Here is a 261,148-nt window from a genome sequence, read left to right on the forward strand (position 1 = left end):
TAATTTATTAATTATTTAAAAAATTAGAGAATGACGTGTAATATTTATGTTTTTTAGTAATTTTTTTTTTTTAGTTATAATTTCAAAGCAAATTATAAGAAAGTATATAAATATAAATTATTATAATATAAAAATGTTCATTACTCACTTATAATTTAAAATGCCATATAAACGTGAAAAACTACAAAAATAGATTATGTATCATGAAGAAGTCTTATAACAAGTCAATATTAACAGTTTTAACAAACTATGTTTTTTTTATTTTTTTTTTTTTTATTTATTAAAGATATTTACAATATGTAATAGACAAACATAATAAATAAACCTAAGTTACAACATAAAATTGTTTTTGTTGGACGAAGTTTTACCGATTTACCTTTTTAACAAGTTAACGTTTTTAATACTTAAAAGGAATTTATCTGTAGAATTTTTTGATAAAATTTCCATACATAGGAAGATGCTATGATTGTCTTATGGATGATTTTAATCTCTTTTATAATACTCATAGTAAGATGAACAAGAAAAATTTATACTTAAATTTTATTGATTGAGATAAAAATGAATCAAGTATGTGATCATATTTGCCATATTATATGATACTAAATTGTAAATTCACAAATTGTTGTATTCATTTAAATAATTTGTTTCACGCAAATGCCACATTAACCTACCACATACGAGTAGATGCGCAGATAAAACAAAATTGGAATCGCACAAACAGAATTTCTTTTGTAAAGTTCAATTAAAACGTTTCCGCTTTTACATCCAAATTCTATTTCTACTGTCGTCGCAGAAAAACGTTTATTATATAATATAATTGAGTATATATTATATTATATAATATAATAAATGATAATAGTACTTTGGTGAAGTCTGATATCATAAATTGGTTGGTAATAGTGTGGTTTATCGTTATTGTTGTTAAAAAGTGTCCGTTCGCATATAACGAATGTCATCATAAAGAAAGAGTTCAAGAATATACACGTGTAGATGAAATACAAAAAGTACACAAGTGTGTGTGTAATTTTAATAACTAAACGTACAAATCGATAGATATTTATCGAATTTTGTTTCAGACATTTACAAAGCCCAAGCCATAAAAAGACTGGTTTATTAATCATTCAACAGTGGAGCTGATGAAAGTGTCACAGTTCACCTGACATTTTGTTGAATGTTTTGTTCGTGATTTTTCCCCCTTATTTCATCATTCTCCCGTTATTTGAATTCGATTTATTTTAAATTCAAGGATTCCATCGAATCGAGTTATTTCCTACACAGATATATTATATTATAAGTAAGTAAAAATGAAAAATAAAATCTTATCGAACAGATTTTTTTCCAGACATTTTGTTTTTGAAAACTATAACTTTACTTTTGAGAGAACTAAAAAAATTATCAATGAGTTAATCATTTGTTTTTCATCACCCCCACCACCGCCCCATTTTGCGTCGATTTAATTTCCTTGAAGTCATCGGGGAACGAAAATTCCATCTGAATAGCTATATCGATTATATCATTTCTTTTGTACATCAGCGGTCATTCTATAACGTTATACGCGCCTTATAAAAATGTTAACAAATCGAAACCGTATCGATTATTCTAGAAGTTCTTTTGTTACACTTTGGACGGTGTAACAGTAAACATCTAACCTACACAAATTGTTTTCCTCATTTGTGATTGAGGACTAGAAGGATAGATTATATAGTAATTTCACTACGAACCTCCATAATTTTTTTCCCTAAATTTAAAAAATGGCACTTTCTTAACGACTGATAAATGAAACGATCCCCCAAAAAACCATCCTTGTTTCATCAAAATCATTCGTCATAACTTTGTGCATGTAGGTAATAATTGTTTTCACAGGTCGTCATTTTTCTATGCAACCTATTAAAATACCCAGTTGCGAACTCATCCCAGTTATCATATTTCACTTCATTCTTTAATAGGCACGATATAAATCTCTTACGAGACATGGTATAAGAGGCCAAATCAAAAGACTTAAATATGATTTCACTTTTCTCTTTTAAGTCACCATGATCGTTTTAGAAAACTGACCTCGACTTCGATACTCTCAATTTTTACGAGCTTAACTTTTGATACTTTTGGATGTAAAATTATATATGTAACTGTAGTGTTTTAATGTCGATCCAGTTTCACAAACGAATAATAATCTCGATAAATATTAGGAATTTTTCTACCCTTAATTTATAATAAGATTTATGGTATTTATTTTAATATCAAAATAACAATTCTAACACTCCTATACATAATTCTTCAGAACTGACAAAACTTATATATTCATTGCTTTGGCTTATAAATGCTACAACGACGATGGTTAATCGATTTATAAAAACAACGCTCAATCTAACCACATAATTTAACTGATAAAATCTAATACATAATATAGCAAATAAATTAATTCAATTAATTTTTATTTTAATTCACAATAAAACAAATTATTATATCAGTTAATATTTAATGAATCAATTAATTCGGTCAACTGTGTTAAAAATGTATTTTTCTTATTATTTTTCAATCAATTTAAATACACCCCTCAATAAAAAAACAGTTAAAAACGTTTTGTAAACATTTAATATATTCACAGTTAATAACATACCATTGAACACAAACGTGTACAAACTAATTTTGTTCATTGTCGTTTAACACGCAATAGCTTCATTATATTTTATAACAACAATAATTTAACAATATGAGCAGGCGTATCATGCCACAATGACAAGCACTGACACATTTAATATTTCAACGATATTGAAGTTTTGAAATGTTCGTGATTAATTGAAACAGAAACATGTAATCAAAAATTATATCTATTAACTAATAATAAACATATTATTATTATTACACCTGCAATGCGGAACGATTAATACCGTAATACAGTGAATGATACTTATTAAAAAAACTTAGTTTAATTAATGTATTGAACAATGTTGCCTATCATACTCGTATATTAGAAACTAAAATATTTTGACAGTTATATTGCAACAAAAAAAACTGTGGTATGATTAACATCAAAACTAAATAAATTGAAAAAAATATATAAAATCACCTGAGCTTAAACTTTTTTTCTTTTCTTTTTTTTTTTTTTTTTGTTGATAAATAGTTTATTATTGTGGGAATAGCTCCACTTTAAATGTATTTTTTCTTTTATACTGTTATTTGTAGTTTGTATTAGATTTTAGTATACTATTTTAATTTTTTATAAAACAGCATTTCATTCGTCAAAAAGAAATTATATAAACACATAAATTATTATTGGTATTGCTATTATTTGCATAATTTCTATAAGTTTAATAATTGGTCACTTATATTATTATTGTTAGAAAACAAAAAAACAAAAGTTTTTCTAATAAATTAAACAAATAACAGTGAACGTCTGCATCAGAGCTGCATAGTTTTTAAATAGGTAGTAATTTTAATTAAAACGGACTGTCTAATTTTTGTATCGTGTAAGGTGATAACGTAAACATTAACTTAAAATATTGCCGAATAATTAAAGTTTTAATCGCCGGTTGAGACATACTATTATTTATTATTTTAAACTATTCATTTTATTTGTTTTAATGTTATTTGTTTGTAAATTAATATATTTTTTATTTATTTAAACATTACAATATTATTTTTTATATACTATAATGATTAAACGAATATTTATTTTAATTTAATAGTACATTTTATTAAATATTTTTATTTTTTTTTTTAAGATAATAAAAGTTTTCATTTGAAAAGTCACAAAAATAACATAATATTCTGTTTTAGTGGTGAATTTTACTCGATATGCATATTATATAGAATAAACTTATTCGGAATGACAAATTATACCACTTTCGTTATATCATTATCTTTTTACGTCGCAATTATTTGTGTTCCATTTTACAGGATTATCATAGACAATAAGACAATATTGAAATATTATCCAACTTTATGAGCAGTATTTCTTACAATTGGACCCATAACCATTAATAATAAAAACATTCATTCTTTATCGCTTACGGAAAACGAAGGAAAATATCTAGTATTCGTGATATTGGCCAAACGGTAGGCTGTAGTATATCGCAGAAAAAAGAGCACTAAAAACGTCTTCGGAATCCTCCCCCATTTAGTGGACATAAATGTAGAGAGACACGATAATGCTCTCACGTATTCCATTTTAGATTGAAGTAAAGGTCACGTATACAAAATACATATATATATATATATCATAATCAGACATTATTTTTATTTTTTATTTATTATTATTTTTTTGCTTGACGTGAAAACTTTAAAATGCCGTCCAGTTACAAACACTCTTTTTTTCGGCTTTATCATTCTAATACTTTTAACTCGAATATTTAAAAGCAATTTTTTTTGTCCGTAAAAACGTTACGCTACAAGGATTCCATATTATTATATTATTTTACACTACTTCAAAAACAAACGTTTGTATTTAAATACAAATGTTTTAATACATATAGTGTTCTACTAGTTTTACACTGTTTATCTTGATTTATTAAAACTAAACAGAAACACTATATTATAATCAAAAAAATCTTTTTCCTAAATATATTTGTTTCACTTTAGGTTTCAGCGGTGATTAAAAAGAAAAATAAAACAAATAAGTATCTTGAGTAGGTTAGTAAGGTTTAATTCCTTTTCTAATAGCCATTACTTACTGGTTGTTTCCTAAATTATAAGTTATTTCAAAAAAGCAGACGGTTGAAAATGTCCTTATACTATGCCTAATGACCGGTAAATAACTAAACATAAATAAATCTACTTTAAAATAACTGGAAAATTATTCCAGAAAATATCTGTAGACTGTTTTTAATACTATAGTGAATAATTTAATAATTTATATATATATACGTAATAAACAAACCTAAAGCCACAATATTGTTTAATTGAATCTCTGCAAACAATTTTGTATTCAGTGTTCATTATAGTGGTGAAACTTAAAAAAGCTTAATAGAAATAATTACAAATAAGTTGTTCATTTTGTTTTTCTAGAAAAGTATTAATTATTACAATTTGTTAAACATGTTTAAATAAATTAAAATTTATCATTTTAATATTTATTTTATTTTATTATTATTCGATGGAATATCTAAAAAATACTTAGCTGTTGATAACATGCAATTAATTAATTTAGAATTTAAGCCATAAAATAAAAAATATATACTATAGTTATAAATTATTAAATCCAAAATATTTTATACGATATTCATCATTATTTTTTTATTAAACGACAACAGTGTTATTTTGTAGCATTAAACTTATAAAATAATTATTTCTCTGCACCACTGCACACGATTTTAAATTTAATATCTTCTGTCTAAATATAACAATACGATTTGATGGTGTAAATTATATTACATTTTTCTTATCATTGTATTTTATTAACAACATCCGTGAAAAACAATAAACTTATTTTTTATAAACAAAATAAAAATGTACAGTTTCGTTCATTGTGACAAAACAAACTTGAACGACAATTTTCAATATATTTCATTAACTTCTTTTTGGCACATATTTTATTTTAACACTTATTTTTGCATATGGAATTCAATATTTCATGGAAGTTTTCCGACCATTCATAGTCAATATATTATATTGATTGGTTGATGTGAAAAAAAATGATTGAAATAAGTCTGATTTTTTTACTGCTGACTTTTCGCTTATTGTCTAACTTGTTTTATACAACACATAATATCTTTTTAAAAACAAATTAGTTGGTACTTCGAGTATAATAAATAATAATTGTTATTTTCAGTAAATAAAAACTAGTTATCAAACAGTTCAGTCAATATAAAATAAAAAATATAGCCGTGCCACTATGTTTTTTTTTCTAGTTTCTAATAATACAATAATTTACAATAATATTAGCATAGTACCTAATAATTTATCTTCAAATAAGATTAGATTCTTTGGAACAAGTATTAGTTATGATATACCTTATAGTTAATTTACTATTAATTTAAATATTTTATTAAAAAATATCAATTGATTTACTTATTTTTATAAAATCTTAATTCAAAAAATCTATGATGATCAATTATTAAAAATTTTAAAATAAATTATATGTATATATATATATATATATGTATTTTAAATTTAAATTTTTGGTTTCAATATTAGATATTTAGATGCATATTATTGTTTTAAAAATATAAATAACCAATTTTAATATTTTCGATTTGTCTACAAAAAAAAAAAAATAAAAAGCAAAAGCTGTTTATGGTAAAATATACATTAAAATCAATAGACATAAACATTAAATACCTTCCTACGTAATAAATTATAATAAGGAGATACATCATTTGTTTCAGGAAGTTATAACCAGATTTCTATGAAATCCCTTTTAGTTGGTTACATTGGCTTTATATTTTGTTTTAATATACCTTTTAGCTGTTTGATTCATCTTCCTAAAAAAAAGTATGTACCGGCACTATGTGCTATAAATTATAATATTCCCTTCGTTCTGAATATTATTTTTACTTATATTTAAAAGTGACCTTTTCATAAATATTTTAAGAACAAACATAGACTACTTTATGAGTTTTCTAAAGTCTACAAATTTTCGTATGTATAGTATTATTTTACTGTATATTACACTATAATAAGTAATTTTGGTTTTAATAAACATGACATATTATAGCAGCACTTGATAATTTTAGTAATAACATAAACAGAATTTAATGAAAAAATATTCTCAGTATTACTATAATAGTAGGTAAACATAAAATGTATTAAAATGAAAATGTTTAAACACGCATTTTACTATACGTGGAAAATAAATAAAAAAATAAAACTAAGCTGATTATTTTTTAAACATTTATCACGATTTAACAAACCACTAATTAAATAACTATAATACCTCATGGCTCATGCTCTCTCAGGAATTTTTCCGCATTATCTAAAATTGATATTATATTGAGATATAACCCGACACCAATAATAAAAAATATATAAATACTCAAAAAATAATATTAAACATCAGTAGAAGTGATTTCAATGCGAGACTTCTCCTCGGGTGAATTTTTCACTGTCAATTAAATATATAGTGTATGTTATCGCAAGTTATTATTATAAGTACTACAAATTGTATTTTTTTTTTAAATAATATAGAAAAATGTATATATATATATATATATATACATATTTATTTATATATAACCGATGATGTGTCTTATTTGTTATTATTTTATATAGCCATTTTTATTTTATTTTCTTGAAATATAATTAAGTGGCTATAATTGTACAGTCTTATAAACATCATCAAAATTAATCTGTCGTTAAATAATAAAGTAATTAAATAACTATTAGTTTATTCATGGTAATTGTTTAAAGCTTGTAGATAAAGGAATATCAAGTATGAATAAATTATTTCAACAAATTAGACATTATGCATAATTAATATAAATAAAATTATAAAATTGTTTCAATTTTTTTAAATATATTATACTATAATTATACACGCTTTCATTTTTCAATATTATGTAATACATAAATAGTTTGAGTTTTAAATGCATTAAATGTACCAAGTGAATGATTATCACGTTTATTAATAATTTATACTTAAATAAATAGAAAAAAAACCATGTAGGTACATAATACAATAAAAATAAACACGAGATTTAAGTGATATTTTTTTTTTTTTTTAATGTGAAGTATAAGTGATACATTTTATGATTAAATCATAAATGACATAAATAGTAAATACTTGCTAAAATAACAATATATTAAAAAAATATCTTCAAAAGATGCAAAAATATTTCATTGATCACTTAATAAAAACTTTTTTTTTAAATTACTAAGACTAAGTGAAAATTTGGTCTCTCAGACCTTGGAAAAAAATAACAATTAACTAATAAGCCGTTCAAAAGCATACTTCATATTTATACAGATATGGGTGATTAATAAGAATTTTATTTATTTGATTTTATTCAGTTGATAACATACCTATACAGCTAAGCTTAATTACTACCATTACTTGATTTTATATTGATTTATTGCGTGTAAATAATAAATACTTTAAAAATAATACAATAGTTTTTAAATTTCAATATCAATAATCCAGTTTTTGATAATCAATAAATAATACTTTGTTTCCTTTATAAATATCAGAGACTAACAAAAAATCAATATCTGCATCTATAAATATCTGATTATGTCACACGAAAAATAAATAAATCGTAAAGTATGAGTGTTATAAAAATAAACAAAAGTCATTCAATTTATTTAAATCAATTTTATTTGTTTATTTAACTTGTAAACATCAACAATCAAATATCATTAAAATTAAATATAAAATATTTTTTTACAAATTTCCGATATTCAATAATATGTATTATAAATCAAACTTTTATTACACTTTGATTTGATTTTGGAGAGCTTTTTTTATATTTTTCTTTTTATCAGTGTATAAACAAAATATATTTATGGAGAGAAATTTCTTATAAATTGTTGACCTATTAAATAATAATATTGTTTAAAGATAAAAAAATATATAACTTTTTTTTTTCAGCATTTGTGTTACTGTAGTTGTATTGAACGTTCATTTTCGATCACCTCAGACGCACAAAATGGCACCTTGGGTAAAAAGAGTGTTCATTCATATACTGCCAAGACTTTTAGTAATGCGAAGACCTCAATACCAATTTGAACCAAATAAGTAAATATGCACAATATGAATACGCATAAATTAAGTTTGAAAATCTATGTTATGAAAAAAAATGATTTATAATAAAAAATTTGTATATTTGCAAATTTAAATTTGTATTTAAGCTCAATACATAACAATAACGTTAATAAAATAAATTAAAAATTACTGTTTACTTATTTTTAAGCGGTAATTCTATGAGAAATACTTTCGTATTACTGCTTACTTTACTAAAAATAACCTGCAAAACAACATAATATATTAAATTAATTTATTTCTCATAACATTAATTTGCTGAATTAGCCATTTCATAGTGGTTAACATAAAAACACGATTATTCATTAATGTATCTCTTAATTAAATTTATTAATACTAAAATTATTGATAATGCATTTTTTTTCAAAACCAAAAATTTTATAGTTCTAATACTGTACAGTTTCAATAAATATAGCCAATACTGGGTATGGAATGGATAATAATTATATGATATGATGGTACTTCAAAAATTTAACAATCTAGCTAAAAAAGTACACAATGTTAATAATTGTGTGCTGTTTTTATGTTTTATTGGAATTAATTAATTAAATATACTTTGAAAATTCTAATAACTTTTTTTTTTTTTTTTATCAAAATATCAACCATAGTCTATTTCTTAACGTTAGAAAGATGTGAGCTATTGTAATATAGTAATTACCGATGAGACGATTAATAAAAACACAAATTGCTTCATTGTTTATTTTTATTAATTTATCTTACTCATCTAAGTTTTTAAAATAGCGAAAGAGCTATTATTTCATTAAAATATAAAACAAAATGTATACTAAATAATAACATACATTTTAAAAAATTCAAGGTAATATAGTTACAGTTGACAGTTTAGATACAGTATTATTACTTTATGACAAATTACTTTAAAAGTTTAATAACCATTTAACATTATGCATGAAGATTAAAATAAACTACATTTTACATGTATTAAATAAATTTATATTTTAGTTGTTTTTAAAACAAGTATTTCAGTAAAGATTAATTTAAAAAAATAAATAAACAAAAAAAATTATTCAGAAAAAAATAAGTATTGCAAATTTTGATAAGACTATGTTTTAACCGTAAAATCTATGTTGTTCCATTATATGCTTTAATAATATAAATAACATAGGTATATACTGTACGATAATTTTATAATTATTAATCATTTATATTTTATAATATTTTAAATACTTTTATAAAAATAAAATATTTTTTAATGGTATTATATATTTGGAAACCTACATTTGTACAAACATATCACTACGATCGCAAATTAAATTTCTTATTCGTATTATATAAAATATACGTATATATTATATACATATAATATACCTATAATATTACAATCTATTAAAACTAAAATTAATTAAACAAACTTACAATAAATAATATTAATTACAACGCATTGCTATCTACAATATGACAAATATAATAAACTTACCGGATATAATTTTCAGCATGATATAATACATAAGCAATATAGGATCATTCGTGTATAGAACAAAAATTTTTAAATGATCAATCATCAACCGCTCCCACTCTTCGGAAAAATATTATATTTTATTTATGAAACGTGGTTAGTGTCTTTGAAATCTAATAACGCGATTTATGGGTTTAAAAATATTTTAAAAGAATAATACTGTCTATATTTTCAAAATCACCTAAACACAATAATCATCAATCATAATTAATAATAATTTTAGAATGATAGTATTATAATGTTAATTTTATGAGCTCAATTTTTTAAGTTCTGAATATAATTTTTTTTATATTATGAAATTAATCGTAGCTATACACATAAAATCATATACTGTTTCAATAAATATTACATTATAGAATATCAATAACAATAATATTAATTTCTAAATATAATCCAATCGAGATGTTTTATATACTTACAAAATTTTAAATATTTTTTGTGCTCATGTTTACGAAATGTGTTGTAAATAGATTCAACGCCGGTTCAATAATGCTGAAAGGTAGAGACATACATCCATGTTTCTTCCAGGCTGGCTGTGGTTACGACAACACAGAAGCTGGTAAAGATAAAGGTCGTCGACAAACAGATGACAGTAGCGTGTCGAAAGGCACCAGAGAAACTTCCAAAGAAGACTTATCCAGGTCAGGAGTGATGTATATACAATAATATATAAATATATATATATATATATATCCATATCACACCCCTGTATACGTACGACTGATTCGATTCGTGAAACGGTCCCTATTTATTTTGAACATTTCATTAAATATGTACATTTAATTATTTCATAATATATGTCGTTCACTATTTACAAATGACCTATTTTTTCATAAAGACATTCTTAATATTGCACTTCATGTAAACATTCGTAATGAAAAGCAAATAAAATATATAATATCAAAAAAAAAAAAAAAATGAAACATACTAGGTAATATTGCAAAAAGGATTTCAATGCATGTATTATTAAATATTAAAACTTAATTTCATATAATCGTTCAATATTCAAAATTAATCACACAATTTTTATCTAAGGCTTTAAATATTCTTTTTGCAAACATAACATTTTTAAAAAGTCGAAATATTAATATTTTATGTAGAAAACACGATACTATTGTCTTAAAATGTCTACTATTATGAAAGTTAAAATTAGAAACTTTTATGTCTAGTTTTAGGTAATATTGTAATAATTTTATTTAATTACTGAGATTGATTATCACAAATTAAAATATTTTGTTCTGTTTTTCCATATGATTTTGAAACTATGAAACTATTACTTTTGAACTCTAGTGAATTATTTTTAAATAATATTTATATAAATTTACATTTTCACAAAAATGTGTTAAAACTGTCAATATTTAATTTAATTCCTTATAGATGATCAAATACTGACATCCTCTTAATCCATAGAATTAAACAAAATTTAAATTAAATACTTCAGTCATCCACGTATTTAATAAAAAATAATATTTTTGATGTATCCTTACTATTTTTTTGCTGATTTTGTAATAATCATACGTATATCAATATTTAAATAAATAATTATCATATTTATGAAATCATAATCATATCATTATGGTGATTTTCTGTAAGTTTAATTTGACTATCTTTTGGTTTGTAGAAAATATGATATTGAATTATATTAAACCGTTATATACAAAAAACTAAATAATTTATACAATTTAAACTTAAGTGCTATTTATTAGGCCTTAAACCATGAATGTTCTAAAATTTTAAAATTTCATAAATTGATTATCATTCGACATAACTCAGTTATGAGAATCATACATTTTCTACTCAGTTCATAAATTGTGCTAAAGATTTTCTATTTTATGAAATCAGTGAAGAGTTTTTGTTTCACAAATCTGGCAATTTTAAAACTAGGATATAACATATATGGTGTTCTCTAATATTTCAACTTCTATCTATTATTAATATTACCAAAAACATTTTCACATCAAATTCAGTACCAAAAATATCTCATATAATTCTAAAGCACGATGAAGCGAAGTATAATACTGTTTTATCACTTCTATAAGAAAATAATATCCCTGGGGAGATAGCCGTTCATATATTCGAGTTATTTTTGTAGTTCTGTATCTTGTTGTGTTTGTCTAAGGTATTTTGTTAATGTTCAATTTTTTTTTTTGTATTGTTCCCATAAGTCTTAACTATAAGTTTTTCTAATAGAAATTTCATCGACTACCGCAATAATAAACTTCACTTGCTTTTATTTCTACTCTTTAAAACAGAATTACATTTTTAATGTATTCCGTCTTTAATTATTCGCATACAATATTTTTACCTTTAGTGCTTTGAGTTCTTTAATACGAGATATTGAATTATAACAATTATGATAATTATTCTAAACTATGCAGTCTATGTAACCATATTAATGTACAAATATAGCTAAGTTAGCTTTGAATTATTTAAGAGCAAAATATATTTAATGTACTTGTATATTTTATAAAATGTAAATGAATGACACTAATATTCGAGTGCTTAAATAATTTTTATGACTGGTACGGTAGAGCATGCAACTTTATTGCTTTTGGAAAAATAAAAGTCTGAAAAACTTTTATTATGTTCATTCTCTATACAAAATTGTTGTTGACTCTTAATCTGCCGCCAAAGATTCTCTTTGTACTCGTAGCCCGTAGGTATCTCAAAAACAATATAATATTCTTAAACGCCTATATATCTAATAATAAAATGCTATTTTTTCTGGTTTCTTTCATTCTTATTTTAAGATTTTATCATAATACTATGTAATAATTATTTATTTATTATTATATTTACTACATTTTCCAGAACATATGACACTAAAAAAAATGTCTTACAATACTTTATTGGTTAACTTTAGTGATGGAGAAGGAGGTAGTTGTCAGGTACATGGGGTGGCACAAAGTCTGGTGTCCGATGAGATATCAGTCACCGAGATGACAACAGATTGCAGCAAGAGCTCTATCTTACTTAGGAGTCCCGGATTTCTGCATTCATCCTGTCCTCCAGCCATGCATAAGTCGTGTTTTTGCATCCGATTCATCGCAGAACACACGAAAATAACGGACGACGCGACCAAAGTACGTACATCAAACCCTGATTTACCACGTCTCTGATAATAATACTCTATAAACTTATTGTAAAATATAATATTAACTTTCCCCATTTACATAACATCGTATTTTATGAGTATCGTATTGGCCTCGTTCTACTCGATTTCAAATGCAACAAAAATATTTTATTTTATTAATAACATTTTTCTTTTTTTCTTTTTTTTTTTTATTTGAGAAATAATAATAGACCTCAAAAACCCTTAGTAGCATTTTCTTACGTGAAAAATATTGTCTAGATGATATTTTTAAGAAATGGGTTTTCAATTACTTTAAGAACTTGTCTACTCATACGGAAAACAACTGAAAAACGCAAAAGAAATGTAATTATATTCATTCGATAAAATCAATAAAAAATATGATAATTGTATACTATGATTTGAAAAAATAGCACTTATTACATAATATAATATATTATACGTATTGTCATTATAATATATAATCGTTTTACAAATGTATCACAAAACTAGGTACATATATTACCAATGCGAGTGAATAAAAATGAGTGCTGAATATTTGTTTACTGTAAGAAATAATAAACGTACTCATTTTATATACAAATTAGTTTCTTATATTTGTATGCTCAAGATTTATTAAAGTTATATTTTTTAACGAAGCATATCTCATACACAAAATTCTCTCTGATCGTTTAGCTTGTAATCGATTTACCGGACAGTAATTGTAGTATATAAACTGATTCACGAAAAAAAGTGATTAGCTATTGACAATATTTTATTTACTAACTAAATTGAACCTCTCTTAGTAGCTTTATTAATTATCTGTCTTTTTTAAATTACCAAGAAAACTTCAAGTTCAATATAATCTAATGTTTACCAATAACTATAAATGAGTTAAATAAAATACCTTATTTTCAAAATGTTTATTGAATTAAAATTATAGACATTATACCCACTAAATTAAATAATAAACCTTAAAATTTTTAAATGAATTTAGTATTTTAGCTTACATTTTAACTTCTGGGCAAATGAGGTAATTTTAATTTTACAAAGATATGTGTTTCTTATATTTATGACTGGATAAAATACTCTGAATACAAATTTTGGTAGAGGTTTCTGTAACCAATCGGATTTTATTAGTATTTTTAAGGTCTAATTTAAAAAATCTAAGCACTTTTTAAAAAAGTTTTGAGAAAAAACAAGAATATTTTGTTAAAATTATAATACTATTATTATTAAAATAATTGTTTGGTAAATTTATTTACAAGATAGTTAGACATTCTTTACTCAGAATTATTTTCATCATATAGGTATAATGACTTATCATTTGATTCAAATTTAACACATCCATTAAAATGCCTACTCAATGACAAGATACACTCGATACCTTCTGTATAGCAGAGTTATTACATAGGTACTTACTATATAGTTTTGTTTCAAAATATAAAATCATTAGATTTTAAAAACTGAAAGAACTGTAAAAATTGAAACAATAAAATATCACAGTAACGTCATTATATTTTTTCTCATTTTATAAATTTGTTTATAGAAATCTACGATGATAAGAATGGTTTACAGGGAATTAATATGATTATATTTTATGGGGGGTTTTAATAAGTTGATTTTTACTGTATTTTTGTACTTATTGTCAAGATGCTTGACTATAAAAATAGGATGATTAAATATGATCTTGAAACGTATGTGAAGTATCATAGCCGTACTCAAAATACTTATATAGGTACCTATTAATTTTTATTTTTTGAAATACGGCTGAAAACAAATATTACACACTCTCTCCTGACCACTGTATAGTCTACTCGCGTGTTTTTGAACGTTCAACGGTAAACCTTAAAGCATTATAATTTATTATTATAATACCTATCAAACTTACTATATTATCATATATACTTATGGCGCCACTCTATTCCGTCTTACTTGCCTGACTTCGAACGAAAACTTTGCGCTCTATGGGTGCAATCAATCAATCAATCTCAACGCCTATCCGGTGCCCGCTTGTATATAGAAAACAATATTATTTCCGTATGGTTATACTACATATACTCTGTGCAGGTGAAAGAAGATTGGAAGTATGTCGCGATGGTCTTGGACAGATTATTCTTATGGATATTTACACTGGCGGTGTTCGCGGGCACGGCAGGTATTATCCTACAAGCGCCCACGTTGTACGATGATCGGATACCGATCGACAAAAAGTTTAGCGAATACCAAACGTAAGTATGGAAGTCTTTACTATAATATTATAATGTAACATAATAACAAATATATTTTAATACGACGCGAACCTGTCAAAAGTGGCGTATCTAAGGATTGTAGAAGTGCTGGTAGAGGGGTGATTAAAATGTCATAAAATAACTTTCTAAGTTTCTCTTTCGATATAAAAGCATTGTTCTTAAATTTTTAAATTTTAGTTTTTTCAATAATATTATTCGGTGTGTATTCTATTCGACAATAACTCTACAGTTAAATTTTTACAAGCACAATTTAAAATATATATTATTTAAAAAAACCACAATTACCCTCTAGAAGTCAGGAAAATCTGCCCCCGTTACCCTTAATACATGTCATTAAACAACAGGATGTCGATCGTAATATTATCACTGCTGATAAGGCAGATTTTATACATTTAACACAAATGAAATATTCATCAAAATATTATGATTATACTATTGTAGTATTATTCATGTTGTTAACTTACTTCTGAGAAACAATATAATATTATGCACATGCATAGTCGTTTAAGACGATACTATTTCTGTACAAAAATATATAAAATATGATATCATACAAGTGCATAGTTTTATAGTTTATGAACTTCAAAATAATATAGCTAAGAAACAAGAAAGCCGGACGGGTTGTATTTTTACTCGTGTTTAATGTTTATATTACCAAGTACATATCTTATAGCTTTTAAAGGTCTCTTTTATTTAAATTTCACGGCGAATAAATATTATATAATGTTTTTTATTAGCACTTTAATATAAAGTATTTGATATTAAATTAAATTCTATAGTATATTTTAATATTAAGATATTCTGTGCAATTTCCATAACAAGTTTTTTTTCTTTTCTCCAAGTAATATGATGACATGTTAAATTATAATACAAGTTTCAATAATATTATCTTGTGATTAGTTAAATAACTTAATTACTTAGTTAATAAAAAAAAAAAAAAAAAAAAATTGTCATTTAAATATAGGTACTATACTGATATCTGATGAATGTTGTGTTAAAATCTATAGGAATAGTTTAACATAAAAATATAAATAAAATAATAGTTTTTATTTTTTTTCATTATAAGTTATGTTAGGCAGTTAGGTTAAAAAATATTTTATACGTATTCAATATTAACTCTGATGTTTATAATATAATGATAATTAAAAACTTATGAATTGAACAAACGTTAACGGACAAAAGAAAATAAGTTATTAGTTTTTGGGAAATGGAAAAAAGTCTAGTTTTTGTATTTTTTGTTTTTTTTTTTTTGCGTATACTAGAAGATGAATCCAAAACTAACTATTTCAATAGTTAAAACTATATATAATATAATATTTTTATTTTTTTTTGTAAGATATAAATGTAATAAAATTGACTTATTCCCTTATACCTTCGCAATGACCAATAATTGTTCGGAGTGTTAAAACAATTTAATAATTGCAGGTCACCTAGCATAAGGAAGAAACTGAAGATAGGCCGTTATTGAAATAAAGTACCTATAATTGTAATTATTATAAATCGATAGCGTTTTTTTTTTCAGTTGCATTTTTTAAATCTCTTACACATATAACCAAGTACACAACGCCCGTGCATTTACAGGCCTTGCGGTCTTGCATTTTACATGTCATATCAATCGAACTTTCACATTTTCCCTCATTATCAAAATACACTTAATTACCGCTGGTATAAATTTTCATGAATGATTTTTCACACATATTTTATTGCACAAAGTTTGAAATATTATGTACATTTAGTTTTGTGAATCACTAAGACCTTTTTTGTATAATATCTCATTAGTTCAAATTTTGATGATTGAAATTTTTAAGAACCTGTAATCAAAAACTATATTTTTAAACTTTTGAGTGTTTTATGTTGTTTAAAAAGAATCCCTTTTAATGGTACAAATATCTTTCTTTCAAACAAATGATTTTTTTACTACAAATAGTTTTTAATAACGATTTAGAATATTGGTGAATGATTTAGTTACTATGATAAATTAAACGATAAAGTAATACAAATATTAATCTATTGAAATTTTATAATTTACTAAAATTTTCTTAGTTAAATTACAGTTAAATACAATAAAAAATAATTCATATTTATATATATTAATGTAAATGTAAAATCATTATTAAAAAATAATATCCATAAAATAAAGTTTAACAATATAGAATTTATCCGTTCAGTTTTATATTTAAATACATAAAAATCATTGAAAAAAAAAATCATCTACTTTAAAATTTTAAGTAAAAAAAGTAATTTTTACATGATAGAAAAATAATTCGTATAACAACAAAACAATTTAAAATAAAACATAATGTATTTGAAAATGCTGTGTTTAAGTAGATATACTTCAAATTAAAATAACAATAACCATAAAATGATATCTATATAAATGCATTGTCAAACAATGATAATAACAGAGCATGAGCATGTTTAAAAATCCACTCTGTTTATGTATATAATATTTATCCACTATGTAGATTTATGGAAAAACGTTATTATGTGTTAGCAATTTAAATTACATACACTCATACACGATACACATTATGGGTACACAGGAGGTTTGATGTGCCTACAACCGTAATACACTATCGCACATTATTTTTTAAATTGATTTCGTTTGCCAGAAAAATTTATACTCTAATGATTTCGCTTCGAAATGTTTACGTTTTGTTGTGAAATAAACAGTTCATGTGATCAGATTGGTCAAAATGATTTTTCCACTCAATAAGCGTATTATATCATGACGTTCTTCCTTATTTGTTCGTTATACACATTACGCTCAAAACGAACTGTAGCCTAGCCATATTATACGATATTGTGTTCTTGACAAGTAGTGACCTAAACGAAATTGAAATAATCCAACTAGTTCGATGATTAATACATCTTTTTCACTAGATTTACATTTTAATGTTATTTTATGTATAGTCTGACAAACAGAAAGTTAAAAATAATAAAATATAAAAATAAATATTATAGGTATACTACACCTATAAAACACATAATTATTTATTTATTTTTTTACTTTTTAACCAAAATAATGATAGAAAAAACCATATTTTATATAGAAATCTATTGAATTTACTTTGACTGAAAATCAAATAAATGTAATACAATTAATTCAACACAACTTAACAATATATTATATTGCAAGATATAATATATACTTGGATATAATCACGTTTGGTTAAAATATTAAAAATGTTTCTTTATAAAGCATTTGACTATATCCTTGTATTGCTGATTCAATATTAACAATATCTTTCAAGTAGGTAACATTTTTCGATTTATTCATGTAAATATTAATTTAATTAATTTTATTTGTATAAATTCATTGTCCCCAGAAATTATGTCATTTTTTTGTACAATATTTTTTTTTTGTATTTTTTTATTAGTAAATAAAGGAAACGAGTTTTTTTATGAATGAAAAGAAAAATTCGATTGTAGACCGCCTTTGACTCGAAAAGGTACGTGGTCTAACAATATAAGATTGAATTTCAAAAGCAGTTCATTAATAAAATTGTTGTATCAATAAAATGATAATCAAATCATTATAATATAACGAAATATGATAGTTTTTGAAATATTTAATCTAAATTAATAATGATTAACACAGAAATGTTTATGTTCAGCCTCAATTTCGCATTTCAGAACCATTTCACTACCTAAGCCATCAAAAATATTTGTACATCATTTTGGTATACACATTTAATATTATACATTATTAGAGATACTGATTCTCATTACATAAATTGTATAGCTTTGAGCCGTTTTAAATGTTTATATAAAATATGATTATACTTGCTCAATTTTATCTTCATAACATATTTCATTGTATTCAGTAGTCCGTGAAAAATTTAAAACTAGTTACACGATTCATAAAATAATCATACGTATTATCCGGGAACTAAATCTCCGAATTTTTCTGATAAATGTATTAATAAAAATAAAAATAAATTAAAGTTAAGATGAAAATGCTTAATTCGTATAGTTATTTATAAAATAATAAATTATGTTTTAGGTTTCATGGTAAAATGGATTTAAGATATTTTACGTCTAAAGAACGTTTTATTCACACATTAATAAATTATTTTACATAATTTTAAATATCGATACAACTTTCTTAATTATTTTTGCCATTCCAGGATTTATTATTGAGACATTATTTTTTCAATGTAGAATTGAAAAACTAAGATTATTGGGAGCAATTCAATAAGTATTATACAAAAAAAAAAAATACATATTAATTATAATTTATAATATACCTAAAAAATTATGTATTTATGTATAAATATTACATAAATTTACTTTTAAATTAAATATTGAAAATAATTATTACATTTTATCCATAATACATTTAAGTGAACATATTTAATAAATAAAATACATATTATTGTAAATATAAATCCCATAATTAACACATTTTATAACATTTACGAAGAGTTCAATTCAGAATGGATTTCATTAGAACAATATTATTGATGGGTAGAGAGGGCATTTGTGGAGAAAAAATTAGTGTAAAAAGAAGATAAATATTTAATAGTGTTTTTAAATATAATTTGTTAAACAATAATCAAGACAACAGCGAAATTAAATTACAAGTGACAGAAGTCTTATATTCAACACCACAATTGAACATGATGCATACGGTTAAGAGGTATCGACTTTAATACTATGTGAATTGGTAGAAAATTACGAGATATCCATATAATAGAACATTTTGATTTACAAACCATAGTTTAATGAAAAAAAATAGAAGGGATTCATTTAAGAATTAAGACATACGATGCTGAAAGGTTTTCAATTCTATCATTTTAACTTCCGTAGTGTATAATTAAATCAGTGGATGTATCAGATATTTCAGAATACGACTGGACAGAAAAACATATATTGACTAAAAAATACTATTAAAATAATACATGAGTACATAAAGAGTAACTTTTTAGGTATTAGGCAAAGAAGTTTAAAGCAACCTTTACTGATTTGAATAATATAAGAACTTCAAAAGAAAAAGTTTGTGAACTTTGTAAACTCGAATAAGAATCTACAGTAACAGATACTAAATCATATAATGATAACAGTGTAAATCTTAGAAAAGATCTCCGATTATAATTAACCACATAGGTAAATGGTAAGTTAGGATAAAAGATATTTACTTTTAGAAAGTAATTTTCCAGTTTACCAACAGTATATTATAATGTGAAGTAGGAGACAAGAACCTTTACAGTTTACTGCAGTATCAAATTGAAATTAGGTGTCGATTTAAAGGTAGGTACCAAGTCAGTACGTAAATCACTTACTGACCGTGGTCAGTTGAGTCTATTGTGTTGAGATAGAACAGAATAAAATACTATAGAATATAGTTTACTAACTTAACATAATAATATATCAACTATGATTGTTCCAATGTCAATAAGCACATACCTATAAAATATCTAATGGTTGTTTTAATATTAAATCACAAATAGATATAAATTCACTTTATATGTATATATGTTGTATGTAATATAAAATATCAACAAACACAACAAACAAAACAACGGATACACGAAACATAGAAATACGAATTATTAAATTAGTTATTATCTGTCTACTAATGTTTAATAAATTGTCGCATAATACCTACGTATATAATTATTAATATATATTTTGTTTTATAAAAATATTTATAAAATATATGTTTATATCTCACGCTTTTCATCACCAAAATGTATAAGTAGATTATTTTACATACTGAACCGCTATTCAATTATCGTTTCGTTTCGTTATTATTGTTTCCGTCTTACATAACAACAAAACGGTGCAGTTTTAGAATATAATATACTGTATAGTTTATTATTGTGTATTCGCAAAAGAAAAACGGTAATATTCTTGTCGTCTTTAATGCGTTCATGTTTCGCACGTATTTTAAATATACACTTAATCCCATAATATACACTTTGTAGATAGTCATAATGACTTTTATCAATAATTCTATACACATTATTTAACCACGGTACATTGTTCTTTATGGTTATTGTTTCAGGTATACATCGTACAGTTTGACGCAACGCGAAGGCACCTAAAATCTACAAAAAACAAAAACAAATTTCAACGCTGGAGAAGTAATTTTTTAGTTGCAGTTTCAATTGCAGCGGTTGTTCATGATGATGATAATATTAATAAATTAGCCGAAAAATAATAATATAACTATGTTTTTATACGTTTAAGTTTTGTTGTATATTAATTTTGTTATAATACTAATAACGATAATTTCAATGATGCCCACTAACAGAGTAATTTATTACGCAATAATAATAATAATAAAGCACAGACACTGTACGCGTGTGTCCAATAATAATACTATATTATTATTATAAAATCAAAATGTATTTGTATAATAATAATAATTATTATTATTATTATATTATATTATTATTATTATTATTATTATTATTATTATTATTATTATTATTATTGATTAATTTTTGTGGCGAATTTTACGAGTTTAATTTTATATAGTGACCGCTGACCACAACATTATAATATATTATTATTATACAGATTGAATTTTATTTAAAAAGGATTTAAAAAAAAAAACTATCTACTATTATTATTATTATTATTATTAATGATAACGAAAAATGCCATTTACTAACAATAATATTTTTTACGTATTTGTGTATTTTTATTATTTTAGTTATTATTTATATTGCGTTGTCGTTTGAGTTTGCGTTCAAATGCAGAAAAAATATATATATATTTAGATAGGGTCATGCGTAGAGTGCCTTAAATATAATATTAATATAATATTCCGTAGCCTATCGTATTTACATTATAGTCTTATAACTTATCGTTTTACTTTTTTGTTTACGGTTGGATTTAAAGTTATGAGCGTTTGTATGCCTACATGCTGTTTCATTTGAACAATATTATGTGAATAGAAAAACTGCCAAAAATTGTATAACGGAAAATAATTGATGTAACTTAAGTTTTACTTAAGAATATCAACAACAATCGTAGACATTTTGTCATACGGATAATTTGTACACATCTAAAACTGGGTTAAACGTATTTTCTGCTATTGTTATTAAGCTAATTCTTATGACATTTATTAATGATTCAATGAATACGATTTATAAAGATGTATAATATTAATGTTATCCAATTAAGCTGATAAAAGTTAATTTTTTTTTTTACTTTTTTAATTATTAAATGGTAAAAAAAAAAATGACTCAATATTTTCAATGACTAAATCTCAAACCATTAATTTTAAAATAATCCAAAAAGATTAGTCTAGACGAATTGATTGAAACTTTCGTATATTAAACATCAGAATCTTTTATTGGTTATTATTGTTCAACCTATATCGCTCAATGAAATTTATCTAGCCAATCTAAAATATTGATGTTAAAAAAAAAAAAACTTTTATCGCACTCAAATAACTAGGTATATTGATCAAGTATTTTATACTCACGAAAATGATTTTAACGTTTAACTAAAGGCTTAACGTAATAAGAATTCTTAAATCCTGAAGTGTCACCATTATTCAGACATTGTTGTAAATATTATGAATTTAGAGTCTTATGTTCATCAGCTGCGATCGAATTAACGGGGGAACCAAATTTAGCATTATATATACCTAATCTTGTTAACTGCAGCTGCAGACGATAAACAGAAATTTAAAATTTGAACATTATTGCTCAATGGCTTGAATTTTGTTTTTTGTTTCTAGACTTTAAGAAATAATAATATCATGTTGAAAGATGTAAATTAGAAGACATAAATTATCAACCATTCGAACAAAAATTGTAGATTCTATTGATTGAATAATGGTTACGTTTAGATTTAAAATATATGTCGTGGCGTTAAATATATTAAAAAAAACTATAGTTTTATAGAACTATAGTAAAATATAAAATTATTTTAAATATATAGGAGTGAAGAGTCGCATAAATTCACTCGTATTGTTCTTGCTCGTGTGCTTAATTATGAAATAGATTTAAACATAAAAAAAATATTCAAAAAGACGTACGTTGATAATGTTATAAATGTAATGCGTGTGTAGGCAAAGTTTAATTGAAAAATATAATACCTGTGTTAAATTTTTGTTTATAAATATATATATATATATATTTTTTTTTTTTTTTTTTGGTGGGGAGGGTGGGTTACAATAGACTGTGATGTATTATAATTATAACGTTTATAGAATAATATCTGTTTGTAACTGTTTGTTATAATAAATACATATAGAAGGAACGTAATGAATATACACGAAATCTAAATACATTATATAGATACATGAATGTGAAATAATAATATAATATGTTATATCATGCAATTGTGTACATTTATTTGGATCCTAGTGGTTATTCTCCGATTTAATATTGTTGTAAGAAGATAATTTTACAGGAAAAAACAAAATATGGTGTCATCTATATGCAATGAAGAAATACTAACTAAATATTCAGGTAAATACAAGTTTAAAAATGATCAAAACAGTACCAAAAAAAAAAAAAAAAAACAAAATAATAATACTCATATTTATTTAGTGTGATGTCTTCTAAAATCATACTATAGCGGATATGAAATAAACCATGTATATTATTTTGTTTATTTTTCATGAAATATGTGATAAAGATACATATTAAAGTTCAATAATATTCAATATTACACAATACTGCAGTAAATACCTGCATTTTATTTGATTTTATGGAAAATATATTACTCAAGATTTAAATTACTTATCTTTACGTTTCTCTATAAACAACGACGTGCCGTAACAACAATAACAACTCGTATAAACATGTATTTATTTATTATTCTTATTGTATTTCTATTTTTCAAAAAAAAAAAAAACTAAAAATTTTAAATGTGACTATAAAATATTTCTGTCCCAAAGATAAATTGTGAGTTATAACAATTTAATGTGACATTCAAGTGAAAAATTTTAGAGAGCCACTACTACAAATCTTAAAATATTTTATATCAGTGTCTAATTATTCGTGATAATTATTTTAAGAATAATAGATACGTAATAAACAATGAATGACAAATAATGCAAAAGAGTAACTTCAATAATGTCTGTTATTATTTTTGACATTATAAATAATTAAATGTTTATAATTTAAATTTCAGTGCTAATAAATATTAATGAAAAATATTAAATTCTATGCATATATTTTTTTTTAGATGTCATTTATTTTAAATACGACTTTTAGGTTTAGTTCTAACACACACGAATAACAATTTATTTTTGATACTCCCCTACAGTTAAATCACAATACGTTATTTTACAATTGGGTAACATCTGCTGGCTAGAGTTATGTGTAACATTTTAGTTGTTATAATACTCGGAAGCAACACAATTTGCACGTACAGCATCTGCATTATAGTGAATAGTGTATACGAATAATAATACTGCAAATCAAGTATGTTAAGAATAGTTATTATTCATTTATTTTTTTAGAACACTTACAATTCTAATATTGATAATTAATATTATTCAAAGTTTTGATGATTCAAATCGCAATTATAGTTAAGTATAAAAATAAAAGAGAATTTTTTTTTATTAATATTTATATTAGACAGGAAAAAAAAATCTAAAAAAATAAGCTTGACACTATATATTAGGTTTCCAGTTATCTACAGTTGTCAGTTACGATAGAAAAAATTATGCTATAACACATTATAGTGACAGAGTGTCGTATAATATATGAATTTATTATACCTTCTAAGTAAACAAAATATCACTGAAATGTAGATGGTGATATTCTCATACGATAATCTTGAGTTTATATTATCAATGACTTTCACTTTACAAAATACAAAAAACTAACATGATATTTCTAATTAAATTCTTATACTATATCAAAATTGAATATTTATAATTTAATTATAGACTTGCATTAGTATTATATTTTTAAGAACTAACAGATTTTATATTTATATTATATTTAGTAATAGAGGAAATACGTAAAAAACTGTAGGATTTCAAAAGATAGATATTAATTTTTAAAACGGATTATGATTCATTAATAAGTTTACTATGTTTTATCTGAAGTTTGTAGCGTTCCCAATACGTATACCACTGTAGAAAATCATAATATACTCCACAATATATCTAATAGAATTTAATAAAACTCTAACATTGTTATGCATCTCCATAAAAATATTCAAGGTTTACTTTTATAAAAGAATATATAATTTAATGACATGAAAGTACTTTTACAAATTATAAAATCACTACTGAAATGGACTCATTTCTAGCCCATATTACTTTAGTCCTTATGTGGCGCTATTATTATGGCCTTTTGTATAAATATGACATAATTACTGTAACGTAAATTTAATCTCAAATTGACAATGGTTATCAATTATCATTTATCACTATTATAACATTAAATGCTTATAAAACAACTTTTACTGACTTTATTTTGACGGGATATTGACATTTTGTCATCAAACTAATAATATATATTAGCTAAACGTTCAAGACATGACAATAATTCGATTATATACATATGTATTGGTGCATAAAACTTTCCATGATAAATCGCTATAGTAGAAAATTTAAATATTATCAATGAAATATTACCATAAATACTCGTGTATACAATTACGACTTTTTATGGAATGCATTAATGTTTAACATATGTTACGACGTGCAAAATATAAAAAATGTATTCCACCAAAAAGTTCATGAAAAACATGGATTAAGAAAATTAGTTTAAAAACTGTATAATATGAAAATATTTCTCAAATTGTTTGGCAGTTGCATAAAATACTATTGAAATCTTCGAGAATAATAATAATTAATAATATTCACCAATCATCGCACAAACATTAAAATATAAATCAATATTTTTAATTTATTTCAAAGACACTAACACAAAATATATAATGATAAGATATAATTGAATAGACAGCGTGATAATTTTTTTTCCAGTAATAACGACCAAGACTGAATATCAAACGTCGAAGTATTAGAAATGAGTTTTTTTTTTTTTATTTATTTATTTAATTAAGGCATTCCTAGCTAGAATAGCTATCTAAGCCTAGAAATGAGTTGGTACCTAGTCCCTAGTACCTACATTATTTTTGTTATATTCGTTCTATTACGTTTAAAATTGTCGTTACTTCATACATATTCAATATTAATCCATACTAACTGCTTTACATCCTTAACTTCGTTCCAGAAGTCTTCTATAGTCTTAATTTTGTATAGAGAACTATTATACTAAAAAGTAAATTATTTCAAATATTTGATAAATAATTGGTGTTTTATTTTACTTATATTTTTGTTTTATTCATAAAATATTTAAAAATTAAACACCTAATAAAAATAATCTACAATGCGTAATGAGTAATGACTAATGAGCAATTATTTTAATACAAAAAATATTTTAAATGATAATTTTTGTTCCCATCTGTAAACATTGTATTGTTTTATTTTATTTAAACTTAAAAATAAAAAATAAAAGTTGTGAACCTAAAACTATTTGTTTGATGTATAACCATTTTAGAGGTAAATACTATAAAAGTGGGCTATCATATTATGCCTATCAATAACTTTTATTCAATGCGCTAAGTACCCTATATGTCAAGATATAGAAATATAATATTATAGATATATCTATATCTGGATTTTCATTTTTTGGGGCATATTATTTCAGACTTTAACACTGCGATCCGTAGAGAAGAAAATAAGGCTATAAAGGTTAAGTTTACAGAATCTACAGGTACAGGAGTACCTACTCTGTAAAACGTTGATCCATTACTAAAATAACCTAACCTTTAAATACAAACTAAGAAACATCTTGTCCAAAACTTGATATTTATAGATAAAATATTATATTTCAGACTACTAAATATTTAGAAGCATGTTATTATTCAAAAGAGCAAAAAATTTTTGTATTTTTAAATAATGACAATTTAAGTAATAAAAAATATATATTTTATTTCTAATAATGTTATCTTGTAAACGTAAAGTAAGAAAAATGTTTTTAAAAACTTAAGTATATTCTAAAATAATTAATGTTTTACGTTAAATAGATTACCCTAATTTATTATGCTATACTTTTACGTTTATATTATTATATCTCGTAGTAATAATAATTATGGTAGTCGCTGTATTAATCGCATATCCAATGTCGTTGTTTGTACACTATGAGGTTGCACAAAGTTTATCGATCCTATATTATAATCGGAGACGTATGCGCTTGCCACGGAATTGGCCGTTGACCAAACCAGCGCGTTGGTGTATAGATATATACTATACGCGAATATATCTTTAAGATCTTATAGTTTTCACGGCGATCGTCTTGATCGTATAACGTATTAATTAATATTCTTATCATGATTATTATCATCATTGTCAGTAGTTTCATTGGACAGCATAAATTTGATCTGTTGGCTAAAGATAACACCACCGAAATGTTATATTATGCAAACTACCTATTATTGAGATATTATCGAAACTTGTGTACCGAACAGGATATTATGTAGAGGTTGAAAAGCGTTTATTATTGTAATTGTTATTATTTAATGATGTCGACTAATGTCAAACAAAAAACACCATATTTGATAAAAACAATAATATTTTCCAATAATACTCGTAATATGATACGGAATGATTCTTTTAGTGTCTTAGTGGTAAAAACCCATTATATCGATGGAAATTAATTAACGATTATCGAAAAGGAAAATTAATTAATTACGAATACAATTTTATGTTGAACGATTATTTTCTATTATTACAATTGCATATGTTTTTTTTAATTGTTTTATTACAGTATAGATTTTAATTACATATTATGATTCGAAATATTTCCAAAAAATTTCGGTGTGTGGAAAATCAAATTTCAAAATATCGTGTAAAGTGGAGTGGTACACAACTCCCGACTACGAAAAAAGGTTGTTATCTCATGTTTTAATTGATTGACAAATTTAACATGTAATTTAACTAAAGTATAACACAGAATAAAACCTATAAATACCTTTAAAGGTAATTTTAAATACAATATTGACCAAAATAATATCGTAAAATACAAAAAAAAAAAAAAAAATCAATCGGTTAATTACCACTATTTACTGTGAGAAAACGCAATTTATAACTTTAAAAATACTAAATCATCTCTTAATCATTAAATTTCATAGTTATATGATACATATTTACTTATTAATATTGATAAAACCCTTATTTAGTTTACCGTTAACTGCATGATACCAATATCAAATCATTTGATATTATTTCTTAGTAAACTAATACATATGATTTTATAATTTTATAGTTGCTTACAAATAAAACTTGGATCAATTATGATTTTTGTTAGTATTGGTAATCCAATATTGTTATTTTAATTATCGATAATTTAAAATAATGGAAACTCTGCTATTTGAAAAGTTTATATGAATAATTTCTATTGAATCTTTAGATAATTTTTCATTAAAACAAATATTTTTTTTTTAAGTTAAATCACAGCTTCAAATAAATAACTTACTTACAAAAACATACGTATACAATTATAACCTATAAAATGAGACCTATTTTGAGAAATATCTAAAGAAAAAAAAATGTCGTAAAAAGTTTTTTTTTGTTTTTAGTAAAATATGATGCATGGCATATGAAAGTTACGTTCGTTAAATTAAAACAGAAGAAAATACTAAAAATAAATTTTTCTCGCGGATACTGCACTTTTTCATAGTTTTAATAGTTGTCTATATGTTGGTCAACTTTTTCTACTCGAACAAACTTAAAAAACTTATTACTAAAATTGTCTCTAAATTCGATTTTGTACACGATTATTTTAAAAATTGAAAACAAGAGTTTGGTTTTGAATATTACATTATTTTTTAAAAGACCATTATTCATAGTTAAAATATAGAATTTCGACAAAATTTGGACTTAAAATATGCTAAAATATTATATTTATATATTTTTTAGATTTTTTTTTTTTGTTTCAGTATGAATTATTTTTGAGGAATGTTTTCAATTTCGAAATATTTAAAATATAAAATAGATCCAATTTACTATTAGAAAAAGCCCTCAAAGTTAAATATCCAAGAATTATTTCAACTACTTATCGTGTACACAGACTCAAAATAAAATCATATACACACATTGTCGTAAAATCTGTCGACTCGGAGTCTAATATTTTCAAAAACTTTGCAACATCCTCTGATATATCAAACAGATGTGTCTACTGCTGTTCAAAGAATCAACCCATATAATCGATCACGAAGTTTGCACAGTGACAATGTCGATATTTCCAAAAAACGTTTGCATCAGACAAACATTATGTCACGGTCGTTTTTATTTCACGCGCGCTTGTGCTTGAAAATCTCATATTGTCATTATTATTTTTTATACTCCCTTCTCCTAGGAATCGTGTACGACGAATATTTCGATACGTCGTAACTTTTGAATATTACAGCGGGTGCGTGTGTGAGTTCGCATAACGACATAAACGTATTATTGTCAATCGCGAACAATAAACACTTTAAAGAGCTGTTCGACGCATATTCGAGCCGTTTGAGTTTTTCATAATACAGCACCTAGCTATAATGTCATGTTATTACGTCGAAACCAGCGTGCTATAATAATAATATTATACAAAGTCGTTTAATATAAGATCAATGCATCCTAGCGGTTGGAGACATTCTCGATTTTATAAGTAAATTTACGTTGGCCTTTGCCGATAAAGACGTATTATTATAACGATAATATAATGGTTATTGTCGCGTGACTGATCGTTATCGAGCATCGCCCCCGCCTTGACGTTAAACGCGCGACACGTGATCGTGTGTGTCACTTATATTGCCTACACACGTCCCTCGACAGTTTGAAATAAACCGATCACCGGCTAATAATAATAACAATAATAATATATAGTTGTGGCTTGCGTGTCACTAGGCGCCCGATAAAAAAAAAAAAAAAATACACCAGAATCACATTTTCACCGATGTCTTGCTAACGCCTATTGATATTTATAACCATGACGTGTTTTTCGCATACAATTGTTGTTATCACACACGAATCAAAAAAGCTACGAAAAATTAGATAAAACGAATTAAAACTATACCTACGTCATAAATTCTATGAAAATTCACGATTTTTTATTTTGGAAAACGTTTATTTGTGTTCAAAAACGGAACATAAGATATGCGTAGTCGGATAACAGGTCGAAGTTTAAGATTCATAAGATTTATTGTTTAAAAAAAAGTTAAAAATTATAATATTATAGCGTCGCGTTTATACACACAATTTCGTACGCAGCGTTCAATCGGTACAGGTAACTTTTCAAAATCACTAAAACGACATTCTAAAAAATATAAAATCAAGTGATTTCATTAAATTGACAAAAGTAGATTAATGTTTTTAAAATTTTCATTTTAACTGTTAGTGAATTTTCTTATTAAGTAACATAACAACTGAATTAGCTACGGGTAGCATATATTTTAATAATTTAGCTTTTTCTAGTTAATTTTAAAATAATATATAATAAAATAGGTACTTATAGCTATAGGCTATAACTGTTGTTAAGACTTAATAGTTAATTATATTTGTATACGCAACGGTCATATTATGTCAATTAAATATTCTTTAATTTAATAAATTAGTTAGAACAAACGTACAATTTCCGAAACATTTACTTATAGACTCCACTGTTGTGCGATCAATAGTAATATTATAATGCGTTGTTAACAAAATGTAATACTAAAAAATATTGAACTTCAAATCAACTTCTTTTTAAATGAGTTAAGTGAATGTTTTTACTTATATAACAATTAAACTGTAAGAGTTAAATTGTTTTAAGTTATACTCGTAACTTAACATTACTGACTCAAATTATTTTTTTTCATTTATTTCTCTACTTTTGCTTAATAAGTTGGTCTTTAAAATAATTTTGAAATTTATAAAACTAATCAATAGAAATTATCAAGAACTTTTTGCTTCTTGTTCGATGCTTAAATATTCATGTTTATTACCTAACTGTATTTTGAATTTGATGGATAGGTATTTTACAATAATCGAGAAGAACCGTTTATTTTCGGAATATTAAAAATATATTCAAATTCACTATTACCCAATATATTATGCAATTTAATCATTGACTATATGTTTTAAATATTGAAAACATTGTCAGTGATGGATCAACATGTTATTTTACATTTTCAATATTTCCTAATTTAATATTATGTACAAATTATTTTTAAGCAAAATAAATTGTATTACTTACGAGTAATTTAACTTTATCCTAAGAAAAAATTTACTGCTTTTTAATTTAATTCAATATTAATTATCAAACAGATAAATATCACGATAGTATACAATGATGCTTTAATTTTTAATATATGAATACTCAGTTTACTGTGCACCCAAACTTTTTTTTGCACAATGGTTTTACAATATACACGTACACCTTTGTTTTAATCATTTTAAAGGCTTTATTTTTTCATGATGCATTATAATCCATTATCTTATGTAAAAGCAACCAAAAGTAAAATTACAGATCATATGTCATAATGGTCTCATACCATTACTATTTTTAAAACAAAATCAAAGAAGTACTTTAAATAATTAAAAACGAGTTTAACTGAAATTTAGTTTTTAATATTTAATTTATTTAATTAATTTAATTTTTCAATCAAATATATAGACAGGTACCTATATAATAAATAAATCATGACATTTTAAGAACAGCATTATAGTCATATTTTAAAAATTATTATTAGTTATATACAATTATGTAAAGTATTCAAAAAAAAGTATTTTAACATTTTATTAATTATTTTTTATTTTATTTTTTTATATTTAAGTATTATTCTAAATAACACATTTTTAGAATTTTTATTTTATCATTTAATATTTTTTTAAAAAAAAAATTATTTGTGCTTATAAATTCTAAACTTGGCTAGTAGTAATTAAAATCATAAAACGTAATATAAACATGAAAAACCTGATATCAGGTATTTTATGATTATTTATCAAAATATAAAAGTATAATATTGACTAAGTATATGTAAACGAGATATGTTAGTCATTTTAAAGAATATTAATAACTACAAAATAGAGCTGTAATAATTATTTTATTTAATCTGCAAAAAGTCATATATTAGTTTAATAAAAATAATACTCTCAAAGTATTCATATACGTATTCTGAACACAAAATAAAAGTATTCTTTACAAGACTGTATATATTTATTGATTTTACTGAGATTACTTTTTTGTTGTTTAATGTGACTGAATACATAATATTGTTTACAGTTAGGGTGATTCTTTTATCGAACAACACTCATTATTTCAAAATCTATTAAAGTTTTTGTAAATGTATTTTTTACATAACTCTTAGTAAAAATAAAACAAAACTTTTTAGTAGTTATAATTTTTAAGTTTTTTACACTTTTGACTGACAGTAGGTATACATTGTTAATTTCATATTCTGAAACATAGCGTTTAGGTGAGCGGAGCAGCAGACCAACATTTTAAAGAGTACCATTTCATTTTGCTCACTTAAACTTTAAATACTTATAATTCAAAACTAATCGTTCGATTTGTACATGTATCGAAATACTTAGAAAAATATTTTGTTCAAAATATGAAAAATATGAATTAAAAATATATGTTGTTATTTATTAAAGTAAAATAATTTTAAAGATAATAAATACTAAAAAAATAAAATATAATTTTTTTTTTTAATTATCTTGTTATATTATGACAGGAAATTGTAAAAAAAAAAAAAATGTAAAAACGTTAATAGATTTTAAAATAATGAATGTTTGATAAAATAGTTAATTAGTATAGCTTTTTATGCATATACAAATTTATGAACAAAATAAATAAATAAAATATGAAATGTATTTTCTAAATTATTTCAAATACCATTAATATGTTAAAACTATTAGTTTATTTATACATACAATAAATTATATTTTCATTAGTCTTAAAGAAACAAATTAGGTATACGCGTGGTATGACCACGTAATATTTGGTGATTTATTACCACTAAATATATCAGTGATTATTAATATTTAATTTTATTAATTTTTTTTTTTTTTTTTTTTGGATTTGATACAGTTTACATAGTATACGTAATTGTATAATACTATTGGATATTAGTTTTTATATAACATTATGATCATATAATAATAATTATTAATTACAGTATTTTATGATATTAAATTAAAAACGTCAACAATGACGTGGGTGCTTAGCAAAAAACTAAAACATTTTGGATAAAAAAATTTCTATACGACATTATAATAAAAAAATACGGCTAACAATATTATATGGCGAGTGTAAAAAGTTGTCATAATCGTATACCGTTAGTATACAACGTCCATGAATGCATGCTGATAAAATATAGATGGATATTGCATAGAGGCATACAGACAATTTGAAGAGACGTAGTCTGAAAGAAAAAACTAAGAAAACGTCTCAAATTGTCAGCAAAATTGGCTATCAAATGAACGCCAATCTACATAGCATTTATTGCAATTGTAGCCTAGATAAAAATAGTAAAACGTTTTCCCACACCATCACCGTTATAATTACCATTTACGCGTACTTGTATTTATATGCAATTACAAAGGAAACGCTGCAAATGTCATTTGTTAAATAAATTCGTGAGTACGTGTAATAAAATTAAATTTCTTTCAAAAGCCAGTTGTGTACTTACAATATGTATGTATTGCGTAATACGCTCAATTACGGCATTGATATTAATATATTGTATATAATAATATGTGACGACTAATATCTCGATTATATTGTATTAATAACATGATATATACGAGCACAGTTGACTATTATAATAATATACAGGTGTTGATTTACCAATAGTGTTCAGCTATAATTTTTCTTTTAATAAAATTATGCTCTTGTTTGAAATATTATTTTAGACATTTTTTATGGTAGTACAGTGATATGAAATGTTGATACGTTTAAATCAAAATTCAAATGAGCAGTTTTTGAGTTATTAAATTTATTATACAAAAAATAATAACTTCGCTGAATAACAATCATGCATAGAAAATAAAATGTCTACAATATTAATCAATAGTATAAAATTAATATAACATAATAAATATATTGTATAATGTATAAATACTATTGAAATAAATTTAGTGTTTATTACACTCATGTAGTTTTCGTAAATTATAAAATTATAATATAATAATAATAGTTACTTACTATAGTTTTTAAATAATCATTACCATAGATATCAGATATTTTAAAGCTATTATTTTGAACTTTATTATATTATCCTTTGTACACAAAAAATAAGAACTTAAAAACTTAGAAAGTACTTATTGAAAATTTGATTTCAATACAACAACATTACATAAAGATTATCTAATTTACGCAGTTAGGTATCTAATATTAAAACGGTGATTCTCATTCGAAAAAAGATTTTGTATCATTATTTTAAAACAAAATACTCCTTATAGATGGTATGAAAAATTTAAATATTTCCAGAAAATTATTTTTAAGCATACTTACAAATTCCGATTTTCTAAATTTGTATAAATGCATAATATTATAATAAAAGAAAAAATTGGGGTTGAGAAGCAGGGTTGGTGAATTACTTAGTTTTTGCATTGTAATAGTAATGCTACAGCCTGCAAAACGTAAAGGTAATACGAAAAACATCGACCGCAAGCCAGTAATCAGCGAGTGATAATAATGATGATAATAATAATAATTACAAATCCAACTGTTAAAAGGTATAAGCAAAAAATGTAGATATGCGTATACGATTACAATATGTATTATAATATATTACTATTATATAGTTATATAGATATTGCACTGTTTAAATACAGCCGGTGATTAACAAATGTTTCGCACAATATAGGGTCGGCGGCAGCCGTGTGTGCAGATAACCCAAAAAGTTGCCCCCCTCTTCGCACACACGCACGAAAGCACACACTACACCGGTGTTTAGTCATCACACCTGAAAAAAAAAATAATAATAATACCTATACGAAAAAAAAGGGAAAAAATAATAATAGGCAACGTCAACAACAATACATACCGTACATGGCGACTCGCAGACACGATCCCAGCAACGCGTAAGTACGACCCCGTGCCTATATTATAATATCGTGTTTTAGATATCTGCTTTTTTATCACTGTTTTTATTACAATAACTTATAAATATAAATTATTTTTTCGATCACAAATAGATCCTCCAGAAAAAGTTATACCCGCATGTGTCGTCTCTGAAGTCTTACAAACATACAACATAACAAATTTTCGTTAAGTATAACCTATTTCGTGTACTAAACTTTAATATTAGAGTGAGTTGACCTAATTTAAACGTTGAGAGTAAAAAAAAAATTATTATTATCAGTAAAAAATCAATAAAATTTTGTTTGATATTTTAGTTTTTAAGTCAGATTAATGAACGTTTCCAATATGTAATAATTAGCTTAAAAATCAAAATATCGAATAAAATGTAACGTTAAAACTAAAAATAATAATGAATAAATATAAATATATTAAATATATTTTAATGCTTCATAATTGATAACGTTCTTACTTTTAACTCTGATAGTAGGTCAATTCACTCTGATAATAATAAAGTTAACAACATAAAATGGGTTATACTGAATGCAAATTTGCTATGTTGTATGTTTGTGGGACGGAGACAACAAAGTGCGGGTATAGCGTCCTTTTAAATGAAACATCAACGACAACGTCGACGATGACATTAATAAAAACAAAAATAATTGTCGTAAATCAATATAAAGTGTTTAAATATATTGTTTTTGATGGCGGTGAATTAGCGAAACGCTCAGGATGTCCACGCTACAGGCCCGGCACCGGGGCCATAACATACCAGACGGCGTGACCACGTTCAACGAGATCGAGTACGATCGTGAGGGTGGCGTTTTCCTGAACCGGACCAAAATCATGTTACTGGTCATCATCGTATTCCTGTTGACCTTATTTTCAGCGTTTCTCGGACGATACACGGCCGAACGGCAACTGAGACAGGTAAAACGAAAACCATTTGAAAGATATGACTTCGACGGTTTTAGTCGTTGAAATTATTACACTAAGGTCACCAAGTATGATATTGTCGTGTTAACGATACGACCGTTTGATGACAACAACTGTCTGCTTACAATTATTAAACAAACGTAATATTATGATCATAGATGGAGATTTTATTGAATTTTAGACTTGGCTTACATTTAAATAGGTAATTAAATCAATTCACAAACACGTGACCCCCTTATACCTTTTAATATTTCAAATAAATGTATTCAATTTATTTAAAAAAAAAAAGGTCCACCTTTTAAATTGTATATTATTCTTGAAAGAGACTAGATAAAGTGATTAGACCAAACGATTTTGCTCTTGGTTCCAAAATTACACCCAAACATAGTTGATTTAAAATATCAACGAACCGTTTTGATGATATGAGATAATCATTAAACGTAGAATTGTTTTCGGGGGAAGTTGGTGAATTTTTTAGGGGAAAGAGTTCAAGCTTATCTTTACTTATCTATATATATATATATATATATATATATACAATATACATAGATAGGTAAATCAAATTATAGTAGATATTTCGATTTTTTTCTCCTAATTTTTTATCGTCGTGATAAATATATATTACGTAATATATTTTGTATGATGATAATTTTTATCCGCGTAATTGAAGTAGATGAAACTGATTGCTGCTTCAGGTTGGCGTGACATTCGTTGAACCTCAGAAATAATAATCAATCATTCGATGTGTTAGAAACAAACAAAAAATCATCGTATGCGACTTGTATTATTATTATTATTATTATTATTATTATTATTATTATCCTCATCTTTTGGAGGGGACGGGATTCCCCCATGTACTTATTTAATGGATATATACGGGCACTGCCAGTTATAGTTAGTATATTCGTAAATATATCATTTTATTTCTATTATTATTATTATTTTAAAGTTGTATTTAATATATATTAATTAGGATACAATTAAATATATTATATTATGAAGAATAGGGTGCATTAACTATATACTTTTGGTGTATTTTATACACGTAAAACATAGTAAAACTATCTTTCCGTTTTTCACTCATAAAATAAAATTATTCAAATAAAATTATCATTACTCACTATACTAATTATGACGAATAATATTATCTGTGATTAACTAAGAGCTTTTTTTTTTTTTTTGGTTTTAATAAAAGTTATAACTGTTATTAGTATTTAATTGTTTAGTTTTTTATAACTAGTATTATCTTTAGTACAAATAAAGATATTAGAAAGCTCCTTGAAAGTTAAAATAGACAGATAATATTTTTTGTATAAACATTTTAACTTATAATATCTGAATTTAAACAATGTAATTACAATGGGTGAATTATAGATCGATATTTTAACCATATTATTAAACGTTTGTAAAACAGAAAAAAGAATTATACTGCTATGACTCTGAAAAAACTAGCCAACCAGCCCAGTTTGAATATATCGATAACGATTGTCTTATAAATAAATATTAGATACACGTTTTATGGTGACATGTACACCAGTCTATTATCATATTATTATGAATGTTATAAAATTATAATCAAGCCTTTATCTTTATGGTCATGAATCATATTACTATGTGTGCTTTTTATAAAGACACGAATATACAAAATTTTTAAAATTACAATTATTAAATTTAATTATATTTTCTCTCTATAAAAATTAAGCTTTTTTAACTTTTAAATTAATTGTAAAGTAATAAAAAAATATATATGTTTTAATTTTAATTCGTTAATGGAAATTTAAACTTATAAATAAATCGGTTTAAATATCCGTATTAAATAATTAATGATACTTTGTCAGTAAATTCGTATAATATTGAAATGTAGTTCATATTTTACAGTTTGTGTTCAAGTATATTTTTATGATATTAGATTGAATAATTTCTTTTTTTTTTTCATTACCTCAATCTAGCATACTTTTGCTACATATTTTTTAGCACATAAATATATGACCTACTTAATGTATTTAGTTAAAAAAAAAAAAAAATAGTTAAATGAGATATGAAACAAAATTTACATAATAGTGTAATACAAACAAAACTTTATGAAACTTATTAAAACCATCAATATTATCTCTACTTAACTAAATAAATAAGAAATATAACTCATAATAATGTTAATATACAATAGTATTAAAATTAAATCTTATCTTATATGTAAGCGATGCTACACAACATAAAATTTTACTGGAAATTTTGTATTAAAGAATTAAGACATTATGACAACCAACACCTGATTTAAATTACTATAAAATACTCTACTTATTCCTTTTAAATATAATTTTGTATAGATGTCTTAGTTATCTATTTTTCTTTATTATGTTTTAACTGATTAAATACATACTTAAATGTGTACTTAATTTATAATTTAAATCCTAAATTATGGTTATAAAAATAAAACTATAAATTTGAAAAAAAAATTAAATTCATTACAAATAATTATATACAAGTCATTCTGGGTAAAAGATGCTTTTATAATATATATGTATAATCTATTGGTACCCAGTACCTATCTATGTAAATGATTTAAAATATTAGATATAACAGATGAAGTAGATATGGTCAAATAAATGGACAATTTTTTTATTTTTTATTTATTGTTTTATGCTATAGATACCTAAAATTATTATATTTTATTTAATAATTAAATATATTTTTAAATTAATTACAATTATTATAAATGGTTTTAAAAACCAATGTATTGATAATGTCAGTATAATAATAATATAATACAAATATTAAAAAACGAAATATTTTATTTATTTTGTATATTAAATAATTTAATACTAAGTTTGAACTTAATTTTTTTTTTTTTTTTAAACTATTTATGATAACAAATTTAAGGTATCTATTAATTTGTACGTTTTGTTGAATAATATATTTTTTATTTACGCTCAGAAACTTTTGGAAGATCATTAAAAAAAAAAAAAAAACAGTTCTTTATTTTAAAACAAGACACGTAAGAATAATGTTGATAAGTTGTTAAGTTCCATGCAGCGTACATAAAAAAAAAAACACGTACATTTATAGGGTTAATATTGTCATTATTTAGTACATATATCGTGATTCGTTCATAAAGAAGGCTGAATCGGGTGTTGCGGACAATCAAATACCATTTTTAGCCGTCGAGCCGGAGAGTTACAAAGTTTTTTTAGACCCAAAATTGTATGCCGCCGATGGAACAGTTTCCAAACATGACGTCGATTACAATGGTAGAGTGGAAGTCATTTTTCGACCAAAAACTGATACCTCTGTTATAAGCTTGCACGTAGGACATTTAAAAATCAATGATGATACAATGTTAAAACGCAGACTAAGTATGGACACGCCGACCGAACAAGTCCTAAAAGTAAGTGCATCGTGATTTACGAATAGATACAAGTCTGATAAAAGCTATTTTACGGTTGATTGTGATATCGTTTCAGGACGATTCTAAATATGAACTCAACACAGAAGTAGACGAAAACCAAGAAACACTGACGGTGACCGTGGGCGAAACTCTGAAATCTGGACATTACTACAGCCTGTTCCTGAACTTCACGGGCACTATCGGCCAGAATCCCGACGGAGGATTTTTCAAGGTCGTATTTGATAAAAAGGAAGCCGTCAAGAACCAATGGTATGTGGCAACAAAGTTAGCTCCTCGTAAGGCAAGACATTTAATGCCCTGCGTGGATAATCCGAAGCACAAAGCCATTTTTGAAATGAGCGTGGTCAGAAGCAAAGACACCAAAGTTATTTTTAACACCAAAGTTAGAGCAACGGAACCATAGTGAGTGCAATCAAATATTATATATAGTGATTTTTCATTAAAAACAAAAATCAAAAATTGTTGTTCAATAAAATTCCTACGTTTGTTATTCGTCAGTGTAGTAAAATAATTTTAACCATAAATGTTTTAAAGATCCTAAACAAAACTCGAAAGTAATAATTTTTATACCATTATATATGTGTTTTTTTTTTTAATTTTTTTTTTTTTTAATATATTTTTGAATAGTAATAAATAATAATAAATAATAATTCAATTGAATCTGTTAGGAAATATAAAAAACAAATGTACAATCTAACTTGAAATTAGATGATATTTTTTCAGTTATCCTAAATAATATCATAGGTACTAAGTATGTATCAATTATTATTTTAAATAGGTCTGATAAAATTGTTATGAATATGACATTATAATTTAAACCTTGATAACAATTTGAACAAAAGTTAATTCATATTATGTTCATAATAGTTGATAGACTAAAATATATTTTTAATACTTTATTCAAATAGAAAGGATTTGAAAATATTCAATAAAAATTGCCAAAAATAACGGCCTATTATTAAAAACACAGATAAAACAAATTTGGTAAATCGTGTTACAGCAATGACAATCTATTCGTAGACCATTTTGAGAAAACCGGACTTATCAGACCAGACTCTTTAGGATTGTTTATGTCAAATTTTAAGTCAAATCCTATACCAACAGACAGTTCATTAGAACTGACAGTATGGAGCCCCGATTCAACTGATTCAATTGAAATGATCACAGACGTAGTGCCAAAAACATTGGATTTTATGACTTCATATTTGGCCACTAATTTTCCAACCGATAAACTGGATATAGTCGTTGTTCCCAGTGAAGGCATGACTACAGCGGAAAGTCCAGGCTTAATCATGATTAAGTTTGTTAAATTAAAATCAATCATACTATGGCCAATGGTCATATTAAATGTCTAAAATAAATCTCTATTGTCATATATTTTTAGAGATTCAATTTTAGCTACTATAGATAAATCTTCAATCGTCGAATATCAAAAATCTGTGGAGTCGATGGTCGTAAACGTCGTTCGACAATGGCTTATGCCATTGCGAGGGCTTGATCGAGGAAGTAATGAGGATAAATGGTTGAACGAAGCAATCGTTAATTTTCTTAAAATAGTGAACATCGATCACGTAAGTCTCAAGTAAATACAACTAATATAGCTTATTGTGTTTAATATATTGTCATTGTGTTAAGATCAAACCTGCCTGGAATTTCGGAACAAGATTTCCATTGGATAACATTCAACCAGTCATGTTTTACGATAGTTGGACAAATTCAGAGCCATTGGCTAACTATGAACACCATTCAGAAATATATAAATATATAAGTTCTGTGAAAGGTATAATTATGAGGCTATAGTCAAATGCTTTAAAAATACCATATTTATTAAAAAAAAAAAAAAAATATATTTTTAGGTACGTCAATATTGCGAATGTTGAACAACACATTTACTGAAAGCATTTTTAAACAAACCTTAAGAGAATTTGTACACACAGAGTAAGTTTAATTAATTTAAACTTAAATAATTTTAATCTTAATTAAGTTCTAGAACATTATATTGATATTAAAAAACATCATAATAATATAATGTATATCTCATTATTTCAATATATTAAAACGCCCCATGAATTATTATGACAATAAAAAAATTAATGAACACACCATAATAATATTATAAACAGTCAAAAAATAATTTTCAATATAAATAAAAATCTAAATTTACTAAATATTTTTTTTAATTATTTTCTAAAAATTAATTATTTAATAGTTTTATATTAGGAAAAAAAGTACTACTTTAAAATAGCATTAAAAATATGTTGAATTAATAAAAAAAATTATTACATTTTTAAACGTATTCAGTAATAGTAACGAATGATACTATATAAATATTATAGCTAAGTTTTTTTATTAAAAATATATAATTTTTTGAATTCTCATTATGTTTCAATAGTATTAAATAATTAATTTTAAATTATAAGTGGAATAATTGATTTCGGAATATGACTAGTATAAACGACTAAAGTTTTTATTATAAGTATATTATTATCATTATAATTATTGAATCTACGTAATTCGTTTATAAAATAGTCGTATGGCAGCGAACCTTTATAATTGATAAATGTATTGAAAAATAATATTAAAGCATATTTAGCTGGTAACTTATATAAAGTACCTATATAAATAATTTTTAGAATTTACAAATATAAAGATACAATAAGTTTTTGGACGTTGTTGGACGATAATGCCAGGAATAAATCTATTAAATTGCCAGAAAGCTCTGCTGTCTTGCAAATTGTAAATACATGGATGAAAAATAAAAACTATCCGTTGATAAAATTAGGAATTGACGGCGATGATTTAGTTGTAAAACAAGTAATAAATCGAGTTAGATTATGTTTTCTATAATAATATATGTGCATGATATAAAACCATATTTTTATTTATCTAGTTTCGGTTCGATTATGACGAACCTAAACCCACCAACGATTGGGTAATACCAATTACTTTGACTTCTGGTGCAGCCTATAGTACAACAATATGGCTAGAAAACAATCCAGAAACCAGAGTCCCAGGATATATTTCGGCATCGAACGGCACATGGATATTGGCCAACCAATACCAAACAGGTTAGGTCAGTGATAGTTAGAAAAAAAACGTATTGTATTATCTTACATTTTTTCCGTTACATTGAGAAATATTGAATTATATTACATATTTTGTTACGTTTTTAAAACCATAATTTAAAAATAATACGAGATAACTACAATAAATTAATTATAATATTAATCATTGAATGATAATGATCGATACTCTAATGTTAATTATTACATTATAGCATTATTTTGTTTGACTACCATGAACACTGTAATAGTTAGAAAAAAATTCAGTTTGAAAAAAAAATGTTGTCTTCAGCTGAAAAGCATATATATGTTAATAAAGGTGATAATTAGTAAAATTAACTAATTAAATGGACATTTAGTTTAAGTAAATACCAACGTAGTTAAATAAAACATGCACCTCAAACTCCTAATGTTTCAACAGTAGGTTAAATAAAAATTGTAGATGGATTTATTTTTTTATCATATTTTGTTTGATGTTGATTGTATAATATTCAATTTGATTTGTTTGTAAAAAAAAAAAAAATTAAGCAAAGATTAATTAATAATTGGAGACAACTGAATGATAATTAAAATATATAATTTATACCATTAACATGATTAAAAATCAATAAAAATTGAGTAAAAATATAATGAAGCTGATATGTAATTGAACTCATGTTACAATAACTAATAACCGCAATAATTGACACATTTTAGTTGCATATCTTCAGCATTTTTTTTATTATAATTCAATCATTATTCGTATTTCAGGTTACTACAGGGTGGTATACGAAGATACTCTCTTAGATAGAATATCTTACGAGATTAGCAATGGTAAATCATTTGACGAGTACGTCGTGGCACAATTAGTTGGTGACATTTTTGAAGGAGCCTTTGCTGGTGTTATCGGATTCAGCGACACTTTAGGATTCTTAGAAAGGGTTATTCAAAAAGCAGGTCCGAATTCCGGGTACTGGAATGCAATTTTTAATGCATTTAATAAAATAGAAGCCGTGTTGCACAACACTAAACATTACGATTCTCTTTCAGTACGTATTTAATAATATTATATTCATGCAATGATGAAAATATATCTACATGTCATAATAATTCGATAATTAATAGGCTACTTGCTATAAACGACAATTTTGCAGTATGCAAAACAAGCCATACTAGAACCGTTATAGAATTTATATGACATTTAATGCATCGACTTGTATTTAAAATGCTTAATATAATTATTTTAAAGCGAGTTATTTATATTAAAATATTTTACGTGAATGTCATTAATTATTAGTAAACCAAGAATTAAATTCGTTGATACATGTCAAGATTAAGTTGTGACCAGTACTCAATAAAATTATGTGTGCATTAAACGATATATAGTTTGCTTACAGTATACGCCTATAATATTTTAGTTAATACTAATTCTAGACGCGCTTAGAATCGTTTATTTACAATGATGTAAACGCCAATCATATTGGTAGTTCAAAACAAAGGCAATAAATGCTTATACAATTTTAGGAAAATTAATAATACAAATCAATTTTTTAAGCTTCAAATATTTCACAAAAGACTGTTTCTTTTAAAGATTAATATAATATTATTCTAGCTTTGTAATTTTATTATTTATAACTAAAGCAACGATAGTCTAGTACTGATAAAATGTATTTTCGAATATTGAATATTTACTTAGGTATTTAGAAAAATTTAATTTAAATGTAAAGAGCAAATATTTTTTTTCCTGCTAACCAGTGAATTAAAATAAATTAAATTTGTATTTTAACCTCTTACTGATTAGTGATTAATAGAATATTTCAGTAAACTTTTCTAAATTTTTATACTTATTTAAATTCAATATTTATACCTGAAGATTTATATGGAAATGGTAGTTGAGAAGGCATATGATATGTTTCAAGCCAGTGCAATCGATTCACCGGACAAAATAATAGGCAAAATGGATACGTCATATTTTGCTGGACATGTTGAATTAAAAAAATGTGTCTGGTGGGCTAGAGAACAGTTCAATAACTGGAAGCAGACTACAACTGAAATAAATCCGTAATTATATGTTCATTATTATTACCATTATAATTAACCATCGTTAGTAAATAAAAAAAAAATAATGCGTCTCTTTTTAAAATATTTCAAATTGATTTTAAATGTATTAAATCATGGAAATCTAAAACTTAATTGGTGATCGATGGATATTAGTCTATGAATTTCAGAGTGTTTTTCGCATTTTATTTTCTTTAACCTCTATATAAAATGAATAGTCTGTGTTTTCACGACTGTTTATACTGTTTATAGGTCAGCTAAATAATACCATGCGCGATTCACTCTAAAATAAGTGAATAATGGATCATTTTTTCATGTTTTTCTAAACTATGACACACTATATAATAGTATATATGTATATATAATATTAATATAAGATTAAAAATAAAAATGTAATAAATCACGAAATAAGATCGTTTTCCCGGTTTCTTTTTTACAATGATAGACGAATATTTTTAAACTAATAAAAAAAATAAAAATGAAGTAACTGCTTGTTGTCTTCCTTCAAATTATTTTAATAGTATTAACCGTTATCTAATTGTATTAAAATATTGTCAAATAACGTGGTTGATATATTTAGTATTTACTATTCTAATCCTATAGCGCTTTATTTTAAAAATTTTTATCCAAACGACATAACACGTTGCAAGAAATTACAAATATTTGACAAACGCTGTTATTAATATTTTTTTAAATTCAGTCTTACTTTATATTTTAAATGAGAAAGAAGCTTCGTTTTTAATTTTACAAAAGTGCCTTAGGAGTTGAACATTATTAAGACTTAAAATGCGAAAAATTGATATCATAAATTAAATTTTTTTTTCAAAATTAACTATAATGTCACGCAAATAAAAAAAGTAAACAAATTAAACGAAAAGTTTACAATCCATAAGCATATAAACAAATAGAGTCTAATAGAGATAAATTTAGACTAAGGGTAGAGTAAAAAATGTTTAACTTTTTTTAAAACATTTGAGATAAAATCAACTAAGATGAAAAATAAAAACAAAATTAATTTAATTTATAATATTAATAATTAATGAAAAGTTAGTTTGTTATTTTAATGTTTTAATATTATACATATATATGTTTATAATGTTTTTCATCAAATATTATGTTTTTGAATTTCTCAGAAGCATAATTAATATAAATTTATTAGAATCTATATTTATTGCTTATGCAATTTGTTTTATTTTAGTCAAATAGCTATAGATTTTCAATATTTACGATTTGTAAATATTAAACTTAATTTATAAATATATTTAAATTGTGTAACTATTTACTGAACAACTAAAATCACATAAAAATATAATTTTTTAATAAATCTATTTCAAAATGATTCGAGTTTATTAAATATAGGCAATAATAACAATTACCGATAAAATGTATATAAACTACCATAAATATTTTGAGTTAAACGAATGTGCGCGAATCGTTTTAAATGTAAGTTATTAATGATGAGTTCATTCGGATGTGTTGTAATTTATAAGTTAATATAATATCTACAGCATAATATAAACACAGCACATACACACACACACACACACACACACACACACACACATGTTATATTCATTATATTCAAACTATAAACTTAATTTTCTTTAAGAAACTTTTGTGTTTACTAAATGATTCATGTAGAGGTACCGCACTAACTTGTTAATTTCCTTTACAGTATCGCACCGAACGATCGTAAATCCGTTTACTGTACTGCCATGCAATATGCCACCAAGTACGACCATAGATTTATGTTGAGTAAATACATAAGTTCCAAGTGGACGCTAGATAGAAAATCAATAGCCAAAAGTTTTTCGTGTTCACGAAATTCACAATTTTTACAAAAGTACATTCGGATAAAAATTAACCTAACCTAAAAATAAACATATTATTACATACATTTTATATTATAAAACATTACAGAATATTATCCGCGGAAGAAGTGAAATTCGACGACTTGGCCGACATTTGGCAATCGATTTTAGATAATCCAACGGCGGGTCAATACCCATTCAATTACTTGAGAAACAACTGGGAAACGTTACATCAGGAGTAAGTTTAATGTTGCATTTAAAAAACAAGTGATCATTTATGTAATGTATAAATTAGATATGCAGATACTAATGTTGGGTTATTGAGTACGATGTTACATGCAGGAATTCGAGCTTTAAATAGCTTAGCGGATCTCGAAATATTACAGAGCTTTAATGAAAAATATTTCGGCAACACCGTCGAAAACCGAAACCCAACATTATTGGAAGTCTTGCATTTCGAAGAAGAGATACTCAGACAGAAGATCATTTGGAAGGAAAAATATGAAAACGTGATATCCAACTGGATAACACCGAAGTCAGCCAAGAGCGACCTTAAAGCCTACAAGATTGACGATGGACTGAACGCCAAGACCGAAGATAGTAATTACAAAAATAACGAGATAAAGTCGAGCGAAGAAAAACAGTCAGTGAACGGTATAAAAACCGAAGAAACCAAACAAGAAGATATTGTTACTTTTGCCAAAATGGAAGCATCCAAAGAAAAACGACCCGTAGTAGCGGAGGTGACTAATAATCTTTCGGATGAAAAACCTGGACCAGCTGAGCTGATCGCCAGCAACAATAAAGTACCGTCTGCCGCGAATATAGCAACTAAAGAAAATACACCGGCTGCCGTTAAAGAAATAAAATCCATCGCAGAAGAAAACAAACATGCCACTAAAGAAAATAAAGTGGCTGTCGATGAAATTAAACCTGCCGCTTCCGAGGAAACGAAAACGGCCACCGCAGAAACCAAACTAGCTGCCGATGGAAATAAACCAGTAGCTGAGAAAATTGAAAATATGACTTCTATGACAGCGACCAAAGGTAGTATGCCCACAATGACCGGTTCGCATTCCGTGAATTTAATCGAAACACAGGAATCGGTTGTCGGTGGATCAGGAACCCAAGTCAATAGCTCCGATCAAGAGACGTCCAAAAATAATCAACCCTAAACGGTCAAGAAAAATAGAAATAAAAAGATTAAGCCATCCACACTCAACTGAATAGGAGTACATAAAAATCAAAAGTTCAACAATACAAACTGAGTTATAAATACTTTAATAATATTATTTATGATCGCACGTAAAAATTTAATCTCACATTGATGTGTGGCAAATTGTTTTCAGAAAGATTACCAACGGAAATTATTGAATAATGTTGTTACTATCATCATTCAATTATTTTCGTCATTTCCACAATTTACGTTTGACATTTCTTTAAAATAAATACAATCGTTTTGAATTATTTCGCAGGAAGTATAAACCATTAACCGTACTAAAAATATTTTATTTAAATCTACGAAAAATGTATTATTTTTTTGTAATGCTTACGTTTTTATTGCTGTGTATATTAACAATATATAAAATAACCCTATGGTGTCTATAATAATAATAATATAAATGTAATAATTAAGCAAACGTTATTATATAAGATAAGTAAATACATTATGTCGTATCTTCTTTCTTCGAACTACTACTGCTTTGATCTTGCAACACCAATGTACACTGATAATGCGGCTTCCATGATACTGTTGGACGTAGGAAATCTAGATGATCGTACATATCTTCTGTAAGAAAACACGGCAAAATTAATAACATTATATTTTTAACTACAAGTTCTCTTTTTTTTCGCACAGAATTATTTTACATCAGTATATATTTAGTGTGATATTAATTACTTTCAAAATATTTATAAATTCCTCATAATATTAAAACAACAAAAGTATATGAAAAAAAATCATCATTGAAACGAATGACTGAAAACCATTTATCAACCGCTACCCCTCCCTCTCCTTATTACTCGGACTTTATGCCTCCTTTAATTTAAACTGTATAAATAAACATAATATTATTATGTTTGTAATCAAAAGTATGGGTATTGTTTGAATTACATTTTCTTTTCAAGTTTCGTTCTCGACATTAAATATTAGCTCATAAATAAATTAACAGATCCTTAATAAACACAATGGTTAACTACTTTGGAAAGTAAATATTTGTCGGCATGCATTCGTTTATTATACCCAATTTATATACCTGAACGTTTGAAAGTACTTTCGTCAATTTCCAAGTACAAGTTTTCACCGGTATCATCATCAAAACTGTGGTCACGTGCATAATTGTCGTAAAATGTTTTGTTCGTATAGCTGGTCATTGGTAATCTCGAATCGAGTGTATTATTTCCAATGTTCATACCACAATTTTCAGCATTACATATCACTTCAATGTTAGGGTTTGATCCCATGTCGGTAGACTTTTGAAGTTCAATATTGTTCACATGCCCTGTATTATATACTACACAAAACAAATTTTTACAACATAGATTATGTTTGTAGATTAGACATCCTTAATATTTAAAGTTTATTAAGTATCAGTCGCCTACCACTAACGATTTACACCAAGGTAATGCAACAAATCAGTAAAAAATTATAGTCATTTTTAATGTGCATAGTAGATACGTTTTATCTATTATTTATTTATTGAAAAAATATAAATTCAACCGTATTATATTTTTAAAGATTAATAATAAAAATATTATGAATAATGTAATTTATTTCCAACACCACTATCAGTACGCGCATATTGTGGTTTGACAACATCTGCTATAGAACATAAAACTATAATTTTAGTTTTGTCAAAACTACAGACTTATGCGATTGAAAAAACTTATATTTATAACAATACGAGTAAATTTGACGAAATTTGATATGAAAACATTATTACGGTCATAAGTTAATTATAATAACTATATTGACAAACAATCCAGGTATTCTATTATTATATTTAGATTCTTGATTATACAACTTTTTGAATCAACAAATACATAAGCATTTATTGTCATAAATTTCAAACGTACTTTGAATTTTACGTTGATTAAAGTAGTAAAAGCAGCACATCATTATCGCCAAGCATATTGTTGAAATCATCAAGAAGATCAAAATCACCAAAATGTCAAAAATCCAGATCGCTTCATTGTCTGTTGGCTGTAACTGAAGGGCGTTGATGCATTCGCTTTCATCTAATAATTTAAAATGAATATAATATGATTTTCAATCTTACAATCGATACATTTTCAATAACATATTTATCTATAACAATAATTGATTGATTTATTTGTATTGTTGCTCAAGTATTATGTACCTACAAACTGCTTCAAACAAGTAATAAAATATCATCAATTATCAAATATGTATAATATTATATAAGATACTAAAAAATAACATTTAACAATTATTTTAATAACTAAATATTCATACAAAGATTCATTGATATTTAATTTAATAAATTATACTTTAATAGTGTTTATCTAATTCATAGCATTTATTAATGAAATATTATTAGAAAAAAAAAATAATATCTATATCAACTAATTAAAAACAATTTGAATACCGTAGATAATACACATTTTTTTTTTTTTATTATAATTTTTTTTTTACGAATTTTTGTGATATAATATTTATATTACAATAAAATTAATTTATCTGAGTTTATGACATTAAATGTTCATCACATTCCTTTATATAGTTATAGATATTATTCAGACCACTGTACAAACAAGTCACTTCCATAGTTGTGCGTAATAATTCTTATTACTTTTTTATTATAACTGTCACTATTTCACCAATATGCCTATGAAGTGTCATAAATTTTTAACTACGCTCTACCGGATTAAATACACAATAATCTATACCACATGTAACGAAACATAACATTTCTACTGTCAAGTTTTTTCAAATTCAATTTTAGAAAACTAAAAATAATACCTAATAAAGATTAATATCTTTACTCCCCCTTCTCATGTACCTATTACATTAAAAAATGATCACGACGGTAAAAACCCAAAGAAGAACAGTATGGAAAAGCAGCTAAGCAAAATTACCAAAGAAATTAATTTTATGAACACTCAATATAAAGAATTCAATAAAAATTCGATCTTACTCATAAGAAACTAAAAATATTAAATGTAAAAAATGACACAAACAAAATAGAAAATTAAAGATTATCGGAAGAAATTACAGCACTTAAACAATATTGAGCAATTGAATATTGGAAACAATACTGCAGTGACAGAAATTAAATAACTAAGACTGTACAAGCTATTACCTATCAAAGAAATTGGTCCAAAAACAAATTGCAATATAAAAATAATTTCAGCCTTCAGACTAAATACACCTAACTCTAACAAAAGCATAATAACATCAAAACTAAAGACATAATATTTGCATAAATAATACCCAAGAATAAAGAGGCAAAATTAAACGGAAAATTCAATACATCATACATGGCAAAGTACCAATATTTACATTAATGAATGACTCACCCCAGCCAAAATATTGCTACTCGTGATAACTAGATTTATTGAAGATAGAAAAATTATACAATTAGTTTCAAACGCTAACACTCTGATAAAAAAAGATGAAAGTTCCAAAATGTTCAAAATCAAAACTCTAAAAGATATAAATAAAATATTATAAGCTTTTTTCCTTTTTTTCCTCTTTTATAACTATATAATTTTTTCTTTTTTGTACATACTTTCACTTACTTTTTATAGCTATATATTATATAATTGTATATATCTATGTACGTTTTAATATTTCGTCATAACGAAATCAATACATTTTTCAAATAAGATTATTTATTTCATGAATTTCATAATAAATGTGACATTATAATATCATAGAAATCGTGGCTAGATGAAAATTCCAATCAACAGCTTACTTCTTTATTAGACTATCAAATAATAGGTAATAGTAATAATATAAGAAAAACTGATGTATTATTATATTAATACTGAATAAAATAAATCATAATACTACAAATATTCATATCTTAATCAATAGTTGACAACCAACACTACTAGAATTTCATAGTAAAAATACGGAATAATCTCCATTTATCAATCGCCGGCTGGTGATAAATCCTAATTCATAGATGATTTAGTGAATATACGAAAAAATATAACAAAAAATTCCAAATATACTAATTTTCTTTTAATATGCGATCTTAAAATTTATTTACTAGATGCAATAAACACATCTTCTAATTAGTAATAACATAAAAAATAAAAACACAACTCTCATACAACTTTATGTCGTATATAAATGCACCTACATGCTGTGAGTAAAACACCTGCTTAGATAATATTCTTATTTATGAGTATCACAACCATTTTAATATCATACCAATTATAATTTTACCGTTACCCAATAACTGTGCAATTAAACTACTCAAACACAATTCCCCTAGTCAGTTATGACAATTCTGATGGACATTACAACATTATTAACTACAATCTAGTTAATAATAAACTAGAAACAATAGACTTAAACATTATAAAATACCTAAAATTTTCCAATAATAGAATATAAAATTTAACAATAAAAAATAAATAAAATTATATCACGAAGTATTACTTATAAAAAGTAAAATCCCAATATCAAAAATCGATGAATTAAACCTAATATTATAAAATCAATATAAAAACGTGACAAAATTCATCAATTTTTACATGAAAACTCTTCAAAATGCAAATAAATTTACTAACAACCCAAAAAAATGTTAGTCCACAGTTAAAAAAACAGCCACTGATACACAAAGAAACGCACAAAAGTTTCATTTAACAATAAATAGGACAACCTATAACCCAGACTTGCATTAAATAATAATATCTAAACGACTATTTTATATCTATGGGTAATAATGACAATAATAAAAACAGAGCCACTAGCCATCTCTCTTCAAATAAAAATAATGATCATTTATTTTACAAAAATAAAATAATTAACATTATAAATAGTAAAAAAAAAAAAGAATATTGAAACTAAGAAAAGAAAGCATTAGCATAAAATTAATTAAAATAATTATAAATTACATTGATGATATCTTAGTAAATATATTTAACCAAATTATAAAAAAAAAAATTTTCCAATAAATATTAAAAATTTCAATCTTACACAAAGAAGGCTACAAAAAAGAACATACACATGTATACTTTTTCTAAAATGTTCAAAAAAGCTAGAAAACTATATTCTCCCAAAAACCTATTTGGTTTTAAAAAAAATCTTTTTACTGAACACGCGTTAACATATTTAACAGAAAAAACTATACTCAAGTAAAGACAATAAAAATAAAATAATTGGTATATTTTTAGATCTAAACAAGGCTTTTGATAGAATTTCTCATAATATACTAATAAGTATTTTATCTTCAATAAGAATAGTTGACAAATCATTTTCATTATTTTTATAATATTTCTATGAACGAAAACAACAAATCAAAATTAATAACTACTCTAACGAAGAAAAAATAATCACCCAAAAAGTTCCACAAGGAACAATTTTATCTCCAATATTATACAAATACATTAGGTCAAATGAAACTGTACGAACAAATAATATTATCATACGCTGATGATACAGTGCTGTTAGTCACGGGTAAAACTGGGATCTTTCCTAACACAGAAAATGATTAAGATATATTAATAACTGGTTCCTAAAACATAATTTAAAATTGAACTTTGATAAAACTAATTTTACTATATTCACACGCCACAAACAAACACTATCAAACATCAACAACTTGAGAATTCATAAGAATAAATGCATATATTATAACGATTGCTCTCGAAATGTAATTATAATTTTATTCCAATAGGTTAAAACTTTATAAAAATTATTCCCATCATATAACAACTTTAAAAAATATGTCAATCTATGGATAATAAAAACATTAAAAACAGAAATACCTAACCCACCAATTCCACATACTCTTCTTATATTCAACGGACTATATTATTCTGTAAACATTTTTATGTAAAATCATAAACTTCTGTTTTATTATTATTATTTATTGTTTTGTTTTTCTCTTCCTTATACAATTAATAAATGAATATTTTAATCTTAAGTTTTTTCTTCTTTTTAACTAGTACACCATTCCATCGATAAGAGCTTTTCTTCAGCGGTGTATAGAACTTATAATAATTATGTGTAATTAAAAAAAAAAAATGTATACTTTCTTGAGTTAAATAATTATTATTATTATTATATATGTAAATTTTCATATTTACTTGAAAAACTGCTGTTGCATGCTATACATCCTTTAATATGATTACAAATTTCCATGGTCACATTGCACATACACATACGTAAACACATTTCTCCGTAATAATTTTTGGGACAAGCTACAATGAAAATAAATTAATCGATAAATTAAACTCAAACTCATAGAAATAATAATTATACTCAGCAGTACAACAGTATTCATAAGATTAACTATTCTTATAGAGAAAAGGAAAGTCATGGCTTAACAATAAGCGTATTATGAGTAACGCTTTCTTGGGTATGTAATGTGTATACAAAACATGATCAAGATGAACATATTTTATTATTAGTTGAAACATAGGCATTTTCATAGTAATGTATCGTAACGAAAAACCTTTTTCCTCCTATTATATCGATTCCTTAATATTTCTTTCATCTCATAAAAATCACAAGTATTACAATATTAGATCAATTTTCACAATCACACCTCTTAAAAATTTTCATTATTTATTGTCTTCAACAATTTACAACATTCTTTACACGTACGATTTTAAAATTATTTTAATAAATTTGGAAAAAAAGATAAAAAACGAAATAATTTTTAAGAGTCTTAAACATAATGAAATTGGTTATTATTGGCGGCTTGTGAACTGGGTGTCTTTATATTTTATCATAAAAATAAACTATCTGATCGCGAAAGCATAGGCTTTTTGTTTTTATTTGTTATCATAAAAAGTATTATAACTAAGACTACAATGGTGAGTGGTTATTAAATTACAATATTTTTATTTTATGTTAGCCATTTATTATAGTATATTATAGTAACATTAATTAAACCAAAAACTCTATATAATAATATTATGTTACCATCAAAATGTTTCTTATTTAACCCTTACAAATGATTACTGTAAAACTATTAATTATTATTTTTAAACTATCAATAAAGTACAATAAAAAACTATCTGATTCGGAATGATACGTTTAAAAATATACATTTTTGTAATTTATCCTTTTTGACTAAGCTTAAAACGTATTAAATAAAAAATTATATTTGAAAAACCAAGAAGTATACCTAAACACATGTACAATAAAATTACATTTTGCTATTTTTTTTTTCTTTTTCGTCGTGTAGGAAAAGTAACTTTTTATAAAACTTTCATATTTGATGTTTTATATCATAATAGTATTGTAATTTATTATTCACCATAAACTAAAAATACTTGGAATCCGGTAAAATTATTCATATGATTGGAATCCTTAGTAAAAAATAAAAATAAAAAATAACATTGAAAAATTGACCATGCCATTTTTGGCAGTGCAATTTCCAGCATTTTTAATATAGAGCAAAGGTGGCTAAGAAAAAAACCGATTTGAATTAGTTATATAAAGTTAGAATATTAAGTTATAAACTAAAAAGTGAAACATTTTTAAATTAACTCGATTAAAGAAAAGTTAATTATTTATTTTTATAATGTCTGCAGTAACATAACATATTAATATGTAATCTTATATAATCTTCTTTTCAAATAATAATTAAATATTTTGTTAAAAATGCATCATATACTATTCTTTTTTTATTGTACAGCACTTTAGTTACAGACAGTTTTTTAAGTGATTGTGCAATTCCAATCATGGAATATTTATTTATTTATTTATATGTAAGATTATTATATGATAAAATTTTATTAAACAAAAAACAATTTATTGATTGGTTTTAAATATAATTATAAATATACAACAAATAAACATGATTTTTACACAATTAATTATTTTTAAAATAAACTAGAAAAAAGTTAAATGTGTAATTAAAATGGATATTTTATCAAGCTAGATGTTTAACTACAATAGTATTTTATGAAGTTAATCTAAAAATTTGATAAAAAAATTCACTGAACTATCAAACTAATTAAAATGTTGATACAAACTACTAAATACCTACCTTCCAATATTATGAGTACATATATCAGGCGATTTTGTTTTTGCGATCGACCGAAGTAAACGTGCAGTTAATTTTCAACGTTGAGAGAAAAAAAAAATAAAGAACAAAAAATGTGAAAAGTTTGTCGTGATATTGAAAATCAGAAATCGCACTTATGTTTGGTTATAAATTTTTGGGAGTAAAAAAAAAGCAAAAATATGTTGCAATTTCCACTGAACTCGACAGTTTTACGTGTGTTTCGTTTTTTCGGTTATCACTAAGTCTGGAAACAAATTGTGCACATATTTGATCTGAACAAGAATAATAATAATAATTATTATAATTATTTTGTTACACAAATTTTCGGACACCTCTTGAACCGGTGACCATTAACTGTACATTAGTACCTATAAATAGTTAACCGTAATTTTCCCCACATTACTATCTGCACACATATAGGATTGACATTTCATTTCACAGTGTAAGTCTATTAATTATTAAATAATAAATAAATATAATATGTATTTATCATACTATTACTATTAAATCCCATGTTACCACTAACATGGAATATACCCAACGCCTAATTTGAGCTGGTGGCTTTTTAATATTTTATTGTTTGCCTCAGCTCGACATTATTTTTTTTCTTGGAAAATATTAGTAATTTACGACATGAAAATTACAAAAAATAAAAAACTGTTTTAGTAACGAGAAGTTATCAACCACAATATCCTAATATATTACATTATTATAATGTAAAAAACAAATTGTGTGATTTTTACTTTTGCCGAGCACAATTATTAAAATATGTAGGTAATGCCTTTAATATTGAATCAATTATAATTCATGCTAATATTCCATTCATATAATATTGATCGTATGTGAGTGTAAATGTCACGTCGTTAAGTTATCGTAATATGAATTATTTATTTTTACAATCAAAACTAAAAACATTTATACAATATTAATTTACATAGTATTGAATTCATATGACGCACAAAATATTTAGATTCTGTATGACTACATTAACTATTACAATAATATGATTTGTAGCTGCAAATAAATGATACAAATGATAACGAAAGTTCAATATAATAATTACAATATTATACATCAGAAAAAAAAAGTTTAAATTGAAAACCAGTATAATAGTACAATTAAATTCATTATCAAACATAAACTGTATTTTTCCTCTGATTTTCATTTATTATGGAAAACTTGAGTGAAATGCAGTAAGTTCGTTTTTGACATATGTCAAGTTATAACGATATTGCTTTAAAAACTTAATGTATGATTTCAAACAAAAAAATAAAACAATATAAACCATATGTTTATTATTTTAATTCTAATGGTTTTGTTCAAAAAAAATATTTATATACCGTTATACAATGTATAATATATACTTAAATACATGAAGGCGAAATAAACAACCAATTAAAATCTAGTTGAATAAATCTTAATCTTATATTTTAATAATACATATAAATAGTATTTATATCCTTATAAATAAATTTTTGAATGAAACGACAATTATTTTTTTAACTTTCAAATATACAATCATATAATGAAAAAATAATTATTTTTTTCTTGTAAATCGTTTAAAGTAAAATAAATATTAGGCATATAATTAAATTTTCATTTTGAGAAATATAATGTTTTGCAGCTAAAATTATATAAATTATTGATTAATCGTTAGGTATCTAGGTATGTGTATTTTATAAGGTATTATCAAAATATTAAATTCTAAAAATAATCTAAATCTCCAATCATAAGTAAATCTATTAAAAGTTTTTAAAAGTACAGAGAGTTCAAGTATTATTTAACTAAATTTGTAATTTATAATTACAATTTGTAAGCTTAACTGTATTTATATTCGCGTAACAGAATACTTATTAGTTATTACTTATTCTTATTAGGTACTACTTATATTAAAATAATACCATCATTATTTTTAATTATAGGATTATCAATGTATTAATTAAAAACCGGATATGTATGCATTTTAAATTGTAAAATATACATGCGAACGTGCATTAAAAAAGTCAAAATATGCAAGAAAAAAATACATAACATGCAAAATAAAATATTTTTATTAAATTTTATATTTGATATTAATTTTGCAATGATAATAATTTATTAATTTTATTTAATTTTTAATAAATAAAAAGTACCTTTAAGATGTATAAAATAGCAAATATGCAATACAAAAATGTAATTTGTTAAATTTTAATTTAATTTTTAATCATTAGGTAATACATTGTAAAAAATATTTTATTAAAATTAAATAGTAAATACGTTTATGATATAAATAAAAAAAAGGTACGATTTAATATAGTATGTTAATTAGAAAAACAATAAGTTATCAAAGTATAACAATTAATATTGATAAAATAGGTAGACACGTTTCCGCTATAAAACTCGTATAACCAACCTAATAGAAGTTAAGTAACTTATTTTTAGCATCCGAATATTTTTTGAGTCGTAAAATATTTGATACCTATTATATAAACGTACCTATAATATGTTTCTATTTTTTGCTCAACACCCATTTTAGATAGTTAGGTGTATATTTGTACGGTTTTTTTTTTTTAAATATACAAAATATACACTAACGTCAGAATATACAAAAATATGCAGTATAAAATTTTGATTTTTAATCGATCAATTAATAATTTGTGGACACTCATTGATTTAATTAATATGATATTGAAAATTGCAACATGCATTTTATGTGAAATTTGGTCTTTAGTAATAATGATATAAATATGGTTTTTAATCAATTTATATTTGCAACTACAACGTGAGCTGGTAAGGCTAAGTGATATACTAAACAAATATAATTGGCATGAAAATATAAAATATTAGGTGATAAATTAAGAATCAAGAGTATTCATATAGTGTAGTTCTGTTCTAAGACAAACTATAATATTTCAATTTTATTAAAGATGATTATTGATAGAAGTATAAAAATTAATTTAAAAATAGAATCTGTTAGTTAAAAAGTAGTAAAAACTTTAAAAATAAATAATTTGAGTATATCGTTACACACAAATCAACAAATCCATTTAAGATATTTTATTAAATAAAAAAAATTAGACATGTATAACATATTATTGTGACTTTTGAGTACCTATGTATTATTAATTACATTCCTACCGATTTCACCTACTACATTAATTCATAATACCCACCCTCATTCTATACGAATGTATTCACTTTTAATAAAATCGTTCATCTCAATGTATTTATCGTTAGTGTAATTTAATTTGTACCAACTTTTCTCAATTTCATAAATTGTAAAACTTCTCAATCCACTAATAAAAAATTAATATTATAACTATGTTTTTCTTTTTACAAATCGTATTCAACATAATACTATAATTTTAATATTATAATAGCCAAATTAAATTGCAAAAATACAGATGATTAATATCAATAAGTAGGTATACGTGTATACTTTAAATATTATGATGGATTGGAACAATGTTTTTTTTTTTATTCCCCACATACAAGCCAGTGGTTATAATATTTTTTTGTTGAATAAAATACTTTGTTTTACATACCCGAGTACGCTATCTATTGGTGTTAGCCTAAAAAAATACTTTTAGCATTAAAGTCAGTTTTTTCTTTTTATCTAAATGGTGTAAGTATTTAAAATAAAAAAAAAAAAATCATTTTATTTGCAACTGTTCTATAATTATTATTTATTACGATATCATATGATTATTTGAGTACACATATAAGTGTCTACATCGCAAGAAAGTGTCTTAGTGTAAATTCATTCAAAAATCTGTCTATGCGTATTGCTGTTATTAACATTGAAATAAAATTATAGAATTATTATAATGTTTAACTAACCTTCCGAGCACGTAGGTCCATAAAATCCGGGCTCACACAAACAAATTCCATCGGACTCTCGACATTTTGCATTTTTATGACATCTACAAGTTGAATTGCAATTCAAACCGTACGTACCTGGTGGACACGTTTTCTCACATTCGTTTCCGACCAAACCGGGTTTGCAGACACAAGTTCCTATTTCGTATAAACATAATAAAATATATGGTTATCGATAAATGAAAAACCTCGTAATATTATGACTAATTTTTATCATTGGATATTATTTTAATCTATTTTATAAATAGTTTTTATTATAAAATATTACTCCGACTACCCAACACGTTATTTTTATCCCCTAAGTAAGATTTAAAAAAAATTTGCATTCATCTAGTTTGAAATTATGCGATCATATTTTATGATTTATTAATATATCACACAAATTTGAATTTTTTTTCTGTCAAATAATGAAAACACCTTTAAACATAAATCATTCCGTTTCGAATGTCACACCTTAGTATTTGAATTTCATTTCGTCACGTAGGAATAATAATATTTCTAGAATATATTTGAAGAGTACCTACACCAGTTTTATTCAATTTACCCCATGCGGACACGCACTGCAGTATCCGACCTGTTATATCGTGAAAATACAAATTATACATTAATGCAAAATATATCAATACAACCGTTGATGGGTTGTTTGCATTTGCATGTGCCGGTTAATGGTTCGCAGTAGTCATATTTGTGCCAATTACAATCACACACCGTCTTATTATTTTCCCCGTCGATTCTGGATTTATTCCCAATAAGACAGTTCTTTCCCGATAGACCCGATGGACATGTACAAGATCCTTTAAACAAATAAATTAATAATAATACGTCGTGTAAATGTAAATAATTGTGTTATGACGAAAAAATCATCGAATAAAATAGCATTTCGTACTATTTGTGTTTGATATTTTTATTTGCATGCATCCACATGTAAATTCGTGGTATACATTTATCTTAATGATAATAATAATCGTTAAACTCAATTAAAATAATTTTAAATTTCGCGTTCTTATTTAATCATGATATTTGATTAACACTAAAACTTTGATAAAATACACCGTACCAATGACTGGATCACATAAGGCACCGTTTTGACATTTACATTCGTTTTGACATTTATAGCCATAGAATCCCGATGGGCAATTTGACGAGCAATATTTTCCAGTATATCCTGGAGTACAATGACAGTCGCCTAGAAAATAACTTTATTAAAATATAGTCCAAAATGTTTTGAATGATTAATTGTACCGTTTACTGCATCACATTTGGCACCATTTTGACATTTACATATATTTTGACAATTTTTTCCATAATAACCCTGGGGACAAGTATGCTTGTAATTATTTCTTACATGCTCTGGTTGGCAGGAACAAGTTTCTGGAAAATACATCACGTTTAGATTGAAATAAAAGTTTCGATTTATTGTAAATTGTATCATAAAAAAAATCACAAAGTAAGCAGTCTACTTAATTTTCTTTTAAATTAAATTATGTATGTATAATAGTAAAATATTCGTCATTTTAAAATTTAAAATTACAAAACTAGATTCTTTCAAACAATTAACTTTGTATTTCTGCTAGTGTCCTTAAATGCTAATATTATTAATTTAAATTATTTATACCATTTGCTGAATTATATAATGTACCACTTTTGCAATCGCATTTATTTAATTCGACATTGTGTTCTTCATATCCTGTTAGACAAGTACAATCACCTAAAAAAAATCAATGTAATTAATCAATAATAATTGATTACTTAGCTGAGCTTAGTTTAATTAAAATATTTAAATTACAAATTATAATTTATCAATATAATATGTTGTATACCATTAACTATATCGCATTTTGTGCCATTTTGATATTTACATTCATTTTGACATTTATAACCATAAAATCCTGGTGGACATTTTACTTTACAATTAATTCCTGTGTATCCTAGTGAACAGTAACAAACACCTGAAAAATATCTTTCTATAAGTACTTATAATATTGCTATTTGTTATAATTTTTATCGAAAAAAATATGTACATTATTAAATAGATACTACAAAAATAAATAGTATTATACCGTTTACTGGATCACATTTTGCATTATCTTGACATTTACATACGTTTTGGCATTTATGACCGTAATATCCAGATGGACATAGATTTTCACAATATTTTCCCCAATATCCTTGCTGACAAGAACAATTACCTATAAATATGTTTCAACGGTTTAATGTCATAGTAAAAATTGTTAATGTAATATTTATATAAGATTCAAAGCTGTGTTATGAATATATAAATGTAGGTTTTACGATTCATTTGTTTTTTTTTTTATTTTTAAACGACATAATTTATAGTGAAGAAATTTTTAATATGGTTTTTAGTGATTCTAATTCCTCGTACTTTAATAATAATCATTAGAAAAACTATCAAAAATCAATGGAAATAGGAATATATACTCAAAATTTATTTTCTATAAAGTTTAATTTACTGATTTCTATAAAACATTTAGAAAAAACTTATCGAATAGATCAATCAATCCTGATAAAAACTCTCGACTCAATTAACACAGATAAGCGACCTTTGGTCTTCTGGTTATTATCCTATGTGATATAATATAACAAATAGATTCGTTTATATATTGATCTATAGTTCATCATCAACAGTGATAACTGATAAATGTTTACTCAAAAATCAGGTATTTCTCGAGGTACTTTACTATCCCCTCTTTTATTTGCTTTAATTTAAATTTTCCTCCTTTAGTTAAACATTATGCCCAAACTTTTTCCAATTTTATGTAGCTTTACCAATGTGTTAACTCAATCTTCAACTATCGTCTTCATCTAGAGAATCTAGATAGATTAGTTGCCTAAAGCTTGTCACTTAGCCTCTCCTTAAATATTTAAAATTCTCAAAGCTTGAATCAAAAAATTATATTTTTTGAATATTAATAAAATTTAAAAAAATTAAAATTCAATAGTTCTGAAAAATAATATAGTCATATTGATTGTATCGAATTATAATACATTGTACACCTACCATTTGTATAATTGCATGTAGCATTATTTTGACACTGACACGTTTGCGTGCAATCAAATCCGTATTTTCCCAATGGACAACCTTAAGTATAAAAAAGTGAATTATTTATAAAACTACTTTTTTTTTTAATAAAAATGTTTAATTTTTATAAAACCAACGTACCTATACGTATACGACAAGACGGTCCATCGTAATATTTATCACAACTACACACATTCGGTGAAATACATGTGCCCCATACACAGGGATCTCTACAGACAGGACGACATCTTGTTCCATTTTGTGTTTTTTCGTAGTCTTTACAGCATGTATTGATGATTTCAAAGTTGTTTTCTAACTAAACAATAGATTTATTAGATCATAATGTTTTATAGCTTCTATAAGATATCTCTGTATATACAATAATATGCATATTATAATATGAAATTTTAACACTTATTTAGAATAGTGAAAATACTTAATCGATAAAAAATGTATTACATATATTCCTTTTTTCAAAACTTACATTAGGTTTTTTAGTACGATTTCGAAAAACCACAAAAAATGTGGTTAACTTTGTGCACATCTGTATAAAATTATCATAATCTCATAAAAATACTACGCACACACTTTTACTGGTTATTTATTGTGGTACGTTAACTATACTGATCATCTGCCTAATAATAATTGTATAGTTATACTTTGTTTTGTCGTACCATTGATTTTTTTTTAAGTTACGTCCAAAGCAAATGCATTATTAAATAATATTTAATTTTAATTTAAGTATTAAAAGTGTATTAATTATATAAGTAATTAAAATCACTTGCATACTTGTTAGTTTTTATTTCAAAACATAGTGTTTATTGTAATCAGAACGATGACAATACACTAATAAATAATAATACATGGTTAACGTTCTTAAATTAACTCTTATAATAACATTATTTCGTAATTTGCACAAATACCTAGCTAAAACTATGTTATAATTTATTTTGGTTATCATGTTATGATACATTGTATATTTTATATTAATTGTAAAATTAAACATAAGAAAATATTTTTTTATTATTTAATATAACAAAATAATAGTCATTGTATGATAATGCTCTGCATTAACTAGTTAAATATTTTAAGTAAGTTACCTACTTTCAACTGTTACATAACGAGTTACAATGTTTTAAATGTAATTAAGAGTTAAACTTTATTTTTGTCTTGTCAGTCTAATAATACATTTTTTTTTTTTTTTAATTAAAAACTAATTTTTGTTTATTAAAAAAGTAAAATAATAAGAAATATTTTTTATACCATATTATATGCATTGCAAATACTCAACATGTAAATTGCCAAAGTAGAGTTTTTGAATGTATTATTTCTGAATTTACGTAGATGTGGATCAATATTACGTATACAAATACAAATTTATATAAATATCTATAAAAATTATTAACAAACACATATAAATTAATTTCAGTTCTCTCAACAATAACATTGATAATTGAGTTTGGCATTTAAAAAGACAAAAGATTCCGAGATCTTTTAAATAATTTACTAACAGAAAATTAACTTAAATAATAACTTATGTTGTTACAGTTCTAACACTGTATGCCTTCCTTTCTATTACCTATTAAATATTTTTGAATAATCATTTTGTATGTATTATTTTTTCTATATATTTTTGTTTTTCTACATAAACTTTCATTAAATTTCAGCTTTAAATAAACATATAACTTTTAGATTTAAAATTAATTTATCCAATGTTCTATATTATTTTTAAATTGAAAAATTAGTTAACCTGCCCAGCATTGGTGTATTGACTTTTAATAAAAAATTTGATCATTGATACAACATAAAAAAATATAATAAAACAAAAATAATAATAAATTAAGTATAATAATGTAATCCATTAGATAATGTATTAATCAAAATCTTAAAATGTATTAAAATCAATATTATATTTAAACTATAATAGATTTTTAAAGTATTTTAGATGATGTAACATAGAATTAAAATGTTTTAACGAAATATTTGAACTAAAATGGTTATAATTTTGAATACAGTGTATAATTTATAAATATACTCTGTAGTCTTTTCAACTTTATATAAAATGATTAAATATTATCAATATCTAGTACAGTATGACTTATAAACAGAGATAACTTAAGAATATAAAGTATTTTATAGCTTATAATAGTTATAACTAATAATAACTAAAATCATAATACATAGTTGTAGTATGGAAATATGTTATTATTTATTACCGTTATAATTAAAATAAGTATTATTTAATCTAACACATTCAAATACTATAACGCATAAGTTAATTTTAATAAATAACAATATAAATCAGGACTTACGGTTTCAGTTTGAATCGGAATTGCAGTTTCAGTTACAAAATAACATACAAATTTTAAATTTTTGAAACAGAAATATGGAATTTTGGACGAACGGATTTCATATTTCGTGACTAATTGTTTTGAAACGTAACTAAAAATTATAAATTTTTAATTATTTTGTCTTCTAATATTTAAAATTGATAAAAAAATTTCAAAAACATTGTTATGATTATCAAATATTAAAGTAAATTATGTTACAATTTTAAATTAATGAAAGTTATTTAAATTTTAATATTTAAAATCTAATAAATTCTAAAAATAATAATAATATGTTTTTATGCTCAATTTTCAATAAATTCGGAATAATTACAAAAGTTACTAAGAGATGCAATTATATCTATTGTAATAAAATATTATTTTATATAAAGTTGATTTAACAGAAAATAGGTTTTGTAAACGATACAAGTTACGATTTAAATTAAAAAATAATAATAATAATATTTCACTAGTAATTATGATTTTTTTGTTATTGTTCTTATTTATGTATTTAACTTAAGAAATTTTAATTTTTTTAAAATTAATTTCGACTAAGTCGAGTTTTTGAATAGTACATCACTTACTTTTTGATAAACATGCATATGTTCGGTCCAGTCAGTTTAGGGACGGTAGAATTGTCGAAGATTATTTTTGTGGAATTATTAATAGCGAATTTTGTAAAGTTTCCTATAGTAAATTTTGTAGAGTTATCAATAACGATATCTGTAAAATTATTTTTAGCGATATCCGTGAAATTTTCAATGTTGAAATTTGTAGTTTTATTGGCGCCATTTTCTGAGTTTTTGATGATAAATTCTATTAATTGTTCGATGGAAGATTTATTAGAGATGCTGGTAGTGGAAGACACAGGGAAGTGGACGCAAAACTCGAATAATATGACCGCAGTTATAAAAATGAACCCAACGTCCATATTTTTTGTTGTTATAACAACAGGTATACCGGTAAATACTGCAAATACAACTACCGGAAATTTGATTCATCAGTGGTCATTAATGAAAAATTAAGCACCCACCACAATCTGAGTATACGAACTGTAACTGAGTCGTCAAAACTTGAGCAAATACTGTGAATTGATCAACATAAGTTCACTATGGTTATACGATGCGAGTTTTCCGACGGCCGGTCGAAAAACGCTGGACTACTGCAGTGGTGGTTAATAACTTGGATGATATAGTGCCGAAGGTATGCGACAGTTAATCACGTGGACACGTCGTAAATGATCGACGAAGACGAGAAATCGCATCACCCCGCCCGATCGATCATTTTAAGTTGTTATTTTTCCGTTTTATCACAAACTCATAATGATTGACATAACGATCGTCGCGCACACAACGTAATTGATTATTAAATCTAATAGTATTACGAGCTCATGATAAAAATATAACATCATCATGAGATTTGTATTGTTAATAAATTGTCTTCGCGCCGCAATGTGATCCGATTCTACGACCAGTTTGATGTATACTAGGACATAAAATTCCTCATCACGTATACGAATCCTCGTTATTATAAATATATGTTTCGAAGAGAAATTTCAAAGAAAATTTGGTATTGAAAGTTCTTCATTATATAATTTAAAATTTACCTAAGAACTTTTCAATATTTTTTAAACCTTATATAGTTCTATATTATGATGATACGTGAACTACGAACGGCGACGTAACGAGTGACGAGCAGTTAAAGAGATGTACTTTTTAGATTATTTTCATGACAAAATTATTTTACTTAATAAATAATTTCGTATTTGTTAGCTTGATACAACTACGTAAATAAATTATGTATTAAATATTTTACATTTTACTTTATAACAGTTTTACAAAAAAATATTTACCAAAAATCAAAAAACTCAATTTAAAATAATAGTAATATTTGATTTTTAACGGTCCGATAGTCGATTGAAATATCTCTGTCTGTGAGGATTCAAATAATATTAGCTGTAGTTATAATATACTATACTAATACTCGAACTCCCAGAAATAAAATCACATTATTAATTGTTAACTTCACTGTAATAGTCAAAACTATAACTAGGTATGTCCAACTATATTATAAATAACTATGGTTATAATAATTATTAGATGTGTTTATATGATATATATTCGAAATTTGAACTAGAAAGTATTAAGGTGATTAAAAATATGTCATATAGTTACAATATAAAATTGTATTAAAAAATATCTCCTATGTAGCCATATATCTATTTTGAAAATTATAAAAATAAATAGTACAAAACATTATGTTATTACAAATTTATAAAAAGTTTGTATGAAATACGTATATAAATAAATTGTTATAATTATCTAATATATTATACTAATGACGTAGTAAAATATCGATTAGTTAGTATTCTTAATTTTTCACATTTTAAATGAAATAATAATAAAAGAATTTCTTTATTATTTTAATGAACCAAAACTTCTGGAAAGGTCAGTAGTTATATATTGCATTTATTAAGTTTGTTATTTGAATTAAATTTATCTACAGACAATATTAATGCATTATTTTGTACAAATAAATATGTTGAATTGTCTACAGTATAGACATTTTAACTTATCGTACATTTATACCTAATTATATTAGGTATATATCATATTGTTATCAACATACTTAAAATTAACAAAAATCATTAAATTAATTCGATGAACAAATATTTATACAAAACTAATTAAATACCTAATAAAATATATTTGAACTATTATATTTATCACACTTTACTACAACGTTTTTATGAAACTAAATAAGGTTAAATCATATTTAATATGATTATAAAAATATAGAATGATTATAGAAATATATATTTAATCAAAACTTTTTTTCAATAAATTATTTCGGAATGTTTATTCTTCTAGATTTACTTAATGAATTTATTTAGTGTTAAAATACATAAATTAAATAATAATTCGTGTACAAAAACAAGGTTAATTAAAAAAAAGAATATTAAATTTCTAGAATATATTATATAATATAACATATTTATTTACAGTTTATGTTTATGGTCAATTAAAAGTCCAAGAAATCATACTCAGTAATATTATTTAAATTAACGTAGGTATCGATATTTTTATCAAAAATAGTCTAAAGGTGCACATATTTAATAAACATAACGAACCTAAAAAAACTAATGAAATAATTGATTTTTATAAAATAAACATTATCATCTTGAATGAAATAATCGTGCGTGCATAGTATAGAACGTAATTTGTAATGATACATTTGTATTTAACATTTTAAAAGTAAAAAAATTTTATTCATAGCATATTTTTTTATATTTTTTTCCCACATATTTTATAAATTATATTTTCATACTTATGAATATATTTTTTTTATTTGTATTACTTATAAATCCGTTCCTTATTTATTAGTATTTACTGTTTACGCTAATATAAGAACTACTATCACATTTTTAAATTAAATAATTGTAATATCCAATCAATATTCGAAGATAATCGTTCAACAACGACAATTACATTTTATGATTACATAAACAAGGTCAATTCATTTCAGTGTGTTTGTAATATTATAATCAATAAATTATAGAAGTATAACTAAAATATAATATTGTATAATTGAGAAATCATATATTTTACAAAATAAAATATTAAATTTATAAATGACAACTCATAAAACGTATAAAAATTTCCATTATTTCAAATACTGACTTAACTGATTAAAACTGAATCAATTTATTTTACGGTATCATTAAGATAATCGTTCAACGAAGAAAACTGAACATTATTTTTCAATAAGTTATATCTACTTAAATCATATGTCCAATCAATACGCGCATCGTGAGAGGATTTTTGTGAAAACAATTTCTCACAGCTAAAAAGTGATGGTGGGTATTGGGAAAATATTATTTATAGTTTAGTTTAGAGTTTATAATATAAGTAGTATTAATTTTCAGATGATAACATTTTTATCAACACAAATAATAATATCAATATCGATTTAAGCTTAATTTACTGTTATCAAAATTAATTGTTAAATCCAGAAGGACTATAAAAACCCTAAAATAAAAAAAAAAAAAAACTACTAAAAATATCTAGAAAAGAGTCCCATGGTTGCAACAATATTGCACTACATTTCATTATTTTTTACTTATAATATACTCGTGTAATATATATATATGTATATTATATTAGGAATATTTTATTTTTTATTTTTGTTTTTTAATACATTATTATATACTATTTAAAGCTTGTAAAATTAATAATATTGTTATTGGGCAATGGACATCCCACAAAGAGAATTTTACCGTTTTATAAATGTTCTCACTTTTGTTCCGCATTCATAAACATATTAAATTAAATGTTTATGTAAATAAATATTTTATTAACTGGAGTCCATGGTTTTTAGTTATAAAATGTACCTCATTAAAATAGTTACGTCCACTAATATTATATCATACATTCGTATGTAAAATAAGTCTCATTAAAAATAATATTCATTTAAGTTCGTAAATAAATTATTATTATTTTGAATAATATGTCTAAGAAAAAAATGGTTAAAGATAAAAGTACAAAACTGAAACGCAAGATAATTAACTTGAGTTTAATCAGTTTATTTGTATATTTATTCGATTGTCTAATAAAATATGATAGGGGAACACTGTCACGATTAAAAAATTAAGATATTACTATTTACTAAAAGTAGTAAATAGTATATCTTCGTTTATATCTTGAATCATGATATAAAGTATCGACGAGCAATGTTCGTCAAATTAATGATGATTACCACTTACTCTCGAACCGCATAAGATATAAAATAATAAAGATAAAGTTGAAATGTTTATATGTAAATAGATTATTTATAAATAAATTATCATACCTATGAAACTAAACGGTATAGGCAGACGGCCGTCCACATGACCAGAGTGGCGCGTAACACATGAGATCCTGTTACACGATGCTCGCGAATTTCATAACTACAATCACATGGGTGTAACTGGTATAAGTATAGTTAATGTAGTGAATAGTTCTACAGTTTATCGGGCAATTAGGCAATGAATAAAAATATTCTACATCGTTCTCGTACACATTATTTTAGTTATTACTCATTACCTACAACAGAATATAAGTACAACAGTCATTGTCATTGAACTGAAATGACATCTTATACAAGATACGTCCATTTGGCATTTCCATACAAGAAAATCGCGCTCCAATACGTCATAAATACAAATGTTAATACGTGATAATAATTATTATGTATTTTAATGAATAAACTTTAAAACAACCAATGATTCGTGTATTAATTTTCGTTTGTGGTCTTTATCAAACAAATGCGATAGCAATTTAATTTGAAATAGGGAGTGTACTAATTATAAACATTGTTCAAAATATATTTAAATTTGCTTACTCGTATTTGTATGGAATTAAGTCTCGACTACAAAAAAACATTTTTTTTTTTCCCGTCTTCGAATACTATAAACAAGATAATATTATTACGTTCACAAGTTCACAACAGTTTATTTATAATATCATAAAATTGTATTGTAAGTACACTAACTTGATAAGTAAATTAAATTATTTTATTGATACTCGTGTATTATTCATGATAGGAATTTTTTCATCGTTTACATTAATTATTCTATTAACGAAAAAACGTATTCTTGACCAAAAGCTGAAAGTTATGACTCGTCCTTGTTAGCTAAAGTAATAAAATTAACGATTATACGACAGCTAACATGTACGGTTTATTCATTGGACCCTGTTACGTTCGTTTCGATTTTAAATCACTGCACTGTTGCTCGACGTACAAAAAAGAGAATGGACACAATTGACTACGTCATGACGTGATCTATTCATTTGTATAAATCTGAACTCTCACAATCATAATCTTAAAGATAAGTTCATTGGACCCTGTTACGTTCATTTCGATTTTAAACCAGACAGGTGGCAAATGTTTTATATTCTCTATCAAAAAGATAATTTAAATTTTAAAATATTATCCAAGTAACAATAATAAATAAAGAATAAAGATTGAATAAATTATTAATTATTGATATTTTTGTCGTATGTATTACGTAATAAGGAACCTGCTGGCTACTAGTGATACTATGTATCAGTTCATAAATTTTAGCTTTTTGTAATTAGAATATCGTACTATATTAAATATTAATATAATACTATACATAAGTTATTATTACAATCATAGTAATTATTAAATATTATCATCAATCTACATTAAATATTTCCATTATTAAAAACATTTTATTATTTTATTTACTGGAATGTATCTCAGTGTCTTAAAAAAAAAAAAAAACATTCAAAAGTTTTTAGGTGCTACTATGGATCAGATAAATGTGGTAGTAGAAAATGAGGTTAAGTTCCATACATTTTGATAAAAATTTATAACTTCAGAGATCCCCCCATAAACTTTTCATTGGTTGAGTGTGTTATTATCACTCAAAAGTCCATTGGGACTTGCGAAATTTTGAGAATAGTTCACAATCTCATGGATCATGTCAATCACGGATATAACCTTTTGTACCTGCTATTTATTCAATAGCCTTCCCTATGGACTTCGATTCAGACTTCAATAATATTACTATTTTAATAATTGTGTGTAATGTCGCCTATCTTTTTATACCATCACGAGATATCTGGTCTCAATTATTATACCTATCGTTATTATTTTTTTGACACATGACTACATGAGTATCAAAAATCCATTGATCACTTAATTTTTTCATTAATTTTTATTGTTTAAGTCATAATTTTTCCATCCTAACTTAATTTTCAATGTTATCTATCGAATATCATTTAATTCGCCCTCATAGTTACTCAATCTCCATTTCATTTTATTTTTCTGCAATTCTACGTATCTAAGTATTAAGATCTCATCGACTTGGAAAATTATATTTTAAATATTAACGATAGACAATTAGACAACAAATAGCAAGAATACTCAATTGTTTTTAAAAGTAAAATACCACTTAATATGTATCTTTTATGATTTATAAGTTTATAACAAGTGTATTACATTTTATTTCATGATAATATTCATGATAATTACAAGTATATATTATTATAGTGATTAGTGAATTATAGAGTTCAAACGTTGTACAGTGTTCAGTATTATAAGACATAAGTTATTTTAGTTTTACAATATATACCTAGTACCTATATATTATATTATTTACTTAAATATTTATTTATTTTGATCATAACTAGTATATAGAAACGTAGAGTATACTATTAGGCAGTGGCGACTCGTGGTGTTTAAAGTGGATGGTATGCAATTCTTGTAAAAATGTATTAAAAAAAAAAGTTAAATCTTTATCTAAAATATTATTATAGTAGGTATTTATATACATAATACATATATTGAATTATTTATACAAAGTTGTAAAAAATAATTTATATACCTACGAATATTATTATATTCGTAATAACTAATAACATGCGTAAATTGTAACCTATTATAAATTGTATTAACAAAAAAAAAAAGAAATTAAATATTTTTATATATGAATTCAAATTTTCTATCAATAAAATAATAATACCTATATGGAGTGCCGCGACTACCGCAATTGCTGCACATCATGATCCCATTAATTTTCGTTAACTCCCACTCAATGGCCAAACAAATCTATACAGACAAACAATATTCTGACTGAGCTGCACACTAAATTATGTGTATTTATTACATAACTTCAATAAATTGTAAGAGTAATATTTTTGGATATATAATTTGTGAACATATTTTTTTTTTTTTTTTTATGAATATAATATAATACAATAAATTATCATAGTTAAACTTAAATTGTATATATATTGTGTAAAAAAATGAAAATCCATTTTAAATATTTTACCTGTATTAATTTATGTGGCGTGTGCACACGCGTATCTAGGCACGAGCCGCCACTGCTATTAGGTACCTACCTATATTTTAACAACGTACATTTTTCTATCGATCATTGAACTGTTCAACAAAATATATTCTAATACAAGTCTAGCTAGTAACTAAAAATAATTATTATTTTGTTTTATATACCATAAAAATATAAAATTATTCAATTCAGACATTATAATAATAATAGACTAATCCGATTAACAATAAATACCAAGACTATCGAAATTGTCCAATTCCAAGCATTTAAAAACTTAAAATCTTTATATAAATGTCTGTTAGGTACCTTTATAATTGTTGTAATATTGAAAAGTAGTTGTAGTAAATTTTTATCAATTTTTCATTATGAAATTTAAAATCATCCAACTGTTACCAATTTAGGGTTGTTATATTTTATTTAATATTAATAGGAATATAATTTTTATAATAAAAATCTTGCCACTTCTCAAACACTGTAGTCAACCATTAATTCTACAACCGATTTTTTTGATTTCACACACAATAATTAGCATTCTATAATAAACCTTCACAAAGTAAAAATTAACTTTATGTCACAAATTGGCAAGCCTGGGCAAGTTTATGATAATTTTTAACTGAGTTAAGTTAAATTGATAGAATACATTTTGAAAAGTTAAAAGTTAATAGTTTATCTAATTTTTTTTTTAACTCAATTAAGTTATAATTATTATTTTTTTTTAATATATAAAATAGCCAGTAAAATAGTTTGAAATTATAAAATTCATAAATATTATTAAGCCCAAAAAATAGATTTACATAAAATAACTAAATTTGGAAAATTAAAATACAGGTAGAAAGAATTAAGTAGTAGGTACTAAAAAATAAATAAAATAAAATATAACTTTTTAATTTATTAAAACAAATTTTATACATTTTTAAATAAGTAAATGATATCAAAATGGAATTTTTTTTTTTAAATGTACTTAATTTGGGTATGATTAAAAGTAACTCGTTATTTATTAAGTTAATACCAATAAAAATCAGTTAAGTTAAAAATTAAGTTATTGAAAATTAATTTAAAAAAAAGTTAAGTTAAAAAGTTAAAATTAACTTAACTTTAACTTTTTAACTCGTTTATGCCCAGGCTTGTAAATTGGTGACAAGGAACAATTCCATAATTTAAAAAAAATATATATATATATCACCCATAAAACTAATATTATCATTTATAAAAATATAAAGCATATTTTCCAGTATAAGTTATATAACAAGTCTGAAGTAAAATTATAGGTAGGTACATGCAAATATAAAATAAATACTAAATACTAAGAAACCCACAAATCACAACTTACCAAGTATTTTTATACTTATATCTTAAACATTATATCAGTATCCATCCATGTGTCTATGTAGATAAAATCTTGATACAATATTGTGATATTAATATTAAAGATGTGCTTTTAAAAAGAATTTCATTTCAACGACTTCAACATTTTTAATTCTTAGATGCATACATTTTGTTCATGACACATGGCTTTCAAAACATGAAAGATAATATTTTCTTTCCATACACTATAAATATCAAAAAAAAAATATATATTATATTTTTAATATATAAATTGTTAAAAAATATTTATAATGTTATTATATTAATGCATAGGTACCTAATAAAATTAATTTTTTTTTTTTTTTGATTTTTACATTTGTAGTTCATAAGTATAGATTTTAAAGAATTAGATATGAAAAGGAAAAATGTAATAATTATAATAATACAAATATCAAGTGGCAGTAGACAGCACATGTGTGATCTTTGTGTACCTATTATTAGTATTTAATTCATTGTCTTTTTTTTATTTGATGTATCAAATCAATAATTAATTATTCCGAAGAGTGAATTCATTACAATTTGTGTTTCAAATAAAAAATAATTGAATTAGTAACACTATTTTGACATTAAAACAGTATAATACAGAATTATGTTATTATTATATTAGGTTATGTGCAACAGACAAAAAAAAAAAAAAAAATATACAATTTTAACAATGAAAATTATTTAAAGTCATTTGATTAGTACACTAATCAACTTTATTGATAGTTATTAGTATTTACCCATCTTTTACTTTATATTTTTAAATGATAAAAGATAGAAGTATATCTTTGCTTGATACTTATACTTGTCTTGTGATAGAAAAATTATAAAATAGGTACTATATAACCTTGGCTATAATTTTACTATAGTATAATAGTATACAATTCTTATGATCTACACCATACAAAAAATCATTAATAAAATAAATGCACATATTTATTCATTATACATAAATAAATATATATAGGTACAATCATAGTATTTAGTAAATGTTTAGATAAAATCAATTACATTTAACAGAATAAAATATAAATAGGTCAATTTGAACTCATGACCTATACTAATCATTTATTACAAACAAATAAAATATGAACTCCTTAATACTATAATATCTAAGTAAAAAAGAAATGTAGTAAAAATTATTGTAGGTAGTACCCACATAAAATAAGATTATATGCATTGTTCTTTTAATTACATATAAAATAAAAAAAAACATAATAATGTATACAATATGAGATACTTAAAACAACACTTTAAAATAATAGACAATTATATATGATGGAAAAATGTCCTAAATTTAACATTAAAATATATTTCTTAATTTTTTTTTTTTTTTTTCAGTCATAAAGACAAATTTTTAAAGTCTATCAACAATGACTACGCAAGTATATTAATAAAATATCACAGAGCGCCTCAATAATAAAATATATCAATTTGGTAAAAAAAAATATACATAATATATGATTAGATACTATTCAAATAAAAGATATGTAAATAATTAGAAAAAAAAAATAAATAAATAAAAAAAAAAAATGAAGAGATTAATGTTTATAACTAAAGTCAAGTAGTATTATCTTAAAATGACAGTTATTTAGGACTTCATGAACAATTTGGCAAGTCTTGTATTTAATTTTTTTTTATTCTGTGTTTAAATTCTTTTTACTTTCAGCCTTTAAACTTGTTGACATCCGTTGATAATGAGGCTTCCATGTACCATTGGGTCTCTGATAGTCCAAATGGTCGTATTCTTGTTCTATGTAACAAATATTTATATATAATTTAATAATATTCATTTAAAAATTATAATCTGTTCATATTTTATAAGTAATGTAAAATAATGTGAATTCATAATCAAACAGGAATTTTAACAGTTAAAAAGAACATTTAACTTATTTTATTATTTTTAATGCATTTTAAATTCTTAAAAAGTTTCGACATTCAATCATATTATCATATTTTCATTAATTATTATTTTTTAAATTCAATAATAGCTTACCCGCTGCTGCTAATTTTTTATCTTCAATCTCATCATAAAGATTTTCTGATTTCAAATCATCTAAGCTGTGATATATGTTAGGATTGTTTATATCAGCTTCCATATTTTTGAAAGATGAAGCGCTAGTTGATGGAATACCATAACTATCACTGTCATCCATCAATGATGACGAGCAGCCAGCTTTCACCAAGTTATTAGACTTAGATAAATTATTTTTAATTTGACAGTTGTTCAAGGTTTGATGTTCATTAACCATTCCTACTGTTGTGTTAGCTTGTCCAAAAGAATATACAGGATTGTCAAAATGGAATCGATCTGAAATAATGCATAAAAATCATTTAATGGCAATATTTTTTTTAATTGGAAGAAATATTTAATATTAATTTATAATAACGTTATAAGTTATATAATTTATAGCACAAAATATATTTTTAACTTCAGCGTGAAACAAGAAGCAAGATATATAAAGGCCACAAAGTAGCCGAGAATGTCTGTTTATGTTTAAATTATATATCAATTAAATTAAATAAATATTATTTAATTTACTATAGGTATTTATAATTTATATTTATACATTTTTTACCTTGATTTACGGTAAGTGGATCGGCTCCATATTGGACATGTGCATGTATGACATTTTTGAGACCAGCAACACGATTACGGTAGTATAATAATACCATAATAAATGCAGCTATTACCAAAATAGCAACAAATATTCCTGCAAACGCACTTGAAGAGCTTTTTTCGGTATCTAATGTACCAATTATTCGGTCAGTTAATGGCTCGTCACAGTTTTCACCTAAACCATTTATCATTTTAATAAGTATCCAATAAATAATAAATATTACAATAAAACATTAAATTCAATGCTTTCACATTAAGCTATAAAGTAACAAGTATTCAATGGTATTTAAAGAACCAAGTCATAAATAAAAATCAACAATATTTAATTAGGTACCTAATTATTTTTTACTAATATTTTTTGCCAATGAAATTTATTTAACATCGTTGAAAGTTATCATAGTATTATTTATATCACGATTAATTTAAGTAACCATTATTAAAAGTTTTAAGTTTAAAAAATATATAACCAGTATCTACATGTTTAGGTATCATATATTAAGTATTTATTGGTGTGTCAGATTTATTATTATTTTATTATTATTATGAGTATAGTAAATATATTACATTAAAGAAATGTTTCGAAAACAGATAAAATTTAAGCACATTGAAAGCATTTATGATACAATGTACCTACTCGTTATCGTGTAACTAAAAATCATTTTTTTTTTTTTTAATAACTTTCAATAAGTGATTATTAAAAAATTTACTTTATCTCATAAAATAAAATTTATAAATATAATAGGTACACAATGAATATCTTAAAATGTAGATATGAATAGTGATGTATTAATTATAAGTAGTTATATAAGATAAGAGATTGTAAAGGTACCTGTGTATCCATGTCTGCATACACAACCGTCGACGGCATGACAGATAAATTTTTCATTAGGACAGTTGCACATAGACATACAGTGATCGCCATAATATTGATCAGGACAAACTATAAAATCGTAGAAAATTTTTCAATTTTTTAATGATTAACAACAGTTGTATGTATATTAAAGAGGTGAGTGTTCCTCTACTTAATAGTTTCAAATCGAAACAATATATACTGACCTTCGGAACACGCAGGACCGGTAAATCCAGGTTTACAGTGGCAAACGCCGTCGATGGCACGGCAAGAACCACCGTTTAGACATTTACACGGGAGCCCGCAATTGATACCATATGTACCGGGAGGACATACTTTCGTGCAGTTTGAACCGGTCCAGCCTGGATAACAATGGCATGCACCTGGAGAAAAAGAAGGAATATACGTGTAATTTGCTTTTGCGCGTTCTTTAAGTTGACAATAAAAGTTATCCTTACCAGTGACATGATGGCAATCACCATACTCGCAGTCACACTTTTTCAAACATCCTCGGCCATACGATTTGGCTGGACAAGCGTGCTGACATATTGGCCCGATGTAACCGGGGCGGCATTCAAACTTTCCAGTCACGTGGTCGCACGACAAGTTATCTGGGTAAACGGAAATTGAAAATTACAATAGTACAACTGTATAAATATTAAATTGACGCCACTGATTACTATACGTATACACAGGGCGTACCTATAAACAGGGATTTTAAGTTAATTTTTTTCGTCTTGAACTTAAAATTTAAACATAAAGCTTGACTAGAATAAACATTAATTACAGATCACAGCATAAATAAAAAAAAGTACTAATGTAAGAATTAGTAGGTTATCTAATTTTTAAATAATTGAAATTTTATTAAAGCAATGATATTTGTTTCTTAGCAAAATAAAGGTTATCCAAATAATGTTTTAAAAATTAAAAATTTTATAAAAACAAATATTCTTAATTGTTTATTGTGATTTATGTTTGAAAACATACATGAAAAAATAGCATTTTAAAGATCTGAAGAAAACACGTGTCCATAACATTACGTGTTAATCTATATGACAGTACTAAAAAGTATTTTGGTTTATGAAAAAAATAAAACTAGGAATAGTTTCTAACAAGCTTATTCCCAAATCTAATAAAGAGACTTCATTACCTCAATGACGATATTATAAATTAAAATATAAAACACCTTTAAGTACATCTACATAAATAACTAACAAATTTCAAATTGTTTTTAAACTTCTAAGAGCTGTATAAAACGTGAGCTTGACTACATGTACAATGCGGATGATAAGCGGATATATAACTAGATTGAATAGTTCAATTTGCATGTTAATTTATTATATATCCGATATAGTCTCATACTTCAACTTTAAATTGTAGGCAAACCAAATGCATTGGGATGTACTGAGTTCTGATGCATCTCATTATTACACGCCTATGACACTAAGCCTAGCAAATAGTCATGTGTAGCAAAATTTCCTTAATGGTAATACATAATATATAATATATATATATTAAATTATCGATTTAGTGTTTGGATTTTAGAGTAACATAAATAATGCTAAAACACTTCAAAAACTAAAATGGCATCTTATAGCATATGTATGTAAAAATAACTTAGCATGTGTAAGTCAAAAAAAATTAATAAATGTGTAATGTTTTCACTAATTAACAACCGAGTTGTTTGGTCATCATGTATGGATTGATAAGCAATATATTTATTACAAATACATTAACATATTATATAATGTATGTTACTATTAATAAATTTAAATGAGCGTTGACAAATATTTAAACAATACATCTATAAGCTAATGATGAGAAATGGTATTTATGGATATTTTATATAGTACTTATAATATTTAAAACACAAAATTGACAACGCATAATAATTTGCAAGCTTTTATCAATTTATACCAAAAACAAATTCAAAATTATCACATAAATAAATCGTTTAACTAAAATATTGAAAAATAAAGAATTTACCCAAGAGTACCTAATAATGAAGTTTATTCTATTCAAAAAAAAATTTTCTTTTAAATCTAATACAATATAAATATATTATAGACAGAGAAAGCAATTTACCGTCTAAATGTCTTTCTGGACATTCCTCTCTGCACCCAAAACCGTACTTGCCCGGCTTGCATGGCAGATCGCACTTGAGCCCCTCCCAGCCACGAGTGCATGTACATTTAGCCGTTTTTTGGTCGCACGAACTGTCGTTGTGACATTCGCATTCGTTTTGACAATCTTCACCATAAGTTCCGGACGGGCATAGCGTCTCGCATTGGACACCTTAAAATATAAAAATAATGAAATAAACGATAAGCTTGAACTCATACAATGGACGTGCTATTAACACAGGCTATCGTGAGACCTATTGTCCTATTGTACAGTATCTATTAACACGGCCGCGAAATGATATAATTGTTATGCATTTCAGTTGTAACACTAATTCTATAGGTATAAGTATGATTTCGTTTACCGTTCCAGCCTTCGACACATTTGCATTCACCAGTTACCGGGTTGCACGATGCTGTATTTTCCCAGTTACAATCGCAAGTCTGCTTACAGTCTCTGCCATAAGTCTTGGGTGGACAAGCAGAATCGCAGTTATCACCCGTAAAACCCGGTTGACAAGTACACGTACCTAAATCAATAAATTATCTATTAAATACAACAAACAAAGATAGTTGTAATCATGAAATAAAACACTATTATTTCTCACTAACTATTAATACTATATGACTAAAAGGAAAACGATTTACGTCATTATTCCCTAATTATATAAACTCATAATATAAAAAATATGTAGATTTCTTTATCTACGGACTCGACAATTATCATATCGTCATTCATAATACTAATAATATCCTATAATATTGATAAATTCCATAAAAAAAGAATTACTTAAACCAAAATCGTTATTTTAGGTCAGAAATATTAATAATTTTTTGCATAATCAAACAAAACCACCATTCCTGCTATTTTATGTTAATTTTGAGGCTTGGATCATCATTAAATAAAAGTGAAAACTTTAAATTAAATTCATTTTGCTAAACGAAGATAAGAATTGAGTCCCCTACAATAACCAAAATTCGACAATTGGTTTATAAATTTACGTAGTGTAAGTATTTATATATATATATATTTAATTAAGAACAAATTGAATACAGCTTTAAATAATAATCATAATGCATAAACATATTGCAATAAACATGTATGGCATAGTCGTTGTTATAAGTTACCCGTTCACTAATTGTTTAATCTTATTGTAATGTACTCATAGGTCTATATTTTTAAAGAAAATTTATACCTAAACAACATATTTCGTAAATTAGAAAATACAATAAGGGTCAATGTCGAATTAAAAATTAGTAAACAACTTGGATTTTTGAGTAATTCTAATCTTTACCAATTCTATTATTAAATATGTCGATGCGCAAATTATGTACTATAATTTTGCGTGAAGTAAATAAAAAACTAATTATGCATAATCAAAAAATCAAATAATTAACAACTGAAACAAAAGAGATCGAAATTAAAAATAGTGATTCACAAATAATTTACGGTCATAAATACATCCGGACAACTCATTATCTATGTACATAATATCCAGGATATTTATATACTTAAAATACTGATTTTATATTGCTTAAATTATATTGTACAAACATTTTTCAGTTGTATTATAATATTATACAAATATTATGATACGTTGATAAATTATATTTATTAAAGTATAAACTATTTTGATTATTGTATCCTCGCACTTTTCTATTAAAAAAAAAAATTAAATTAAAAAAAATAAATAGTATTCATATTTAGTTGTTTCTTTGATCGATATTATATCAATCTAAAATTTAAATATACCTACATAAAGGTAAAGAGTTTTTATACTAATCAAAAGCTAGTACGTGGTTTAAAAATAACTAATAAGACATTTAAGATCTAAGACTTTTTTTTTAAACAGACCAATTATTAAACTGATAAAATCTATATGAAATCATCAACAATATTCTAGATTTAGAATTTAATTTTAATATTTTCATTATCTGAAATAACCCATAACACACATTCAAAAGTATAATATCAGTATGTAGATAATTATTTTTTTAACGGGTGCTAGAAATATCAGATTCAAGTTTCTGTATGTCATTATTTATTAATTTTCATTATAATTATTAATTTAAATTCACACCTTACCTACATATTATCTCTATATCTATTATCTATACATGGTAAAACACGGTTATGACGTATGTTATCAGTAAGCAGTAGATAAATATTTTTAATGATAAAAAATTAAATATACGAATAAATGATTAATATTTTTATATTTTATTTAAAATTAAAAATATTGCTTATATAATAGTATATATTATTATAATACGAGTATTTAATATTTACCATCGACGGGACTACACGCTGCGTCATTTTTACATTGACATTCGTTTTTACAATTTTCCCCATAAAATGACTTTTCACACGGCAAATCACATTGCTGCCCTCTCCACCCAGGAGGACACAAACACATACCAGACTCAGGGGAACACTTAGCTCCATTGTTGCATTGGCACTGGTTGTTACAGTTCTCACCGAATGTTCCCTGAGGACAGGTTACGTTACACGAGAGTCCACGATAACCTAAAAATAACAATTAGATTATTATACAACTAAAATTAGTACTAAGATTATTACGTACGTCAAAAAATTCATCATTTAAACGAGCGTACCCAATACAGCATTTCAAAAATGCATTGTAAAATTATTATTATACACTCAATTATTTTTTTCATTTATTTAGCTTACTTACAAAACTAATTTAAAAAGATTGAATATATAAACATATAATTTATAAAATTGTAAATTGAAGTAAAATTATTATCAGAATAAAAAACATATCATATAATTGAAGTACTTGGAATCGTAATATTCGAACATTATTGACTTTAAACATACCGGGACCACAAATGCATGTGCCGTTATTAGCCAAACATTGCGCGTTGTTGTAGCAATCACATTTTCTTCGACATTTTTCGCCAAAAGTATACAAAGGACAAGTTCTAGAGCATGTTGGACCATCCCAACCAGCTACACACTCACAGGTTCCTTTCCACGGATGACAACTAAAATCAATATTTTTATTATAATTAAATCAAACAAAAATATATATACAAATTGTAATATAAATGTATACAATAGGTAATATGGCGGGAGTGGGGGGAAAGCAAAGTATGAAAAAACTGAACAGTTTAATAAAAGGGGGGAAAGGTCCCTGACCTTGATTCATAATTCTGGGCTGTTTTTTGTTTTAATATTATAAAGTTTTTTTTGATCAAAAAAAAATTTGTTATTTATACGACGAAAAAAAGTGGTATTTCAAATGCAAGAAAAACAACCATACAAGGGTCAAAAATTAGCATTTTATTCATTAGATAATAAAGATAATAAATATTAAATAATGATACATTTTTTAATGTTTAAGACTTTTACTTACAAAATGGTATTTTCAACAACGCATTGACATATTTTGTCACATCTTTCCCCATAAAGACCATCTGGGCATGTTCGTTTGGAACATTTATCACCTTTCCAACCTTTTTCACATATGCATTTTCCATGTTTTGGTTCACAATAAGAGTTTTCTGGACAATTACAACTTTTCAAACAATTTGGACCATACATTCCTTCCGGACAAATATCTTTGCACTAAACCAAAATATAAAAATTATTATTTGAAATTTGACTCTAAAAAAGTTGTTGTTACCTTTTCACCGTGATATCCAGGCATACATTGACATTGTCCAGTAATATGATGGCAATTACCTTCATTAAAACAATCGCATGTCTTACTGCAATTAACACCCCATTTTCCAGGCTCACATTTTTCTCCACACACCATTCCCTAAAAACCAAATTGTAATATTGTAATGTATAGTTAATATAATTATTAAAATAATTTTTCTTATTCTTTCCAGGGATATTTTAAGATTCAAACTTATCAATGGAATTTAACATATTATAACGGTTATGATCTAATTAATTTTTATTATATTTTTGTGTATATCATTGGTCGTGTAGTAATTTTCCTAATAAAAATGAATTAAGTGAACTTATTGTTTAATAATAAACTGCGGTTAATTTTTAAAATAGTTTTAACTATATTAAATAAGATTAACTTGGATTTAATTGTACTTATTTAGTTATTTTTTATAAAGGTAAACAACCAAATCAATGTATAAGTATCTAATTACTTTTAAATACTTTCTTTTCATTTGTTTTCTTTAGTAATCTTATGAGAAACTTGATGTGGCATTCTATAAATTATTTATAAAAAAAAATTATCAATGCTATTTATCTATTTGACACAGTGAAATAAACATGGATTTTATTCCGGTCTGATTACATTTAACAATCTAGTAGATAATAACCAATAAACCTTAACGATAAATAAATGAACAATTTAAACGAAAATCATTGCATATTTAATTCTTATCAAGGATATTTATTTAAAATAATATTTTAGAACGCGATTTATAAAATAAATGTTTGAATATAACATACCGTCCATCCAGAAGAGCATAAACAATGACCAGTATGTGGATCACAACTACCTGCATTCTGACATTTGCATTCGCTCTGGCATTCATCTCCATGATAACCAGAAGGACATCTCTGATCACATCTATAATTAGAATTAATAATATATTTTATACTTAACATTTGGTTTTTTCAAAAGTGCGATTTGCACAATTAGTTTCAATATGTAAAAAATTGGTGAAAAAATTAAAAATAAAATAATATTGATCTATTCCAAAATCAAAAAATAACTTGCTACTAGAAGTGTTGTGCTTACAGTGGACCTCTAAACCCCGGCGGGCAGTCACATTTTCCAGTGACTGGATCACAAATAGCACCGTTTTTACAAGGACATTCTTCAACACAGTTGATGCCAAAATTATGAGGTGAACATTTCTCTGAACAATCAACTCCCGTCCAACCTGCTAAGCATTTACATTGTCCATCATATGGATCACACGGTGATCCATTTTCACACTGACAATTTTCTGTACAAAACTCGCCGAATTTTCCAGTAGGACATGCTGCACATGAATAAATTATATTTATACTCTGATAATATTTTTAATATTATTTATTATTACTTTTATTGCAATAAGGTCCTCCATAGTTGTCATCACATTTACAAACATTTGGAGACGTGCAAGTACCATGTTCACAGCTATTCTGACAAACTGGAATGCAATTAGTTTTATTTGGCGATATAACAAATCCTTCACAGCATTCTTCAATGGGCTTTTTTTTTTCTAACACCTACAAATATAATACATAATAGGTTTACTGTTCATTCAACAAGATTCACAGAGATACAATTAAATATTAATAAAATGTTGAGATAAAACACTATTGATAATGTATTAATAAAATAAAGCAGAATAGTGGAATAATAGTTTATAAAAAAGATAAAAAAATACTATAAAAAAACAAAATATAAATTAAAATTGTAAACTAAATTTAAAATAATAAAAAAAAAAAAAATGTTTACACAAACATAAATTGATATAAAATATTTTTATGATTAAGTTCTCGTACACTAAAAAATAGTTCAAAAGTTTTTAAAGTTTAAATAGCTAAAATCATTTTTAGTATATAGTTTTTACACATAACACTCGAGTAGGATAATAAAATCAAATATAGTAGTGATCTAAATTAAAACTTAAAGTCTATTACTAATATATACCAATCAAGTCATTGAATAAAAAAAATAAACTTACAAAAGATATTTTTATAATAATGATTAAACTAAATGGAAAATACATACACTTTGATTTAAGTGCATACATACATTTCCGTTAGAAGAATTTCAATAAAAAATTTAATTAAAGCAGGAAGTAATAATTAAATACCCAATCAAGAAGATTTTAAAAAATTTAAAAAATATTAATCTGTCGCAATAACAGTATATTTTATTATGCTAGTAGATACCTAAAAATAACTATTTACAAACTAATAGTTTGTATTTTAAATTTTAATACAATTTATCATTCAAATATTTAAAAAATAAAAGTATTCTATATCTAGTAGTTCTTATTAATTGAACTATTTTACTTAGTGGATACTTATTAGCTTTAACAAAAGTATAATTATTATATACGAAATAAATCACAATTAAAATGGTTTATACATTATTTTATACTAAACGCTTTAGGATATACATTTTAACATCAAATACTATTAATTTAATCACGTATTTGATTAGATAAATTAAAGATTTTTTTTAAACAAACATAATATTAATTTCATAAAAAAAAAAATGAAATAACTATAAATATTAACTATTGAGATATTAGGTATTGCAAACCTGAGATAAATAATAAAAATGCACTCTAATTATAAAACACGTTGGTTACACAAAAATTATTTTTGTTTAAATTTACCTGCTGCGAAACAATCGATTTCATTACAATTCGGTATCTGGAACATTTTAGTTTGAAGTCTGTGAAACAAAAATAAGACTCTCGTACTTGATATGGTTTCAATTCAGTGACATTGACCGTCACATTATACCTAAAAAAAAGATTTAAAACTTAATAAAAGTTTTACATTGAAAAAATTATAAAAATTATCGTATCATAAAATTTAAATTATATATTAACACGATAATTTTAAGTAATTTTACTTAATAACCATGATATTATAAAGGCCTCATTTAAAAAATAAAAAAATATAAAGATGTTTTGATACACATACACAAGAACATAAGTCCTAGGTTAATAACATAATGTAGGTATACATACCATACATATTTCATTCCTTAATATATTTTAGTTATTATTACTAATTTTAGATAATATTACAACTCAATATCTAAGACACTATGAATAAAAGTGTATAATTATTAGACAAATATTATTTTAATAGAAATATACAATTATTAGAAAAAAAAGTTATTGTACAATAATATTATTTTTCTACAATAATATGATAAAATTACACATAACCTTTAATAAGCTCTACAATTAAAACATTTTTCAGATAAAAATTGATAAATATTCAAAACGGAACTACCATGTTTACAACAGAATATATTTATCAACAATAAATAAATCATATTATTTAATTTGTTTTATAACGATTAAAATGTTAAACAAAAACATTATGATATTTTATTTGTCTACAATATAATCAAATTATATTGAAATATATTTAAACAAAAATAACATTTTTTTTTTTATAGTATCGTTTATTGCTCAAAATTCTATTAGAAAAACCATTTTGTAAAATCAATTCACTCTAAAATATTACGTTTATTAGCGCACACATAAATTGAAATGGACATTTATGAAACTTTATTTTTATTTTTATGAACGTTATGTACAGGAAAAGCGAGTATTTATCATCTTGGTTTTTAAGTCAATAAGGTACAAAATACATATGGACATTTGATAACAATTTTAATAGCTAACAATAATTAACTATTATTTTTTTTTTATCATATAAACTGCTTAAGTTACTGATTTTTATATTTCGTATTACTCAACTCAAATGAGAATTTTTTCTTAAGTTTTTAATATTATTGTACAAGGTAGATAGCGCTACTTCTGTTTCCTATTATCGTATTTTACTTACCTTTATGGCGGCATAATATGTGTAGATATATTTTTTTTTATAACGCTTCTTCACTTAAAAATACCTTGCTTATGATATACCTATTTCGACCTTACTATGTTTTTAGGTTTATTTATACGTACGAGTTGAATCACTCACCTCTACGTAGAACAATAGTGTATTCGACACTAATTAGAACAATTATTATCATGTAGTAAATTCAAAAAATTATGCTATGATAAATGACCACAAATAAACAAATAATAATTATTTGACCAGAATTATTATGGTCGGAACTCGGTTTACCGAAATTATTACTCGATCATAGTATTTATACATAGAATATTAATTTAAATGTTAATATATGTTCATATAAATAATTAAAGATTTAATATTATTAACAGTTACTGAATAATATATTCCATTGATTAATTTAATATATTATTAACCTTCAATCTATCAGCAAAGCTATAAAAAATATTTTAATTAGAAACTTAAAATAAAATATTGTCATATTTTTTTCATTAAAACCCCACCAATAATTGAAATGTAAAACCACTTATTTATTTATTTATAGTAGAAAAAAGTAATACATTACTATTTAATTTATAATCTTCTGCATTCAACTTTTTCGACTCAGTAATAAAAATATACACATTATGATAAAAAAGCTGATATAAAACAATTTGCTTAATAATTTTTTTGTTTATTTGAAAAAAGTCGAAAAAATAAATCTATCTGAATTTCTAAGCACTAATAAAGTAACAACTAGAAATATATTTGATTCGATAATAAATTTCAATTAGTAGGGTTTGAATGTTAAGACTCCTACTTTTAGAAAAAATAACAATAGAAAAAAAATCACTTTTTTCCAAATTTAAGACTAGATGGATTCATTATGATGAAACAATTCAAAAAATTTTAATTATATATTCTACTTTATAAAAATAATTAATTTGGTCAATCATTCAAATTAATGAATTGTTAAATAATAAAACATGGTCACACCTAAATAACATTATTGTTGATATATTTTAATTTCATAATAACTTCCGTTAATCTATACGAAATAATATATATTTATTCAATCCCCAAAATGTATTTAATAACAACATAAGCACTTAAACTATAAAATACGTGTTTAAACAAAAATGCACTCACATTTCTAGTCTGGTACAAACATTAGATCCTTTAAGTTCTGTTTCCGATTGAGCTGAATAACACAGATGGGCAAGTAACAACGCCGCAGCGTATATACCCAAATTAAAATAACGTATCATGATGAATAGTGATCACCGATTACGTTTAATGAAAATTGTCAATTTACATGATGGTGATTATTTAAATGATTTATGTATCTGTGAAAGAAAAAACACACAAATAAAATTGTGAAACCAATACATTTGTCAATACACTTACAATCTAAAAAATAACAAAATAATTAAAACAAACCTGTAAATAAAATTATATTTTTAATTATTTTTAATTTTTCAATTTGTCTTTTCTGCATGCTTTAAAATCAACGAAAATGGCTTATAATAATAATTTACTTTTTCGTGGGGAGTAGATACACAATTATTTCTCCAATCTCCATATTTATGTCAAATCTTGTCAAATTATTTAACTAACATATCTTGTTAATCGTATTGTGTAATTGTGTAATAAATAATAAAATGTGAAGTAATAAGGTCAAGACAGTTGAGTACATTATTAACTATAATTAAAAAAATATCACCCTTCTATTTATTGGCGGAATATAATATGGCATCGCTTGTACAAGATTTATTGTGATACCAAGCTAAAATTATACATATTATTGTATCCCAGGAAAAAACTGAAATCAATTGTTTTTAAATATCAATCGTTACATATAAATAAATCGTATGATAATGCGTTTAGCAGGACAATATGCTAACAAATCAATTGCAATCACTATATTTATCAGTTTTTAGAATAAGGAAATCCGTTAAAAATCCAACAAATTACAAAATAATAAACAAATTGTTAAATAACAGTACCAATGCTAAAACTTATGTATCCATGAAAAAATATTGTTAGGCAAATAAATTAATCTAAAAAATGTGTATAACAAAACAAGTAATGATGCTTGTCCCCGACCTACTATCAATAAAATTATATTTTAAACGTAATAAAATAATATCATTACTCAAATTAGAAATAGCTTTTAATTGAAAAAAAATTATTAATAAATACATTAAAATATACAATGTTTGTATTACATGTATTATAACTTATAACACTTATATGGTTATAGTCTATAGCTATATTTTTCTATATTTGTACCATGCGTAATAAACATTTAGCATGTCATACATCATAATATATTTCAATAAAAGTATAGCTTTTTTCTTCATACAACAGATATTTAAATATTAGTTAAAATCTCGGTAATAAAAATAACAGTCTCATAAAGCATAATAAGAAATATTAAATAACATAAATACAAAAAATAATCGTTGACGTACCACTGCGAATTTGACTAAACAAAGCTTAATTAAACAAAAGATAATAAAAAAGAGCTATATGTGATTGTTTTCACTTGCAACATAATACCACGAACTCTAAAATATAGGTCTTGTAGTAATACTCCACTACATAATTTCTTAGACATCTAACATAGTTATGAGTTTATGACCATGTACATTTCAATAATATTATAGATAGATATAGTACACATATAACATATAATAATGCAAAATATGTGGTTATAGGTCTATACCATACAGCGCCACCGTTTCTGTGTGACACATCGATCAACGACGTATACAGCTGTATTACACTTTCTTACATCGATGTTTCGTACGTGATGTATACACCGCAATAAGCAATCGATAGATCGGTCGTGCCACGTGATGTGATAAGAGTACATCAAGTTAAATATAGGAGCACTGTAACTTTAGAGCACGAGTACTTCAATATTAATAGAAAAAAAAAATGTATCCGTTCAGTCAAGATTTTCTACTAACATATTACGTCCGCACGTGTACAACAGCCGTTATGGTTGTTGAAAAAATAATCTGTCTAATAATTTGCATGCAATTATCTAGATTATAATTGTATTGCGATGACAAAGTAACCACAACAGTGAATACCCGAATTGTAGCTGTCAATCTTACTAAACATTATTAGAATGGTTTCTTAATTTGACAGGTTATAATATTATATAAGGTATAAACAATTCATCATACATCTACCGATATCAATGTCATAAAAACATAATTTCAGTATATCAATGTTAAATATTCATTGTTAAGAAAGTGGTCTTTCGTAAAATCACTAAACACTCACTACCTGTGTTATTTATAAACATAAAAATTATGAAGTTACTTGAAATACTTAATTTATTATGGATTATACAGAATGATTCACTAAGTATGGTCGGCCTCATTTTTCATTTAAAAACGGATTTACTCAAATTCTAATTTTTAGAATACTTTAATTAACTTGAAAACCATATTTTCAATTTTTTGTACTACCTACTAAAGTAAACTTCTATGATTTTACAAACATCTGTTTCTCAAATAAACGCTCCCCTTTTTCATTATAAATTATTAAGTAGTTATATATATTTTTTTATTTTTATATGAGTACTAAATTAAAAATTCTTATGACTAGTTTATTAGTTATTAATTTTTATATGAAGAACGACAGTCCTCAAAAATTATTTTACCAAAGTATAAAACAAATATAACATTGGATCTAATATTTATTAAACTTAAACTGTCTTTTTTTTAATTATTCATGTTGATAAATTGATATTAATTACTAAAATTTTCAAGTCACTGTTAAAACTCTTATATCTTTCAAACATACATTATTTTAGACCTATTGTCCTCAATGTACGCTAATTTAAATAACTTAAAACCTATTCATTCGAATTTTGATTTTGATGCATAAAAACTGTTTGTTAAATATTTTTTAGTAAAAAAGAGGGAGAGGGTTAAATTTGAAAAAAATTTTTCGTTCATTTTAATCTGCACAGAAAGAACATTCCTTAAATAACAATTTAAGCATACCTTTACGTATACAGGTATAATTTAAATTTTCAAAAATTAGATTTTAAATAACTACAAAATTTATTTTAACAATATTTTTTGCTACTAGTAAGTCATGAGGTGAACAAGATATTTTTAAAACATAACTAGTAAAACATTAAAACTTATTCTGGATTCGTTAAATTTACTTCACATAACTAGCAGTATGAGGATCCAAAACAATATTATATCCATACATAAGAATAGGGCGGATATAGATACAATATATAATACCTATTATATATATAAATATATAATAATCATTTCATAGACAAGTATCACTAATTCGTGGCTTTTTATTTAAAATTGTATGACAAATTATTCTTATATTATATAGGTAATACTTTAAGAAAAAAACTGCAATTTTATTAAATTGTATTAAAATTATCACAACTTAACTAGGGTTAATTCAATGATTAAATTATATAACTCTTTTAGTCTATATATTGAAAAAAGTTCTGAGAATATACATATGAAGGTGGAAAGAGGTTCTCGCATGACACGCGCCTACCTTAGCTATTCTTAAGACGGGGGATTATTATGAATGTTCCAGTCCACAACAATAAATATTTTTTAACACAAGTAGTTATTTAATTACCGCGGGCTAACTCGAAGGTTATTATACTTGAATACTGAGGTATGAGCAAGTTCTAAAGATTATATTTTAATAGTATACTACAATACGGATCACTATATATTATATTATAATCGTCGTGTTATGTACCTATTATGATGTAGATCAGCTAATTCACGCATAAGAACAAAAATTAACGGTTTTAAAAAAAAAATATCCAAAAGCTACCCACAATCATCTATATATATATGAAGATACTGAACAAATACAATATTAATCTATTAGTTATCTTAAGTTTTTCAATATTGTGTGTTATGTGTAATCATCACAAGTTTCTATCGAAAATAAATAACATGGATTATTTATAATATTTCCGGTATTATAGTATAATAATAATAGTCCTCAGTATATTATCACAGAAGAATATACATAACATGCCTACACGTCATAATGATATCATACACTTCAGTTAACTGAAGAAAATGCACACACTCACGGGTGTGATGACGTATTTGTAACTATATTTACGGTATAAATTATATTATTAAAGATATTAATGGTACAATGGTTTTTGGCAGATGAAAGACGTGTGAATTGGTTTGGAAAGTAAAATATATTTTACGTAACATAATATAATATATTATAACTTAATACTTTTATTACAATAAGTACCTATAAAAAGTCTAAATATATTTCTAGTCAACAAATGATAACAGAATTTAAAGTAATCAACATTCATAGAAAATATAATAACTTAATGTCAAAAACACATACTTATACAATGAAGATTTATAATTTATAATTAATAGTAGGTAAAAATTATAGAACATAACTATGATTAAATTTTTTTTGTAAATAGTAATTATTTATAATATCATTATATTCTTCTATCAACATTAAAATACCTACTAAAATTAAACAAAGACGAACAAAGCACATTTGTTAAGAATAACATAATACGTCGTATTTTCTACATTCCATAGTTATATAAAAAATTAGATAAAAGTATTTGCTTCTAGAATAACGTATGTAGAAAATATGTAAATAATTACAAAAATAAATACAAGAGACTAAAATGCTGATCGTTTTTTTTTCTTATTTTGTTTACTAAGAATTAACTATATGAATAGACTTGTTTGCATGATATTCAAAACAGAGTTAAAACTATTGTTTGATAACTATAATATTAAATATATATATTACCGTGTACATAATGAAGTAATTTAATATTTTAATATGAATTTGTGTATGTATTTATGACATAATAAAAATATATTTTATTCAATATCGAACTTTTAAATATTTTTTAGTAAATATATTCTATAAAACAATTTATTAAAGGCATACCAAACATATCTTAAAATATTTGCTTATGTTATAATAACATACGATACTCTTTATTGTGTATATTATTTACTTATGACAATAAAGTGTAGGAATATTGAGTTTATGAGTAGCATAAATTTAAAATTTCACTTCCGTAAACTCCGATAAAAATCAGATATTTTCTAATTACGTCTATTGAACTTCATAAATGTCAAAATCTGTCACTGAACATTAAAATATAGTATAATAAATGAACAATATTGTTATTGTTTAGAATCAGCTTACAATCTCTCAACACTCCGAAAAAAAATACTGATTATTATCGTTTTGCGTATAATCAAGAATGTTTAATAAACAAAATAGTACCTACCTATGTAAATACTTGAAAATTGTTCACATTCTTAATTTTTTTAGACTTAATAACTGATTTAGTCTTTAAAATGCATAGCAAAGAACTGTTATCGTTTTCAATATTTTGATACATAACACTAGTTAGATGTTAGCAAGAATCAAAATCTTTATGAATGTAGACTACGAAAAATAAAACCATTTACCACAATAACTAAAAATAATCGTAAAAATCAAGTGAACAAAACGTATATTTTAAACGTAATTATTATATCACAACGTGATATAATAATAATTAATGACAGTGCGTCACAGATAAACTGCTGACAATGAATATAGGGCATATAACCCAAGGAAATAAAACTTATAATACTTAGACGATTGAATATGCTTTTCTTCATTTTAGAAAACATTATAATATTCGAAAATTTACAAAATTATTAAGTCCATATCGAATTTATTTTAGTGCACGTTTTTTCATAGTTCATGTTTTCCAATGATCTTTAATTATTTGTACATCCCAAAAAATGTAAAAGAAAAATAATAATGCTATAACCATCCAAAGTGATTTATATTGTTTTGATTATACTAAATATACTCTTCTCAGCATTAATATTTCTTTGTACTAAAATAATTATTAAGTTAAATTTCTCCAAAGATTAAAAGAATAGATAAGACACGCTTACAACACCTATACTTCTAAGTGCTAACATTAGGATACCACGGTCTGAAAGAGTAGAATATTCTGCCTTATAAAAATGCATGTATAACTTTCTATTGTACCTTCATTATGTTATCACTCATTCAAAATCAAATTGTTTTGTTCAAACCATAGTTGGGTGCTCTAGACATTATTCAACAAATATTATAATTATTACAGTTTAATATTACTTTATTCCATAAATAATACCAATGATTTGAAAAAAATTATATCACCTAATCAGTATAAATATTATATGTTAGAATAGATATGTTTATTTTTATTTCCTATGGTCCCTATGACCCATCAGTGTGTGACTGGTTAAGCTAATCATAAAAACGATTTAATACTATCGTTTTATACATGAGTATTTTACGAAGTCATCAGTTAAAATGTTTGTAGAGATATTAGACAAATCCATACTAATAGTAAAAAAATGAATTTGTATTAAAATGTAAAACAGGTCATACATAATATATTATATTGTTCACTTAAAAAAGTCAAGGTAATACAATTTTTCATGGAATAATAAAAAAGCATATTGCTTCTTCCGCGGAAACGCGCGATATTAATACGTATGACCTGTCTATAATTTATTATTTATGGGCCTCTTTCGATTCGCTGCACTTGCGATACATATACCGTATCGCGCGCGCGTGCGGAACGAAAACGATATCGTTACCGCGTCGGTTGTTTGCATTAAGTCGGACGGGTATGCTAAAGTCACATAGTAGTTTAAAAATGAAAAAAAAAACGCTGGCCGAAAATTGCTTTGGCAATTTCTTATTTCTTTAAAATCAAATATTTATATTGTAAAATTATTATCTACTAACTTTCTTCCTGAACTTCAATGACAATTAAAAAATTTCACTATATAGGACTGATTATTAACTGATATTGTAGAAATGATCAACCTCTGACCTACCACGTCGCATTACATACAAGCCTACGCTATTACTTCAGTTTTACTTAACGTTCTTTCTGACTTTTTTTGGTATTTCTTGGCTCCTAAGCGTCGTAGCGCAATGTTAATTAGCCTATAAAATTCTTCAAGAATAGGCTATAGGTATCAAATGAAAAAGAATTTTTCGAATACGACTAGTAGTTTCAAAAATTAGCGCGTTCAAACAAAAAAACGAACTCTTCGGCTTTATTTTATATTTAGTATAGATTTTTTCCAACAAATTATTGCAATTTTATACCACGCGTATACCTAAATATAATATCATTATATTACAACACGTGAAAATATAAAATTATTGGCGTAGACATATATTTTTTTTATTTTTTTGTGTCGTTTGGTCGAAAATCGTCGATTAAAGACTTAGTGCCCGAATTGAAAAACGAGTGGGTACTGGTGTACCAGGATACTATGCTAGCGGGTGTTGCTAGGTGTGGTCGGCCTCGAAAACCGCCGACGCTTGCCGTTCCGTGAGATATTTGAACGTCCGGCGGTCGCCAGCAGAAGCCCGGAGTATGTGTGCAACGTATCGCGTCTCAGATGGCTTCTCGACGTGATATTTTTAATTGGGTACTGTACCTACGACAAGTCCCAGTTCTCTCCCTCCCATATCCCAACGCACTCTCATAAACGCTCGCTAGAACGAAACGATAAATATGTTACTTTTTATATATATTATATATAAAATAAACTAGTAATATTTGATACATTGAAAATATATAATTTTGAAGACAACATGAGAAACAACACAATAATTCAAAAATATCTCATGATCCGATACAATATGCATGAACATATTATTTATTTTAGGGGCTAGTGGACGCCATGAATAATAATAATAAAAATTATCACAATTTCATCAATTGTATCTAGCTCAAATTATCTTGATCATACTTAGTGCGTTGCATTACAATGATAAATATAAATATTATATTGAAGAAAATACTGATAAAGGGTTAAGTTCAAGTTTCAGAGATGCACTCACACTAAAGTCATTTACAGATTATAAATTATACATCAGCAAAATATACGGTGAACATTAAGAGGTCAAAGCCTAAGAATAATTTTTTACATGTTAATTGCCTAGACTAATCAATTATGTAAAACGGATGTTTACAACCAATAAAAAATATCAATTCTTCCAAGTTTCTCACTCTAAATAAATCACAAAGTAATACTGAGCATGCAATTATAAAAATGATTTACAGATAGGTCATGTCTTAAATAAAAAGCATATAATCTAACTAATAATTTCATGTTTTAAATGTTATCGAGTCGTAATAACATATTCTTAAAATTATGAGTAAGATTTATTGATTGATAAGTTCAAACTTAAAATATTACAATAAAAACACGTTTTGTTGTATTATACACGTCAGTTGTATTATTGTCGGTTGTAAACTATACAATACACTACAAGTACACTTTAATAAGAACATCCTTAACTATTTAGTTTATTTCTCATGTTATATGTATAGAAATTGAAATGATAAATAATCACATTTTTTAAATTTAACAATTAGGTTTGATTTAAAATTTTATAAACTCTACTCAAATATATTTTAAAGAATATTATATAATATAATTTTATTAATTTTTAATACTTATTTAATAAAATTATTATGTCATTATTCCACGATTTAAAAAAGTATTAATTTGTATTATATATTTTTATATTTATACCTGATACTTAGACAATTCATTATAAATAGATACCTAATTCCGATCATTACTATTTTAATAAATACAAATATTTACATTGATTCTATATTCTAGAAGATATTATTATAGCTACAATGTGAAATTCAGTGTATTTAGGAACATTGATGTGTGGTGAATTTTGTTTTTCACACAATATTTTTACCAATACAAACGATGTTTATACTCAGATATTGTATTATTACCGGCATTGTATATTAATACAATATTGCTTTAAAAGTTAAAAGAGAGATGTTATTGAAATTACGTTATGGATTTTTAATCAAAAGAAAACCCAATTTGTTAAACCACTTTCCAAATAAGAGATTTCAAACACACTGAACGATTTTCTAAAAATATTTAGATATTTTATACCAAATATAACCAAGTTAAACTTAAAAATTTTAAATATTGTTACAAAAAATATATTTTTTAATTATTTCAATAATTTTATTTAATATAACAATTAAAATTTTAGTTGAAAAATTATAAAGATTGGCACATAAATGAATAAATATAATAAATACAAGGTAATTTTTTTTTAAATTGGACATTCATTTTATCGAAAAAGTATTACCATTTTCCTAAACCCTCAACACTTAAGAGTCATAATTAAATAATTGTTTGAATTTTTTTCAGGTACAATTATTAATATTGAAATTTTCAGAAAAATATTTTACTTTAGAACACATTAAAAATAATTCAAAAGTAATAAAAATATTATATTCATTATTTTTTTTTTCAAACGTTGTTTTAGAAAAACTTTAAATATTACATAAAAAAATACTTCCAAAAACAAAAACTTTTGAGAAAATCAATATAATCTTTAAAATAACCATAATGCATTATATTTTGTAAATTGTAGATACATCTGTATAAATTAAAAACAAATAATTAAAATAAATCAGATAAAGAACGATATAAAAATAAATAAAAAATTTTGTTAAAATTATTAAATGTAATATTTTTTGTCATTAAATTGCATAAATATTTATTGTTACATAAAAAATAACACCAAACAGATTTCTAAATTAATACTATTAAAAACTACAACAGAAAAAAAAATTATGTACGTACTAATGAGAAATATTGTAATTTTGCAAAGAGGTGCATTTTTTAAGAAATTTGATTGGTATGCTAATAAATAAAAACTGTAGCCTAGTAATATTCTTTGGTACCCGATAATAAATAGATATATTGTAAAAGTTTTTAGAATGTTTTAATGTTTAATCAGATTAACTATAATATTTTAAAACGTCGCTTCTGCTTTAAGATTCAAATAAAAATAAATGCAATTTTGGTTCAATATTAGTTCACTAAATTAAAAAAAATAATTTTAGTCTATCCTTAAAAATTAAGATTTTTACATCATTGTTATACCTAATCATTTGGGCAATGTAGGAATTAACATTAACTGTTCAACTCAATATAAACCTATGTTTTTATTATTAATCACTTGTCTAAGTTTATCTTAAATAAAAATATAATTATTTATAACTGAAAAAATTGTGATTATTGACTACGTATAACAGGATCTGTAGAATTTAATCAATCCTTATTATTATTCAAATAATTTTGTTAACTCAAAAAATGATGCTTAATACTTTAATAGAAAGCTTCGTGAAATATTTAATTTACTAATACTTTAGAATTAATATTGTACTATACTATATACTTATAAATACTTAAACTTATTAAATATATTTTGAATATAAATTTGTAATTGTTTATACATGCAATTTTTGAACGCCAAATAATAAATAAGTTGTCCAATAAATATCAATAAAAAACGAATAAATTTAATAATCAAAAATGTATGATAATAATCAATTATTCATAAGCATTTCTAAAATAAAAAATAAATACCTAAACATAAAAATTATTTTCAAGTTCAAAAATAACAACATTGTTAATTTAGTCGATTATTCTCAGTATTAAAACAATTTGGTTCAGACAAGTTTCTTCATATATAATCAGTAATACACAATGCATAATAATATTTAAAATGTATTTTAAATTTTTAAATTAAACAATGAATACCATTGAATATAGTCAAATACCTTATCAATAAAAATACTTAACGTCAAAATCGATCTTAGCGAAGCAAAAATAAATTTATATAAATAAAAAATATGTTTTTATTTTATAATATATTAATACATCATTTTTTTTGTTTAGGTGTTCACGACACTACTTTAACCTAGTATGGATGTTCCAATGTACAATGTACAAAATAACTAGTGAGATTAAATTAAGTTGGTGGGGTAAACAATAGGGACATTATATTATAGTAGTCGTTTATCATCCATCATGACCTTAAAACATTAGAATACCTTTTAAAATACTATGTTTATGTTTATCTCGACTCTAATAAGAAACACACATTGTCATAAAAAAACTTACAACGTTATTATTTATATATTTAGATTTGATAAATAATTTAGGAATACAAGATAATAATATAAATAAATGTATTGTCTTACTAAAGAAAATATATAAGTGTTTAAAATCACTTATAGATTTAAATTTAAATTTCGATCCTCGCATGAAACTGAAACTATCGTAGAAAATATTGATACTATTCAGAAAGAAATAGAAATAAATTGTTTTTTAATTAACTTATAGTGTTTATACATGGGATTATAATAATATGTATAGAAATTATTTCGATTTTAATTAGTACACCGGCCATTTTATTACACCTGATGCCGCAATGATGTGTTTTTCATTCAATCACGAATTAAATACTGAATTATTTTGTATATTAAAGTTATCATTTATATAACTATTCCTACTTTACATGTTCAATGTAAATAGATCATACGTGTTTATACTCGTAGAATGATATTATTTTAATAAATTTATTAATTATAGGTTTATATAATTGTATTTAGTTCTAAGCATTAAAAAAAAACATAATTTTGATTATCGCTATCAACATAAGAACCGTAATAACAATGCATTTTTTTAATGTAATTATAAAATAATTTAAATCAAAATTTATATTATAAATAAATCCTATAAATTCTGTTATAATATATAGGTTATAACCAATATTATATAACTACCTATATAGCAATAGGTGTTTGGATTTTAGATATTACACGGTTAGGTATGTTAAATTAATTAAATATTATTAATATTATACACTATAGGTAATCAAAAATCTAAAATAAATCCTAGTTCACTAAAATTATTCAAATACATCATTACTATAATCGTTTAAATTTAAAATAAATTAATAAAAAGATCATTTTGAAGTAATTAGTATAAAAATAATAATTATTATACCTAAAAATATTTAAATTATTTAAAAACTTTCTTGTTGAAAGTAGGTTTAAATCCCGTTATAGTTTTTATATATTTTTTTTTTTTATTTTTTTGTTTTTTTTTTAATGAATACTTTTTGTAAATATTCACAATATTCATAATTTGAGACAAAAGCTTTAAATCTAAATAAATTTGAACCTAGTTTCTTTTCAGTAGTTGTGAAATTTAAGATTACTCATATTACCTACCAACTCGCCTACCAAGTATATGTACAATCCTTAATGCGAAAATAAACGCTTTTGGATAATATGTATAAATTATTTAATTCAATTTTTGAAATCAAATTAACTCCTGCTACAGAATTAAAAAATGCGTGCAAATAGCTTAATGCTAACATTATTTTTCAATGAGAAAAATAACATAACTAATAGGATAACTCTTTTAATCATTTAATAGATAATATTAGTATTACAATAGATTATAAAAAAATAATAATTAATAAATAAAAAGTATTCAAATTAACTTTATCCTACCTATTATTTAAGATTCATGAATGCATATAAACCAGCGTTCTAATTATTTTTAAATTATTAAGTTCATATTTTTCTGATAGTTGATTGCGAAAATTGATGGTAAATATTATTGTATCAAACTATTAAAGTAATAATATTATTAAATACGTTTATATTTTTGAAAGATACTTTTATATTTTTAACTCTAACTTAAGCTTCAAAAAGTTTAATACTCGCAAATATACATTATTTATTGAACACATCTCTTTATTTTCCCAGGTTTCTCAGGTTTACATGCCTATGTTTTTAAACATACCAATAAACCAATGCGAATATAATAAATATATTACATCATACGATAAACTAATGTCAAAATCTAAGTAAATATTTATTAATGAATAATACAAAAGATTTTCATTCTGGTATCACAATTCCATATTTTATAATCACTTATTTACGGGTGATACATATTATATTTACTTAAGTATAAACTGAAAATCATATTTTTGATTACTTGTGATGGTGCAAATATACTACCTTTATTTTGGTGATAATCACATTCTTTTATCTAAACCAAAAAATCTAAATTAAGCAATAATAATAAAAAATAATTTGAGGTTCTGTAAACGGATAGATTCCTCGTCAAGTAAAATACAATAAGTAACATATACCTAATATGTAATATATTTTTATTTTTATATTGTATTATAAAAATATTTTTAAATTATTAATATAGTAAAAAATTAAAACTTATAAAATTAAAATGTATTAGGTTTGATAAAATAGCGCATATGCAGTGTAACGTCTATAGACTAAACATATTTACAAACAATTATACGTTAGTTTAACTATAATTAACTTACTATTACTAAGTTAGTTAATTATGGGTTTAACACTAACTATTAAGAATTTTACTTTGAACTTTGAGGTTTGAGCAGTTCGAGGGAGGGGAAGAATATTGATAAAAATAATAAATTTTACAAGTCACAAACTAGCTACAATATTTTAAACATTATACATTAAATACTTGCTATAGCTTAAGCATGCTAATATTAAAATCCACACTTGAAATAAAACAAATTATTAATTAACAGTTATATAATAGGATTATGCAACGAAAACATTCCAACGATTCGCTCGTAATTTTTTTAACTTTACTCCACATATTATTGTGATCAGTATATAACATAATATATTCCCGTTCCGATCGGAACGAAGTTCATTGGTGGCTGGTAAAACCCTAATATAATTCAACATTTAATTCTAGGTATATCACAAGTTTTTAGTTCTAGCAACGTTATAAGATAGATATACCTGGCTTTAGCTCATAGAGTAATTACTCTATGTTCTATAACTATTCTAGTGTTCTTATAGATATTAAACAACTAGTGATATCAGTTATTTTATAATTAAGTACCTAATTGTGTGATATGTTAATAAATTGGCATCATTATAAATTATGATTACGAAACATATTATTCTAGTACATTTTACTGATATACGTATACTTAATTAATATTTATAAATATTACAGAAAATCCGCTGAGGTTTTAAAAAAAAAAATTAATAATTCCTTCATTTTATTATACAAATTGTACTTAAAATTTGATGTAAAAATACCTACGTATTATACAGTATTTTATTAATTAAAAATATTATTTTGTAGGTTTTGACTTATAAGTAAAGAAACGAGGCTATTGATTATATGTTATGTGTTAATAAACACACGATTATTTAAAAGAGCAAGAAGTGATTTTAAAATTATCGGTATTTTTTTTTTAAATACTTATACTCAAAAAATCAAAATTTTATGATATGTGATATTATGTTTTAGATACTAAATAAATCATAAAGACGTGCACAGTGGCTAATCTAATTCCAATATTACAGTTTTCTTATTATTTTATTTCAAAAATCTAGGTAATACTTATATAATTATAATTTTGAGTTTTCCATTAATTACACATATATATATAGTAGGTAGATACGTATAACTAAGTACTTTTACATTAAAATATTTGCATATTAAATTTATTATTTATCATTAACTTACTTATATTTTACTAATTTCATTTTTTGTTGTACCTATTTGGTATAATCAGGTATACTTTCATATATTTATATTAAATTAACTTAGTCGGATTAAATAATTATTAATAGAAATGTAAGTAGGTACTATTTTAAAATTTGAAATTCACCATAAAAGATTAATAAATAAAATATGATGAAAACAAATTTGAATTGCAAATAATAATCAATATAAATAGATATATAATATAAAAGTTTGTAATTATAAGACGATTTATACATGCCAATGTATTTAGCTAATCTGTATATCTTTATTATATTTTAAATAATTTCTACTATAAACCAATCTGCTAGGATATTTACATAATACCTGTAATGAATATATATATATATATATAATATATATATATATATATACCACTTAGATAATCTGGAAAGTACATAATAATATGATAGTTCATAAACATTTGAGGTCATACGATAATATTACAAACAGTTAGTAAAAATATATTCTACAATTAATTAAAATAATGTAAAAAAGTGCTACTAAACTTTGAGTAAAACTTTCGATTAAATATCAAAACGTTGTTAAAGTGGAACATAGATTCCTGGAATCCACCACAAATACATTATAAGAAAATAAACGACACATTGATTAACACGTAATCGATGCCAAAAATCTCAATTTTGTAAAAGAATAAATGAGAAGTTACGAGATAGATTTTGAACCGAAAGTTGTGCGACGATCTAGTGACGTTCATTCAAATCTCTTTCCGTGTCAGTAGAACGATTTCGTGATCCGCAGCGGCTGCAACGCAACTCGGCTGCGAAACGTCATTGTAATTGTATATTTGTACCAATAATATTATAATTAGATAATTTGTAACAACAAACTGGTGTAGTTAAACTACGATCTCGATATTGAAAAGCTATATTTTTTAACGACAATAAATAAAAACAAGCGTGCACGTGTATAGACAAAGAAATGTCGACTCGGTCAAAGCAGGTGTAACCACGGTAGGTAAAGACATTAAAATATAATAATAATATAATTTTCTTCCTACTACCTGTGTCTGATGTCATAGCATAAATTATAAAGACGACAACGTAAACCCGTTCGTTTAATAATAATTCGTATTTCTCGGCTCCTTTTGTACGTTACAGTCGATAAACAAAAAAAAAAAACTGTATTTTTTACTATCAACGCATCTACGTCCTGATATTTCAGTAAATCACCAACATGGCAGATATTGGGAAGGTTTTTAATCATTCTAATTAAATAAAGGTTTTAAAACCCACCCGTAACACTTGTAGCATAATTAATAACTACCTATGCAAATTGTATTTATACATTTCGAGTAGCCCATCACATATTTCAATATATCATGATCACCCATAAAATTTTACCTATTATATTTTAATATAGCTGTAGAAAACGCGTCCGATATTAGTACCTACTTAATATGGTAATCTATAATCGATAATATATTATATCTTAGGAAATTATCTACTGTTGATCAAAACATTCAAAACGTTATATGAATACAAAAACGTGATATTGATTACTTACCGTCAATTAACCCGTTTCCTTGTGCTTAAATCTTCAAAACATTAGCGAAGGAAGCGAAGACGAGTACACGGAAACAATAACAAAACAGACAACAAAACGATTGAGGTATACAGAAAAAAAAAAAAACAAACGGATGACGAAACGAACAACAACAAACAACGTGCGACAACGTCACGAGCCTCACTGCTGGTCGTCGGTAGTGCAGACGTAGTAACTAGTATTATGTTACATTGAATTTGAAGAAAACAATCAGGAATCTCGCTCTCCCCTCTGGTCACGCGAACGATGAACAGTGTTGGCGGCGGCGGTGGCTGACGGTACGTCTAACTGTAGAGGGATATTCGGTACCGTGCTCAGTGCTGCCCGGTTTGTTGAGCGGTACACGATGTGGTCACACTCGTCATATCCCCGCACCACCGCCTCCCACTGTCAGCGCTTTGTGCCATGTGTAGATCTTGATTTTAATGATACTTAACAAGTTTCATACGTCATACTACTGTCGCCTATCCCAGTAGTATGTCAAGTCATGATGTCATATTGGTAAACGTAGCTCTAGTCAGTGGTTACTCGTTTCCAGTGGCATAAATAACGAGGGGGAGCTAAGCCCAAAAATCTATATAAAAAAAAAACCTACTTATAACTAGACTAGAAAATGATATATTTGTAGATATTAGATAATATGTTACTGTGCTTTTTTCGTGTGTTTATACATAGGTACCTATTATATAATATATACAAAAATACAAATAGGTACCTACTCTTAAGATTATACGAGTAAATTTGGTTTAAAAAAAAAATCTGTAGGGCGCTTAAACATCTCCTAAATATATTTTTTTTATCTTTACCCATTATACTTGAAATGATTTAATATATCTTATATTTGATAATTTTTTATTCGGAAAAAAAACTTTTTTATACTATAGTATCTATAAAAATATTATATGTCAGACGTCTGTGTAACTCCTAAACTTTGAAGTTACAGAAATTAAAATAAATACTATCATAATGTAGAGAATTGACGAATTTTGTCTACAGTACAACAAACTGTGAAATACGAAAATGTTGTGCATGAATTACGAAATTAAAAAATTAATGATGACCATACATAAAAATTCCAAATGCGTTGTTATTACTATTTTTTTTATTATTATTATTAATTGATATTTCATGTATACGTTTTAATTGTATTATTGTAAGATTAAATCACAAAAACATACTTATCAAGATATTCATAATTTTATATTAAATAATAATTTTTATTAGGTACTATGTAATCAATTTAAAAAAAAATGAACAGTAGAAATTCTTTGTTACATCTCTAAATCGTCCGTGTTAGGCTGAAGTTTGGGGGGAGTTATATTGTTTAACTAGGTATAAATTAAAATGTGAACATTACTTAGTTAATATGTATTACTAAAATACAATTGAGTACCTATTATAGATATTATAATATAGTATTAAATATTAATATACTCAATGATTATGAGAATATAATATTATTAACTATAGCCAATAATAATCACATACGGTGTTTCGATTGAAACAATTATAATATTAAGTTAAATACTTATATTATAAAGGTAACCAATTTTTTTTTTTCTTTTGACTGCGATTATTGTATATGATGCTCCCTATTATATTTTACAAGTTCTATTTTTTGTTAGCCGTAATAAAGTTGAGTATAGGTACCTACTTATTTGTTATCGCTCCGCCACTATACCTACTACCTATATAAAATTTATCACTCCACCATCGGGTAGCCGTCATTCGTTAGTAATATAATACTTTTTTTTATACCATTCCAAAACTTTCAAATAAAAGTAAGTACTATTAGTAAATGTATGTTATTTATAATTCCTGTGTGTTGTGTACAAAGAGCTTACAAAAACGATTAATGATAAAAACAGACTAAATGCTCTAAAGAAAGTTAAAATGAGGTATTTTCTAAAATGATAAAACGATAAATATATTACTAATTTGTATTAATCTTACAGTTATAGCTTTAGACTTAAAAGTCAAAAGAAATTTTAGATCATTAGCCTCCACTCAGCGCCCATCTATTCCTATCTTGCAAATATTATTCCGAGTCTTTCAAGTCTAAATCACGTTACCTTGTCAAATACAGTAAGATTGTCGATTATCCGTACTTTCAATTAACCAGGCTCACTCTTCCGAAAATTTATAAGTAACAAAAGTAAAGGCATAGGCGCATAAGCAGTATACTGAACTTTGGTCAAGAATGATAAATAATAATGATAAAATTAATAATGTGTAGTTATATTAAAGTCAGACAAACATTTAAACATTTTATAATAGGAAAATCATTTCAAACCACAAAAAATAAAGACTGTTTACATCATATTTCAAGCCCAAACTTTATAACATGGACACATGGTATTATATACACATATGCATATTTTAATTTAAGTTTCGATTAACCGTGGTTTTCATTTATCCATGTGACCCCTCCCCACCATTACCTCAGATAATAGAGTTTTTTCTATAATAATGTATTCTACTTGTATCTCTGACCACTGTAGCGTCGCAAGTTACTACGGAATCACACGCCTGCCATCTATCGAATAGCCGTGACGTCTTGTGTAGTCGTATGAGAACTATGTGATGTAACAGCCTCGTGTGATACTTACAATTAATATAAAAAAACAAAAATGAAATCAAGTTGTATTCGTAACAACGTGAAAATACCATACGTGTGATTGTTTTGCCTGAGAGTTTTTAATATCATAATATATTATAAATACTGAAACACATCCAGAACTAGGTCAAAGTATTGAAGGGCCCTACTAATATATAAGTGAGATCAACGCCGTGTATATGGTAAGTGGGTTACGTTGTCGTCATTACCAACGTGCAGGTCTAACACGAATTTGTGCAAATATTGTAGTTTTTACAGTTAGGTACACCATAAACGAATGTCACAAATGAGTGAATTGGATAAATGGTGTTTATAACGTGAACTCGTGAGTATTTAATGTAAGGAATGTAATCCGAAATATATTGTATAGTGACGTCAACCTCTTTATTGATTAAAATTAGTTACTAATTAGTAATTACATACTAGATACTATAGTTACATAAGAACCTAATTTTTTCACGGAAATTAACTATTTGTTTTGTTAACACAAATACCATCAAGAGGTATAAATGATAATATTAGTTCACCCAAATATAATACAACAGGTACTTACAAAGATACTTATCTTTGACATTATAAATTTTTAGACATTTATTGGCTAAAATTATATATATTATAATAATCTTATGTACCTATTTAATTATTTTAGACAGATACAGTGGATAATTAGAATTTTTATATAGATATGAATATTTTCATATTTCATAAACACGATTTAATAAAGATTATTAGTTATAATATTATCTATTATTTTTCATCTATGATTTTAGTCTTGTATATACCTATTAATCTAAAATACTTCCACAAAAATAGGTACAATTTTTTTTTTTTTTTATAACTAATTTAATTTATTAAGTAATGAAATATTTATTATTTTACAAAAAATAATAATAAACCACTATAAAGTTTAATTTTTATTATAATTGGGGACATGTTTACTATGTAGATACATAAAGTAATATAATTTTGAACGCAACGATAAAATCGTATTCGAGTTTTACATTATAGCATTACATTAGGTAGTTACGTTTACTCTTTATTGTTCAACTTATCTACGACGCATACAAACTTACAAATTATTCTAACCTATACGCAAAATAAATTGTACATAATAGGATTCATATGTTATACTAAAATATACATAGAGACATGAATCTTTTTAATTTGTGAATTTATTATAGATCAATGTACTACCCATTATTAAATTTGTTTGATAACTACATAATATAATAATAGTCTATTATCTATCTCTATATTATTACCCATATGATCTCTAGTGGATTATAAATAATATTAGTATGTCAAAATTAAACTACAATAATTATCAAAGATCAAATGTGAAATTACAGAAATTATTGTTATAATAAATAGATTAAATTAAATTATTATTATGCACTTAAAAACTAACTTGCTCCACATTCTTATGTGTATTAATAGTGCAATTGATAAAATACAAAATTAATTAAATCTAATATTTTGATTATTTACAAATATAAAATTGTATTAAAATTGTTTCAAGGATTTTCTACATTAAGAAAATTGATTATTTCATTCTTCCACTAAATTACTAAAAGCACATGACAATTGACAGTAGAAGGTCGATAAAATATTGACCAATAAAATAACACGTAATTGTCAGACATCATGACTACCTCCACCTAAACTAGTGCGTGGTATACTACTATTGGCAAGTGGCTACTGTAAAAAAAATTATTTAAAACAATTGATTAATGTTTAGAAAGTTAAATTATATTACTCTTATATCTAAATATTTTATTAATATCTCGCCATATTATACATTTACCTATATGGCTTATATGACTATAAACAAATACAATATTTAAATTTGTAGGTATACAAGTCAGTATTTCTTCGAGTATTATGTTTTTTTATTAGAACTGTATTGCAATTAAATATTTAAACACATTAAAAAAAGTACTAACATTAAAATTTTATTACGTTTTGTAACATATTTTTGTTTATGTACGCGTATTTATGAGGAATTAACTCGTGTATACAGAAATTCTCACTAACTTGTTAAAAAAATGCTTCTTAATACGTAATATTGTTTCTCAATTCTCTGTATATTTCTTATTCTAATTTTTTTTTTTTTTTTTTTAAATTTAACTATTGCCATTAATTTTAAAACAAAATTATATTATCTAATATAAAGTAAAATAACATTATTTACATAATAATAATACAAACAAATATAATCAATATAATATTTTTTTATAAAATAATCAAAATATGTTTACATATACTTGCAAATATAATTAACACTCATAAATGTTATCATGGTAAACTGATTTAAGTATTTTTATGTAATATATTTAAAGCTCATTCACATAAAAAAAAAATAAAAAAATAAATATTTTTAGATTTTATAGATTATATACATATTACATGATAATATTATAGGTAAATACTGATTTTTAGTTATTTTTAAATGTCAACCAATTTCAAATTATTTTATAAATATAAAGTATACACCATAAATCTAATAATCAATATACAAATAATAAATAAAAAAAGAGATTAAACAAGACTATGTGTAGGATGAATTATGTAAATAAAATATTTAGCTTATCGAGTAGTTTCCTCACATAAAAACTATTTATAATAATTAATAATATTAAATATGAAAATATTATAATAAGCAAAATATATTTATAAAAACAATGGGCTGTACTCATAAGCATGCGCAGATTTTGGTGACTAATAAAACATGCAACCAAAATTATAAAAATTTTGAAATGAATTCTTAAACTACATGCTTTAATAACAGTTATGATAACCATTTTTATTATCACCGATTTGTATTACCTAAAAAATAAAAATGTTTTCAATATATTTTTCACGTTAAAAAATATAAAAACTTTTCTATTGGAAAGGATATAATTTCATAATTATTGTCATTTGTCACATAATTAAGCCATGAATGTAAATCATACCTATAAATTTGGTTATTATTTTTTTTCTAAAAAGTGTTAATCTAGAATTTTATTCATATTATTATGTACTCTAAAAATTTATTTTCCCTCCAGTCCACACAGGATATATATGGCTGTACTGCTAGTGTTTTTTTAAATATGAAAGCATTGTTTACATTTTACTATCATTTAATTGATACTTCAACATTTAGTGCAAATCACAATTACTTTTGCATTTTTTAATAACAGATCTTTTTTTTTCTAGTCCTTATGGTGAAACGCACCTAGATTAAAAATCTAACCCATATTTAAATTTACCTAAAACTCATAAATGGTTTTTAAAAATAGTAGCACTGAGCAGATGTAATAAAATTTTTAGTATTAATAAATTATATGTATGTATATTATCAAAATATAATTTATTGTTTATACAAATATTAAAGAAGGTATATTTATTTTAATATTTTATACAAGAATTTATTGTATTATGTATACCTTTATGAAAAATACAATGATTATTTATAGATTTTTTATTTAATATATATAAATAAAAATGTAACAAAACAAAATTAATAAATAGTCCATGCAGTGTATTAAATTTTAAAACAAAAAACTTTTTAATAAACTAATAATAATAACAAAAAACTTGTAATTGTACACTTTTAGTTGGTTAATTAGATACTTTTATAATAATTAACTCGATAACAGGCACAATATGATGTAGATGAAATAACAAATATGTAGAAAATGTTTGTACTTTAACATTATGTTTTTGAGAAATTATTCATAGAGCAAACCTATATTCTTTTGATATGTAAATTACCTCATTAAATCAAAAGCTAAATGTTTTTTTTTAAATCTTAAAAATATAGAAATTGAAATAATAAGCTAGTATAATTAAACTCATTGCATGTATCCAATCGTTTAATACGACTTTCCCGATATCGGTGACCCCAAAATCACTGACCCCAAACTGTTATAAATAGGTTTCGAACTTTATAACATCGCACATAATATATACATATATGTATATAAGTGTCCAAACTATCCTGAAGACGTATATTTCACGCATCATCCACATTATTCTATTGTATACAATTGATAATCGATATAGTATATATATGTCGACCGTAATATATAAATATAATATTTTAGATTTTATTATGCCTATTGCCTATAAATCAAATAAAAATTGTATATTTAGATTAAAATAATAAAACGAACAATGTAATATGATAAAAGTAATAACAGTTCAAAGCAATGTTATTGCGTTCGTGGCTCCTATTATCTCTAACTCCTAGCGTTTCGCAATTTAAACTCGTAATAAAGTACTTTCATGTGCACAACTCATTTGAATCTAATTTCGCAAAAAACTATAATAATAATAACAAGCTGAAACGACAAAAAAAATACCGAGGATGTCATGATAATTTAGCGAAAAGTACGACAGTACAAACATAAATGGATCGTGTCACTTCGACCTGTTTTCCGTTTATCGTACATAATAAATAGCTCTGATGGTTTTTGGTTATAGAATTCGGTGCCAGGCGGAGCACAATTCGTCGTTAAAAGTTCAATTGCAATACTCCGGTAACCCACTCGATCGTCAGTTCTAGTTTTTGACAAGGGCGTGCATACTAACACAACAGACAACAGTGTACAGGTAAAAGATAATAAATTCTTCAATAAAACATAATACTATATTTTTATCTCAAATTTATTTAAAGTTTAAATATTAATTTTACTATGATATATTGAAATTTAAAAATATTTTTTTTCTCATAAGATTAAATATTATAATAAAATTATTTGCCTATTCACATTTTTTAGAATTTAGATAACAAAAGTCAGAATTTACTAATAACTATTAAATTATTATAAAACTATAGATTTAATGCAAAATCGAAATTTTAATTAAGTAAGTATTATGTTAATATTTAATGATTTAACTTATATAACACTAATATATTAATTTTTTAAATTTTGTTAGAATTAAAATTAAAATGACAATAATGTATTTAAATAAAAAACGTGCACGTTAAAAATGCTATTTAAATACCTAAGAAAAATAAAATGTATTAAAAATTAAAATAATAATTTATTTGAAAAATATAATCAAAAATATTATAATATATAATATATAATATTATATTTGCATGATGTCCAAAAACAGTAAGTTATACCCTGTAACTCCTTATGTTGCATTTAACAACATATTATATTATCCTTGTGTGAAAATATGTCGTTTCCGTAACCGCTGAACCATAAACTCAGTTTTCGAGGTTAAACAATAATTACTTTACCCACCTATTCAATAAGAGCCAATATACTTGTTGATGTTTACTATAAGTTGTGTAATAAAAAATGTCAAAACAATTTTTTTTTTATTGAATTTAATTGACTGCACCCAAAAAGACACAAAATTATATAAATCTTTGGTGAGTATACATGAAGGTACGTTTTGAAATGTTTTAGTCATATTCTTGGCATCACTGTGAACTATTGTGATAGACTATCCGTCTTAAACGTTTCATCTTCATAATTATATATGCGTGATATGTCTAATGACAACACAATGCCTGATAACGAATGTCATCGTTGCTCTGCTGGAAAAAAAGAATCCGTAACACGCACGTGTGATGAACAGAAAGAAGTGAGTTCGTTAAATTATAATATTATTTAGCTGTTTCACGTATGGTAAAAAAATATTAAGGTAGGTATTGTTCTAATACATTTTTATTTATTTTATTCTAGATTCTCTCGAAAGTTGTTGATGATTATTATCCTTGGGGAAAACCTGGTCATGGTGCTCCCAACGACGATGGTCTTCGAAAAAGGAAAATATTTGCAGATCCTCCATCTCCTCCTTGGAAGGTAGTCGATAATTCGTATCTTTTTAATTTGATTTTATAATAATAGTATAATATAATAATTATCAACTAAAAAATCATATTGGTATTTGGTATTATAGTCTGTTAGCATAAAATATTATAAAGCATAAAAATAAATTGTTGTTTACGGATAATGAGATAATATAATTTAATATAATTTAATCTATAATATGCTAAAACAATGGTACCTGTTTATCACATATACATATTAATATATTATGTTTAAACATAAAATTAGAAATTAACATCGATTTTTATTAAAACTATACTATTTAATTATATTACATAATATACATAATACATTAAATATACCTATATTTGTTTAATGAAAATTTGCTTAAAAATGTTTTAAAAAAAAATCGTTTAGGTAAGACTTTTTTTTCTTTTTAACATAATATATTATGAATTTTAATATAAGATAATATCAATATTCAATATTATGCGGGTAAGACATTTTTAGTGAGAAATTGTAAGTCGATTAAAAAAACATACTTTATTAATAATATATATACATATAATATAACACTGTTTGTGTATTTTATAAAATTAATTTAAAAAAATAATAGACAAACAAGCTGTATTATCTAACGGAACCTTTATACATCATTATATATGCATCGAATATAGGTACTAACATAATTATGTATAATATTAATATTATTATTATTATACAATATATATATATATATATACATCATAGTAAAAAATCGAGAAATGTTTAAAAATAGTACATCGTCATCAAATTTATCTAGACCTAATGCTTATGAAAATTATCTAAGTATAAGTTTAAATTAAATAAATAAAATACCTCGATCTTAAATCATCTACACTGTACAGGTACTCAACTAATATCATAACAAATCATATGCCAATACATTATAATACACTATAAAATATTATTTTATAGCCTAATATTATTCATGGAATATCAGTTTATGTATCACATAAAACACAATGTACAAACTAGGTTCATTCTTTCCGTTGGTAATATATTACGAACCAAATTGTATGTAAAATAATGTTAGATACACTATTTTAATTGGGTGACAACATAATTGGTTCTATTATTAGAATATAAGTACTATTAGTTTTGAAATATAAAAACTAAAACACAGCTATGGATATAGTTTTATTATAATGTTTCTATGATAGAATAAACATAAATATTTAACACAAATGTTCAATATACAATTAACTAAATATCTTGACCGAAATATTATAAAATGTAAAATAATTTGTTAAATTTATCTAATAGTATACCAAAATGATATTTTATAACATGGCTGTATTATTTGCAATCAATATAATGTTATAACTTAAATATTTTTTTGTATTTAGGTTAAGTTAAATAATAAAAAAAATTATTATTTAATAGAATAATATTAATTATTAAGGACGATTTCAGGAAGTTAGTAATGAAGTGACAAAAATGGGAAGGCCAGGAGGTGGTGCACCTCTTAAAACGTCATCAGGAAAAATCAAAAACTTCCGTATTGAAGACCCTCAACTTAGATTTCAATTCCATGCTCCCGATAGAAATATTGTGGACAATGATCTTCGATATAGAATGCCATTGAAAGACCAAAGAGCATATAAGTTAGAATTAGGTGAGAATGTTTAAGTGTATGATATTTTATATAATAATATTAAATAGGTATATTACGAATAATTAAACAATTATTTATAAGTTATTAGTTATGTAAGACAAATAATAAAACTCTGAACATTTTTAAATAGTTAGATATTGAACTAATTGTGTCAGATTATTTGGTAGGTGTTAAAAAAATTATAAAAATAAAATGAACCCTGACATCTAATTCAGATATTGGACTTGTGCACTTGTCTAGCTTCGTTAACTTCGAGTGAAAGCATGTGAAAACATGATGAAAGATGTTTTTTAGTAATAAATTTAAAATCAATGATTACCATCATATTCAAAAAATAATTATGATCAAAACTCAGAGAAGACTTAAAATTTCTTAAAAAAAATCTTGATTACATTTCTGCATAGTATTTGATAGTTTGGTAATTTATTCTTCGTTTTTATTCAATTACTAAGAAATTGAAAAAGACATAGATTTGTGCACTAGAATATATTCTATAACCTAATAAGTGTTCAAAAAACATATTTACGTAATATAAGGTACGGTTTATTCCTAGGAAACTAAAAAATTCAATATTAAAAAGTTAAGCAAATGCGAATACCACTGCTGCAAATTAGATGTCAAATGGCCCTGTAATGGGTGTGTTCAATTTTAATTCATATGCCATTATGTATATTTCATTGTATAAGAAAAAATATTATCAGCAAAAACGATCTATATTACTAGGTTTATTTCATGATATATTTTCTTATATAAATATTTAAATAATTTATTTTACTTTTATATTGCAATAGATTGATTTAATTTTTTTCGAAAACATTTATTAAATTATTATAATACGGTTTATTTATACCATATTAAATTGTTATTGCAATTAAATAATAAATAAATTGTACACTTCTGTAAATACCACAAATCAATATCAACAGGTTCATAACGTAAATATATAATATCTAAAAATTAATCTACATATTTTGAAATATAAATCATGTATAGAAAATTATAATGTAAATATTTTGTAAGAATATTAAGTTTTTACGGTTATTTTAAAGAAATAGACTTTAAATAGTTAAAAGAATTTTAATAAGAACGCCTGAAAAACACTTACCTAGGCAACACAACAATGTGCCGTGGTTATATTACACAAAATTCTGCATCATCTTAATTGTTTATCCTCATTAAATCGCATTGTTTAACTTTAAAAATTAATCTAACCACTAACCAAGTATTCTTAATGTAACTTGTTCAAACAACTTAAAAAAATACTGAATTTTTATTTATAATAGCAGATTCCATAAACCAGCAATTTATAATAAGAATTAATAAATATGTGAATAAATCGTCTCTGCATGACTCTTTACCAATCTATTAAGTATAAATAAGCAAAAGATTCAAATAATTTCAAAATAAATTAATAAATATTTTAAATATTTCAAAATATAATAGATTATTACTTATTAATACGTCTTAAAAATATTTCATATTGCACATCAAAAATGTGTGTATTTTAAAGTTGGTTGTATTTTCATAAAAAGTTCAAGTCATTATTGTCTGAGGTGAAAATAATTAATAAGATATTTTCTCATAGAGAAAATAAAAACAATTAAAATGTAAATGGTATTTTTTTCATGTACATAGGTATAATAGATGTATTCATTTATTAAATTACCTAACAATCGTTTACCATAACAAATTATTGCCATTAAACTATTTATTAATTGCTAAATTAATAATTATATGATTATATAAAATGATAAAACAATCATATAATTTATATATTAGTAGTTAACCACTTTTATGTTCATTTTATTACCAATCTATAAGATTGTATATTCATTGATACTGACTGGCACTTGATTCAATAACTAACACAAAGGTGGAGAAAGAAAAGAGTTAAGTACCGTGTTATGAAATCAATATACCTCTCATTATATCCAGAAAATATATGCATTTCATTTAGGTTTTTAAAAAATAATTTTCTTATCTCTTTATTTCTTGTCACAACAAAATATTTAAAAAATATATATATATTTTTAATATTCTCATAATCATGGGTTTTTTATTTTTATTTTCTTTTTTGAATGACAACTTGTATTTTTAATTTCATATGCTAAATCAGAATATTTTTTAGAGTTTTTCAAATACTATGAATCAAAATTTAGATGAGTAGTTTAATGAGTTCTAATAGTAATTAAAGTGTTGGTGAGTGGAGTGTACTTAGCAAAATATTGGTCAGCTGCTCCGCTTGTCTAAACTTTAAATATTTAGAACTCAGATTTTATGTATTATCGAAAAACTCAGAATATAAAATTAAAAATGTATGTTGTTATTCAAAAAAAAAAAAAACGTAACAAATTGTAGAGATAAAAATTATTAATAAATATATTTAACTTTGAAAAAATGTTGTTTAATTTCATCTGAAAATTATGTAAAAAAATTTACTAAATTTTGAAATAATAAGTATTGTTTAATAAAAAAAATCGTTTCGTATATTATATTCATATAAAAAATGTGAAATTAAAAATTTGACGTAATATTTCTATTATTATCAAAATTATTTGAGGGTAATATTATGCGTTCGGTATACATACGGTGTTTAAAACGTATACCTATTCAAAATGAATGTTAAAATTATGAAAATTTGCGATGATATAAAAATGTATTGGAAACTGACAATTGACACCACTAATTACTCAAAGACTAATTTTACTTCTTCGGATGTTAATTTTAATTTTTCTATTATTGTAAATAAATGTTGTATATTATGAAAGTTTTAGAAATTCATGAAATTAAACAAATCTTTTGGAACACTAAGTCTTTTTGTTGCCGTAAGACATTTATAATGATAAGGTATATTCATAAGATTTAAAGTCGTTTATGTTCCAAAGAAATACATAGGGATATCTTTTTTATTTTTTGAACTTTTCCAGAAGACCAAGCATATTAATTTATAGGAATAATTTAGTATAAAAAAAATCTGTGAAATATTCACATTTTAAGGCATTGTTTTCTATGTTCCGTATATAATAATATACAAGAAAATAATTTTCAGATAGCTTATCATGAAAAAATATATAATTTTACTAAAAATTAATGTATTTTTTTCCTATTTCATATATAATTTTAAGTTTTTAAGTATTTTATTTTATTTATAGTTGAGATAAATTAATGGATCAGAAAATTATTATATTTTATACAATTTATAATTAAATACAAATACTTAATTATTTAAATTTGAAAATAGGTCCACATACATTGTAGTTCATATTTAATACCTATTTTAATATTAATTTTTAACCGAGTACTATTAAATTCAACTCCATGTTTCATTAAAATATAACATTTAAGCCAACCTAACTAGTATTTCACAACAGTTTTGAATTGTGAAGTTGCCGTAAAAATATTACCATGAAAACGTATAATTAAAAACCCCTTATCTATTCTTTCTACAATGTCGGTATATATGTTTTAAATGAATGGCATCTCACAGATACTTATTTTGAATCTATGCCTGTCGCGATATAAGTTAATCATAATAGCATGTTGTGTTCGTAGTGGTGTTGTGATGTATCTATGACGTAATATGTACATTATAATTATTGCTATCACCAGCTCCTTGGGCATAGTACATAATATAATTATCGATAAAAAAATGAATAATAATATTTTCAGATGAAATGGTCAGGGAAAAACAAGAAATAATTGAAGAAAACCGCAGAAAAGAAATCATCCAAGATCAAAAACTGGTAAGCTCCATCATATAGTGTTTATCAAAATATTTCAAACTATTTGTACATGTTAATATTGATCGGGTTAGTTGTAAAATGATTATTAGAATTCGATCGCAGATCCCTGGGGTACGCCATGCCCAGGGGGTGTTATTTGGAGAGATCCAAAAAGTATTGGAAAAAACTTCTTTCGATCGTTGGTAACAATTTTCTGAACATTGATTAACATTATACATTTACCTAAAAACGATAAACTCTATCGTTGCTTAATCAAATTCTTGAGCTTTTTGCTGTAATACTATTTACAAATTATTATTGTTTGATTTTTTTTTTTTACTATTATTATTATTATTAACAGACATTTTAATTCTGTAATAGCTTGAGCTTTATGGCTTGAATAAAACAATATTTTATTACATTTGAACTTGGTTAAAAACAAATATCTAAACCATAATATTTGCATGGTAATTTAGCGTAAATTGCTTACGCATAACTCATAGTAATTATTTGAAATGGTAAAACCATGATATTTTATTTTATTTTTAGGGATATGTGGATGGAAAGATATTTAAATTGGGATCGCATCCAAACGACAATAGAGAAAGCACAGAAGATATTGTAATACTTTTATATATATATATACATGTTACGGGTAAAGTATTCTTTGGAGTTTTATATTACGTCCGGGCGTTATATAAAAATTATTCGTATATTTGGCAATATATATAATATAATGAACAATAATATATTATAATTATATTATAATAAATATTATAGTAAAATATAAAAATAATATTTTTATATTTACATCACTTATTGCTTCAGTGGTATTTTTATGTGCATAGTCGCCTACTCGCTCCGCTGCTTTACACTTACATTTCCGTCTCTTACATTTTTGTTTATACGTATATTAATCATAGCCCTGATCATCCAAATTGGATAATTTCTGTGCTGTCTCTTAGAGTAAAATTTTGGTTTGTGACACATCATCGACTTCCAGAAATCTTTCTTTGAAAATTATAAAGTATATAATATGTCACATATCCGTGGACTATCTATATTAAGAAACCCGATAAGAACAAACAAAATTATTATATTTTCTTATGATATAAATATATATCATTATTCATATAATATTTTAACTATTTATACTTAACTATTAAATATTATATTTTATACATTGGCTAATATACGAATGGCATTGCAAAAAACGCCCAAATTGTATACTTTGCCCGTAACATATATATTATATACATGTTAATAAAACTAGTTTTGTAATAACTACAATAATTATATATATTTGTATATTATAAACCCAGATGTATAATGTCAAACAAATTGTCATTAGTAAATGCATAATATATTAATATATTATTAATGTTTAATACTCTAACTATTAAACTCAGGTAATATGATATATGATAGTAAATGAGAAGACAATATAATTAAAATTGTTTATCTTCTTTTTTATACAATAAATTATTGTTTATGATAAACTTTTAAAATATTAAAGATATTTAATTTAAATATTTTGTAGGAAGCAATTACGGGCGGTGTAGAGTTAGCACCATTACTTGCGTCAAAAAGAAGACAAGACACGAAATGGCCTTTGCACACAAGTGATATAACGAAAATATATGATCCAAAATCAAAGCAAGTTACATTTTTCTATACAAATACTCATCATTTTAAAATGTTACAGATTATTATAGTATTATTATAGTTCTTTTATTTTTTAACTAAATAAATTATCATTATTAATTTGTATTAATTAGTTTTGAGTTAATTATTTGTAATGATATATATGATATTAAAAATATTTATGAAGCTGTATGATTTATTTCAGTTTTTTGATAGATGAAAAAGACTATCACAAGTTTCTCCAAAGACAAATAAGTGGACGTGAACAACGCAAACAGGTAAAAGACACATTAATATATGTACGAGGTAATTAAAATTTAAGCTTTCTTATCTCATTTTTATGTTAAAATTATACATAAAATATTCAAATTCTGATTTTTGAAATTTTAAAGTGTAGTTAAAGAAATATTTTCAAATATTTATATTTTTCACAAAATGTAAGGGGTATTCTTCGGCCATATCAACTTTGATTTTTCAAGCAAGAATTTATGAGTTTTGACACAAATTTTAAACCAAATGATTTTTCTGAAAATGTTGATATGCCTATATTTTATCAAAATTTGAACAAAAAGTTTTTAAATTATTTTACTTTAAAATAAATACTAAAGATAATATTCAATTAAATATTTTATAAATTAATACAAGGTCAGTAATTATAATCAGTTATAAAATATAAAACATTTATCAATGATTATTACTTATTCAATTATCACCTTCTAAAAAATCACTGTAAAAACAATAACAACATTACGATTAACCACATTTACCTAATCGTTAGATATAGAAAGAAATTATCAAGACGTGTAATGTAATCACTTTTTTAAAGTTATTAAGTTAAAAAGAAAATAATTACTCACAACAATAAACTACCAAAGCCATTAGAAATTCTGTTTTTTTGTTAGTTTATTAAAACTTTTTTTGACTATTGTTTAATTCTATGATAATTGTAGCACGAGTACCAAGAAGATATACAAGAAGGACGAAAGCACCATGAAAGTTGGAATGAATTTTGGGGTAAACCGGGTGGTGGAGCACCAAAAGGGACATTGAAACAAAAAGAAAATCTAGAGTATATTCTCTATCAGCTTCCTGTAATCAACAGGTTAAAAGAAAAAGAAGAGAGAGGAAATTGCGGTGATCATAAAAAATCTCCTGAAAAATAAATCAACTCTTAACAGCTCATCTCTTTTATAATCAGCTATAGTTATAGTCGTCCACAGAGGGAATAGCGGTACTTGTAACATTTATGCAATGACTAATGAATAAACGGTTAACTTAGTTCGTAGAATTATGTTCAGAAATTCGATTTTCATTATTTATAAAATTTAATCTTTATTACGCGTGGCCTAATTAAAATTTTGTTCCACAAAATAAAATTATATAGAATCATAATTAATACAATATTTTATTTCACATTGAAACAAAATAATATAATATTAATTGTACAACTATGAGAGTTCTTAGTTTTTTTTCTATTTTCTATTGATAGATCTACTTTTTTTGCGTTGGATAATATTATTTAAAATTATTATTACCTACCATGATAGCCCTTGAATTTTAAATTAAACACGAATAATTTTAATTATGATTATATAACTCTAACTTGAATAAATTAAAAATCTTTCAAAGTACCTACAAGATACTCGTAAACAATTTAACAAATAACTCAAATTTCAAAAAAAAAAGAACATTTAAATTTATGTTTGAAATATTTTTGACCCGCTTTCCACTCTTTTTTTTTATAAAATATGAATTCTACACTAAAATTTATTACATGATTTATAATGATATAAGATCGACCGTTTTAAAAACTTTTTAAATATAAATTTTTGCTTATATTTTCTAATTATTTTAAATGTTTTAATTAAATTGTGTATTATAATTTTAATTATATATAATTATATTATCAAATTTAAAATATGAAATAATATAACACATTCTTGAGTGATCCAAAATAAGTGAATTTTAATAAACGATTCTCAATACTCATAGGCTCTATTTTATATTATTTAAAAGATTAGATCTGTTTATTTAAATTTTCCACAAAATGCTTTTAAAATAACCTTCGTATTTTTTTTATTCATGTTTTTCTTCTTTTTAATAACGCTTGAATTTTTTTTAGGGAAATTAAAAAAAATAATTTTTGAAATACAAAACACTATAGGTTAAATTTCCTATAGAATAATAGGTACAATATGAATTGTGTTCAAGAAAAATGTTTTTCTAATAATAAATTAAATAACAATAATTATTTTAAATAAAGCTTCTGAGCTCTGTTCTATTGATAATACAATAATAACGATGTCAAAAACATATTTATTCGTTTAAGTGTCGATTAAAATTAATGAGCGATATATTTTTAAAACGTTCTTTAACGACTTTTCACTTTAAAAATTCTAAATGCGATATAATTATAGACACAAGCAAGTACCTAATATTTTTTTTCAGATTTCTCTTTTCTTACTCATCGAAAACTTCAATTTTCTTTAAACTTAATTGTTTTATTAAAAAAAAATTATTTGTTATCGTTATAAACTATTTACATAGATTTAATTCAATTTTTATTATTTATTTACAAATACTACTGCTGATTTTATGATAAATTTCATATAATCGTAAATACATACCTAATTCAAATAAAATAATATGTTCGTTTCTATAAATCACTAGTAACTACAACTAAAAAATGACATTTATTCTCGTCAGCATAAAAACTAATAGCATCATAAAATGATTCGTTTAGAATAACCTATGTAACTGTTCATTTAAATGTCATTTGTTATAAAGTTTCGTGTGTCTAAATAAAAACTATCCCAAAACTATCGTCGATTTTCGATTTCAAAATATAAACGTATCTCTAACTAATGGGTACATAATACTTTTGTATAATATGTGTAAAATGTATTATTTTTTGATTATGTACGATCAATATTTGAAAATAACTAATATTAATTTATTTTTAAGATAAAGAATACCAAATAATAATTTTTAATGTATAATGATATTACGTTTTTTTACTAATATATTTGTTATAATATTTAAAATAATATTTATTTCAGTTAATTCACTTAAATAATTTATTATAATAATTATTGTTGTTTACTTATTGATTTTATTTTTGTTATTTATTAATACAATAACTGTATTCATCAATGCTTAATAAAAAATATATATATAACCTATACATATATGTTTATTTAATATACGTATACATGTATAATTGGTCTTTACTCTTTAGTTTTGATTAATTATTGATTCCAGCGAGTTTTAACCAAATTTTTTAGTAATTTTTTAACACTACACTGCAGTCTGTACATTGTGTACTAAACATTTTTAGTTTAATATATTATAAAATTTAAGTATAGTGATCAAGTAAAACTCGTACACATAAGTATACACTTATTGTTACATAAAGTAGTACCTATACGATAAGATCAAAAAATATTACAAATCCTTCCGCAGTTTTTATCATTAGTATAATTTTTTAATTTATTTTGTATGAAAAATGATATCCATATTTTATCAAGTACATTCCATGTGCGCTATTTGCGTTTGCTACTCATCTGTCTCGCTTGTGCATATATACCTATACCTACTCCTCAACGGTTCACTCGTTAATAAAAATAACCGGAAGCATTATACATTTATACTACTATCTAATCATACATCATTTCACGAGGGATTTATTATTATTACTCACATTGTTCATGTTGAGATCATCAATCGCCGTGACCTTAAAAAGTGAAATTTTCGCCCCCCCGGAGACTGATAGTTCTCCACGAGGGGACCGGTTACCGTTACGATTTGCTCATCGTCGTCGTGATATTGTTTTTGAGACTGGCTTAGTCGCTATCCAGAACGTCTACCAACAACATCACCATGATACCACAGGTCAGTAGAATACGTAATATGTATAAATCATAATATTTTTTATTTTAAACATGTATGTTTAGGATTATAGTGTTTTTTTTTTTTAAATTTACTAACAATTTTTAATCAAATAGCAATTATTTTACGTGCTATGTAAATAGATTATTTTCATATTCAAAATTTGATAAATATTTAGGTACGTAAATTATTAATAATTTTACATTATCTACACATCACTCGAATGAAAGTATAATACATTGTCAAAATTTAATTAATTTTAATTACTTTTTAGGCTTTTATTAAAACTTTTTTCTTAAATTTATTTCTAGATAAATATTTCTCAAATACAACGTAGAAATTGAATATGAATAACAATCATTTTACTGAAATTAGTATAGTAGCATTTAAAAAGTTCAATTCACCTACAATACAGCGAGACTGAATAATATTAGCGAAATAATAGTTAATTATTGATGTTATGAATTTAATTATAACAAATTGAATTTCACTTTTTACCGTAGAATTTAAATTGATTATAGAGTACAAAATTAACATTATTGTTTACACAGTTCGTATTCTTGAGCCCTTATTATTTTTGATCGAGTAGAGTAAAGCGGAAATATGAAATAATTACTTGGGTATAAATCGTGTGTATATTATACTTTATTTTCACTTTTTCTAATTTTATAATACATAATATATTACCGATTGTCTTGAAAAATAGTGTGTGAATTAATAACTGAAAATAATTATTTTTGTTATTAAATAAAAATACATAATTCTTAAAATTATATAACTTTTTTGAGCTAATTCTATTATATCTATATATAAATATTAAATACACATAAAACATGAATGTATAATTTTTTTTAAACGTGATTTTAACATATTCAATAATGAAAATTATTATTGATATTTTTCTTGATAATATCACGATTAACTTCTACAGTAATGTTATTATATGTTTTTTTAAAATAGTTTAGGAATCTTAAAATGTTTATTTTTATTTGGAGTGCAAGTTGAGCTTTTATCGTACTTGGTTATCTATTAAATTGTTGTTTAATATAATTTATTACGCTTTTGTCACTATTTTATATAAAATTATTATGTAATTATGTATCCACTGGATAGTAGATACTAAAAAGATAAAACCACCAATTAGATATTTATATCTTTAAAATTTTATTTAATTTTTTTGTAAAAATCTTTTACATAATTAAAAGCAATTACTAAGTATTAATTATTATAACACGACATTAAATAAAAATAAAAATAATGTCTTATAGTTACAATATCTTATAATTGTGATTTTTAAGCTTTTTAATATTTATTTATAAAAACATGCATTTTTAGTTTCACAATTTAAAGCAAAATATTTTTCTAAAAACGCTTTTGCATATAAATTGAACAAATATATTTTTATTAATAAGGATTTTACGTTTATATAAGCGAAATAGTTATCCACATATTATTACGCTGTTATAATCTAAAATTAATATATTGTAATAATTTAAAACATTAATTACTCTATACTCAATATTTCAACACCGACATGTTTATAAAAGTATCTTGCTCCACTAAGTTTTCAAATTTAAAAATTTAGAAAATTTAAATCACGAATTTAAAAATTTTAAATTATTACATATTTTTTTAAATGTATTATAATATGTTATAAGTAGGAGCTTATATAAATGTTGTTCTTAGTATACTTATCTTGGTGTGTGAAAACATATTTCTGAAGAGAACAAAATGTAACCAATATAATGAGTAGTTTACGTTAAAAATCGTACTGTAGATGAGTATAATTCAACACATGCTACTATATATGAAATGTTGTATAACCAGACACAATAAATAATAATTACGTATAAATATATATGTGTGTGTGTATATACCTACATATATTTGCTATTCATAAAGAAATCATTAAACGCGCTAATAGATTATGTCAATATATAGGTAGATAAATCTGTTACGTGGAAACATGTAATATTTTTTGTGAACCAACGTACGATGTTATGTGTAAATACAATATTATTTACAAATCGAGTATAAATCGTCGAAACAATACAATTTTTACTGATCTTTGAACTTTGTGTAATATATTATTACATTTATACGTGCCTGCAATAGTTCGATAACACTCCGACATTTTGAATTATATGTTTTAATACTGTATTAATTATTGTAAACATAATCATAGGTAGGAAGGTAATTTTAGTCAGATAAAATCTTTAACTTTAGTTCACCTGTTAATAATTTGAAAATTCAGCAAACTCTCGTAAAAAAATACGTGCAATTAAATGAGGTGAATAATAACTGACACATTCGGTATTTTGATATAGCGAAGATATCATTGTGTGATTGTTTTTTCGTATTTTGACTACTTTTAATACGACGCAGATTCTCGTTGTTCTGTACTTCATAATATCCTAAAATAATACATAGGAATAAAATCTAAACACATCATCCTTGAGGTCGATTACACGATCGTTTTTCAAATTATATAATAGTTCAAGTATCTATAGTGCACACAATTAACCGCAATAAGTAGTATAAGAACTTAAATATAGTATCTACATTCGTCGCACCCAATATTTATTTATGACTTCTTTTAGTAAACGAGTTTCTCGCATTTAGGCACCTAATATTTTCAATAGGATTATTTATTTTTTTTTAAATCTACAATACCAGTGTGTATGGGATGACAAATGAAAGTACAAGCCTGGAGTATTTATATTAATCATGGTATATAATATTATGTACGTGACAAGTCAAAGATTAATATTTCAGTGAAATTCGAAGTACTTTATATTTTATGTAATTATAGTCGGAAATAATTACTCAAATGACTAGTTAAAATAATATGTACACGATATAGGTACATAAATAATATTTAAATTAGTTAAAAATCTATGTTAAATTCCTATTGATCAATAATTATTACCGTTTAATAATAAAGAAACATCCACTCTGTATAGAAAATGAAAAATGAACCACATTTTATTATTACTTATTACTTAATAGATTATAAAATATAAGTCATTCGTGATCATCAGACCATTTTCTTTTACAAAATACATCTAATTAGTAATTAGTTGTTACCTACATATTTTTGACAAGGATTACATCGTAATAATATAACACTAATAATTAACTTTTATTTTAGATGGATAAAAAACCATACCAAACAATATTGAACTATTATCAAAAATTTAACTACACATAATATTATATACCTTTAAAATATATTAATTAACGTTTATATTATCAATCTTTATAATATGCTTATAATATATTTTATTAATTTACGATTTTTTACAATTCAGTCACTGGTCAATGAACATTTTAGTCACTATGCCAAAAAAATTAATCCAAAATTGTACATTTTTTTTTATCAATATTTATAATTTTCACTATTTTGATCGACTCATCAATTTTAACATTAAGCATAATATTCATGCATTAGAAATTCTATTATTTAAAATTTTATAAAAAGGTTTTTTTTGTTTTTGAGTTGACTCTAGCTTTCAGCAACTTTTTTTATATCAATAAAAATACCCCACGACAACATAGGCCATTGGGAAACATGTTACGTTACATAGTGTGCTTAATTGTAATTATTTAAAATATAAATATTAGCTAACTTACAATTTTTAAGAACGACAAGTCAGGTATGCACATTTTTGTAATTTATAGTTTATTTTAAAGATTCACTTTTTTGATGAAATCGTTAGTGACTTCCCAATTATTATACAATAACCAATAGGTATATAGTTAAAGATTTTATTATCATTTAAATGTACCCAAATATTTTGCTAGGTAAGTAAGTAACACCATAGTAGACATTATTTATGTAAGAATATTAGAAACTTGAATTATACATTTGAAAATAATAAATATCATAAAAAATATTATCAATTTTTATAATTAATAACTAGATAGTTTGCAATAAGAACCTGTTTATTATCGTAAACCCACCAATATGACTAATTATAAACAGATATATGTATATTATGATGCGTAATTTTAGTGTAGGATATGGTTTCTAATATATTTTCTTTCATGTATAATATCCATACTTAATTGCGATAAACTTGTTTCTTTTTCATCAGATATCGCTTCTAACTCCAATCTGGTAACAATGAAACACAGTTTGAAAAATACATCGATAGACTCAAAATAAATGTACAATACAAATTATTCTATAAAGAACTCCGTGTTTCAAAACGATGTACTTAATAATGGATTGTAATTAAAAAACTGAAGCACATGCCAATCAAAGCTTTTATCACACATACATATTGATGGTTATGAGGTCATAACAATAATCAGTCTCGTCCCAAACCCTGACTAACATATCAGATATAACTAAGCCATAACGTCCCTTTCTTGGTTTTCAAGAGTTGTTGATAGAGGTGAAAAACCAGACTCGTCTGATTAACTTAACATCTTATGGATTGCGCTACGACCAAAACCTGCGGAATTATATTTTTTTGAGACTAGGAAAATTTATATAGAATATTCTAAATTCTAAATATATATCGTATATGCATCGTATTTAATAAATACTTTTCTGAAAATATTATTTCATTACAATCATTCAAAGTCTAAAAAGAAAAAACTATATGCGCATCAAGTACTTACTTGGTACAGCTATTGAAATATGAATAGTCGAATAGGGGTTGTGGACTTCGATTAATCATATCTCAACCCTATAGTACCTATAAGTATACTGGAGTGACATGAAAATAATATTGTTGTTCATTTTTTTGAGTAGGCACCTATATTATATAATATGCATGAATTATAATTGTGTATCATATATAAACGAGAAAGGCCGATGAAAGTTCATGAATCGTAGCCAATAACTAACAATGAAAACAATGCGTCTAAAAATACGAGAATAAATTATTGAATATTTTCGATTTAAACGTGTAAAATAAAAAATCACAATCAACCGCAGTTTCGGCACGGTGTCGATGTTCAAAAGACTCGTGTTAGCGATTCCGAACAGTGCACCGCGATATGCGTACAACACATCCATAATCCGTTAGATATAATGTGCTGCACGCAATTACATATTATACCTATATAGTTATTATGATTATATTTATTGTATTTTTGTATTTCTATAGTATTCCACAAGAGACGTGCTGTGTATGTTTTACGATATTATTTATAAATAATTATACAGTTTTTTGATGTATTCATGCAGCAACTTGTAAGTGTATGCACGTGACACTATAAATACGTCATATAAGAGACACCTATATAATAAGTTATAGTATTATAAATTTACTCACACGAATTGTGTGATCATATAGATCGTACCTCGAAAATAAAAAGCATCCATTTAATATAAAATATAACTCCGCGGTGGTATAATAGACAATTTTATATTTAAAAGAGTCTTAAAATTTTTGAAAATACTTATTTTTTTTTTTGTCGGATACCCCTGTACCACTCCATTCATCAAAACTTTAAATACTAATAAGTAATAATTAAAAGCTAATTTACTACTTTAAAATATATGCTGTTATTCAAAAACACTTAAAATATGATAACAATATAAATTACTTAATAAAGAATTTAATATTTTCTATAAATATTTATATTTATTAATCATGACTTCAAATAGTCTTGAAAAAAAATGATTTCCAAAAGCGTTAAAAACTTTTTGATAAATAGGTGTTAACCTTTAAAATAAATGTTGTGTACTTAAAGTAAATTTGTATGGAAAATTCGTATCGAACAAACGTGTAAGATTTTTTTACTGCTATTAATTTTCGCTCGTCTTAGTTTACCAGTCCAACTAAAATACACGTAGATTATTGGGTAACTCGATTTTACACAATTCAGTTATACAATATATATAATATAATAATAATAACATAATACAAAATATTATGACCCAATAAATAGTCAGCGCATCGTAATACAATAATAAAATGCATATAGTTATTTCTCTATATATAACTGAGGCGTATAAATAATATACACGCATGAAATATTAATTAGTTAATTAATTAGTCGTGAAAAAAAAACATGAATAAAAAAAAAAACCGAAAGCAAACTCACTGTTTAAATATCCACAACAATATTACAGTATAGAATTATAATAGTTATTGTAGACGGTAGTTGGCTAAACAGTAAACATAGATATATGATAATTGCTGTGTCTACCTACCTACGCCTGCGGCCTAATGATATAGGTATGCATTTTGTTTCCGGGCGCGGCGGCAATGGACTCGCGAGAAAAATAAACAATCGAAAAGAGCACATCAGCTGTGCCGTGTACATAAGTCATAAATACAACATTTTTTATTATATTTTATTTTAGTGTCTGAGCATGATGAAAAAATATCTTGCGTAACGACTAACGACCATAAAAAAGCATGTTTGGCGCGTAGATACAAATTTATACTTAAGGGTTCCTCTGACAATCGGCGGGATTTCATTTTATACGCAGCAGTAAAAAAAATGTATAAATAGCTTAAATTTTACCACGGAAATAATTTCATCGAGTTATAAATGAATAAATTACAAGAATATAAGACGCAGACATATCAAACGTAAACTGTCAACATGGCCAAATTTATTTAATTGAAGGATATAAAAGAAAATTATATTAATTGTTTTTTTTTCTCCTTATTTTCACTTCATTTTTTAATAATTCTGGTGGCTGCGGGCTGCAAAAATAAAAGTCAGGGTTCGGGCATTTGATATACTCGATTTAAGGTATGTGGGTCATACATACCCTAAGTTGTAGGGGATAATGAATGGAATCGCTGGAAAAATGTCATTGTATATTAGTTAGTGCGGGTAGAAATAAAAATATGATAACAATATAAATTACATTTATTATCGTTTAAATACAAAGAGTTGAAAGATATAACATTCAACTGCAACGAATGGCACAGACGTTCAAAAAGAAAATTTACTATAATATTGTGGTACAGCTATAAATTATACTCATAAGTCATAATAATATTAAATGTTATTTGCCAATAGTTAAAAAAATATGATCGAACGATTGAACGTCAGTAATATTACTATTAAATTTTGTTAAACACTATTTATTTTTTTAACTTTTTCCCCGAATTATTGTTTTCGACAGACTCGGCCAGCGGTGAGACGTCAGCAAAGACGCGGGTTCCTCGGGGACATGTCGTAGGGTCGTAAGTACGTTGCGACACCGTTACACTCGGCGGTATATTAATATATTACACACGACACATCAATCGGACGGGAATTTAATATATATATATATATAGATGTATTATTATATTTCATACAGTGACTTTCTTCGTTTAGAATGATAATTAGCCATAAAACGGTCATAAGTAATAGTATTATTATTATTATCCGTGGCCCGAGGTATGAGACGCACTCGCGATTGATATTCGACGGCGTCGCGGCGGCAATACACGTGGTCGTAATACACTCGTAATAATGTGTGTGCATATAATAATATAATATTAACTGTCTTTAATAATATATTCGATAATATTATAATGCGATACGTCGTATTATTATATTATGTTCTGTGCGGCGACGATCGCGACCTTTCGCCCGGCGCAAAGGTGCGGCGGCGACGCGGTCGCGTAGAGAAGAATATTATTCATTTACACACACTCGTATACCTAATATTATACGCATTATACCTACCTACGTGTCGTCTGTCGTAATAAGACGTGCGCATTATAAATGTGTACACGCGCATTTTAATACTTCATAATATTATGTACCGCCAGATCGATATCGGATGAAAGTAGTCGTCGGAGAGCAAATCATCGTCGCCCTACTACCACGATGCGTACGATATATGTTGTATAGAAGATATTCATATTACCTATATCGCGATTCTGCAGTGTAATCGGGTGGGCGTGTGTGTGTGTGTGTGTGTGTTTGAGACGAGTGAACTTTCTCCGCGATTATGCATTACAACACCATATACGCACCGTGTGCAAAACACACAAACGCCATCCAATGATATGAAGTCGTGTGCGAGTGTGATTTATAATATATGCGTGAACACTGAATCGATAGGAGAGCTCGAATCGCATACATGTTTTGATGAACCCGACGGCGGTGTACTCTTCCATTTTAATAGTCTCGAGGATTTTGACCTCAACTTCGATGTAGTGAATTTTAACTTTGACGTCTGTATTTGAATTTTGGTTAATAAACATTGATATAGGTTTAAGATAGTCTCTTCATATTTAAAAAATATTGTCAGTTTAATAGTATACAATAATAATAGTTGCTATCAACTCTATTGTCGTTTCGAAAATCGGTATATAATACTATTAGTTCCTAATAAACAGTATTTAACACACTGTTGCACAAATAGATATATTTTATTTTAAAAACGGTCCACAAAGTAATGTCACACATTGTTTTATCGTGGACCTACGACGTCACGGTGTAATGTATTGGTGCAGCATTTCCCAAACTGTGGTCCGGGCGTGTGCCGAAAGAAATCTGCGAACGTAAATTGAAAATTCTATATTAGATTATTTATTATTATTTTTATTAAGGGGGTTCGCAATCATTTTTACAACCTATTTCTAAGGGATTCAGCAGAGAAAAAGTTTGGGAAACGCTGTATTAGTGAACAATACTAGGTATATCGATTCGATTTGAATATTCAAATATATAATGCAATTATTTGTTTCCATATATATGTGCGTACATGTACTTATATTATACATACATATTACAACGGTTGTCTCGAGAGGTGCTCTCATAATAAATACAAAAATATTTCGTGTCGTACCGATTGGCCGACAACCCAATTCGCCGACGCACCATTTTACCGACACCCGATTTGCCAACAGTAAATAATATAATATACAATGAATCCTCTAAACCCTCTGAATTGTGAACACTCTCAGTCACCGAAATTGTTTCCGTTATTAAAAGGGGATGCATTTTTGAAATTCATAAAGCGTAAAATTAAATTAAATAATGTACATACCATGTATGAATATGTATAATGTTATTATTATTGTTGCAAATTATTACATTTTACATTTTTGCAAATTATTATGAATTATATTTTTACAGTCTAAAATTACATATGTTTTTTTTTTTAATTAAGCACAAGTTTTTTTAAAATTATTTTTGTGAGAAATAATCAGTGAGCTTTGTTTGTTTATAATTACACCATCTCTGTGCAATCTCATTAGTTATATCATTCGCTAAAGTTATAGCATAAGTGAAAATAGTACTTATTTTTATCTCTATCGATGAAATGACTTACGTTTTTTACAGCAGACAAAGCGTCTTGTAAACTTTTTATTTGATAGAGAAACTATCACCATGACTGTTTCACTGATAACCGAATTCGTCATAATTTGATCGTCCCATAACGAGTTTGTTGTCGTAATTACATCATTATGAGAGTACATACGAATAGGAATACGTATTATTTTCAAATAAAGATAAAAATAATGTCCGTTATTCGGAGGTTTTTCCATTGAAAAGTAGTAAAAATGTCCTCGTTCCTAAAAAAATGTCCGCTATTGGGAGGTCAGTTAGTAGAGGTTTCACTGTATAATATAGTTTAATATAAAGTTAATAATAAAAAATATAATATAGTATGAGTATTATGAAGTTATGAATCATGATGAGCTTCTATTTTCTAAATAAAAATGGAACATTATTGCGTCCATGTATTCCTTAATACAAATTTTACCGCTTTGTAGCCTAAAATTGTAATTTTAAACGTTAGAAAAAAAAGCTCAAATTAATAAATGCTATATCTTTCTTTTGTAAATAATAACCCTTTCTTCTAACTTCCGATATTTAGTTTTCGTCTTTGGTGGCCGATTGCAATTTTTTTGTGCTATGAGATCAAACTCAAAGTTTGTTTGCTGGTTTTTTAACTCTTTGATAAAGTAGATTATAGATTGTAATATTTTCATTTAAAAATTATTTTTGTATTTTGTGAAATAACAATTTTTTGGCGAGTTGGAATTTTTTTCATTTTTACCGGAGACCGGTTTTCACGTCAGGAATTCGGGCCTGAATCAAATATTTTTGATCGGGTAATAGATGAAATGTACAAAAATTGCATCACCTCCTCCCAAAAAAAAGAAACACTGCACACGACCAAATCACGCCGCCGCGCTGTACAAGTGTTTTAAAACACACTCGTTGCACGTCCACAAGGAATTTTTAAATTTATCGACCTAACATTTTTTCGGCTGTTAACGCAGGTACACGTGCCCGTTATAACATCTCGAGCCTTCGTAACGCTCGAGACACTTCTTTGAGATTACGTTGTTCGCTCGGACACCGTAGTCCGTTAACGACCGTGGTTGTAAGTCGCGAAATGGGCGCGGTCACGACGTCTCGTCGGCTTGAAAAATGCGCCGCGGTAGCGTGTGAACGCGGACAGGTTCGTCGTAAGATAAATCGCGTACCATAATATCGTCGCTTATCCGGCAGCCTCGGATACACGCGTATAGGAGGAAGGTACGCGTACAGATCACGGTAATTACGCGTGTCCCGCAGATTAGAAACAATAAATTATAATATGTTTACGGCGGGAACTGAATACCTACCCGTGTTTCGCGTAAAATATATAGTAAAAAGATAATATCTGTGCGTCACTTTTACGCTTGCACACGGCCATTATATGGATGCTGCCGATATTCATAATCAAAAACGGTTTTGTACGGTGTATTATTACCGCTTTCACCCGAAAATCCCGGCTTTACAGCCGACTATCATTATTATTATATTATATTTTACATATTACTCGTATTGTACTGTTTCGACTATAATATTATTATAGTTACCTACTCGTGCGGGCTCATATAATAAGTTTCCCGACTTATAGCTAATGCATCTAAAGCTCGGTAATTTTGAATATAGATTTCAAAAAAGCGCACCCTTATTTCGATCAGATTTTGAAATGCTTAGGTTTTTATGAAACAGTTATACGAATTATTCAATGTATGTTTAATAAACATTGTTTATTGTTTAAATATGACACTGTTTTATAATAATATTTGTACCGCAAATATTTTTCGTAAAATCAAATATTGATATTTTCATCTTTCGTCAACAGTATAGTTTAATCATATATTTTTACGTCTACCTTTTTTGTTATTTTAGTACCTATTTTACGTATATTATATTAAAAATGTATAGAACCTGTGATGAACTCTACGTGTACAGATTACAGAAACTCTAGGAATTGATTTCAATTAAATGTTTTCTTCTTCTCTACTAAAGGCCTTGCCTTGTCGTTGCAAATCTGGTTCGCCATTCTTCTCTATTAAAAGCCAGTCTTTTCATGTCTATATATCGACGACAGTCAGCTTGTTTTATCATTTCTTCTATATATGCCTTCCTTGATCTACCTCTTCCTTTGTAACCATTTATTCGCCCTTCATATATATTTGTCATAAACAAATTAAAAAAAAAAATAATTAAATTTATATAGGTAAAACTAATATCATATTTTTTTTTAACGGCTTGTACATAAAATTAGCGTAAAACATATAATATATTATATATCACTTGTATCAAAATTAATGTAACAGAAACACCATTATAAAATTATACCTAAATTCGAAATTGTATGCTATACATAATTTTCATTAGTATTGATATTTTTTAATATAAACATACTTGATATATAAATAATATAAATAGTAAGTACAATGTTATAAAAGTAATATGAACAAATAAAATCATAATTATTAATTATTTTAATTATTTATTAATTTGATACCAATAATTATAAATAATAATAATATTAAAAATGTGTACTTTTGAACGATACAGTTCTAAACTCAATATATGGATTGAAACATACAGGTAACTACCTCAGATACCAAATATGTTTTACGATACTATTTATTTCCTTCATATCTCGTTTTATTCTTTTACGCTTGCACTCATATCAACTATCGCTCATGACAAAATTGTTTATTGTACGAAATATACAATGTTAACTTATGCATATGCTTAAAAATCATAGTTTAAACATATTACGACCTTGTTTGGACACATTCTTCAAGCGTCTCGATACAATATAGACCAACAAATAATTCCTATAATTTTACTATGATTTGTAGTATTGTGCATAATCATCGATTTCGTGCCTATAAGAATCGTTATGATATTATCTTTTTAGGTACTACCACGAAATCTTCAAGTCGAACACTATAATAAAAAAAAATAGCTTCTACTCGTGTTTCTCGTTCGCGTACATAAAACCGTATTGTATCGATAGGTACATGCATTTAAACGTGGACCGCAAAACGGATACACAGATAAATATCGAATTAAAAAGTTAAAAAAAAATTTCGTTATGATTTCGCCACAAGTCTCAGACGCGTCCGATGTTATTATTTACTATTATTATTACTATAATAAATCAGAGTTACGACGTGTTGCATCAAAAACAAAAAAAACAAATTTGACGGAGAGCATCGAGCCCGACCCGAACACGCTTTCACTCCGACGCTTTCTGCCTCTACCGCCTCGAAGAGGTCATATCTGTACTCGCGCGGGTCAACAGTTCATGACTTGATATTTCGCACACGACCGTCGAGTAAACAAAACAAGCGAGTGTATATTATAATAGGCAACCGCACATGTGGGTGATTTCTCCGCGCACCGCCTCGTGAGACGTAAAAATAAATAAATAAAACGAACGACGACTGTCAAGTGGGGAAAATAACTCTGGGCGCTCCTCTATGATGATAATAATATTATATTATGTTCTACGATAATAATACTACTTTGCTTGGTGTAATATAATGGTATTTTCAGCTATAATATATATGTATGATGTATTAAATATATGTGTGTGTATATGTGGTTCCGTCACAAACCACTCTTTAGCGGAGCACTTAACGTCGCGGAAACGAAAATACCATCGTCCACTACAGATTAATATAATGTTTTATTATGTTACAATACCTATAAGGCTATATATGTATTAGTTAAATCGTATAATATTGTTCCGTCCAATGATATAAAAACATACCTTTTATTGTATAGGTACATACTATATAGTTATAACTTATATGAGCACGTGTGTTCAAGACCGTCTATTATATATTACGTATATATTGTACATGGACTGCAATTTTAAGGCGTGTATTGGAGTATCAAGCTTAGAGTCAGACTTGGTTTTATAAGTCACGAAGTGTGAGAGTCACATAGAAGGCGAATAATACTATATCTTTATAGTAAATACTAGAATGGAAACCTTTTTATAACTACTAAAAAGTGAAATTTGATTCATACAATGGTAACATATTTGTGGAAGACATCGATGATAATATTATAATTAATATAATATGATATCATACCATTTTTGTTAAAATTTTATGAATACTTACATACAACTTATAAGCTACCAAAGTATTAACCTAACATGTAAACTGTAAAATATTCATTTTTTCAAGAGCTAAAGAAAAAAAATGTGCCTAGAAGCTATTATTCAGTTTAATCGGATAAAAGTGTATAGACACTTAGGTACCCAATAATATATTCAACCAAATCATAAAAGTTTAGAGTTAGGACGGATAACAATCTATGGTTATATATATTACACAACTAAAAAATGTTAAATATTATTTTGTTTTTAATAATTGCCTAGATCAAACAATAGTTATTTGGTAACTTTCATTTTTTTTTTTTTTTTAATAACTGACCACTTTGTTAAAAATGCATTGTACTATTCTTTTTTATAGCACACTGCGTTGTTGCAATGCATTATATAATAATGTGATTATCCCTAAAACATAATTGATTAATTTTACTTAATTTTAAATTTAATTGCAATTATGGATTTATATACCTACCTACTTGTTTTAAATTATAATTTAACAAAGGTGCCTTTAAATTAATTGGAAAAGTTAATGGATTACAATGGAAAATTCAAAATTGTATAAACCGATAGATAAATTATAAAGTGCATTAAAAAATAAACTAATCCATAGTTAAGTTTAAGTTAAAAAATAATTAATATTTTATTCTGCTTTAACTTTTTTAAATAGTAGTTATAATGCATACTTTTACATAATTATCGTCATGTTATATATCTTCACTCAATACAATTACGACGTGTTAAAATTATTTGATATTGCTCGAAATGGCTCTCGTAGCATCCCTACAAATACGTTACCAAGCGTATGATAAAATTATAGCTGTAAACACATTTAAATATAATAGCGATTTGTAGCCCGTAGGTAAACCAAAATTTTATTGTTTCTTTCTTTCCATTAATCATTGATGAAATGTTATTTGTTTTGATTTTTTTTACGATTCACACACGTTTTAGGTACCTATTACAAATATATATGTATATAAAATGTACCTACTGGTAATCGTGAGTCCAATGAAAGTACATAATGTGAAAATAGTATATTGAATGAAGTGTGAAATATACGTAATTATCAATATAATATGCAACTTGAGGTTTTAAAAAATACCACTCTTTATATCTCGTATTGATTTAACTAGTATGATGTATACATTCTGTAGTAATGATTAATGACTATATGTTTAAAGCACCAACTAAATCATAATTTTCTTTAGCTTTATATACACTTCAAAAATAAATTACAATATACAATAAAAATTATAATATACATATATATATATATATATATATATTATATAATATCTACTTGTAATTTGTTATGAATAGTTTATGTTCACTTTCTTTGAAAAAAATTTGTGTTGCATAACATGCATATTTAATAAATAGGTAGATAATAAATAATTTATCATAACTTCCCTAAAATATTATTTAATTTTAACAAATTAACAAAATGTTTAAAAAAAAAAATTTAAAAAAATAAGTTCATTAATTTTAAAGAAAAATGTTTAAAATTAAATTATTAGAAAAATATCAACCTTATTTAATTAGCGCAGGTCTAAAATATTCAGCAAAGTATAATAAAAAAATGTATATTTATAAGCTAAAAATATAAATTATGTTTATTTTTTAATCTAATAATAAATGATAAATAATATATGTTTGAACTAATTTATATATTTAAGACTATATAAATTTGTTTTATAATATAATTATTTACTAATTATTACTAAACATCTATGAATAAAATTATTTAATCCATATTTTGGTATACCTTTAGGTTATTATGGAGTTTATTATATAGTATAATATACTTTATACACAATTATGAATAACAGTTTTTTTTATTTTCATCGTACCTCATTCAGATTAAAATTATTATTATGCAACATATTCGATTTCAATTGTTTTGCTGCCGTCTTACCTAATAAACTGAGTTTTATTGATCAATAATAATACGCTTTCTCACACTATAGTAGATTGATTCTAAAAAATCAAAATTCATAAAACTTAAGATCGTGCAATATTAATCATCTAACATTTCTCAACATCTATATACTTTTCTCTTAAACCTCATATAATAACGACTTCATCATTGTTTCTGTATTCATTTCAAAACCTATCGGCTATCGTATCTACGATCTTATAATTTTTCGACAGCGTATTATATAGCGTATATCTATTATGCATATAATATTAAAATATCTGTTATAAAATTGATTTTTCTCGTTAGTTTTTAACTAATAACTTTAATCTGTCTGATTTAAAGGTATCATCATTATGTGTACTTCTTGTGATCGCCGGATCTTGCTGGGCGGATCAACAACAACAACAACAACTAGGGATTCCTGGTTCTCTCGATGCCGAGTCCATCAACGACTTAGCCAAGAAGCCATTAAAATTAGATCCAAAGTTACGTAAAGCTTTGCTTAAAGTACTCAATCGCTTAGAAGAAGAGGACAGAGTAAACGAAGTAAAGCAGGCGGAAGTTGAATCACAACAATTTCAACAACAGCAACCACAATTCGAACAACAGCAACAACAATTCGAACAACAGCAACATCAGCTGAGACAAAGACAGCAACATCAACGGAAACAAATACGAATTCTAGATCAACAGCAAATACAAATATTGGGACAACAACAAATACAGTTACAAGATCAACAGAAAAAACAGTTACAGGATCAAGAGCCGAGACTGCAGCTGTTACAGAACCAAGAGCAACGACTGGAACAGTCACAGAATCAAGTAGAGCAAAGACTGCATTTGCAAGATCAACAGCGACAAAACGCACAACCGCAACTGCATTTTAACGTGCAAGAGTCAACTGAACAGGTGCAACAAGAACGTCAAAACTTCACACCGTCTCAGTCGCCGACGGTAGCATTACCCACTTCAACTATAGCATTTACCACTCCTACCGAAGCATTTCAGCCTACACCGACGGCAGCGTTTCCCACTTCAACCTCGCCTAAAACAGCGGCAGTAACGTTAGCTACGTCCACGTCATCAGGTCTATTGCCAACGCTGTTGCCGACCCAAAGTTCACTCGTGGCCACTAAGTCTGTGTCGATCGGCGACGGGGAAAAGGCACCGAATAATGCGCTACGTACGACATCGCCGGCCGCGTCCAACGCACCGTCCACTGACACCGGCACCGTAGTTGACTTCTTCGAAGCGCCTTTGTTGACAGCGTTCACGGTGCAACAGGACTCGGCAGGTGTACCACGACGTGTTATACCCATTTTCACGGAACCGGGACAGCTAGAGAGGCAGAAGATATTGGCTCTGGAAACTCGGGCGGAATCAGGCAATGGTGGCGACCGGAATACGGTTGAACCGGACAGGAATGAACTGGAGTTCCTGAAAAGCGTAGAATTATCAAAGCAACGAGTACCATCGGTATTATCACGAGAAGAACTGCAGCAGCGAGAATCATTAGCCGTGCAACAACAGCTGAGGTTCCAACAACAACTGCAGCAGAGGGCGGTACTCGAAGAACAACAGCGGCGGCAACAGATCGCTCAACAACGACAACAACAACAACAACAGCAACAGCAACAACAACAACTGCAACAACAACAACTGCAACAACAACAACAACAACAGCAGCAACAACGACAACGACAGCAACAACAACAACAACTGCTACAGCAACAACAACAACAACAACTGCTACAGCAACAAAGGGCAATAGTCTTCCAGCCACAGCAACAGCAGCAGCAGCAGCAGCAGCAACTGCAGTCGAACCCTGTCCAAGTGCAACAACTTCAGTTGAACCCTGTTCAAGTGCAACCACAACAGCCGCAACCCATCCGATTTGTGCAACAACAGCAACCACAGTTCGTTGAAGGTCCGTTGACGCTTCTGCCGCAATTCGTCCAGCAGCAACAGCAGGCGCGAGTGCTTAGGCAACCACAACCACAGTCCTTCGGTTACGGGTTGTCAGTACCCAAACTCCCAGGAGATCTGGACGTGGTATACAAGGTGCTGGCTTTGAATCACGAAGGTAGAAATAACAACGTAATCGGACCTCAGCCCTTGTTGTTCTGATCGGCAATTAGTGTCATAATGTTATTATTATTTTATCATCACCTAAGTATTATTGTTTTTATTTTTAAAAATATTTTTAGTCAAACCGCGTTTGTCCCATACTGCTTTTAGGATCGGACCTGAGCATATACATAGTAATAACGTAACGTTTTATAATAATACTAGCTCGTGATTTTATATCATTGTTTTTTAAAAAAAACTTTGAAAATGAGACTTAATATTATAATTAAGTTATAATGTTATTATCGTACTAACGTAATTTTGTTTATAAAATAAACGATCAAAACACTTTACTTCTTTACGGGGCATTATTTTTTTTTCTTTACGCACATCGAATGGTTTTTTAAAAATAATTTGAAAAAGTCTTAATGCCTTTATTAGATATTTTATTTTTTCAACGACCATTGTAGCAAGGTGAACCATAAAATATTATATTATTTATGTATGTAGTACTAGCATAATAGTTATTATAATATTTTTAATGTATATTCGTGTTTTTATTAAATATCGTATATTTTATATTCATATTGTATATTAAGATATTTATAGCCTGATATAAGTTGTATTTGCGAGTTGATATGCCCGTGATATATATATACATATATATTGATGTACCTATTTAGCATCTATACTTTCATATTATTGTAATATTTCTGTTAAATTTTAAAATAATTCTTTAACTGAATATTTTTTTTGCATATGATTCTTCTCTGACTTACAAATATACGAGTTTATCTTGTTGTACGTATTTGTATATTGTGCTATTACTTGTATAATTCTTATAAGCCTTTAATATTATAAAAACTATTATTACTTATACTTATAACATTATATTAAGATTGAGTTATTTAAAATGTAATCGAAAATAGTTATAATAATGCATATAAATTATAAATAATAAATGTTATTTACTTATATATTTTTGTTTGTATTTTACTAAATAAATAGTTCACAGAAATGTAGGTATAGTACGTTTTAGTATACTTAGATAAAATACTCTGCACAATATACTATAGCTTATTGATTTCAAAATAAATATACCACATTTATTTGCAGTGGTGAAAGACTCGGAGGCAATCTAAGCCCTGCTCCCAAATCACACACTGTAGGTACTTATTATATCTAAACATGGCCATTTAAAATGAATATATAATTTTTTATAGAATATATTAATTTAAAATTAAACGGAACCTACATAGAATAAATATATGTGTGAAAATATATTGGTTCAGGTCAGTTGTACATTGTTAAGTACAAGTTTAAAATATTGAAGCTTATGAAAAAAATAGACCGGTATAATCGATCTCCACTCATAACCAAGTTATTAAACATTAGTTATGTACATATAAATGCAATTAATCAGAGAAAAAAGATAATTACAAGTAATATTTGTCATTAGCACAATTCATTTAATATTATGATCCCCGAATTTAAAATGGCGAAGTAGAAAAACTCACCGAAATAATAATTGATTAAGTTTTCACTGCATTTGTTGATATTTACTCATTAGGCGATTTGGAAATCTATAACTAAAAAATAACTGTTAGGTACTTATTATATGTATATTATATATAAGTCAAACCTTTATGAGGCATATACGACAGTACGACACTCCACACTATGCATAATAAAAACAAGCAGAAAAATATGAAATACATTTTATGACGTACTGTTGCAAATGTTTATTAGAAATCTTGTTTTGTTATAATTATATATATTTTTTTACCTGACCCCCGCTGGTGTATTTCTATTTCGTCATTACTGGACGCTGACTATTCCGGTAACAAGTGTTGGATTTATAAATCTATGATTGTAATCTGCTCTGCAGTGTGCTTTTTAAGTTTAAAAAAATCGATTTGAATTCGTTTGGTATTTTTGGAGTTTATCCGATACCTAAACAATACTAGAATTAAATTAAAATTGAAAATAATTAATTATTATTAATAACAAAGGAAATTATTTTTATATAACTTAAGGCTTGAGCACATAGCCATACGTTTTGAACAAGTTGTTATAGAAAAAAATATTGAGGTGGAAGGACTGAGTCCACTTATATTTTTTCTCCTTTGACACTTCAACCTCATTATTTAAGCGTCGAATTGTTTGGACTGAAATTGGAAATCTGAAAAATTAATTAAAAATACAAAAATAGGTAAAAGCAGCGCTATCTATTGACAAAAGTAAACCGACGATTAACGAACAAAGTTCTATCATAGTCGCGATTCTCAGTCAGCAACAATAAATAACGACCTATACACTCGTTAGTTAGATTTTATACATAGAAATATAATTAACTTAACTTTCTAGTTGAATATAATAAATTATCGCTGTGCTAATTTGAACATTTTATTTGTCGAATTCCAACAGTTGAAGGTATAAAAATTAAAAACTGAAAAAGTAACACTTATGTAAATTATGAAAGTTACAACTCATACACACTCTGGTGGATTAAATTTACTTACCTAGTTATGTTATTGTATACACACACCAACATAATTTGATAGAGAGCAGCATATATTGCCGTTATCCCAATAAAAATAATTATTTTATTTTTTATTTTTTGAAGAAAATAAGATACAGCAAAAGCTTTAATATTTTAACAACTCTGAAAAGTCGTGGACTCTAACTTAGCGGTAAACTTTTTGTTCGAAAATTAAGCCACAGAATTATTAATGGTTATATTAATTATAAATAATTGTTGTCATATTTTGTGGTGTTGTCACAGAATAGATGAAAGCAGAATGGAACACTCTTTTAAAATTAACGTGGGGTCTTATGGGAGTACGATGGTTTTGAGCTAAATGACGCTCAGTATTATCACCAATACAAAGATAAACAAAAATTGTACATAATCCATTGTACCATATAAAATTTTCATCTCGGCAGTTGATTTGAACTCTAAATGTATTATTTACAAACTAATTATTTTACGATATTCACATAGTAAAAATTATTGTTCGAACGCGGTACAATAATTGCCGCCTAATAAGCTTTGTTGGGACTCTACAAGTGCTACGAATTCTCCTACATACGGCGAGACCAAGCCGTTGATGCTCATGTTGGCCGACAAGCTGTGTTAGACGTATGAATTTTTTTGTCTTTTTCCAACGGTTGAACGACACGCACGTCACGTTTGTTCGTCCGCACGAAAAACCTCGTGTGATCACCATCGTCGTACGAGTACCTTTTATAAAAACAATCAAAATAATAACTTTATTAAAATTTTCTTTTCAGTCCGCAAACCAATAGGAACATTACTGTAAACAAATTAATATCACATCATTATTAATTAAATACTGTTCATAAAATAAAAGTCCAAACTTAACTTATTTAAAATATAACCATTTTATATAAAAAAAAAAAAACAAACAAACAAATAAAACAGTAGGTACTAGTTAGCCAAAATAATCAAAATTTATAATAAATATTAACAGACTTTACTTAAAACAAATTTATAAGAAAATAAAAATGCACTTAATTGTTAAACTTAACATTTTTTCCAATACAAAACATAACATTACCTATATAACAAAACCAATCAAACAAAAATTAATATCACAATGTTATTAAATACTGTCAGAAAATTAAAAGTCCAAGCTTAACTTATTTAAAATATAGCATTAAAATATAATCAGAGATTATTCATTTACATTAAAGAGATGTTTTTTTTTTTTTTTTTGTACAGTAGTAAAACCGGATTCATCAACATTATAAATAGTGCTTGTATTTATTTTATTTTCATTGTTTTTTCTTCATTAAAATTATGAACCAATGAAAATTTTTCAGCAATGTCAAAAGCTAATTTTCTTTCATCAATTATTGTAAAACCGATCTAAATATAAAAATAAAATATTTCAATATTTACACAATATTTAATGTATTTAATACATAGAGTGAATCAACATAAATGAAAACATACAAAAACTATTAAAAAAATTATATACATTATACATTATTATATTTAAAAAATTTACAAATGAGTTAGAATAGTTAATTTCCTATTCTTAATTTTTTTTTTCAGACATTAAATTTCTATTTAAAAATTTGATAGCTGTAAATATTCTAAACCTTGTAAACAAATTAATTAAAAACAATTTATCAAAAAACTCACAAGGGTGGTTAAAAGGTACATTGCAAAAATAATTTTTTAATTCAGCCCCAACTCCATCTACAATAGCAATTGTAGGAAAGTTATTAATAAAAATATTCTCTAACTCATTAATATAATTGTAACAAGTATCATGCGGCATCATTAAATTCCCAAATGTCGAATGGTTACTAGAGGAGTATGCTTTATAAAATGATAAAAGGAATGAATAATCCAACTGTTTTTGAGAATGTGCATAGTCAATAAAAATCTGGCAAGTATGTTTCTTAATACATTTTTTCATGAGATAGCCTGACACGTATGTTAATGTATTTTGTTCAGGAAGATTTAAAAGTCTATAATCAACTGTTCCTACACCTATGCCTTTAAACTTGAAATGTTCAATTTGTGCTTTTTTGGTTGGTTCTATTGAACTTAGTATTTCGTCAAAATCTTTTATACAATTAGCACCTGGGGAATGTTGAAAATAAGTTAGATACAAAATTTTTTTAGATGCCCAAATAAATTGGATGGGTGTTGGGTTAAAAGAATTGCCTTGGAGCTGACTAAATATGCAAAAAAGGTTCTCTAAGCAGTCTTGATTAAGTCTGTTTGTATAAAGGACAAATTTTTGGGATTTAGTTGGATTTAATAATGTCCACAAGAATTGCAGCCCTGAAATTGAGATCAACCAACCATTGATAAAATTCATTCTGTTTATTTCATCAGAATCTTTGAATTTATTTATCACTTTTAAAGATCTAAATATATCTGCCATTTTATTTAAATGTGCAATTTATAATTCAGTGTGTTTAAAAAGACGATTGTACTGCTTTCTATCTGGAATTTTTGATGAGTTAAATATATCAAATAGTTTGTCTATATCACTGATAAAATCGATCGTAAATTGTGCAGAAGGCGGTAATATTTTGGAAATTAAAACTGATGACATTCCAGCAGCAACAGTATTACTAAAAACTTGTGCAGCTAAATAGACTCTCATTTTCCCAAATGGACCAGGGTAAATATGAGCATATGTCAATTTGGGAACCAACCGTAGATTGCACTCTGAATCATAATTGTAAAAAGATATTAAATGGTCTTTAGTAATAATATTGTTATTGATATGAAAGTCATGTTTAAACAACATGTTTCGAGTAGATTTTATCAGATAAGGCGGGTCAAAAATGTAAGCAATTTGTATTGAATCTACTTCAATATATGGCTTGCCAGGAGATACATACAGATTTTTAGCAAACTGAGAAAAATTCGAGCCTTCATCTGTAATGAATGCTTTGATGTTTAATTTAATATTTTGTAAGCGGGAAATAGTTGAAAAAAAACATCTTTTTAATCATTACCAGAACAGTTATAAGAGATAAGAAAATATTCAATTGGCTGTTTCCAGTTATGATTTATGCCTCTAAGCATAAGTATGAGAGCATACTTGACAGGTTCATACTTTTTGCATTTACTTGTCTCATGAAACCCAACAATTTTGTCTTTGTCGACTTTATAAAATAGATGGGTTTTAAGAGACATTTCATCTGTGCAAAAGACACAATCAAGAGCATCAGGTAATAAGCTATTAATTTTATAGGATAACAAATTAAAAAGAAAACCATTGAATCCCGGTGTTATTTCATACCTACTAGTGACTCTTCTGAACGTCGTTCAGCATGAGGGAAGGTAAAGAGCTCTTTGCATATTTTTGTACAATTTTGCACTTATAAAAAAAATACTAAGAGCTAATTGTTTAATATCATTAGAATATCTATACCCTTTTGATTTTCTGTTTTTGTAGTCAATTTGTGATTTTACTATCAGTCGTACAGTCGGTGAGCAGTATTTCTCAACGACTTTTAGACACGTCATGATAGAATAATCTTCGGCTAGCTCTGGATTAGAACTCATTACAGACTCTAATTCTTTTCTCCTTTTTGTTTCTGCAGAGTTGTTTTCTGAGTTTCATTTTTCTCGGAGTTTGATCTGTTAGAGATGCTGAAGTAGATGTCGATACATCCGACATGGAAATTTTCGACAAGGCAGATGACGTATCTTCAATAAAAATTAAATAGATATTATTAATATTATAATATAATAATAATATATCATAATTATTATAATTTTATATTTATAAATTATATTGTATAATATATATTATACAATAATAAAATGTATAAATATATTATGTAATAATATAATTAGTTTAAAAATTATTTTATAAAAAACATGCCAGGTGTTGAACATGACGGCAAGCTGCAATCCTCCACTGTCACATAGTCATTATTGGCAACATTTTCAACAGCTTGTTTCTAAATTGTACTTTCAAACAATGTCGGTACAGCATCAAGTTTAAGGCGGTTCTGTTGTTCATTTCGAAACATAGAGTTTTCAAAGTGCATTGAACACAACCGAAAATTTTTATTTAAAATTGATGCATCAATTTCTTTTAGATGTGACAATCCACTGTTGTTAATCCAAACTTCACATCTATACAATTAAAAATTAATTTAATATTTGTATTTATTGAAAATACTTTTTACAAATGTTAAATAAATTAATGGTAGATAAGTTCCCACGCGATTCTCCCCCCTCCCCCCCAAATGTATTATATCAAAAAATTGTAATAATTCCCGCTACGCCACGGTCTTTACTTTAGTGCAATGGTCGGCAACCGGCGGCCAGCGGGCCGCATTCGGCGCACGCGTCTATTTTATGTGGCCCGCTTGACGATATTTAATTTCATCTTATATAACAACATTTCAAATATATTCAATAAAAATACTTAAACTGCACATTTTATTTAATCAGTCATGATATAATATAACATGTGTGTAGTATCTATAGTGTATGCTATTAGATTCTGAACGGAGTGATAAATGTATTGATTTTACAATGATGTGCGTTTTTTTTTTTTGTCTGTGTACAGCATAAGTAGTCGAAATAATGCTTCAATTTCAAACTTCGGGAGTGGTTTCCGATGGCAAAGTGAATATCCTTGGTGCATTGTAGAGGTAAATAGTAAACATTTTTACGCAAAACCAGTTTTCGACCAAATCGAATTTTTTTATGGTTGTAATTCAAAAACTAATCACTGTAAATACTTGAAATTTGAAATTAAAAATCGTTAGTCACAATTTTTTTTTATAAACGTTTATAGTTCAAATATTTACGAAATCTATCGAAAACGCGAAAATTTGTAAGTAATTTTGAAGTTGAAAAATCATAAAATTTTTTGTGTTTATAACTAAGGATTAAAAATACTACACTATGTTTCCCCTAAGTTTTCCTTCAAGTAGCTATAGTAAAAACTCGAAGCATCATTATAGGAAAAATTTTAAGTGCGTTTGAATTTTAAATTTTTACGAAATAGCGTAACAATAACGATTTATCCTTAAACGATTTTAAATATTTGTTAATATTCAAAAAGTATAAGTCGTAGATACTTGAAAATTTTACCAGTTATTTAGATTGGAATTTTCTTTACATGATTTAATTTTCAAAATATTTTGACTTTTTTTGAGCTATTTATAGACAACTGACATTTTCAATTTTTCTGAAATTTTTGGTCCAATCAAAATAAATTTAATACAAAGTTCCTCATAAGTTATTCTTATAGTGATCAAAAAATTTTATGAATACATAGGCACAATCTTTTTTTATTAGCATTTGAAGTTCAAATATTGATAAAAATTCGTCAAAACCATGAATATTTGCAAACTATTTTGTAGGTATATTTCATAAAAATTAATAATTAATTGATTAACCATGGCTTTTGCAAATGCGTCCTAATTGAAAAATAAAATATTTATTTCAAAATAGAATGTATGACAATATTTAAATATAATATATCCTAGACTGACAAATCATCTCCGTTCAGAATCGTTTTTCATATACAATGTTACCTATCATTGTATTCAAATTTAACCTACCCTAATCCGAGGTTCACCCCACCCCCTAATGTACAGCAGAGCGGTACCCACTTGCCCACTTTTTTTTTATTTAGCTTATTTGTAGACCATGACATTAAAACATTCAAAAATATATGATCAGGTACAATCTAGTTATTATTTGAAGTTATTTATGATCAATTATCATTATTAACCATGAATAATAGCGTCTAAAAATTGTATTGTTTTATTATTCATTTTTAAGCATACGTCAAATACCCAAACGTAATTTTATAATCTAGATTCGTAAATTCTATAAATAAAAATATTCTGGAACTTAGATTCTTGTCCTACGAACCACATTCTTTTAAATGTCTAATAAAAAATTTGTACAACTGTTATCTAGATTTATTAATTAATAGAAACATACATTTGTCTTTAAATATAAAATATTAATACACAAGTAATTATATTATTTAAAGAGGTACATGAATTTTTTTAAGATTATTTATAAAACAAAGTTAATTTTTTTTTAACTTAAATTAAATTTTATAGTAAAATTCAACAAAAAAATGTATTCAAATTAATTTTACTTACATGCAAAAACAACATAAATAAATACTTACTAACAAGGTATTATTTAATATAAGGGTGGTTTAAATATATATTTAATCTTTACACAACTAAAAAAGAATTTATAATTCTTTACTTATAATTTTATTTTTTTTTTTTACAAAAAATTGAATTTAAATTGATCAGGTGACAAAAAATGTTGTTTATTAGGTTTAATAAAATCATTGGAGGCACTAAATGTTGCTTCATTAATAGATGTATTCTTATCAATAGTTAATTTTTCAGATGATTCACTTTGTGAAGGTTGAAACATAAAATTTCCTAAAAAATTAATACATCTATTATAAGTACTTTATTGTAATTTTATAAAAATAATGGATCTCATTTATTATAAAATTATACACAATATCAGTAAACTATTTTATTATTTTAAGATTGTGATTTAAAATTTTAACATAATAATAAGATATGAAAACAATTTGCTATTTATATAAGACTCACCTGATTGTTGTGGTATTTTTATTCTTTGGAAATTTGATTCAGGAGTTACATCTGAGTTGTCTACAATTTTAAAATTTTTTTTTTAATCAAAGCTTATTTTAATAAATACATTAATAACTTACTGTTAAAAGAGTTTAAAAAATTGAATTGTGTATTATCTTGCAATTGATTAATATCATAAGAATTTTCAAATAATTCAGACAAATCTGACCCCTAAAAAACCAATATTAGTCAAAAAAAAAAAAAAAATTAAATTAATTTACATACACAAAAACTGCTGTTTCCACTATTTTCCAATATCGGCTCTGCACAAAAGTTCCAAAATGTATCTATTAAAATATAAAAATTAAGAAATGTATTATTGTATATTAACTTCAATCAATTTTTTAACTATTTTTTTCATTTTATTCTTTCATTGAATAATAACAAAATAGATATTTAATTGATTACAATGATATTTTAATTTTTATTGAAAAGTTACCTTTGAATTAAAATAAAACAATTAATTGCTTACAAATAAGCAAAATAATCTCAGTTGGGTTATACTGTTGAATTTTAAACAATTTTTATTTTTCTTAATGTAGCATTAAACATACCAAAACTTATCAGTAATGAGTTATTGACTTAATTATTATTTAATTCTTATTTCATAAGATATATTTAATATATAAAAAACAAATTAATAGTAAGAAAAAATAATATTGTTTATACAGACCAGATAACTCTTTGTTTTGATCATTAGATACATTTTCATGTGATAATTGAGATAAATCATTATATATGTTGATATTATCAGAATTAAGATTTTCTAAATTTGAGTGTTTCATAGATTTCAAAGTATTTAATTTCTGTGATTGGTCTTTATCAGTCAGATGACTATTTTTATTATAATGATTATTACTATTCGTTGATAAACTCAATGATATAAGTTTTTCTTGATTAAAATTATTTTTCATATTTATGTTCTGAAAAAAAAAATAAATCAATAATTTAAAAATTATAATATACAACTAAGATGACTATGATAATTGATTATAAATATATATATATTATTAATTGGAACTTTAAATATGGTTAGACACCTACCTACACAACAAATAAAAAATTAACAATTTATTTCAATTTATAAAAAATTAAATATTAATTAATAATATTCTATACTCTAAAGAAAAATTAAATGTAATGTAATGTAATTAAGATATACATTTTTATTAAAAGATAGGAAATAATTAATTATCTAAGACATTAACTATTTCCAAATATTTGAATCAGACTTTTAAGAAACTAAACTCCTTGTCAATTAAAATAGAATCACATTTTAAAGTTTTGGATTTCTCATATTATTTAAATCTAAAAATTTCAAGAGAATTCTAACTTATTTACCATTTAAAATAATTTTTAATAGTAATGCAAATTGTAAGAAATAATGAAATTCATTAGTAGAGGCTATGTTTTTCCAAAAATTTGAGGTTTGAAATAAATTCATTTGTAAACATACATTTTAAATGTTTTTTTCTTTTAATATATGTATACATTTTTTTTTTCTATAATACCATCAAATGAATAAATAAATAATATTTACATTTACAATTGTTTTTAAATAAAAATCTTTTGTCATAAATTTAAAATTAACCGACAATTAGCTAATTGAAGTTATTCTTGTTTGTTCTTTTCTGCTAAGCTTTATAACAATATATCTACTAAATACCTACATCTTAAATTAATGTTAGATATCTACATAATTTAAATTAAAAATATCTACCTTGTTTGTCTTCATTTTACTTGGTTGAAAAATCTTTGAATTCATTATACTTCTATCTTGCAACGAATTGAATGATTTTTTAAATTTAATATCTGATAGTACATCACTAGTTTTACATTTATTGATATGAGAATTTAGATCATCATCATCACCTATATGTTTATCATTGTTCTCAAAATCCATTTTTTCTGATTCTATTAAATCTTTTTTTGTAAATTGAATAATATTCTCTTCCACATCTTCAACATTAAGAATATTTTTTAACTGTGAAGAATTTGTACTTAAGTTTTCATTGTCTTCAACTGCAAATTTATTTAAGTTTTTGCAAATATTTACATTTTCATCATTTGTTTTAAGTGATATCTTATCCTCAGGAGATAAAAGAAAAGTTACATTTTTCTTCGGTTTATTTAATTTTGAATTCTGAATATTTATATCATCTTTTAGAACTTGATTCAATAAATCAAATTTCATATCAAAAATGTTTGAGTCAATTGTGCTGGGAGTATATGACCAAAACAATTGCTTAGTTATTTTCTGAAAATTAAACGTAACAATATTAATATTAGCATAACAACATTTTAGTTTTAATAAATATTTATTTTACCTTATTTTGGTGTTCAAGAAGTTCATTTTTCACACAACATTTTTCATTATATTCTTCATTCAATCTCCTAAAATATAATTATACCATTGAATAATAACTAATATATAATAGATACCTACACTTACATATAACAGCTATAAATCTAAAATAATCATTTTACCCCAAAATTGAATAAAACAAATATGGGGTATTTACCTTAAACGATTTTTACAGTTTTTTTCTCTCTTATTTAAAGATAGCATTTCAAAATAAGCTTTGGAATATTCTACAATGATATGATTTCGTTTTTTATCTATAATAATATATTTTGAATAAATATAACAATAAATTTTAAAATAATATATTCAACTAAAATAAAAAAAACTAAATCTATTTTTAAAAGCACTAAAGATTTAGCAGTGAATTTTTTTGATTACATAAATACATACAATGCAATTACCATTTTCATTTGTAGCTATGTCAATCTTTTCAACTAAATTTTGTAGATTTATCAACAATTTTTCATATTCTAATTTTGTGTTTTTTAGTTCACAATCAGCAATTTTTAATAATTTAACTTCAGGTATATTATTTAGTCGTTCCTAAACAATTTAATGAATTTATATTTTATGTATATCTACTATTAATGTATATTTATATATTTCATAATTTTATTTCTAAACTATTACTTTGTATATGTTAGATAAACTTTGTAGAACTTTCATTAATTATGTTTTAACATAGTTTATTTATAGCATTCCTTATTAACTTTCCTTATTATAAGACATTAAAACAAACATGTTAGCATTTGTACTATGGTTTACATAAAAATTAATTAAAGGAAATCATAACACTATTTTTTTTTTATTATAATTTTAAGTTTATTGGTGTATTATTTTAGTCAACACAATGAAAAACATTTTGGTAAAAATCCAAAGTTAAAAAAAAGATTATTCAACAAGATAATGAGAGTTGATAAATAGTTGCGTTACATCATAGAGCCAACGAATGAGCAGTTGCCTATGTTTTACATGTAAAAATAGTTAGATTTACACAATGATTTTAATAGCTTAAAATAGTATTTCAGAATTTTTTTTTTCAACATTTTAATTGTAATATACTTAAAACAATGGTGTGATTAAAAATTGAATATATCTTGTTGTTGTGTACATGTTATAAATTATAATTTAGTAAAATTATTGAATTTGTTATTTGTATTGTATACTCTTATAATAACCAAATTTTATGAAATTGATTATAATAATTTTATTTACTATAAAAAAAAAATAGAAGTTATATCAAAATTATTACCACAACAGTGTCATAAACATAAAAAAATATTTAAGGTTGCATAAAAAAAATTTAAAAATATTATACTCAATGATTGAAATTATGTTAATCTAGACCAATGGTCAGCAATAAGCAGCCCGCGGGCCAAATTCGGCCTGCAAAGAAAAAATAATTGAACGACAAAAATTATTTTTTTTTTAATAATGCTAGTTTTCCACATATAATATATATTTTATCTATTTTATGATGTATTTAGAGATTACGATGGTGTTTATCATTTATTGCTATTTACAAAAATAGTTGCGATAACACAACAATTATTAATTAATATCTGAGTTTTTAGTTTTTACTAGCCCTTGATATTTTTTTTTGATTTTCTGGACCTCCATAGAATTTAATTTCCGACCCCTGATCTAGACACTTTTGCACGTAAAACATACATCGTTGTCCCAACTTCAGTTTTATGATATCATTTGCATATTTTCAAACACCTATCTCATTAAAAAATCAGCGTTTAAGTGCAAGACCCACACGATATTTAATAAATAAAGACATATTTTAAATATAAGCAAACTTGTTATAGGTGTTATAATGTCCTTTAAAAAAAATTTATTATCATTTAGGACAAATGAATTAGTCAAATTAAAAAAAAAACCTGTTTAAGTTTTATCTAATATAAAACATTGTTAGTTTTCAAATTTACATTTCCAATAAATATCATATTATTATTTTTTTAAATATTATTAAAAATGCAATTTCTAACCTCTTCTTTTTGCCACAATTCCATTTTTATAAACAGCTGTAATTCATAATCACATTTTAACTTATTTAATGTGAATTCTTTCTTTTTATGTTGGATTTCTAGATGAGCTAATGTTTCATTCAGAGAGTTAGTAATGTTGTCAATACTAAAAGAATATAAAATTTTCAACTTGTATTTTGAATTAGTTTTAACATTTTTTTAAACTTTAAAATACAAATATTTTTAATATTTTTTTAATAATATATAATACATTAATGTAATATTATATTATGTTACCTCACTATATCTTCTTTAACTTCTTCTATTCTTGATTTAGTATCATGCAGTTGTTTTTCAATCCATTTATTTTCTAAAGCGACTTGTTCAGTAGAATGCTTAATTTCTTCAATACTTTTTATTTTTACTAAAATATGTATATTAAGTTAAAACTATGTATAATTGATGTATATTACTATGGAACTGATCCTTGAATAAAAAAAATACATAGAAAAATGTTTTGTTGGAGAGAAAATTTTAATTTATCAAGAGTTTGAATTCCTAAGAGATTCAATAAATAGAGGACAAAATTGAATTAGTAATTTGTAAAATAAAAAAAAAATGTATACATAGTATACAATCATTTTTATAAATCAAATAATTATTTGCAGTAGTTTTTATATGTATTATATTCATAACTATGTGTAGTTTCAAAGAAGTTTGTTACATTTTATTATGCTCTATTGGATTTTTGAACCTAAAGTAGTAAAATTCCCATAAAAAAAATTCCTCCAAAAATACTTTAATTTCATTACATATTTGTTTTAATAATTTTTAAAAACAAAATAAATAAATTGTGAATGGGTTTATAGCAAAAATGTTAATCTTTCAATGCTCAATAATGGTGAAATAACTTTGAATAGTTATAATTGAGTTTTAAGAACTTTGAATTATTACATGTTAGTTGCTGGTTTGTTTTTGATTATTATTTATTATTAATTATTAATTATTATTTATAACTTATAAAATCAATAATAAAAACCTATTGCATTAATAATTTTATATTATCAGTCGTTATGTTATAATTCTATTACAATAAAATATCCATAATTTTAATCTAAAGGCTGAATTTACTTTTTAAGAGAAAAATTTTAATTTTAACTATATTTAACTAAAACTCACAACGACACATTTCTTCAAGTCTCCAAAGTTCGATACTGCTTTCATAAAATGTCAAATTAAATTTACTCATGTCGTCAAGCATACTAGAATCATTTACATCATCACCGGACATTTTTATCTGAATCTGAAAATAATAATAATTACTAGAATATGTAAAATATATACAATGTGTATGGTGGAATATTAAATCATTTAATAATAAATGTTAAAATAAAGAATATTTTAGTGAATCAAAGAGTACGATTACTTAACTACCTGTAAATATACACCGTAATATATATAAGAATTTCTGTAATCTGTATATATTAACAGCTAATTACTTGCTGTAATGCTAAGTCGTGTTCTTAGTTCTTATTGATGATTGTGTTAAAGTATTAAATGTTCAAACTTTAAAGTGCTGTAGTAGTGTAGTACTGAATTACTAAATCAAGTTCTTACTTCTTAGTAAAAAAATATATTGTAAAAGACAAAGGTAGGGGAACGTGGGGCAGAACGGGGCCATGGGGCAAAACGGGGACATTCCAATATCTATGTCTTATAATGGTCATACTGATTTAAAAACTTAATATATAGAATCCTTGGGCTAACAATATCATGTGAAAAAAATTTCAAGTTCACATATCAATTATCTTATCAGTAATAAATTAAAATCATCACAAATGCCTCTTATCATCTGATTGATATAATAAACTGATATTTTTTTCCGAAATGTTTTTATGGTTTACTTATTGTTACATAAATTTGTTTTCACTGTTTTTATAGCAAATGTTCTTAAGATTATTTTAATAATATTAATTATTAAAAAAATTAATTGTTGTGTTTACGAACAACGGCTGCAGGTAAGTGTACTCATTGGGGCATAATGGGATAGACCTGTTCGGGGCAAAATGGGGACGTCCCCGTTTTGCCCCAATGTTTTAATTTCATAATTTTGAAACGATATATTACCATATTTATAGAATGGTTAGAAACTATGTTAGAAAAACTAAACGCCAATCGTGGACAGAAGAGTCTATGAAAAATGCCATTATGGTTTGTGTAAACAAAGAGATGGGGTATAGAAAAGCAGCATCAGCATTTGATGTTCCACAGTCAACTCTTGAAAGAAGAGTGAAAGTCTACTTAGAATCTGGAAATAAAACAAATGCTTTTAGTAAAGGTAATCTTATTTAAGTATTTACATTTACAATATAATATATATATATATATATATATATATATATATAATATTTATTATTTTATAAGGACTTGGGAAGTATAAAACAGTTTTCAACAGCGAACAAGAGATTGAATTAGTTGAATACATTAAATCTATGGAGGCCCGTTTATTTGGACTAACATCTTTAGAATTAAGAGGATTAGCTTTCCAACTTGCAGAAAAGAATAATTTAATGCATCCTTTTGAAAAAGACAACTTAAAGGCTGGAAAAGACTGGCTGTATGGATTTATGAAACGACATGCTGACTTATCATTACGCCAACCTGAAGCTACATCAGCGGCAAGAGCTTCTGGTTTCAATCAAGTAGCAGTGGGTAAGTTTTATGCTTTGCTGACAGACGTTGTTGATAAGTACAAATTAACTGCTTCGCAAATATTTAATGTTGATGAAACGGGAATATCGTGTGTCCCAAAATCTCAAAGCAAAATAATTGCATGCCGTGGTCGCCGTCAAGTAGGTACTTTAACATCTGCTGAAAGAGGCCAAACAATTACAGTTGAAATATGTATGGGTGCAGATGGATCTTATATGCCTCCTATGCTTATATTTCCTCGCGTTAGGGCTAAACCAGAGCTTATTGATGGTGGACCACCTGGGTCGTGGGCAGAAGTGCACCCAAGTGGGTGGATCCAAACCGATTTGTTTTTGAAATGGTTTGACAAATTTATATTATTTTCAAGAGCATCTCAAACAAATAAAGTTTTGCTTCTACTTGATGGTCATTCTACTCACACCAAATCTATACAATTAATTGATAGAGCTAGGGATGCTGGTGTAATTCTGCTTTGTTTTCCGCCTCACTGTACTCATAAGCTTCAGCCTTTAGACGTAGGATTTATGAAACCGCTTAGTGTCTATTATTGTGATGAAGTAAAAAAATGGCTGAGGGAACATGCTAATGAGCACAGGGTAGTTACACAATTTCAAATTGCTTCACTGTTTGGAAAAGCTTATATAAAGGCATCAACTATGTCAACAGCAATTAACGCATTCAGGGCAACTGGCATTTGGCCAGTTGATTCAAACATATTCAATGAGCATGATTTTCTAGCCAGTGCAGCTACAGACATTGATTTGGGAGATACAATTTCTGTTAATAATCAACTCAATATTACAGATATGAATACAATTCAAGTAGAAGTTTCAGATCCAAGCCAAAAAGAGAATGTTGCAACAGATATAACAACAAAACAAAACTCACCAGGATGTTCCTATTGGCAAAACAATGCTGAGAAAGTATTCCCTGTGTCTTCTCCTGAGGAAATACAGCCAATACCTAAAAGTTCAAAAACCACTGCACGTTGTTCTAAGAGAAGAGGTAAAACAGCAATCCTTACTGATTCCCCTTATAAAAATGAACTTTTAGCAGCAAATGCAAACTCAAAGCCACAGACTGCAAAGCGTTCATTGTTTAAGAATAAAAATAAAACAAAAAAAATAAGGAGAGTAAAAACTAAGGAACCAGTGTCCAGTGATGTAGATGAGAACTGTCTATACTGTGGTGAGTCATATTCAATATCAGTCGATGGGTGGATTCAATGTTCCAAATGCAATTTATGGGCCCACTGCCTTTGTGCGGGCATTGATGAAAAAGATAAGGATGCCTTATTAACCTGTGAACTTTGCTCTTAATTATTTTAAATGTGTTAATTTTTTAATTAAATTTTTAAGTTTGACTACTTGTGTAGGTACTACATCTATAATTAGTATTTAAATAAAATGTACCTATTTAATAAATGTAAAAGTTTATGTGTTTTAAATTTACAAGCACTTATTATTATTTGTTATTGATTTGTACAATATTATTATATTAAAATATATTCCTATGTATGTATGTACAAGTTATTTATATAAAAAAAAGTTCAAGTAGTTAAACTTATTTGCATATATGTAAAATGAAATAATATTTATGTTAAATAAATAATATTTGAGAGGCGTCCCCATTTTGCCCCATGTATGGGGCAAAACGGGAAAATTATACTTAAACCTATTTTGACCTTTAACACTATGAGACTTAACTGAATGTTTAAAAAATGCTCACATATTAATAACCATATCCTAAAGATTACACAGTTCAAGTTTCAAATCAAAATCACAATTTTTGAGTGAGTTATAGCTTCTGATACATTAACGTCCCCATTCTGCCCCACGTTCCCCTATTAATAAAAATCATGGAACTTACATACTAGCAGCTGTCATGGATTATATAAAACATAAACCTGTTACCAAATACCTATACAAAGTAGGTACATTGGTAAAGAAATGTTGGTAACACAGCGCTCTACTAATAATGGTATTCTATAGCAAATACTTAAAATTTAAATATTAAATTAAAACCTTAATTTTTATTCAAAATATTTGCCTGTATCTATCCGTACTCTGCAGGTCTGCAGTGGTCAAAAACCAATGTATATCTCTGCTGACTACTACCACGATAAACACAAAACGGCTATAAGGACACAATTAAATTCTTTCAGAAAAAACCGCGTGATTTAGTTAAACTGTCAGTGATAGCATCTCGATCATTTGCGTACCAACCGTATTAAGACCGTGGTACCAACAATAAAATATACACCAAGTACACCTGTAAATTCTATGAAACAAAATATGACAAAATATTAAGCTAAAATATATACCTAATAATATTATATTTGAATTTGAAAACATCGAACACGACCGGCTCATAAATGTTAATAAAGAAGCTGACTAAATGGCCATTGGCCAGCATTCTCTTATCTAAAATGAGAGAATTTCGTCTTTTTTTCGGCTACATAATTTATACATTATACATAGTACCTACGATTATCTAGTATTTTTATTTATCTGTGGTTTCAAACCACAATCTCAAATATGATTAAAAGTAAAAGAGTAACCTTAGTCAGCCCTAATTTTGGCGATTATCGTCCGGCACTACCGCGGTTCCGTCGAAGTCGTCAGACCACACTCATCAATTAAACCGATTTTTGTTTTTAAAATATTGCTTTACCATTGCTACAACATTCCAACATGACGTTACCTGTGTAATCTATACAATTGCAAAATACAACCTAGGAAGTTAATAGAAAAATAAAGTGAATATAACCGCGACACACGCGCGTGTTAGCCACATTTCGTAATAAATATTTAACAATAATTTATCTTCAGTACTTATAACGTTGTCGTCCGACTGCCCGAGATTATTCTTGTTTGAGGTGGAGCTATAGAGTATTTCCTATACATCATAATATTATAGGAATTAATAATGTATATTGGTTTAGTCGTTTAGATTTTTAAATTATTATTCAGTATTTTTTTATCATTGCCATTTGCTTTACACAAATCTGGTGGTTAGGATTTATGCAAACGTATGTGGTATATCTACTGGTATGTGTACAGTATACACTATACATCATCATAAAAATTATAATTTAACATTACCTATATCTAGTCATATTAATATTAATTGGAATTTTGCACTGATTTTATTTATTTAAGAACTATTCGCAAAATTTATTTGTAGACTGTAGTACCTACCTATACTTATTAAATATTTAATCTAATTATTTTATTTTTATTTTTTTTACAGTAGATATTCCTAACTTGTGCTATCTATACTTAGAGATATTTGAAATAATAAAACATATTTTGGTTTGTTAAGTGCGATAGTTAAATTAAATTAAAATTTGAATTTAAGTGATAGTAAATTATAGTTATAGAGGTTATAATTAGTTTATTTGGAAATATAATGCCGTAATGTTATAAGTAGTTAAATAATATTAGTAGTATATTTAAATTTTAAACGGAATGATAAATGTATTGATTTTACAATGATTATGTCTATAATTTGAAAACACGATTAGTAGTCGAAAAATGTTTTTTCGATTTAGACGGTGATTTTGGATAAAAAATTGGATCTCGTTTGTACTTTGAACAGGTAAAAATAAAAATTCACTGTATTTTTTATAAAGACTGAGAAAAAATAACAAACAAAAATTAAGGAAAAATGGGAATTGTTACGCTTAACCAGTTTACGACAAAATTGATTTCTTTATTTGTTATAATTAAAAAAGAATAACCGTATAGAACTTTAAATTTTCACCAAATGTTTATATTATTGTTTTATATACATGGTAAGAAATATTTAAATTCTTTTTAAACTACTAAGAAGCCTGAGAAATTTTAAGTTTTTCTTTTTTGTTCTTTATAAACATTTAAAGTAAGAATTTTAACGAAGTTTATCAAAATCACAAAAATTATAAATTTTACCGTAGTTAGTTTCCATTAATTCATAAAAATTATTCTGATTATATCTGAGATTTTAGAATTTAATTCAAGATTTATTGTACATTTTTCAGTCTATATCTTGTTGTGTGAGTAATATGACGTGCCAATATACAAACGAACACGAAATAATTGGGATAGTGCTCGCCGACAATAATAATTGAAGGTACCTAATTGCACGGTAGTTTCTCGGAAATGAACAACATAATTTTGGCATTTACAAACGGTGCGATGACTGACGTAATGCTGAACATCAATAATAGACTCGTAAAATAAGTAATGTATAAATTCCGTGACTATAGGTTATACATTTCAAACTGGAATGACATTTAACACTAATTTTTTTCCTCTAAAATCGAGTAGAAAATCTGATAAATTATCAAATAATTTAAATTAGTTATGACACGTGTAATGTCATGTTATCATAGATGTAGCAAATCATAGTAACGATTCTTTCGAGTCTAATGATTAGCTGTCGCTTGAGTGAAAAATCGAGAAAAATCTGCGTAATCCATTTTGATAAATAAAAAAATAAAATACAAAAATGTAACTCAGAAACTAAAGTATAATAGCTCATTTTTATGACAGATTGATCAAATCTGTAATAAAAAATATATATAGGTACCTTTATAAAGTCTAACAAATTGACAATTTACTATATTGCATATTGCATTAAATACCCTATAGCACTGACCATTGATGCTGAAAACTTTTAAACCTTTAGAAAAGCATTATATTAGTATACTAAGTGGGTAGCTAATTACATGCTCGTCAAAATTTCTTCAAATAATTATAAATTAATAAAAAAGAATATTCAAAATTATTTTTAAAATAAATATTGCCAAAAATCAGAAAAAAGACTCATAAAATACTTAATTTAGACTTAAATACGAGTTTAGGTAAGCTGACAAATCTTTAACTTTTACAAGTTAAAAAGAGAGAAAATTTTTAACTTAAAACTTAATAAAAATAGTTAATTTTCCCAGCCTTATCAACGTTCATAACACTTATTGGAAAGTATCTAACAGGAGAGAATTAAACATTATCCGACCGGATGATTCTTTAATAATCAGAAGTAGGTACAAAAAACAATAATTATTTAGCAAATTTTAAGTGTTGTCCAAAATTAGTTCTTTACCCGGTGTAACTATGAATTGTGCGTTCTTAAGAAGCTTTTTAACGTTCGATAAAAAAAGCAGATTTCTGTTTCATCAAGAACCATTCAATTTTTTAGTGGAAAAATAATACAGATCTAAAAGATTAAAATTTCAGGCATGATTTAAAGTGTTCCAATACATTATTACAACATAACAAAAACATATAATAACATGAGTTATGTAGATCTGTAACATTTCTTACTAAATTTATCATTGAAAAAAAATTAGATACATAAAAATGTATAGGTATTTATCTAAATAAAAATATTTATTTTTTGTTTATAATTAAATTATTACCCATGTATACGACTTGAAATTGGTATATAATATAAAATGGTAGGGTTTATATAAAATAATTAATTCAATTTAAAAAAAAAAAAAACGAAGGCTTAAGCAATGGAGCCATCCAGTGATGAAACTATGTGATAATTTATCGAGATAAAAAAAAAAAAAACACTTATATTTTATTAATTATTAATAGGTTGCATTCCAAAACCGCACACTAATGATTTTGAATCCAAAAAGGTCTTATTAGACAAATCTTCACGCTTTATTAGTTAGAAAAATACTGCTCACTTATACTATTTATGGTTAAAACTTAAAACCGCATACTATTTTTAATTTACAGACCAGATGAATAATTATAAAGTTAAATATTCCTACCAAATTCACCGAAAAGTTTTCTAAAAGAAATGTTGTTTTAAATTGTGATATTCTTATCACCCGAAATGAAAATAATGGCATTTGTTTACAAATAAAATAAAATTATTGTTACTGTAATATGTAAAAAAATTGAATTCTTATGATCTTATTTTCTTATTTTCTTATTATGATGGTTATGATGACCAACCTAAATAGTTGAAAGTAATATATTTTATATTTTAAATTTATATAAATATAATATAAAAAATAACATACTTTAAAATAAATATTAAAAGTATACATTTTCAAGCAATTTATTATAAAATGGTACAATTTTGTCCTACATTTTATTTCAAATGTGTGATTTTTAGTTCAACGATTAATAGATATTTTTTAAATGTTTAAGATGAACTTGAAATTTACTTTTGATATTCTTGATTCTCAATCAGTAAAATATTTTTTTTAAAGTGACAGTCATTTTTTTGTTATGAATATTATATATATATATATTATATATTTTTTTTTCTCTCGTTCTTATATCATTTGTTTTAATTGTTAGTATAACACACACCTATGCAACTGTCGTTATTTTTTATTATTGTAAATTGGAATTTTATTCCGTTAATAAATATTATTATTATTATTATTATAAGGATGATAATGAAAAATGTAATAAACAAGTTCGAAACTATTTCGACACGGTAAATATTATTGCATAATATTATAATAGATTAATTTAATAATAATTTTATGACAAAATTCAATTTGATGAAAACATAAAACCACTTAGATCTTACTTCTTAATACAATTAAAAAAAATAAATAAATTGTGTTTAATATTTAAGATACAAATAATAAAACATTTCCATGCATAATTTTAATATACTAACTTATTAGTTATACATACTTCAACACAATATACGTTTGTTTAATCGTATCACATACATTTTCTAAACTATTTTCAATTTCATATACATTTTACCATTAAAATATCGTTTATACGCAATCTCGTCCAACTTCCGTGTCACACGATGATTCAACGAAAATGTAGCTGTTATATTATATTATACGTAATACGTATACGATATTAATACCGCGAGATAGAGTTATAGTTTTTACAGATCATTTTTTTTATGCATTGACTCGAAAAAACTAACAGATTTACTAACGGGCATGTAGCCTGCTCACTCCAATTCAAGTTATCTCGAAAATGTGTATAATATAGTTCGTATACATACACCACGGTTAGATATTTTGATCTTTCCGATTTGTTACACTCTGTATACATCTCGGCCGCGTATACAATGTACACAATGACCTATTCTTCGGGTCCCTTGCATTTGCCGTTAGCAGTGTCGATTGATTTTTTTTTTTTCAGTTCCAATTAAGCCTACAGTGAAATTTAATAAGCCGCAGCGGGACTAAAAATGAAACGCCTTAGCGGTGCGTATACACTATCAGTGCTCCTACATGTGATCGAAATGTATTCTGGTTGGCAATTTAACGCGCCTTATCTGAATAAGTATTAGACGTGTCTACAAGTGTTCATACACACATGACGTAATTTGTATGTGTGTTATGCGTGTGTGTGAGTGCGTGTGTGTGTGCGTGCGCGTGTATGATTGTGCGTGTGTGCAGCGTGTACAGTATGTAGCGGATTCTTATACGAGTAGGTACAGTTCATACAACTGTTTCAGTCTGTCTCGAAACGTTACGCATTTACGTTTCGCCGACTTTCGCTAACGGTCGTCAGCATATCGCACACTTGAACATAAAATGGCAAGTTCATTGAGTCCTCTTCAAATTTCGCAACTAAGAGATTCATGGTCAGTGCTCGCACAGGACCCGACCCAATTGGCGTCGGCATTAGTCATCAGGTACCTATTTATACATAAATAATATAAAATATATAATTACTATGCTCATAAATATGTTTATGGACCATTAAAAAAAAAAAAAAAAAAAAAATAGAATAGAATAGAATCCAACTACTTGAATTTTCTTCGATTTTGAATTTAAGATGTTATTCTTGTACAATGAATTAACAGATAAAGGATATATTGATATGCGAGTCCAATATGAAACCAACCTTGATAAATTGTTTTTAAAACTTTTACTAATACAAATTAATGTTAATATAAAACCATCTACATTTTTGAAAATTTCCAAGAATGTATAAATAAATGAAAGTTACCATTTGAAAGATTTTATATTTGATATAAATATATCTGCACGTTATTTTTAACAAAAAATACTTATTCATATCGCGTATATTTTTGCATATCTACATTTGTTGATAGTTCAGTCAGTAATAAAATATATTTTCAAAATTAATGTTACATTAACGTTGTAGCCTATTTTATTATTATAAGCTTATTAATTTAATCACTAAAAATAATTAGTTTATATTTTGGAATTTAAGTTTTAAATCGACTGATGGCGTTTGATTGACACAATAATATGAAACATGACAAGTCGCGATTATAAATCATATTTAGCTTTGGAATATGAAACTTTTAGAATGTATATTTATTATATAAAATATTAAAATAATAAGTAGTAAAGATAATATTAATCAATATAGATTTTTATTTTAAATTTATTAAATTTGTTTAATTTTTAACCACGATAACTGTTCCATAAAAATTTTGAAATCAAAAAGTTTTTATTTTATGTTTTATGCATACCATCAATCATCAATACTGACAAATTATTTTTGATTTAACATATTCTCTCTGCATATAATTAACATCTTAATAATATTTATTACTATAAGGTTATTTAAAGAAAATCCTGAGTATCAATCATTATTCAAACGGCTTAAGGATTTATCGATAGATGAACTTGCATCTAATCCCCAGTTCATGTCACACGCATCGAAAGTAGGTGCTGCATTAGGGTCAACTATTGATCACCTTGACAAACCTGAAGAATTAGAAAAAATACTTACAAATCTTGGCATTAAACATAAAAAATATGGACTTACACCGAGACATTTTCAGGTGAGTGAATATTTGTTATTAAATGATTATCAATAAACTCGAGTATTTTTTAAACGAAATATACACTTTTTTGTTTTAATTACAAATAGATCTAATAAAATTATGAGAAAAATAATATATATTAAGCTAGAAAACTAAAATAATATAATAATTAAATTTAAATGCTTATTTTCTTTTTATTTATATTTATAGATTAAAACAAGAATAGAATAAAAAAAAATTAAGTTTATAATAAATTTAATATACAACAGATTACAATAATATGTCGATATTAAAGGAAGATTAAATTTTTATTTTTCTAGAAAGAATTTTGTGTTATTTATAATCTATAGTATCATGTTATCTTTACAATTAATTTACTGTTAAATATTTAGTTACACTTCTACACTTTGTAAAATCTATTAAAGAAATAAATTGAAAAGTAAAATGTTTTGAACACAACTATAAATGTTTAGTACCAAGATACGTCTAGTATAAAAATCGTTTGATAAAGTAATAAAAAATCATATTACACGCTTTAAAAATTAACTAATTAAATTTTAACCATCATGTTTAATGTAAATAAATCATCCACAATAAATAGTACAGTAATTAGTATTTTGATTGTATCTAATTTTATTTTAGAACTTTTTTATACTATTGAAAAACGAATGCTATTCTTGTTATATAGTATACAAATTTATATCTGTACATTTATTTATACATTATCATGATTTATCAATAAAAAAAATATAAATTTATAACGATTATGAACTTGATCACAATCTATAATAAATAAATAATACAACAAAACGACTTATTATAATATATCAAATCCTATGAAATGTTTTAATGAAGTTACTTGCGTTATATTCACAAATAAATAATTTTCAAAAATGTATTGTGCAGATATCTTACCTAATAAAAAAATTAATAATATAATCCGTAAAATGATAAACACATATCGTATTATTTTATTGTTTATTATTAATAACAAGACTAATACAGGTGAGATAGATAGATTACAATAGTGTTATAATTTTGATAGTTTCAAAGAAAATTAAAGTTAACTATAGATATTTTTTAAGTGCTCTAAACTGTAATATGATAAAAATTACATATTTAAAATTACCTTATTTTAATGGTTTAAATTTACTATTATTTGTAAGTTTTTGAATTTTTACATATTATTGAATGGATTCTTCTGTATTTTAAATTATCTAACTATTTTTATATTTTATAAAATATTTAATAAAAAACATAAAAATTAATATTAAAATAATTAAGAAAATTGTATTCAACTATATACATCCATATTTCATACATAAAATGTATACGTATATATTAAAAAAGTATTATAATTGTATAAATTAAATTAAAATTAATTTGATGGTTTGATAACAATTTTTTTATAATCATTTTACACAAAAATAGACAATTGATAGATATTAAATTATTTCAATAAAAAAAATAAACGTCATGTATCCATATATCGATTGGCTATAGTTAACAAATAGTATATCAGGATGTCACAGTAATATAACACTCAAGTTATTTTAATTTATATAAATTAATAAAAATAATGCTGAGAAAAATTATTAAGTTTAACTTGATTATTAACCGATATAATTGTATCTAGTACTTAAATGTTATTTTTAATGTTTATGTGGGTATATAGGTATAATAATATTAATTTTTGATTTTTGACGGACAAAATAAATATAATGAAATCAGGCGTCTAATAAGTTTTTGACTTAGTACAAATATTATTGAGCAGTTTTTAACAACAGTATAATAGTTTTGTCGTAAAAATCTGATGTAGGTATCATCGAAAATTGTAATAATAAGCTAAATAATGGTGTATAATATTAATAATTATCTGTATTATTAATGTTTAAGGTTATTGGTAACGTATTGGTTGCCATGATAGCAGAAGCAATTGGTGATAGTGATTCAGAATTATTAGACTTATGGAAGTCCAGTTTAACTTCAGTACTAAATATTGTGATTGCAGCATGTAATTAAGTGAGTAAAACATGTTCGTTTTGATTAAAGTTTGTTGAATAAAAATAAAAATATTTTTGAATATTTTTTAAGAATAATTCGTAAGTTTTTCTTTATTATTTTTTGAAGTATTTAGTTTTAAATACTAAGCAAAGTAATGAATTTTTTATTTTGTAATCTATATGTTTTTTTTTTTTAATTTTAATATACATATTTTTTCTGTGTCTAAAATACACTTGTTATAATGGAAAATTTTTTTCTATTTCCAATTTTAATACCTTGATACTCTTTTTTTTCTTTTTTTTTTTTAGGGATGGAATAAAAATAAATAAATTTCAATTACTTTTCTTAATAATTATTGATATGAGGAATATATAAAAAGAATGAAAGTAATTTTTTATTTTTTTATTATTTAAAAACGATTAATTAAAATAAATTCATCAAAATCACGAAAAATTTCAAATTATATTGTAATTAAAATGCATAGAATTTTAAATATTTATTCCAAAATTTAATACAAGGAGTTTAATAAAAGGTTTTCTTGTTAGAATTATAAAAAACTCGAGTGTATTATATAAATATTTTTTAAAAGTCGAGTTTGAAGTTACATAATTTTATTTTTTTTATTTTTTAAGTATTTAATTCAGAGTATTAATTGCAAAATTTTTTAAAATATTCTACTATTACTCAAATAATCATTTTCTATACTCAATAAAATTATCAAAATATTTAAACTAATTTTAAGCAACTTAAACAGTTATTTGAATTTTTTTGGTTTTAGTTTTAGTAATGTTGACAAAGAAAAATTAGCTCAGTAAAATAGTTTAAATTTATCATACAAGATTTCAATTTTTCTTTTAAAAATTTAAAAATACCATGTATAGTGTCTAAGTATTTTAGTTTAAATATTTATTATTTTTAATTCGTCAAAATTAAGAAAATGTTTTGAAAAAAAAATTGTAGTTAAAAATTAATAAAGTGTTTAATTTTTATAAAAAAAACTTCTAAATTTAGTTAGTAATATAGGTGGAATAAACCTCAAATCAGAAATTTTTTTCGTGTACAAAGATTTATTATTGAATTTTAATGTTACAATATATCAATTGCAATAATCTACTCTGTAATAGCGTAAACAATGTACATTAAACAATTACTTTATAGGAGGTCGGTTATCTACTTGACCATTTTTTTTAATTATTTGAGTTATGTTAAACTTAAATTTCACAAATATTTATACTTTTGATAATTTATTGTTAAGTGATTTCCGTAAATAAAATAAAAATAAAAACCTGATAAGTTATAAAAAAAGGCAATTTTAAATCAAAATTAACATTAGGAACATAATATTTATTGGTTACTACCATTACTTATATTTACCTACATTAATCGTTAATTTAATAAAGAACATTTTACGCTCACAGTTTAATTATTATAACTGTTTATCATTTTTTCAAGTGATTTTACGTGTGTTATAAAGAATTGTTCAAAATATAGGTGAATAGATCAGATCACTAAATCTAAATCTGATTTTTTTTTCTTTGGTTTATTTATTCTACAATATAATATTTACAATACATTATTAAAATTGTGTTCTTGTACACAAAAATAATATCAACAAAATCAATACATTTTATGTATTTTGTTAAACTTATTTAGTAAAAATATGGATTAGTTGTAGATTATATAATAATTATTTTTATTCAAATATTTATTTTTTATTTTATTTTAAACTATAAACAACTTTTATTTTATTATTAAATCCTAAAATTGTTTTAATGGTCTGGATTGATGGTTATATTTAGAAATTCCGCTATGCCAGCTTTTCTTCTTCTTAAATAGGTATTTCAAATTTATTTTGAGATATTAACTCTAAGTCATGTAACTAACAGTCATTAACACCTACCATAAATAAATTTTGTAATTTTAATTTTATCATTTAATAAAATATATACTTGTTTAACTAGAGAAAATGTATTGTTTTAGATTCGTGACAATATTTTAGCGATGGTATCGTTATTACTCAATTTATTAATTGTTATTATACATGCCATTTGATGGATGATGAAAGTTATTACTTTTCGTAATAATGTTATTCGTGTATTTTTGTCAAAGGGTTGTTAATTTTTATGGTCTCATACTAATATACTATACACTATTGTTCAAATAAATTAATAATACATGCCACGTTCTTAATGTTACGAAATTCGAATAATACTCGTTCAGTTGATTGATATAATTATTATTATTATTATTATTTTTTTATCAGATGCATTTTACAACTATTATGCTTACTGTACAAATAATAAAATTACATGGCATCTTGAAATACATATGTTTTATCTTTGTAAATATATTTGATATTAATATAATATTTAATATGTATATTTTATAATTATTTACTTTTAAATTTGTTTGTGTGTATATTATGATTAAGTTATCCTTACAAAATTTTTACCTCTTATATTTTGTGAAAATGCGTTTTTTATGATTAATTATTCAATTACATTTAGATATTGTAAATGTTTAATATAAATATATAATATATATTTTAACTGTACCTTCTGCACCAAGTGCTTATACTTAACGTATTACTATTGAAATTAAACAAAATTGAATGTTTTAAATATTATACATATCCATGTAATCAATTATCGAATTAAAGTTTTCAAATAATAGCCAAGTATTAATATAAAAACATAGACATTTTGGCTCTCAAATTTACACTTTGCCAATTGTTTAAATGTAATAGTGATTTAATTTAGAGTAAAGAATAAAGCGTTAACACACTAATTAATTATTATCACTTATTATACACTTTGATTTATAAAAATATGTACATTATTTTAATGATAATAATAAAATTAACGATTATACTGTTTGAAGTATATGTATGGATATCTAAAAAACTGTTGTTTTACAATTTCATGATTAGTTGTTTGACGTGAGATATTTTGAATGATGGGTGTGTACATATGATTTTAAAAATAATAAATATTTAGCTATAAGCTCTACTATAAAACAGTTATTCGATTCAAATATCTACAAAAAACAGTTATTATGTAATATTTGTATAGATTTTGACTAAAATATTATCTGTCTATAAATTATTTTACACGGATAGGATTAAATACTTTTAATAAGTAAACACAAAGACATAATCAATAGAGTATATATTGAAGAAAACAAAAAATTATAATTTAAATATATGCCTATAAAATTAATATAGGTAAGTTACCCTGATATGAATTTCGAGTATAATCCCTAAACTGTAATGTAAATACTACGATTAGGTAATTACTTTTACTTAAGTTAAGACAATCCTAATATTATATAACTCATTTACTATTATAACTATTGATACAAGTGATGCAACAAACACGTGTAAAATATACTATTGACATGTTAAAAAATATATAAAAACATACAAAATAAAATTGTATGTTAAGAATTATATTTATATATATATATATATATATATAATATAGTATAGTATAGTATATTAATAAAATATTCTTTTCGTTCTATAGGTATTTCAAGTTTCATTTTAGTTACTGTTAATTATTTAACTTTAAAATATATTTTAATATATTTTAAGGTAGGATATAATTTAAAACACACATGAAGTTCAAACTAATTTAGCACATTTTATAAAAAAAATTACTATCGTGTACCTATGTTTTTAAGTATCCCATTTATTCGTTATTTTTATTGAATTGTATTATATAAAACTCTAAGTAAATGATTTATATAACACTTTGATTAAATATACTATAATATAGCAGATGGACATTTCAAGGGTTTTTATAATAAATTCTAACTGAAAAATATTCAGGGAGTATAAGAATGTGTATAAATATAATAACAATTCACTAAAGAAAAATACAAATTGCATATTTTGATATTTCTAGAATAAATATAAAGTATCTTCAATATTATTTATACACTCTATATATTATACGATACGTATATTTTACTGTGTATATGTTATTAAAGCAATAATTTGGTTCTTGAATATCAACAATTTTATTTGATTAAATAATAATTTCGCTACTACGAGTTAATTTGATTGGTGTTTAACCATATTATAAAAATAAATTATTCATAGATTATTAACAAGTATTATCACAAATATTACCAAATTAACTAAAATATTAAGCTTTAAAAATAAATTGATCATCAATAAAACTAAAACAAGTTTACTATATTACTCGTATATCCATATCACGCCTCTCAGAAAATTAAAAAAAATTATTAAAACTTACTTACATATTTCATAGGGTTTAGATAAATAATGCAATAAAAAATTGTTGCTCGGACATTGTCAAGTTATAGTTAATTAAATTTCATCATTTATCAATATAATTATATCTAGTCGATGCGTAATGTGTTTAGATAAGTGATGAAGCGGAAATCACTGCTAAGACATCTGTTGTGTAGTAACTAGTAAGCCTTTAATCGTACTTGCCAAATGTGGTTGCAAATTTCAAGGTCCTACGGACTTCTTCGCGGATAATTACCTTCAAAATTTCCAACTTCGAAACAAAATCTGAGCAAAAATTTCTAATTGTATCATCGTTCATAACTCGGTGAAACAGTAAGTTCCAATACATTTTTTTTAATTTTCCTAGGGGTGTGATAAAATAAAATATAGCCATAAACTATTATATAGCCTAAATTTAGTTGTACACGGCATCCAAATCTGGTGTAAAGTAAAACCATTCAACATTCATTTACTGTAAGTATCAGGGAAATAATTTACGAATAATATTGGATAGATTCTAACCATAATATTAATACATCAACCCAAATATCCTTACACTAAAAAAATTAGACCATCATTATTTCAAAATTACAAGATAACAAATCGTAAAAATGTATACATTTCTTCCAAATGTTCTCCAAAAATAAAATGGATGACAACTATTAGTTAAATGGTACCTAGTAAATATTAAAATATAATTTGAGAAAATAATAATTTTGTTTGTTCAGATTATTCAGGTTGATCTTAAGCTGTGTCATTACTAAATATGTATAGATTATAATAATACGTATATATTATTAGAGTTTATATTTGTATGCACTAAAAATTACTGTAATATGTTTGAGAGTACTTATGAGTTTTTTTTACTGATATATTCATTGAGATATTGTACTCTTATGTTGTTTTTTTTTTAAATTTATATATTTATATAAATAAAAAAAATTTAGCTTTTAATACAAACATTTTAAACAAATTTAAAAATATTATTTTTATATGCATTAAAAATAAAACTTAATATTTAAATAGACAATTATAAAATAATATAAATTATCAAATATTTAAATGAATACATATTTTTTTTAACATAACAATTTACAATTAAATACTATGGGCGTCATGCTATTAAATATAATTATAAATTAATTTTGCATTATATATTTATTGATAGGCCATTTAGAGACAATTTATTTTTCTAATTAGGTACATAATAATTTGAAATAATGAATTGAAGGTAAAAGCCTTTTTTTAAATAATTATAATAGAAAAATAATTTTTATATAAAAATGTGTTTCGATTAATATCTATGGCGGTGGACATATTTTTTTTTTTTGCCTTTTTTTGCTTACGGTACAAATCGATGAGCTGTGAAGACAGTACATAATCGATGTTATGTTTAAAATTATTCAGCATGGGTTAACAATAAAAATGGAGAAATAACAAGTGATGACGATTTAATAAGTAGTAATATAAATTTAGATAATAATTTATGTATAAAATGCGCTTTTAATAACTTCGGTGAACGTAAAAAGATCATTGTCTATGTATGAAAATGTTTTGAGCCCAAACTGTCAACGTTTTACTGAAGATAGCTTACCTAAGTACATGGCAGTGAATTTTTTTTTCAGTTAGTATATTAAATTTTGTAGTTTATTTTTGAATTGCTTTTTATAAAAATTAAATACCTTTATTTGCCTTTTTTCACATTTTAAATGCTTTTTTTTATTGATTATATTGCCTTCAAATCCAAACTCTGATAATAATATTGATTCTAATATATACATATTATTTATTGTACAATTGTTAATTTTTGTTGAAAAAAATTTAAAAAATATGTAAACAAATTAAATTATAACCTTGAAATATGCAATTATATGCAAAATAAAATTTTATATCTGGATTTTTATAGGTGTAATTCAAATTTTTAGTTGATCTAACGACATTTTTGTACGTTCAGTAAGAATATGAAAATTCATGAATTTTCGGGCCCTATGTATTATATATTATACTACTTCGATATCGTTAGATTTGATTGTTGTTTCTGGTTGTGTAGCGTTGAGTTTTCTGATTGAAACGAATTGACGATCCGCACTTTTCATGGTATTTATATGCATCCTGTCGACACCGCCCAGTGCCAACCGTGACTGTTCAAAAAGCAGACCACTACTCATTATCGTCTGTGATTCGTCCTTACGCGTGGCGCCATCCGGTGTCGTCCGAAGTTATATTGTCTGCTATTGATACCTGTCATGGAGCATGTAGGTTACGCCCAGTGTTGTTTATTATGTTATTAATGTCATTATATAATTTATTGTTGTCTTAGAAATTCACTTAACTTTATCAAAAAATATGTACCTATTCGATTTAGCAAGTTTATACATATTGTATAATTTGATTCTGGAACAGTGCTGCCTATTATTTATATATAGCTCGCAGCAAACACAACCAGCGAAAGGGTTGTAACACTTATCTGTATATCTCTTGGTGTAAAATGTGTCAACCTTATAGTGAATTAGTAAGCCATCGGCCTCGGTAGACCAATAGACTGTGTACCTACATATATACTGATAATAGTATAATAGCCAAAAGCGACATTAATGCGTTAACAGCAAATGCTAATCTGATCAACGCTGATCAAACGTACAACAAACAAATTGAATAGAATTATGATTCGTATTATTAGTTGATGGTTATTATTTACAACACATTGATATCTATAGTATAATGCATCGCCGAAATCATATGATTTTCCTGAAATAACGTTTAATTTGATTTTGGATTTTCATGTGTTAGACTTGGTTACTGCCGGGCATATTTATATCAATAGTATGGCATGTAGGTTACTTTAAAATAATCAGTATCACCCGAAACACATTTTATACTTACGGACCAATGTTTCGAAACACAAGAAAAAAAATGCTTTTGCATCAAAATCCCAGCCCTAGTTATTATGGTTTACCTATTTGTATTTTTCCGTCGCATATCTATCATCTAACATGTCATTTATACTATTCATTGCTTAGTGTTTACCACTATCCACTGATAATTAGATATTTTCAACTCAGAATTTCTCAAATTAGTATTATCATAAATTTATCATCGATGAATGAAAAGATAAGATTTATGCCAAATTTTAATTTTAAATCAATAACTACGATATTTACTACCTACTAAAATAATTACCACAAATTAATTATTTTGTATGCTTATTTTTTGTTTTTGTTGAAATCGTAGGTATATGTAAAATAAAATAAAATTTATTTATAATTTTAAAATTATAAAATTATACAATACGATATGAGTTTTGATATAAGTATAATAATTATAATAACCAAAAATGATTTCATAAAGTTTCAGCCCATTTTTCTTTTTTTATATGGCAAAAGTCTTATGCATTCTATTGGGATTTTTTTAATATTTATCATCAACACTGCCATTTTGTGAAACTATTAATAATTTATTTTCTTATCTGTTTACAGAAAATACAAGTATAATATAATATTTACGATCTTGTCAATTTTGTCTGTTTGAGGTTCACAAACTTAATAACCTTAACTTTAACGAAAGAGCAAATAGTGATACTTCAATTTCTAACGCATCTTAATTGTATTATAAAAAATACACAATGAAATTATTCTTATTGGATAACTGATAAATTGATAAATTATATATAGACGATAAATGTAATCAGGAAACAACAAGAATAATATTATTATTGTGCCATGATAATAAATTTAGGGCTTGAATGTTTATGCATTTATAACTACTGTAATATGCATGCATTTATGCATTAAAAAATTATGAAGTATGCATTTTTAACCAATAAAAATGCCAAAATGTTGCACACATTTTTTTATTATAATTCTTAAAACATAAATATTTAATTTTTATTACATATAGTAGTTATTTTTATTTGTTATTTTTTTTTAATACAATTTTAATACATTTTTTAAATTTACATAGTGTTTTATTTACTTTAATATATATTATTATTTATTAATTAGATATTATACCATTATTATACCATTATTAGCGTTATACTGTGTTACTATGGTTTTTAATTTGTTTAAATTTGTAACTGCGTCTATTATCGTCAAGTAAGTTTTTGTGATTTGAAAATAGCTTCATTCTACATCAATTGATGTTATCTTAAATCTTGTCCAATACAGTACCGTAATTCCGAACAAACACAATAAGTCGATAATAAACATTTATATTTAACGTCAATACTTGGTAGATTGTAGACTTTAGTTACCATCTATACAATTTATTCATACAAATTGTAGAATTAATTTTATAGTTCGTTAACTAAATTGTTTTTAAAAAAAAATTTACTAAAATATGAATTTTTATTTTCAAAATCCCAAAATATGCAATTAAAACACGAAACTATAAAATATGCAAAAATATTATGTAAAATAAAAATAGTGTTGTTTAATTCAGTATAACATGAATTAAATTTATATCCAGGTTAACATTAAATTGGATAAATAGAAAAAAAATATGCAATTTCATAAACATCCGAGCCCTAATTCAATAATAACTATATGTAGATACAGTAGTTTAATCAACTAAAGTGTAATTACTTATTATTGAAATAATTTACTCCAACAATAATAAAAAAATTGGCATTAACATTTTTTAAATATTTTTTATTTGCTTTAGTAGTGAATATCAGTATAATTGAATTATTACAATAAAATGTCTATGATATAGCTGTTTCACCAAATTTTCTAATATTAAACGGTGTATTGCATAATTTTATATTAAGTGGCATTCATGAATAATTGTAATAGTTAATTCGTTTTAACTGAAATATTAAATGGAATATTTAACCATCCATTTTCAGAATATTATGGTGTTTAATTCTTTAAAGTATTTAATGTTTGCTGTTAACTAAACTTATTACAATAATACAGATAAAGGATAACTTATACGTATTCTTTTTGCCAAAAATCGTCATGTCACAATATTCACAAAGGTTTTTAAAAACACTCTGTATAAAACATTTTGACAATATAAGCCACAAAAGTAAGTATTTAAAATTATGTGGTTAAACATAAACATCATGTAACTATAGGTACACAATTTCAACTCAAAATAATTTAATTATATATATTATCCATACGGCGAAATAATTAGGTACAAATACTTTTTATTTTTTATTACAAGTAAAAATACGAGTTTATAATATTAAAACACATATCTTTATCAAAAATAAAAATGTTTTTATTTAACATATATATACTTATATGTACTTATATGTACTATATTATACTATACAGATACATAATTTAAAGTTGATCATATCTTATATAGTTTAGTTATAATATATAATATATTTTACTGGTCAATTACTGATATCAATTAATTAGTTTACTGCGATTCAGTAATTATTCCAATTACTAAAAACGTGATTGTACAATCAGTAATATCATTGACACCGTGAAAACATAATCTGATAACCTTGTTATAAGAGCAGTAAATTAAATAGATTATACCGTTGAATAATGAACGTTGTTTGTGTGAAATTATTTTAAAAATATGAAAATTGCTTTTATAGTATAAACAAAAAATTATTAATTATATATAAATTAAATATATCTTTCAACAAATTATTAATGAAACGTTAAATTTATGTATTAAATCATATTATAATTATCGTGTACTAGTTAAATAGAAGTAGTATTATAAATATAATATATTCCTATGTATAAATATATACATATGTATCATATGTATACCTAAATATTATATATAAGGTACATATTTTAATTTGATTCCTTTAAAATCTGTTATGCATTTCATATATTAATACGAAAATGTTGGTTTATAAAACAAATTGTTGAAATCATTTAAAATAATCTACAAAAACTATCATTAAAATCTGACCTAACCTATGATTAACACTAGAAGCTGTCTTAAATGATATTATTTTCAAATAAATAATCAATATAATATTTTAAACATGCTGATTTTTTGAATAATATAAACGATAATGAAGTATTCGAGTTAAGCAAACAATGTTCAATTTTTTAACCGCACATAAGACAATAGGAGAGTAGATGCGAACATTTCACATGGTAACATTGCATCATTCTATCGGATAGAACATTTCGTTATTTACGTATTGGTTTAATCGCGATCTAAATCGACTAAATCCATAAAACATTAGACAATATCCCAAAACCGTAATACGCACGAGGTCTGTGTACGCAAAAATGAGTAGTGTAATATTATAATGGATACGTCGACGACTGTGTACATGTATGATAGTATAACATAATACGCACAGAACCACGTGCAACCGAACTCGATGTAATATTATGACGTGCACACAGCACACAACGTTAAGTGTAACAATTGTTATTATGGTGGTCGAAAATATTAAATGTTAAATTTCAGACAGGATGATTTCTACTCGAACTCCCTACGGCTAAGGATCGAGATGAAACGGTTTTGATTTAGATGGTATTATGATATGAATAGACGGGGCCAAGACGAGTGAGTCTGATGCGCGGGACGACGCCATGTAGATATTATACCTATATAACAGTATTAGATTTAAAATGGTACGTACGTAAACGGAGACGAAAAACGACGATCCTGAGCTCGAGCGTAAATACTTTATTATAATATTATTATACGTACAGTGTACAGCGCACGTCCGAACGTAACTATTTGAACGTATAAATATTTTATAATATTATATACACTACAGATCGTGTATACGGACATTACATTACAATATTATTATTATTATTATTATTATTATTATGTACAGTCGTCGTCGGAGACGCGCATAAAACGAGAATTTTATGGAGTATTACTGCACTGTTACACATTATTATTTATTAAATTATTGTATATACTCGAGCTCGTATTTCGAACGCGTGCAATTACTCATTTAATATGCGTTATAATCGTTTCAATTCAGGTCATAAGCTATTGTCGCTTTAAATACGGATATTATTTACGTTGTGGAGCCACGAAGGTATCATCGCCGTTAAACGGATTAAAATACGGAGTTTGCCCCGACGTTGCGTACGCCAGTATGATAATACAGTAATTCGTAAAGAATGTGACGATGTGTTTCGGGAGCTAATTGACATACGCTCATTTGTGCTGCGATAACACCACAATAACATTATTACTACAGATATCTGCCCAAATATATCTAGCCTCTACGGTATATGAAACGGCTGGACCGCGTGAATCTCACATCGTATTATTATATTACACCCATTTTGAATCGATCGTCGGCGCGAACGTTAGCGCAGAACACACCCCATACGGTATGTACGGTATATACATTATACTATACAAGTAGTATAATAATACTACCCCGTCTCACGCGGGAACCCAACGCGCTTTCGATTGTCATACACCATGCAAACACTGACATCTGTTTAAACACTTTATATGTATACGGTTTTAAACATATATTTTATGTTTTGTATGCACAGTCGAGTGTAGAATTAAAACACTGTGTTGTTCTTGTTTGGCTAAGGTTGCGAGTAGAAGCGTTAAAAGTGTTCCGCAATAATGTCAATATTGGATTTTCTTAGGTTCGCCACGTGGATAAAAGACGAACTCACAAAATTAACACGCAACACACATAAACTTAATCGTATGTGAATGTACCGGTCTATAAGGTATGACCGGCTTCGCGTCTTTTCAATAATACGACACAGGAGGTTTATTTCCATAAAAGCGCAAAGACTTATACATACGTATACGTGAATTGTACGTAAATACAACGCTAATCTACGTAGACAGCAACTGAAAGTTATTATCGCATTGAGATTATAATTAATGGTTCACACATCAACACTCTACAAGTCTACGGTTCGCTTTTAAACAATTCGAAAACAAACTCAAGGTGTTAATAACCTGCAGGTTAATCTGATAATTAACCAAGTTATACAAAACTTGCATAAAGTTTTCTAATAAATATGAAATTACTTTCAATGTTTCTTTTATGTGGATATTGCCTAACAATTATACTTAAAGTTCACTATATTATACTTAGTGATTGATGCACTCATAACAACTTTCACCCAGACAAAATATTATAAGCTTTCAACTCTCATCACGATTCCATCAAAACTTAAATAAATTATAATATTATTATGAATTTGTGTACAGGTAAAATGACATTTTTTTTATTTTTTTTATTTACTGTTAAATCATTTGTAATCATTTTGGTAAACAAAATATTAAATATTTTAAATACCAAAAGGGGTCTATGATGACACGGATCGTAGAAAAGGAATTCAATTATTCAAATGCTATTACAGTAAAACCTGTCTTATACGAATCCTTGTTAAGACGGAATCCTGTTCTGTGCGGAAATGTATTATGGTCCTGGCAAATTTCTATAATTTAACGTAGGATTAAATCCTTGATAAAACAGAGTTTTTTTTGGTCCCGTAAATTATAAACATCTTTAAAAACGGAAAAACATATCATAAAATGAAAAAAATATTTTTGATACCAACATTTATATTTATTTTCTTATTAAATAATTATTAAGGTCAGAAATATTAATACGTGTTAATAGAAATCAATATTTCATGTTGAATCTATATCATCAATGCTCATTATTGTCACACCGTATAGTCGTAGTTTTCCTGTTTTTAGTCTCGTCTTACTTGTTTTTAAAGTGTCTTTAAAGATTTGTTTAAGTTTAAATGAAAAAATTAAAATTATAGAAGAAAGTTGTTAATTGTTAAAGAAAAAAATGGAAAAAAATGTACAAGAATTTTAATATTTTTAATTGTATTTAATCTACCTACTTTATTTTATTATATTATTATTTGATAAATATCTACTAAATATTATGTTCTTCAAATTTTGGAATTGAAATTAATCATTATTTTGAAATATCTAATTAATACATATTATATAATTATTTACTGAAAATTAAAATTGATTGTATTCCATGATGTTTATTAATTTTCAACATTTTAATTTTTATTATTGGCTGGGAAATATAACTTTAAATCTTAATCATGCAGAATATCGAAACTCTATAATACGGAATTTTTTTTTTTTATTCAGTTAGTACATGGAAACCTGTTTAAAACGAAAATTTTTATCGGTCCCGTGCAATTTCTCACACGACAGGTTTTACTGTGTATTATATAAATTATACGATATATCAAAAAGTACGAACAATACAAGACAAAGCATGTATACTACAGCATGTATGTTACTACAATGCAATGACACCCACACATGTTTAGGACGATATAAATTTGTCACTGAACTAGGGTATATTGTCTGATTAGAAAGGAAATCCTCGTCATTCATGCTGTTTTTTAGTTTGGTCTCACATTCTGCAGTTATTGAATGTTCGATCAATATCAAAAGAAAACGGTTGAAGTACCTATTTACAATTTCTTCAAATAATATTTAATACATAACAGTCGTTCAAACCTAGGATATAGTTTGTATCACCGCATCGAACTACTAAATTTGCTTCTGATAATAAGCGATATTGATATTATTGTTGATGTGTTAGAAGAAGGATATACATATATTTAAGTTTTAAATAATAATATTATTAAGTCTTTAAATTTTAAATATAATGGACTAGGCAGAGGTTCTACAGTTGAATATGTTTGATAATACGATTAAGCTGGGGCACTCGTTTATGACATAGTAACACAGGTAAGCAAGAGGATATACAAAGAAGGGGGCCCTCAAACCATTTTAAATTATAGCTAGGGGTCTGGGGCTTCATATTAATTAAGAACCACTAGTCTATAATGTAATATTTGATTGCATAGAATTTTCCTTTGCACCCACATTTTAAAAGTATTTTCAAACTCGAATTGAGAATAATTTTATTTTGTTCAAATGCTTTCATTGTATATATTACGTTCTGTGTATGATAATATTTCAAATATTATACAGTTAATATAGATTGAACGTGTTAATAATATTGTAGTAATCTTAATCACTTTCACACGGAAATATCCGTAGCATATATGGTTAAACGTACGGACACGAGTCTATCTATGATCGATCGAACGTATACTCGTCTGATTAGTTCACTAAATGATATTCATTATTACCAACAGTTATTAATAGCATACACATTTATATAAGATTGATTTGTTCTGACCATTATTGCTCTTCGTAGAAAATATAATTTTAAGAAAAAGAATCTGAATACTAGTAATAGGTACTACTTAACTACTACAAAAAATCTTTAGTAATACCTAATGTCGAAAAGCTGCATTTTTTAGTAATCACTTTGTAGGTGTATTTCAACTATACACCGATATTAATCCATTATCTCCTTCCAGTCCTTCCTGTGGCATTAGAAATAAAATCGATTACATCTTATTGTATCTATGTTAAAAACCAAATAAATCAACAACTAACACATATAGATGTCGAATAGTTGATTACAACATTTTAAAATAATAATCTTATAAATTTATTATCTTTTTATTTTAATTTACGATATGAGTTAAAACTCAATTTTCTTATATTATTTGAATTTAATTTCATAAAAAGAAAAAAACAATTATAATATTTGTATATTGATTTATTTTAAGTTTTAATTGAGTTAATGTAATAGTTTCAGAAAATAATTATTCATTTATCAAAAAAGATTTATTTTAAAATTTATTTTTTTTAATTTCAGTTTCTCCTCTGTATCTGATATTACAATCGATCTACTCACATTGCAATTTTATATATTTAATATATATTTAGGACTTAATGGACTAAATTAAAATTGTATTTTGAGTCCTAATGAACTGATCTTGGAATTCTCTTAAAACCATGTGAGTATGTATTATTTCTTTCAATATAAATTCGTTTCAACTGATAATTAAATATTGGAAATTTGCCATTCTTTTGAAAACTTAATGTATCTAGTAAACCGAGTAAACCATAGTTTTAACTTATTTTTTTTTTTAGTGCAAGAATATATTGAACAAAGTTAACCAAACCTAAACTTTTAATATAAAATTCTTTTAACTGTAACATAAAGTTTAAATTAAAAAAAAATAATAATAATAACACATTGACCAAGAGCACCACTTGGGGTATCGCAGAGTATATTATATTGACGGTTTTATTTGTAACCGTACCATATTTGTCTGCGGGTGCGCCTTAATTTTATGCTGGCGCTGATGTATTTTATCAGTTAAATTTAATTAATTAATGTAATATATATATATATATATATATATATAATGTATATAAATAATGCAATTAACAGTTTAAATATTATAACCACGGTTTAAAATTTAAAAATATATTTATCACTGTTTAGTTTACTTCTAAGACTGTGATATTATTTATAATTGTTATCAATTTTATTCCTAAAAAATATTAATGTTATTATTTAATGATATATGAGAACGATATAATATGATTAGTATACTCATGAAAAATAAAAATACTTTCTTTTTTTTATTCATAATATTATTAGACTATTTAATTTATTTGGGCAAAGTGGCATACAAAATGTTGTTATTATTATTGCAATTGTTATATAACATAAATAACTGAATTTTTTTGTTATCTTAATTTTTTTATTTTATATTAAATATACTTTCTGGAATTCACTTCATTATTAACAATATTAATACTAATAAGGGGAGTAAAATAAAGGATGGGGCTACATATTTAAGAGACAAGAAAAACAATAATTGTTTGAAATTATATCTGATTGTTATTTATTTTATTTTATTTCATATACATATAAATAATGAGACCCACTGAGAGGACTCGCGTGGGTATTATAATATAACTTAAATGATTTGGTTGCTAAAAAAATGAAAATTTTGTGACCTATAGTTAAAGTTAAAATGAGTAAAACATGAACTCGAAATACTTTATTTTATTTTATATAATTGAATGCTTGACAGTTTTGATGACAAAGGATATAGTTAAGCTATTACCATTTCCACGCTGAATATTGCTAAAATTAATGGATATATATATACATGTAAAAGTTATTATTTTTTCTTTTGTAATATTTTAAAATATATGAGTACACAAAATAATTAATTTAATTCACTCTATTACTCTATTGTTTCTAATAAGATAAATATTTAAATTCAATAAAAATTGATTCCAGAAATAATTATGAAAAAAAATTGATGTGTGATATCTGATAATTGAAAGGTAACGAATTATAATATTGTACAAATCAAAAAAAAAAAAAATTATTAACTCTTATTTGTTTAATTCATAACACAATATATACTTTATGTGCATGCACTAAATTGCAATTTAGTAATACCTAACATTAGTGAATTAAACTCTGAAAATGGAAGTAGATATCAAGTATTAAAGTTTGATTTTAAAAATATCATTTTATATGAGATTTCTATATACATACTAAAAAAACAGTGAATTTTACTCAAGTGTTTTAATTTACCTTTAATAATATTTACAGTGTGGTGGAAATTTTGCTGTAACTACCCATCGATATTATACATTTGAATGTAAATAGCTGTATAAATTAATTTATATCTGTAGCTGTTGTTGATATAAATGATATATAGAAATCTTATTTTAAGACTATTTTATATGTCTTATAAGGTATCTAAAATATATTTGAAAAAAATATTAAGTTGAAGCTTATATATTTTAATTTTTTTTTTTTAACATTCGTGGACATTTGAAATTCTCGGAAGGGGAAAAAACTACTTTTAAAAACGCATATGATTATTACTGCAATAGCAATAGTAATTTGAGTACTGCTATAGCAGTACTGTCCCTCTACATTGCTATTTACAACTATGTATATCACTGCACTGCTATAGCAGTATAATGGATATTTTTTAAATAATTAAATAAAAATAATAATTCAACTCAACCTGGTTTATTTTGTATAACAAATTTTGAAAAAGAATACTATTGTAACAATAATATATATTATTGTTACATGACACCTATGTATGTGTCAATTCCGTAGTAGGCAATAGTGGGATATTTATGCTGAGATAAACATTGTTAATGATTGTGAGGCCTGTGGCCAATACGCACCGTTTATCGAAAGGGCAGTTCGAGACTGACCAGCAATAAACACGAACTCACCAAAAAAACATGAACTCACCAACACCGGGATTGTTTACCACCATCTACATTTTGTTAAGTACAAACCAAAAATATATTTTGAACAGAGATTTATAAACCAAACGTGTTTTATTTATTGATAAGATCCCACATACCGTGTTCTAACCCCCCTAGCTACGGAAAATTTATCCATAAGGACCAGAAAACCTTCCCTGGATAACTAATATAGTAACTAGGTTCCCCAGCCACGTTACACTATGAAATTAAAAAAAAAAAATAAAAATATAGTCTTATATAAATTGAACCAATGAAATATAAAATAATGAAATAATTTTTTTATGACATATTTTTGCGAAAGTCTTCAAAACATAAACCGGGACACAGTGGAACATTGCAAGCTTTACATTGATACTGGGTTTGTTTCCTCACGTGATTTTTTGTGCACATTTTGCAATTTTTGAAGTAATGTTTTCTTTTATACAGGGAGGTAATGGGATTTTTTCTTGATAGTGTTGTCCTTCTTCTGACATTGGTTATATTTACGAACTTTTTCGATATTATTACGTAACATATTCAATCGCACACGACACCGACAACGTATGATGTTTATAATCGAACTGAATATTTATATAGACAACAATTAGTATCTATGGATTATGGTTCAAATATATGGCGTAGACAATTGTATACTATTTTATTGTAACATTGTAAAGCGATAATAATAACGATATCGAATATAGGGTTCATGAGAATACCCAAGAAAAAGGAACGATAAATAAATCTAAAAATAAAACATATATAACACAGTGCCCAATATTCTGAAGTATTGCAGTGGGACAGTAAAACATGCTCTTTCATATGAAACCATTGAAATTATTACTGCTATAGCAGTACTGTGTTTATTTTAACAGTTTATATTCTACTGCCATAGCAGTAGTGATATATTATGTATATCAACTTTTAAAATTACTGCTATAGCAGTAATTGTCCACGAATGTGTTAAATATTTATTTTTACAATCTATCATATTTTGAAAAATATATGTAAGTGTTAAAAGATTTTATGATGAGAGTGACAGAAAAAAAGAATCCAACTGAAGGAACATTATAATTTATAAGCTTATATTATATTAGTTTAAAATTTAATAAAAATTGAATTCACTTAGGTATCGGATAATTCTTAGTCTAATAATCAAAAACCTGTTTAGCATTTGATTAGTGTATACTAAATAAATTCATAGAGTAGATCTTTTAGCGCAATTATTATTTATTATTGAATTAAATTGAATACTAAGTATTTATTTATAATAATGTAGTAGATAAATTTTCTCAATTGAGAGTTCAAAGATACAAACTTAATCTCTTAATTTCAAACCATATATTAATAATTTATTGATTTTCAAATAACTACTTGCTTACTTAAAATATCTAAAACATTATTTTTAATTTTTTTAATTTTTTATTGCTTACTGTTTTATTTTTATGATTAAAGATCTGATTTTTATTTCATGGTATTAGTCATTTTAAATTAAGGTGTCATAATAAAATGTTTGAGTTGGATTTATGTACCTATGACAGTTTAATCTAGATTGCATAATGGTATAATAAATACAAAAATGTAACTTGCTGATTACTACTATAGCCTAAAAGAGATAAAATTTCATAAGTCAATAATGGGTTCTTTTTTATTGTTATAAGCTTTTAGCAGATTTATTTTTCATCTCTAGTTAAAGTCTGAAACCACCCTTACATGGCTAGATTAAAATTTCCATTATTATAATTGTGGCCTGACAAAAAATTTGGCAGCCCTATTTTAAAACCGAAATAGCGTCCATAGTATTGACACAATAATTGTTTGAATAAATGTGTGACAACAAACAATATTTAAATGAGTAAATAGCGTTTGAATAAATAATAGTTTTCTGTATAAGTACTGATTATTTAGATTGACAATAGACGTTATTATTATAATACATAATTAATAGTTCGTCAATACGCATTTTCAGGTATTTTAGCGATGTAAAATAATATTCTAAATAACTTTTAGTGTCGGTATAACATATCTACCATCAAAATGGCCAACGTTTTTCAAACAGACACTAGTAGTTTATTAATATGGTCGAAAATTTTGGGGCTTATGCATTGCTCATATACATTCGAAAAGGGACTATTAATCAGAAATACAATTAACTCAAAATATTATACTTGTCTAGAATTCATGCGGATGTTTATGATGCTATTGATTACGTACTATAATCACGATGAATGTTTATTTTTTCCGCGAGTGTTCGTTTTAATTAAATATTGGTTATTAATTTTCATGGCGAGAATATCGGAGATTCAAATTGTAAAGTAAGATGGCAAAAATAATTATTACATAAAATAATTGATTTTAAATGAAAAGTTGATATAAAAAAATCACAGCTTATTTTGGTAAAATATTAATATTTATGCATTTAAGTATTTTTATTTTAAACTTCTTATTAGGTATATATAAAATCTATTTGAATCAGATTCTTCGAATCCTTAGTTTATGTGTCAGATTAGATCATTACGTTTATACATTTTATTTTTGTTTTAGGTTTATTAACGATATTATTGCGTTTGACCGAAAACAGCTAATGTTACTCCGACCAACACTAATGGAAAATTTACGCGTAACAAACAAACATATGAATTTGAATAGAATTTTGATCATATTATTCGTATATTATATCCTTTACCACACTTCGAAGTATTATATTATACAACCGAAAGTATATGATTTTTCTAGAATCACGTTTCATTTGTTTTTGGAACCAAATTTGTTAGACTTGGTAATTGTTACGGGAGGGTGTTTTTATATTCATACTGTGGCATCAAGGTTTTCTGCTTTAAACGACGCCTGGAAACGTTTGCCTCTTAATTTAGTAGAAATTTCAGGTGAATGGATACAGTCCGAAATAACGATGTCGATGGAGTGTATACGATTGTTGCATGTTGATCTTTGTGAAATAATAAACGTGTTTAGCTTAGGTTACGGCATGGTTTTGTTAGGATATTTCACATTAAGCTTTATCAGTTTATTGATATTTACTTATTTATACTTTGCTATCGGATATCCACCACCTGACACATCGTTTATATCAATTAGTGGTTGGTGTTTACCATTGATAATTAGATATTGCCAATATAGTATTTCCCACATCAGTATTCTTATATACGCATCATCCACAAATAAAAAAGTAAGACATTATTTTTATTTTAAACTTATTACTACTGTAATAAATAAAATTTCATTTTTGAAATAATTGCACTTTTGTAGCGTTTTCTATCATACATAAATAATATTTTATATAGTCATAGTCATAAGTATTTTATTATGATTCAGAGTGTAGTGATGGATGTATTTTTTTTAAATGTATGTAACATTTATATATTATATTATGATACTGTTTATTCTTAATTTTATATAATTTTATAGTTAACATATTTAATTATTTGTAATATTTAAGTTAAACTAATTTCCAGAATTTTCAAATGTCTATTAAAAGCTCAAAAATATTAAAAATTCAATCATGTACAAAAAATACTGTTTTAAAAATTTTACGAATAGTCTAACCATCTACGGTTTTTATATATAATAGTCAAGCTAAAAAAAATAATTTTGTCAAAGAATTAAGTGAAAATTACTGTTTTTTGTTAATACTTTGATTGTTTTCCGGTTATATTTAAAAAAACTAAAAACGTTTTACTTAAGTCTTTTCAAATCAGAAACTAGATCCAATTTCTATTAGAAACTATTCTTAAAACTGGACACAGACGATTTTTTTTTATTTACTTATTATTGTACATACACACACTGAAAATAAAATAAAATAAAAATTATAAAAACTCATATAACTGTAAATTCAATACATTCATTGCTCTGCTCAAAATTTTAAACATACTGTGAAACATGCTTAAATTTCTAGTGATATGGGTTGCGTTTTATATCTCGTTTAATGATACATCACTTAATTCAAATTTAATACATGCATTAAAGTGAGCCACCCAACGCCTACTATACAGCAGAACGGTCACGTATTTGAGCGTTTTTTTTATATGTTTATATGTACTTTCATTTTATAAAACTAATATTATTTTATTTTATTTACTATTCACAGAAAAAGGAAATAATATCATATTTACGATTGTGCCAAATTTCAAATTTACCAATTCATACAAAATTACAAGTAAGATACATATTAGCTAATTTATTAACATGATACAGTATACTTTTTAGTTTAAATAATAATATTTTTATTAACGTTATTTTTCTTGACGTATGAAATAACTAATTTACTTTGTGTTCAGATTAAACTGTTTATAAATCAAATGCCTGAATTCGAATCTAATGAAATGTCAGCTTATGGAGTTTTTAACATCAATTTACATCTAATTATAACAGTGAGCATTTTTCTAATCATATATTTCAATTATTATTATTTTTATTAAAAGTACATGAACAACAATTTAAATAGTATATGACTATGACCTTTTTTTGGGGACACAATTTACAGACTATGTTAAAGTCAATGCATAGATATATCCTATTGGTAGTTATCAGTTCTTTAACTCGTGAAAAGTATTAAAAATCCTCATAGAACTTTGAATGTATAGTAATGTGTATCCCTCTAATTCCATATTTTATATCCTAGCCCACGTCTGTACCTAAACATATATGTTTATACTATGACACAGATAAACTATATAGGCTATAACCACTTACTTTAGGTTTTAGAATTCTAGTATTATTATTTAATACCAAATCACATTAAAATAACATCAGATAATCGTATACTTTGATTTAAATATTTATCAAAATATTAATATACATTTTTAAATAATTAATTTTAGAGCTGGTTTATCATTGAATAACACAGTCCAAATTAATTTAAACGCTTAGATGTCCTATTCTTGAGAATTTATAATATATGGTAGTGTATACCTAAAATTCTATTCTATCAATTTATTAATATAAAATGTAACACATTTTTTAATTAAAAACTAACTAATTACGAGTCAATCATTTAATAATACACCCCCAATATTAGTCCAAACATTACCTAGTATTTGTGCATGTCTCTTTACTCCTTATATTTTTTATTATTACATCAATGTATAGTAAACCAGTAACAGATATTTTAAAGATTTTTATAAATTTATCCAGTGGTGTATTTTCATTTTTTTTTTTTTTAAAGAGGGGATCTAAATAATGAGGAAATTTATAATATTATAAAAATTACAGCATACGAATTATGAATTAATAATTATATTATTACTTTTTAACTTTGTTTTCTTGGTAAGAGGGAGGTTAAGTTAGGTTAACCTAAACACGATAATCACTATAACTATAGATTTATTAATTAAGTATTAAGTCTCTAGTCTATAACAAAAACCGTATACTTAAACATAAATTTGTAAAAAAATATTCGGGAATGACATATTTTAAACAATTTTAGTCACTTTACTAGTATCGTTACAGCGGATGTCGTTATTATCGATTTCCAATGTTCCTACTAAAATCACCATGAGACATGTTCACTTTTTTACTAAAATATTAAACGGTGAATTTTATGAAATTATAGCATGTACTCATTTGCTTGTGGATCATTTTGATAATTAATTTATTATATCTGAAATAATGATTTAATATTCCATTGTATAATTTTGTTCATTACAGAATATAATATTGCTGTTTTCTGGAATTCTTACACTAATACAGATGAGAGATAACCCAATCATTTCTAGAGCGACAAGAGTCATCGTATTACGTTTCAAAAACGCTTATAATTATATGAAAAAAATATACTTTTAGAGTAGAAGCATTATTTATACAATTTTAATTTAATTTCTACATTAATAATTAGGTTAGGAGAAACTTATGTTTTGAAATTCAAGAACAAATAAACTAGTAACTAAAAATACACTTAGAAAATTTTGACATTAAAATCCACTTCAATATTCAAAACCATGTAATTATAAAATATTATTATCCGTTCAGAAAAATAATTAGGTAAAAATAAATTTTTTTTTTTATCAACATATAAAAATATTAGTTAATAATATAAAAATAATTACGTTATATATTTATTAAAAAATAAAAATATTGCTTTAATATTTAACATCGTATAAATATAGAGAATTTGAAGTTGGCATTATCTCATGTTTAATGTATATTGGTTAATTACTAATACGTATTAATTGGTTTTCTATGATTCGGTAATTATTACTATTATTACTGAAAAATATGCGGTCGTACTATCAGAATTACCATTGATATGAATGATATAAGAACTCCAAACATATGCTGGACACGGGTATTGAAATTTTAAATACCACCAGCTAGAAACTATCAGATTATTTGCTTACTACATTAAGTAAAACTTGGTATATTCAAAATAAAAATTTTATCTAATTTTTTAATTAAGCTATTCAAAACTTAATGATAAAAATTGTATAGTTTTTTTTTTTTTTTAATATAAAAGGAAAAGGGTTTAATTGATGTATTTTAATATTACAAAAATAACGATCCTACATTTAAGATATAGGTTGATTAATGCATTATTTTCAGAAAGATATTTCTAAAATATTAAGATTGAAGTTATAACATTGCTAATATTTTATTTCATTTTTGGTATTCCGTATTTTAAATAATGAGAGTAGAATTATTTAAACCAGAAAAAGTATCAGTACTTTGCATTGGTTGTGTATATAATTATTAATTATATACTAGCTGTCTCGTCAGGCGTTGCCTGTACCAATTTATTGACTATTTAAAAGCAGCTTTATGATTTATCACTCAGTTAGTTATCAACTGCTAACTGCAAAGTACTTTCTCATTTAATAATAATAATAATAAAAAAAAAAAATGACAATCATCGGATGAATGGTTCTCAAAATCATTGACAGCAACGATTTTCATTTTCATATAATATATGTATATAAAGGTTAGAACGTATTATTTTTGCTATCTTAATGATATTGCTTACTTCTAGAGTGGCATAGTATTGTATGATACTGATTTTTAAAAAAGTTTAAATAAATCGGAAAAAAGAGATTCATAATAAGAAATTAACATATGTATTTTTATTTATATAATACTGCTTACATGATCGTCAAAAATAAAATAAATCAATATAATTATTTATTTTTTTTTTTTTTGCATTAGTTTATACAAATCACAGTAAAATCTCTGAACAATAGGTGTTTTTTCTTTGGGTGAAAGTAAAATAAATATTAAACTGTGTTTTACCAACTCAAGATAAGACAACAAAAAGTTTGCCATGAGAAAAATAGCTCTTACGCAAATCAAATTTAAATGATAGCTATAGCAATTTTTTTCTCAAAATTGTATTCTTTTAATTTGAACGGTAAGTTTGTTAGGGTTTTTGAAATTCGTAGTATTAATGCAACTTTACTAGCCTTAAGACCAGTTAAAATTTTTATTTCTATAATATTATTTTTAAAATCCGAAGAAGAAGCTTCAAGCTTAATCCGCTCTTTTTGAAGGTTTATGATGAAACACCGAGCATAATATGTTTATCGTTTTTAGTCCGTGGAATTATTTCATAACTATTCTGTTTTAAAGATAATTCTACAACCAGTAATATTCGAGACATAGAGGCCGATCACTATATTTATTAGAAACTTTTTGGCTGTAAGACGCGTATATCCGCACGTGTGTACGGTGGATTTATATGTATCTATAAGACATTATGGCCAAGCTGGGTAAGCGCGACAAATAATTACAACACATACAATATTTTGTTTACAATATTTTAGTGGACTGTATTTCCGAATATACATAATTATAACAACAAATAATATAATATCAATACAAAGAATCCTTATGAGGTCGACCTACTCTATGATAATATTGAGGATAATATAATAATGTTCTCACATACCAAATGTAAAATTATATACAATAACGAAAGGAGTTAGGTAATAAATATATATATATATATATAATATGTCTGACCTGGTCACCAACTGGAAAGAACCACCGCAATATATCAATTTGGAGCACTGTTTTTTGTTAATTGATTCACATATGAAAATAATAATAAAAAAAAAGCACTCCTGAATGTAGTCAGATTACACACCGAGTGTAATAACATAATATAATATAATTCCGAACCGTAAAAATTCAACCGACCATCGGAACTCGTGTTGACAATATAATATTAACCTTTAAGTATACACCGTATGTACGTAAATAATAATAAAGGCCGAGCGCTAAAAGAAGAATGCAAACCGTATGCAAAAAAACTGCAAGACAAAGAAAAAACCACATCGCTATGACCAGTGACCACAAACAACAACGCTAGACGGAATCACCGATGATTCGTGTGTGTATCGGAATATAATGGTAGGCAGGTAACGGCGGCACTAGACAGATGCCGATACCGTGGTCACATTATAGTTAATTGATAATGCAATGATAACTAGTATCAGACATTGGCTAAATAATAGATATTTTACAATATATACATTATTTTTTTAATATTTACCGAATTAATGAGTTTGATTAATTTATTCACATTACACTGCGTTGCAAAACTGTGTTTAAGTATTACATATATCTAAGTATTTCAGTACCTAAATTTCCAATATAATGGTCTTTAATGTAATATTATTTGGTCCTACAAAGTTTTTCTTAACCTAACCGCGTCATAAAAGTATTTTTATATTTGAGTTAAAAACTATTTTATTTCGTTAAATCACATTCATAATGTATAAAACTGGGTAAAATTTTTATATATCATGTAATATAATATGTGTATTAAATTCGCTTGTAATTGTAGCAATAATTTATATTAATTATTATAAACAATAGCTATTAATATAATACACGATAACGTAAACTATACTCGCTTTGCCCAAGCCATTGTTTTCTAACGGAAGCAAAATATATCATTTAAAGAATGAGCCATCAATTCATTCTATCCTAACAATTCTTTAGCAATATCTAATAATCTGGAGATTAAAAAATTGTACTATTTTGGGAATTCCTTTACAGATATATTTTAGTGACATATCGTCATTAATAAAAGTCTACTCTCTGTGTCGTTACCACGAGGTCTTAAATTTTTTTAATTATGACTTTCATTCTTATGTATTCATATAGTAATATACTAATATACAGTTATACATAATATATGAGAATTTAATGTAAACTCACAGTGAAATGTGCATATTGCGTAATCTAAAGTATAGAATGCAAATATAACTTTTAATCTAAAAAAAAATAGTTATAAAAATACAGAATTCTAACAAAAATAGTTTAAATTTTAAATATCATATAATAACATTGACATGATAAGCGTTTAAATTGATGCGTGACAACGTTTGAACGAGTAAATATTGTTTAAGCAAATAATAAATTTTATTGTTCCTGTTGTGTCAATTGATGTTTAACATTATTATTAAAATAAAAAAATGCATATAGTGTTCTTTTGTATTATGCAGTGTTTTTTCGCTATGAAATAGTAATACGAATCCACCCATTATTAAAGAAATTTACAAGTTTGTACTAAGAAAGTGGCGAACATTTTTCAAACAAATAGCAGTTATTTAATCATACGATTAAAAATTATAGGACTTGTGGACAGTGTATATATTTGAAGTGTGACACAAATAAAACAAATAGCAAAAAATATTATTTTCATTTAGAATTTATGTGGATGTTTGTAATTCTAATCTATTCATATTTGATTATATTATTGAATAAGTATTTGTAGTGTGTGCATTGTAATGCTTAATTAATAAATTTTAATAATAATAAAATAAAATAAAAACTCAGCGTTTGTATATCATAATAATAATGGACTATATTCAAATATAATTTTACAGCACACCACACATATTAAATAATAAATTTGCACCCGCGCTCGATATACAATTAATTAAATGCACCCGTATGCAAACAATTAACATAAAATTATCGTAATACGTTAAGACACAATACTTGCATTAAAAACATGTGCCACCGATAGCAAAAAATGGCGACGCAAAGCATGTAAAAATAACGGTCCTACAATGACTACGATGGGCCGGAGAAGACTAAAAATATTAAAAACTATATTAAAAACTATGCCTTTGTTCGAGGCGGCAGCCGGTTCGAACAATACAACGACGGGGAGAGTAGGGTCTATCTAGACGTTTCTCTGTCTTATCGGTGAAGATCCTTGATTGAGATGTGTGTATTTTTATCTTTTGGAATTTGCTACCGAACAGTATTGGTTATCTATTAGTTTTCATTCCTAGAATATAAGAGTCCCGGATCGTAAGGTAAAATGATAAAAATGGCTAATGTATAATATATTAAATAATTAATTTTAAATTAGGTAGTTCTTAAGTAAAATTACAGTGTGTTTTAAAAAATATTAATATCCATGTTGAATAATTGAGTTCTAAAAATCATATTAAAATTCATCTTTATTCAAATCTACTCTATACTAGTTTTGTTTATAATATTAATTAGGTAGTACGTTACTTATGATATTCTTTTAAGATTTATTATTCATTGCGTTTCATCAAAAAACTAATTCTACTTCAACCGACGCCGATGTAAAATGTACCGTATCAACCAAATGCATGAGTTAGAATAAGATGTTGATCGTGTTATTATAGTACGTATGATATGTTATTGTTAATCATATTTCTAGGGCGTTATAAATTTATATAATGCCGCTGAAAACGTATGACTTTCCTACAATTAAATTTCATTTTTTATATATCTAAATATGTTGAACATAATAATTTTTACTGGAGAATAATCTTATATCATGTGTCTATGTTAAGCGCTTTAAAAGATGTCTCGAAACGTTTGCCACATGATTTGATGATAATTGCAATTGAATTGATTTAATCCAAAATAAACATATCAATGAAGTATCTACAACCGTTGCATGCTTATATTTATGAAGTAAATAATGTGTTTAGTTTAGTTTATGGTATTAACGTATTTAAGGTATTTCGCATTTAGTTTTGTTATTATATTTTTCTTATTTATATTTTGCCATTGAACATCCACTATCTGAAATATCGTTTAAATTTTAAATCGTCATTATTAAAATTACCAAAACACACAAATTAAAAATTTTTTAATGTTAATTTATGGTATTTGTTGGAACATTCATTTATGTAAAAATTATATATGATTAATAAAATATGTAATTTAAAAAAAAAAAAACTATTTTTTTCTCTTTAACTTATCTTAATAACAACTTTTTCTCTTTAATTATTATGTATACTTAATCGTACATCTATTTAAATTTAACATTGTAAATATACTTAATACACATTATGTAAATAGAGTCTTGTTAAATAAAAATAAGACATAAGAATTCCAAATTTGGTGCACCTAAATTGCCTATCTATAGCGCCGTGTCTAACTGAAGCTTGTGAGTTTTGGAAATGACGACATTTTTAGGTACTGTATTTAAGTTAAAAACTACCATTAAAATTTTCATTTAATTATTAGCATATAAAAGAGTAATAATTTCTTAAATCATTGGTTGGGTGGTAAATCATAAATTAGTATATAATTACAATAATTTTAGCATTAGTTATTGTACTATGCATTTGTAGTATTTTGTACTTCAAATAAATAAATTACTAATTATACAGTTTTCGTTTCTATCAAAATGGAAATTAATTACTTTATTTCATCATACTATTTAATGCTACCTTTTTTCTGATCATCAAAATAAGTATTTTTGCTGTTGTTTTTTTTTTACTCTTATCAAATTTTGTGACAATCTTTGGGAAAAATACAGAATGACGAATAATAAAAATGCGCAACCATAATATTATATACAAATATATTCGCATTTGAAATATATTAAATTACATCACTAGATGGCAGAATACATACTAAATAACAAAATAAATTATTTGTTTAATACAGGCATTGAGTACCTACTAGTAGATGGTATGTATTTCATACTATCAATAACATTAAAATTTTAAGAATTGAAAAATTTGTAAACGGCTATTAAAAATAATATGATATTATTTGAAGATAAACATTTATATATTAATCACGCATGCGAGCAGTTTATAGGTAACTTAATACCTATTCAAGTTTGAGTATACAATTCATCAACTGTAAATTTGAACACATAATATACAATATATGATACATATTACAGATAATGTGTATAAATAATAAGATGTACCTGACGCAACCTAATATATTTAGGACTTATGGACTTTTGGCACTTAATGAAATGCAATCAATTATAACCGTAATGTTTTTGATATGCTTACTCTAAATACTAAAAAAATAAAACATTGTATATTATATTATACATATTCTTCATTGTACTAAAAACTTTATATTATGTAATTTTTTTGGTAAACAGTGTTATTTGAACAATACAAAATTTTTTTTTCTGTTTATAATTGATAAAAAAAACTTCACTGGTTTTTTAGTGTACATTAACGTCATTAATTAGTACAAATATTATTTGTTAATTTTATTTTACTTTAATTTTTTTGTTTGATTGCCATAACAACTGTAACAAATAATTTGATTAGGAAAAAAATCTTATATTCAACTCATAAACATGTATATCTTTGGTCTATAAATAAACAGTACAATAATTAAACTGTTCGATAATATTAAATTAAAAATATGGTTTTAAAGCTTTAAATTCATATAAAGATGAAAATTTATGAATAAAAAAATAGATGATATATAATTCTTAAACAGTATTCGTAATAATTACGTTAAAACATAAATAGAAACATAAAAGTTCAAGACAGCGGTGATATCGTGACTTTAAGTACTCTGAAAAAACCACTGTAATTAGCGAACGAAGAATCACAAACAAATTTTAGTGACGAAGAACTTTACAAAAATCAATTTTTATCTGATCAATTTTCTTAAATTAAGTTTTACATAAAACCAATGATTGATCTGATTTTTTTTCTGTTAGCTTATTAGCAAAATTTTTTTTATACATCTACCTAATTAAATGTAAAAATTAAGTTTAAGTAGTATTTTTCATTATTTACAAGTCAAATCAGGTACTATTATTGTATTATCTGCATGAAACATGATATTCTTCACGTTATAAATAAACGTTTGAAAATGTTTTGGTTTTTTTACAAGACAATTACAATAAACAATATCAATGTTCGAGTTTTAATTGATCTATTTAATACCTGTATAACTATTATGTAAATGTCCTGACGTTGTTTAAAATATTAACAGAACATCGGACCGATTTTTGAATGACTCTCGTAGTTTTGTTTAATATGTATACTATGTAGTAAAATAGTATATCATGCATTTATGTATATAAATATAATAATGAATCTGTGGCATACAGTAGCTGGTATTATAGGTAGATATTTTAAAATGTTTATTGCCATTTAACATAAATGAGTTCGTGTTGACGAACTAGTACAACTAGTAAACAAATGTACAGAACTATTTATTTTGCGTGCGTGTGGGTGCGCGTGTGCTCCTGCCTCTTGTTTATGGTATAGAAACTGTAATGTTCCACCTCTAAAAACATCTATAATGAATTACAACGTGTATAATAATATGTAATATGTATACTTTATTATGAATCAATAATTTTAATGCACGCTTTAGCGTATAATATACTCAATACATAAACATTAAGAATGGCATATATTGCTTATTATTAAAGTTAATAAAATATCGAGTTTTTAAAGCAAAAATGTATCAAAAAAAAAATTAATTTTTTATACTCTTTGTATAATCATAAATATTCAGTAAATGAAATGTTTTCAGTCAAACTATTATTTTTCAAGGTTCTGTTATATTTTTATAAGATTGTGGTATATTTATACAATCATATCATACGATATATACTAGAAATTATAACGAATATTTATTTATTTTTTGGTAATCAATAATATCAATTAAATTTAAATAATTTTACAGTTTCTTGAAATTCGTATTAACCGATTTATATTGTGTACTCCTATTATTTTAATATAACTTTTGAATATATATTATGTATAATGTATATACTTGATGAATTATCTCATTGGATACAATAACAACTAAGTATATTATATTTACAGCTTAGTTACAGAAAAATCGGGAAACTATAAAATGTCGTTCCTCATACGAATAATCATTTTTTCATCAAACACTAGTATTGATTCAAATACTAAACTATGTTTTAATATGTAAATCAACAGAGTACAGTATTTATTATTGCGGTGATATTGCTCTTCATTTAATGTAAACTGTAATTATTATTTCAATAAGCACTCGATTTTAATCAAAATATTTTCAAAAATATGTCAAAAATGTATTACTAAACATTGAAACATAATGATTGTTTACTGTATAAATAGAATCACATTATTATAGTGTATATAAATAAATATTTACAGTAGTATATTTTTAAATTTTAAAACTTATACGACTATTTGAATACTATTTAATAGAAATAAACAATTCAAGTGCTATAATATTTACACTTCTTAGGTTAATGAATTGGCTATCTTGAAAATATAAGTTTTAATTTAAAATTTAGGTAAACCAGATAAATAAAAAAAATTACAACAATCGTAACTCTCAGACTTGATGGTTATGGTTTTCCGAGATCTCTTTTCAAAAATATTAATTTAAATTGAATTATAATATTTTGATAGGACAAATGCGTTAAGATATTTTATATATTTTATTCATATTAATTACACAAGATAGGCCATGAAACTGAATCCCTCGTTTTGGATATAATTTTTATCAGACCGACCTAAGAGGATGGAATAAGGATTTATTAATAATAGTGAGTTGCTTTGATTGCCCTTCACTACACGTTTTAGATCATTGGGATGGTAAAGAACTGATTTAATCAGTGCCAACGGATATACCACGATTGTGGGCATTCACCGAGTAGTAGAAAAAGAAGAACGCCAAGAACATGACAAATGCCGACGGAAACGTGAATCGGGCGACCATGTCTATTGTTTTGGCCAAATAGACCGGGTCAATCGTTTTTTTCGAGATCTTTTCGTTCTGAAAAATTAAAAAAAAAAAAAAAATCATTATTTTTATTATTAACGTATAAATTCCACTGAAATAAAATAATACAAAATATATAGTTTTAATATTTTTATTTGTTTTTGTGCTACTTCGAAACTTATTCGAATCCAATCATAATATAATCAGTGCTCAATTATGTTAGATTATACAGATTAAAACTAAGTTATCTTCACCACGGGCACCAGTTAGATACTGCTACCTTTTCAATGGAGTTAAAATGGTTTATATTCTACTAATCGGTAAATTACACGTATTCCAAGTATGTTATGTCTGTCGATATACAAGTACACGATTATAGTTAAAAAGTACAAATAAAAACCATAAACGTGAAACTATTATTAATAAATCATTATTTTGATAAATCGAGTTCGTCAAACTAGTACCAGCAATTACCTAGAATACACAAATATCAAAAATTGGTAGATTTTAATTGGTCTTTTTAGGAATCAATATTCATAGCAATGTTACTAGTGCTTAGGCAGAAAGCAAGGTTTCGGTAATGGTTTAATATACCATTTGCGTTCCATAGGAGAAATTAAAGGAGTGGATTTTTTATGTGGATGAAAGTTATTTGGTTAAGAGTAGATCAATGGCTTTAGTTAGCATTGATAATAAAGGGTTTAGTAAAAAGCTAATTTTATTAAAGTCCTTGTTGTTTAAGTAAAGTTAATTTTTTGAAAGGAGTTGAGTACTTGAGTAAAACAGATCTTAATTTTGGCAGGCGAGATTATTGTGATAAGAATTTTTGATGCCTTGTTGGTTTTTATTGTGTTTTATGCTTTCTGGAAGAGTTAAAATTTAGGACATATTTTGTAAGAAGTAAAATGGGGCTCACTGCGAGTGTATATATTGCTGAAGTAGAAGAATCATTAAAAAAATTGTTTGAGTTATGAACATTTTAGACTACAAAGATAGTGACAGCAATAAGTTTTGACGAGCCCATAGTTTTAACATCTAAGACATTGCACTATATTTTTTTTTAGTTTGAGTTGCTTCAACTTTTATTTGGTATAATTAACTTTATAAATGTTTTTTTTAAGTAAAGAGGGTTCCAGATCGATAAAAATATCGGAAGTAAAGTTTTCGTTTTGTATTGAAGAAAATTCATATTTGAATTAACCGTGAAACTAAAAACTTGAAGGACTTCTTTTATATAGTTAATTAGAGTGATATGGTAGAGGTATCGAAGCACTACCCTGAAGACTTTTTTATCGCTTATTTGGAATATATGGTAATTCGTGTTACTTGATTTGAAAAGTTTTATAATTTGCCTGCCGGTGTTGATGGAGTACGTTGTAAGTTAAATACTAGAAGTAAAGCTTTTAGTAGTGAACTCATCAAGATTAATGAAAGGTTTGGTTTTTTCTACAAAAATCTAAGTTACTAATATTATCTTTTATACAAATTAGTATAATTTAAATTACTCCATTAGCGGTATCTTGAAATAACGTTTTTATATCATTAGAGATAGGTTTCTCGTTATAAGTAAGAGCTGAGTAACGGACTTAGCTATAAACATATTTGTTATTAGAATTTTTACTTTTGGTGAAAGGTTTGGAGATGTAATCGGTATGGTTTTCCAATTAAAATTTTCATTAGTCTGATTTCTATTTATTTTGATGAGAGTAACTGTCTTGAGTTATTTTTTGAAATTGGAGTGTTTGAATATTGGCTAGAAGATAGTAGAGATTTGTTGGTAGAACTTATTGTTCAAGGTCAGAATTATTTAATTAATAGTGAGGATTTTATTGGTCAGTAATTAATATACAGAGTAATATATATAAGAAATATTTTACTTGTTTAATTGAATCAACGTCGTTGAGATAAAGTTATTGACTTATATAAGACAAGAAACAGAGTACTGTAAGTCTACTCACAAAAAGTAAACACGTAAAACTGAATAAATAATTTAAAATTAGTCTTGATATCTTGAAAGTTTTATTAATTATAGAAAATGATAATTTAAGCTATCACCGAATGTTTTAAGTTTCTATCATAATTATTTTTTGAATTACAATGAAATAAAATAAAACCCTTTGATGAGGGATCTTAATGTTATGTGAGAACATCCAATTTTGTCAAAATTTGAATTTCAAACAATTCATAGAAAATTATAGATTGAGTAATAGCTAAATACAACTTTTTTCAGTATTAACAATTTATGAGAACTTTTTTAATTTTTTTTTTATATATATACATAAACATAATTAATGCATTTACAAAAAAAATCTAATAAAAACTGTAAATGCTTAAAAAAATAGTATTTTATTATTCTAACAGCACGTGATTAATTTTTACGCATTTCATGATCATTTTTCACAAATGAATTTAGTGATGACGATTTATTTTTATTTTTTGATACTATTGTTACACTGTTTGTAATAATGAATTTTTTTTTATTACGATTCCCTGTGAGACGGACTTTGTTTTTAGTTAACACATTATTCTATTATAGGTAATTTATATATGATATATTATTCTTATTAGGTAAGTATTATTGTTTGGTATTAATGCGAGTGCAAGTTTTAATGACTATTTTTTTACCATTTATGACTATGATGATGGAAAAAAGTCGTTAATTATCATTATAACTATTTGATTTTTAAAAGATAATAGTAATATTTTTATGTCTACATTTATATTTGAAACAAGATTAATGAACCTCCCAGAAAGTTGTTTTTAAATTTTTATCATATTTTAGTTATTAAAACATTTTAAACTAGATATTTTGTCTAACTAATGACTTTGGATTATTTAAAAAAATAAATTATTCTAAGAAATAAAATTAAAACACCACCTAAAATATCGTTAAGTTTTATTATACTATATTTGATCACCAAATGTAAATTTTATTAAGTGAATAAATAATTATAATTAATCTTACGCTAGTAATAAAAATTGATCTTAAGTGATCCGTACAAAGTACATTCAAATAAGAAAAATGTTATTTTTTCTTATTATTTTTTTATGTTTTCCTTTAATATTATTTATTTTGTAAATTTTTCTAAAGTATGAAAAAACTTACCGTTTTCGGGAGAACATCTATGAGGAGCGAATGTGAACATATATTTTGAGCGCATTCTGAGCACTTAGTTTCTTTCGAAGTTTTCTAAAACAAATAAAAATTAAATTAAATTCATGACATGTATTTCCTATTTGTTGTATGCATTTTTTATTTGTAACTTCATATATTAATTTTTCAATAGATTTTATATATTTTCGGTTTTTTTTTTTTTATGGTTTTTAATAATTTATAAGTTTGTATTAGTTATCAAATCCCTGCGGCTGCCATTTTTACAGTTTTTATTTATATACACACGTGTAAATATATAATTAATAATATTAATTTAAATACACAATACTGTTTAAACAAAACAAAACTTGTGTATAAATAATTTTATTGAAATATACGAGTAAATGGTATGTGGTATAGATTGCAATATATTTTAATTTAGACATAATATGCATTTTGAATAATATATATATATTCTGCTCTATATTATAATACACGTACGATCGCTATTATGCTGTATATTGTTAAGTGAATGAATTTATGCATGGATTTTCAACATCGGCAAGTGTGTAGGTATAGGCTCCATTAAACCTGAATGTTTCATGGTGATACAAAGACCACAAACGGTTAGCCATATAGACTACATTGGTCTTAGGTACCCAATAAAACTGTCGTTTCTTGCGGTTTTACACTGTTTTTATTAAACACACAATAAAATTGGTGCTGTTTAAAATAAATAACTTTTTTATAATGTAACATAAAATAAAAAAATTACGCCGATAGAGTCTATTGAAATTTAAATTTATCGTTTCAATTATCTCATTGTAATCAATGCCTTATACACATATTTTAATAATGTTTTAACTGTACATTACAAAAAAAAATCGATAGACGATGATCGCTTAAAAGCGGTGTAATCTTCCCATTTCACATAACACCTAAGTTATTAGAATTATTTTTGTATTTTTATCTTGTCTATGTTGATTTGATATAAATAAACCTTATTATTATAATATTATTATGTATGATAATTATTAAAAAAAAAAAAAAAGTTTAAGCATAATAATTAATAAAGTGCCCTTCTGTGTAGTGTGTATAATATTTGACCTACAACTGAGGGTCTTCCGTGAAACTGTAGTTGTTGAGTGTTAACAAGTATAATCAAAGCAAAATTATGTCTGTTTTGGTGGCCCAGAGATAAAACATCAAATAAATAAAATTTTATAAAAATACAATAAAAATATAGGTACGCATTAAATTTTATAGCAATAAAAACGAATAATCAATGAATCATACCGTTTAACAAGTGCCACCTACGATAATCAATCTTACTATACGACTGACGTCCATAAATAATAATTTATCTTGTTAGATAAATTATTGACGTTACCGAACTATATGACGATATCCGATTACGCTGTGTGCCGTCATTTACGTCATACATTATGTACAGGTAAAATTATAGTCTTTAAGTTAGCGAATCCAAAATTTCGTCCAATACCTATTTTGCTATAATTTTGTATCGAATTTGTATACTTTGAGTTCAGTCGAGATTTTTAGAAATAATTAAGTTTTATGACGATTAATAGCAAATTAGTATTAGTAAATATACTAGAATAACCAGCTTTACTCACACGGTTATATTATTAATATGTTATAATTATATTATTATTAATTGTATAAGAAATGTATAGTCATTTGTGTCGATCTATACGAGTCACTCATGTGCTGGATATGTAGAATATACATCTGCATTGACTTGAATAATTTTGTTAAAATGTATGCTTTTAGATTAACATATTTTTCTTGATAATGTTATCTAACGGTTCTAAGAAATCAACTAATATATTATTAAATCATAAAAGGCATATAATCTTGACTGTCCTTCGAAGACAACTTTAATAATCATTGCAATTAACATTGTCATATAAATTCGATCTGTTTGCCCTTTATCCGATTGTCGATAATTTTATTATTATTAATTGCTCGTTAGCCATCAGGTTCATCTACGTGAATAGTTGTTGTATGTTTGTACGTGTTCTATATAATATTATACTCAATGTATAATTCAGTATTCTACATTTCTGTTAATAATAAATAAGCAATAACATAACAGAAGAAAATATAACTTACTCTCGAACCGTCTACATCGTGTACAAAGTTTGATGACCCTCGACGACTTATTATTACTTACACTTCCGAATAAATATATAATTTTGATATTGAATTAAATTAAATTAAACGTCTACCATGCATAAACACGGTTATATACACGCACGCATGCGCAATTCTGTGTTATATATATATATATATATGTATATTTATATGGACATACAAAGCTGTAATTTGGAAGGTACCCTCGTATTTTCGTCTGAAAAGGACTGATTCTGGAACGGGTTAATCGGGTCAACGAATTTCTGTGACAGCTACACACATATATAAACCCAACTAGTACATCAGTCGTCTGTACGTAGTGTGGTTCTATATAACAATAGTTAATCCGTGTACGTTCCAGCTAGCGAAGTTGAGCGGAAAATTATCGGTTTACTAATCGTTGAAATGTTCCAAAAATACAGTTACCGCAAATAGGTACACATATTCGTCGCCGAATAGACTAATATTTAATACGTTCCGGTAATAATAATATTATAATATTCTATATATAGGTGCTATTTATATACCTATTCGTAAAACTATGAATATTATATTACGACACGTCATGTTATACAAGGAATTAACATTGTATGGATTTTCTCGGGATGTTCAAAACTAGATTGTTTCATCGCGTCATTGATCTGTACAATACTATAATATATTAATATAGGATATGCATGGCGATACTATGGGATATTCACACGCAATATAATATGATAATATGAACATTAAACTAATTAATTTGTTATTATTTAATAAATAATTTAGATTGTAGACAAGAGGGAGTATTGATGTGATTGTTGGCACTCGACAAGGGATGATCATTCGCATAAAAACAAAACATTATCAGATGTTGCCATATAAACCAGAATTAATTATAGTTCAAATTGATTTTCTCCACATTTTAAAACATTTTTACATGCATAAATTTAAAATCAAATTTTTTAATATGTACGTATACTTTATTGTACGCTTATCAGTATATTAACGAAGACATTAAATGAAATAGTGTTTATTAATGGACATATTTTTAAATTAATATTACTATTTACTGTGATAAACATGCTATCAATGAAGTCATCAACTCCTAATAAATAAATTACCTATTAATTACACAGGTTTTTAAATTAAAATATGTATGTTATAATTTGTTGGGTGTTTTACATAATAAAGTATAGTTATGTCAAGTTTGCGTATAATTTCCGTGTTTGTAATAATACGGTCCTATCTCACCACTGTGGTCGGACGGGTCGGTGCAATCGTTATATTATGAGTATAGCAGAGACCGTACCACTCGACTGTAAACCTACCTAGGTACTCGATGATAACAACCATATCATCATCATCATCATTATCATTATCATCATAATCACCATCATCTGATCATCGTCATTACAATTGTGTAGACAGCAACTACGTCGCCGTCTACTGTTCTTCATTTTATGCGTAAAATGAAATCGTCTTGTAATTTGTTTTAATAATAATAAAGTAGGTACGCGTCATATTTTAGTTTAAACCGAGCCGTTAAGCATCGTGTGTTATCATGGCTATACGAGCTTATTTTAATCGTGTTAATTTTTTTTACCGACGAATTCTAGCAACATCGATAATGCGTGGCAAATTCCTTGGAAAACTTTACGTGAGACATAACAATAATGTATCGCAATTAGAAACTATATAAGCTTTTATAGAAAATATTATATTATTCTTATCGTCATCATAGATGTTAAAAATTATTATTAATTATTTAAATAAGAATGCTGTTTATTTATTTCATTTTATCGTCATCCCATTAAGTAAAAATCTGACCAAACCGTTACGACACAATACATTGTAATGATATAACATTTATTATCCTAATAAGCGAGCCTCTCTTTATTTAAAACAAAAATAGCAATAATTAATCGAGTCGTTACGCTTGTATATCTACACAGATAGTTAGTAAAAATTTCGGGTGAACACAATTGCGGACAGCCACTATACGAAAAAAGGTATTGTTATGTATCCAAAAAATTACAAGATCGCGGAAACAATTTAGTGAAAAGTGAAATGATCGAACGTAATTGGGAATACGCAATATTATTAATAAATACATATATTACAAATATTAATAAAACATGTGTTATAAAATAGAGAAAAACTTCCAAAGAAAAAATCGATTTTCCAGAAAATAACAAGTAAAAATATTTCGTTACATTAAACAGATGTTTTTTTTTTTATGTATGCTAAATTATTTTTATTTTCTATTTTTAGTATTTTATGAATATTTTTACAATAACTCTGTACAGTTTTCTTGTGAATAATTATTTGATATAGAAATTAAAATAATTTTTTTTAAATTAATTTCTTTTAAAATTAAAAATTTACTTGATTTTATGTATTAAAATATTTAATTTTATATGAAATGTGTGTTTTATTTATGTAAATACCTATTTAACTGAAATACTCATAAAGTAACGTAAGTTTACATTTAACAAGCATAGAATTTTTACATCCATGAATTATTATTTATAAATTTGGCAACATTTATTTGCAATCGTGTCGTTTTGAGGGTCCATTGTTATCCTATAACTGTCCGCAATCGTGTTCTTAAAAGGGTCGCCTCGATAAGGACCATCCAAAAATATATATCATTGAAAAATTTCACATGCAGAAAACAAACTCTTGAAAATAAAAATTCATGCGAATGACATAGCATTTTAGTATAATGTGATATTTTTTAAATACAAGATTTAAATATACTTAACCTCTTATGTACAAATATAAATCACAAAATAATTGGTTACTTTCATTTGAAATAAAATCTTAATTCGTATTATTGATTGATCGGTTGGTTAATATTTAATAATGTATAAATTTACATTGCACACATTTTATTTATTAAAAAGAAAAAAAAATACGAGAACGAAAACATACTATTTTGAAAAATTGTTCTACTAGTATACTAGTGTTTATCCTAACCAAACCTTCATTATATAGGTAGGTTTAATTTTAGGCAGATTTATTTTTAAATGGTGAAAAACTAAATTATATGAATGATTTAGTGAACATTTTCCAGTACATTTTATTTTGTAACTAACTATTAATGAAATGTTGAAGTTTTTATTTATTTGAGCAAAATATAGTTTAATTAATTTATATTGTCTGGTATCTACTTAGTTAAAAATGTATCAAAATGTGGTTTGTTGTATAAATTAAAAATTATAGTTCAATTTAATATAAAAAAACTTAAATTATTAGACTATTTGTTAATTGTCCACGCATAATAATATTTCAACTAAATTAATAACTAAAACAATTATATGAATTAATTTTTTTAAAGGTATTTTTTTTTTTATGGATTTTTATTCTCTTATTCTTGGTTTTTTTTTTTCTTTGATGATTTTTTCTCCCAGGTTTTTAGGGCTTTTTTCTGTGATTCGTCTTCATGCACTATACACTAATCAATACATTATATTGAAGTCAAATAGTTATGCCTAACCTATTTAGTGTTTAAATATAAAATTAAATAAATGTACTGTCGCAGTTAGCCATCAGCGCATTCATGTAGTTCAGGATAAAAAAAGAAAAGACAGAACATGAGCAATTAATAAAAATCAATATGAATTACGTTTAACCTCTGCGTTTGTTTTAACCATAGTATTTTTAATAACTGTTAAATCAATATCGTTTCTATTATTATTATTAATATTATTACCAATATTATCATCGTCATAATTCTTAGATACATTTATTTTATTTTTAGCACTCAGCAGGGTGTGTCCACTCACAGAACATTTCTGATATTATTTAAAACAAACTAAAAGTTTACGAGTAAAATTCACATTGGGTGGTCTGTAATTAAAAATAATATCGTTCAGCTGCATCGATTATCCGTATACAGGATAACTAATTATTACAATTATTACTTTTTGCTGCGTCATTTCGTTTGGTATCATGATTTTTTTTTCAGTAGCTTTCAATAATTAGTACCTATGCAATAAAATAGTCTAATTGCAGAGCAATAAAAACAATGTTTCACCAAATAAAATGTTGTCGAAAATTAAATTACAAATATCTATAATAAACTTATAGTAGCTTACTAATGATTCAAACAATCGTTTTGTGTTTTAAATTGTTTTTTCTTTAATACCTAAAAGAAAAAAAAAATTGTATTTCGTTTCCATTACTAGCGATGAAAATAGTAAACACTTTCAAAAGATAATTTTTTATTAACTCGTCAATTATAGTGAATACGTTTATTAGAGTTCATATCCACTTCACTGCACTAAAATGCTATGATTTTTATTTGTGCTTTTAGTTTTACTTATTTTAAGAGTCAATTTAGAAAAAATCGTTACATATTCTATACTTAGGTAATGTAATAATATATTTATTTTTTTAAATTGTTAACAATCAATTAAATTTAAAAATAAATGATTAACCGACGATTAAAATATAAGAACAAAAAGTAATGAATATAAGGATTATATTCACAATGTAAAAGTATAAATGTATACATTTCACGTCTCAATATATTTATATGATCGTGGGTGTAAGCATATGTTTTTCATATATAAATAAATAAATTACATTAAAGTTTTTAAAATATTATTCAACGTTTTGTGGTTTCCGAGGAAAAAAATAATAGTAATCATATTAAATAAAATAATTACTATTTGAGTATAATAATATAAAAAATAATATAAAAATAATTTTAAAACACAATTCTCTAGAGAGTAAGACGAATCTAGAGGAGTTGGCGGACGTAGCAAATAGGGGAAAATCTCTTTGAAAATTTAACTCTAGTAATTAATAAAAAATTAAACAAAATGAGCCATGGAAAATAATTCAATAATAATTTTGAAGTATTTTTAATTTTACTAAATAGTTTTTTTTTGTAGTAGAATTTTATTTATTTTAACATTAATACATGCTATTTGTATTCTATAAATGCTATTCATTTAAATTTACTTAATTCAATAAAATATTATTTTTTTTTTCTATATATATATGAAATATGCAATCTATGCCCAAGAGTATAATAATAATAGGTGCTAAAAAGATAATTATTTACATGAAATTGGGTGAAGGAACAAGCCAATCAGTGTAGGCAATATCTTTTGTTTTTATTATACTTACAATAGTAAATTATAATGTTTGTTTTTCGCCTTGACGTTATTATTGGTTGTTATATGTTATCATTTATTCAATAATATAATACAAAGATTACAGATGTAAACTTAACTCTAATCATTTGTAAGCCATGAAAATCATTTTATTTTCCGAGTCTTATCATAAGTTATGAGGGAACACGCAGAGACGATTTACGAAAATTCGATCAAACGTTATAAGACTGGTTTTTCGAATAAATTCATAATCACCATTCTGTTGGGCGCGATTCGAGGGACGGGACACGGCAGTATTGGCCTTCCTCATTGCACCGTTACAATCATATTATTATCGCATGTTTTTTCGACAACGATTTGCACGGTTAAGTCAAAGTGGCGTTTTCGAGTGCATGATCAAATAATACTGTACATGCGTACATGCAAAAGTCGGTCGCGGCACCACGTAGGTACAACGTTATCGCTAAGTCCATTAGCACGCTATGCACATGTAATTGTATGCCTTTTTTTTTTTAACCAGTGCGTGCATGGCCCGATACTGAATTTAAAATCAAGAATTTGATTACCTTGGTTAATATCATGATATTTCGATGCGGATTTTGTGAAAGCATTCACGTGTCCGAAAAACATTTGCATACCCTGCCACGGGGCACAGATTACTTTGATTTTTTTCTTTTGCGGAATGGAAAAATGTATTCGTGAATCATATTATATGAACCCAAACTTGTATAATATATTTTATATACGATTATTGATTATAATGTGATTACGGTGAATTATATATTTGATATAAAACCACAGTTAAAATTTAATATTTATTTGCGTCTTTCCACCGAAGCGCTAAGACTGTTTTTTTTTCACTTTTTTGTGAATAAAATACAATTTTATAACCATTAAATCTATACAAATAAAATCATAGTCAATTGTATTCACATAATATTTTAAAATGTATCTAATTTATTTATGAATATTTTAAAAATATAAATGAATATCAGTAGACAAAATATTATTTGGTATCTTTATGGTTTTTATATTTCGAGTTATTAGGTAAGAATTCAATATTATATAATATACAATCATCATAAAATATTTTTATTTTTTTAATGCCTTTCTTACTCTTATTTTTTTCCTTTAAAAGTCTAAAAGAAATTTATATTTTTTTGATGTATTCACTAAAAGTAGTTAACCGACGTTTGTACAAAAAAATTTGTCACAGAGAAGTTAATCGAGGACTATTGAATGTAAGAAAAATTATATAAAAATTTATTTTTAAATTTTTGATAGTGATACGCTGACACAGCTATTCTCTGTACTGTGCAGGTCTTGCCGTCGTCGGTTGGCAACATTGCCATTCTAACTTGCGCTCTATCGACAGATCTTTTCCGTGCAAAAATGTTAAATAATTATGGTATTTGTTAATAATAAATCATTTATCATAATTTATTAATACATAGATACATATTATATTGAAGCTATAATTTATAATTATTGTTAATTTGATTTGTAATTTATGTATTTTTTATGCACCATGTACAAAGTTGGACACTATAATTAATGTTATTCAGTTCAAAAATAATACACTATTATTTTCCACGGATACTATTTTTTGAGTTACATTATTTTAGTAGGTATACAGAAAATATCTGCAACTCTATTATTGTATATATATATGGGCCATGTGATAATATTATATGCTTTGAATACAAATCATATTTCACTATAGTGACTTAATCCCGAAGGCTAAATATTATAAAATAGTGAATGATTCATAAAACAAAACATGTTTCATTACTCGAATTTCGTTTCCATGACAACTTTTGTATAAACTTTTTCGGAAATCCTAGTTTGTTTCATGTATGATTTTATTATTAATAATTGAAACCTTTTGAGAAAATATACAATTTATCCTTTTTGTAATTTTTTTTTTTTGAGGTATTTTAAAAACTTGTATAATAACAATAATATATAAAAAGGTCTATTAATTTAGATTAACGAACATATTTTGATGTATTAATAAAAGTCATGTGCTTATAACTTTATTCAAAAAAAAAAAAAAAAAATTAAAAAAAAAGCATACGTTAAAAATTAAATTATGTTCTTGCCTTTAATTTTGATAACAAATCAATGTATATTAATATTTAAAATATTTTAATAAAATGCTTTCTTTTAAATATAAAATTGACCGTGCAAGAATATGTTATGCGTTAGTAAAACAGAATTAACCATATATAGATACAATACAAATCCCTTTAATCGAAAATATACAAAATATAACTAAATGCTTTACATAATGAAATCTGTATTTAATATCTCTGGTATAAAATATTATTTACAATTAAATTACATTTTTTACTACACATACCATATACCTGCGAACATAAATGTTAGAAAATATGAAATATAACACTAAACCGTTTTATTTATACATACAAATCGGTTATTTATTTGTCCCGTAGGTGCCATAATAAACTTTTTTCGTATGTCTAAAAATTATTCACAAACTAAAATTATAATTTAAAGTAATTGACGCAATTTAACTTCCTATTATACTCTTAGAATTTTTATATAATTTGCTGTTTTTTGGGGGAAAATGGTTTTCATAAAAAATCAACTTTAGCTTAGTTAGGTATAAAAATCTAGATTTTCGGTCCGTTAACCGAAATCTTTTCGTCAAAGACCGAAAATCTATTATAGTATCTACTTATATGAAAGCTATATAGCTAGTAACATTCATAGTAAACAATTTTAGTTTCAGACCTGCTTTTAATAATATATTAGGTATAATATGTATTATTGTACCTACATACTTTTTAATTTCCGTATTTTATTTTTATAGTTAACGGCCATACCTGTATAATACATAGTTAAAATTACTTAATAATGTTATGAGTTAACAATGATGACCAACCATAATTAAGTTAAACTGTAAAAAAATAATTTATTGAAGATTTTTGACAATAGACGTTAAACTACTATTTGCAATAACTTCTGACATTTATAAAGGGCAATTTAGTTTTATATAATACTTTCCTATGTTTAAGGATAAAGTTAATGAAGAAAATTCTCAAGAGTTCTTACTCGAAGCGTAACAATAAATGCGTAACTTTATTACTACATTTTCATGGTACTAATTAAACTAAATTAACAATACAATAATATCACATGACAAGGTATATATTTCTTATAACATAAATTTATTAATATTAATTATGGTATAATGTATTCATTCGCATTATTAATTTTTATATCGTTATTTTTATTCTATATGTTGCAAGAATTATTCCAAAAATTGAGGAACTTGGCTCTGTGAATATTCTAATTATTATGTTCTTTTATAGATCACAGCGCTTATATTAAAAGTATTTTACTATAATTTACGCTTTTGACCACACTACATATTCTTCTTCTATTTTCTACACGGTGTGTTTAGTCCTTAAGCAGTAAGCTAATAAAAAATAATATAATAATGTGATACCATAAATTTGTGATTTAAACCTATATTTGGTGTAATAAATTCGTATTTTGCGTTATACAAAATAAAGTCTAAAAGTATTATCATGCTCAAGATTATTGGTTTTTTTTTAATGTATAAATTTAATTATAGTTTTTATACATAAAAATCAATTTATAACTGATAATTATTAATAAATGAATAAAATAAATATATTTAAGTATTGAAATACGAATAAAATTTAAATAACATTTTTTTTTTTTTTTTTTATAAATAATAATTTTTATACTTCTTTGTTAATCTTAAAAATGAGAACTTTTATGAATTTCAACACAGTGGTCCACGATTATTCATACTTAAAGTTAACCAATTTAACATGATAATATAATATTATCATCGTAATTAGGAATATTTGTATATACCTATGTGTGTATGTTTACAAAGGTGCGCCAAATGAAGTTCTTTTCTCTTTTTTTTTCACGGTACTTATAATAATTGTAATTTATATTGCTGTACATAAATACTGCTGTGGCAGTGTTATTCCCTAATGGGAATTCACCGCTCGCGGTTTTTCTCACCGCATTTGAGCCACATAATATTATTTCTGGGGTGTCACGGTATCGTTGCATTTTTCATTTTTCATATGCGATAGAATAGATTTTGTCATCTCAAGGTACACTCATAAATCGTACTAACATTCTCACAAAAATCCTGTGATGATCTCGTCTTTTTTTCTTACTTTACTTTGTTGGAGTGCCTAAATAAAAATTGCATGTTTCTTTTTTTCAAATTGCTGGCATCAAAATATCTCAGAATACGTTTCCAGTCACCCGCTTTCACGTAAGCAAAATGTGATGGTGTGTGTGTGTATGTTTGCATAGACTGGTGCTTTATAAAATATATGTTAAAGGGGTATAGTAGAGTTTAAAACTATATAAAAAATTCATATGGATTTATCTGAAATAATATTAAAAGAATATTAAGCGGGTTTGGATAGTCCGAAGCTCAAACTATTAATTGTTAATTAATTTATCAATACATTTTTCTATGAGTAAATAGGTAACATATATTATATATAGTGATGCAATAATAAAGTGATGTATAACATCATAAGCGTAAACTACGAGGATTTTTTTATAATCAGTCAAAATTTTGAACTCGATAAATGGTGATACTAATGAAATAACAATAATTAATATGCAATTTGGCACAGCACAGTCTGGATGCCTAAGTAAAGTAAAATAAAGTAATAAAGTAGTTGGTATTATAGACTATTACTTTATTATGGTCAATAATATTATATGTATACTGAGTAAATATTCTGAAAATAACAGTCCGACTGACGATAGTATTGTAAGGCTTATAGAGTGAGAGGCAGTGTTTATTTTTTATGCTCTTGGTAAATATTGTTAATTTAAATCAAAAAACTCAGTTCAGTCATTTGAATGGAATTTATAATTTATATGAAAATATGTTGTAAGTTTATAATACAACTAACAATATACTACAGCTATATTTATATTATATATTATATATATATAGCGTCTTTCTAACAGGCTACGGAATTATTTTTAATTTCTATGTAAAATGGATAATTGGTTGGTAGAGCATACACTATACATTAATTTGTCTATTATATCAACATAAAGTATCGCAATTTATTTGTAGTTTTACATTTACTATACCTATACATTGTGGGTTTTTATAATTTTTAATTAATTTCAATATTAAAATCATGCCACCAAAAAGTAGTTCTTTCAAAGTAAAAGTGAAAGCTCAAAATGATGCTAAGTTGGAAAAAATATAAGGTTCTTTTGATAAATTTCAACCCAGCACAAATGATACGTACGAAGAAATTTATAAATATGCTTTAAATAAACTTTTAAGTTAAATATATGATATTTATATATTTTTTTCTTTATATCTGTCATGTTTTAGGTAAGTACTTATTTTAATTTATTTTTTAGTGTAAACATATTTTTATTTTTTTTTGATTGATAAAAAACCAATAACTTAAGTAGCTACGGAGAGCACATACAAAAAAAAAAAAAAACTTATAGTATACAATGAAAATTGTATATAATTTTCTTAATAATTATGAAATAAAATATTATACGGAAAACAAATAACTTTACTTTCTTAACAATAAAATAGAATAGAATTTAAATAATGAATTGGTTAAAATGTTTTTTTTTATATAAATATAGTTTTGATATTCAGTATATTTTCAAATTAAAGCAATTAATTGATTAACAACAAAAAAAAAAAAAAAAAATACAAACATTTTCATATAATATTTCTTCTTTTGAAAATATTTTTAATTAGTTATTGATGTTATTATCTTGACTATATTATAATATATAAGTATAAATTAAAAAATTTTAATCGACAATATTTTTCTTGTAAAAAAACTATATGGCTAACTATGAAATAACAAAAACATTTGTTAAAATAAATTACATATCATATGAGAAAATATCTATTAAAAAACTTTTTAGGAAATATTTAAGAATAAAATAATTTATCAAATATTGCTTTGTTAAGCACCGAAAAAACAAAAGACTAAATTATTATTCAGTTTGGACAATTTAGTGAAGACAAAACAAGAACATTTAATTTACTTAGTTAAGTAATTATAATAAAAATGTCATAATATTTAATAACCAATATTTTTAATAATTACGAGAAAATTAATATTTATAAAAAGTTATATTCATTATAGTGAATATTAATTACACAATATAAATAGACTATATTTAAAAAATAAAATAATAAAATTACTTATGATTATGTTTTTAAGGAAAAAATTATAATATTTGTTGTATTTATTTGACAAATTTAACCAAATTGCAGGGCAGAACAAAAATATCGGATTTTTATAATATTTGTTGCACATACATATAATAGTTTTTAGTATGTACTTTTTTTGGTTATTTTTTCACTGAAAATTTTTTTAATTGATTTTCAGTAATTTAAATTGGGCAGGTATTTTTTTTAATTATTACAAATTAACCATGTACTATGTACATTGTACACATTATTCCCTAATAATAAATAAAAAATTAAGTAGTGCACTATTAATTATCAGTAGTCAGAATTGAAAAAAAAATATTTTTTTTTTATCTAATCAAAATGTAACATAATTCTATATAAAAATTTCTTCAACGTTGCCAGGTTCTGGTAAAAAAAAAAAATATGTAACTATAATATTAATTTTTATCAAATGTTGTTATTATAAAATTAAACTAATTAGTTAATTCATAATTTAATAGTTATGCTATACATAATACATTGTATGTAATTATATACATTAAAATAAATTAATGTCCAAAAAAATTTTTTTTTTGATATCTAGGACCTACTTCTGATAAAAATTAAATCAACATTTTTAAACATGAAACATTTATCAATTTTTAAATTCCTTATTTGTTATGAAGCATAATTTAATGATGTTGAAAATACAGAAAAATGTTTTCTTTGTTGATCATATATTGCTTTACTCAAGGATTTAATATTATGGTGTCTTATTACCGATGATTCTGGAGTTTAGATTAACTCTGTCCGAATAATTTTGATAGGTTTTCTAGAAACTGATTACTCTACTCGTCAATTTTAATTTTCGTTGAGCATTTGTTTTTCTATTTAATTAGGAGTGTCGGCTGAGTGATTATATTTATATACACTTTTTGAATACCTAACTTCATTTTTATTTTTAAAAAATGTAAAAGAATAAACATTGCAGTTTTAGTCAGAAGAGTAGCACCACTATAAAAAAGTTGATTTTATTTTCAACACCGACAAATCTATAGATACTTATTGCCATTAACCAAAGCTAGTTCTTTATTTCTCTAATAATATGAATTTCTAATTTAATTATTTTAATTTATAAACTCACGCGAAATAAAGTTTTAAAGTATTTACTGATGAGTAATTTGATTATAAAAATGCGATTGGAATATACTTATTAATAATCGAACATATTTAAATAAACACAAATACAAATTATATTATTTTTAATCTATTTTTATAACCGATATTAATGTGTTTTTTTTTATATATATCGATTTGATGTAATAAAATATTTATAAAAACTAATACCTACATTTTTTTTCAAATTAATAAATAAAAAAAAAAGAAATGATTATGCAATAATACCAAAATCTGTTGGGTGAGGATAGTTAACATCACGATTTGTCATCACCCCCCCCCCCCGCTACCTATACAAAATTCGTCGTAGGACTAGTGTTGTGTCAAAGCTGCCCATTGTGTTTCGCGGTCATTACACGCAGGATTGACGAAATTTGTTATTTTAATACCATCTATTATATTACCCGAGCCGTTTGTTAAAAATACCAAAAATAAAAAAATTACATGACTGTGCGTTTGTTTTGTAATCGGTTTCGGTTATCCGACGACAGCTATCAATGGCCAGCGAATCCGTATGAGATACGTTCGAATCATATTTCACCGCGCGCAAGTGACTATATTGTCGTGTGCTCACTGCTCATACACCGCAGGTGCAAGTGTTTCCGGTTTTACCAAATAAAACGGACTGAGGTTGTAATAAAATTACATTTACTTTTTTAATAGGGTCATTTATCTTTTTACGTCAGTGCATACGACTACATTTAATTATAATAGAGATATAATAAATTTGATTCGATCAAACTAAAGGATCAACAATTCGAGCGCCGAATCGTTTTATTGAATGAATTTGTATTCGACCATTGATTATGACTTAGGATTTATTAAGTAACAACACAATGATATTAGAGTTAAGATTATGATCGATTTTTTTGTTCTTAAATGCTGTATAATACTAGCAAAGCTACATAATTATCCTATTGTATAACGATACAAAATATAAAAATTTTTCATTTTTTTGCAATACCTTTATATTTTGCTTATATTTGTATAGTTTTTTTTTCTTTTTAAATTTTATATTTCAAAAAAAAAATTTTTTATATAGGTACAATTTCAGATTTTTAAGTCAATAGTTTTTTATTAGCTGGTATAATTAAATGTTTAATATTTTGATAGATAAGTATTTATAACCTTGTTCAATAATATAGGTTAGATTATTTCAATAATTGTTTTAATCTATTAATTTGTTGTAGTTACACTTATCTACTGGTACAACTTAATAACTTAATTTGATAGTGAACAATTAATAACATTAGTTTCTGGTTTTTCTACGATGAATAATGAACGAATTCAAAGTACTTCACTTTAGTTTATTAGTGGTGAATTATTTTTAAATTTAAATTCATCACTTATTTATATAATTTATTTAATTTTTTGCCCATCAAAGTTATCTATATAGAACCCGAAAATTTTAACAGTTCATCTGCAGTTTATATAAATTTTCACAGACAACATTATTTAAACCATAAAATTATTTCGTGTATATTTTAATATAATATACCAAAAAAGTTATTATCAGGATATATTATATACATAGGTATACACTATGCACAATATGTCGAATGATTTTTTTATTTTTTCTACAATATTAAAATTACGTAGGAATATGGCTAAGTATCACGATAAACACGTATAGTACTAATATTTGCTTTTATGACCAATTTGAAACCATTAAATATTAAGTGAAATATTGTACTAAACTATTTTAATTTATTATTCTTCAGATTATCAAGCTTAATACGTTAAGTTGATGAATTACGCACTTTTATACATCAATATTTTATTTATCTCACAATCATAACATTTGCAAAAAAATATTTATTAGGTACCAAAAAAACTAGTGTATATAATATGTTTATTGTACAGTAGGTGTAATATTGTCATAATATAAGTATTCACAAACGTGAAACATGATTATGTCTCATAATAAATTCATAACTATTAAAACATGATGCGTGATAATTTATTAAAAATAATCGAAATTGAATTCAATTAGTAAATTGTGCAAACATTTATACAAAACTAATAAAAAGCAATAAATTATTTCCTAAAGTATAACTATTTTATACGTTTTATATAGAATATATTTTAATAATTAATGTATATAATATATATATATATTATATCATTTTTTTTTTTAATACGAATATATAAATTGTATACAAAGAATTATACAATTACTACGGTTTTATCGAATTATTTATAAGATACGTATAACGGTATTAATACAAAACTATATTATGTTTCCTACAAAAGATATTTTTTTACGATTTTGACTTTTTGACTAAAACTATTATTTAAATATAATAACTTATATAAACTCAGTTTTAGAAAAAAAGTCTACAATCAACCGTAATCTAAAACAATTTGGTGTAAAATGTATGCGTCCTTTTTACCAGTAATAGTTAATATTTTATTAGTGTTTGCTGGTAGAAATTTATTATTTGTCCAATTAGAAATTTTTTTTGAGTTTATAGTTATGCTGTTGTCACAAAAACACGTATAAAGCATAGGATAGCACTGGATTTAAAAAAGCTTACGTATAATAATTTGCTTTGAAATTCTTATTATATCTTCATATAATGTTAAATTTTTGTAAATTTGTTTCTAAATTATACTAATCTATATGGGTGTATTTAAATAATAATACAAAAAAAAAAATATATATATATATAATAGGTATAAGCTAACATTAATTATATGGACGATTTTTATTTTTTGTCTGAATTTTAGATTAGTTTGATATGTTTTCATTTCATATCAAAATTAAAATTACAGAACTAAATATTGACCATATCATATATTTTCAATTAATGCTATTTTGGTGAAGGTAAAACTAGATTTCGAAGTAGGCAACTGTCTAGCATATTATTTGAGGGCGTAGTGCTCAGGAGGTTTGGTCAAAACGTAACTTTATAACGAATCAATTGAAATTAAATAGTAGAAATGCAATTGGTAATTAGAGAATGTAGTCTCAGCAGTACCAAAGGACAAATGGTGTAATCTCTAAGGATCTTGTTTTAATGGAGATAGGTAATTTCGTCCATTTCCTTAAAATGGAGTTCAAATCTATTTACACCGTTACATGAAATTATTATATAGTTGTATTATATCATAAGTGGTGGAATTAAACAGGTAATTAAATACCTCAATATAAAGATTAAAACATGGTTTAAACATTTTTGAATAATTTGCTTAATTAAACTTAACAAATTATTATTAAAATATCTTCTATAAATAGCTAAAATTTTATATTCGTAATTATAATATTTGAACTTAAAGCTGTATACCCGTATTTAGTTAATTAGTAAATAAATATTAAGTTATTTTTTAAGATATTGTGGGATATAATGGTTCACGTTTTAATTAATTTAGTTGAAAGAAACTTTCTAAAAAAAATTAATTTGCTATGTAACTTAGTTAAAAGTAATTTAACTCAAACTTTTTTAACTAGTAAAGCTCAACCTCGCATGTAATAAAATTTCATATTACTTATTATTCCTATTGCCTATATAGGTAGATTTTATACACGTTGACAGTTCAGTTATATATTACCAACATTTTCCGTGTAATGTCAAATGTATAAAATATATCTAGTAATAAACATACAACATAGGAAATTAAATAAAAATAATTAAGCCGAATCGGGGCAAAGACTTGACCTTGCTGATTCAATGCATGGATAAGTTATGCACAGGTTGTGCGCCTATAAAATTTGTTAAACTAGTAAATAAATGAACAGTGATCATTAAAAATACTATAAATTTAGAGTGAACATAACCATTAATAAGATTATACGGCGGAAAAAATCGATCGACAAGTTTAAAGCGAATCGTAAACTTGAAACTCACGAAGCATATCTTAAAGTTTTGAAAATTGTATAATTAGAAATTAGACAACGTTTAGTGCGCAATCATGCGTATTATGGATTTTATTTATTATTTAACCAAAATCTACTAACGTATTTCGAATAAAGTATATTTTGACGCAATCGGGTAATACCTAATTGATGTATAAATAATAATTTAATGTAGGTGTCTTAGGTTAACAAGTGACGTGTACACGAAGAATAACTCAAAAGTCAAACGATTCCCAAGTGTCTTATAAAAAAACTCAAAATTAACAAAATAATAATATTCAAATGATTCATTGCCAATAAATATTACCATATAATAATATTTTTACAGAAACTGCGATATAAGTCAAATTTTTAAATAAGCCCTTATTTTTCTGACAATAATATATACATTTATAAAGTATTTTCTTTTTTGTACCACTGTACAATTATAGCTTGCATAGAGAACAAAGGCATTATTTGTTATAAGAAACACTCTCACCAATGAATTTTAGTAGTCAATGATGTCTATAAAACGATGTTCAAAACGCTAATCGTTGAATGGATTGGGTACAAAATATCTCGTATTGTAGGTATTTTGAATAAAATATAAACACACCCTTGTGCAGGTATTCTATAGAATAAATCTTCCTTTTAAATAATTTTTATGCATGCAGTGCGGTGTAATAAATTATACTACATGGCAGGCTGGTCTACGTTGTCTGTATATTATGTTTCTTCATTTCGTTACCAAGAAAAATACAAGAAATGAGAAGAAGTGCGGTTTAGGAACATGTTTCTACTATTATTAGTGTGGAGTGTTACATACTTAATGAATACAAATTCATACATACTCTTATAATTTGGTATAATGTAATTAGTCAAGGACGGGACACAAATGTGTTAAAAAGTCAACCACATGGTTTTATATAATAATAATAAAATCGATTTTTGTGTGTGTTTGCCAAAAAATAGTAAGTGGAAAAAAATTCATCATTTAAAAATTGCTTATATTGTTATTGTATCCATGGAGTTTAAAAATAATGTATTGTTAATTGCTATACGCGTTATATTAATGTATTATATTTTGATCCAATTTTTAGGTTAATTTTATTTTAGTTTTACAAAAAATAAATAATTATTTCTCATAAATGATATAAATTATATAATATAATTTAATTTAATAAAATCTCTTCCGTTTTAAAATAGTTAACTAACATAAAAAATTAGTTAGTTGGATGTAGACCACTCGTCGCTCACATTTATAAAACATTTTTTTTTTTTTATAAATTCAAAAGACTAATCTGAAGGGAATTCTTTTAAGATCTTACCACCGATATATCTTCTATATATTTCGCAAGCAATAAATATTTTACTTTGCGCTTTGGGAAATTACTGAGAAAATTGAAAAAATTACCTTTTTTACATAGGTGCCTATTTAATTTTCAATTTTTAAATGTAGGAATTTTTAGAACTTTTTTAATGCTCGAAAAAAATTTTGACGATGAAAAAAATTATAACACCATAGAAAAAATATTTATTTTTTTTCCCAGAATCTTAAAGTATACAATTCAAGTTAAACAAATTAATATACATGTGTATTTAAATAATTTATGTAAGGCAAATTTCAGTAATAATGCGTGACATTTGATAGAATTCATAGCTGATGATATATTATATGATAATAATTAATTATCAAAATTATTTTATATAAAATATAAAAATTCGAAACTAGTAATTTTATTTGATAATACAACAATGATGGTAATTTCAAATTAATTTATGACAAAAAGATTTTTAAGATTGTATTATATTTTAATTAAATAAAAAAATTATTAATTTATTTTATTTGACGTTTAATCGTCAAATATTTATTTTACTACTTGATTAGATATATTTTATAAGTTAAGTATATGTATAAAAATATGCTTATGAAAAATTATAAAGCATGGAACAAAATTGATTTTAACCTTACGTAATTAAATATTAATATGTTTATAATATTCTAACACTGTAATTATATGATAATATGATCTCTAAAATATATAATTGCAATTTTTAAATAAAATTTCTAACGTGTTTTTGCTAACACATTTAAGGTATATTATAATAATTATGTACGATATTATAATCTATAAAAAATAATAGAAAATTATACTTTCGAATGATAATTTTGAACGTAGTGATAAATAAGATATACATATTTATTTAAAGTGTATGTGCTTTTTAGTGATTTCTAGACGAATTTGCATTATATTTTTATGAAATGTTTTGGCTTTATAACTTTAGACTAAGTATTAATATGGCTAACTTAATATATTAATTAATTTAAAAATCTTAATATTAATATTTGTTAATTGTTAGTACGATTGTTTTCATTTATTAATAAGTTTAATTCGTACTACGAAATAAGTGTTTTTGTTGTTTGTTCACAAATTACAAAGATATTACAGGATTCTAGAATCAATAATTATGTTAAAATTTAAAATTTTCTTAGGTGATTCACATAATATATATTCAAAATAGAAAATAAAGACCGTTCTTTGGTAATTTAACTTTTATTTTAGGTAAGTTAAAATGTCTCGTTAAATGCAAGAACTACGTGTTATGTAATTATGTTAGTAATTTCGTACGCCATCGATATCGACTAATACAAGCACATGAACATAATAATAGGTATATTAAGGCTTTATAGATAATAATTAACAGTACATTAAACAATTTTAATAATTTTCCATCAAAACATAATCACCATATTATTAATAATATTTTTAAATAAACGTTTAGTTTATACGTCCTTAAACATTATATATTTAAGTCATTAATTATTAACGGCATTACGTTTTTCCCCCCTTTGCTCGGAAATTTATAATTCAAATTTATTCTAAGTATGATTCAAAAACATATAACTCGGAATTCACTTATAAACTAGTTTAGTTCCTATGACTAATCATATTGTGTAGACAGTAGTTATTTTTACAAAATACCCCTTCCCTTAACATTTTAAATTTAATTAAATCGGTAATATGAGTACTTGTACGTACGTTAATACAAGACAATTTAATTATGGAATCATATTATGGTTTATATAATTTTTTATAATAGTCTGGCAGTAAACTGTATTTATTTTTCAATTTATATCATGTCAATTATTACTAATGGGTGACTTCTTACTCCAAATATTCAATTTATTTTTTATTCTATCACCGCATACTCTTATTAAGCTAAATAATATAAATTATGAATAACTTAATAATAAAAAATTAAAAAAATGTATTTTAGAATATAATAATATTACTAATACAAGACTTATAATATTAATCATTATCATATTAAAAACGTATTTTATCAATTAAATTTATGCTTACGTGTATAAAATAGATATTCATTTTCCTTGACAGTTGAAATGATTTAATCAAAAAATTTTTGTTAAATAAAGTAATTTGAATTTACTAATAATAAAAAATTAGTTCGTTAATGTTATAGTGTAATATAATATTTCCTACACAAAATCACCGTTAATAGTAATATCAATCAATTATTTTAATTTCATTCATAAATATTTTCTAATATATTACGAATCAGTTATGTTTCACGAGTAAATATTAAATTTAATAAACGTAAATAAAACATATCTATACGTTTAATGTATTCATGCATCAGTTATTGTTTATACATAAGAATTCTAAAAATTTAAAATTGTAAAAAATTATTCTGATTGTAAATTGCAGCTTTATAATAATCTATGCTATAATTCTAGGATGTTATACACAATTATAATTGTCAGCTTGTGAAATTTTAATCCACTGTAACTGGTAAGAATAAAGGCATAAAAATAAATGAAAAATAGTAAACAAATATAATATAAATCAATGCTTAAATTCAAAAACTAAGTAAATTTTATATTTATCATTATTCAGATCATAATTATTATTTTTGGTTATCTGTACTAAGTTTTTGCAAAATAATGATAACATTATATTTTCATATGTAGCATAAAAAATAACGATGATTTACAATAAAAAAAAAATGTATAATAATATTTTTATGATAAAAGTTTTAAAAAGAAAAAACGAACATTAAAAACATTTTGATACAAACAAAATAATTTAATATTAAATCTATATAAAAAAGCTGAAACTTAACTTTAATTAATTATATAGAAATTGAGAGGTAAGAAGATTGATTATATGTAATTATATATAAGAAAACTAACGAACCATTTGGTTTGGATACTAAATGTAGCAGTAGACAAAGATAAATAGCATTGAGAACACTTTACTATTAGTTTTATATATTTTTTAATATATATATAAATATATAGTTTAGTAATATTGATTATTGAAGGTCAGCAATGCACCTATGCATATTTTATTTAATAACAAATCAATAGTGAATTTTATTTTATAAATAAATTTATTTTTATCTATAATTTAAACTTTAATTTCTTCTGTGAATTAAAATATTAAATTATTTCTATCTGTAATAATCATATGTGTATACATTTTTTATACTCATAATTAATATTTTATGTTATTATAAAATGTATGGAGGTAGTTTTTTTAAATACTTTTATACTTTTATAATTGACGTAAATCGATTGATTAAACTTGATTAAATATTATGTTTTAAATGGTTTTCATTATTTTACTTCATATTATTTTAATTCAAAAAACACTATTTAAACATGTTATAATGGTATTCAATTAAGATGTCTCTATATAGTACATACACAAAAAGTATGTTTGGTTGCACTTCATATATTCTATAGAACTGAACCATTATACATTTTCAAATTTACAATAGGCTTCAGCTTTTTCAAACTTAGATATCATAATAATATAATCGTTAATTATTATATTTTATTAAAAATTTAAACTTGATCAAATTAAATACTTAAAAGTATATCTTAAAAAAAATAATTTAATCTTATTCAAACTACATTTTTAAAATAATTTTTGTTAAATTTAACTAATATCTAATTATGTCAAACATTTCAAATAATATTATTATTTATCCGTTAATTATTCATTATATATATATATATATATATATAAGCTGTGTATTTAGATTTTTTCGAGTTTTTTGTCTCATAAAATTGGGTAATATTTTCTTTCTATTTTTTTTTTACGGGTTATAGATTAACGATACTTAATAATATAACAAATTAATTTGTTGATTTCAGTAAGACCTGACAGAAAACAAAAAAAAAAAAAATAGTAATAAATTCAAACAATATATTAAATATTTTAATTATAATAATTGTACAGATGTACAGTATAATGCCTAAATCTAAACATAACATATTGGTTATGCAATTACATTACATGGTACGTAAATGTATTTGTAAAAAAATTTTCTTAAAAATAAAAATGATAAAATATTATATATTATACTTAATAGTATATAGTATATAATATATAGGTAACTATTCTTATTTTATTGCAATTCATGATTTTAGATAGGTATAATATAGGGTTTTGCATTATTGTGGTCAGCATAAAGTATAGTTGTCATTCATAATATCATCATAATAACGCACAACTTAAAGAATCGGTAAAAGATTCCACCGAACTGCAGTGCAAAATTTAATATCGTAAAGGTGTCATCATTCCTATTTCATAGATTTCCTATAAAATTCTTATTACAATTTAAAAAGAAAACTTGATTATTTTATAGAATATTAATTTTGTATTAAAATATCAATAAATTGTAAAATCCATAACTATACGTTTTATTAAAATAAATATAAATAATAACAATGTTTAAACATTATCAAGGTCATATTTTATGAAATTACAATTAAATTAAATTTCCCAGTAATTTTGTCTTAACATTTTTATTAAAATAATACAATATATGATTTAATTTATTTTATATTAAAGTATATTTTAAATTAAAATAATGCTAAGAGTTTTGATCAATCCTAAAAATAGAATCACCGCATACCACTAACAAAGCGACTAGCAGTTATTTACGATTTTATAATTCATTTGATATGGACGAACAAAATAGCCTGCAAGTCTTATTGCAGTGGCAATATTTTCATGGTTCAGCGTTATTGACGATGTATATAATAATATAATTCGTATACGATATGTCGATATTGGTTTTGGATAAAAAGTCGTTAAAACAATACTATTTACATAAGAGTCACTAAAAAATAAGTAAAATATTAATAATATTTTAAAAAATAGTTATATCCATTTATATGGTGGAAAGATTTTCACAATGTTAAAAATGAGTTAGAAATAAAGTTTTATTCACATTTTATAAGTAAAGTAAACTGGATAAATGAATGAAATACTCAAATATTATTTTTTGTGTGGTTAACTATATTTTATTGTTTGCTAAGCATTTTGTAAATGGTAATTCAAAATTTTAATTTAATATTTAAACATAAAATTATCATACCAACATGATATTTTTAATTTCAAAATTTCCATAGAATAATATGATAGTTGTTCTTGAAAGTTTTGAAAGTGCAAATGGATTTTGATATAATGTGTCATCGAACGTATCAAAAATTATTTATTTTTTTTGGTCATATCTTCTAATGATTTTAAGTTCTCATGAAATTTCATAATTTCTATTCGTATTTTGTGCTCTCTTCATTATTATACAGCCATCATATTCATTTTATTTCTGCCTTGTCATATATCAATATTGACGAAAAGTTTTGAGTTCTATACTTTGTCAATTAATTGGAATAATAGAAGAAAATATTAATGAACATTTTCAAGGTAAAATTTTACGTGTTATTCGCGCAGATATTTTCAATTTTATTATATATAAAGGACAAAATGTAAAAAGTTTCAGTGACATAATATTCTATAGAAAAATACAGAAAATTATATAAGGAAAATAAAAAATGCATATTCTAACTCCTTTTTTCCATGAACTTACTTTGGATATTTATTTTTAAACAAAAAAAAGTCTGTTCGAGTATTGTAAATAAAGAAATGCAAAAATTAGCTTAGGAATATAATAAGGTAACATTTTATTGAATATTTGTGGTGCGAGTAATTTAGTTATTGGCATTATTATTCTTTTACTAAGAAAAATCACTTATTTAACACAAAGAATGTGAACAACAATTTTTAAATGATTTAATGATATAATTGTTTGATAAGTATTCAACAAATATGTTAACAAAAAAAATATAGTAATATGAACAATATTTCTATCGTAATTGTAAAGTATAATATCATATGCTTTAATAAATAAATATAAGTAAACAAATTGAATTAAGTCAAAATGTAATAGTTTTATAAGAGTAATATTATTTTCAAATATATTTTGTTAACATTTGATGTTTTTGGTTTAAAAAGTATAGTTTAAATTTAAAAAAGAAAGTTAAACGTCTGAAAAAATTTATATTTTTTTAATGAAATATTACATCATATGTTATGTTTATGTATGTTTCCATAACAACAATGTTTTTAAATTCTATAAAATATAATGATTAATGAATAATTATTCTTGTATATTAATCGTAATGGATCTAGGACAACTTTAGGTTCTCAGTTTTTGGAGTCCTTATGATACATTATTTTTATACAGATATTAAATACAATTTTTAATGGAATAAAAGAATGTTTCAAAAAATTATATTATTCCCAAGAGAATATGAAAGTTTTAATGGGTTTTTATTCGTGACATTTTTTTTACGCCAAGTAGCTGTGCATTGGGTTTTATGGAAAATTACCACGTTGCCCTTAAACGAAATATATAGTGACCGCGTACACAAACACACGTCTATGTGCCAACTAACCGACAACTCCATGTTATTAAGAATGTATACGTGCCAAGTTTAATAAAATTCTGAAGTCTGATTTACCAGACTTTTTCACGTACGTTACCTCATATTATAGTTCACACAGAATAATAAAGGGTTTTATGCTTTATATTGTGTACCCTATAACAATCAAAAGACTAGATTCATTGAATAATAATAACAAAAAAATAATATATATATATATATATACATAAATATTACCATGTATAATTCTCACTATATTTTAAAGTACAGACTAGAATAAAATAAATTGATATCTTTTGTTTGAGGTTTTATAAAGTTAAATCACGAAGCTGTACGATAAAAGCAACGCGTATCTGGCAAATTTAGTTAGCTATGGATCAGTAATGATGACAAAAATAAAGTAAATTACTGAAAACAATGTTGACTTACTTAAAAACTTTATGCTATCATTTTAGACCGGTTAGTCGTAATTAAATTAATTGTTATTGCATATTTAATAACGATTGCGTGTGAATAATACAATATAAAGTGTTTACAGTAAACACTAAACATGTGCGTTGTTTGTGTAGCTTAATAAGGTATACAGAAATTCTACAATCTCTCTCATTATCTTAATACATTTGAAGAAAATTTGCATAATTTTATTTGCCACGGGCATGAATCGTCTACCCACACATGATTACTTACCTTGTTCGAAATTCGGGCCAAGGATCGTTGTTTGTTATAAGTTATAACTACCAAATATTGAATGAATATTCAATGCCTATATAATATATATTACATTTTTTATTGTTACTGAATATTATTAACTAACCCTTAAAATATGAATTAAAGAACTATGCATGTAGGATTAAAAAATGTTCAATAGGCACTTGTTTTTAGTATGCCTACTTATCCATTTTAACAAACTAACTTCCGTAAAACTTGTGTAAATTATTATATTTAATAGTATAATGTTAACTTAATTAGTGTAGTATCATATAGAAATTAAAGATTGGTTAACATTATACATCATTAGATATTCCCTAGTGTGGCAGTTTTATAAATAATGAGCAAATAATCTTACCTTAGAAATACAGCAATTTCCCGTGTTGCTAGAAATGTTGTTTGATTTTACTTTTCTCCTCCCTGTACAATTTACTATTACGAATTCTACGAAACTAGCAAACACAAAGCACATGCATACTCCGTCCCAAACATTCATAGCAGTCAAATTAGCTACGTCGGGCAGGGTTCGACGGAAACTGTTGGAGGTCGTAAAGTAATTCAACATTGTTGTAACGCCTTAAAATTTGTAAAATAAAATTTAATTTAGTATTTTAATTTTTTATTACTATTATTATTATTATTATTATTATTATACAAAACTAGTATTTAAAATCTGTACATAACCAAATATAAAATAAACAAATAGGTTAATAAAATACATATAACTTAAAGAAAGTTATCAGGGAAGCTATCCAGTGATAGGAACCACACAGTATGATTCGGCTTAAATTTTAGTAGTGGAATCTTTTCAATTTAAAAGATCTTAACACTAATGTATCTTAAAACAGCAAGGAGAGTTGTCAGGAATATTGTCTATGTGTTGGTTTGCTATTACTGGATTTGGATAGTGAAGCAATTTGAATAGAACTCTTTATATTGAGTTTTGACTAAATATGCTCTATATGATCAAATCAGTCTTAACATTGACGCTTAAATAAACATTTTGTTGTGAAGTGGAAGTTTGGATTTTAGAACTGGACATAATAAGTGCGATATAGTGTTTAGTAACTTTTAAATTTTAAATTTGGATCTTAGGTTACTTTTTAATTAAGTATAATACCTAGATATTTGACCTGAATCAAGGGAGGGATTACTCCTTGAAGGGTAAGAATAGATGTATTTTTTAATTATTTTTATTTTAGGGTAAAAAGAACGAGAACTTATTTATCTGCATTGATTTTGGTTTTCCAGTTTGAACATCACTTTTCGATGTAGTTTAAGTGGTGTTTTATAGCAACGAATGCTTTAGCCAAGTCGATATTGGAAGAAAAAATAGATTTGTTCTCGGCGTAGGAAGCTAAAATAGTGTTTTGGGTTTACAAGACATTAGAAATAAAAATATTGTAGTGATCGATATACAGAAATAATTTCCTTAAGGAACTTTTTCTAAAATAGAAAAAAGGGAGTATAAGGAATTACTTGACAAACTTAAATATTTTAATTAAAAATAAAATATAGTTAAAGTTATATTAAATATTTTTACCAATAATTGTTCTTGCTGGTACTGCATCCCATTCCAGGAAAAATGTAATAAACGACGAAGTAACTAAAATTAAACCAGGTATGAAAATAGTAGCGAAGTAAAACGTTCTATCTCTACTAAATATCATTTCCACTTGTAGACAACTGTAATTACCTGAAAAATATGTAAATAAAAAATAAATTTAATTAAAATATTGAATACAGTTCTAAGGTACAAAAATAGTGAAACATGAAAGCATAAACGAATAATAAAAACAACATGCAATATAATAGGAAATAAATAAAAATTATTGAAAAAAATAGAGATAATAAGTAAAATAAAACATTTTGTATATTATCATATATGTCTAATATATTGTATATAAAAAAAAAATTATTACCTCTCCAACTTCCAGTAGAAGCACATTCATAAGTTCGATTTCGCTCTAAATAAGCATTTAAAGTTTTCAAATTAGGTGACTTTACCAAAACAGAATTATCGTTTTTCCAGACATACTTTAAATCAGATTTCTCATATGATACTGCGAAAAAAAAGGTTTTTGAGTTAAAAAAAAAGTTGAAAAAATGAAATTTATTTATACCTACTTATCGTAAATTGATTTAAATTATCAATGTCCAACAAAATTTATCTTATGCAAGAGCAAACATTATCTCAGCATATTAAAAACTATTTTCAATTTTAATAATAAGTAATAAAATACAATATGATATGATATGTATTCTTTATAATAGGTATTGTTTTTCAGTCCCAATTTAAGATTAAGATCTTTAAATATATTTCTAACTATACTTTACAAAAACATAAATTACGACTAAAATAATATCATCTTAAGATTTAAATCTTTATTGAGTAGTATTTTGTAAGTTCTATGATCGATCAAAATTTGGGAACATATATGTATATAATTAAGGATACTTTTATCTGGGACGCATTTAATTAATTTATAGTTAATAATATGATATATTATACTCACTGCTTTCCATGGAAAACGTACATAAAGGTTGATCGAATGGAAATATATTCATTGACCCTTCACAACACAACATCAGATGACGTCTATGAGAAAAAAAATTATATCTAACTTGAAATTATTTGTCAAAAGTATATATATTTATATATGATATGTATTATTTGTTTACAGAAGCAAACTTTATTCATTATTTTGAATGTAAATTAAATTTATTGGCAGTTTAAAATACATAAATAGAATTCTAATAAAACATTATTATGTTACTCTTATTTTTTTTTTCCAACAATTTTTATATGTTATAATATAAACCTATATTTTGATTGTTTAGTGTTTAGTTTGAAGTAAGGCATTTTTATCGAATCTATATGATACTGATGACAGTTTCTTCACTAAAAAGTTATTTGAATAAGGACAGCAGTATGAAATATATTAGAATCACGTGTAATTTTATTATCCAAAAATAAAAATATCAAAACACTTTTTACTTTTCTGAGTAACGAACGAGTTCATTATTGAAATATTGACAACATATTATATTAATATAATGATTAGGATTTTGATGTGATATTATTTTTCATTTTTTATAACTAATAACGTAGTTCTGTTCTTCTCTTTGTTTTTTTTTTATGATTTCTAATGTATATCAGTTCTATAGATATTTATAATTATATGTACGGGTAAGAAATATCTCTATAATTTAACCTGGTTGTGTACTCTACACGACCATCGCCGTGCACGTGTAGAGTGAATCGTATGGGTCTCTGGGTTGGCTTAAAGTCACCGTGCATGTGAAAGTTCGTGTCCGGCAACCAAATATCACCCTGATGGTGGATTCCGTTCAAAACGCTGAAAGCCGTCTGATTTGGAAACTGCAGCCTTGAGTCATACCATTCTTGTTGCAACAAAAACTCGATGTCATATTTCTGCAACATATGACGTGTTGCGTGATACAATCATAACGTTAGCAGATTGTACCATTTAAGCCACAAAACAATGAACATAGTTTGATTACGGGACCAGAGACGAAAAACAAAATAATATCAAACCTGTAAGTTACTCTTTTTATGTTAAAGATTTTTAACGTTTAATAATTTTCATATAAAATTTCTTCATTGAATAATTCTACAAACTAATATATTTTCAAATTAAAAAAGTGACATTTTTCAAACTGTTTTAATAATTTTAGAAAAAAGTGTCGTTCAGCCTATTAGTTAAAATAACATACCATCAGGTGGCATTCTATTTAAATTGCAAATAGGGATATACAAAAATAACTGAAAACTTTTCTCTTTAAACTCAGTTCCCCTGTACATTTCTCCCAACTCTAAGTGAAACACCTTTTTACCCTATAATGCGGTTTTGGGCGGCAAGTCGTTAATCGCGTATACCTGTTCTAAGTATATACATGTCGTATAAGTATACCGGTCGACCATGTTTTATAAATAATGGAAAATATCGTACGTATAAATTATAAACGTACTTCGCATATAATGCACGATGATAGTGCCGACAGTGCCGTTATGTAAATTAATCCTCGGGGTGCTAAAATGCACTAAACAACATGAGTATACTTGGAAAATTGCCCGATTTTGGGTTATGATATACACAAGCAGTTCATCAGTGTTTAAAACGCGCATTTTATAGAAGTTTCCATTGTCCGACATACAAGAAAAAATGTTAAAACACCGATTCACTGAAATATAATATATACCGTTGTCGAATGAAATTTAAACGGAGGGTTATTCACTTACACGGAAATAGCGTGTTTTTTTTCTATGTTTTCCTGATTCAAAAAAAACATCATGAACCACTCTAATTCTCTCATTGCCAACCTAGCATCAACATATTACCCTCCCTGTCACCTCAAATTAAAATGATCATGTGATTTTATCATTTAATATATTAAGCTAAATTGAGTTCATATTGGAAGTAGTGTCAATGGATACTCACTTCCCGCAAGCCTTCCAACTTAGTTAAAATAAATAAATGTCAACACCATTACTTATTGTATTATTTGTGTACAGATTATACATTTTTTCTATAATAATAAATAAAAAATAAAAAGTTTTCTTGAAGAAATTATCAAAACTTAGACATATACAATTACAATTTTTTTAAATTTCTTAAAACAGTGATATATCGTGTAAGTAGTTTATATTTAAATTTAATTAAGGATGTACACATGTATTTGTATGCGTTCCTTTTTTTTTTTTTTTTTTTATCTTAAAATAGTTAGCGACTGCACAAATAACTCATTTATAGAAATGTAATATTGTTTTATAACTTAAAATAAACAATTTTATGTTTATTTTTCGGTTCAGAAATATTTTACAAAGAGATTTATTCAAAACTTTCTAATAATATTAGGTTAATTATAAATATTTTCTTACAAATTAAATTAAGTTTTGTTTATAGTTTAAATAAATTATGAAAAGCACTATATATTGTAAGAAATATGTTAAAATATTTTTACGACTATAAGTTGATGATTGATTTGTCCCACTCTATTCACAAATAGACAATTTGGCAGAATAGATTTCATTTGCATTGTTTATACAGTGATACTCATTCACTATTATTTTTCTGAGAAAAATTTTCTGCAATAGAAGAATAAGTGAAAACAAATTACTTATCTCTATTATTGGATATTACTTTATGTGTTTACTAAACTTTCAAGTTTTAACCAACTACTTAATAACGAATATTTATAGCTAGGTAATTGGCTGTTCAACAAATTATTAGAAAAAATAACAGTACACTCTAATAACAACTCTAAATTATTGTTTAGTATTCACAATACAGCTACTAAAATCACTATATATTATAATGGTTCATTATAGGTTACATTTAAATACTATAATTTATGTACTAAATTTGATATGGTATTTAGCATAAATTTATGTCAAGTATCTATACTTTCATTTATGAAAAATACATAATAAAAAATAACATTAATCATATGATATAGCATTGAAATTTTAATTGCTTAATATATGTCTAAATTGTGTATTTAATTAGTATTAAAAATCAAAATAATTAATAATTTACCAAACTTGATTCATCGGGGGACGACAATGTAAATAGCACTACGCTAACATTGACTATTGAAGGACCTGTAAACAATATATAACACATAATAATAAATTACTCTTAAATATTTAACATATATTTATTTGATAGATAATGTACTTTAGAATTAGTACTTTAACTAAATACTTATCTAATAATATTGTTTTACATTATATTAATTATAAAGTTTAAACACTGATTTACTAACGATTAATATGTACTAAAATCATACAACGAAATTTAATAGGGACTATCGTTTGGACACAATAATAAAGATTTTAAATTGTATAATAAAATATGACAAATCAAAACGAATATTATTAATTACATTTAGTAGTATTTTCTATTATTTATCAACGATCATATTTATATTTTTGTTTTCTAATTGAAATACGCATACCTGTATAATAAACAAAATATCATTAATTTTAATAGATTACAAGGCACCCAAACTATTTTTAATCGAAAGCCATATAAAAAGAATAAAGCTTTTAATAAGCTAAAATTACAAAGTAAGGCCGCCTTAAACTATACCCAACTAAATTACTAATACTTTAAAAGATAAATTAAAATGAATAATTTTAAACTAAATGATAGCAAGTGACATTATAAATTTAAGTGGTAAATCATGTATAAAGCTACTACAACTTAACAATTAAATAATTATATTTGGTAGAGCATTTTCAGTTAATCGTCTCATTTACAGCTTTAAGTAAAAGTACTATACTTCTATACATTATCTAGTAAATATATCTCATAAAATAAAAATAAAAGATATAATATATATTATACAATGATTATTTAATTTTGTTCATATTTCCAATAAGGCCATAGTAACGTACTAGTATCTAATTCCTAGTTACCTAGTGTTTGCAAAGAAATAAATCACGTATTTATTTAATGTAGGCTATTTAGTAGACAGATTAACAATAAATATTAGTTGACATTTTACTATATAATTTTTAAACGTATTATTTCTCAGAATAAATTAAATCTTGTATACACAATAAAAAATAGAGACCACCACTGGACTACATTAGTCAAATAGTTAGGGATATGGAGTGTAGACCTTATCTTATTAAGGAAAGCTGAGAAATGTCAGAAGCAAATAATTACTGTCAACCAGCCTTAGGGTTGTTAACAAAAAAAAAAAAAAAAAAAAATACACAATAAGACGTATTTATACAAAACTTTCATAGAGTTAGATGATTAAGAGGTAATCTAGTAATCCATTAGTGACCATTAGATAGGAATAACCTATAAAGGATTTATAGTTAGAGAAAACTACATAAATCAATATAACATTATGATATCATATTTTTTTGAGTTACTTTCATTAGTGTAGGTATAATATGTTATTTTCATAATTAAAATTGAAAATTGTATAAAAATATTAGTTATTTAATGTCAAGATATTTATTGAAGAATAATTTAGAGATTAAGGATAAAGCACTTATATTTTTGAATGCTTGAATCTTTTTCAACTGTCAAATTTTAGCCCAACTCCATAGTTATGTAGAACTCGTTAATATTAGCTCTAGAAGCATCTGATAATTTTAAGTTTATTGTTAAAACTAGGTAAATTTGTTTTAACAAAAAAATCATTTTTAATTTATGAGAGCTATTGTTAAAAATTAATCTTTTAAAAACTTTTATAACGTGAAAATAAAATGTATGCTTATATAATGTTAATATGGTAAAATATAATGTTTATACATTATACTCATTATGAAATCCATATTGTATAGGTACTCGTATTTTCTAAAATCATCAATAACCAAGTTAATTTAGAAATCTAATTAATAATAGTTAATCGTATAATGTTTGAATTAATCGTACGATAAAATAATATTGTATCGGTAATAATAATTTAATAGTTTAGTCTATTATTGTGTTCATTATGTGTGTAAATTATTATGGTGATCAGTTTTATATATTTTTATATAAGTGTAAAAAATAGTCAGTCGAGGAAAACATTTGTATTTTTAATTTGAGCGGTATACAATTTTTAGCACAACTACACATGTCAACAATAATATTTGATAAATATAGGTATAAATAGGTGTACTTAATCTGTTATCCACCTCAATTATTGATAATATAATACTATTAATATTACTCCATATTTCATAATTCTATTACGATTTACTGTTCATTGCACATATAGTATGATGTAACTTAATCATCTCTTTACATTTGACTGGTTATATAAATTCGTTAAAAGATACCTATACAGAACTTGTATGCGTATAATATAATATTTATAAATAAGCTATGCGTATGACTAAAGTTTTTGATAGTTGATATAATTTCTATAGAGTGAAAATACACACCTATTTAAATTATTAAATTCGTAATCATAATTAACTTTTTATGCAATTAAAAGTATCAAGCATAACAGTATTGTTTAATACATTTCTATACTTTAATTTGAGTTTTAGAAAATGGATTAAAAATAGTTTTTCTAACTAAATAACAAATTTCAAAATTATATTAAAATTGATTGTAACCGAATTTATAATACACAATCTATTCATAACTAACCAATTTTTTACCTCAAAAATAATTATAATTGAACTAATTCTATTAGATTATTAAGTATCTTTTGTGTATTTTTACTCATTTCAAAGCTAAAAACATAAAAAAAATATAATAACTTATAATTTACTTACCATAAGACGGAGGCAATAATCGCTTATCATAAATGTCAGAATTCAATAGATGATCAAGTATATGCTTGTCCGATTTTCCATTTTCAAATCTAAATAAAAATTTAAACTTTAATCAGTTTATTTATGTTTAAAACTTTTTAATCAATTCTTGAATCATTAAATAGGTAGCACTTAAAAGATAAGATAATATCCAAAATGTATTCAATAGTACATTATAAAAAAAAAAAAAAAAAAATGAGGTAGCTGCAGTAGCCGTTATTAGTAGCCCGCTGCCCAAGCGGCAAACTCGGTATCATATCACGAACGACACTGGTTGATTGCAATTTACAAAGCTGGCTATCATAAAAGTACATGTTATCACCATAAATATTATGAGAAAATAATATTATTCAATTTTTTCTCAATAACTGAGTAAGGTATATTACATTATAATCATTATATGTAATCATTATATTATTTTAAAATGTCATAGAATACTAGAAGTATAGCTTTAATAACAGTAGTTTGGTACACTTTTAACTTTTAATAAATTAAATCAAAACAATATTTTAACTACACTTCTAACAATACATTAAATTATATAACTATATTTATTTACTATTGACATGTAAATCTGTATATATAAACGAAACTGACCTGAGTAACTGATTCATAATCAACGCAGAGTTGATTAGAGCTATCGATTTGAAATTTTGAAGATAGATTAATATTATAATTTTATCATGGACTAAGAAAACAATTTTCAAATTTTTGATTTTCAAGGGTTGAAATCGACAAAAAAAAAAAATTCCATGTAAATGTTATAACACTTATAACTATATACACGAGTAAGAGCTTATAAGCCGTGAGTTTTTAGCATACATGTTTAGGCTCTTTTTCACATGGGCAATTTTATGAGATATGCTTCATAGTCAGTACACTCACAATTTTAATCATTTTTGCACTAAATGGGAATACATCATATGTAGTTTATAAAGAAATTTTATAATAACATTTTTGTCATAAATTATTATTTTTATCATTTACCAATTAAAATGTCGATCAAAGATACATCGGGTAACTTGAGAGTCAATTCATATAGTAATCATATGGAAATCATTGCTAATAAAGTACTCTCTTTCAATTCTAGAAATAATCCTCCTTTTCTAATAATTCGTTAAAAAAAATGAATTCACTAATTTATAGTCTGAAGTATAATATATCTGTAATGATGTGCAATCAAATTAAAAATTATCGATTTTTATTTTGCGTTAAAACATAAATTTGCAATTTGCGTTAAAACATGTATTTGTAATTTAAATATTTAATTTATAATTCTCATTTCGTAATATTATGTAATTTTTGATTCACTTATATTTTAAATTTAAAAGTAATTTTTGCAATTTCTTTATTTTTTGTACTCTTACCCTTTGAAGTGGTGTTTAGTTATTAAATAGACCAATAAATATATTTGATTATTCTTAAAAAAAAAAAAAAAAATGTTAATAATAAAGTTTTTTTGGTTTAAATACCTTACTATGATATATATATAATTTAAAATATATTAAAAATTAATTTTTGGAACTTCAAATTTTTGTCATTTATCAAAAAATTATTCAATATCATATCTATTAATAAAATATTGATCATTGATTTAAATTAAATCATTAAATATTAATAACTAGGTAATAACTTACTTAAATGGTACTTCTTTTGATTGCAGTGATTCTGAGTATTTCAATATTGTTACGTATAGTATAGATACATACAAGATTTTGGAAAAGTTCATCGTCCTAAGAGAATAAGTAAAAAATTACATTTATTTATAGATAAATTGTGTAAAATACTTGGTTAATAGTTAAGTTTTTGGTATAACGAATATTTACATTACATTATTATGATATGCGTAAAATACTTCGTTTTTATAGACCAACCACATTTATATACTATATTAATTATTAATATATAATATTATATATAAAGACACACATTAAAATTATCAGTTATTGATAAATTATTAAATATATAAATTGCTCAAAATTCTTTGAAACAGCTAGAGCTTTTATCAAGTGTGTTATCTATTACCACATGTGAAATATTAATAATAAATCAGAACACTTATGATATTACTGTATCATTATGGTCGTAGAATAAAAATATTTTCTTTAAATCAATGGCAGCTAAACATTTGAAAGTAGCATTTATAGGTACACAAATTAGCACATGATTAATATTTGACCGATTTCAATCTAAATCAGCCAATTTGATTACTATTAATTGATATAATAATTCACACTAGCCTCTGTATGTCTATAATATTTGTTTGGTTATATTTTTTTTTTTTACTTTATTCAATCATTAAACTGTACGGCGATTATTATTGAATAATCTAATAGGAACACGATCAATAGATTATTCACATGACTTTATTATCCGTATTAAATTACAAAGAAATATCAGTACGTCATATTTAAAAAAAAATTAATTTCCATTATAAAAGTAATATTATGGTTAAAAGACATATCAATGCTCGTTAACATTAAGAATTATAACTATTTACAAATAATTATTTAAAAATGTCTAATGATATATCATATTACCATTTATTATATTTTATATTTTATGACTTACTTTTAATAATAATTATTAATAATCCTACTAATTATGACTAATTATTCGATAAAAAGTACAAAAATTTAGTATGTATCCACTAAACGACTAAAGTATTGTTTTTTTTCTTTAAATCTACCTAAAACCGCTTATTAGTTCAAACTTTAATTACTGTAATTCATCATTAAAATATTAAAATATACAATTTCATCCAAATATTAACTTAATATATCCATAAAAAATTATTGTGATTGTATATTTTTAAAATTTTTTATTTTTAATATAAACTGTTTAAGAGGAACATTGTGAAAATATTTTAAACTTAAGCGATATAAATTGAAGATTTTAAAATTGTTTAGTATACAAATACTTAGATTTTATAAATTTTTCTGATTTTGATAAATTTTAATTTTATAAAAATTTAAATTTCAAATGTGTATAAAAAAAAATTTTAACTATGTACATTTAAAATTTTTTTATATAGATGTAAGAAAAATATACGTGTAACCTTAGATCAATTGCTTATGCAATTTGACCCAGGAAATTAATGTTTATCGTCATTAGACAAATGATTAAAAATAATAAGTAAATAGATATTTTGAGTGTGATTATCTAATGTCGTAAAAATTAAAATTTTAAATTTTCATAAAAATTATTTTGACTTTCCCATAAACTTTTTACTTTTATTATAAGTTGGAAAACTAATAAGAAATCGTATATTACATTTTTTATTTGTATACATTATATATATATATATTAAAAAATTATTTTTATGAATAATAAACTACAAAGCAATCTGTAAATTTTCGATATTTTGACGAATTTAATCAAAATTTTACTTTTAAATAATTACCTATTTTATCGTAATCTTAATTTTTTTAATTGGTAAATCAAAAATGTTTTAGTCACCTCATTTTAAATATTCAATCATTATTATATATCGATATATATATATATATAGAAAAAAATTAAAAACTTCAAATATTTAAAAATAAATCAAAAATAGTCAAAATATTTTTAAAATTTTAATTTGTGTAGGGTAACAATTCTTTTATGATAATTTCAAGTATCAAAGGTTGTGTATTTAAGTTGCACCAAAAAAAAAAATCGATTTTGTTAAAAACAGGTTTTGTGTAAAATCCTTGTTTCTTTAATTTTTATGTATTTTTTTCCCCTAATTATTTTAAAAAATACAGTAAATTTCAAAATTGTAATTGTTATCATTTTAAAGTATAAACAAGATCCAATTTTCTACTAGAAGTTACTCTCAAAAATGAAATCCAAAGCATTTTTCTGCATACTTGTTGTGTGTAGTCACAAAAAACAAAAATCATTTTAAAATCAAAAACCGACATAACAAGCGTATACAGAGTGTTATTTTAACAATTATTACTAATTATTTCGAAAATATAAAGATCTTTAAACATTTTTGTTTATTATATACTTATCTATTTATTAAGCAAAACTATTCTGATTTCAAATTAAACATTTATGCCATTATGAAAAAAAAAAATATAAAGATGAAATATATTTTAACAAAAAAATTTTAATTTTTCATGATTCACTCGATGTGAAAAAAATATTTTTAAAAACGTTGGTTAATTTTACATAATATGATGTGTTTACTTTAAAAAAAAAATCCACACTGTATAATCATAATCATATTTAAGTAATCGAGTAATAGTTATTTTAAATATGCCAGATATTATAATATAAATATACAATAATGTAATATTGATAAAGGCTGATATCTTATTGGTTTAATTTCCATTTGCCAGTTGACCCAGTTTTTTACTTGAACAATACACAAATTATTATATGGGTATTTGTTGTTTCACTATATCTTTATATCACAATAGTTCATTGATTCAAAAAATATCGTCCTTTTTGTTTAAGAATGAAGCAGTGTAGGAAGTGTATAATGCATTCAGAATAAGTAAAGTTCATATTATGATGTATACAGAAAGAAAAAGAGTCCTTTGAAATCGACCACAATTTTTATGCTTTCGTTCCTCATTATACTCACCAAAAGTCAGTAAATACTATACTGGTAGCTGTACTCTAGAATTTTTACACTGATGCACAATAAAAAACTTTTGATGGGCTTATTTTTTCATTTTTTTTTTTTTTTTTTTGTCGTTAATAACCGTCACTCTTCACATATGAATGAAAATGTGTACATTTTTATCCATAGTGATTCATATATATATCACATATGTAATAATATCGTTCAAAGAACAGCGGTTAAGGTTGAACAATATATTTTTTTTATAAACTTAGAATACTTAGAATAAACTATATAATACCTACACTATACAACCACTGTAATCACATTTACAATATTGTAATAAAATATACGGTCTACGAGGGTCGTAACATCTCCTTATTTCAATGAACCTAAGGGTTTCATAGTTGACTGCGATCAGTTAAATAGTTGTTTATTATAAATTGAGTAAGATTTGATAATTAATTTCTAAAATTTAAATATATTTTTTATATATATATATATAAGTAGTAACATACAGTATATATAATTTAGCACAATTAATATAATATATGAGTTAGGAATTTAGTTGTATAATAATTAAGGAGTCACACATTAGTAAAATTTAGCTTTAAGTAAATTTAATTTAATTAATTAGAAAATAAGATGTCTACACCACCTTCGTTTAAGTCTGCAATGAGAATTTCCTGGGAATGCAGGAATGAATACCACTTTTATTGATAGATTATTGTGGTTTTTTAATTCAGAAAAAAATACTTTGTTAAAAACTGCTGCTTCTTCTTCAACTATTTTAGTCCTTGGGTTTTGGTGGAATATCTAGTTAGAAAATGTAGGGCGGAGAATTATAATCTGGCGAGGTGTGAAATATTCAATTATCATAATAACATTAAAAATATAACATAAGAGTACTATGGTCTTTTAGGTAAACAATTAGCAACATTAGTCATTATAAGATCAAATTCTAAATATTTATTACATATATAATTTTAAATTATATATTTTGCTTCTTTAGGAATAAATTATTTTTTAGAAATAATCATAGGGAAGAATTTGTCTAAATAATTTTTAACTTCGTTGACGTGTTGTGAGATCAAGATTTCCTCATGAGGTTTAAATTCTTCTGCTTTATTAAGACCAGATATGGCTGGAGTATTGTGATCCTTCATTAGTAAAGATGAAACAGTTTTAAACTTAAATAGCTGCTTAGTTTCTATCCAAAAGCTGCCGTCACTATGGAAAGAAAGCGTAGTTTATACTCAAAAGAGCTTACCTTTTATTTTGCATGAAACTTTTTTGGAGATTTAGTGAGTTTATAATAAGCTGATTTATGTTATTAAAGTCTAGATCATTGATATTTATCTATTATAGCTCACCGCTTTTTTACTTTAAGACTATGAATTTTCTCGGACATAATTGTATAATTAATATTAGACTAATGGGTCTTGCCAGACTTGATTACAGACTAAACAGCTGATTGTACCAATATGGTAAAATTATTACCACATTGTAAATATTAAAGTTTATATATATATATATATTAAAGTTTGACTTAAACTAAACTTTAAGATTAATTTTTTGATTTAGGATGTTTTAGAATTCAAGCCGATCAGTGGAGGAAAAAAAATAGTCTTGATGGTTCTCTAATTACCATAGTAGTGAGTGATCAGGAATTAAATTTAAAATAATATAAGTTGAGCAGTCTAGACTGTTTGGTATTTTTATGATAAATATATCTAATATATTTGATTTATCTTAGATAAAAATGGCAAATAAGTAGAGGTAGGTAATGAGAGTAACTTAAAATTATTGGTATCATGAAAAAAAATTATAAGAACAGTACCATGAAGGTTATTTGATTGACAACCCCAAAATTATGCTTAGCATTAAAGTCGTCACAAGTGATAAAATCATTTTTATGATCACATATTTAATCTTGTTTGTAATGTCTAGTTGGTTTTGAGTCATCAAAAATAAAAAAATTTAAATACGTTTTTAATATGTGATTTGGAAAAATTGAAAACAAATAGTTTAATAATATAAGTATTACCTCAATACCCGTTTTTCACAATTTTTTTGTTTTATTACAAAAATAAAAATTGAGGTTTCATAAATTTACTGTACCGTTATTGTTGCACTAGTTTAAAAATATCAAAAATAAACAGATACTGTTTTGAAATGTTTGGATTCTAAGATTCTCAATTTATAAAAATAAGTAACATTATTTAAGAGAAAATTAAAATCATCCCTGCAGTACCTCAACTTAAATGTATACTATGTATTTTTTTCATGTTCATTTACTCAAGCTAAGTATTTGAATACTATCAGATGTTACTATTTGCAGATGATCTAAAATTAAATTAAAATAAGACTTATATGATTTACAGTTACTATAATCAGATCTTAAGCATGCATTTTGTAAATCAATATAAAATAAATGGTTTCAAATGAAATCTTTTGAAATTCTAATACATAATGTTTAATAGAAAATAATATTCATTAGATTTTGTGTATTATGTACATAAGTACATTGTAAATTGATAATGAAAATCATTAACAACGTGTTACCAAATCTGAGATCTATTATACTATGCTCAAATAATTATTTTCATGGAAAATATTTCAAAATTAGAGGAATGTTGACGACACACTCATGAAAACATAAGTGTCTATAATTACTATAAATATACATAATTTGTATCTTAGAAGAAAAATATTGTATTAATTGAAATATTAAATATTTAAATGCATTTGTTATCTTTTAACTATAATTTGTTGATTTCTGGCCCAGAAATACTTATTATTGATAGTTATCATTTGCACAATTAATATTCTCATATTTTTAATATCTACCATTTTAAGGTATTTATTATATCATTTGTATTTATTAATACTTATCAGTTACTTTTATTTTTATGATATGTAAATGGTTATTTTTCATGGATGTTGGCAAAGATTTTGTAGTATGAATTTATTTTACTCGATATCAATACGAGCAGCATATTATTTTTTATTTTATTTTTTGTCAATAAACATAGGTATTGAAAAAACACTTATTTCCGTTATCAAGTTTTATTTTTATATATTTTTAATGCAATATTTATTTTAGTTGTTATGTTTAATATAGAGGTTATTATATTTTTTCGAAATAAAACAAACGAAATTAAACCTTAACTAACACATTCGTGTAATATAAAGTACACTTATATATATATATATATACAAGATTTATATTATAAATGAAACGCTATATCAATATTAAATTAGTTGTATTTAGTTTTTCGAATATATATAAATTTAAAAATGTATAATAAACTTGTTTTGGTTAAATCATTAAATTAATTGTTACTGTTATGATTTTTACAAGACTATTAACACGCATTTATAATTACTTGTAAACATTTTAATGATAATGCTAATTTTAATTTTAATCATTATAATTTTTAAATAAACATATAATTTAAAAACAAATCATTAAATTGCATATATTATACATTCACATGAATGCATTATCAGTTTATATTAGAGAGTTCCAGGTCAAAATATCTCCACAAAAATTTTCTCGAAAAAATATCTCCTATTTAAAATATTTCTAGAATAATAACTACTTATCACAATATTACACTGACACATTGACCAATTTGTATTATCTGATATATTTTTCATGCATGCTATTGCAAACCACGATAAACGACTTTATCGATGTAACGGCTGTACCGATACGATAGAATAATAAAGGGAATGGAACAATCTTTGTCAGGTGAACCATGTCCGAAAAAAAGAAAAAAGTACAATGATTCCGATGAACGATTGTTTAAAATGATAAATCAATATAACGAGATCACATCTATAAAATATTTAAGGGGAATCGCCCATTATCTTAAATTTTAATTTTGACATATCTTATTGATTGGATTTTATATTTATTTATTTAATTTTTGTGCATTATTGTATATGGTCGATTATAATATAAGTTATTTTGTATTTGTATTATTTTAAAATATATATATATTGTTATGATTAATTTAACATATTTTTAAATATGTTTTTAATTAGAGATATTTTTAACAGGAGGTATTTTGTGTTAGAGATATTTAAAATTGGAGATATTTTTGACTAGAGATATTTTGTATCAGAGATATTTTGTCGGAGTTATTTTGACCGGTTACCATATTTTGGGCCTGCTTAATGCTCATCAATACCCATATAAATAACACAGTTTAACCAAGATTATTTCATAACTTATAACTCTAAATGATTTTAATATTTTTTACTATAAATTACAACCCATATAAGTCATAGATTGTCCAAATTGGAATAGCTAGACAAATGTTTTTGATTATGTAGAATACGATTACAAATTACATTTAATACTATACAAATCCGAAATATTATATTATTTGAAGTATTCCTACAATATATTATACAGTATTTAATATAACTTGTACGTAAATGGTTATAACGATATCTGAGTACTAAAGTGTTTTTTTTTATTTTACTTTGAAACACGTTACACAGAACATAGAAAGAGAATGAAACAATATACAACATTTCTATTAGACAGTAGAGGATTGCGGTTTTGAAACATTTTAATAAAATCGTCAATAGATTTTGTACGTCTGAAGATATATATGTTTAATACAATAACTACACTTTCAATATAAAATAAAAGTGTATACCTAGCCGGATCTAGAAGCCATTCAAAAAAACGGCGTGAATATAATATTATGCTTCTAATGCTCATTTTATCCTTTGAGTCAATGCCCAAACGACTGTTTTCATTGAAATTGTTTCCCAAACGTTAAAAAATGCATTAAATATTGTACCGTTAAACATGCATGTGTTCACTATGTTTGTATATATTCCATTTTCAGCAAAGCATGGTTTGGATAAAAGAGAACTCGGTGAAAAATAAGTATAAAAACTCTTTGTATTCACTGTTCACGTTATAATGAACTTTTAAAATATTTTATACACGACGTATATACTGATATATGTACTCATATTCAATATACTTGGAACTATATACAAGGTTTAACTGTTTTCGAAATTGTTACTGATTCATCTTTTTGTTTTATTCATTTATTTTTTGTTAGTAAAAAAATCCAAAAAAAAGTTTTAAAAAAACTGAGCAAAATTAATTGGTTTTTAACTGTCATTATAAAATGTTCATGGTTCTATTGTTATATTAAGTAGACTTTGATATTATTGTACATCAATATACATTATCTTAATACATATATTATTTTTTTATGAGTAATTATTATTAAGCGCACTCTAAAGTTTATGACTACTTGCTAAACATTTAATTATTTCAAATGGTAATTTATTGCTAATTTAATTGAATATATGATATCCGGCAATAATAATATACCTTATTGAAATAATTGTATGTTAAGACTTTTATATAATGTGTATTCAATAATTTATGAATATTTTTTATTCAAGTTATAATGTATCTTAATTAATTATAATCTGTCCCTCAAAACCTTAAAATTTTTGGGAATATGAAAGCATAATTTATAAATATTTATTTATGAAGGTTAATTGATTTTTTATTATTATCATTATTATTATTGTGTACGGTTGCCAACATTTTTAGTTCGGACTTTTTTTTTGAAACTTGAATACAAATACTTCATTATCATGCCCTGTAAAAAAAATCTCCAGTTAACAGTTCAATAAGCACAGTGTATTATCTACTGCCTAGTAGTGTCTCATTAACTTAGTACTTAAAATACCAAACACTACGTAAAGAAAACCAGTCACGAAGAATATAATATAGTAAACATGTTTCTATTGAATGTATAATTAAAATAAACATAATATAATTTATTATATTTTTATTAATCCTTACACACATACTTTCAGTTATCGATTTATGGTAACTACAAAGTTAATTTTAAATAACTGTTATTTATTTAATATTTTGTTGGTGTGTACATTTTTATTTGATGAATCTCATTTTTAATAATGATATTGACTATCACAATTTAACGAGTGTAGAGTGTGTATTATATAAAAATATACAATTTGAATAACATAGATATGTAATAGTTTTTATCAATGTTATTACTAATTATACATTCATTATTAATTATAAATACACAAAATTTATTCTGTTTGATCAACGATGATAAATTTAGCATAGAATTTTTTTTTATCATTATTCAATTAAATTATAATTACGATATCCATTGCACTCTTATTAGATTTACTATACATTTTATAACTAAAAATAAATATTAAAAAAATTCTTCATATTTCTAGTTATTATAATCAAAATAATAAATGCGCGGGAGTAAAACAAATATTTGTAATGTTGAAGAGCAACCGAATAACTCATAATGAGCATTGTTAAGTAGGTAGGTATGTTCAAGAACTGGTAAAAAATGTCAAAACAAATTACTACTTGAAAAATATACTCCTAATAGTTTTCTTTGTTAAAGAAAAATAAATGAAAACAAAAAAGTCCATAACAAAAGTACAAAAACATGTGTCGGAATCTAAAGAAAAAAATTAAAATATCTGGTACAGTTTTATTTTTTAAATTATGCAAACATTTTTGATGTGCAAATACAGTATTAAATAAATCGCTTTTTTAGTATATTCTAAGTGGAGTGAGAATACTTTATTGGTTTTACAACTATATTGTGTTTTTTTCTAATTATCATCAAGTCTAAAAATATCCAAATCAAGTTTCATGCTTATACATTATACGTATAGGTACAGGTTTTAAAATTTAACATAATTTGAATTCAAGCTTTTTTTTTTTTAATTTTCTAGCAATTAAAAAGTCCACTTGTAAAACTGTAAAAAAAAAAAATCAGTTAACTATACAATAAATTTGAATTTGATTATAACAAAGCCGAAATTAATAATTTAATAATGTTATAATAATTTAAGCAACCTATTCACTATAGAAATATTAAAAAATTATTGAAAACTTTTAAACTTAATATAACACCTTAAATGTCAAAAACTTGATATTATTGTAATATGTTTTTAGTTAGATTTGTTTACACAATTTTTAATTTTTTTGTTTTTGAAAATTACCATTACGGCTATTAGTTAGCGTAAAATACTATTTTAAACAACGCCAATAACTTCATAGTTAATAAGGAACATTATTATCATCGAACTATATCATAATATAAAAAAAAATAGTAAGCATAAAATGTTATTAAAAAAAAAAAATAGCACTGTAAGCATAAAATACTATTTTTTTAACATTATTTAATTGTACCCAGTTCAATGGCCTACCCCTCCACCTATTTCATTTTTTTTTGTATTTATTAATTTTATCTTCTGGTAGATCTGCCGATTACAGTGACTTCAATCAACTCTGAATAATTATATTAGATCTGAATTTTTTTATTAGATAACATATCATAATTAATAATCCATTAAAAACGGTCGTCAGTTTAAAATAATCTGTCTCTTCCGTCACATATATCTACACATACATAATATACTTAAGATATATTATATAATATTATTAATTATTGTATCATAAAGTTACAATATTTAGGTGATAATTCCTAATAAAATATTTATTTTTATAATTAATACGAAAGTGTTCTGAAGGATAATACATATTCTCTGTAAGTAGATGAATTTTATATCAATAATCTTCTATATCGTGTATATGTGTATATGTGTTATAATATTTGATAATTATAAGGAAAGTTATATACAAAGTTTAATTTAATCTTGTACTCACAGTCGTATCACAATGTTATATGTTAAGTATATTATTAATACAAAGTATGAATCAATCTAAATTCTAAATTAAAAAATATAATCTAAAATTTGAAATAACATAATTAAAAAAAAAAAAAAAAAACTATTTTAATAACAATTATAATTATATTATTAATCACATTATATAGTTTTATGGATGTTCAAATGAAAAATTTAAGGATATGAATTATTTATACACATAAGATATAAATAGTGCAAACAAATATGTATAATATTAAATTACAATTACTGATATATCTCCATTCTACACGTTATTTTTATATTAATTGTATTTATTTAAAATTATAGTACAGAGATATTTTAAGCTGTTCTAAAAAACAGTCATTACATTTTTTTTTTTTTTTTTTAGTGTTCTAACCATTATATACTTATGATACTTATATACTTTATTCAATATTTGCAAATTATAATGCTACTTACAAATTAAAATTATATTTAAAAAAATATTGAAATTTTTTTTTTTATCATATACTTTATTACAACGAGTTTATTCTAATTATAATTATAGTTTCCACGTTTCACCATAGAATATACAACAAAAGGTATTATTTGTATAAGAATATCTGGTTTTTAAAATCTCGTATTCTAGATATTAGTATTAAATATACCAACGATAATAAAACATAATAAATAAGCATAGTTTTGTTATTTATACTAATTGATCTTAATTATTACTCACTTAATAATTTATATAATCGTAAATCATAGTATATATTTTATGTATAAATTCACATAATGACTTATAGCCCAAGTATTTAACTTAGATTATTTATTAATTTTTTTTTTTTTTTTGATTATTAATATCCTCGAAAAAAAAAACTTACAAAATCCCTTTTAATTAAATTATACAATTATTTAATGAAATTTAGTTATAGGGATAAAACAATTTACATGTTTTTTACTGCAAAATACAGACATAACAATTGTAAATAATATGAAATTCGTTGAATTTTTAATTATTTAATAATTAAATATTCATATACCTAGTATAGATGTTTGAATTCCGGTAACCCAAAAATGAAAAACCAAACTTAATAGCCAACGAAGAGAAATGCAGATAATTAAATTTATTTAATACTACTTTGCTTTATTTATTGTATGTGTATACCTTATTATTTAAGCATAAATGTATCAATATACGATAAAGCAACCAAATTTTTCGCACTGTATTCGTTATAAGCTTATTACTAATTTACTTATTTCTAAATTAAGAACTTTTTTTCACAATCGGAATCAGATTATGTATTTATAAATTTATGTGTTAAAATTAAAATTAATATTCAAAAATGTTACTATCTTCATAATTTAAAAAAAAATCTATTACTGTCATTATTTATAATATTATCATAAATTTATTAAGTACATTAAACATTATATTGTAATTTCTTATTATTGTAAAATCACATAATAATATGCAATGTTCTCTTTTCTCCTTTATCTTGGTGACGTTGTACCTATATTTTTAAATTTTGCAAAACCAATATTATTATACCTATTTTAATTCATAACATTGTCATTATTTATTACTAACGATTTTTTCACACACGAGTATATATTCTATAATTTATTACTATTAATTCAATATTGTACTCATGAACTTCTATTTCCACTCAGCCAATGGCTTGGAAGTGACCAAATTTTATTGCTTTAATTACATTATAAAATGTAAGATTATAGTTAGTTAGGTATGTAAGTTATAAATAATTCACTTTAGTTTAGTCTCATTTAAAAATAAACTAAACAACAGTATCAGAGACATTTAACATAAATAAAAAAAAAAAAAAAAAAAAAAAAAAAAAAAAAATAGGAACATAGAAAACCAATATTTTAATGAATTATCTCTTTCAAACAAACTTATAAATGTAAAAATTAACAATAAAAAAATGGAAATATTCATTTGATTTTAAAATAATATATGAAGTAATAATTATTGGAATAAGAAAAGCCACACTTATCTAATTCAATCCTATTATATTAATCAAGGACCTTAAATAAGAAGTACATAAATAAAACTGTACATATTCCAACAGATAGTGATCGAGTGCTCTAAATACATATAGACGTGGAACACTTTCAACAATCCATCTTCACTAAGACAAGCGCTCTATAATGAAAAAAATACTGAAGCTATTTATACATTTTTTCCGAAACAAACTTAAGTAAAAATTCTCATGATTTTAAATTAAAGTTTAGATGTTATAACTTGTTTTAAATTTAAAAACAATTAGGTTAATAATTAACGATTTCTGAGGTTTAACAAATAATAATAAAAGTAAACTGTTAATAATTCAAAATATAATTATTCAATCATTGCCATTTTTTGTTCACTATATGAATTGTCCTTATAGGATTTTTGAATTTCGATTGAACAGTTATTGACTTAAATTGACTATAAATTAAACATTGTATGTAATGTAGAAAATTACAGGTTAAAATATAGGTAGACATATAGCAGTGTTTTGAGCATATGAGCTGTTGACGAAAAAAAGAGATACCAGCAATCAGATATTATTCAGCAGAAATATAATATGTGTACGTCAGTAAATTATTTATGCTATCAAAGTTTTGATCACCTTAGTTTTTAGGTAAGCAGCAAATAATTATTATTCGATTAATAGTATGTTGTTCTCGTACAATATTTTTGTGAAAAGTGCCGAAATAAAAAATAAATTAGTTGTGTGTAGTAAATGTTTAGGTATGTATCGTTTAGCCATGATATAAGCAAACAACAATGAGCTACCACTGTTTGTTTGTGGCTGGTGTTATAATTTTTTTTTGTTAAATACTACGCTTATAATATCATCAAAATAATTCTCCTCAAAAAATGTATACTGAGAGCCATGTACAAAATTTACATGAAAACCACATTTTGGGTTTCAAAATAGAATTATTTAACTCAATATGCATACTAAGGAAGGATAATAGTCAAATATAGTTAATTTAATGAAACATGTACTATAAATTATTAGGGTTTAAAAATAATAGTAATTAATAAACATAATATACTTAAATTTATAATTTGTAAGAATCATCATCTTATGATAAGTATTATTCTAGTAAATAAATTCTACATCTTTTTATATTTTTTGAACAATCATCATTAATTATTATCACCCTAAATAGCTTGTAGAAATAAAAATTAAATGACTCATCAACTTGGAAATAAATAAAAATCGCTTAAAAAAAATCTAACAAATTTCAATTTTTAATAGGTATACTAATTTTTAAAATAAATAATAGTCTACTGTAAAAAAAGAGTTAAAAGTATCATTATACAAGTAACGATATATTAAATTTATGAGAGATTTTATATTTAATGAAAAAAAATATTATTGTCTATATTACTTATTTCTACCTCAGTGGTTCTCAATTTTTTTTCTGCCACGGTGCTTTTTTGTAATCAGCAGTTTCTCGTGGAGCCCCAAGAAATATTTAATGTTAAGTTGTATTTACCTATGTACGAAATATATACGAGAGTAAATATAATTAAATATTTATTAATAAAGAAAACAATAGCATTAAAAAATTAGGTAAATTATTATTTATTGTTTATTATTATTGTTTGAATACATCGTTATATGTACATATTACCTAACGTGATCGATTTGCATATTTTTTATGACTAAACTTGTAAATGTCCGGTGTCACAAAAGTCAATTGAAGACGAATATCATGTTCTACGTCTAAGCATGATCGATATATGATTTTTTTTACCTGTGTACTTCAAAAATGCAGTTTTTTTAGATATGTTATATTCTCTAATGAGATTTTAATCTTGTTTGAATACGTATAGGTGAATCGTCACATTTGAATCGACAGAATCTTATTTATATATATATATATTTGTTTAAAATAATGAAAAATTATTACATTTTTATGGTAAAATGAAAGGGGCCCTTGAGAAATCACAGTTTGGGAATCACTGATCTAGCTTATATACAATCGCAAACATGCAAACAACTATAGAACATTAAAATTACGTAAAAAACATTGGAGGGGTGATCGGCATATATCCACCCACGTATTTGCCATTGACTATGCACTCATATTTTTGGTCGTAGGTACGGAATACAATTTAATTTTTCATGTTTTTATTCTTTAAAGGTGGTATTGAAAAGCTTCGCACACCCCTCATCATCGCTAATCAATATAGAAATTGCATTCTTTGGTATATAATTGTTTAATTTAATTTAAGGGTACTAACCACAACGTAATGGCAATGAATATTAATAAATAATATATGAGTAGATAGTGAAAGGAAATAAAGTGATGATACCGATATAATGTTTGTCCACTTTGGCTCAAATCCAATGATTATAAATCATAATCATGATAATATACAGTGTATGTACACACAAATATAGTTCGTTTATATGTTGATTTTATGTAAAAAATTAGCGAACTTGCCGGCAACTGTTGCAATATTATTATTATTATATAATATACAAATGTTATCGTTTTCACATAATCACACAAAACAGTATACTGCATACGCTTGTAGTGGTGTCATTCTTTCATTTTACTTTTTTGTATGACATTACATTATTATTATATAGCAGTGTGTTATAAAATAGTTTAGAAAACGACGTGCTCGACTATACTATTCAATTTTACGATGGCTGTGCCGTATAAATGCCATTATGTTCTGTCAAAACTGTTTGAATTTCATTATTTTGCATATGCGATTTTCGCGACGAGAATTTCTATTTCTATTTCAATTTTTTTTTTTTTTTAAATCGAGTTCTTAATTATGTATATCCTCACTATATGTATGATTTATTAATTGATTTTTACACTATCATCTACGCTGGATAATAAATCCTAAATTGTTTTTAAAAAAAAGTGTATTTAGGTATATGAGTATATGACAATAGAAATAATATGAGTTATGACCAAACAAAGAATAATCATATTATATTAAGAAAATATTTTTACTTTATTTAAAATAAAAAATGTAACTCTAGTTTCGTCTGGGCAATAAAATGAATTGTTAGCTCGTATTCAGGTGCTACAGCTTAATAATATTTCACCAATGATATATCGCTTTTGAGATAGAAACTGATGTCCATGCTCCGTTATAGATCATAAGAGATTTGTACAGCATTTTTTCTAGTTTCTTATTTTGATCTAAATGATAAGAGTTTAAATTTAATGATTTGGCTTTGATTTAAATTGTTTTATTTGTGTCAATTTTTAGTATCTGGTATTACTGGAAACTCCTATTCAAACATACAATAAATACAAATATAAATAATAATAAAATAAAATTATTTATATAAATTACGAGATAAATAACTTGCTTTTTAACATTTTATTATTTTTAAACTTTGAAAATTTGTATCAAATATCGTCTGATTAGGTTATCTTATGTTTTCATCCACTATTCTCTGATAACATGAAAAGTATTATTAAAATACAGTTGTTGTATTGTTAGTTATTAGTATATTATTTTTTTTTTACGATGTAATACTAATTTTATTTAAGATTTAAAAAAAAAATTGCAATTTCAAAGGTTTTAAAATACAAATTATTTAGAACTATTAGATAGAATTTTGATTAGGTATATAGATATTTAGTAATCTAATACTAATTTAAAATAATATCCACCGATTCATGTTAATACGAGTATATTGGCTAAATTTTATGGATATTACTAATTCTTTGAAATAAACATTCACACACATAAACATAAATTTATAATATTAATATTAATGGCATATTGGTTATTACAATAATATGCTTATTCCTTTAAAAATCATTGAAAAAAGTTTTTACCGTACACGGAAAACATCATACAAAGGTTTATTTTAGTAATTACAAAGTACTAAAATTATTTACAATAAATTAACCAGTCATTTAAAATTCTTAAGTTAAAAATAATATTTAATTTTTTTTTGATTATTTCGCAATAAATTTAAAATGTTACAAAATGGACACATGATTTAATAGCATATTAATTATTTTAATATCTAGAAATAATTGTTAACTATTTTAATTATATTATATTATGTGTAGTCAATACAATACGTAAGTACCTAAATTTAATGTTGATTATCTAAAAGTATATTTTATGATGTTGATATAAGTATAGGTAGTATAGATATAGTTATAATATTATATTGAATGTTTTATTTTTAGTCAATATTTATGAGTTAATGCATATTAAGGTTTACCTACGCTGTAATCGTAAATATCATCTTACTCTATGATTTTACAACCTTGTGTTAAGCTATTAAATTAGATGGATATGCTTAATGTTTTATTTTGTAATTTCACGATAGCTTAATTATTTTATAAATAAGATGAAAAAAAATCCGGTGAGGTGCATTATATACTGATTGCATATTTAACTATCCTATTGGTCTACAATATATGTTTAGACATGAAAAACTATTTTAAGTTATGAGTATTAAAAACTCATCTTATTATCAAAATATAAGTTCACAATTTTTTCAAAACTTTTTTTTTAAATACTAACATACACGAATTAATATTCTTGTTAAATTAATGTTTAAGAAGTCAACATTAAACGGAAATATACTTTCGCTGTTCTAAAAAATAAAAATTATCTATATCAAAAGCCCTGTTACTCTAAACAAAATTTAAAAATTTATAATACGAGTATATTCTATTAAAATGTAACCCATATTTATCTTTCTTCCTAAACCATATTCAAAAAATAAGTATGAATTAAGAATTTTTTTTATTTTTATTTTTTTTTATTATTGCTATTATTTCTTTCATATTAGTTTGTTCAAGTAAAAAAGTTAGACACAAATAATTAAATTAAATAGTTGACATATGAGTAGTTCACGGCTAAAAGGGAATACTTTATTAAATTTAAGTCATTTTCATTTTATTGAGTTGTTTTATAAAAAATAATGTTTTTCGTAGTTTTTTTTACTAAAATATAAGTAATTAATGTATTATTTCTCATATTAAATTAACTGTGGAGAATAAAAAATCCATTTCAGTAAATATAGAAGTGAGATGTTTCTTTCGTTTCCTGAAAATTAGTTATTTTTATTTCTTTAATTATTTATGTTCGCCCACAATAAAGCATATAGTTTTATACTTTTATATAGGTCGTTTAACAAGTGTATTATTATTGACGATCACATCTTATCAATAATATATTGTTAATTGTAGTTATCATTGAACATTTTGAAAAAATTATCAAAAAAGTTATTAACTTTCTTTCATTAGAACACATTGAAAAAGATAATTTTATTGAACATACAATTTTATATGGATTTATCGACTAGAATAACGGAATAATAATTTAACTACTTAATAATTGTTACATACCTACCGCAAGACAAATTTTTTTCCAAACAAATGGCCAAATAGTATGAATATTTAATTGTTTGGGTATGCATACCCCTTATCAAACGTGCTATGTAAACAGACCTTTTTTGATAAAAAAAAGTCTGTGATAATTATTTAAAAATCGATTCAGGTTATCTATACAATATGCACGTAGCATCCGCGTGGTTACAGATATAATGATAATGTATCTACGTGGATATCCCTTATTTAATGATCCATGATTTAACAAACTTTTATTAAATTATGGAAAAAAAATTAATACCTTCTTTATGAACAACGCAATAGATTGAATAGCGTTTTTTTCTGTGAATATTTATATACGAGTGTATAAAGATTTAAACAAAATACTATGGTAAATATTGTAAACACATTAGTATTTAAAAACACCTATAATATTTTTAGTATGAAACTGAGATTAAAAAAAACTAGTTTTACGATGTTTGTTATAACCAATCAATTACTTAACTACCGATTATCATATTCATATTTAAATTAAATTAAGTGGAAAATTATACTAACTACTGATGTTATATTTACACTTGCCAATTATAAACACATATTTATATACGTACGCACACAAGTTTCATTCAACGTTGTACCTAATTTAATCAAAACTTTGATAATAGATTAATTTAATTTAATTAAATCAGTCCAGTGAATATGTCTTTATATATATATTATATATATATCCATTACAGTAAGTGTATCAACTAATAATTTTAAGTTACAATTATATTCCTATGATTATACCTTATACATCATTTTGAATTTAATAAATACTCGTATTGATAGATGGCTACCTATTATACACACTTTCTTGCCTATATTTACTTATTTCATTTTTAACTTTTCTAAAAAATAAAATTTTTATTGAAAAATGCATTTAAAAAAAATTAAAGCAATTATTACGACAACTCTAATTTTATTTCTTTATACTCTAACTAACATATCTTACATAAAGAGTAATCAAGTCGCATACACTATGATTCCACAAATGAAATACGCAAATATATATTGGAAACTCGACAAAAGAGTAATTACTTACAATTAGGATGACACAACAAAATACATGATTCATTATTTCTCGTGCAATTATCCTCCATAATAACAATAAGAAATATTAAGCAACAACGATAAATTAAGATCTAGATAAATATAACGTTAACCTTGAAAAAAACGTTTTTGAATAACTACTAAATGTATCACATATAATATATATATAATTTAAAAAATAATGAAAAATAATATTGAACTTACTATAGGTATAGGAACTTATTAAAATTTGAGAAACACATTATTAGTTATAATATTATTCTCAATACAGTATACCTATCTCATATTATATAGTAGTATTCGATTATGGGTCAATTTCAAAACCAGTTTTTATGTTTAAAAGTATGCAAGTGTTCTCACTTAGTATTTATTTGTACGTAACAGGAACTTCCAATTCATACATAATACTAGATCAAATACATAAAAACAATAATTATTTGCTTTCACATCTCATAAAATTATCCTAAGAAATTGTGTTAAAATCAAGGCTGTAACTTACTGAAATTAACTGTATTTTAATACGTATTATTCTAATGAGTTATAAAAAAAGATTTATAAGATTTATTAAATTTACTCGATCATAGTGCTAAAAATTACACGGTTAAACTGTAAAAAATTAATGTTATGTACTTACAAAGTACAATTATTTCGACGTCATTATTAAAAGTTCCAAAAATTATCTATTTTTTATGAAATAGGACGTCATCGACTATTTTTATTCGTTTCGAAATCTGATAAAAAATACTATAAATTAAATAATTTTGTTTTTAATACAATTATGTTTTTATTATTTAGGTATGACAATAAATAATAATTATAATTTTTGGCAATTTTTAAATTAATATTTAGAAAGTTTAATCGATAAAATAAAATTATAGTATGAATTAAATATAATTTTCAAAATTTTAAACTAAATATTAAACTTAATATTATTTTTTTAAGCACAGATAAATAACAGCTGTATCTTATCTAATGGATGATTGTAATTCATTATTTATTACAGTAAATTATGCGCTATGTCAATTTTTTTATTGGCTCACTGTTGTACTTCGTTCTCGTAGTGTTAAACTAGCAGGCATAAATTCGCCTTTGTGCGTCTCGTTATGCGTTTTCAATACAAAAACCACGCTACACGTTCTAAATAAGTTACTGACTCAACCGCGGGTCTCTTGGTTTCATTCGACTCATATTATCTGTAAACTATTTTGTATGGAGAATAACAAAACATCAATAAAATATATTTCCGTAATCTATGATGTATACGGCGAGATTAAATTTACTGTTTCATTGTTCAGCAACTTTCGCAGTACATAATAACCGGATCATTTTATATTCTGTTGCATAACATACAGTAACATTAAGTACAACATTATAATAATATTATGTATGTCAAAAAAATTGAACTCTTAAGAAACTTATTAAAATGTATCATGTCTACAGTGAACTCATAGTATGAGTACAATCAATCATTATTATTAAAATATTTTTATTTATTTATCAATGCTGCTCAGACCGTAATATATCATTTTAAAATAAAAACGCATAACTTTATTCATGAACCAAGCCTTTTTCCCTATCAGGGTAGAATATGCGCGCTTGCACTTTAATGAATGAATTAGAGGTTCTATTGTTGATTTTAATTTATTTTATAACT

The 261,148-nt window shown here is 24.7% G+C and overlaps 12 protein-coding genes across 22 annotated transcripts in view; 7 read left to right on the forward strand and 5 right to left on the reverse strand.

The window, feature by feature from the left end:
• Nucleotides 1-21,816, forward strand: part of LOC112598045 (acetylcholine receptor subunit alpha-like) — a 163,758-nt gene extending 141,942 nt beyond the window's left edge. For 2 of the 3 annotated variants that reach the window (XM_025344370.1, XM_025344371.1), the window contains exons 9-14: nt 8,522-8,668; nt 10,637-10,807; nt 13,030-13,249; nt 15,307-15,467; nt 16,914-16,962; nt 21,499-21,816. In XM_025344370.1, coding sequence (XP_025200155.1) covers nt 8,522-8,668; nt 10,637-10,807; nt 13,030-13,249; nt 15,307-15,467; nt 16,914-16,956 — 742 coding nt within the window. In that variant the 3' untranslated portion in view covers nt 16,957-16,962; nt 21,499-21,816. The remainder of the gene's footprint in view (nt 1-8,521; nt 8,669-10,636; nt 10,808-13,029; nt 13,250-15,306; nt 15,468-16,913; nt 16,963-21,498) is intronic. The other variant, XM_025344372.1, reaches the window with a different exon arrangement.
• A 13,504-nt stretch (nt 21,817-35,320) lies between these two features.
• LOC112597912 (aminopeptidase N-like) lies at nt 35,321-48,286 on the forward strand. Of its 2 annotated transcripts, none has more exons than XM_025344141.1 (15): nt 35,321-35,529; nt 36,247-36,457; nt 39,552-39,848; nt 39,925-40,271; nt 40,870-41,169; nt 41,254-41,440; nt 41,505-41,649; nt 41,726-41,807; nt 42,503-42,683; nt 42,760-42,937; nt 43,682-43,959; nt 44,784-44,971; nt 46,644-46,811; nt 46,889-47,017; nt 47,075-48,286. In XM_025344141.1, exons 1-15 carry the CDS (start codon nt 35,498-35,500, stop codon nt 47,952-47,954), a joined length of 3,603 nt encoding a protein of 1,200 aa, XP_025199926.1. In that variant the 5' UTR covers nt 35,321-35,497; the 3' UTR covers nt 47,955-48,286. The 2 variants fall into 2 exon arrangements, with proteins under 2 accessions (XP_025199926.1, XP_025199927.1); XM_025344142.1 differs by having other exon boundaries at nt 35,322-35,529; nt 39,579-39,848; nt 47,075-48,285.
• Nucleotides 48,287-48,311: 25 nt separating this feature from the next.
• Nucleotides 48,312-66,430, reverse strand: LOC112597913 (protein draper-like). 4 transcript variants are annotated; one of them, XM_025344144.1, is made up of 15 exons: nt 65,804-66,430; nt 65,205-65,334; nt 63,034-63,208; nt 62,872-62,952; nt 61,913-62,041; nt 61,673-61,801; nt 61,468-61,560; nt 61,095-61,223; nt 60,910-61,038; nt 60,482-60,646; nt 59,814-59,990; nt 54,064-54,177; nt 49,855-50,016; nt 49,035-49,292; nt 48,312-48,565 (listed from the first exon to the last, which is right to left on the reverse strand). In XM_025344144.1, exons 1-15 carry the CDS (start codon nt 66,148-66,150, stop codon nt 48,447-48,449), a joined length of 2,337 nt encoding a protein of 778 aa, XP_025199929.1. In that variant the 5' UTR covers nt 66,151-66,430; the 3' UTR covers nt 48,312-48,446. The 4 variants fall into 4 exon arrangements, with proteins under 4 accessions (XP_025199929.1, XP_025199928.1, XP_025199930.1 ...); XM_025344143.1 differs by having other exon boundaries at nt 48,312-48,568; nt 65,804-66,411; XM_025344145.1 differs by lacking the exon at nt 54,064-54,177 and having other exon boundaries at nt 48,312-48,568; nt 65,804-66,429.
• Nucleotides 66,431-75,943: 9,513 nt separating this feature from the next.
• Nucleotides 75,944-104,784, reverse strand: LOC112597967 (protein draper-like). The gene is made up of 18 exons (XM_025344240.1): nt 104,564-104,784; nt 88,683-88,879; nt 86,351-86,480; nt 85,058-85,226; nt 84,751-84,997; nt 84,459-84,579; nt 83,662-83,799; nt 83,392-83,603; nt 82,854-83,020; nt 82,302-82,538; nt 80,377-80,541; nt 79,977-80,186; nt 78,350-78,502; nt 78,098-78,274; nt 77,871-77,981; nt 77,001-77,216; nt 76,418-76,732; nt 75,944-76,174 (listed from the first exon to the last, which is right to left on the reverse strand). The coding sequence occupies exons 2-18, from the start codon at nt 88,799-88,801 to the stop codon at nt 76,059-76,061; spliced, it is 3,003 nt and encodes a 1,000-aa protein (XP_025200025.1). The 5' UTR covers nt 88,802-88,879; nt 104,564-104,784; the 3' UTR covers nt 75,944-76,058.
• A 6,720-nt stretch (nt 104,785-111,504) lies between these two features.
• Nucleotides 111,505-121,391, forward strand: LOC112597984. Of its 2 annotated transcripts, XM_025344270.1 has the most exons (11): nt 111,505-111,593; nt 111,687-111,815; nt 112,628-112,805; nt 112,907-113,026; nt 114,449-114,650; nt 118,320-118,393; nt 118,483-118,575; nt 118,922-118,993; nt 119,913-120,028; nt 120,222-120,294; nt 120,967-121,391. In XM_025344270.1, the coding sequence occupies exons 3-11, from the start codon at nt 112,701-112,703 to the stop codon at nt 121,177-121,179; spliced, it is 1,068 nt and encodes a 355-aa protein (XP_025200055.1). In that variant the 5' UTR covers nt 111,505-111,593; nt 111,687-111,815; nt 112,628-112,700; the 3' UTR covers nt 121,180-121,391. The 2 variants fall into 2 exon arrangements, with proteins under 2 accessions (XP_025200055.1, XP_025200056.1); XM_025344271.1 differs by lacking the exon at nt 118,483-118,575 and having other exon boundaries at nt 111,506-111,593.
• A 2,452-nt stretch (nt 121,392-123,843) lies between these two features.
• LOC112597926 (putative uncharacterized protein DDB_G0271606) lies at nt 123,844-141,501 on the forward strand. The gene is made up of 2 exons (XM_025344170.1): nt 123,844-123,907; nt 139,513-141,501. Exons 1-2 carry the CDS (start codon nt 123,896-123,898, stop codon nt 141,295-141,297), a joined length of 1,797 nt encoding a protein of 598 aa, XP_025199955.1. The 5' UTR covers nt 123,844-123,895; the 3' UTR covers nt 141,298-141,501.
• Nucleotides 141,502-147,038: 5,537 nt separating this feature from the next.
• Nucleotides 147,039-148,394, reverse strand: LOC112598051. The gene is made up of 3 exons (XM_025344378.1): nt 148,315-148,394; nt 147,709-147,877; nt 147,039-147,349 (listed from the first exon to the last, which is right to left on the reverse strand). The coding sequence occupies exons 1-3, from the start codon at nt 148,392-148,394 to the stop codon at nt 147,059-147,061; spliced, it is 540 nt and encodes a 179-aa protein (XP_025200163.1). The 3' UTR covers nt 147,039-147,058.
• Nucleotides 148,395-150,000: 1,606 nt separating this feature from the next.
• LOC112598057 (protein PFC0760c-like) lies at nt 150,001-156,465 on the reverse strand. 3 transcript variants are annotated; one of them, XM_025344386.1, is made up of 14 exons: nt 156,166-156,464; nt 155,911-156,034; nt 155,029-155,155; nt 154,753-154,897; nt 153,160-153,301; nt 152,916-153,012; nt 152,721-152,787; nt 152,450-152,650; nt 152,114-152,377; nt 151,067-151,316; nt 150,619-150,680; nt 150,474-150,564; nt 150,352-150,411; nt 150,001-150,171 (listed from the first exon to the last, which is right to left on the reverse strand). In XM_025344386.1, exons 2-14 carry the CDS (start codon nt 156,020-156,022, stop codon nt 150,008-150,010), a joined length of 1,782 nt encoding a protein of 593 aa, XP_025200171.1. In that variant the 5' UTR covers nt 156,023-156,034; nt 156,166-156,464; the 3' UTR covers nt 150,001-150,007. The 3 variants fall into 3 exon arrangements, with proteins under 3 accessions (XP_025200171.1, XP_025200170.1, XP_025200169.1); XM_025344385.1 differs by having other exon boundaries at nt 152,114-152,650; nt 156,231-156,465; XM_025344384.1 differs by having other exon boundaries at nt 152,114-152,650.
• A 149-nt stretch (nt 156,466-156,614) lies between these two features.
• LOC112598058 lies at nt 156,615-158,897 on the forward strand. The gene is made up of 3 exons (XM_025344387.1): nt 156,615-156,749; nt 156,870-157,069; nt 157,156-158,897. The coding sequence occupies exons 2-3, from the start codon at nt 156,871-156,873 to the stop codon at nt 158,760-158,762; spliced, it is 1,806 nt and encodes a 601-aa protein (XP_025200172.1). The 5' UTR covers nt 156,615-156,749; nt 156,870; the 3' UTR covers nt 158,763-158,897.
• A 5,775-nt stretch (nt 158,898-164,672) lies between these two features.
• Nucleotides 164,673-170,410, forward strand: LOC112598059 (neuroglobin-like). Its single transcript, XM_025344388.1, has 4 exons — nt 164,673-165,066; nt 165,966-166,191; nt 168,070-168,195; nt 170,158-170,410. The coding sequence occupies exons 1-3, from the start codon at nt 164,966-164,968 to the stop codon at nt 168,193-168,195; spliced, it is 453 nt and encodes a 150-aa protein (XP_025200173.1). The 5' UTR covers nt 164,673-164,965; the 3' UTR covers nt 170,158-170,410.
• Nucleotides 170,411-188,110: 17,700 nt separating this feature from the next.
• Nucleotides 188,111-191,362, forward strand: LOC112598027. Its single transcript, XM_025344332.1, has 4 exons — nt 188,111-188,705; nt 189,627-189,695; nt 189,817-189,909; nt 191,186-191,362. Exons 1-4 carry the CDS (start codon nt 188,124-188,126, stop codon nt 191,318-191,320), a joined length of 879 nt encoding a protein of 292 aa, XP_025200117.1. The 5' UTR covers nt 188,111-188,123; the 3' UTR covers nt 191,321-191,362.
• Nucleotides 191,363-199,899: 8,537 nt separating this feature from the next.
• LOC112598000 (glutamate-gated chloride channel alpha-like) lies at nt 199,900-240,673 on the reverse strand. 2 transcript variants are annotated; one of them, XM_025344292.1, is made up of 11 exons: nt 240,623-240,668; nt 240,434-240,529; nt 238,758-238,846; nt 236,065-236,129; nt 233,719-233,939; nt 233,020-233,102; nt 232,426-232,566; nt 232,047-232,199; nt 230,862-231,079; nt 203,574-203,657; nt 199,900-200,521 (listed from the first exon to the last, which is right to left on the reverse strand). In XM_025344292.1, coding segments are annotated over exons 1-11 (1,320 nt in total). In that variant the 5' UTR covers nt 240,625-240,668; the 3' UTR covers nt 199,900-200,353. The 2 variants fall into 2 exon arrangements, with proteins under 2 accessions (XP_025200077.1, XP_025200076.1); XM_025344291.1 differs by having other exon boundaries at nt 199,901-200,521; nt 240,628-240,673.
• Nucleotides 240,674-261,148: the final 20,475 nt, after the last annotated feature.

The sequence above is a fragment of the Melanaphis sacchari genome, unplaced genomic scaffold (genome assembly GCF_002803265.2).
Source record: "Melanaphis sacchari strain LSU unplaced genomic scaffold, SCAv2.0 Contig44_pilon_pilon, whole genome shotgun sequence".
In the NCBI taxonomy this organism is placed as follows: Eukaryota; Metazoa; Arthropoda; class Insecta; order Hemiptera; family Aphididae; genus Melanaphis; species Melanaphis sacchari.

Excerpts from the sequence above, each read along its gene's own strand:
- LOC112597912 (XM_025344141.1), top strand. The coding sequence starts at position 35,498 with ATGGCGACTCGCAGACACGATCCCAGCAACGC. Across the intron at positions 40,272-40,869 it reads GTTAGAGCAACGGAACCATA|CAATGACAATCTATTCGTAG; the intron begins GTGAGTGCAATC and ends ATCGTGTTACAG. Across the intron at positions 42,938-43,681 it reads GGCCAACCAATACCAAACAG|GTTACTACAGGGTGGTATAC; the intron begins GTTAGGTCAGTG and ends TTCGTATTTCAG.
- LOC112597913 (XM_025344143.1), bottom strand. The coding sequence starts at position 66,150 with ATGGACGTTGGGTTCATTTTTATAACTGCGGTCATATTATTCGAGTTT. Across the intron at positions 61,802-61,912 it reads AAAATGTGATCCAGTAAACG|GTGTTTGTTACTGTTCACTA; the intron begins GTATAATACTAT and ends GATATTTTTCAG. Across the intron at positions 54,178-59,813 it reads TGGACCTACGTGCTCGGAAG|CTTGTCCCAAAAATTATTAC; the intron begins GTTAGTTAAACA and ends TTTTCATTGTAG.
- LOC112597967 (XM_025344240.1), bottom strand. The coding sequence starts at position 88,801 with ATGATACGTTATTTTAATTTGGGTATATACGCTGCGGCGTTGTTACTT. Across the intron at positions 83,800-84,458 it reads TATGCTCTTCTGGATGGACG|GGAATGGTGTGTGGAGAAAA; the intron begins GTATGTTATATT and ends TTTGGTTTTTAG. Across the intron at positions 77,217-77,870 it reads ATGCAGACATGGATACACAG|GTGAAAACTGTGACGAGCCA; the intron begins GTACCTTTACAA and ends TAAATGGTTTAG.
- LOC112597984 (XM_025344270.1), top strand. The coding sequence starts at position 112,701 with ATGCGTGATATGTCTAATGACAACACAATGCCTGATAACGAATGTCAT. Across the intron at positions 113,027-114,448 it reads CTCCATCTCCTCCTTGGAAG|GAAGTTAGTAATGAAGTGAC; the intron begins GTAGTCGATAAT and ends GGACGATTTCAG. Across the intron at positions 118,576-118,921 it reads AAAACTTCTTTCGATCGTTG|GGATATGTGGATGGAAAGAT; the intron begins GTAACAATTTTC and ends TTTTATTTTTAG.
- LOC112598051 (XM_025344378.1), bottom strand. The coding sequence starts at position 148,394 with ATGCACCAAGGATATTCACTTTGCCATCGGAAACCACTCCCGAAGTTT. Across the intron at positions 147,878-148,314 it reads TTATTTCGACTACTTATGCT|ATGTGAAGTTTGGATTAACA; the intron begins GTACACAGACAA and ends TTAATTGTATAG. Across the intron at positions 147,350-147,708 it reads TACCGACATTGTTTGAAAGT|TCAGAAAACAACTCTGCAGA; the intron begins ACAATTTAGAAA and ends GAAAAATGAAAC.
- LOC112598057 (XM_025344385.1), bottom strand. The coding sequence starts at position 156,022 with ATGTCCGGTGATGATGTAAATGATTCTAGTATGCTTGACGACATGAGT. Across the intron at positions 155,156-155,910 it reads ACTTGAAGAAATGTGTCGTT|TAAAAATAAAAAGTATTGAA; the intron begins GTGAGTTTTAGT and ends TACATATTTTAG. Across the intron at positions 150,565-150,618 it reads GTGGAAACAGCAGTTTTTGT|GGGTCAGATTTGTCTGAATT; the intron begins GTATGTAAATTA and ends TTGGTTTTTTAG.
- LOC112598058 (XM_025344387.1), top strand. The coding sequence starts at position 156,871 with ATGGTTAGAAACTATGTTAGAAAAACTAAACGCCAATCGTGGACAGAA. Across the intron at positions 157,070-157,155 it reads AACAAATGCTTTTAGTAAAG|GACTTGGGAAGTATAAAACA; the intron begins GTAATCTTATTT and ends TTATTTTATAAG.
- LOC112598059 (XM_025344388.1), top strand. The coding sequence starts at position 164,966 with ATGGCAAGTTCATTGAGTCCTCTTCAAATTTCGCAACTAAGAGATTCA. Across the intron at positions 165,067-165,965 it reads GCGTCGGCATTAGTCATCAG|GTTATTTAAAGAAAATCCTG; the intron begins GTACCTATTTAT and ends TATTACTATAAG. Across the intron at positions 166,192-168,069 it reads TTACACCGAGACATTTTCAG|GTTATTGGTAACGTATTGGT; the intron begins GTGAGTGAATAT and ends TTAATGTTTAAG.
- LOC112598027 (XM_025344332.1), top strand. The coding sequence starts at position 188,124 with ATGGAAAATTTACGCGTAACAAACAAACATATGAATTTGAATAGAATT. Across the intron at positions 188,706-189,626 it reads CATCATCCACAAATAAAAAA|AAAAAGGAAATAATATCATA; the intron begins GTAAGACATTAT and ends TACTATTCACAG. Across the intron at positions 189,696-189,816 it reads CAATTCATACAAAATTACAA|ATTAAACTGTTTATAAATCA; the intron begins GTAAGATACATA and ends CTTTGTGTTCAG.
- LOC112598000 (XM_025344292.1), bottom strand. Across the intron at positions 238,847-240,433 it reads TCAAAAGAAGTACCATTTAA|ATTTGAAAATGGAAAATCGG; the intron begins GTAAGTTATTAC and ends ATTTTTATTTAG. Across the intron at positions 200,522-203,573 it reads TAGATGTTCTCCCGAAAACG|AACGAAAAGATCTCGAAAAA; the intron begins GTAAGTTTTTTC and ends TTAATTTTTCAG.